The sequence below is a fragment of the Ursus americanus genome, chromosome 10 (genome assembly GCF_024610735.1).
Source record: "Ursus americanus isolate L20-20 chromosome 10, mUrsAme1.1.p, whole genome shotgun sequence".
NCBI classification, from domain to species: Eukaryota; Metazoa; Chordata; class Mammalia; order Carnivora; family Ursidae; genus Ursus; species Ursus americanus.
In genome coordinates this window covers 71469240-71757597 of record NC_142136.1, presented here as the reverse complement: position 1 = coordinate 71757597, position 288358 = coordinate 71469240, and the positions used below count along the sequence as shown (strand labels likewise).

Below are 288358 nucleotides of genomic sequence, written 5' to 3'. Positions count from 1 at the left end.
CAGATCAAGCCCATTTTGTTTGCCCGTGTGCATGGAGGCAAGAAGTCAATCCGGGATTCCACCCTATCTTATCCACCCAATCTTATGAGGTGGTAAATCTGTCCTTTGATCTTGTCAACAATGTGGAAAGTTGGAGACAGCTGCCACCACCCCTAGTCAGCAGGGCCTCACCATTCCCTCATAAAACATTTATGAAACCTGTAATAAACAGGTCTGATAAGGAAGAGGGCTCAAGATTTCAAAAGTCAGCAGCCCCACTGAGAAAGCCCTCTCTACCTCCAATGTTCCTTTATTTGAAGAGCAAACACAAACCATCCATTCCCACTGGCTATAAAGTTTCTGAGCAAAGAGTTTCACCAAACCCTGAGATTAGCAGAATCTGTTTGGAGTCTTACCCATATTCAGAAACCCCCTCCTCTCCCCTGCCCCAAATTCTCTGCACTGATGTAGGTGGGCACAGGGGGGCCGGGCAAAGCGAAGGGCTGGGCCAGGGTGACAACAAAGGCTCAGTCACGGAGAAATAAAGAGTCATTTGTTGCCACAAAGTAAACTAATATTCTACAATTGAGTTTAGAAAAGAGAAAAAGGAGTAGCATTTTAGTAGCACATCATAAACTATAACTTTGCAATCTTTACTTTAATTTCTGTTTTACTTTCTGGGGAAATTAATTGAGCGCTCTGAGTTTAGCAGATGTAGGCAGAGTCCGAACTATGCCCCCGCTCTCAGCAAATTTTCTTAAGTTGAGTTTCTTGCGCCAGTGTCAGATGAGTTGAATTGCTGAAACCAGAGGTCTTCAAAGAATCAGGAAAGAAGGAGAGCCATGAGTAAGAAGGGAAACACACGAAGTGTGGCTGGAAACTCTTCAGGGGAATACTAATTCACTTCAGGGCAGGGAATGTTGCCAGTTTGCATAGGACAGGTGGAGGAAATGCGCTGTAAGTATTTGTTCAACGATGAATAGGAGAATGAAAGAAAGAGTGAGCCACAGGACCAACTTCCTAGGAGAGGTACACAGCACAGGAGCTGGGAGAGAGAGAAACGGGAGCAAACTCGAGTACCACCGGCACACCTTTGTCTATGTAGTGCCTTGCATTCGAGATGATATAGGTGAAACCAAGGCTAATTGAATTGGTTGGGAACAAAATGTCCAGGCCTTTCATTTTTTCTTCCCCATGAACCATGACCAAGTAAAGAGAAAGGAGGAGGGCCTTCAAGGGGGCTGAGCAACTCTCCACATAGCATAGATCCCCACACTTGGAGAGACGACCCCTGTGCCCACCTTCTCAGCCCCCTCTGTAGGGAAGCCTCGGCTCCTCCCTGTCTTCATTCTCTACACTTGCCTTGTAGCTTGACGTGGAGCAACTTCTTACACATCCTCAAACCTGGGCCCTCGAGTGGTGTGAGGGTTCTGTGTGTCTTCTCTGTGTTTTCTATTCAATTTTTCTGTGTCAGGATGGTAGAGGCCACCTTGACTAACCTGGTCTAGCCCCTGCCCCTGTACCTGAAGCTGATGATAATGGTGGTCCAGGGAGCAGTGCTAGAGGATTGGGACCCGGAGGCCCTCTCGCCCCCATGATCAGCACCTATTTCTGTTACCTGGAACAATGCCCAGCGGGGGCTCCAGGGGCAGGTGGGCTCTGGTGGGCTTCAGTATTCCAGTCACTGGGGATGAGGGTGCCTAGGCTAGTGAAAGAAGCAGAGCTGGGGCTCAGCTGTAACTGGGGACCGAGGACAACACAGCTGGCAGCATCTAAGATGTCCCAAAGTGCTGGTCATCGCCACTGGTCAATAGTGGTTTGGCCAAAACCCATCAAGGTAGGCAGAAGTGAATGAATCATTCTACAAGACTTAAGACCCTTTTCGTTAATAGGCATGCTCTTTAGGTTCATATCTGAAGTGTCCCCAAATGCTTCTTGAACAAGGGACCAGAGCTGGATTTTCATGGAGCATTCCACCCATGTAAGCAGTGGTCATTCATAAAGCCCCATCAAATGTGTCCTTCCCCGTCTGGTGCTGTCTCCAGGCCCCAGAACGCCAGTGCAACAAACCACCAACTCTGGGAGGAGGAGGGGGCTGGCCTCTCAGGGAAGGCTGTGTCAGGGAGAAAGGCGAGGAGGAGGAGGCCGCCCTGCAGAACAGGTACCCAGGTGCGCATAGGACAGGGGGCTGCCCCAGCATTTTCGCACGTGTGGTGGTCAAGAGCACACAGTCTGTCACCTGCCCAGGCTCCCCGCCTGGCTCTCACACTTACTACCCTTGGGAACGTGAGCATCAAACCCTGGGCCTCCATTTTCCCATCTATATAATCAGGACAATAAAACCGCAGTTTTGGCTGGGTTGCTGTACGAGAGAGATGAGACAGGGCAGTAAGGCATTTAGAAATGCTCGACAGGTGTTGGCCGTCACCATTATTGTTCTGGGATATCACCAGCGCGTTTGTTTCTTAGTGCTCAGAATAAAGAGCTTGTTGGCACTTCTCTTGTCCACAGAATATGCAGCCTGAAGCTGAGTTTTTGCTCTCACGGGTGGCGTGTCCGGCTTCCTCTGCTGCTTCTTATCCACCTTACACCTCCCACCTAAATCCCTGGACAATTGCAGCTGTCTGTCAGTATTGTCCATGTAGTGATCACAAAAAAACGCATCAAGCGGGGGCAGTTTGCTCCCTTTTACGGGTGAGGCAACAGAGGTGTGGCCATGTCTGGGCTTTCAGAGCATGGCTGGTCGGGCCGTGGAGCCGGGCTGTGGAACCCGGCTGTGAATCTTGTCTCTGCCTGGACGTGACCGAATGAGACGCACTGAGGAGGGCCTGAACAAGGGGGAGGGCAGAGACAGGGACTGTGATGAGAGTAAGGAGGTGCTGCTGCAGCAGGCTCAACTGGGGCTGTCCTGGGAAAACCAGAACATAGGGACACCCCAGTTCAAGGTAACAAAGACCCCAGCTGGAGAATCCCAGCCGAGGCCGGGGTAGGCAAGGTTGCCAGGAAGTGGTGGCACGTTCCTCTATGCAGATGCGCTTGGGACGGGGAAGGGCCGGCCACCATTCACCCCCTGCAGTTTCCCGTCTTCAACCAGACATCCCCCTCCAGGGCTCATCAACCAGCCCCAGTGCGTCACCCACGGATCTTGGCACCCCCTGCCTTCCTTTCACACCAGTGTGGGAGTCCATCACTCTGACAAACATTGTGGGCTTCCAAATGGCTTAAAAGGTGGGATGTTGGGTATTGTACAACTGTGTTCATAGTAGCATTGTCCATAATAGTGGAAAGGTGAAAGCAACCTAAATGTCCATTGACAGATAAATGGATACACAAAAGTGGTCTATCCATACAATGGAATATTATTCAGCCATAAGAACAGAAGACATTCTGAAACAGGCAACAATATGGATGGACCTTGAGGACATTAGCTAAGGGAAATAAACCAGCCATGAAAGACAAATACTGTACGATTCCACTTATATGATGTACGTAGAGTAACCACATTCTTAGAGACAGATAGGGGAATGGTGGCTGCCAGGGGCTGGGGGAGGGGGCCCTGGGGAAAAAGTTATTGTTCAATGGGTCCAAAGTCTCAGTTTTGTAAAATGAAGAATTCTGGAAATTGGTTGCACAACACCACTGAACTGTAACACTTAAGAATGATTAAGGGGCCCCTGGGTGGCTCAGTTGGTTAAGCATCTGCCTCCGGCTCAGGGATCGAGCCCCGAGTTGGGCTCCCTGCTCAGTGGGGAGTCTGCTTCTCCTTCTGCCTCTGCCGCTCCCCCTACTCACGCTCTCTCTCTCTCAAATAAATAAATAAAAATCTTTTAAAAAATGATTAAGATGGTAAATTTTATGTTATGTGCGTTTTATCACAATTTAGAACAAGTTTGGGCGTTGGGTCCTGGCACCCTCAGACAGAGTGGGCTGCTGCCGTCCACATCAGGGTCTCAGTATGCTGTCCTCCTGTGCCCTGAGGGGCTGCCCCAGCCTCCCCACCCAGCTCAGTGGCCTGGTGCAGGGCTACCTCTACCCAGAGGAAGGGTGCCTTTTCCTAGTTTGTACAAAGATGCCACTGGTTCCCCCAACCCTGTGCCCGTGGGCCATGTCTGCCTGGAGGGGGGCTTTCCCCATATCCCACAGGCTCTATGCGGGCTGAGGGGGCCCCTGCATGCCTATTTCTCTACCAACTTGGCTGGGAACTGCCCAGAACAGGGACCATGTTTACTTTTCTTCCTATTTCCAGCTGCTTACTCAGGGCCCTGCACATAGTTAGAGCTTAATAAATACTTGTAGAAAGGAGGAGAGAAGGAAGGCAAGGAAAGATGGAGAGAGAGAGAAAATGGAGAAACAGGCAGAAAGGATGCGTGGAGGAAAAATACAGAAGTTTGGGGGGATACACGTGGATGTGTCTCCATCTCTAGTGTATGTGCACACTTATGGCCGAAGAACCAAGGGGTTCTTCTGGGGTCTCTGAACTTGCCATGGATTACAGGGGTTTTATTTTAGAGCTTCATGTGCCCTTCCCTCATCTCATGACGCAGAATTCTGAGATCTGCAGTGGGCTAGGGGGTATCCCAAGTCCTCACTAGCTCTGTGCTTTTCGGTGCCCTTGCCACACCCTGATTAGCCCTGTGGTCAGTGTTCCCGGCAAACATCCGAGCAGCTCCAAAACCCTTGTCTCCCTGCTCCCACTGGGGCCCTCAAAGACAGCTGCTCCCCCACTGTTTCTCAGCCTCTAGTGCAAGAAACTCAAAAGGTCCCCGTCCCTGTGGAGATGACGTGTTTCTCCTTCCCCACTGCCTCCCACCCCTGTACCACCTCCTCTCTCCCCTCCCGGGCCTCCCACAGCTCACATACCCACAGCCCACCCTTGGCGGGCCCCATTATCTGCAGAGACTGTTCCCAGGCGATAAAGCAGCTCAGGTCAGGCAGAGGGGAGCTTTGTGGACCTGCTGAGGCTCAGGGATTTTCCTAGCTCGTCACCCTGCTGTTTGCCCACCTGTCATGTCAGCTTTGTGACAAGGCTGACATGAAAGGGGGGGAGGGCACATTTTTGGCAGGAGAGGTAATAGGCTGCTGGCTATAAACACGCCCATACACTTTTCGATTGCAGCCCTGGGCCTGCCACACTGCCCCGTCCCCTGTTAACGCGTAACCAGCGAGCGCCACTCTTGAAGCAGGTGCAGAAGTCTCACCCTACATCGTTCTTTCCCACTTCTCCACACGGGGCCAAAAGTGAGGTCTTGGAGAACACTCAGTTCAGCCGCTGGAGCCCTTGGCCTGCCCCAGAAGGGCCTGCTCCCCCAGGCCTTGGGTCTCCGGCTGTGGGTGGGAGCGGTCGCCAGACACGGGTGTGGCTCAGTGCCTGACCTCTGAACTCGGCAGGACAGGACATCAGGATCAGGCGTGGTGGCTTCGTGCTACAGAAAAGAAAGGGCACCTTGAAGATTAAGGGACAACAGCTGAGAGCTGAACACCAGTACCATCAACTTGTCAGCACCTCCACCCACAGCCCCAAACACACTCCCTGGGGGAAAGGCGAGACGGCCAGTTACCAGTGCAAACTGGACACAGGGCTAGAAATGAAGCTTTTAGACTGTTTTCTTAGAAGAAATACACAAAGAGCAAGAAGCCAAAGGAAAGGCAGACTGATGTCTGGAAGCCAAGTATGGTGTGCTGAGGCTGGGGTGCAGGCCGTGACAGCTGCAGGAGAGGGGAGAGGGGAGAGGACTCTTTGATGCAACCCAGGGGGATCAGGTGCTATGGGCTCCTCCTGGAGGATCCACCAGCCGCCCGGAGAGTGACCAGCAGGGGGCAGCAGAGAGCCCAAGGGCGGTAGGAAGCCAGGGGAGGATACTCCTGGCTCCTTTGGGTAGTTCCTGCCTATCTTTCCTCCAGTCAAAGGTCCATCCTTTTCCTCCTCTTCCTCATTCCCTTTCCTTCTGGTCTTCCTTGGAGGTTGTGCTGTCAGGGTCAAAGCCAGACCCCTGAAAAACATGTGCCCAGTCATCACATCTCAGAACACTGTCTCCCTGGAGAAGCCCCCACTTTACAAATGTGGTTGATAAGCAACGGAATGGGGTCACTGAAAGCCTTTCTGAAGCCCTGGATGGGGCCACGACCCTCGTAAGCCTCAGGATCCTCACCTCAGAGTGACGGTCAGGCAAAGGATGGCTGGGATGGCACCCTTGGCGTGAAAGAGTCCGACATGCCACCGGGATAAGCCTCTTGCTGTCGCCTGCCCCTTCGCCCCAAACAATCAAGGAAGAAGAGAAGATGAATGTCTTTCTTGTTAATCACGCCAGTGGGTGCTGCGGGTGCTTTGGAATAGGATGACAAAGCAAGAGGGTATTAACCATAATGAGCAGGGATGGAAGCCATCAGGGGTTGCGTGTTTACCACAGAGCAGTCCCTGCGCACGGTTGAAGCAATAGGTCATTTAAATGACACATAATTAGTTGAAATAACAAGTTCCTAAATGGCATCAAATCCAGAGTGAACTTGGTGTTGGGGGAAGGGAGGTGGTTTCCAGAAACTCTCTCCCTGAAATATCACAGACATACAGAAAAGCGCATGCATCGCAAGTGTGCAGATAGATTAATTCCCACCAAGGGAAGACGCCTATGGACCCTGCACCCAACTACAGAACGGAGCGTGGCCACACCCTAAAAGCCCCCATGCCTCTTCCAGTGGTCCCTTCCCGGGGGGATCCACCATCCTGACTGCAAACACCACAGATGAGCTTTGCCCGTTGTTGACTTTTATGTAAAGAGAATCATACTGTACGTTCTCTTGTGTGTCTGCCCTTTGTCGTTCGGCACAAGCCATGTGCAGGAACATCTGGATGCAGAGCTGCAGGGGGGTTTTCAGTGCTGGGCAGCTGGGCAAGGAGGGAGACACTGGTGTCCCTGGGCTGGCCTTGGCTCACTTGCCCCCTAGGACCCACGCCCATAGAGCAGGAAGTGCAAGGGGCTGCGAGAATGACATCACCGCCCCCAGCCCTCACCTCCTGGGCCTGGAGGCTGCAGGCAATAGTCTGCCCCTCTTTCTCTACCTCCGGCCCCGTTGCAGGCAGCTAGCAATTTCCCCTCACACTCTGGCTGGCTGGCTCTTCTTCCTCACCGCACACGCTGGCATTCATGGCCAGTGAACACGAGATCAGCGGATTCCGATGGAAAATATGATGGGTCAGGACTCCTACACCCCATGTGAATTTCCTTAAAGGTCCTCCTCATTCTTTGTAAATGAAAAAGGAGCAAGTGTCCAGTAGGAAGGGTGCCTCTTTTTAAAAATATCCCTATGGCTATCTGGAGTTCTCTGAGGATCAGAGGGAGGGGCGGCAGAAGAAAGAAAGGAGGCGACAGTGAGGGCGCATCACGGACGCAGCCCCGCATGGCCACTTTCACATGCAGCGTGAAGAACGGTGGCCAGAGTGTGGGGTGTTCGCGGAGGTGTCATCCCGACGCCCGGTGACAGCTGCCTGCAGCCAAAGCGGTTAAGGCCACCTTCTTCTGTTTCATATGTGTGAGCCCCATGTCCAATTCAAACCAGCCCACTAAGAGAGCAGTGGGCGTACATACAGGGAAAGCTAAGGCCAGGCTGGGCGCCCGGCTGGGACGGCTGCTCCCTCTGCTCTCAGCAGCTACCCGAGACCACCACCGAGTCAGCCCGTGCTCCCGCTGCTGGGGAGCACCGCCCAGGCTCTGCAGGGTCTCCTCACTCTCTCCTTCTGAAGCCCGCACAGTGTGGCCGCTGGGCAGGGCGTAGTGAGGCCAGCGCAGGGAGGGAGGGATGCTTGAAGGAAGGATGTTTCTGGATCCACAGAGGCAAAGCGGCAGGAGAAGGTGAGCTCTGCGGAAAATTGGGGCTTCCCCGGTAGAACACCTAATCTAATAGGGAGGTGCTGTTTCCCCTTCTTGGGGCTGTCCTGAGGGATGGGTTAGTCACACGGGCTCTATCGGTCCCGCAGCTGAGTGAGCCCAGATTCTCCGTGGGAACACGGGGCTCACAGCATGGCTAGGAGAAGCACCTGCTCTGGTCTCTTCCCCACCAGCTGTGCCTGCGTCAGAGCCCTTGCACTGCGAAGTGTCTGGGTCCCAGAGGGGCCTTCTCTGGACTCCCACTGCTGTGAAGCCCGAGGCACGCCTGTATCCGGATACGGAGCATCAGTGTAAACAGCAGAGGGAATGCTGGTGTAGGGATGAGCCCCTGCACCGGACCCAGCACCTCCCTTACTCTGGGGAGGAGGGAGGCGTTATCCAGCTCATCCAAGTGGGCCCTTCAGCAAAAACTCACCCAGTTATTATTTTATGAGATTGTTATCACCAGCAACAACAGGATTAATAAAAATTGAGGGTAATAAAAGAAATCACAGAGGGAATTAATGCTATCAACTGTGTAATAAAAGGGAGGAAGCGGGCTTCATTTGTAATGACAAATTCTCTTTGTGTCACAACACTCGGAAAGAAGGCCCAGACGGAAGGGACCACTAGACAGCTCTAGAAGAACCATGCCCTGGTTCCGGGTAACCACCTCGCAGTGGTATGCTAGGCTCTGCGGGAGGTAGAGCGCTCCCTTCCGTGCTTAAGCCCACCACACTCTCCACCTGGAGGGAGACACTTCTGTGTCTCCCACCCCCTTCTGCTGGGCTGGCGGAGCCCGGCCAGGCGCTGGGACTGCCTGTTGGATGTGGTCCTCCAGCACGGCGGGGGGTAGGACCCGGGATCCTGCAGCTGGCCTCTCCACGCTCAGCCCCAGCCACCCTTTCTCCTCTCTGCTATCAGCAGCCCGCAGGGCGCCCACCGCACCAGTGAACTAGGCTGCCCGGAGGCAGCCCCCCAGCATCCTCAGATGTCCTGGAGCCTCCTGGGCAGGTGCTCTCCAGCCTCTCCAGATGGCTCCTTTTTCACCCCACTTTTCACCAGATCTACACAGTGGGGCCCAAGAAGAACGGCAGCAGTGGGTAAAGTGTGGGATGAGTGGTGGGGAGCAGGAGAGTAGGCCCAGGACACTCGTGCCCAACCCAGCCCCTCTCCTGCCCTCATGCTGCGAGCCCCAGGGTAATGGGCATGTGGTTGAGAGGAGCTGCCAATTCTCACACGTGGTGGCCTGCACGTGGCGAGGAGCAGCTCGTGAAATGCATCCAGGAGGGGAAGGAAGTCACTTTGAATCACTGTCATCCTCTTGCCGCACACGAATTCTAACCCTAACCCTGACCTGATTTCCCAGTGACACAGACGTGGTACGGAGGCATGCTTTGAGCTCAGTGTGACCCACTGTGATGTCCCAATATTTGGGACCCGCAGCCATAGAAAAGGAGGTGAGACCCAGCCCCAGTCTGGGGAACGACCCCCTCAGGGATAAGCCAGTCAGCTCAGATGAGAGAAAACACAGCTTCATGCAGACCCCAGCTCTGAGCACTGTGGGGGGATGTGTGAGGGGTGCGGCGAGGACACCACTCAACGCAGCTTTGAAGAAGGGCAAGGACATTTTAGACTGAGAATATGGACAGTCTGGAGAAGGAGACAGGCTGGGAGGGCAGGATCTAGGAAGTTACAGTTAGGGGAGGAGGTGGGAAAGCAGACATGGGTGGGGGGCATTGGTGGCGTCCCTGTGGCTGTGGGATGGATAGATGGGACAGAAGGCAGGAGAGGCGAATGTACTCCGCACGTTTTGTTCAGAGTGGTCTTCCTGTAAAACCTGGGTGGTTCTGGGACAGTCACTTGGGCAGATGACTCTGAAACTCTCCCCAACTTTGTTTAATTACTAAGGACTTTCTTACGATTATCAAGAAAGCTAGGAGGTGCTTCTGGGGGAAGTCAACTTGCTTTTGTAACATATGCATGGAACGCACCTGGCTTGTCTCAGCTCCTATGTGGACAGAGCGAGAGAGAGAGAGAGAGAGAGAGAGAGAGAAGGGGGTACCATGAAGAAGAAAGGATTTCACAGCATGATGCCCAATCAGGCCCCTGATGTTTGGACCCTGAGCAAAGAGACACCCCCTCCCCCGCCCCCAGGGGAAGCACGGCAATGACTGGGCCTGGCCTCTTTGCCCTTCCACCTCTGAGGTATCCCACTCTAGGCCTCAGCTTCCAGTGCCCTAATTTCATTTCAGGGCTTTCTCCAGAAGGAGACGTGGGTGCTCAGTGCCAGGGCCTCCCAGCAGGCGGGAAGGGAGTGCTAACGACCCAGACACTCCAGTTTCCCAAGACGGGCCTAACTCTTGTATCCAGCGAGGGCTGAACTGGAGCCAGTTGGCTGCCTATCAGCATGCAGTCCAAACACCAGCCAAGGCCCCTTGGCCAGTAATAAATCCAGCCGGCCGCAAAAACAGGTCAGAGAGCCGGAGGAATACAGCCCCGCCCTGCTAATGATTAACTAGAAGCGAGGGGCCCTGGAGGTCACAGTGATAATGAGAAAGTTTCCCTGAGCTATCTCAAGTGCAGAGGACCTGGGGAGGGGCCCTGGCTGGCGCCTGACTCCTGGACAAACGCTTCCTGCCCCCTCCAGGGCGTGCTCTTTTCAATGACCAAACACGGCACCTCCCCACGGGAACAGGGGAACTGACATCACAGCCCCAGGGACGAGGCCCCAGGAAAGCTCGGGTGAAGATGCCAATGAGAGCGTCTTCCTGGGAGGTGACTTTCCCCAAACTCAAGACTTGATGATAAGCCCTTCCAAGAAGAGGAGGCTTAGTGCTTATCTTTATGGCCTGGCACATCCTAAGACATTGAGGGCCATTCCGCTTGAGTGAAACTCAGAAAGGCTTTTCAGCAAGACTTTCTGCTCTCTGATTTTTTTAGTACTTTGGCATCTTGCAGTGAAGTTCTCCAGCAACTTTCTTCAAACGCAGGGCTCATGCCTCATTGAAACTAGAGGGGTTGCAAAGCCACTGCTGTGTGTCTATTGTGACGCGTAGCACAGACTTCAAAAGAATTCCTTCACTGGGGAAGTAGGGCCAACACAGAGAAAAAATAATAATAATAAAGACTAGAAGATGAAGGATGTAGGAAGCCTCAGTGTTCTAGAAAATTGCAATGTCCCCTGGGGACTAACGGGGTCCCCCAATTTTCAGATAGAAGTGAAGGCACAAAGAAAGCGTGTGGTTGTCAATGATCAAGATGGCGCCACGAGCTGGTAACCCAACTCTGGCTCCTGCCCCTTCCATTGAACAGGGTCCCAACATTCTCACACTGCCTGTCGCTCCTTTATCTTCAACTCCACCCGGCTCCCTGAACTGAAGACTGGAATCATCATTCCTACCTAATACTGAAGCCAGGAAACTCTTCCCACACTTGTAAATTATTCTTGTAGAAAAGGAGCCATGTAAGGGGCACCTGGGTGGCTCAGTCGGTTAAGCATCCGACTCTTGGTTTCAGCTCAGGTCATGATCTCAAGGTCCTGGGATCGAGGCCGGAGTCAGGCTCCAAACTCAGTGGGGAGTCTGCTTGAGAATTCTCCCCCTCTCCCTCACCACTCGTGAATGCTCTCTCAAATAAATAAATAAATCTAAGAAAGAAAGAGAAAGAAAGAAAGAAAGAAAGAAAGAAAGAAAGAAAGAAAGAAAGAGAGAAAGAAAAGGAGCCATGTGTGCTTCCTTGAAAAAACTGGTATTGATTCCTACTGACACACCCATCACATATTATTCAAAGCTGTCCCACGATGTTACCAAATATTGACATCCTGCCCTGGGAGAGCAGGTAGCCATAGCGAAGTAAGACCAGTACTCAGTTCTGGAATCTTCTTACTTCAGGAGGCCAATCGCTGAGCAATGTTCTTACATTCTTTCCTTGTTATCTGATTTACCAATAACTTCTGTTAAGACACCACCCAGAGTAAACCGTTTCCAGTTCCAGTCAGGGTCTATTGGGTAAGTCAGTTTTCACATTCTTCAGATGTGTATGATAATACTGATCTACTTTTAAACATGTTACACTTTAAAATGGCCACAGCATCATGTGCTCCTGGTGGAAACAATACCACCACCTGTAACATAAGTATTCTTGACAGAAAGAGAGAGAGAAAGAGAAAGAAAGAAAGAAAAATAGAGAGAAAGAAAGAAAGAGAAAGAAAAAGAAAGTAAAAGAAAATCAAGCCCAAACAAGCTTCTAGATCTAACTACCAGTGTATAGGAAATACAGGACTTGGGAGGAAAAAATGTTAACTGTCAGCAGAATCTGGGATGTGGGAAGCTGGACATCAGGTGATGTCTGTCATAGCTGGGTGACGTGTACAAGGGAGGTCATTGTATTATTTGCTCTGGTTTTCTGAACGTGTGAAAATTGTATAATAAAAGGTTAAAGATACCTGCAAATGTTTGGCACATACACCCAAGCCCTCTTTTCGGTGTGGACCATGTACTAGCACAATTCTCGGGCATGGGCAGGGAGTCACACCAAAGGCTGTGCCATCCTGGAACTGGCCATCCTTGGCCATCCTTGGTTCCAACCGAGATGAAACGCTGGGTATGGATGGATGCAGTGGGTGATGCCAACCTGCCTTCTCAGATCTGGGTTCGCGATCTGACTCTGATACTCACCAGCTCGAGTGACTTTGGGCAAATCACTTAATCTCTCCGAGCACCTGTGTTTCCCCTCTACCAAAAGAGAACCGCAAGGTAGAGCAAACACTTGTGGTGGATGTAGAAATGAGGTGGACCATAGTCCCCGCGCTCAAGGAGCAAGAACTGTGCACAAGGAATCTATTACACAAGGTTGGGGGGGAGAAGGACCATCCGACAGCAAATGGCACCAAGGGATTTGTTGATTGAACCCAAGAGAATCCCTTTTCTCTGACTGTCAGGGAGGGCTCCCTGGAGCAGGTGGCATTTGAGCTGAACCTGACAGGTAGGACTTCAGCAGGGGCTAGAAGGAGGAGGGAGAGCCAGCAGAGGGAGCGTGAGCCCGAGAGGGCAGCAGGAAGTGGTACAGGATGCAGGTCTGGGAAGCTAGGTCAGGGCCCGCTGAGGAGGCCGTGCATGCCTGCCCAGTGCTGTGGAACCTCCTGTGGAAGGCAGTGCGGAGCCACCGGCGCTCCAGGAGAGAGATGTTTGATCAGGATGGTTTTTAAAGAAGATCATTTGGAGGGAATGGATTGAGGAGAAAGATTTGACCCGACTTACAGCTGGGGGAGACGAGGCCTCGCTCAGCCTGTCCATGAGCCACTGCTGATGGTAGAAATACAGAACGTGGCTGCCCGGCAGCAGGGCTTCCTTCTCTGGGAGAAAGAGTGTGTGCATGTACACACAAACACACACACGCCACACACCACACACCACACAACACATACACCACCACACACAAACCACACACACACGCCACACCTCACACACACACACCACACACACCACACACACATACACCACACACACACCTCACACACACCTCACACCACACACTACATACATACACACACCACACCACACACACCAAACACGCCATACATACACACCACACACACCACACACACATACACACCACACACACACCACACACCTCACACACACACACACCACCACACACACATCACACACACATCACACACACACCACACACACCACACACACATACACCACACACACACCTCACACACACCACACACACACACCACACACCTCACACACACACACCACACACACCACACACACACACCCCACACCTCGCACACAAACACCACACACCTCACACACACACCACATACCGCACACACCACACACACATACCACACACACACCACACACCTCACACACACACACCACACACACCACACACACAATACACACACACCTCACACACACCACACACCGCACACTACATACATACACACACCACACCACACACACCAAACATGCCACACATACACACCACACACACCACACACACATACACACCACACACACACCACACACACATCACACACACACACCACACACACATCACACACACACCACACACACCACACACACACACCACACACACCACACACACATACACCACACACACACCTCACACACACCACACACACACACCACACACCTCACACACACACACCACACACACCACACACACACCACACACCTCACACACACACCACATACCGCACACACCACACACACATACCACACACACACCACACACCTCACATACACACACCACACACACCACACACACATACAACACACACACACCTCACACACACCACACACCGCACACTCCACACACACACACCACACACACCACACCCACACATGCACACCGCACACACCACACACCACACATGCACAAAACACACACACCACACACCACACACACACCAACACACCACACACGCACACCGCACACACACACACACACGTGAATCCTGAGATCTGGGGCTGGAGTTACACACCATGTATGAGAGAAAGTACGACTGGAAACCACCAAATATAGACACAATTCGGAGTGAAACTGAGAAACAGGGCGGGGGATGCCTCCTGTTTCCTCCCATTTCAGAAAGATCTCTTTGCGTCCTGTCCTGGTTCATTCTGGAAGCAAGTTCACCAGGACCCAGAGGGCAGGGGGCTGCGTCCTCTTGCTAGGTGGCTCAGACTGACGGGGGTCACCTGGCCCCCACAACTGAGGCCTCCGTCCCTGAGGGGGTGGTGGGGAGCCCCGAGCCTGGCAGCCCGGAGTGTGGCTTTGTCTTTCTATCCTCTCTATAGAAAACGACATTATAAAATCAAAATGCACACCAGTAAAACAAGGTCAGAACAGAGAATAGAGGTGGATCAGGCAGTTGGTTCATAAACATCTTGGTTTTCTGTTTGTGGTATTTGGCATTTTTTAAAAATTTGTAATTTGATGAGATTTTTCTCTTCTCATTCTAAAGAAAAAGAATAATTTCAGTAAACTTAGTATTCTTTTTCTTAACTCCCAGGCTTCTCCAAATCCTCCTCTAAATCTGAGGACTCTGCGAGAGTCCTTGGAGAACCCTGCCCTGAATTGGCCTTGGATCGTCGACCGGTCGCATGAAGATGCTGAGCAGCTGTCCTCCGCTGGGCTCCCTGCTCCTCGCTGGTCCCCAACTTTGCTTGACTGCTGGGGACGCAGCGCTGTGGACACCACCTGGCTGTGCTCTCGGGCCGGGAGCACTGGGCAGTCCTCATGCACCACGGTGACTCTGCACTCCAGGGCCACCAAGACCCATTTCCAGGAAGTGATGGACTGGAGGGGAACTGCCTGCAGGGGTAGGAGCTCAGGGGCCACCCTGTGCCCCCCTGCATCTCACCCGGGGCTGCACAGCTCCTATCCCACGAGGGTAGCCCCAGGCCTGGCTCTCCTGGCTGGTGGTAACACCGCCGCATCCCTGGGCACCCACACTCACCCGAGGCTCCTGGGCTCTGCTCTGGCCTGTGTCACACCTCAGTGTGTGATCTTCACCCGACTACCAGATTTGTTAGCAAAGGTGGTTTACCTATTTTTTTTTAATTAAAAAAAAAAAAAGTCCTCTTTCTTTAGAGTAACTAATGCATCCAAACAGGAGGAGACCTGACATAAAATGTGAAAAGTCTCAGGTGCAGGGAGAGGCCAATGCCTTGCCCTTTGCCTTCACAAAGTTCCAGAAGCAGAAAGGCGCTCCTGAGTCTGATGGGTGAGTGGGCTCCCTACAGGGAGGCGGACCCAGGAAAAGCCCCATTGCTGGGAAGCCTTGTCACTGCCCTGGTCTGCTTCACTCCCCAGCTGTCTTCTGGGAGCCCCTACAAGGGTCACTCGTGCTCCCCCTGGGCCGTTGGAGGGATGGACAGAGGAGCCTGAGGCAGCACAGCCATGGCAGGGGTGGAAGCCGGCGCCCTGGGGGATCCCACGTTGTTCCTCATGCGGGTGGCAGCCAGCTGAGACTCACCCCCCCACACACATGCTCCCTTAGTGCTTCCAAGTCCCACCTGTGGCTCCTGTCCTCACTTGACACTCTGCAAGCAGGCCTCCTCGCTGGGGAACAGCTGCAAGACAGGGCTGGCTCACAGCACAGCCCAGCTCTGTGTTTTATAACAGTAGATACTCAGTGAATATTTGCTAAAATATTAGCACTAACAATTGAGGCACCTCTTTACTTCAGAGCGCGGCCTCACTTGTTGGTGAGGACCACAGGCTCCGAGCCTGTGGGACATTCCTGTTACCTGTCCTCGGGAGTCTATCCAGGGGCTGCGATTACAGAAATGAATGCGCTCTCTCCGTCCCAGCCCACCCAGACCTCTTTCCCACTGTGTCCTCACTCCCCCCGGACTCCAAACGGCACAAGGGCCTGTGCTCTTGGTGTCTGCTTCTACACGTGGGCATTGCCTTCGGCCTCCTGGGCACAGAGCCAAGCTGTCATGGGGAGGCCAGGGCCCTGGGCCTCCAGAGGGACCTCCCAGTTTCGTACCTGGGTCATCATTCAGTGGGTGCAGCAGGAATCGGCCATTTGGTTTTGCTGGGGCGGCCACGGAGCAGCTGTTCAAACTTCCCCTGGTCCCCGCCTCCTTCCGACACCCTTCTCCCCATCATTTTCCCGCTCTCTCCTGTCTTATCTCCTTCCAGAAAGGCTTTTTAAAGTTTAGATGGCAAGGCTGCCTCTCTTGCCCTTTTTAGCAATCCCAGATTTCCACTCCTTGGATTTTCCTCGGGTTCGGCCCCAGAGCCCTCATAGGTGGCCTGGAGGGCCCATATGGGGTGTGCTTCCACTTGGAGGCCTCCAGAGGCTGGTGTCAGGCAAGGATCTGGTATCACGGGGTCCAGGAGATGGGATGTCCTGGGATACAGAAGGGACAGAAGGGATGGTGCTGGAACGTCCACTGAAATCACCGTCAGGCAGTGGGGAGAATGAGAAATCTTACATCATGGTTTCCAAGCCCACAGAGCCCCGGGCAGCAGCCGAAGAGGGTAGGAAAGGACGGTGGACACGGTAGCAAGGCGGTCACTAGATGTGTGGCCCCAGGCTGGCCATGAACCTTGCTGGGCCTCAGCTTCCCCATCTGTAGAACGCGGTAACTATAGTTCTTATCTCATAGGTTTGGCCTAAGAATTACATGAGTTTAGAGAAAGCACTAAAAGGTAACAAAGTTCTTATCTTTATTTAAAGATAGTTCTCAAGCTCTTCCTCCTGCCAGAGGCATCTGGGGGAAGGGGAGTTAATTACTGATAATGTGTGATACGTGCCACAAAACTTCAAACTCACTCTTTGGTCTGGAGGCTCTGAGATGGAGGGAAGCATGAATGTAAGTCCAGGTAGCATCCCGCTGCCCTGTGTGGGTGGTGGTCTCTGGGTGGGCTCAGTCAGCCCTCCTTGATAGGCCTGCTGCTGTCCCGGGGAAGGACATCCCAGCCATGGGCCACACTGCCCCGCCGTCCTCTCTTGTTCTAATGACATTTGACTAGATGAATAATATATGCATTTATTTTTCTTCCTATCCATCAGTAAGGTCCCAAAAGCTATTTAATGTTCATGTCATGTTTACTAAGTGTCTTGGTGGAACATTCTTAGTAGAAAACGTAAAAGTTTATGAGTCATCCGGAGATTTCCCTCTCGCTGGTGGATGGTGGTGAGGGGCATAGAAAGTAGCACCTAGGTTGGGTAGGCGTCTGCTTCTCAGCTCTTTGGATGAAAGTGTGGATTTGGCTTCTTTGACCTGTGAGGCAGGAGTCGCATGGCCCTCTTACGGATGGAGAGGTGAAGTCATCTGCCCACAGTCACACCCGGACAACCCATGGAGGCCCCACATCCTGGACTCTGGGCCACCATGCAGCCGCCCTATCAGCAGCCTCGCTGTCCCCAGTTTGTCAGGAATGTGCCTGCCATGCATAGCAGCTCCCCTTCTCGGTATCCATAAAGCAGCCCAAGCCCTCTGCACCCCTCACGTCACCCTTGGGGTCCGGATGTAAAGATGTGACAACATTTTGGTAGCCGGAAAACCTCGTCATCAATCTCTTGAGCCAAAAAACTGGCAAAACTGGGTTGTGAAGGCCATCCTAGCTGACAGCCACTCCAAGGAAGCAGGACAGACCCTGGGTGGGGGAGGGGGGGTCTTGATCCAGCAGAGATCGTGTACCTGGAGAGGCAGAATCACCCCCTTCTGCCAGGGAGGACCACGTGCTGAGTGCTGGGCTGTGACACAGGGGAAACCATAGGGCTGAGGATCTGTGAAAGCTATCATTTCATTGAGAGCCAGAGACGATACTTACAGGGAGTACTTGGAATTGGCAGCACGAAGCAGTTTGGGGCGACTAATGTAGATAGAGTCTAACGTATATAGAGAAGCATTTTTGAGTTTGCCTGTTTCGAACTCACGTTCCTGCTTTGGTCGCTGGGAACCCCACAGGCAGCTCAACCCTCACTTCCTGCTGATTCCAGATCCCTCTCGTGGCAGCTGCTGCTCAGAGCTATCCCCCGCCCCTGCCCCAGACGCCTGCCCCAACCTCCCACCTCCGCCCCTGCTTCTGAAACCCCAGAGCACATGTGAGCCCGGCGCCAGCCAGGAAAAGGTGGTTGGGAGGCAAACTTTACTAACTGTTGAATATGGGTGATGGGTGTAAGAGGGGACCTTGGACTAGTCTGTGTGCGCATGCTTGAATCTTGTGACAATAAAGACTTTAAAATAAAGAGACTGTTGGTGGATCTCTAGGGTCACGGAGCACAGCACAGAGTTGTGAGGAGGTTCAAACAATGATTCACGTAATGTGGGCTAGGCTTTTACTCAGTATTCTATGTGCTTTACTTCACGTCACTGGTACCTCGGACCTGCGAGGTCGGTGCCCACCGTTCCGTACTTTGTAGATGGGGAATCCTAAGTGACAAGATCACACTAGAAGCAGCCATGCCCCGAGCCGTGGTTCTTGTGGTCAGCCCCTGACCCTGGCCCCCCATGCGGGGCCAACCCAAGACCCGTGACCACTGACCCCATTATATCCTCATCCAGCCACACTCCGTGGGGAAGGAGCAGTGACCGTCCTCATGTCAGGGAGGAAGCATGGCTTGGGGAAGTGACCGGCCCAAGGTCACAGGGCCTGGAAGCAGCAGGGCATCCTCCCCTCCCCTGCTGCTTCCAGAGAGCCCGCGGCTACTGTGACTCCTGCCTTGGGGGTCAGCCAGAACACTCTTTCCCTTCTGCTCAGGGAAGGCCCAGAGGAGGTCTAACCAGGCCATGGCCTCTGCGGGAAGCAGAGGTCGAAGAGGCCCACAGGATTTGGAGGCAGTTGGGCTGGACAAGGCAGGCCACCCCTCTCAGTGCCCGTGGAATGCGGAATTCCTGGGTCAGCTCTAGGAATCTGTTTTACAAGCTCTCCAGGTGATTCTTACGAGCACTAAACCTCATGAGCCATGCCGTAGCTGTTAGATTGCCCTTCTGAACGGCCTGCGACACCACTCTTTCCTGGATGTTGGCCGCCTATCAAACAAAAAGGCAGGAGGGCCTGGGAGGGGGATGGAGAACAGGTGCCCAAAATATGAACGGGGGTCATCTCTGGAGGGTAAGCTGACAGGTGACTTTCATGTGCATGTGCTCATTTGCTCCTTTGAGAATATTGTTGGGCGCTTGAATAACTCAAGGAAAGCCGGCGTCTTTAGGAGCTCTAGCTTGCAGTGGGTGAAGGAAGCAGCAGGAGCAGCCCATGGAAGGATGTTCACAGAACAGGAGGTGACAGGATGTTCAACAGCCCAGTGGGCAGTCACTCATCACAACCGGGCACTTTCTGTGGGTGCCCCCGGGCAGGAGCTCTGTCCTCAACTGAGTGTGATGCTGAGAACGTGTTTTGCAGGAACAGAACCTGGTTTGAACCCATGTTGCACGTTTGAATTTTCTAGATTGAAAAATAAGGAGATTGTTGGTGGGTCCCGTGGTGCCACCAAAGGGCTGGGTTTGGGTCCTGAGGACCATGGGATGATGAGGGACTCAGCTTTGTGGGAGGGCATTTATGTTTCTTCTTCAGCAAATCTTAAGAAACTCCAACTTCCGAGGGCTTTCTTCGTGGAGCAGGGACTAGTTGAAATAAAATTTGGAGGCCTGTTTCCGGCTTCAAGCCCACCCTGTGCTGGCCCAACAGGAAGCCAACAGCTCTTGCTCGTGAACAGTGTGACGGACCCGGCGAGGCCGTGGTGTGGTGGCTCACCAGCTATCGGAAGTTTTTCCAAGTCTGCTCGTTAAGGCCAGGCCCATGTCCACGCTGACATCGGGGGCTGTCACAAAGTGAGGTGACCGATGGCCCAGGAACACACACGACACTGGCTCCTCTATGGGGTGACATTCGCCACCACTCTGGCACAGAGGGGACACAGGTGCTCCCCGAAGCACTCCAGTCAGAGTGTTCCTCTCAGGATCTAATGACAGCTGTTGGCTCAGACTAAGGAAGCAGAGCTCTGCAAAACTTGGGGCAAAGCTCGTCCTGCCCACAGGCAGTGTGGTGTCCGCTCATGCGGGGTGAGCAGAGTCAGCCCAGATACCGGGCCCTGGAGGGAAGTGGGGGCTCCAGGCTCCAGGATGGCCCTCCTTCAGGCTGTCCCCTACAGCCCTGCTCACTGGCAGGGAGCCACTTCCTGAGTGCACTCCACTGGGGGATTCATAACCCATTACCCTAACTTCCTTGGATTGTCGGTTTTTCCTATTGGCTACCACATTTCAGTTACAAAATCAGCTTTCTAGAACTTTCCAACTCAGCTTCCACTCTCTTTCGCTTCCATTCCTATTCCTCATTCCCCATGCCTCACCACAGGGCACCTGGGGAAGGAGAGCAAAGGCAAGAACAGGTCTCTTACTTTCTCCCTCGAAGTCATTCCCAGTATTCCTCCTTGTGGAGAAATGAGAAGGGAGCAGCTGGTGAACTCAGAAGGGGTGATCAGGTGGGCTGTGATGGGGGAAGTATCAGGACTGGACCAGGCCCAGCCACCCCCTAAGTGCTCAGCACCCCCTCTGCAGCCAGCTGCACTGTCCTGCCCCAGCTCTTGCTGTCACCATTCCCAGCATCTCAGTGTCATGCTGAGTTGTGACAGCAGAGCTCTGGCCAGGAAGGGGTCTGTATAGGCTGCCTCCGGAACGAGGACCCACAGCCCTGCAGCGAGGTGGTCAGCAATCGGTCAGTTGTTTTCCACGGAGATCTCCTCCCATCCAACTTATAATTTACACTATACCCAAGGAAAAAGAGCCGTGTGCTCTAAAGCCCAAAGATAATAATAAAACCGAGCAAGATAAAAATCTGGAGGAAAAGTGGTTTACTCTGATGTGTTTTCCACCTTACAAACTGCTAAATAAACAGAGCACCCATAGCCCAGAAGTGTTTTATTGTGCCTCCCGTGTGTACTTCCTGAAGATGTTACTCTGCATATCTCAGCCTCCATAATTTAGCCAGCGCTGCGGAGGGAAAATGCAGCTGGCCATCTGTCCCCACACCGACCTGGGATGGGAGTCGCATGGCTGAGTTACCTGTGCTTCTGGGAGTCGCAGCCCTTTGGCGCTGGCAAGGGGACGCTGGGGCCAGCAGGTGGCGGCCACGTCCCGGGCAGCTCCTGTCCCTGGTGGAGGGACGCTGCTGGTCTGCCTCGTGCCGGCCACTTGGGGCGCACTGTTTCCATCTTGAACCTGCTCAATTTCACGAAACCGTGTTTCATCCTGTGCGGTTCAGTGGTTCTCGCATTTCTGGGTGTACTAGAATTATTCTGCAGAATTCTTTAACCAAAACCAGTTCAGTGTGCTTTACGAGAGATTGAAGGGAATTTCAAAGGTCATTTTGGTGAGACACGATCTTTACCTTTCACACGAACGTCAGAAATTAACCTACATGCAGATGCCTCCCTCCCACCCCGCAACGTACTTGGGAAACCAAAGAGTGTGAAGGCCCTCCTTGATCTGTTCTCCTGGGACATAGTAACCCCCCCAAACCTGGACTGTCCATCTTGTGTTTTCTGCTACTTCTGCCGTCAAATACAGAGAAGGGAAAAAAAGCAAAGAGCAGTATATCAGGATTCTTGCGCCCTGAGAATTAGGGGTTTTTTGTTCTTTCTATACCTTGCATAAATATTTCCAGGTCAAAAAAAATACATTATTGTACAATTTTTAAAAGAAAGGAAAGGAAAGGAAAGGAAAGGAAAGGAAAGGAAAGGAAAGGAAAGGAAAGGAAAGGAAATCCACAACTCATGAAACACGTCCTGGGCGCCACTCAGTCTGAGGCTGGCCGGCGTTTATCTCTGACCGTCCACCAGCAGTTTGAAGCATTACAGCTTGCTGATAACCAGAATGAGTAAGCACTACGGCCGTTCAGAATGTCACCCTGAAACACCAATAAAAAGCTCGTAACTTCTGCACTGGCATGGTTATGTGGCCAGCATGCTGATGAAGGGAAGTTTACATTACACGTCTTCGGGTTACAAGTGACTGTGTAACCAGCATCCTCTCTTCCTAACTTGGGCTGCTCGGCCCTTGGGCCAGGCCGTCTCGAGAGCATTCCAGACCAGCTGCAAGGCCTTTCACATCCCAGAAAATGCAGCTCGGGAGCTGACAATTCGTGGAGCCAGTTTTCTCAAAGCCGAGCTCCACAGACACTAAATCAGATGCTAAACTATTGGTGTCTCAGAGGATCTGAGGTTCCTCTCAACCCACTCCTGTGAGTAATGAAGGTGTGAGCACTTCCTGCAAAGTGAGAGCCTTCCAGAGAGATCGACAGCCACCAGGGACCCGGAAGGCAGCCACAGCTAGATTAGCCTCCCTGAAGCAGAGCTGTTGCCATTTTAACAAGTGATGTCTGCTCACAGAATATTATGAGGCTACTATAAGTAAAGGCTCTTTTTGACATGCAAAAAAAAAAGTGATGTCTGGAGGGAAATTTTTAAAATTAATTCTAAAATTAAAGAACTTGAATGAGATCTCTTGATAACACCTCCTTTCTCCCCCATGGCTCACACACCCCAATTCAGGCCCCAGCACTTCTGCACATGGGGTCTGCCCAACTGACGTCTCCCCAGAGCACAGGCTTCTAGAGAGTGACCTTGTGGCTATACCTTCTCCCAAATGACAGCAAATGGCCCCTGAGGACTCTTCTCAGTGATAATCACGACTGCAGGGTTTTTTTTCCCCCTTATTTCTTTTTGGTATAATTTGCAGATAGTAAAACGCATAAACCGTAAGAGAACCTTCACATCTGTACACATCTGTGCGATCACCAGCCAGATGATACCAGCCAGAGGGCATTTCCAGTCCCCTGGAGGCCCCCAGGCCACCTCCCCTTGTCCAGGCCACCCCGCCCATGCCCCCTAACCAGAAGGAAGCAATACCCTGGTCCCTAGGTTTGTGTTGCCCGGTTTTGAACTTGGTGTCAGTGGAATCACACACCAGGTACTCTATGTGTCTGACTTTCAACCTTATGTCTGTGATTTTCATCCATATTGATGTGTGTAGCTGTGACTGATTCTTTTTGTGGAAGATTAATTTTGTTTTTTGGTTTTTTTTTTTTTTTTTTTAACGAGCGAGGGCTGGTCCTTGTACTGCCCTCTCTCCTTTTTATTCAAATCTGTGTGTGAACTTGTCCTCACCAAATGGTAGGTGAGAATGTCGGTTACATGCATCCAAGTTGCTAAAGAGAAAATAAATGTGAATATGCCGCCCTCCTCCACAGAATTGTACCTCCCCCCACTCCCTCCCCCCACCCCTGCCCACCCTGTCCTCAAAGGCTCTGGTGAGGAGCATGTTTAAACGAGGGCTTCGCCACAGCTCCAGGAATGTAAGCCACTGCAATAAGTTCCTGGAAGGCCTTTGGAAATGCCTTCCCTGAAGGAGTTTAACGATTGGAGAGGAACCAAGTTGGTCGTAGGGTCTGGAGGAAATGTATTTAGATCTTAGATCATCAGAACACTAGGCCCTGTTTTGGAATGTGGTGGTCAGCTGGGAGAGATGCCGCAGCTGGATGTTGGAAAGTGAACAAGAGGTAACAGAGTGCAAAAGAAAGAAACGAGGGGGGTGGGGCGGGGGGAGATGTTCCATGGGCAGACAGCAGAGAAAGGTCAATGGTAAGTCGGGAGAAGGAAGCAAGGGAGGCCAAGACTTTCCGGTTCTCAGGATCTAGGAGATGGAAGTGACCAGACATGAGAGTTGGATGGCAATGGGGAGAAACTTGATTTTTTTTTCTTATAAACAATCATGAGTACTGTATATATGCATGTGTGTGCAAGTGAGGACACAAAAATGTAACAAACCCGTAACTACAAGTTTGACCGGTAGATGGCAGGCTAAGCCAATCTAGTGTCTGAAGCCACACCACCAGGTGATTGATTCCCTCCCTGAGCCCAAACCCACTCAGTGCCTCAGAGCTGGGGCCCCTGGGCACTGAGGCAAATCTGTCATTACTCCAACGTCCTCACAAGCAAAAGGCCCTGTAGGGATTACAGCTGCTTTTCTCAGCTTTTTACTTCTCTCTTAACCCCAACAACATTTAAATAGATACTGGAAATCAGGAAAGATATACTAAGTTAGAAAAACAGAATAGTTTGAGATGTGGTACTTTTGAGACTTCAAAAAAAAAAAAAAACAAGCTAAGAAAAGTAAATTGTGGGAGAATATCTTTGCAATGAGACATCCCCAAACCTGCTGAGACATTACCTTCACTGCATCATCAGAAAACATTCACTGAGGTCCTTCTGCGTCCCGGGGACTGTGCTCGGTGCTGGGGAGTAGAAAGCATAAAGGTCCCCGGAAGCAGGTCTCCGCCTTCCAGCTATGAATTCCTCACTGTCTATCACTCCCTTCAGTGTCTGGACCGAGGACACTCATGGGTCTCTTGCACCCAGGACTGTGCTTCTGTCTCTTGACTATGTGAGAACAGCTGGCTAGGAGGGGTTACTGCCCCAAATCCAAGATGACATGATTCACTGCAAAATTGTGCAGTTCGGACACCAAAGCATATTATACTATCTTGTTCTGTTTTCTCAGGCTCCGGGATCCCATGATATTTGTACCACTTCCCGAGCACGTCCTCACTCCTGGCCCTGTGATAAGGACAGTGTGCACTCCCCCTCCCAGTGAGTCCATTGTTAGAATTCTCCCCATTTTATAGACTAAAAAACTGAGGCTTGAAGAGGTTCAATTTGCCCACAGTTACGAAACCATTGAGTTTGTCTTTTAAAAAAGACCATGGCAGCAGGGAGTACCTAACACGTGGGGTCAGTGGTGGCCGATGGCTTCAGCCCCTCACCTGACGCCATGACCGTTCTGTGTTTTAGATGAACATTGAACATCCCTGCTTGGTTTGGCGAGTGCAGCCGCTGCAAGGAACAGGCTGCACCACGCAGGGGCATGCCTGAGAAGAACAACTCCTGCCCAAGAGCCCGATGTGGGGACTCCTGGAGGAAAGCCCCTCCTAGGATGCTCCCGGTTGCCGTGGCGATGAAAGCAGAGCAACCCCTCCTGAATTGATTGTGCACTGGTACGACCTTCAGGATTCCCAGAGATGCTTAAGAAAAACGATAGTAGTCAACCCAAGCTCTGATAAATTTAAATATTCAGATCCTACGTGTGTTGCCTAAGATCTCATCTCAATGCTAAAGTATTTGTAAAGAAGATTCTTTGAAATATGGGCATTCTCTCATATTTTCCAGATCTCGTGTAACTGTGCTCAGCTGTTTCTTACTCCTGATCTTTGCTCTCTCTTCCTTCACCTCTTCTGAGCAAATGAACTTGGCAACCCCCTGGATGTCGCTGGCAGCAGCAGTGACACAGAGCCTATCCTCTGTTTTCTTAGAATTCATATGCCCATGCCGGGGGCATGAAACCAGACCCCTGGGGCCAGCAGCTTTCCACAGGGGCTCATTCAATGCCCGTGCAGCCGCAGGGTCTGCAAGCCCGGAGGACGGAGTGGGCACACGGTCTTAGATGGCCTCTCCTGTGTGCTCCATCTGCTCCTTGAATCCGCTTGCAGTTACAAGACTAGCTCTCTGGGGGGCCACTGAGACCCCTGAGGCAGCCAGGGTACATTTCATTACCAGTCCCTGTGACAAGGAAAAGGTAGATTCAAGGGACAGGCTCTCTTTTGTGTGGTGAACTGAAAGGAGTCGAAAGGTATTATAGTTAAGAGCAGGGACTCCAGAGGCAGAATGTCTGGGATGCCTTCCTGAGTCTGCCACTCAAAGCTGTGTGGCCTTGTGCCAATCACCCAACCTCTCTGTGTGCCTCAGCTTTCTGGACTGTTAAATGCAAATGATGACGACGGTGATAAGAACACTCTCCTTTGATGGTTATAAAAAGGACTAAAGAATGAGCTGATATTTGTAAAGAGCTTAGAACAGTGGAAGACACCAGGCACTCATGAATTTTCAACCAACATCAAACCTTATTAAAGTAACACAATACAAACCTCTCAACTTCTGCTCTGAGCTCAGGAACCGTGGCTCCCTGGAGAGCATCTGTTAATGGAAATACACATTTCAGAGCACAGACTGAATATTGAATATTGAGCTGAACACACTTCACTAACTTAGAGAAAGAAGGCTTTCTTTCCTTCACCTCCGAGGAAAGGAGCTGTCTTTGTTCCTCTTGGGACCTTGTCACTTCTCAGATCTCCGCTGCTCAGCACCCATCAAGGTCACTTGCCTCTTTGGCCCCATTTCTAATGATCTTCATGTTCTGGCTGCTCTGAATTTCTCCCAGTACACATCTTGGCTCCTATTACAAGTTCAATTTAGTTCAAGTCAATAAACATTTATTAAGCACCCACTAGCCCGAAGCACAAAGGGAGATGCAGATATTCCCGTCGTTCTGCAGTGACATGTGTGCGCGGCTCATTGAGTGATCACAGGAATGGAGCAAAAGCTCTGGCTGACCCGCAAAGCGCTGTGGACAAAAAGGCCCCGGCGTGGAATACCAGCTGGCCTCACAGAGAAGGCGGCCTTTGAGCCAAGACTTATGTGGTGAGATTTCAATAAGGAGAGGCTGTTGGGGAAGGTCATCAAGAAAATGTGAACGCCAGCTGACTCCTGAGCTGGACACAGGCGATCTGAGGCTCCTCGCCCCATCCCCGGTCCTTGGAATGTGCACTCTCATTGCTTTCCTGCTCCCAGGGACGCTGCAAGGACACGGCCTTGAGATGGTGATTGCTGCTGAGAACACCTGCACGGCATACAGGACTGAGCTGGTGAGGGCCTCTCTCTGTATAAACATTGAACATTTGGTGGTGGCAAGCATTGTATGTAAATTCTCTTTGTTTATAGAACTGCCGCCTACCAATCTGGAGTGACCCTACCCCTTCCTTGGATCTCTGCCTGCCCTCTGCGAGTACGGAGCCTGCTTCAGAGCTGACTCGAAGAGCTCCCCAGAGGCTTGTAGACCAACAGAGGTGCAGGCTCCAAGTTCTGGAAGTGCAAGGTGTTTATACATTCATTCATTTGTTCAACAAACATTTATCGAGTGTCTGCCATGTCCCACGTATGGGGCTTGAATGTCTGCTCAGCCACCTACTAAATAATGATCTGAGATGGTCCACTTAACCCCTCTGTGCCCCGGGCTCCTCCGGTATAAAATGGGAGTGCACTGGAGGGCTCTTAGAACAGCACCTGCTACTCAGTAAGTGCTGGGTAAAGGCTTCCTAATATTGTCATTGCTGTTACGTGTTGAACAGCTGTCTTCAATACACTATCTGCCATCAAGAAACGCACAAATGTTACCAGAGCAGCAGGCATACAAGCAAGGAATTACACCCTGAGCTCTCCTAAGAGATACACCTAGTGATTTTTTGGTGACCCCCGCCTCCCAAATTCTTGCAAATGAAAATGTCTTTATGGGTTCCTGGCTTTCTCAGAGATGACATCAATGACGTCTACTGAGCCTTTCGGAGGCAGCCAGGTGGCCTGACTGCTGACCTCCCCAGCACCCGCGGATTCCAATCATCCACTTGACTTGCTCACTCATTCTCCGAGCACTGTATGCTGCAGGTCTATGGCCAAGCACGGGTGCCACTGCAGTTACTATTTTTTTTAAAGGACAGAGGACAGAGAGTGAGAGAGGCAGATCTAAAGGGCAGTTATAACACAGAACGGCAGAAGCGGAAGTTCCATTTTAGCAGAAGTTGCAATGGCAGTTAGCTGTTGGGGTGAAGCCCTGCATGGGGACACTGTGGCTGGCATTACTGTACCCGAGGATTACATGCTGGGCCCTGCCCTGGGTACTCTTCTTTTGTCTTCCACCCGCCTCCCTCTGATTCCATGCGTTGCCATATCACTGCGGTTATCATTCACACTAAATCTGCCTGCACTGTCCAGACCCATCTATGAAGCTCCATAAGAATACTAGGGTCACCTCAATTGCCACATGTCGCAGATGAACTCATGGATTGTCCCCAAGCCCTGGGCTCCTTCTCCACTGTTCCCAGTTGCCCAAGCTGGAAACATGAGTATCCTCCCAGCCTCATCGGCCTCTGCCTTCCCCAGGGTCCAGTTGGCACCAGCCCCTCCATCTGCCTCCCCACCACCCCTGAGCTCTCTCCCCTTCACCCATCCTCACCCCAAACACCCATGTTTCACCCCTCCACCTTCCATACAGGATCTTGGGCAACCACACAGTTTACCACATTTTCCTGCCCATATTTTCCTTTTACTCCACTTGTCTTATTTGTTTATTTACTTTTTTGTCCCATTATATACATTTGTCGTCACTTTGAGGACCAGATAAAGAAACACGTCAGAGAGCACTTGTACAATCATTAAAATCCTTGATCTTCACGGCCATCCCGTGAGATGGTAGGGCAGGTGGTATTAGCGCCATTTTACAGATAAGGAGACTGAGGCTGGCAGGTGGAGTAAGCAGCCGACCAGTGGCTCAGCAACTGCACAGAGCTGGGGCAGGAACCCAGGCTGCCTGGCCTATCACTTCCCCATGCCATCCAGCACCCCATGCCACCTCTGTGTGCCAGCCCTTTCCAGGGAAATGGCATCCCTGCCCTCAAGTTTATAATCTGTGAGGTTAAAAACAAGAGAAGGCCACCCCTTTTTCTTATAGTGTAGGTGAGTCTAGAGTGGACGAAGTGAAAATAAGGAAACGGAATAAAATAACAAAGAGCCTCCACCCCTCTTTCACAGCGTGGCGTTTATGTGAGCAATTACTCTCCCCAGCCTTGAACCTTGTTGCTAGTCTGGTTTCCACATTCCTCTGGGGTCAGTCCCCCGAGTGACAGAGGAAAGGAACCAGGGTCTGTGGTGTAACAAGGCCCAGCCTGGGCATTAATCCAGTTACCTGACCCCAGGCCTGAAGCAGATGAGTCAGGGTCTCCTCCTCTGCCCCCTCCCCTGAGGGGGTCTGCCCCAATCCCTCTCCTGCCCCCACTCGGTCCAGCTAACATGAACCACCCCCAACAGCTGGGACCCCTCACCTGGGGTCTGTGGAGCCCAGAGGTCTGTGGACAGATTCGGGATGTCGAGGAACTTGGATGCAGGAAAAAATTGCATCTTTATTTTCACTCACCCCTATAACCACAACTTAATATTTCCTTCAATTATGAGTGGACCCAGCGACAGGCACAAACCGCAGCAGTAACAGAGGTGGCCGGGCTGCCACACCGACAGAAATCAGCTATTTACATGTCACATTAGAATGGTTGCAGATAGCTCAAAATACCATTCACGCTCAGCATGTCTTCAAAACTATGCTCACTCGTAGACCCACCGCTACAGGGTGATATTTAATGCATTGATAAAGAAGCATGTGCATTGCTATTTCATAAATGTTTTTAAAAATATCTTTATAACTGCATTTTAATATACTCGGTTCGCACTGTAATCCCATGCACTCTGTCTTACGCAGGTAAATACGTTACTGCAGAAGGGGTCCGTGGGCATCAGCAGGCTGTCCAATAGGCCTGTGGCACCAACTTGAGACCCACAGCCCTGCTGCTGGGAGCCCTTCTCTGTGCCCGACTCTCCTCCCGCCTGTCTCGATCTGTTTGCTCTGAAATTGTCATCATGGGGAGAATAAGTTGAGCTTTCAGAAGTAGGGGTCTCCTCCTTCTGGCTGCCCAACATGACTCTGGGGAGAGCCCCTTTTTAACTCCACAAGAGGTGATTTTGGTGGTAACAGGGCTCTGCATGTTGAAGCTGAGTCCTGGGGAGATTGGGTCACCTCCCGGAACCTCAGGGGTCCTCAGGGGAATTTGGGGTCACAAAGGACTGCTGGAAAAGTCTCTGGAATCAGTGAAACTATCCTCATGCCTTGTACCAGCTCCAAGTGTTATCTTGAGCCCGGGGGACACCGCGTTCCCTCCCCCCGAAGGAAGGAATTCCCACCCCTAGCCCACTTGCAGGGTTGAGGAGTTAGGATAAACAGGTGCGTGGGGCAGCAGGCATGCGTTCCCCTCCCCACACTTCCCCTTCCCATACAAGCACACTCCCAGCCATGAGAGAGCCCTGGCCAGCAGGCAAAGACTCTGTGCTCACAGCCTCGTCCTGTGGGCAGGCCAGAAACAGAGAGCCGTGGCTGGTCTGGGACCTCAGAAGCATCCGTAGGTGTGGGTGGACACTGTCCCTCTCTCGGCAGCTCTGGCTGCCTGGGCAGTAGCTCACCTGGTGTTCATCCCAAGATGCTAGTCCTCACAGGGCCTCAGGGATCAATATCTCCACCAAGGTGTGCTTTCCCAGTATTCAAATTCTGTTCATAAAAATGATCTAGGAAGGCAAAAGTGTTCTCAATACGCTTGGGTATTATTTGTCACTTTTTACCCACGGTCAAGGGTGGGGGGGATGGTACAGCTCTTCCTCATTTCTCTGATAATCTGACAAGCATCTCGAGTTCTCCAACTAAGGGACGCGATCTACGCCCCTCGAGCACATCTCATGAGTTAGCAGTGCAGTTGCCTTTAAGGCTGCCTTGGGATTTAAGGACCCTCAAATCTGAACACCCAATAAATGCACCAGATGGAAAAGAACTAGAGCTGCCATTGGCAGATCTTTCCAGTTTCGTTCAGGTAGAAATGACTGCCTTTGTCAGCCACCATGCTGCTTCATTAGGGGCTGTTTCCAGACCTCGTGCCAGCTCAGCTCTGGAAACTTCACCTTCACTAATTGTGAGCTTTGGATTTGAGGACAGCTTCTGATTTGGCGATATTTCCGTTGATCTTCAGATGTATTGAATTAGACAGTGAAAGGCCAGAGCTAAGGTTCCCGGCAAACTGCCCCCGTCTGCGGCATGTTCCCAGGGCAACGACAGCAGGCCTGGGGGACAGGATGCCGGCAGGAGAGCAGGCTGGGTCTCCGGAAGCCGGGCTGTTCACACCTGATGGAACGTGCCTCCGAGCAACCCTCCAGGAGAGCTTGGGAAGTAAGACAAGATGCCATGGTGACCTTCAAACAGCTTTGTGTCATCACAGAAAACGTGATTATTCCGAAGGAGCTGCGCTGGACTCGAGGAAATCCTGTTTAACAACACAGCATCCCACACACGTATGTTGAGTGCCCCACTGTGTGCGAGACACTGTAGAAAGTATCATTAACCATCTAAGAGATCCTAGCCAGGATCTCCCCTAGGGACCAAGCATGGAACTAGATGTAGTTCTGGCCCTTAGGGATCTGACATTCTCATGGAAGAGACAGATGATCAATAAATTAGTAAACACGAAACAAGGTAATTTCAACCATAGTAAATGCTATAAAGACAATAAGCCAAGAAACATGATCGGGATCGCCTGGCTGTGGAGGGGGGCTCCAAATGGTGTGACACTCAATAAAGAAGCCTCTCTGAGTAGATGGCATGTAGGCCATGTCCGAATGATGAGAAGGAGCCAGTCCTGGGAAGATGGGGGAGCAGTCCCAGGCTGCGGAATCAGCATGTGCAAAGGCCCTGTGGTAGAAGGACTGAGCAGCGGATGCCAGAGCAGCTGTGAGGCAGAGAGTGAGCCAGATAAGCTTCCAAATAAGCAGAGCCCAAGCCCTGGGAAGCCCTGACAGTGGGTTTGCATTTTATTCTTGATGTGAGGGGAAACTGCAGGAGGGTTTAGGCAGTGAACTGGCACCATCCAATTAGTATTTTTGGAAGAATCCTTCCGGCTGCAAAACAGAGGCACTGGGGCACAAAGGCTGGGACGCGGCCATGCTGCTGAGACTTGGCTGGGTTCTGGTCACAGCTCTCGGGTCATCAGACAGGTTGAAGTCATGGAATGAGTCCCTAACGCCTCTGGCCAGGGGGTCTTCACATGTGACCTGCAGGGGTGAACCAGTTGGATCATGAAGCAGAATTGATCTTATAAAACGGGAACCCACCTGGAACAGCCTAATGATTAATGTGGGCCCCAGGAGCCTCTGCCCCCCCTGGCTTTCCCAGAGTGGGACACACAGCACATAGGACCCTGGGCTGGTAATGCTTCCCTTGGGCCCTGGTGTCCTTGGTGGGATGACGGGAACAGTAGACCAGCTGACAGAGTTTTCCCTCAGGGTCTCACACCCCTCGATGATCCCATCAACCCCTCTTACCAGCAGCCTCAGCTCCCTTGCCCGATGTCCCTCCGTGGAACCCCAGCCCTGGGCCCGCCTGCCTCCTCGGCCCCTCCACAGGCAGCTAAGCTGTGCTAGAGGAAGCTGCCGACTCTGAAGGCCGGCGTCTCTGTAAATCCACAGCCTCCAGCCTCACCTGGCTCTCAGCTCTGCCCCTTCACCCTACAAACTTTGGTCTCTCTGCTGCGTCCTCTCACCCGCTCTCGGTAACGGCTGTTCCCAACTCCCGTGTCCACTCAAACCTCTGCGGCCTCACCAGCAAATGAGCTCATCTGCTTCTCCGGGAAACAGAAGCCTCCAGACAGGAAAGTCCTCAGCCTCTGTGTTTCATATCCTCCCCTCGTAGGACCAGTCGGAGGCGGCCTCCCTCCACCCGTGGGGCCTCCTGTGGCTTCCTCTCCTCTTCAGCCATCCCTCCTGCCCTGTTCTGGCTTCGCCCTCTCCCCTCTCCCCACACTCATGATCCACTCCTTCCAGCACCACTGGCCAGCGGACAAGTCTCTCTCATCTTAACCAAAACCTCCTAGAATCCCTCATCCCCTTCAGTGCCACGTCTCCCTCTCCCCGATCCTGCCTCCTAAAAGGGCTGTCCATAGTCACCCTCTCCAGCCATTTCCCCCCCACTCCTGCCACAAAACCATCATCTCTTGATTTCTGCTCCCCACCCCCACTGCCCCGCTCCCCCCTCCCCCCCCACAGGTGGGCCACTTTCTGGCCCCACCTCTGGTAGGGTCCTCGTCTTCGTCCCCAGGCTCTCAGCATATGTGACAGCTTGGACCCGCTTGTCGCTCTTAAAATACTTTCTGGTCCCTCAAATTCTCAGGCTCCTGATTTTTTTCCCTCTTCTCTGACCATTTCTTCCCAGCCTTCTTTCCAGGTTCCTCCTTTTCTTCCCATTCTTTAAAAATTGATGCTTCTCATTATTTTGTCCTAGGCCGATGTTTCTCAAGAAAGGGCCATTTTAGCCCCCAGGAGGCATCTAGCGATGTCTGGAAGAAGATCGTGTCTGTCACAACTAGGGGGCTCTACTGGTAGAGACCAGAGACGCTGCTAAATACCTCACAATGCACAGGGCCTCCCCACCACAGAATTATGCAGCCCCAGGTGTCGGCAGTGCTGGGGTTGAGAAGTCCTGTCCGGGGCCTTTGTCTCCCGCTTCTCAGTCCACGCACTCTCCCAGGCCAGCACCTTTGTCCCTATGTCTTCAGCTACCATGTTTGTGGTGACGGCTCTCCACAGTCCTCTACCTCCCAGCTTTCCTGCAGCTTCAGAAGGGCTGCCTGCCTTCTGGGCATCATAACTCGGAGCTTCCGGTGTCCAAAACCAGTGTGATTACATCCCCCCACAGCAACCCCCCCCCCCCCGTCTGATTCTCTTCCTGTTCCACACCAACTTCCATCCCTCTGCTCACATGGAAGTCCTGGGGCCCCCCTGCACCACTCCTTCTCTCTCCCTCGTAGATCTAATTGATGGTTCCGCTCTGCTCCCTCTCCTCTGGCAGCTTTCAGGCTCAGGCTCCCAGACCCCCACCTACATCCCTCCAATGGCTTCCTAACAAAGTTCCCACCCACACTCTCCCCCTCTCCAAACCATTTCCCATCCTGAAGCCAAAGCAGCCTTCCTAAAATGGCAATTTGATCATATAACTTCCCTGCTAAGGGCTCCTCAGTGGCACCCCACAGGCCTCAGGATAAAAGTCCAGATTTCTGACCGTGTTCCTTTTGCCTTTTGTCATCTAACCCATGCTTGTGTCTCCAAAAGAGCCTCCCCCCATTTTATCCCCTCTCCCCACCCTCCACACCCCCTCAGCCCCAACAATGAAGTTCAGTCCCGGAAGTGGGCGCCATGTTCTCTCTCACCTCTGGGCATCTGCTGCTGGCATTCCTCTGCCTGTAACACCTTCCTCCCGCTGCTCGCCAACTCCTAGTCACCTGCCATGTCTGAACACAGACAGCCTTTCCCCAGACACCCTCCCAGGAGTCCTGAGTCCTTCTAGGTACAGCTCCTGTACAACCTATGCTGCCCAGGAGAGCACATCCCCTCCAGCGAGTGTGCACTACCTGGTTCCCTACCCTAATCAGTGCCCCTCTGTGAGCGCGGACAGTCCCTGCCAGTCCACGGGGCCAGCCACAGGACCGAGCACAGCACCTGGCACTGAACAGTTGCTTGGCAAATGTTTGCTGTATGAATGCATAAATGGATGCTTTTTAAAAACCTCCAGAGCTGGATTGCTCCTCCATTGCGACAAGAATCATAATTCAAAACCACTGAAAGATCCATTTAAGGAACAATTCTACAAGGGTTTCTCTGCTCAGACTACTTACTATACAGGTGCAATTCAAACTAAGCAATTTGTGTTTCTTCCAATTAAAGTGGCTTGTCCTCCTAAGTGAGGAGGGGTGGTGAAGGGATGGCCTGCTTGGCCCCCCAGGTAGCTCAGATGTCTACCCTGAGCACAAGCCCGTGGAAAAGGTCAGCAGCGCTGAGGGCGAGTGAATTAGGGAGAGACTCAGGCACCATCCAAAGATCTGGTTGTCAAATTGACGAGTCACTGCTTTAGCTTTTTGTGTTCATATGAATATATTTAAATATAGACTCTTGGGTACTGATTTTTTTCAGTATTATAATTATTCAACAATATCTTTATGCCCTCATGTTTTCAGAGCAGCCAGCGTGGGTTCATCTCAGAATGCCAATCAGAGTGGGGAAGGTAATCAGTGCCAGCCCAGGACAGGGTGAAGTTGTCAGACGGTGCCGGGTCAACCACTAAATCACAAAGGCAGGGGACAGGAATGGGGCAGGGCTGCCACCTGCTTCACCATGACTAAAGGGTTCTTTCTTCCGACAGCCTCTGCCTGCAGCTCGGCAGCCCAGGTAAGAAGGCAGGCGAAGAGGTGAGTTCACTCTGCTCAGGCCAACCTCAACAAACCCTTGGAAGCAACAGCCAGTAAGAAAAGCTGTCTCTACATCTAGAGACATGTCTGGTTGCCTTTGAAGAAAATGGGCAAAGCAGCCCTCCTCCCGCAGAACACAGGTATCCTCCAACCACATAGACTGTCCTTAAGGGGTGGAAAAGCTCTCCAAGGCCAGAACTGCCCACTGTTGCCCTTACCTGGGGGCGCCCTCAGCCACTGCTGGCATCTTTGGTGGTCCCGCCACTCAGGGAGCAAACAACTCAAATTGAGGCTTACTTGTTCCAAGTAGAATCTTCATGCTTGGGAAAGCACCTTGGGTAAATCGTCTGTCCTTCAGCAGGGACATTCTGTCCTCAGCAGACGGGGACTTGCCACCCAGGTGTGGTGTGTGTGTGTGTGTGTGTGTGTGTGTGTGTGTGTGTGGTTGGGGACAGGGCAGGGAATAGGAAGGTGGGAAATCAAAATCCACCGGAGCTTTCCAGTCAAAACTGCCTTCAACCTAATGATTTTCAATACACAATATCGATTGCTAACCCTACTTTCAAAAATCTACATCCAACAAGACCTATGCCAGTACTTGTGATATTAATAACTTAGAAGGGGAGCTTCCCCTAGATGCTGAAGGGGCAAGGCTGACCTGATTGTTCTGAGCACCAAAAGCCTCTGTCCCAGAAGCTTCTTCCTCAAGATAAGCCTTTCCCTGGCTGCCCTTACGTACCTCCACCCCCACCTGACTCTCTCCCTGCAGGCCTGTCCAGTCACCAACCTCAGGCCCCTGCCCAGGCCATTCCTCTCCCTTCCGTGTAGGGCAGTGACGCTATTTGTCTACCGGACCACAGCCTGTGCCTCCAACAACCCGGCGAGGCAGCATGCGGAAAAGGCTGACTTCCTTTAGTGCCAAAAAGACCTGGGGTTTGTTTGCCAGCTTTGCTTGTATGCTACCAGCAAAGGGCCGGGGCCGCCATTTGCTAGCTTTGGGTATCATTAAACTCCTCCAGTGTCAGGTTCACCATCTATAAAATGAGTATAACCACTGCGGCCACAGACCCTTGGTTGAAAGTAACAGAAATCCATATTAACTGACTTAAGAAAAACAAAAGTAATTTATTGAGGGGATTCTGTGGTATGTCACGGAATCCAAGGAAGAAAGGGAACAAGCCAGTAATCTCCAATCACTATTCCGGAAGGCGAAGGAAGACCAGGAAGCGAGCGAACTGTGCTGCGACAGTACCTGGCACAGAGTAAAGACTCATTACACGTCAACAGCTATTGCCAAGCAGCTACTTGCGCCCCACCCCACCCCACCCCACCCCAGCGTCTGGCCCTGAAAACCAAGGGCGACAGACAGACATTTTCCCACATTTGTGAATTTGGTATCTGTTCTGTCACCATCTTTAATATTCCTACTTAGACAGTAGAATTTTCCAGGCGCAGTGAGGGATTTCTATCTCATTCGGGTAATTTTTCCAACCAGATCCTCATTTCTTTCTTATATGCTCTGCAGCAGGGGCAGAAGGCACCATGGCTGAGCTGCAGAGAGGAGCCTGGGTGGGGGATGTCCCCCATCCTCCGCGTCCCCCCCCCCGCCACTGGCCACAGGGGATGAAAGCCATGTGGTCGGGAAGTTCCACATATGTGAGGGGAGCACAGAGGGAATGGTGACCTCCAGGACCGGGTCCGTGCCCCACCCATGTTTGCCATCCCTATGGCTTCCCATCTGGGCTTCTGCAGACTTCCCAGAGGTCCCCTGCTCTCTGCCTGTGGGTGGTTGTTTCCCAAGGTTCTCAGGGTAGCATACCACAAAGCCAGCCACCTCAACTGCCAAATATTCGATAAAGCAACATATGATCAGGCTCAGTCCCACAGACAGACCCACTGCCTGTGTTTAGTCAGAACTTTGGAATCCGAAAGACCCGACTTTAAATCCCAACTCCATCATTTACTAGTTGCGTGGCTGACAGTAAATCGTGCACTATTCTTTTTCTCCCCCAATTTTTTTTATTATGGGAAAATACATATAACATAAAATTTACCATTTTAATTATTTTTAAGGGCACAGGTCAGTGGCATTATATACCATCCGGACATCACCACCATCCGTCTCCAGAACTCTTTTTGTCTTGCAAAACTGAAACCCTATATCCATTTTTATTAGTCAGGGCTCTCCAGAGAAACAAAACCATAGCCTCGAAGACACATCCAGAAATAATGTTTAACCAGATATCTGGGCACCCTGTGGCCATAAAATTAACCATCACACCATTAACACTAAATCCCTATTCTCCCTTCCTCCCAGCCCCTGGCAACCACCGTCCTACTTTCTGTCTCTGTGAATTTGACTACTCTCAGCACGTCACATACGGGAACCATACAGTATTTGCCCTTTTGTGACTGGTTTAGTTTATGCAGCATAATGTCCTCCAGGTTTATCCATGTTGTAGTGTGTGCTGCAATTTCCTTCTCTTTGAGGACTGAATGATACTCCCTCGTGTGCATATGCCACATTTTGCATATCTGTTCATTGACATTTGGTTGTTTCCACCTTTTAACTATTGTGAGTAACGCTGCTCTGAACATGGGTGCACAAGTATCTTTTAAGATCCAGACCAATCTTTTTGACATATAACCAGAAATGAAATTGCTGGATTTTATGATTATTCTATATTTAATTTTTTTGAGGAACTACCGAGTAATTTTGCACAGTGGCTGGAACACATGCCACCAATGGTGGACAGGGCTCCAATCTCCCCACATCCTCCCCTGCACTTGTTATTTTCCGTTTGGTTTTTGATACTTGCCACCCTATAACAGGTGTGAAGTGTCATCTCATTGTGGTTTTGATCTGCATTTCCCTACTAATTAGTGGCATCTTTTCATGTGCAGAACAGATATTTCTGTATCTTCCTCGGAGAAACGTCTACTCAACTCCTTTGTCCATTTAGTGAACCGTGTTGTTTGGGTCTTGTTGTTGTCGTGTTTTAATTATATATATATATATCCATATATATATATGTTCTGGATATTAATCCCTTATCAGCGATGATTTGCAAATATTCACATTTTATGGGTTGCCTTATTACTCTATTGACAGTGTCTTACGATTCACATAATTTTTTTAATTTTCATGAAGTCCGATTTGTTTGATTCTTTAGTTACCTGTGCCTTTGGTGTTGCATCCAAGAAATCATTGGCAGATCCAACATCATGAAGCTTTTGTCCTATTTTCTTCTAAGAGTTTTATCGTTTTAGCTCTTGCGTGGAGGTCCTTGATCTATTTGGAGTTAATTTTTGTATATGGCGTTAGGTAAGGGTCCAGCTTCATTCTTTTGCAAGCAGATACCCAGTTTCCCCAACACCATTTGTCTATAAGACGGTCTTTTCTCTCACTGCATATCTCTTGGCTCCCTTGTCAAAAATTCATGTGTCCAAAAATGCAAGGGTTTATTTCTGGGCTCCCTATTCAATTCCATTGGTCGACACGTCTGTCTTTTGGCCAGGACCACATTATTTTAATTACTGCAGTTTTGTAGTAAGTTCCAAAATCAGGGAGTGAGAGTCTCCCACCTTGGTTCTTTTTCAAGATTGTTTTGGCTATACAGTACTTACAGCCTTAATTTCGTCACCTGTAAAGTGGGGGTGATATTTGCATCTGCCTTACCAGATCCTGTTTGCGTATGTGTGTATTAGATGAGATAAGGTCTAGAAAGCACTGAGCATGGAATATAGTAAATTATATATTAAAATTTTCCATTAATATAAAATGACAGAAAAATTCCTTTAATGAGTTATTGCCTCTTCCAAAGTAACAACTGCGATATACTTGCACGCGTAGCCTGTATCTTCAGGAAGACTAAGCCAATCTCTCAGCTTTTATTGGCCCTGTCTCAGCATAAACAAGTTTAGGCTGGAGTAGTCAAGCCAGTGTTCAAACCACAGCTCTGCCATATAAGGAGGCTTGTGGTTGTCAATGATCAAGATGGCACCATGAAAATAAAACCTTTAAAAAGAAAAGAAAAGGGGCATCTGGGTGGCTCAGTCAGTTAAGCGTCTGCCTTCAGCTCGGGTCATGATCTCAGGGTCCTGGGATCAAGCCCGGCATTGGGCTCCCTGCTCAGCGGGGAGCCTTTCTCTCCCTCTCCTCCCTGCTCCTGCTCTCTGTTGCTCTCTGTCACTCTCTCTGTCTCTTTCAAGTAAATAAATAAAAATCTTTAAAAAAGAAAAAAATCAAAAGGCGGCGCCATAAGCTGTTATCCCAGCTCTGGCTCCTGCCCCTCCCATTGAACTATGTAACCTGTTGTCATCCACTGCCAGGGTCCCAACATTTTCACACTGCCTGTCGCTCCTTTATCTTTGACTCCAACCCCTTCCCTGAATGGAAGGTAACAATTAGAATCATCATTCCTACCTAATACCGAAGCCAGGAGACTCTTCCTACACTTTCAAGTTATTCCTGTAGAAAAGGATCTGTGAAAGGGGCACCAACGTGGTTCAGTTGGTTAAGCGTGGGACTCTTGATTTCAGCTCAGGTTGTGATCTCAGGGTCATGATCTCAGGGTCATGAGATTGAGCCCCAAATGGGACTCCATGCTCAGCAAGGTGTCTCCCTCTTGAGGTTCTCTCTCTCCTTCTGCCTCTGCTCCACCCCCTCTCAAAATAAATAAAGAAATCAATCTTTAAAAAACAAAAATACATACAGAGCAATGCATGTGGTGAAGATGGAGCCAGGTTTAACCCCAGCCTCAATTTGCTTCTGTTTCTTGAACTCCTTTCAGAAAGAACACTAGAAACAGAAAGAAATTCCAAGCAAATTAAGTCTAAGTGATAGAGCAATGTTTGCCAGGCATGCTCCTGTTGTGCTCAGGACCTTGCTCCAGGTGCAAATTGACTGGGAAAGTGCTCGCCTCCCTGTCCCAGTGCTGGGCATAAGGTGGACTGCGGAGCGATCCCAGGACATGGGCCAGCAGACAGATTCCTCTGGTCTGCTGCCCAGATGCTAGACAATGAAAATATCATCATAACGTCAGTGAGAGTTCAAAATCAAAGGTCAGGCTCATAGTCCTTCTTTGTGTGTCTTCGTCACTTCTACCTAAGTCTCTATCTGTGTGAAATATGTGCGATTGCTGCTCTGGGAAATGTATCTCCCGATTCTGACATAAAAGGACATGTCTGGTGCCTTGCTTAGTTTCAGGGGTAAAGCCAATAAACATGGGTGATGTATGCATCGTGGACAGAAGTAATGCTCCCCAGAGCTTCTTTGTCCTAATTGCTGGCTATTAGACTTTGTACTATACCCTGAAAAAAGATTAACAGAATTGCTTTTAAACTGATGAAAAACTGTTCTAAGTATGAGATCACTGATAGATTATCTTATATAATATTTTAACACAAGGCAATGAAATCATTAAAAAAAAAAAACCTTCAAATTGTAGGTTTCTTCTCCATAGAGATTTGTTTTCCCACTGCTGGAAGTTGACATCCTTGTTTACCTTGAGTGCGGTAGGACTCATCATTCCCTGGGAATGTGACATTGGGTCTTCCCAGCATAAGCCCTTACTCAGAGAGGAGGCTGGGAAACAGAGCAGGGAAGAGTTCATTCAGAAAATCAGTCTTGAAACATTTATTAAAATCTGGAGCTTCAGGTTATTCCAAATTTGTAAGGAAAAAAGCTATTTACAGACTATAGCAACCTCTATTTTCAAAAAAATTTATTTATTTTAGAGAGAGAAAGAGGTGAGGGGCAGAGAGAGAGGGAGAGAGAATTTCAAGCGGACTCCTCCCCCCATGCCGAATGAGGAGCCCAACACAGGGCTCAATATCACGACCCTGAGATGGTGACCTGAGCCGAAATCAAGAGTCCGATGCTTACCCAACTGAGCCACCCAGGTGCCCCCAGTAACCTCTATTTTCCATCAGATATCTCAAAATATAATTCTGATATTTCAGATATATTGATATATCAATATACTTAAAGTTAAAATATTTTATTTACCCAACAGAAGAAACAATATTTATAAATCATCCAGAAATTTTGAGGGCATGTGAAGACTGTGGGTTTACCACAAAATATGGAGACTAAAATCTACTAAATTGTTAGGAAAACACACAGACACACAGATACACACACACACACACACACACACACACACACACAACACAGCCCACACCTCATACCATCACCACACCACTTAAAAGATACTGAATCTGTATTCTTAACCATACTACACAGTTTCACATACTGGGTCACAGTTCTGAATAATGGTGAAATAACTCCTCTAATCTTTGGAAGCTCCAGAGAATTCTGCAAAATGGTAGGATTTTAGCTGCAGCAGGCATAGGGTAGCCCTGGTTCTGTTCTTCTGCTACTTACAGCTCCCACCCAAAGAGGACTCCACATACAATTTATCCAATCACACCAGCACATGGGATAGTGAACATGGTCTCCATGGCCAGGAAAAGCAATAAGCAACAGAGTATGAACCAATCTGGGCACCTGGACCCTGACCATTCAGTCGTTGGAAAGACGACCAGCCACCTTTCTATATCTTGGTTTCTTTTCTCAGACCCTAAGTGACCAAGTCTAAGTCTGAGACCCTCCTGGATAAAAGGAACCGGAGAGGTGCATGGAAACTGATGTGAAACAGTGGCCAAGAAATGTTTTATTTTATTTTATTTTATTTTTTAAAGAAATGTTTTAAAAACAAAAATGCAATCTGCAGACCATCACATAGTGTGGGCTCCTTTCTGCACAGTGTTTGTGTGCTGTTAATGTATGCATATGTGTATATTTAGAGTACATTCTGGAGGAATATTACCATGATTACAATACAATGATTATTGCTTTGAAGCAGAATTTTAGAATACTCTAAATTCTATTTTACTTTGATATTTAATTTTTTGGTAATAAACAGGTATTAGTTTTGAAATCAGAAAAATATTTTTTTAATTTTAAAGAATATGCAAAATAAGAAGTTCAAACCCATCTTTTCTACATTTTATCAGACATTATTTTATTAATGGCCAAATGAGAGACTAAAAATAAGATTATTTTAGCCCAGAGAAGTACAATCAAGGACCTATTTATTTCCTCGTATCCCCCTTTTATTTGCCCCAAAGAATATAGGCTAGTTAATAGGATCTGAATCTTTTTTTCTTTTTTTTGCTTTGACAGGAAGGCACTGAGCAAATAATCAGAACTGTTGAATAAATTCAATGTGAAAAATTACAAACTTGATCTGAGTTTATATCAGGTTTCCAGTTACTGTGAGGGTCAATGTTGGACTCTACCTCATTTTCCTCTTCTTTTTTGAAATATATTCTATTATGTCATTCAGTGATGAATAATATACATTTCCCTACATTGTTAAAAATTCTTCAGCAACAACAGGTGTCGGTGAAGATATGGAGAAAAAGAAATCCTTGTGCACTGTTGGTGGGAATGCAAACTGGTGCAGCCACTGTGGAAAACAGTATCAAGGTTTCTCAAAAAGTTAAAAATAGAACTACCATATGATCCAGTAACTCTACTACTGGTTATTTACCCAAAGAATATGATAACACTACTTTGAAAAGATACATGCATCCCTATGTTTATTGTACCTTCATTTACAATAACCAAGATATGGAAGCAGCCCAAGTGTGCATCCATAGATGAATGGATAAAGACAATGTGGTGTGTATACACAATGGAATGTTATTCAGCCATAAAAAAAGAATGAAATCTTGCCATTTGCAACAATATGGATGGAGCTAGAAAGTATTATGCTAAGCAAAATAAGACAGTTATAGAAAGACAAATACCACATGATTTCACTCATATGTGGAACTTAAGAAACAAAACAAACAAACAAAAAAAGAGAGACAAAAAAACCAGACTCTTAAATATAGAGAACAAACTGATGGTTACCAGAGGAGGGTGGGAGAAAAAATTTCTTCAGAAACAGACTTTAAAAGCCATGAAATAAATAACTATAATAGCTATGTAATAAACAGCTGTGTCTTGGTTGATTTGGCCATTTGCCTATCGTCAGCCTTTTAGGTCTTTCATTAGCTATTAGAGATAATCATTATTTATCAATTCACTAATTTTCTGATTTGATGAATGATTTTTGCTCACTTGCTATGCACCAGTCACTGTGCAAAGCACAAGGATGCAGCAATCAACAAAGCAGACACAGTCTTCCCCCCCCCCCCACCTTGTAAGACATTAACCAGCCAAATGTCTCTATTGCTGTACACTGCACTGACCACTTGGATGAAGAAGTGGAGTTTGATGACAGGTCATAATTGGAAATTTGACTGCCATGAGCTTAATTGTGTCTCCCCCCCCCCAGTTGCATATGTTGAAGCCCTAACCCCCAGGACCCCAAAATAGAATTAGAATTTAGAAATAAGATCATTGCAGATATAACTAAGATGAGGTCATTTGGGTGGGATTGTAATCCAATATGACTAGTGTGCTCATTAAAAGGGGAAATTTGGACACAGAGACACACACAAGGAGAACACCATGTGAACATGAAGACAATCACTTACCAACCAAAGACAGAGAACCCTAACAGATTCTCCCTCACAGCCTTCAGATGGAACCAATCCTGCTGGTACCTTGACTGCAGACTTCTGGCCTCCGAAACTTGAGACAATGCATTACTTGCTGTTCAAGCCGCCCTGTCTGTGGCACTTGGTTATGGCAGCCTTAGAGTGGAGGCTTCTCTGAGGATGTGACGTTAAGCCGGGACCTGACAGATGGAGATAGAGGAAAGGAGAATGTGCCGAAATCAAGATGAGGGGCCTCAGAGGCACTGGATGTTGGGGTTTATTCTTTGGTCAATGAGAAGGAAGTGATATGATCAAGGTGGTCCTTTTGTATTCCAAGGTCCACAGAAGATCACAGAAAGCACTCTCACTGTTTTAACGTAGAAAGGAATCTAACACAGGGAGTTGGTTGCTTGCAGATTATCGGAAGGGCTGGAGGGGCAGACTGTGGACTGGGCTTTGAGGAGGGGTTCCTGGAATATCACCACAGAACTCACCTGCCATTACCTCTACTGCAGTCAGGAAGCTGTGGAATCAGGAAACTAAGGCTGCATCTGCTGGCTCCAGAACACACCATGGAGGCAGCAATCCTGTGTCCACAAGCCGCAGCTTCAACTGTAGCTGCAGAGCCACACTGTACCTGCTACAGCCACACCTGCTAGACCCACACCTACCAGACCCACCTGTGAAAGCCACACCTGGGACACCCACACCTGTGGCATGAGGCTCTCTCCCTGCCTCTCTCTGCGCGAACTCGCATGGTCCACCAGTATATCTGATTTAAGCTGAGCCTAGGCTGCTTCTGGAAGCCAAGATGCACGGAGTCTGGGAAATAAGGTCTTCAGTTGTCAAGCCTCTGCAGGACAGAAAGGTACAGTGGGAGGAGGTTGGGACAGATGTCGAATATGCCACAGTATTGCATCCCTTTAAAATATCACTTTGGTTATTTGGAAAATGGATCAGTGGAGGCAAGGTGGAGGAGGGAGAGCAAGAAGGTCATGTCAGTAGTCAGGTGAGAAGTGGTCGTGGGTCAGGTTACAAGGGCAGAGGTAGGATGTAAGCAACAGGTTTAAGCTTCCTGACGATAACGTCCACAGTCCTTGCTCTGGTCTGCTAGCTCCTACCTTCCCCTCTGGCCTCATCTCTCCCTTGCCCTTGATCTCTCTGCTCTTCCAGTTCTCTGAGTAACACAAGCTCGTCCCTACCATAAGGCCTTTGCTCAAGCTCTTTCCCCCACCTGGGCCACACAGCCTTGAGATTTTTGTGTGACTGACTCCTTATCAAATCCCAGATTAAATCCTACACCCTCAGACAGGCCTCCTCTGACCACCCATTCCCCAGCCAGTCTACACATCACGTTGCATGCGTTTTATTTTTAAGAGCATTGATAGCTCAGTGATATTTCCTTGTGTGTTCACCCTCTGAGCAGAGACCCCATATGTCCCCTCATCTCTGTGTCTATGTGCCTAGAAGAGTGCCTGGTACATAGGCGACATTCACAGGTGGCAACAGGACATGGGGGATGAGAGAGGGAAGAGCCAGGGTTGACACTCAGGTTGCTGGGCTGGACAACTGTGTAGATCATGGCACAGAGATTTGAGACAGGGGCAGTGTTTTGGGTGAAAAAGAGGAACACAGAATTGAAGTTCCTGACATTTTAAGTTTGAAATGGTAGACAGAACAATGCCTTCCTGATGGTGTCCACACCCTAATCCCCAGGATCTGTAACTGTGTGACCTTACAAAGCAAAGAGACCTCACAGGTGTGATTAAGTTATTGGTCTACAGATTGGGTATCATCCAGATGGGCCCATTGTAACCCAAGGGTTCTTTTTTTTCTTTTAAGGTTTTATTTATTTATTTGTCAGAGAGAGAGAGAGCACAAGCAGGGGGAGCAGCAGGCAGAGGGAGAAGCAGGCTCCCCGCTAAGCAAAGAGCCAGATGTGGGACTCAATCCCAGGACTCTGATCATCACCTGAGCCGAAGGCAGATGCTTAACCGACTGAGTCACCCAGGCGTCCCTAACCCAAGGATTCTTATAAGAGGGAGGCAGGAAACTCAGAGATAAAGAAGGAGCTGTGGCCATAGAAGCGTGGGCTGGAGTGGCGGGACGAAGTGGTAGGAGCCAAGGAACACAGGCAGCCTCAAGAAGCTGGAAAGGCAAGGAAACAGATCCTCCCCGCCAACACCTGGATTTTAGACTCCCAACCTCCAGAACTATAAGATAATAAATTTGTGTTGCTTTAAGCCACTACGTTTGTGATCATTTCTTACAGCAGCAATAGAAAACTAAAGTAGTCCACAAAACATTCCACGTGGAGATGTTAAGTAGACATTTAACGAATCTTTGTTTGAATCTCTGATGATTTTTAGCGGTAGAATATTGAACCAAAGAGGAAGAACTTTTACGTCCTCATATATGTCATTAAACTCCTCTACAGACACATCGTGCCAATTAGCTCTCATCAAGTATGGACAGTGGAGCCATCCCACCACACATACATCATTATGTTTGCAAATTTGCTAATCAAATAATAATAGCGTCATTCTGGTTTGCATTTCCTTTAACTGTTAGTGAGGCAAAACATTATTCATATCTTTATTGGCTGATTGTCATTTCCTCCTCCGAAAATTATCTATCTCATCTTTTGTTAGTTAGGATGACTACACCCCAAGTAACAGAATACTTAACCTAAAAGCGGCTTAAACAACATACAGTTATTGAAAAATCTCATATCTGTTGGAGCGTTGGTTCAGAGCATCAGTGACTTAAGGGCTATGGTCAAGTGTCCTGTGATTTTCTTTGGGACACCCTCATGGTCACGGCCTGCTGTGGCCCTCCAGGCAGTGGACCAACGCTGGACACAGCCCGCTTCACAGGCAGGATGGAAAGAGGGAGGGATTCCCCCTTGCACCCCTCTCTCCTTATTTTCCCCAAAGCCTCAGAGTCCACATCCTGTCTTACTGTTCATCACTGGACACACACCCATATCATACCTGCAAGGCAAGCTGCGAGTGTGGCTGCCTGGCGTTTCTCTGCCTCTGCTTCGGGAGTGGGCTTCCCCAGCAGGGAAAAGTCGTCCCCACGCATCCTGTGCACACGGTCCTATTGCAGTCTTGTTACTTTTCTGAGCATTTGCATGAGCTTTACAGAGTAAGGATGTTAACCCCTCATCTGTCACTGTGTGGCCAGTATCGTTCCACAGTTTATTTGCCTTTTCATTTCATTCATGGCAACTTTTGTCTTTTCTGTTTTTCAGGTACTAAACAAACTCAGTGATTCTTCAGGAGACTGAAAAGAGTTAGCGTGCCTCCCTTCTCCTCTCAGAAAGCACCATGCAAAATCCGTGTCAAGTGACCGAGGCAGGTGCCGGCGATGTCCTGCGCGGTACTGCGTGGTACTCTACTGTACCCTACAAGTGTGTGAGCTTATGGTAACAGTTATCACTGCTCAGGCTCCCCGGGCCCTGAACCTATCCGAGGCAAGAGACCTAACCAGCAGTGTTGCCAATGGCCCATTCCCCTCCGAGAAGGTCATGAGAGTAACAAAGATGCCATACTCTGCTTTGAAGTCCATCATTTTCCAGAGCCTCCCCTGGACCATCCGCGGGGATCTGCTCCCACTTCAGATTGCTTTGGCTTGTACAGCTACAGAACGGATCCTGCACATTCCTGTTTCTTATACCTCGGAAATGTCCGAAGGTCCTTCACATAGGGCTGGGCACCTCCAGTAGCCTGGGAGCTCCTTGGGAATAAGGATCACATTGTCTGCTTTGGGGTCTCTCAAGCACCAAATGTTTCGGAGGCCCTTCCACTGTGGCCCCTTTTGCTCGTACGATGAAATTTCATTACATCTCCTGACCCCCACAACACATGTTCACATGCACGTTTTTTAATCTGTCATTCTATTGAGAAGCTCTCCCCAAGGTATTGGGGCCTAGAGGTAGGTTGCCAGGATCCCACATCACACCCAGTCCCCATGCCAGGGCTGGAAGATTCCTACAGCCCTTTGGGAGCCAGGGCAGAACAGGAGCCCAGCTGTGAGTGTCCACCACTGCCCCTTCAGCCCCAAACAGCACACAGATGTTTCTCCTCCCCATCAGTCATTTTTGGCCTGCCTGACCTTTGAGTGTTTGTGATTCCAGAATATTGGATGTCTGCCCAATCAACCTCAGATTACAAATCAGAATTCTCTGCTTCCCTGCAGTTGCTCCCCTCCTATGCATAAGATTTCCCAGGTCCTTTGACATGGTGGTGGCAATTTTTTAAGGGATGGCAGACAAAGAGCATCTTTGAGCTCCCTACATAGAACTTAGTGGTCCCCTAACTAGAATATATAAAGAACATTCGTTCTTCATCACATGGTTATTAGCAGTTCTGGGGATCAGTGTGTGAAGATACATAAAGCTCCTTCAATTAGATTTTCTATTATATTTTTGTGAGAAATGCTTCACAATAACCAATCACAAAAGACAAGAGTTTAACATTGTTAAGTAAAAGGGCAAGCCTCAGATGTAACTCGGATCTTCTGGTTTAATCTGCTTCCCTGAGCTCTGAATCCAGAGGCCCAGTGATCTATGGCTCCCACCAACTGGATGTTCACGGTGGTCAACTCAACAGTTCCAGTCTTGGTAAGGAGCCACCACCGATGAATTTCTCTGCCAAAACTCATGTCCTCCCTTTTATTCCACCTCCTCACCAAACCAGTCACCAAGCTTTGGCCATTGTGTTCTCCTCCATGGCTCTCAGGTCTGTCCCCTCCACTCCATTCCACCAACATGGCCCCAGTGAAATCTCCCTTCTTGTTACATTGGGATTACTACACAGGGTCCTCACCTCTCTCTCTCTCTCTCTCTCTCTCGCTCTCCTGACCATTCTCCTGGCTGCGGAGGAAGGAATTGGGACAAAGCACAGTCTGTCTCCCAACCTCAATGGCACCTCTGAACCTCTGAGTTCAAGGCTGGCTTCTCAGCATGGCCACCAGTCTCTGCCCACCCCCTGGGGCCCCCCATGCCCTTAGGCTCCAGCCCTGCAAACAGCTCATGGAATGTGCATGACTTGCTCTTGTTGGCCCTCTTGCACCAGCAACTCTTTTCACCTGGGTTTTAAATACAGGTTTTATTATTATTCAGGCACGGTGAGGACAACAGATCAGGAGATGCTGCCACCGAAAAGATAGTCTGTTGGTCACAGTTTCCAAGAGGAGGGGGCATGCCATGCCACATGGGGCCACACGGGGATGCACTGGGGTCATTCAGGATACCAAGGGTAAGAGACTTTATTGCAGTTTCTGGGGGAAGGAGCAGTTGAGGCAGGGCAAGCAGGCTCAGGACTGGCTGGCTTGAGTCATTTCAGCAGGCTAGGGGGCACAGAGCTGCCCTTAGTTGTCTGGTCCCTGATCAGAGCAGGTGGATAGGGGCCCTGAGTGTGGGAGCCTATAAAAGAGGTGGTGGGCTGTGGGCTCTGGATTGGCTGGTTTGCATATGAAAGGCAAGCTCCCAGGCCCAGCTTTTGCTTTCTCTAGGAATCAGCTAACCCTGGGAGGGTTGGTCCCTCTCTGGTCAGCAAGGCTCTAGATGTATAAAACATCAATTACAGAAACTAGAAAATGTGGTTAATACAGCCTGGAAGGCCCTTCCTTTCATCCCTGGCAAAACTGATGGATAGCATGTCCCGGCCTAAGGCTCCAGAGGTTCCCTTGGGGCCCCAGGTAGGCCAGGGAGCCTCCCTGCACCTTGGTGCCCCATCAAGGGGGTCATGGGACAAGAGGCGGGAGGCCAGCACTGTGCCGGCTGCGTAACCGGCTCTGAGAGGATGTCAGCTTCCTCCTCTCCAGCCTTGTCTTTGCAAGAAACAGCTCAGTGTTCCTTCCTCAGGACATTCTCTGACCCCTTGGTCTGGGTTCCTTTTTCCCCTCAAACTGTCTGTATCTCAGCACTTAACCCACCAGATTGGATGTGTCTGTGTGTTTGTGTGTCTGTCTCCCCCGCTGGAGGGGTTGCTCTTTCAGGGCAGGAACATCCCAATGACCCGCCACACACCCTGGCTCCTGGTCACAGGGGCTTGCTCAGCAAACATTTGGAAAGTAAATGAATTAATCATGGCTTGGCTATGTCCACTGCCTCCCAAAGGAATGCTCCATGTGGGCCCCTCTGGGGTCAGACACGCATGCTTCCTCCTCCCAAGTCCTCTGTACCTTCTTCTGCTTGAAGTCAGGCCCAGCCACTGGCACATCTGCACATCAGGCCAGGCAGGCCCCAGCTGGCGGGGTGCAGCTCAGCTCGAGCTGATTTCCCAAGCGTGGCCAACCATGTGTGCCCGCCACATGCGGCTGCGGCGCTCCCGCTAATGAGGCAAAGGCCCCGGCCGCAGCCCACTGGGAAAGGAGCCGCACCGGCCTTGCCAGGAGGGTCCCCTGGCTCCAGCCGGGACTTGGGCTCCGCTTCCCACCCACCCCCACCCGGGAGCCTGCTCCTGGCAAAGGCCCCATGCTTATCCCACATTAAAGCCAGGCTGTGTTGAGTAAAACCTCAGCACATAAAAATGGATGTGCTGGGGCGCCTGGGTGGCTCAGTCGTTAAGCGTCTGCCTTCAGCTCAGGGCCTGATCCCAGAGTCCAGGGATCAAGCCCTGCATCGGGCTCCCTGCTCTGCTGGGAGCCTGCTTCTTCCTCTCCCACTCTGCCTGCTTGTGTTCCCTCTCTCGCTGGCTGTCTCTCTCTCTCTGTCAAATAAAATAAAAAATAAAATAAAATCTTTTTTAAAAAATGGGTGTGTGCTACATCTAGCAAGGGGGAACTATCCCATTTTTAATAATTTCTTAATAAGAAAGTGCCATTAAATGCACTTAGGCTCTCATGGTGTAACTAGCAGAGTGCTGTCGTGGCCCCGTCCTCGTTAACGTTTTATTACTGTTCCGCTCTGCTTCTAGAATGACAGCCAGAGCCTGAACAGCTTGGCGGCATTCACAGGCTCCAGGCCAGGGAGCGCAGGAGAAGCACATTAGGCTCCAGGAGCTCCTATTTGTGGGGTCTTCCTTTGGCTCAGCTGTCACTTGGTTGCCTCGTGACATTTGTTCCTGGGAAAGAGAGCAGCTGCTTCTGATGTGTGTGCTCCCTGGAGGGCGAAGGGGCGGGAGGGGAGGGAGAGACAGCTGCTGGGCCAGCAGGCCCCCTACTTCTCTAATCCTGCCTGGGCTGCCTGCCCTGTCAGCACCTCGGATGCCTGGAGCCCTTGTGGAGCAGGACATGGCAGCAAGCAGCAGGTCAGCAAGCACGCTGTATTCCGTCTTCACTTACTCAGCTGTTAGTATGTGCCAGACAGCAGATAGGTGCGGAGGGGACGAGGAATTAAAAAAAAAGAGTTTCCTCAAGGTAGTCGGGTTCTAAGCGAAGTGTCAAAGAAGTAACCGATGCAAAAGAAAAGACACTGGAATCGCAATCAGAAGTGCTCCTGATTCCACCTGGAGGGAGTCAGGTGGGCTTCCTGGTGGAGGTGAGGCCTTGGCTGAGTCTTGACGGAGATATGTTAGCACATGAGTAAGTGGAAGGAAGGGAGAGAGACCAGACTGTCCAAAGGAACAGGCTAGAGAAAGGGGCACCACCTGGCCAGAAAACCACATAATCCAGTCACAAACCTCAGTCCGTAGATCCAAATGGGGCCACATCAACTACATTAGTGTCCAGATGTGAGACAAATAACACCCGGCTGCAAGTCACTCAAGCCAGGGTTTCCCAGACTTCAGTGTGCACACAAATCACCAGGGAGCTTGTTAAAATGAAGAGACTGAGTGAGAAGATCTGGGGTGGGGCCAAGCTCATGAGAAATGCAGGACGTAATTGGTAATATAATCACCATGAGCTGTGGACCACAGTTTTGGTAGCAAGAATTAAACATCAAGGGGAAATCTTAGCATATCCAGCAAGAGACCTGGATCAGGTGGTCCCATGATGGGTTTGGTGGCTCACTAATGTCACAAGGGCTCAGGCTTTTCTGTCTCTCTTTCCTGCCATCCTTAGCACCTCTCTCCTCATCTTATGTTCTTATAATTAAAAGATGGTTGTTACAGCTCTACACAGCCCATCCTCCCATGACAGGATCAGAGACAACAACAAAGGGAGTTTCTCCTCACAGTGCTCTTTCTTTTCACCAGGGAGAAAAATCTCTCCCAGAATTTTGATTATCTTATATTAATTATATTATATTATATTATAATTTTCTCCCAGAATATATGTATTGTATTATGTAAATATATGTACAGATAGATAGATATATGTATTTACCTATCTGCCTTTCTAGAGAGAGAGAAAGAATAATGTTTGGCCAACTATATGGGCACCCCATGGCCCAGGCAAGTTGGCACATAAAATTAATCATCACACCTCCTGGCAGTCCCTCTCTTTGTCTCATTGTCCAGAACTGAGTCATGTGCCCACTCATGAATTAGTTCATGAACCATGAACCAAAGAATAATGGGGTACCATGATGCCTCAAGCAATCATGACTGATCCTCCACAGTTGAACCCAACATCTGTGTGTATACTGTCACCAGTGTTGAACTGAACAAAACCAGGGTTCTTTAGCAAAAAAGAAGAGAAAGAGTGGCTATAGGTAGGCAAGGAGAAGAACTAAGATCCAAATACCTATGGTTCTCAGTTCCCACCTCTACCACTAGGACCCTTCCATGCTCCCATTCATTTCTGGCAGTCCCAAAGTAGTGTCCATTGCTTCCTCATATGCAATCCAGAGTGCCACTCACTACCAGTACCCTCTTTGAGCCCAGCTCTGCTGTGTAGCCTCCACTGCTCCATACAGTGGAACTCTGTTGATGGATCTCGGACTCGATGTGACCCCCCAACATCTCGGCAGACCCTGAGAATGGAGAATGAGAATGGCTCCCTATCAGGTTTGCTTGGCCGGGAAGTGGTGAGGTTCAGGGAAATGTTCTACAGGTTAGCAGAACTCACACCTTATCATTAGGGCTGGTTCCACATGCCAGCCCCCAGGCTATTCCTAAAGACACTACCCCCCATCTGTCTTGTATAGATACACTGATGAAGTCTCTCAAAGGCCTCAGAGCCCTTCTTTGCATTGTGACTCCCTTCCATCTGCACACGCTTCATGCCCTGGTCTCAGCCTCAGGACTAAATACTCCTGAATTGTGTGGAGCTCAGTGTCAGATGTATTTTGAGTGTTTTCCACAGGGAGCTTCTCTGCCCTTACTTAAATCAGTGGCCACAGATATTTGGGGTGGGTGGGGAGAGATATCACTTATTCCATGCACCAGATATACCTAATCTCAGCTGTCTCAAGATGATCTGTTCAGCTATATGTGACTATATAGTAATTTTTAGTATAGTTAAAAGTGGAGTGGAGGCTCCATTAAGAAATGAAGTTGGAATGGTATTCAGGGGCCAGAATATTCATTCACTCAATCATTCAAGAAATATTTACTAAGGGGCGCCTGGGTGGCACAGCGGTTAAGCGTCTGCCTTCGGCTCAGGGCGTGATCCTGGCGTTATGGGATCGAGCCCCACATCAGGCTCCTCCACTATGAGCCTGCTTCTTTCTCTCTCACTCCCCCTGCTTGTGTTCCCTCTCTCGCTGGCTGTCTCTGTCTCTGTCGAATAAATAAATAAAATCTTTAAAAAAAAAAGAAAAGAAAAGAAATATTTACTGAGCACCAACTATGTGCCAGGTGCTTTACTGGACACTGAATACAATGAGACAGCCATTCTCTTTAACCTCATGCAGTTTACAGTATAGGTCATTGGGTTATCCTAGATACATACTGAAGAATTTGGAGTTATCTAAAAGGTCACAGGGAGCCACATGATATAGGATTTAATCACATAAAGACATAATTAATTAATGGCATCATATGACTTGCATTTGTAACAGCACCCTTTAGGACCCATGTGGAGGATGAACTAGAGGAGGCTATAACTAAAGGCAAAATAACCACTGTCCATGCAGTAACTTCGGTAGAAAATGATCAAGATCTGACCCAAAGCAGTAGTCATGGGGTTGGGGAGAAGGAGATAAGTATAAAACACATAAAGGAGGCTGGGTCTACAGGATCTCATGAGCTCACAAAAGACATGACATGGGAGTGATGGCAGAGAGGGAGGAGTCCATGGAGACCCCTCCAGATAGGAATGGCAGGACCGATACCAGGTTCAGGGAAATATCTGTTAATTTGGTGAGGTTTTCTGAGGTTTTTTATTTATTTATTTGACAGGGTATAAGCAGGGGGAGCATCAGGCAGAGGGAGAGGGAGAAGCAGGCTCCCCACTGAACAGGGAGGCCGATGTGGGGTTCAATCCCAGGACCCTGGGATTATGACCTGAGCCAAGGCAAACGCTTAACCAGCTGAGCCACCCAGGAACCCCATGTTAATTTGATTTTGATCACATTGAATTTGGATCATTGGTGGGACATTAGCCAGGCCCATCATTGTTAAATTATAGCCTTAGATTGAAGAAAGAAATCTAGTCTGCACAAATTCCAGAATCAGGAGTCATCATCATGTAGTTTAAGTTATTTATATGGATGAGATTCCCAGGGAAAGAGAAAAGATGTAGTTTGAGGACAGAAACCTAGATATAATATTTCAGGGCATGTAGAGAGGAGAGAGTCTGAGAAGGACCCTGAGAAGGAGTAAAAAAATCAAGAGACAACAGAACCTTTCCAGAAGGAAGTAGGCAATTCATTTGGGACATTTCTGTTGAATATCTCCAAAGTAACAGGTACTGTTCTAGGCCCCAGCAGTGAGGGACGAGGCTAACCTTCATGAAGCCAGCGATCTACAAGAGAAGACAGGCATGAATCAAGGAAGTAAGAAGTCCTGGCAAGATGGTGAATAGGTGCAGGCTGCTAGCCCCTTCACCAAGGGCAACCCTGGAGATGCCAAAGATCTACAAGGAAAATGTATAAATTTGAAGAACTAAAGTAAAGACAGTGACTAACTCTTAGGGAAGAGAGAGGGAGTGTTCATCTGGTATGGAGTGGCTTGGGGAGAGGCGGCATAGTACCACCACTGGCAAAGAGGCTAATTTGTGCTCCTTTCTCCTCCATAGGACCTGGGTGCTTGATGCCTGCCTTACAGCCCCTGTGATGAGGAAACAGCATAGTAAATTTGTGGCAACAACAGCAGCCAGTGGGATGAGTGGTAAACAGATAACCAAGAAAAACTGATTAGCCCTAGAGTTTTCCCTCACCCCTGGCTCTGAACCCCCCACACCTCAAAGACTGGGTAACTATAACAAGAAAGATAGTTGCTAAGAAGGCCAGGGGAGAGTATAGTGAAGATCCCTCTGAGACAAGAGCATCTTGTGAGGGACACTAAATGGACATCCTTAAGAACCGAGCCTGGTACCATGAGGCCTCCATCCTAAGGCACACATTACCTTTGTAAACCAGGAGGTTTATCACCAGAAGCACATGAACAGGGAGCAGTTACTAAAACAACATCAACAACCCTCATATTATCTAAAATGTTTGGCTTTCAATTTAAAAAAATTATATGCAAAAAACAGGAAATAGCAGTCTGTATTCAAGGAAAAAAATACAGACAACAGAAACTGACTCTGAGTGAAATCAGATGTTGGATTTAGTAAACAGAAATTTCAAAGGATGAATATGTTCAAAGAAGTAAAGGAATCTCTGTCAAACAATTAACAGAAAATATTACGTCAATGACTGTTATGGACTGAATGTTTGTGTTCCCCCCAAAATGCATATGTTGAAGCTCTAACCCCCAATGTGACTATATTTAGACATAGTGATAGTGAGGAGTCATGTCATGAAGGTTAAATGAGATCATAGTGTTGGGCTGGTACCCTTAGAAGAAGTGAAAGAGGTATTCATTCTTTCTCTCCACTAATGTGAGGACTCAGCAAGAAAGCAGCCATTTGCAAGCCAGGAAGAGAGTCCTCACTGGAAATCAATCTCGCAGGACCTTGATCTGGAACATCTAGACTTCAAACTCAGAAAATAAATATTGTTTAGGCTACCTAGTCTATGGTATTCTGTTATGGCAGCCTGAGCAGATTAATGCAATGACTTCACAAAATCTCAATAGAGAAGTAGAAACTATGATAAAGATTCAAATGGAAATTCTATAGTTAAAAAGTCCAATAACTGAAATTTAAAATTCACTAGATAGACTCAGTGGAGATTGGAGATGGCAGAAGAATCAGTGACACTGAAGATTGATCAATGGAAACTGTCCAATCTGAAGAACAGAAAGAAACAAACGATTGAAGAAAACTGAGCAGAGGCTCAGAGACCTGCAAGGTATCCAACATACATGCAGTGGAGTCTAAGAAAAATGGGAGAGGAAGGGAAAGAATGGAGAAATCATTTAAAAAGTAATGGCCAAGGGGCGCTCAGTCATTAAGCTGTCTGCCCTCGGCTCAGGGCGTGATCCCGGCATTCTGGGATCAAGCCCCGCATCAGACTCCTCGCTGGGAGCCTGCTTCTTCCTCTCCCACTCCCCCTGCTTGTGTTCCCTCTCTCGCTGGCTGTCTCTCTGTCAAATAAATAAATAAAATCTTAAAAAAAAAAAAAAGAAAGAAAAGTAATGGCCAAAATATTTGCAAATATGATGAAAAATCCATCAGGGAAATATAATAGTGAAAAGTGTGTTTGCACCCAACAACAGTGCCTCAAAATACATAAAGTAAAAACTGACAGGACTGAAAGGAAATATAGACAATTCAACAATTATAGCCAGAGAATTCAACATTCCTTTCTCAGAAATTGATAGACCTAGACAGAAAATCAATACGGATATAAAGACTTGAACAACATTCCTCCCCAAAACAGCAGAATTACACATTCAAATATACATTAGACATTCTCTAGAATAGACCATATGCTAGGCTCTTACACAAGTCTCAGTAAATATAAGAATTAAATAATAGTACATATGTTTTCTAGTCACCACAGAATTAATCGGATGTAAAAAACAGAAAGAAATTGGGAAATAACCAACAATTTGGAAGTTAAACAATACACTTCTAAGTAATCCTTGGGTCAAAGCAGAAATCACAGGAGAAATTTAAAAATATCTTGAACTGGGGGCACCTGGATAGCTAAGTCGGGTAAGCAGCCGACTCTTGATTTCAGCTCAGGTCATGATCTCAGGGTCCTGGCATTGAGCCCCCTGTGTGGGGCTTCACATTGGGCTCCATGCTCAGCTGTGAGTCTGCCTGAAGAGTCTCTCTCTCTCCCTCGCCCTCTGCCCCAACCCCATTCATGCACTCTCTCTCCCATTCTCTCTCTCTTTAAAATAAATGAATAAATCTTTAAAAATATCTTGAACTGGATGAAAGTGAAAACATAATGTAAAATTTATGAAATATAGAGAAAGTGATACCTAGAGAAAAAAAATACAGCTTTAAATACATTAGAAAAATTACATATCTAAAACTGATATTCTAAGTTTCTGCCTAAAGAAACTACTAAAGAAAAACAAATCATGCCCAAAGTAAATAGAAGGAAATAATAAATATCAGAGAACAAATCAATGAAATAGAAAACAGAAACACATGGAGAAAAATCAAGAAACCAAAGCTGGTTCTTTGAAAATGTCAACAAGATTGATAAACCTTTTGTCAGACTAACCAAGAAAAAAGGAAAGAAGACATAATTACAACTCATGAATGAAAGAGGAAGCATTACTACAGAGTCTACAGAAATTAAAAAATGATAAGGGAAAATTATGAATAACTTTATGCCGACTCTAGTGTGTGGTTTTTTCCTCTCATGCTACCAAGCAATTTTCTGACACCAGCTAGGTATCCCACAAATTCAACCCAATGCTGACATTATCCAGCTGGAGATAGCATCAGATCCCACAGGTGAAGAACTCAGTCCTTCAAGACTTGATTAGCCCCACAACTTCAGGTACCAATTCCAAGTCCAGATTGTTACCTATGCTTCAGAATGACTGACTATAAATCAGAGGTTCCCAGACCCCTCCTCAGGCTTGATTAACTTGCAAGAGTGGCTTCCAGAACTCAGAGAAACATGTTACTTACTAGATCACTGGTTTATTATAAAATGATATAATTCAGGAATAGCCAGATGTAAGAGATACAGAGGGTAAGGTATGGGAAAGGTGCAGAGCTTCCATGCCTCTGAGCTCCACTCTCCCATGCCATTCTCCATGTGTTCATTTCTTTGGGTTTTATGGAGGCTTCATGCACATAAACACAATTGATTAAATCATTGGCCATTGGTTGAATTCAATTTGCAGTCCCTCTTCCCTTGCCTGAGGTGGGGGGGTGTGGTGGAGGGTGGGCACTAAAATTTCTAATCTTTTAATCACATGGCTGGTTCCCCTGGGAACCAGTTCCCATCTTTATGTTGTCTAGGAGCTTTCCACACGTCACCTTATTCATATAACAAAGGACACCTTTATCACTCTCATTACTTAGAAATTCCCAAGGTTTTTAGAAGTTCTGTGCAAGGCCAAAGACCAAATATAGATTTCTTATTATAAACTAAAATATGACACCAACACATGATGCAACTGAGATAAAATGGAAAAAATTCCTAGAAAGATACAAATTACCAAGACTAACTCAAGAACAAATAGAAATTCCTAAAAGACCTGTTAAAAAGTAAAGAAATTGAATTGGTAACTTAAAATATTCCCACAAAGAGAACCACAGCCCAAAGTTGGTCAATTCTGGTGGTAAATTTGGAATTTCTATAAAATATTTAAGGAAAAAGTAATACACGTTTATACAAACTCTCCCGGAAAATTGAAAAAGAGGGAACCTTTCCTATCTCATTCTATGAGGTCAGCATTATCTGATACTAAAACCAAAGAAATTATAAGAAAAGAAAGACACAAACCAGTATACAGAATTTTAAATAAAATATTAACAAATAGAATCTAACAATATAGCAAACGGTAAAACATCATGGCCTAGTGAGATGTGTCCCAGGGATGCAAAGTTGGTTTACCATGAGAAAATCAGTGTATGTAATTCACCATATTGGTGGAATAGAGGACAAAAACCACATGATCATCCCAATAGACGCAAAAAATTTTTTTACAAAATCCAACATCCATTTCTCACTAAAAAACAAAACAAAAAACAACAACAAAAAAAACCCTGCAATCAGGAACAGAAGGGAACTTCCTCAACCTGACAGTAGACATCTACAAAAAACCCTAAACTACTATCACAATTAAGAGTGAAAAGCTGGATGCCTTTCACTAAGATCAGGAACAAGGCAAAGATGTTCTCTCTTATCAGTTCTGCTCAACACTGAACTGAAAGGTCTAGCCAGAACAGTAAGGCAGGAGAAATAAAGGCATGCTGACCGGAAGGGACAAAATAACATTTTAATTTTCACATTATTCTATATGTAGACCCTATGTAGGATGTTTTTTCTATTATCCTACATATAGAAAATCCTAAGAAATCTATAAAAAATGATTAGAACAAATAAATTTATCAGGGCTTCAGAATCTAAGATCAACATACAAAAATCCATTGTATTTCCATATTCTAGCTAATGAAATTAAGAAAACAAGTTCATTGACATTTTAAGCTGTTACAAAAACTATGAAATAAGGATAAATCTGACAAAAGATGTTCAAGGCCTGTGGATTAGTTTTGCTGTGCTGCAGACTATCAAAACCTTAGCAGCTTAGAAATACACTCACAGGTTTTATGGGTCAGGAGTCTGGACGCAGCATATCTGAATCCTTTGCTCGGGTCACCCAGGCCATGAGCAAGGTGTCAGCTGGAGCTGTGGTCTCCTCTGATTCTTGGGGACATCTTAAAAACTCAATCAGCTTGCAGGCAGAATTTAGTTCACTGCAGCTGGAGATTTCATGGAAGCTTTTGTCCTTGAGGCCAACAGGAGTCTTTCCAGTGCTTTATCCTCTTTTAAGAACGCCCCTAATAAAGTCAGGCCCATGTAAGATTATATCCTATTTATTAACTCAGAATCAACCATTAGTAACCTCATTATAGGTGTGATATCCCATTATACACTACATTCATGGGTCCCACCCATACTCAAGGGGAAGAGATGACACAAGGTGCCTATCCCAGCAGGCGGGAATCTTGGGGGACATCTTTGTTTTTGTTTGTTTTTTTTTTAAGATTTTACTTATTTATTTGTCAGAGAGAGAGAGCACAAGCAGGGGGAGCAGCAGGCAGAGGAAGAAGCTGACTCCCCACTGAGCAAGGATCCCGATGTGGGACTCAGTCCCAGAACCTTGGGATCATGACCTGAGCCGAAGGCAGATGCTTAACCGACTAAGTCACCCAGGTGTCCCTTGGGGTACGTCTGTGAACTCTGACAACCACAACCTGCACTCTAAAGACTACAAAACATGGCTGGGAGGAATTAAAGACCTAAGTAATCGGAGAGGTATACCATGTTCATGAGTTGGAAGACTCAATATTTGTGAGATATGAATTCTTTCCAAATTGATTTATAGATTCAGCGCAATCAAAATTAAAATCCCAACAGACTTTCTTGTAGACATTGACAAGTTGGTTCTAAAATTTATACAGACATGTGAAGAATAGCCAAAGAAACCAGACCAGCCAAAACAACCTTTAAAAAGATGACCAAAGTCAGAGAATTAACTCTACCCAAATTTCAAGACTTAGCGTAAGTCTGTATAAGTGAATGCAGCACACAAACAGATCAATGAAACAGAACAGATTCAAGAAACAGAGACACACACAAATATATGGACAACTGATTTTTTACAAAGATGCAGAGGCAACTTTGGAGAAATGGTCCGTAAAAGAAAAAGGGCTACATTAGACTTTGTCCAAATTAAAACCTCTGCTTTTTGAAAAACTTATTAAGAATAAAAATCAAACCACAGATTGGGAGAAAATATTTGAAAATCATATATCTGACAAGGAACTTGTATCCAGAATATGTATTTCTTAATCATTTTTCCTTTCAATTTTATTGAGATATAATTGATAGGCATCACTGAATAGGTTTAAGGTGTACAGCACAATGGTTTGATTTACATATATTGTGAAATGATTACAATACACTTAGTTAACACAAATCATCTCATATAAATGCTCGGAAAAAAAGAGAAAAAAATACTTTTTCCTTGTAATGAAACTTTTAGGATCTACTCTTAGCAACTTTCAAATAAACCACATAGCAGTGTTAACTACAGTCATCATGTACATTAGACCCCTGATACTTATTTATCCTATAACTGGAAGTTAATACCTTTGATCTCCTTCATCCAGATCCAGTTTCCCACTCCACCCTCCACTGCCCCAACTCTGGTAACCACAAATCTGATCTCTTTTCTATGAGTTTGGTTTTTATTTTGTTTTGTTTTAGATTCGACATGTAAGTGAAATCAAACAAGTATTCGTTTCTCTGTCTGGATTATTTCATTTAGCATAATGCCCACAAGCTCTATTCATGTTTTTGCAAATAGAACATATTTTTTTCAAAACTTCTCAAAATTCAAGAATAAGAAAACAATTTTTTTCTAATGGGCAAAAGACATACGGATGGCAAAAACACATGAAAACATACTCAATATCATTAGTCATTACAGGAAGGGCAAATTAAAAGCACAAATGACTGAAATTAAAACGACTGATCATGCCAAGCATGGCAAGGATACAGAGCAACTGGAACTCTCATTTGGAAAACAGTTTCGAAGTTTCTTAAAAACTTAAACGTAAACCTACCATATGATTCAACAGTTCCATTCTTAGATCTTTACCCAAGAGAATTAAAAGTATATGGCCATACAAAGACATATATATGAATGTCCACAGTAGCTCTATTTGTCATAGCCCCAACCTGGAAACAACCCAAATGCCCATCAACGTGTGAATGGAAAGAACGAATTGCAATAGATCCATACTTTAAAGTGGAATTGAAGGGAATAAACTATTGATACATCAAACAACATGACTCAGTCTCAAAATAATCATGCTGACTTTGAGAAGTCAGACAAAAAAGTATACACGTTGTATGATTCCATTTATGTAAAGTTTTACAAAACGTAAACTAACCTATAGTGCCAGAAAGCAGATCGATGAGACAGAGAGAGATGGAGGGGGTGGGAGCAGAGAATTAAAAGGGGCCCAAGGAAACATCTGTTGGTATAGACATGTTCAGTATCTTGATGGTGGTGGTTTCACCAGTGGTATGCAAGACATATCAAATCATGCACATTAAATATGTGTGGTTTAGCGCTTCTGGGTGGCTCAGTCAGGTAAGCATCTGCCTTCAGCTCAGGTCATGATCCCGGGGTCCTGGGATCGGGTCCCATGTGGGGCTCCCTCCTCAGCAGGGAGCCTGCTTCTTCCTCTCCCTCTGTTCCCCCCCTGTCTGTCCCCCTGCCCATACTCTCTCTCTCAAATAAATAAGTAAAATCTTAAAAAATAAAGAAATGATAAATAAATAAATAAATAAATAAATAAATAAATAAATAAGTGTGTGGTTTACTGTCTGTCAACTCTACCTCAATAAAGCTATTTCAAAATTGTCAAGTTAAACATGTTTAGCAAGAGTACTTCTGTGGTGGCACAGAGATTTCATAGCGCCTCATGCCAGCAGGTATAGACTGCCAGGTGTTTCCTCTATTAGCGATGCTAGGTGTTGATAACTTGGTAAGGTGGTGACTGCCAGATCTTTCCATTATAAAGCACATTTTTCCTTTTGCAATTAATGAATGATTTATAGAATGACACATCGGCCTTGTACAAACACCCTTTTCCTCAATTCCCTTTCTACAAATGTTTGCAGCACGAGTCAGCCAAATATTTCCGTGAAGTTCCAGATACTAAATAATTTAGGCTTTGTGGACCATGTTGTCTCAGTCTCAATTATGCGAATCTTCCATTGTAGCACAAATGCAGGCATAGGCAACATGTTGATGAATGAGCATGGCTGTGGTCCAATAAAACCTTACTTATGGACCCTGAAATTTCAATTTATGTAAATTTCATGTGTCAAGACATATTGTTCTCCTTTGGATTTTGTCCACTACCTAAATTTTTTAAAAAAACATTCTCAACTCATGGGATATACAACATCAAAGAGATGGTGGACTGGATTTGACTGATGTATGGTAGTTCCCTGAGCCCTAGTTTAAAGAATCCATTTATTGCCCAAGCCAATTACTTCATTGGTTTGCAAAATGGTAATTTTCTCATTCAATTGTTCTCTCTACCTATATTAACTGATATTCTTCAGTAAAGAACTGCTTCTCATTAATGAGGAATGCCAAGCACTTTTTCCTCAAAAGGCAGGATAAATGTTTAATTCTCTCCCTTTAATTACAGATACTTAGAGAAAGAAATTAGTGTAACTGTCATAAACCGTGGTGGTAAATGATTTTCTCTCTTTGTCTGTAAAACTATGGAACCATGGTTTTTATTTATTCAACCATTAATAAAATATTTATTTATTTATTTATAATCAATCTTAGTTCTCTTTTTTTTATTCTGGTCTCAAACTGTCCCATATTTGGCAATTAGGAAACCCCTTGGGGTCTGTGTGTTTTTGGTACAACTCCATTAATCTTTGACAGCTTCCTTACTTCTTGGCACATGATACATCAAGGTCACCTTATCCTTCTGCCTAGATCTTGAAACATCCATTTCTCCAAAAGCCCTGATTCCTTTAGTGAGGGCCAATATTAGACTTAATTATCCTATCCTATACCATACTATACTATACTATACTATACTATACTATACTATACTGGCGATTTCCTAGCTTTCAACCTAATACTAAGAAACCAGGGTCTGTACCCAAATGTGCTCATTGCTGCTGTGTGTCATAATTTCCATGCTTTTCAGTGGGCAGAGCTAGGAAATACTTTTTATTTTTAATTGTGAATTCACCCAGTATTATCAGTTCAAAATTAACATGAAAGATTTTTTTAACTTTAATTTTATGTCTTTTTCTCACCTTGAAAATCTTGACTCATTGCATCAACAAATTCACCTATTTTATCCTACAATATACATGAGTTTCAAAATTACCACGCCAACATTACTACAGATAATAAAACTGAATGCAATTTAAGATTTATCTGCTGTTCTCTTTGACCTGAGATATGTCGCAGATATGCCACATTTCTCGAGATATGCCACATTTCTCGAGAATCAGACAAGCAACAAGGTCTTAAGAGTAAAAACACGGTAGTCATGACATGGACACACAGAGGAACCAAGAGAATAGAACAGTAATTTCACAGAAGGTCCGTGTGTGTAGGGTTGTAACCAAAGACCCCTTTCATTGTCTTGGTGTTTCAGTGGAGGCCCCCTAGCTGAGACTAACAGATGACAAGTACCCACACATTCTAGAGATGTTGGGCCATCTATGTCGACATTGCTCAGAGGTGCCCCCAGACACACTGTCTGTCCATCCGAGAGAGCAGTTGAGGTAGGGGGCTGTCGGGAGGTGAATGGATGGAGGTGGTTAGTGGGAAGGAAGATTTCTTCGCAGAGAGTTGTCAGGGCAGTGGTGTCGCCCCTCACCCTCATGGAGGAAGAGAGATGGTGCTTTCCCCCACACTTCCAGACAAGCGGGGGGACTCCAGCCTGAAGACCAAAGCAGGAAGCAATGCCAGAGGAAACGGTGGGACCCTGAGGAATGTGAGGAAGGTTTGACAGAGCAGCTGAGAAGGGATTATTCCCTGTGCTTCTACCCAATCCCCAACAGCTGAACAACAGAGTGAGCAATGTGAGACCTGAGACAAGCTTTCCTGGCTGGGATCCCTTCCTGGCCCTTCCAGTCACTCCTGTGGGGGAAGCCTGGGTGGTGAGGCCGGTCATCAACATCTCACCCCATTCTCCACCTCTCCTTCTGCCCTTCCTGCCTTGTGCAGCTTCTCTCCAATTCCTAAAACTGGATGTCTAGCGAAGCAAGGAGGCTGCTGCGATCCACCATGAAACAAGCTATGCTCTCTCTCTGCTTCCTTCAGTTATGGATTTGGTGGCTATTACTAGGGCATTCCTCGCAAACATTAATGCATTCCCTCTGGCTACATAGCCCAAGGAGAGCAGCTATATGGCTCCAAACTGTTGACCGACTGAGACCTTGAAGCAACGAGGGCATCACCAGAGAGCCAAACACTGGGTGTCAGGAGCCCAGAGGAGTCACTGGTCTTGTACAGATGTGGTATTTGGTCCCCTCCTTTTCAAACCCAGGCCTTCAAATGTGTTGTTTCTCTTGCTTATAACCTCCCACCTCTTCCACCACACCCCTGCCTGTTTCCCCAGGATACCTTCCCCGCCAGCACCAGCCCACGCTTCAAGCTCACATCTCTGACCCTGCTGCACTTACGGAGAGCCTGCCCAGATCACAGACCACTCAGTGGTGTTTTCTCTAATGATCTTTGGTGGGTATTGTGGGTAGATCCCACCTCCCTAGCTGGGTTTGTAGTGCCTGTTCTCGTGTCTTTTTTCTAACTCTACCAGTTCCAGGATCTCTTACATTAGAAGCTCCAGATCGATATTTTTCAACATTTAAAAAGGAAAACACATTTGTGTATGTTTAGAAAACCAAGTAATAAAAAGTAAATAAATGTGAGGTCCTCAGAAGATTAACACTGGCTCAGACTCCCCCACCGTCACCTTCCCCACACCTCATGAGTCACTCACGGCCATATGGCAAGATTACTAAGTCTAATTAAGTAATGCAGCTGACAAACCACTTCCAAATACAGCCCGTTGTGCTTTCATGTGACGTATGTGTTCCTAAAAATCACCAGACGACGCAAAATCACTCAATAAACAGCACAGGGCTAGCGGGAGTAAATGTGGTTGCGGAACAATATTAAATGTCATCAGTGACATGTTCCAAGAAAGAAGATAGGACCCTGATAAAAACAGGAGCGGCTGGAACATGTGAAGTGGTTCATAAATACAAAATCATGATGGTGAATAGGGCACTTTCTCTTGAAAATGACCTGAGGTGTGCTTGTGGCGGGGGCTGGGAAGGGTTGCGGTGCGTGTGTGATCCTGAATGGGGGAAAGAGCGTTATCTGAAATTGCACAGAAAGCGGGAGCACCCATGTTGATGGGTGGGGTTTATTGTCCTTGGTTTCCCTTGGCACCGAATATCAAAGGTAAGCAATCTTTTGTAACCTTAAATCCTGAGACATGTTTTTCTGCTTTGAGATATAGGTCCTTTGTGGCATGTGTTTCTCATAAATACTGGTGTCATCAAAATTGAAAATCTAATCCAACATTATAGACTTCTTTTATAATTCTGTATCACTGCTGGAAATTTGTTTTCAACTTTTTAATTTTTCTCATCTGCACTCAGTGCTTTGGAAACCATGAAACCAGCCATTACTGGCACGAGATGGAGTCACTTCTGCAGGACTCGGCAATTTCCGTTAAGATCTTCGTATATAAATAATGCTTTCCTCGTCCCACGTACTCTCTGGGGTTTGGAGCCAGCAGGCTTAGGCATGTTTAGGATGTCGGATGAACGTTTGTTTGTTTTAATATAGAAAAGCTTACATGTGCAAAAACATAGCAAAGCACAACCTTTTGAAAGAACACATGTGGCGAAGCGAGGTAGCTGGTAGCTGAGGTGTGCATGTGTGCGTATGTGTGCATGTGTGTGTGCGTGGGTGTGTGCATGTGCGCCCACGTTGTGTGTATTCCTACCCAGCTCAGTTCAGTTGGGCGCAGTTCAATGTTCACGGGCAAACACAGAATGCAAGTCATGTTCCAGTTGTTCCTGAATCTATCAACTGCTTTGGAACAAACTCACAAGTGCTATAGAAGAGCCGACGGTAAGTGAAAATGACGGTTTCCACAGGGCTGTCATTTCTACCAAACACCATTGTGTGTCTCTGCACTAGAGTACTTATTGATTTTTATCTACTTTATTTCATAAACACTTACAATACTCCTGAAGACGGGTTTCATTAACTAGAAAAAAATAGGCATTAAAAAAACTTTTAAAAAATAGGGGCACCTGGCTGGCTCAGTTGGTAGAGCATATGATTCTCTTTTGGTTTTTTGGAGGTTTTTTTGTTTGTTTTGAGAGAGAGAGAGACGAGGGGCACGGGGAGAGGAAGAATCTTAAGCGGGCTCTACACCCAGCACAGAGCCCAGCAGGGAGGGAGATTGACCTCACGACCCTGAGATCCCGATCTGAGCCGAAATCAAGAGTTGGATGCTTAACCGACTGAGCCACCCAGGCGCCCCACAGAGCATGCGATTCTTGATCTCGGGGTTGTGAGTTCAAGCCCCATGTTGGGCATAGAGCTTACTTAAAAAACCCCACAACTTTAAAAAATAGAAAAGTGCATGAGAAGAGGAGAAGGAGGAAAAGGAGGAGAAAGACCAAAGGAGGGGCTGCATCTCCTTCTGGAAGCTGGTACACATTTGAGGGTTATGAGTGTGTATTTATACACCTTCCTTAACATACTTAGGCATAATTCCAGGGAGTCTGTAGGAGCTTGAAAAACGTTCTTCTTATCAATCGGGCGCACATAAAAGGTGTTAAAGCCTGCATTAGTGGTGTCTGGATTACATTCTTTGATGTCAGGCTAAGAATTCTTCTAAAGTCACATTCGATTTTAGCCCTCCAGTTCCCAACTCAATAATGTAGGGAGTCGAGACAGAATCTAAGTGTCTCCAGATAAAAACCACCCACCCAGGACAGAATACAGCCCTTCGGAAACGCTGGCTCCTTCATGCAGAGGGCACACGTGGGAACTCATGGCCCAGAACCACGTGACCCACCCACACACCCGCCTTCCAGGCTGACAGGCACACAGACGTAGCTATGCACACTGACTCTCTTCTCTGCTATCTCGGAGAACACCACCAGCTGCCGTCAGAGTGGAAGGGGTCAGGCTGCACGTCTCCAGATGAGCATTTCCATCAGATGCCTTCCCTCTGCTGCCTCAGTTTCCATAACCAGCCCCTCTGTGAACTGCCTCCGTGCTGTAATTCTAACTAGACCAGTTCACCACTCTGCCCATTGAAGGTGGAGGGGGAAAATGCAGCTCCGAGGAGCACCTGGCGGGGTCAGTCAGTGGAACGTGCAACTCTTGATCTCGAGGTTGTAGGTTCGGGCCCCATGCTGGGCGTAGAGATTACTTAAAAATAAAACCTTAAAAAAAATGCAGCTCAGATGACTTTGGCTTCAGAAACCCCATGGTGGTCATAACAGCAAGGGACAGATAGAGGGACAGGGCATGGAGGAGAAAGGGTAGCCCTGGCATAATGAGAGAATCAGAGACAGTGTATGAGGTAGACACATGGTGGAGAGCCACAGAGAGGGGTGGCAGATGTCTACTGAGTGCCTACTGCATGCCAGGCATAATGTCAAGCACCGGGAATCCAGTGGAGAGCCCCCTAGACCCAGTGCCACTCACAAGACCCAGTAGCTGGCCTAGCCAGGCCCTGGAAAAACGCAGGTGAGGAGGGTCAAGGTGGAGGCAGGGGGGATTCCTGTACCTCAGGCAAAGGGGGCTAAGTGAGAATTAAGTGAGAATGACCCCCTGGCATAGGCCACCTGCACAGCAAGGCTTCCCGAGAGGGCCTGCCATGGGGGAACGAGGGTGGGCCTTCCCTCACCATCTGTGCAACTCTGCCTCTCGATTCCCAGAATTCACAGACCACCTGCCTCTTGCCAGGTCACAGGGGAGTGTCTTGTCAGTCACCACAAAACTTCGGGATGGTAACAGCAGAGAGCACCAGGATGGGCTGAGAAGAACCGGGGAAAGCCTGGCAGGTGGAAAGTGTCAGGTGGGGGCAGACAGGAGCCGCTCACCAGTGAAGGATGGCTAACAGTCCAACGTGGCCCAGCCACATGTTTCAATATTGTGCAGTGGTTTTAAAAAAGGTACTCTGAAAGTTTTTATAGCGGGGAAAAATTTAATGATATAACATTAAGTCTTGGGTCAAGAAATAAAATTGCATTATATTCACTCACACACATTTACATATAAACATATGGTTATATTAAGCCTACTTATTACTGTGAATTATTTTCTTCCCTTGACATTTGAGTCATTCATTTATTCATTCATTCATTATTGAGCATCTATTAGGTCCTAGGTTCTGGGGACACGAGAAAACCGCCTCGGCCCTCAAGGAGCTCCCATCCTTCTGGGAGAGCTAGGAAGGTAACTGGTGATTAGAATGCACCTGACACACCACTGACAGATGTAAGAGAAGGATGGGTTCTTCAATTTTCGATTTAAAAAACACAAGAGCTTCCTTTTGCCAAACTCCATTCTCTACTTTGCACTCGAGGGTACTCCTCCCAATGCTGATCTCTGACTTTGGTCACCTCGGGCTGCTGGGCCAAAGATTTGGGCATCTAGAAGCTGAGAGGAAAGCCCGAGTCGGCTCTGCAAACCGCACGTGCGACAGTGAATCAAGTCTTCTTCCCAGAGCTGCTGCATGGGACTCCCGGCTACACACACGGGCCATGTGCTCTGCCTTCCCAAAGCAGCAGTGCTCACCCGGGGTCTAGTATGGCAGCCAGAGACCTGGCTGGTGAGGGATCTGCAGGTACAGAACAAGGACCAGGTGCTCTAAAAGAGGGTCCTGTTCACACTTATTCTCCCTCTCACATTGTTCTGAGCTGACCTCTCTTGCCCTCAGCCCTCACCAGCACTTGCCCGGAGAGTTACTGGGCTTGAATACCCACAGACGTGTTTACGGGTCACTGTCCCCACAGAGACAGTCCCTGCGCTCTGCCCAAGTTCCACGTGTGGACAGTAGTAACTACACAAATGTTGCTTTCAAAGGCCTTATTATTCCTGGTAATTATAATAATGGTGACAGCCATCGTGTTTGGAGCACATCCTATGTATTAGGGTCAGAGATAAAGGGTTATGTTCATTATCACATTTTATTCTTACCACAACCCTACGAGCCAAGTGTACTATTATCCCAATTCAACAGACGAGCAAACATAGAAAGATTAATTGACTTGCCCAAAGACACATGGTTAACAGGTGGTAGAGCTGGGTTTTGAACTCAAGTCCGATTCCATAACTAGCGGTTTTAACCCACCTTCTATGTCACTGCCAGACTAAGTCCTTTATGAGCTAAATAGTCACAAGGACCCTTCTGCTCCTAGCTGTTCCCTTTGCCTACAGTGTCCCCTCCCCGTATCCACAGAACTCCTTCCAGCATCTTGTCTGGATGGTGCCTCTTCCTCCATCTTTCCTTATCCCTTCCTCTGCTTTATTTATTTATTTTTTTGAAGATTTCTCTTATTGAGATATAACCAACATATAACATTGAATTAGTTCCAGGTGTGATAAGCACAGTAAGTCCAGTTAACATCTATCATCCATGTACTTTACAAATTGTTTTTCTTGTGATGAGAAATTTTAGGATCTACTCTCTTAGCAACTTTCAAATATACAGTTTTTCATTAACTATAGTCACCAGGCTGAACAGTACACCCCCAGGACTTATGTATTTTGTAACTAAAAGTTTGTAGCTTTGACCACCTTCACATGTTTTTGCTTTATTTTTGTTCAGAAACTTACCCTTACCTGACATTGTATCATGTATCTATTATTTGTCTATTATCAATCTCCCCATTAGACTAAGAAGTCCTCGGGAGTGGGGGCTTTGTTTTGCTTACTGCTGAATCTCTAACACCTAGAAGAGAGTCTGGTTCACAGAAGATACTCCAAAAAGATTTGTTGAGTGATTGAATAGATTTCATGCTAATTAAGATTATGCAAAGTTGGGGCACCTGGGTGGCTCCGTTGGTTAAGCTTCTGTCTTTGGCTCAGGTCATGATCCCAGAGTCCTAGGACTGAGTCCTGCATTGTGCTCCCTGCTCAGCGGGGAGCTTGCTTCTTCCTCTCCCTTTGCAGCTCCCCCTGCTTGTGTTCGCTCTCTCTCTCTCAAATAAATAAATAAAATCTTTTTAAAAAAAAGATTATGCAAAGCTGAAATGGTACCATGTAAAATATTAATAAAGACTGACTTTGTTTGCAAAATTCGAAATGTTTCCGAATTGTACGAATTCATCAAGAGTCGCTGGATTTCAAAGCTGGTAGAACAGGGAAATGATCAGCCGTGTTTCTGCTGTTAACCTTGGTTAAAAAGAAAAACCTCTGTTTCTGTACTCCGAACACGCTGACACCAAAAGTGTGTGTTTTTCTATACCAAGCAATTTTCCAATTCTTAAGGGACGCTGACTGGGTGTCCTACAATCTAATTCAATTCTGACACGAACTGCCCAGTTAGCCCAGACCCCACAGGCTGAGGGCTCAGTCCCACAAGACTGCCTCCCAGCCTCAGCCACAAGTAATGGGTCCCCAGATTTCCACAACTTCTGTCCAACTTGGCTACAGATCAAAGGTTCCCACAACTCCCTCCTCCGACCCCCTCAGGTTCAATAATTTGCTAGATCAGCTCACAGAACCCAGGTAAACAGTTGACTTGCTATTCCTAATTTGTTATAAAGGATTCAGCTCAGGAGCAGCCAGATGGAAGAGGTGCACAGGGCAAGGTGTGTGGAAGGGGGTGCGGGGCTTCCACACCCTCCCCAGGTGCACCACCCTCCCGGCACCTCCCCGAGTTCACCCACCTGGATGCTCCCAGCCCCTGCAGTTGGTTTTCGTGAAGCCTTCCTTACACAGATCACATTGTTGGCCACCGCTGATTGAACTCAGTCTCCAGCCTGTCTCCCCCTCCCCAGAGGTCCAGGGGTGGGGCTGAAAGTTCCAGCCCTTTAATCACCTCGTTGGTTCCTTTGGCAACCAGCCCCCATCCTCCTGGAGTCACCGCAGTAACAGAAACTCAGGTGTGGTTGCAAAGGGGTTTGGTTATGAATAACAAAAGAAGCTCCTCTCACTCCTATCATTTGGGAAATTCCAAGGGCTCTAGAAACTGTGCCAAGAAACTGGGAGGAAAACCAAATATTAATTTATTGTATTACGTTAGGACCTCTATGCCAGGAACAGGGACAAAGATCAAATATATATATATATATTTTATGATATACAATCTCACGACAGTGGCACCATTTGAGCTGGAGACTGGGTTTGGGTTTAGTATCCCCTGACCCAGGCCGTTCTCGAACCTTGCAAATCCTGTGAGTGATTTTGATGACTGGCGTCCTCTTATTTTATCATTTGCTAACATTATAATTGAAAGTATTTTTGGTGCCTATAAAAATGTCATCCAAGTATTCATTATGTGCAGGTGCTGAAAAATTTGCCTGAAATTCATTAACTTCAGAGCAGAAGTTAAATGTGACAAAACATGTTGCAGAGAAGCCCAAACTGCTCCATATATCCCCCACCCTGGTATAATTGAGGAGAGAGAACATTGCAAAATATGAAAAAGCCAACGATGGAGAAGACTTAAAGCAACTCTCAGCCAAAAAAAAATAAGCAGTAATAGTCAAAGACTTGCGCTTTACGAAGTCACTGTCTTCCTGCTTTGTATTTATTTCTGTGGCAACACATATCTTAAATTATGCGAGTCAAAAGTCACTTCCTGCCTAACCCAGGGCCACCCCTTACTACAAGGTCTTAGTACAGAGTCTTCCCTTGTTTGCAGCTCTGTCCCCGGAGTTGCCCGGAGCCTCACCTCTCCGCTGAGGGGCTTTGCTGCGGGAGAACAGAGCCGGTCATCCAGCCACAAGGGTGGTTTTCCGGCTGGGCTGTTCGGTCCCCTGTGGGCAGACCCCAAACGGCCCTGCGCAGTGTTTTAGCTTGCATTTCTTCTCCTGTTGTTGCAGGAGCTTGCAGCAGCTCCCCAGCCCGGACAGGCTTCTCAAGCAGAGGCCTTAGCGATGGCAAGTAGACTACCTTATGCAGCCAAACCAGACGTCGGGCCCTGACTCTGAGTAGGCCATTTCTCCTTCCTTTTTATGAAACTGCCTTTCAGCGGCTCGTGCCAACCTTAGCTACTTCTCCCAAACATAGGACAGTCAACTAATGTGTAACAGACACTACTAGTTAACTGCCCACACCACCTGGGGCCTCAGCACAGCTCTGCCTTGAAGAGACCAGAGTTCTGTTTGCAGCCTTGAGCCACATCAGCCCCACCAGGCCCCCTAGACCTCCCTCGAGCCTCCCCGTTGTGCCTGGGCTTCGGGTCACTGACCCACGCTCCCCCAGCTCTTGCTCCTCTCAGGCCTGCACACTTACTGTGCCCCTGGAACTCTCCCTTCATGGTAAAGACCCCGACATCCTCAGTCTCAAAGCTTCATTTCCTTCCTGGCCTTTACTTATATATGCTCTTCCAGCTTCCAATCCGTCTCCGCTCTTGCTTTAAAAGAGCATTTCTAAACTCCTTTCCTCTACCCTTGCTTAGAACAATGAAACCCTGCCACCATAAGGTTCATGGGTGCCACGCTGCCTGTCCACCACTCCTGTGTTCATGGAAGGCCATAGCCCCTGAGCCCGTTCTTCCTCCCTTGTAAGTCCCACTGTGACCTGGCAAGTCTCATCTAGCCCCGGCTGGCACACCCAGCAGGCTGGTCCTGGAGCTGGCTCCCTCCCCTTCTCCCCTGCATCTCAGCCACTGGCTTCTCTCAACATACCCAGGCATCATCCCAAACTTTGCATTCCGCTTCATTGGCAATTTTCTGAAACTTTAAGCACTCATTCCAGCAACAAGCACCACACTTACTCTTTGACAGCACCCAGGTAGCCCGTCTTTCTGTGCTCTTCTCAGTGATCCTTCCTTCCTGGGCATTCCTGGGCAGCCCAGACTTGAACCAGTACCGCCAACCACCAGGCTCCCTGTCGTCCTTGCAAACCTACCCAGCCAAAGACATGGTGTGCTCTCTGTGCCATGTTCTCTCTCTCTGTCTCTCTCTCTGTCTCTCTCTGTCTGTCTGTCTGTCTGTCTCTCTCTCTCTCTCACACACACACACACACATACACGGGCTGCTTAAACTATCAGAGAATGTTCCCCGGGCATGAGTTTGGTGCCACTACAAATCTCTGGCCTTCCTTCGACAGTGGTAGAGTCCCTGCTGCCGTCCACCTCATTGCCCCCACTTGCACCTCGGATCCCTCCCTGCCTGTTCTTGAAGGGCTGTGGTCCGCTGAGTAGTGGCCCCCAAAGACAGCAAGTCCTGATCCCTGGATACTGTAAATGTGACCTAGCTGGAAGGAAGTCTTTGCAGAAGTGGTTACGTTAAGGACTCTGAGGTGAGGAGATTACTCTGGAGTAGCCGGTGGGCCCTAAATATCAGCATGTGTCCTTATAAGAGAAAGGCCAAGGGAGAGTTCACAGAGAGAAGAGGAGGCCATGTGACCAGGGCGGCAGAGTTTGGAGATACGTGGCCCCAAGCCAGGAACACCTGGAGTTTCCAGGAACTGGAAGAGGCAAAAACCAGATTCTCCTCTAGAGCCTTCAGAGGGAGCATGGCCCCACCATCAACACCTTGATTTTAGACTTCTAGCCTCCAGAACTGTGGGAGAAGAAATGTGTGTGGTTTTAAGGCCCCCGGTTTGTGGCGATCTACTCCAGCAACCACAGAGCACAGGGTGCTAGAGAAGGTCAGGCTGGAGGGGCAGTCAGGACACTGGGACATGGGAGGAAGGGCCGGCAGGACATGTGGGACGTGAGGAAGGAGCCCCTACCAAGCACGGACCGTGTTCCAGTTGGGGCTCAGCCCTGGAATGCAAAGATGAACAAGACCCAGGCGCTGCTGACCAGCACCCCAAAGCCTCGGGCACGATGCCTGGCATGGAAGCAGACAGGTAGGGATCAGAGGTGCCTAATGGGGATCTCTAAGTACAAAGGCATTTGACAGGTGTTTGGGCTTTCCAGGACTGCCAGGAAAGTGTCCCCTTCGGCAAGCAAAAGGCTCTACTCAATAGTTTCTCTGGAAAGCAGAAAAAAGAACAACAGAATAAAAAAGATCAAAGGAGTCATGGAACATATGCCTAATGTGCTAAGGGCCTGACCCTGAAGAGGCGGTCATTGAGAGGTAGCTTTAGTATTACCGCGAGTCACAAAGGTCCTCAGGCTCTGCTTCTGTACTTTGGGGACAGGTGGTGGATGCCCCAAGAATGCATCAACTTCCAAGTGACTGATTTCAATGCTTCCTTGGAGTTATCCCCAACGAAGACAGGCCGGACATGCTCAGCCACACAGGTAAGAACTCAGGAGCAATCCCACCCAGCAAAGGCGGAGTCCTTTGGTACCACTGGACTGTGGGCATTTTGCTTTTATCCCTAGGGTTCCTTTCAAAATTAAGGAAGGATTTCAGCTTTTTACGAGCTTCAGGGAGTTATGTCAGTCTGATTAACACCAATATTCACCAGCTGTTTTCAATATGAACATTTAGCTGGAGGCAGTGGTCTATCTGATATGTCATAAACATGTTGGGGGAATGGAGCAGATCTTCACACACTATACACAGGAAGCCAATGGATATTGGAGGCAGTTGTTCCTACCTCACTTCAAAGAAGGAGTTGCTGCAGCCCCATCCAAGATTATACCACAGGCTGCCCACCATGGAAGCAAGCGCTGGCACCTCCTGTCACTTCACACCACACCTTCGGTCCCATGTGAGGTACATGAGCTACAGGAGAGGAACTCGTTCTGCGTCGCCGGGAAAAACACAGAAGGAACGCAATGGCGTGTTCTACTTAATTGGCCTGTGAACCCTCACAACCTGTTTTTCTGCCCTTTTCTGTTTTATAGGTTTCTGTCAAAACTCTCTCCTGCTGCTGTCACCACCCACAGCCCTCAGGCCTGGACGTGCCTTCTAACATTTACACCGCCCTGTTTGTACGGGTCCCTGCACCCTGGTCCCGGCTCATCCCAAACAAAAGCCGAAACAGGTTCTCGTGGTTTTATGTCAGCCTGAGGAGTGCAGGTACTTCACGTATAAATTCAAGACACAGAATAAGGCCTAGGGCTGACTGTTGACCTGCCAAATAATTGCTAACTGTAGAAAAGAGGCGTGCAGGCTTATTCTCTTCTCCAAGAACTCCGCCCTGCAAACGTGATGGAGTGACAGCAAGGGGACAGGTGGAGAGAAAAAGTGACAGAGTGCACAGTGAAAAGGAATCTAGGGCCTTGGGTGGAGGTAAGATTTTGAAATCGTGTCTGTAGGGTCAGAAAGATAATATATGTTTACTCTTTTCTTTCCCAAAGATTGTTTACTGAACCAACAAGAATGCCTGGCCATGGAGACCAAAGCACAGAAGGTCTGACTGAAATAGTGCATTTGGGGGATTTTAGGCTCTAGATTAGATTTAAGATGTACGAAGATTAGTTACCCTAGATGGCGGTCCCCACCACCAACATGAGGATCACGTGGACATTAAATGGGCCTCCCCTGTGGTTATACACACTGTTCTTAGTTCTATGTGCATCCAAGTTTATAGTTTGTTCATTCATTCAACAAACATTTCTGAGCACTTATTACGGATTAGGTAGATGAGTAAGACACAATCAGTGTCCTTAAGGAGCTCCTCAGGCTACAATAATGTGAGACAAATTCTATTATTACAAGGAGTGAAGAGTGCTCAGGAGCTCCAGCCCTTTGGTCAGAGTGCTCCAGAGAGACAGAACCAATAGGAGATTATACATATTATTGTAGGGTCGGTAGATAGAGATGTAGCTAGAGGTAGAGATAGATTCATGATTATGGAGGCTGAGAAGTACCAAGATCTACAGTGGGCAAGCTGGAGACCCAGGAGCACTGACAGTGGAATTTCCAGTCTGAGTCTGGGTCCCAAAGCAGAAGACCAATGACCCAGCTCAAAGACAGGCAGAGAGACCAAATTCTTCCGTTCTCAGCCTTTTTGTCTATTTAGGCCTTGGATGAATTGGATGAGGACCACCACATTGGGGAGGGCAATCAGCTTTATTCAATCCACCGATTCACATGTTAATCTCATCCTGAGACTCCCTCACAGTAACACCCAGAATAATGCTTAACCTAATGTCTGGGCATCCCATGGCCCAGTCAAGTTGACAACTAAGATTAACCATCACAAATGGGCAGAAAGGGTAGAGCTTGTAAAGCCAACAAAGGGGAAGCTAAAGGAAAAGTAAGAAATTAAGAAAAGGGGGGGAGTCACAGGGAGGGAGCCCTTCAATAAGGAAGAAGTGTTCAACAGGGATGGAACCTTCAAGAAGGCAAGTACAGTAGGGACAGAGATGGACGCTGGGTTGGGTGTAAGGTTATTGGTGGAGAGGGGATGGGGATGGGGCAGAATGCAGGTTATAGCAGGTTGCAGAGTAAAAGGAAATGAAGTAGACACAGAGAACGCAGACAAATTCTTCTAGAAGTTTAGTGGTGGGAGAAGAAAGAAGAGGAGGTAGAGGGGAATGGGCTTCAGGAAGAGGGTTTAGTTTCTGGTTCTTTTTCCTGAGAGACTTGCGTACATTTCCTTGTGAGGGGAAGGACCCATAAGGGAGGGAAAGGCTGAAGAAAGGGCCGGGAGGACAGTTCCTCAGATGGGTAAGCCGTGCACAGGCAGAGCTGTTTCTTCCTTTCTCACTAGTCAGAAAGGGGAAGGACAGGGAGAAGCAGAGGGGAAGTCATGGGCTTTGGTGGTGGGAGCCCGAGGACACTCCCATCTGATCCATGGTCATCGTGTGCTGTGTGTCATGGAGGCCACGGTCTACCCAGTGCCACTTCCAGCTGTCGAATATCAGGCCGGCGACACAGCCTCTCTCTGCCTGTTTCTCCATCTGAAATACGGGATCATGATACCAACCTCAGAGGGTTAACGTGAGGATTCAGTAACACCCTGCCTTTAAGCATGTTCAGTAAATGTTTGCTACTGTGCTTAGTAATTACTACCATGAACACTATTATTAGGATAGCTATCTTTAGTTGTAAGAATCAATTATCAAGCCTATTCTCTTGGTCTCCCCGGGTTTTCCTTTTTAGTTTTTAGAGACAAAAAAGGCAGGTCGAATCTTTTCCTGGTGCCATCCCCTCAGCTTAGAGGATCAGGCAGCGCCCAGCCTTGTCCGGAGCCACCAGCTCTACCACGGAGCTACCCTCCTCCACTAGGAGTAGCGTGCTGCATCTCACGTGTGCAGAACTTAGAGGAGAGAGAGACACTTACTGCTTAGGTGGACAGCCGAGCAGATCTGGAAGGTTTTCACTTGTGAAGGGCACAAACCCATGTGGCCTGCCTAACACCTGCACACAGGTGGGAGCTGACCCACGCTAGGTCGGCTCCATTCCAGCCCCGTGGGGAAGTCCAGATTCTAGAGCCCATCCCTGCCTCCAGTCTACCTGGGAGCCTGCGTCTCAGTTTAAGGGTTTAGGTTCCAACCCACTTCATAGCAACTGGCTGGGCCCCTTCGAGTCCCACTCACATCCTGAATGTCATCCTATCTCTAGTCATCCAGAACTGAGGTACAGCCAATGAGGGCTAAGTCACTCCACTGTCATAAATGCCTTCTCATTTTCAAATATCCTCTTCCAAAAATTACGGTCAATAACCGCATCACAACATGGAAACAAAAGACAGGAGCCTAGGAAGTGGAATCTCAGAGCCTGGAACTTCCCCTAAACCATATCTCAGCCCAACATCTACAAAGCCCAAACCCATTTTTGACCTTCTAGAAAGTGTCAGTGTGGTGCGGAGGCCTGTATTCTGACCTCACTGACTACAAGAACTTCCTCCCGCTGGCCAGCGTATCTTCAAAGATTCCCTAAGATTCCAGCGTTGATGCAGTTTCCTCACAAGAGCCCTGCCTGCATCTTCTCTGTGTCCTTCTCTGCCTTTGAGGTCAGAGTGGTTTCTTCAGAGTGCCTTTCAAAAGTGGTCCAACCCAGCAGCATCTGGGGATGCTCTCTTGTCATGTGTTCTGGAAGAAGGGAGCAGGCCTGTCTAGGAAAGATTCCTCTTGGTTAGCAAGAGTTCTGAGTCACATTCTGAGAAGGCTGAGGGGGAGCTAAATTTCTCCATTGCAGATCGTGTCTGAGAAACTCCATTCTAGAGAGAGGGACTGTGCCTCTCAGTTTCCCCAAGACGGTCTGGTGATGGCTGGGGCACCTTTGGGCTTCTAGAACCCCTGTGGCATTGGCAGTCAGTTTATTCTTGAGTTTTCCCCCAGACTGAAGCCTAATGAAGATCTTGTCACTTTGAGTTTCAAGAAAGAATAAGGGACATTTGGCAGCACACACCTCACCTCACATCACCCTCAAGCTGGAGATCCCCAGCCGGTTGCAGATGGCATCTCCTGGTCACCAGCCTTCTCGGTTCTTAGGAGCAGAGAACTGCCCTGGAGCAAGAAATGTCCATATCAGAGGTTTCCAGCTTTTGAGCAGAGAGAGGTGCCCACAGGAATGGGAAGCCTTAGTCTCTTGCTTTCCTCTGCTAACTGGTCAAAGCCTTCCTGGTCACCCCAGGACCCCAGAGAGGAGCACGGGCCTTTCAAGGATGGGAGATTTTGTCCAGTGTCCATTGAGCGGGGACCAGGAAACTCAAAGAGAAGAGCCTGAATGGGCCCAGAGTCTGCACACAGTAGGCACTTCATAAGTATTTGTTGACTGGAGTGAGGAGGTGGTTCTTGCCCATGTTTTGTGTGTGTGTGTGTGTGTGAGAGAGAGAGAGAGAGAGAGTGAATGAGTGTGTGGGGGACCAGGCTTGTTGTTGTCAGTAAGGCGACATCCCCCCCCTCCGGGGGAGGGAGCCCTAGGAAATGAGCGATAAGGATGACATGACATCGAGGTGGAGAGCAACGAAGAGCAACCGAGGTTTCAGTCTGCAGCTGACAAATAGGCTCATCCTAATGCACCCGAATGAAAACATAGAGAGCACATTAAGACAGCTTTCACAGTTTGCACACTTGGTCCCATCACCCCGCGGAGAGAAGGCATCCCGGGCCCAAGGCCTGGACAAAGCCACAGAGCACATCCAGGATACGCGAAGGAAAAGCCACACACACCAGTGAGACCCTGATGACCTCAAACAGCAGGGTACCCCTCGGGAGCAGCAAGTCCGCGCACCAGAGAAGGCGAGGTCAGTGCCCAACTCAACCAACGGCCCCTCCGCAGACAACAGCCTCTACCCCGACGCCAAGGGCAGCCCCAGCTCTGTCTTCGCCAGAGGCTTAGACTCCCGCTCGGAGGGAGGCCCCCAGGAGCCACAGAGCAGGGAGGAGCTCAGGGTGGAGGCCACCATCTGACAGTCACCTCCACGTCCCAGCCACCTTTCATTTCCTCCCTAGAACCCTCACAACCATTTAAGAGACTTTTTTTCCTCTTTTTTTCTCAAATTTTATCTTTACATGGAAGCTCTTGCCCAACAGCTCTCATTCTCCTCACCCATTTCCACAATTTTTTTCGACGTTTCCCTACAAGGATTCCCTGTCCGCACCAGGAATTTTTAAACCCAAACAGCCCAACTTGGCAGCTTTTTCTGTGGAGGACAGACAGCTGGCCGGCCCTCTGAGCACACGGTGTCCTGACCAGCCCCCAGCTCCTCCAGCCAAGCCGGGTGGGCACAGGCCCGAGGACTCCTGCCCGTCCCAGGCCCTTCCTCCCAGGCCCCCTCACCTCCATTTCAGAGCCTTGGTGAGTCTGTGCACTGCTCTGCTTAAGAAGATGACTGGTTGCAAGTAATCAGAATAAATCCCCCTTCTTTATGAGGATTTTTTTTTTCTATAAAGCTATTTATCATTCCTATTGAAAGACCAGATCCTTGAAGAAGTCTGTGGTATAAAAACAAATGGAGCCTTTGGCCGGTTTCATGCCTGCTTCTCTCAGCCAGCCTTGTGGGGGGGTGGGGGTGCAACACTCATGTACGTGTGGGGGACAGCGGGCAGCAGGAAGCGGTAGCTGCCAAGCGGGGGTAGGGAGAAGGACCAGGAGGGATGATCAGGTTGGGGAGAGGTTTTGTATCAGGGGCCAGTGATGATGCTTTGATACGGTTTCCTGCTACTGAAATTTGAATCTGAGTGAATCGTCCCTATTTCTGATGATGTCGGCATTGCAAAGCGACACATTCACAAAGCGATAATCAAATCTTCCTCTCTATCCCTGAGCGTTTCTAAGAAATAGAGTCAACTGATTTTGTATGTAAATACCAAGAGCAATTTACTGGGCACTCAACCCAACCCCAGCCCCCCACACCCCCCCAGTGCGGACCCTTCCCCGCCCTCACCCCATTCCCGTTCCACCTGTCCTGGAACCCGTTCCCATCCTGTGATCCAGCCCTGGTCCTGGCTTCAGTCAGCAGATCCCGGTGAAGGGTTCTGTGCGTTTAGGCCATATTTCTTTGTCTTTTTCCTACTCCATTTCTGGCATTTGCTGACTTCTAGTGTGTACTCTGTAGTCTCAGTCTGTGTTTGAGTCCCTTCCATGGAAATAAAAAGTATGTTGTACGTACTGCCCAAGAATTGTCTTGCAAGTTAAGGCTCTCCCCTTTACTATAAGACTATAATAAAAACTTACTTTACCCTTAAAAATAAGTATTGTTGAGTGGATAAGTATGTACAGGAAGAAGAGAATGATAGATTCACAAATATCTGGAGTCCTATCCTGAGCTGGCAGGAAGTATATCCTCGCACACACCTGAGAGCATTCTCTCTCCCACTGGCCACAAACCCCAGAGCTGTGGGGTGAGCGCGTAGAGAGGCCATGTATGCACACAGCTGAGTTTCCCACGCTCTGATCACCGGTCTAGCAGGTGTTCTGATGGGAAGTGACTGTCCTTAAGGCTCTGCTCCTCCTCCTTGGCCTCATTCCAGTCCCCTCAAGGCAGTAAACTGAGGATCCTTCAACTTCCTGAGCTCAGAAAGGGTGGGTGGTTCACTGAGGAGCAGCCTTATTTTTCTCTCTCCAGCCATCTTTGGTTTACCTGTAGCAACTTCACTTTGTCTTGGGCTGTCTTCCTCCCAAGATCCTGGAAGCAACAAGGTTAGAAGTACAAAATAGACTTTAATGCATAAAGCATTAGCAGAGGTAATTAGGGTCATTTCCTAGTGATAAAATAACATTTGGACAATTTCCCAGTTGGGGCTGTGGTTCAGCGTCGTCGGCAATGCATAATCTTCTTATAAATGTTCTTGAACCTCCAAACGTTTCTGAATACGATCAATTCACCAAGAAGATATAACAATTTTGTGTATCTAATAACATCACTTCAGGGGCGCCTGGGGGGCTCAGTTGGTTAAGCGCCTGCCTTCGGTTCAGGTCATGATCCCAGGGTCCTGGGTTCGAGCCCTGCATCGGGCTCCCTGCTCAGCATGGAGTCTGCTTCTCCCTCTCCACTTACCCCTGCTTGTGTTCCCTCTTTCGCTGTCTCTCTGTCAAATAAGTAAATAAATAAAATCTTTTTTAAAAAAATAAATAACATAGCTTCAAATATATGAAGCAAAAGAACCCAAAAAAACTTCACATGATAAACAGACAAACCCACAAACATAGTGGGAGATTGTGACATGCTTCTCTCAGGAATTAAAAAACAGAGAAGAACCAGCAAGGATATAGACTTGGACAACCCAGTTCATCTTTCTGGAAAACAGTTTGGCATTATCTTTAAGATGATGGATATGCGAACCCAGAACTTCCAATTTTACGTACACACTGCAGAGAAACCTGGGCACATGTGCACCGTGACTCACAAAGCTATTCATCACAGCGCTGTGCATTGCCAACAGCCCTGCACAACAGCCAATTTCCCATCTCCAGTCAATAGAAAGTAATCATGGCATATTCGTACAAGAGAATCATATACCTCAGTGAAAATCAGGAAACTAACATAACAGTACGGATGAGTCTCAAGGAACAATGTTGAGGGACAGAGGCAAGACAAAAGGACATATAGAGTATGATTCTATTCCCATACCATTGAAAAACAATCAAAGCTGGAGTTTAGTGTTTCAGATACATACGTAAGTGATCACACTATAAAGGAAAGTAAAGAGATGTTACCACAGGTTAGGACGATGGTCACCCTGGGTGGGGTGGTAGGGGTTGCCCGGAGGTGTCTGGGGTGCAGGCTCTGTTCTGCTTCTTGACTAAGCAATGATTCCCCAGGTGTTCCCTTTAGAATTCTTTAGTAAACCATACATATATACTTGTATACATTCGCAAGTGTATGTATGGTGGTCGTATTCACCAATAAAAGCAATGTTTCGAAAACTTAAGAAAGGCGCCCCCTGGGAGCTGTCCTGGCCAGGGAAGCTCTGCCTTTCTTTTTCTCTGCTCTCTTCACTCACCCGTTCTTCCTCCCACCTTCAGCCTCCTCCCACGTGAGTCCTCCCCCTACTAGGGCACGGATAGCAGGGCAGCAGGCTACAGGTCCGGTTGGGAGGGCTTCTGGCTCTGGCTCCTCCCCAGCGTGCAGGCCTTTCCCCAGATGCCTCTAAGGATGCCTATTGGAAGGATTCAGGTGTGGGCTTGGAGAGAATGGCCATGCGACCTGTTTTGATTCTAGGCCCTAGGCCTGCCTCCAGCCCAGGAAAGAGCCATACTCCACAGGGCCAACACTGGCTTATGAAGGTCCATATTAGGCTTTCTTGTCCTCAGAAGCACAGGTTTGCCTTCACTTCCCTGTGTTGGGCACATCAAAAGGAGGAAGGGCTGTGTTGGGGCAGAACTGCAAGCCCAAAGATCTTCAACCCCTTGCCTCATCTGTTCCCAAAGGCCAGTCAGGACCTAGGGGTGGAGGCAAAAATGGCGAAAAATTAAGGCCAGACCTTTAGGGTAAAATCTCTGAACCAGGCTCCTTCCATTCCCCAGCCAGAAAGATCCGATCCTCAAAAGTGACCTGATGCCTGGACATTTCCAGTCCACACTGGGGTCCCAGCCAGGTCCTGAGGCTGCCAGGAACCTCTTTCTCTCCAGTCAGATTGCTGACACCTATATATAAAATAGATTCCCATAAACAGACATTTTTCAAAAGCTTTAAAACCACAGAGAGTCCACCTAAAGCCTGAGAAATGTAAGCCTTGAGCTTATTTTCCCTCTAACATGGGAACCCTGCCCAGTAGCATTCCCCAACAATGACTGCCAAAAATGGGCAAGATCAGCCCCCTGCGGCACCAGGCCATCTCCCCGATACTCTGCAGGCCCCACCACAGGCCCCCAACCCCCCCCCCACCCACCCCAGTCAAGTCTGCTGCAAAGACAAACAAAAAGCAGGCTTCTGTGGGCTTCCTGACTCGGCCCTCCCCACTGGAGGGAGAAGAAAACCGGAAGAGCAGAAGGCAATAAGGAAATAGCTCCTAAGTCAGGCAAAATGCTCCTCATGGTGAAGTAAGTCAAGTTCTGCCTGGTCACCTCCTAGCCATAAACAAAGCTATCCCTCTGCTCCTTCACAGGAAGCCTCACACTCGGCGCAGAGGACTCTGGGAGGCCTGCGGAGCCACCTCCTGGTTCCCTCCCCCCAGCCTATTACCTGCACCTCTCCCAGACCCAGGTCCTTCCCTCTCCAGCCCTTGTCTCTCCTGCCCTTTCCCTTCAAGCCACTTGAAAGGGCTCAGACTCCTCAGTGTAGCTACTTCCTGTGCTCCTGTGAGGCTTCCAACTTCTGGCTTCTCCCCACCGGCCTTGCCAGGCCTCCAGAGCACCTTCCAGTCCCTCCGAGCCTTGGACGCTTCCCTAGCTTTGCTTTCTGGCAGCACTGCTCCACTGGTCCCCTCCCACATCACTGACTCTTCCTGGTCTGCCCCATTTGTGGCTTTAACTTGCACTCTTGCCCCTCATCATCAAGTCTCTTCATACCGCAGCAGGGGGACCTTTTAAACATAGCAGTCAGACCTGGCCAGTCCCCTTCTTGGAAGCCCCCGGTGGCTTCTTCTCATTTTCAGGGTCAGATCCAAAGTCGCTCCCAGGGTCCCCATGCCCTGGATGACTGTACGGCTCACCTTACCCTTTGGCTCTTGCCTTCCAACCTGCCCCTCCAGGCAGACTGTGCTTCTTGCTGTTCCTTAAATACCAGCTCAGGCCCAACTCGGGGCCTCGCCCTCATTGGCCCCTCTGCTCCCGAGAGTCTCCCCTAGATCTCCACATGGCTCCCCGCTGCCCACAGAGTCACATCTCCACTGTTTCTTCACTGGCAAGGCTTGTCCTGTGACTGCCTGTCCACCCCATCATGAGTCTGCTTACCCTGAGTTCATACATGTGCATGGTGGTGCACATTACACACGGCATATCAGACGCCATTCACCACCGTCTCCTTCACCAGAATGCTCATCTGAGGGCAGGGACTTTGTTGGTCTTATTCAGTTCTGCATTCCCAGATCCTAGAATTCTGACACACAGTAGGCACTCAGTAAATATATGTTAAATGATGAATCAAGGATAAAAATACATACTTAAAACATTTTAACTTAAAATATATATCATTTGTCAATATTTTTTAAAAGATTTTATTTATTTATCTGAGAGAGAGAGTGAGCAAGAGAGAGAGAGAGAGCATGAGCTGGGGGGGGGGCAGAGGGAGAGGGAGAAGCAGGCTCCCCACTGAGCAGGGAGCCCGATGTGGTGCTCGATCCTGGGACTCCAGGATCACGATCTGAGCCAAAGGGAGACGCTTAACTTACTGAGCCACCCAGGCACCCCTGTCAATGTTTTTTAAATATATATCTTAGAGTCTTGAGAAGGACTTCTGGTACAGAATTCTTCCATATTCTTCTTCTTTTCCCCCAATCTCCCCACACTTAAAGCAAATGTTACCAGGTGAAGAAAGCAAGAGTCAAATGTTAGGGTCACTCCGGGTTCAGAAGTCTTCTAAAATACCTAAAGGGAGTAATTTATTCAGGATTGAGAATCACTGTTCAGTCATTCTTACCAGAGAATGAGAACTATGTCCACTTTATTAACTGATGACACGGGATAATCACGTTTATCAAAACCCAATTTTCATCATGGCTGTAAACTAAGACCAGTTCCTTCGCATGTTGGGTATTTCCTTAGCCAGGAGGGGCAGAAGGAAATTTCTTGCCTGGGTTCTGTTTGGATCCTTGTTGCATTGAGCTGACCTAATTTTGCTTTGCCCATTCTCTTGGGTGGGGTCCACACTGGTTTCCATCGGAGTGGCCACGTGCTGGTGCCAGGATTTTTCTACTGCAGAACAGGTTTTATTTTCCACCCTCCTCTAAGTCGGCTCGCCAGGCCCGGTGCACGTGGCGGCCTCCAGCTCACCCGCCCCCCTTTGAGTTGAGTGGCGTCCGCTCCCAAACCAGTTTATGCCTACAGTATATGTTGTAATATTTAAGTGATTTAATTACCTACCATGTCAACCAACTTAATATTATGTAAACCAATATGATGAGTATGAAAAGAAAGGGTTATTTCTTTGAGAACTAAGTGAAAGTATTTGGAAAGACTCATTAAAGGCAAATGGACTTTGCTTTCTTCACCTGGTAACATTTTATACCAAACCCAGACATCTCAACCACTCTGTTGTTCTGCCCATTTGTCACCCCTATGTTGATGGGGATGTTGGCCTTGGCTATGGACCTCGTCCCAACCACACTCACCATCCCATCATTCACCGAGACCCTCTCCTTACTGGCGAGGCAACTGTGGGATCAGTAATGGGCTCTAAAAACGTCAGATGTTTATGATCCTGCAGGCGTTTTAGCTACAGCTTTCAAATCCTCCTGTGGAATGAGAAGGATGAAGGTCAAAGCCAAAATCCTTTCCTCTGGGGCACTCCCACGCATGTTTATGACCCTTGCTTTCATCAGACCATAGCTGAGGTTCACACCCTGCTCTGTCTGGTGCATTGGCAAGTCAGTTTGTTAGATGCAGATGCAAGCTCGTTCTACTGCTCTGACTCCCGTTACGGGGCCCACTTCGGAATGGCCTGAGAACGGTGGCATGCAGGGGGGACCCTGAAGCCCACAGAAAGTGTCGTCCCAGCGGCAAACTCTGGACATGCCGCGTAAACCCCATTCATGGGTGAGAAGGGGCCAGGGGCTAGGGGGTGGGGAGATAGTGCCTCCAGCCTGCCTGAAGGACACATGCCCTTGCTGCGCCATCAAACCCGATGCCAGGCAACATTTAAACTGTGTAACCACTTCCTCTGCTGAGTCATTTCTCCATCATTTGGCTTCCTTTGGAGTTTGCTTAAAGGGAGAATACGCTGTTCAGGCCAATGCACGTACTTGGTCTGTTTGGCAGGTATATTTTTAATTATAAATTAAGAGTCTCTCCATTTCCTTTTCAGCATGTGTCTGAGACCGATCACCTTGAAGGTCTAACAGGAGGGTTTCTGAACTCGTGAGGCTGAAGGCCAGACCCCGATAGACATCTCTGCAAGGCTTCCCGGCGTGTGGTCCGCCAGCACCCGCTGATGAGCATGCGGGACGGGGTTCTCTGCCCTGGCAAGGCAGTGTATCCTGACACCCGCCTCAGCTCAGATCAATTAAAAGCAGAATCTTTGGAGGCAAGACCAGGACAACGGCCGTTCTTAGAAGCTCTCTAGGAGATTCTGAGCTGCCAGAGTTGAGAAACACTGGCGAAGTGTATCTCTCTTTCTAAGATGAAGTCAGAGCCCTCGGGTTCTGGACCCAAGTTAGTCTTTTGATCTGTATTCTACTAAGTACCTGTAGTCTTACTAGTTACCATAGACTGAGGGCCTACTATGTGCCAAGTACTATGTCATGTACTTTCATATACAGTATCCGAAACCTAAAAACAATCCTGTAAGGTAGATATTGTTATTCCCATTTTTTTTTAAAGATTTTATTTATTTATTTGACAGAGAGAGAGACAGCCAGCGAGAGAGGGAAAACAAGCAGGGGGAGTGGGAGAGGAAGAAGCAGGTTCCCAGAGGAGCAGGAAGCCTGATGTGGGGCTGGATCCCAGGACCCTGGTATCACGCCCTGAGCCGAAGGCAGACATTTAACGACTGAGCCACCCAGGCGCCCCTGTTATTCCCATTTTTAAGTGTTTTGTTTTATTTTTTTAGCTAAGAAGGCAGACTCTGAAAGGCGGAGTTGAGCAAAACTCGCACAGCTGGGTCAGTAAAGCAGCCAGTATCTCCATCCAGGTTTATCTGATTCCAAAGTCCAAGCTTTCCCCATTAGGCCAGGTTGTCTCTCAGCCTTTAATGACTATAAGAAGTATGGTTCGAACGTTCGGCTTCGAAGTGCTTTTTCCCCCCAAAGTCCATCCACAGAAAATCTGGGCAGGGAAGACTGTTCCTCCGGAGGCTGTTGGCATGAGGATAACTGTCTGTTCTAGAGGCTCAGCCCATTTGTTATTGTAATCTAATTTTGGAGAACAACAAACTAGAGGATAATTTTGAGATAAATTACATTTGTGTTTTTAATCAAGGGGCCAGTGTTATTGATTATGTAATATCCCATCCTCTTTGCTTATTTTAATCCTTGAGAAAACAGTAACCGTCCCCATGAAACTCACTCTGGCCCTGATTCTGGAGACTTATTGCAAGGCCTGGATCTGACCACCTCGTGCACAGGACAATGGAATTAGGTGCATAAAATATCGAAACAGAGAGCCCTTCTAACTGCAGAAGTAACTCCTGAGGGATAAAGAATCCATAGTATTGCCCTAGAAGAACTTGTGGGGAGAGGCCTCCCTTCACTCTCCACACCCCCAGATTGATAGCGCTATTTGGAGTCATCCCAGGCTTGGCTGCACCAGCACGGGGTCTCATAGCAACTGTGAGGAAACCGAAGAGCCGAGCTGAGTTACCCCAACACCAGCTCATGTAGAACTTTGATAAAATCACACATTGCTTATGAAGGGAACATCCCCTGATAAACTGGACAATGAGGCTTCCACGGTCAGGGTCAACGAGGAGCACAGTGTTGGGGATATTATCCATTCTTGGGGTACTCCCAGCCTGAACCCTGAAATACTATTCCATAGAAGCAACTGATAAATACAATGGTTAGCATAGTGCCTCAAGCTTCATGGGAGGTCCGTAAATATTTGTTGAGTAAATGAGGGAGCTGGGGACGGAGATGGCATGTCCCCAGGACTTTTTATATTTATTGCATGATTGCGTTGTATAAATCTCACAAGGATTCCCAAGTGAGGAAACTGAGCTGTGGGGAGCACAAAGCTAATACATAGTAGAAGCAATTTCCAAATCAGTTCTGTCTGCCTTCGGGCCTCATACTCTTCTCTGCACCACTTACTAGGAGTATTGCAAAAGAGGACTCGTCGTCTGTCCGGGATGATGGGCTCCGACTTTTCCCCAGCTATCCTCCCTATACAAGGTCTTGTTAGCCCCTTGAGAGCACCAGCTCAAAACATTCAATACATATCCGTCTGTCTGAGGGGCACTGTGCCACGTGCGGCCAAGGATGAGCAAGATGGGGCCCCAGCCCTCAGGGAGGCTGAAATCCGGTAGCCAGGCTAGCCGGCTGCCAAACACAGCAGGTCAGAGGAGATGAAAGAAAGCAATAACTTCTCGCTGAGCAATCGGTGAGGCCTCAGGAAGTGGCTGGGGTTCCAGATAGGCCTCAAAAGAGAAACGGAGGCAGGGGCAGTGACATGCTCAAAGGCCCCAAAGCCGAAAAGCTCAGGACTTGGGGGACAGGCCATGGGGCTGTGAATGGACTCCAAACCTACTTCTCCTGGGTCCAGATCTCAGCCTCGCCACTTTGTTAGAAGAGTGGCTCTGCCAGTGAGTGCATTAACTTTCCCATCCTCATCGCCTCACCTACAAAATGAGAAGCACTCTGCCTCCCTTCAAGCTTGCTACACTATCTCCCACGCCACTTATGAACAAGCTGGAGTTCCCACGGGAGAAAACCATCCCGTGGTGGGAGGGCAGGATGAGATAATGCACGCGGCGGGCGAGGCCCGATTCTCGCACATAGGAGTGCTCCACAAAGATCAGCTATTAGTTTTGGTATTTGGGGGTACGTCAAGCAGTCCGATTTGAGTGCAGCAGGACGTGGGCAGCAGTATGTTTCCACCCAGAGCACTTGGCACACTGCTTGGTATTAGACATCCATGAGAACACAGCCCCTTGACCTCGCGGACCCTTCCCGGTAAAACAGAGGACGTCGTAGCTACTCCAAAGGGTGGAGGTAAGGATTAGAGATGCTTTCCCCGGAAGCATGCTGTACAATGCCTGACACGTATAAATGTTGTGCGAATCTGTCTTCTTCCAGAGTCAACTCCAGGCCTGCTAGTCCTTTCCGAAGCAAGGCGGTACAAGCTTAGTATTTCTCAAACTGAGATCCAGGGCACACACACGCTCCGTGGGATGCTAATTGTGTTCTATGACAACCTATTAAAGACTCAAACGCTAAGCACTGCTAGATCATTGTCTACGCACCTTTCAAGAAGGTGCCGCTGAGACAAAGGAGCTGGGCAATTCAAACAGCACGGCCCTGGGATCAGGACCAGACACGCAGATTGCTGGAACTGAAGAGAGGGTCCCGAGGAGCCACGAGTTCGTGCGGGATTTCAGTATGCCACAGAGACGGCGTCTTATCAACTCGGTGGGGAAAAGACATTTTACTCAGGGAACGGCACTGAAAAAACTAGCTAGCTGTTTGATTTCCTCTTCATTCTATCCATCAAAGAGTCTACGATGTGCACAGAAAACGGATGTAATAATTTTTAAGTCATTTTTAAAATCCCCACCTAGTGACTATTCAAACTTTCACGCTCAGCAAAAAACCCTCACTGTCTAAACACAGCAGTACAGCAATTCGTGTTTAGTATTCCCAACAAATCAGCCACAAGACCTCACTCTGCAGCACAAACTTGCTCCCATTTCAGGGCTTTTGTGTTTGCTGGCCACCCCTGTGGCGGGGATGCTCTCCACCCAGCACTTGGCACAGCTGACTCTTTCTCACCCTTCAAGTTCAGCCCCTCGGAGAGGCCTTGCCTATCACCCCATCTATGGCAGGCCTCCTCAGTTCAGTCACTGTAACACACAGCCCCGTTCATTCCCTTCCCACACACCGCAGTATCTAATGCTCCGTCTTGTTTGCCCCCATTAGAGCATAAATTCCTTGAAGGCAGCCGGTCTCATTCACCTCTTTATTGCTCTGAATAGTGCTGAGGACACATTACGTGCTTAACACATATTTCTTGAATGAAGCAATGAATCAATGACCCCTTCCTCAGTTTAAGTATCTGTCCAGAGTGTCTTCCTTTTTCAAGGAAGCCAACATGTTTTTCTCTTAACCGTAATAGAACCCTTATTAATAAACCTGTTTTCAATCTTCTGTTTTATTTTTAAATGCCTACCCACCTGTGCTTGGTTTCTCTCTCGTATATCTGGAGCTGAAGAAATTCTACTTATTGGAGCGCTAGGTCTTTGAAAAGAGATGGATTTGTAACTTCAGCAACAAACGTGTTGGCTGATTTTATTTAATACTTTGACGTCAAAAGATGACAGATATTGCCTCCAAACCAAAGTTTCTTTGTTCACTTTCTGGTGCATCCTTAGCCTGCTGGCCCACATGCAGGAGTTCATGGTGGACTGTCCTAGGGCGAAGGGTCCCCATCCGTCAGCGTTCCGTCTACACAGACTGCAGAAGGGGCGTGCCTGGGTGTGCCGCTCGCTATGTGCAAGACAACACGCCCTCTTCCTGCTTCTCTGTTGTGTGCTCACAGCAGCACCAGACCCAGAGACGCGTCCGTGGGAAGTCTAATCCCCCTGGCGGTGAACCCCCCTTACATGATGTGACCTGCTCCCAACGCCTTTCCCTATTGGCATCTCCAGGCCCAGAACTCCTTTCTGCTCTTTTGCTCTTTCCTCTGCACCTTGAACATCTAGTGAGGGGCATAACCAAAACGCTTTTACTCAATAAATATGCTCTCTAGATGACAGCTCTCCTCAGCAAAGTCAAACAGAGAAGAAATGGGAGATTGTGGCAGGCCAGAATTCCCAAAGATGGCCACACTATCTCCCATCCCACCTGCCCTTCCTGGGGTGTGACGATGACATCCCTCCCACCACGTGATGGGATTCATGTCTGCTTCCCTTCCATCTGGGTGAAGCTGCGGGGCGACTCAACCCATGCTGTCAGGCCAAAGTGATGCTACGTGACTTCTGAGGAGGGATCATTAAAACGCCGCGGACTTCCGCCTTGCTCTCTTGGATCCCAGCTGCCTTTCTATGAGTTGAGCTTGAGGTGTGTCTGTAACACCTTGGTGCAGCTGCCCAGGAGACATGACTGGATGCGTGGGCCAGAGATAAGGCTCTGGGAGTGACTGGCGTCGGGTGATGACCGACGCTGTGGGAGAGAATGAGGCTGTTCAAAAGTGTGAGGAGAAGGGAGCAAATGGCCTAGAAGAGAACCCTGGAGCACACCAACCCCAGAGGCCAAGTGGAACCTTTCCCCAGGCCAACTTCTACAGCTAATTCCTCACTCAGGTCCTTTAGATTCTACCTCAGTTTCTTGTGTCCCGGCCCCGCCCCACCTCCATTCCTGATGTCACCTTGACCAGGCACTCCTGCCTTCTTGATCAGATTCCTCCAAGCTTCTCATTGTTCTTCCCCTTCCAATCTGGAGGGATTGACGTCCCAGTTGACATCTGGAGGGGTGATCTTCCCAAAAAGTCATTCTGAGAAATTAGTCATTTACTTGACATCCTTCTGAATTTTAGTCCATTTTCATAAAATCCAAACTTATTAGCTTAATAGATCAGGCCTTTTGGATTTAGAACTCTTTCTTGCTCCATATTGCCAAATGCACTCTGCTTTCGCCACATGAAACCCACACTGCCCAAATATGCAATGCCCTTCCGTGCCAGGTGCCCACCCACATCCTGTTTCTTTAAACCTGATGGCTCCCCCCCCCCTTTTCCTGGATCTGAATAGCCTTACTTCTTGAAAGCTCCGTTCAAGTAGCATTTCCTCTGGGAGGCCTTTCCTGCCCAGCAATCTGATTTAGATGCTCTTCCTCTGTTCCCACATTATCTTATTTATGTTCCCATTATGGCTCTCAACACTATGTATCATTGCAATTAATTATTGATTTGTCTGTTTCCTTCGCTGACCTGAATATACAAAGTCTCCTTCAACTTTGTGTTCTCAGCAACTGGCGCATAGTAGTAGACATGGAAATATGTACTGAATAAATACATCATTGCTACCATTTATTGAGCACCTCCAAAGTCATCCTCACTCCCTGAATCCTCGTCACACCATGAGCTCAGTAGACACCCACAACTTTTCCCTATTTTATAAACGAGGCCTGAAGCACAGGAGCCTGTTCAAGCGAACACGGGGAGTGGTGGCACGGGGCTGTGAGGGCGGTCTGCCTCTAGAACCTACACTCTCAACCACACCACGCGGCCTCGAAACTCCTTCCGAACATTCCACTTACACTTCGTCTTGTTTTTTTAAAATGAACTCATGTTCTACACTGTAAGCTCCATGAGAACAGAAATCATGTCTTTGTCATCTTTATGTCCCTTGCAACAACGGATACGATGCTTTTCCCATAATGCCTCCCTCCCCGAAGTCATGAAGGACCTGAGAAGTTAGTGTGGGGTTTCAGCCTAAGCGTCTAGACACCACTCTTAGCACAATCGTTGCCCTGATGGGTACCAAGTGTATCTTGAGTCCGCTTCACAACCGTCCTATGAGATACTGTTACTTCTGCCATTTTATGAACAAGGAAGGCGGGCTCAGGGCCTGAGTCTGGAAGGGTCGGCTCGTTTGCAGTCTGTTGCAGTGCGTGTGAGGACGTGGCACGCGAGGCAGGTGGTAAACATGATGGTCACCGAGTGATCAACAGTTCAGACCCGGCCTGGTGCTGGGAGAGACACCAAAAGACCTCTGCCTGAGACACTCGAGAAGGTTCTCCGGAAGAGACACAGCAGGTGGGACCGAATGGGACGGCACCCTCTGATCCCACCGAGGGCAGCGGCCAGCTGCGGGGAGTGTCTTCGGATCTCTCTAGACCCGGCTTTCGTCTGTCTCCCAGCAGTGCCTTCATTGTGCAGAACTTCCTTCCAGAAGTTTTCAAGCTGCCCGTCAACTGCATTTTATTTTTTTCTTAGGCATCTCCAGAGCCCCTAAAATGTATGAACTTTCCATAAAAGAAAGGAAGTTATTTTTATGCCAGATCCAAGGATACAATTATTGCCAGTAAAAGCTTTCAAAGGGCACCCCACATTCTTCAACGTGAGGCTGCAAATTTTATCGGTCTGTCCTCAGTTCTCAAATGCCTCAAAATCACTGCAGACTCTGTGAGAGATGCAGCGAGTTCACCAGAACAGAGTAGTTACCTCAGAAGGGCAATTTCAGCTTTTTACCGAATCCTAACTGCTGATGTCACAGCGCTGCACGTGCGGCACGTGGGGTACAGCCGGAGGGGTACGACCCGAGCACGTGACTGCCTCGCGCCGCCCACGCGTCCACCACCAGGCCCGCCCACACCGCCCGGCAACGGCGGTCCGGTAAGAGCAAATGCTTGTCACCAAATGGTGGTGCCTCCATACCACGGGGTACCGTGAGCTGACGCCCAAGCCTGGGCGTTTTCGTGGGATCCCAGCAGAGGGCTCCTCTCCTCCCAGTTGTGCGAGCTAGCGGTCCTCCCTGCCGTGCCTCTTCCCTCGTCCCCAGCCAGCTAACTCAATACCAGTCCTGTACCCGAGGCCTCATCACACCCACTCTGGCTCCTTCCATGCCCTTCTCCACACCACAGCCAGGACTACCTTCTGGGAAGACAAATCTCCCCACCCCTGCCCGCTTTGGCAGAGCCTCGTACACCTGATTCCAGTTTGGAACTTTGCATTCAGTGGGTTCATGCAATTCCACATCCGTTCTAATCAATAGCAGTATATAGAGCATATATGATGTACAGAAATCAGATACGACACTGCCCCTACTGTGTTCATGACAGGAATTTAAAAATACATCTGTTGAACAGAATGCAACAACTGATAAGATCTTCAGAATGATAAATATATGTAACACTGGGAAAAAAGGAAGCTTCCCTGTGGTTATGTTTCCTGAAGCTTCCATTATTACATTTAATAATCTAACCCACTGACATGCAATTTTGCAAGTTTACCTTCCTCATCATTCTAACATCCCTGTTTTTTTCCTTAAAATTCGTGCAAAAACTCTGGCAGGTTAAACAAAACCAGCCAGTCAAAGTCCAGCCAAGAAAATGTTCATTTCTGCAGCCGAAAATAAACACCGTTTGGAAAATGGTTTCTACCTGAAGGGAAAGGCTCCCAGCAAACAGAAGTTTCAGTTAAAAACAAGACAACCAATCATTGGGTCTGTCCCAAACTGTGCACAGATGACATGCTTCTACTGTCTTGTCTCTGGGCCTCACAAGGGTTGGAGAAAGACTTCGTAATGACATGGCTGAGTACAGTAAAGTCAAGATTGTACTTTATTCTTCCGTAATTTTACTTATAAATGACCTAACATGTGAATTCCCAGATTTTTGGGCAAGCAGGGTGTCCCTCATGGAAGGTGAGCAGGTCACATCTCAGTCAGTTGAATAGGGCTTCTGTTAACGTCAGCCACAATTCAGAGGTCCCTAAATCCAAAGGACCTGAAGGTTCTTCAAAAGAAAGTGTTTGGAGAGATGGTGGGAAGCACTGTATTTCTGAGGGTAGATTCACCCACGGCCGCCCTGCCAGCTCAAACTGAAGGCAAAATGAATTCCCCTACAGCCAAGTTTGAAACCTTGAGACTGATGTGTTTTATTCAACCCACCTCCGTCCTTTCAAGTTAGCGACTGGTGACAGGGTGCTTTCCATCCTGACGATGACTGGCAACCTAAGTTCTCCCCACAGTAAATGACGGCACTCTACGTCCAACTACGTGTGGATACAGAACTAAGTATGAGCCCTGGAATACAACATCTGGCTAGCTGCTTGTCCTCTGTCTCCCTGCCTCTTCTGGGAAGCAGAAGGCTCTCTGGCACAGTCTCCTAGCCAACGAAGAGCCCCACCTACAGTCAATGGCACTAAAAGCTTGACCCTTCATTTCTTAGCTTGTCGGTTGCTCTCACTGCTGAACAACCAGAAGGCTTTTCCTTGTACATAATATGGCCTCTGCCCTTTCCACCTCTGCGTCCCAGTTGAACCACAACAGCAAAACATCCTCCAGATGGCAACCTTTCAAATGCTTTAAAGACAAGTGTCCCTCCCGCTCCCTTTCAATTTCCCATGACCATTCCTTAAGTAATTTGGTTTTTTGATAATGCTCCAGGTCAACTCCAGACTGGCAATGACCTTAAAGAAAAATGATACAGACCTTGTGAGGAGTTCTACCCCAGGGAGTCCCGAACCCGGATGATTAGAATCATCTGTGAACTTTTCAGAACTAGATTTCTCCTCCCCAGAGAATCCAAATCGCTGGGGATGGGTCTCAGGCACCTGAACATCTGTACAACTCCCCAGTGATTCTGCTCATCACCCAGACTTGGGAATCAGTATAGTGGGACTACTTTTCTTGAACTTGAAACAGAATTTTGCTTATTTTAAAACAATTAGGAGGTAGGAAATTTTAATTAAATCTTAATGTCAGGGTTTAATTATGGGGCAAATCATTGACAACAGGTGAGGAAATTCACCTAATGGAAAGGAATCCAATATTAAGGTGAATTATAATAAGCAACATACGATGCGGGATAGCGTAAGCTGGTTTCCTCAGGAATCAGATCCATAGTAGCTGCCTGGGTGAATTCCTGAGAGTAAGTTAGAGCCTCTCCTTAGGGAACGAGGGTGGGAAATAAGTATTTGGAGCAGGCTTAGAAATTGTTACCAAAGAGTACTTTAACATTCTTAAATTCTTATTATACTTAGTATCTCCAATCCCTTTGACTGTTTTTGATTTCCAGATCTCTCTGTGGGCTTAGCAATCTGACTGCATCTCTGTGGATGTCAAGGATACCTTTCTACTCCACCTTCTCCACCTAGTCTGAATAGCTGTGATGTTGAAGCATACAGCTGACTTTTCCAGCAAGCCGTATCCTTTGACTCCTTCCTAGGTGGTAGATTTCTCAAGGGCAAAGACTACACCTTCACCTTTCTTAACGATGACCTACAGTAAGCACGTAAGTATTGGTTATTTGTAAAACTCTTTGGATATTCTCCAACTCTTCCAAGAAGTGGGAAAGGAGGGAATACTTCCTAACTCACTCTATGAAGCCAGCATTACCCTGATACCCAAGCCGAAGATAATTTAAAAAACTACAGACCAGTGTCCCGTAAGATATTCATGCAAAAATCATGTTCAAAGTACTGACAAAGCAAATTCAGCAGCATATTACGGGGACTGTATATACCAAGACCACATGGGATTTACTCCCAAAATGCAAGGATTGTTCAACATACGAAAATCACTGTAATACATTAACAAAACAAAGCAAAACCCCCCCACAGGATCATCTCAATGATACAGAAAAAGCCATTTCACAAAATTAAATACCCTTTCTTGATACAAACACTCAAACTAGGGATAAGAGAGAAACTTCCTCAACATGAAGGCCATACATGAAAAACGCACAGCTCACATCACACTCAGAGGTGCAAGGTTGAAAGCTTTTTCTCAAAGATCAGGAACAAGGTAAGGATGCCTGATTTCACCACTTTTATTCACTGCAGTATTGAAAGTTCTAGACAAAGCAATAGGGTGACAATAAGAAATAAAAGGCATGCAAATTTGAAAAAGATGGAAGTAAAATTATCTATTTGCAAATGTGTGATCTTAGATGTAGAAAACGCTAAAGATTCCCCCCAAAACTAGCAGAATAAACAAATTCAGCAAAGTTGCAAGATATAAAATCAATATACAAAAATCAGGTGCATTTCTTTACACTAACAATGAACAATCTGAAAAAGAAAATTAAGAGGACAATCCATTTACAATACCATCAAAACCATAAAATACTTAGGAATAAACTTATCCAAGCAGATGAAAGATCGTTACATTGAAAACTATAAATAAAATATTGCTGAAAGAAATTAAAGGCAGCACAAATGAACGGAAGACCTCTTGTGTTCATGGAAGACAGATTCAGTGCAATCCCTCTCAAAATCTCAACGGCAACTTTTGCATAATTTTTTTAAAATATCCTAAAATTTGTATGAAATTTCATGGGACCCCAAACAGCCAAAACAATCTTAAAAAAAAAACAACAACAAAGTTGGGGGCCTCATACTTCCTGATTTCAAAACTCACTACAGTAATAAAAAGTGTTGTGGGGGCACAAGAACAGACACATTGACCAGTGGAATAAAACAGAGCCCAGAAATAAACCGTCACATACATGGCCAATGGGTTTTTGATTAAAATGCCAAGATCATTCAATGGGGAAAGAAAAGTCTTTTCAACAAGTAGTGCTGGGAAAACTGGATATCCACGTGCAAGACAATGAAGTGGGACCCTCACCTAACACCATATTTAAAAATTAACTCAAAATAGATCAAAGACCTAAATGTAAGAGCTAAAACCCTTCAACTTTTACTAGAAAACATAGAGGGGATGTTTCCTGACAATGGATTTGGTAGCGATTTCTTAGGACACCGAAGGCACGGGCAACAGAAGAAAAAGATGAATCAACTGGACTACATCAAAATTAAATCTGTGCACCAAAGGATACGATCAGTAAGAGTGAAAAGAAATGGGAGAAAATAGCTCTGAAAAGGGATTAATATGCAGCCCTTATAAAGGACCCCTATAAATAATCCAATTTTAAAAAATACACAACCCAATTTTAAAAATAGACAAAGAGCTTAAATAGACATTTCTCCAAAGAAGTTATACAAATGGCCAGGGAGCCCATGGAAAGATGCTCAGCATCAGTCATCATCAGGGAAATGCAAATCAAAAACCACAGTGAGATCCCCTCACACCAGCTGGGATGGCCACTACCAAAAACCCTCCAGAGAGGGTATTGAGCACTGGCAGGGATATACAGAAACTGCAGTGCGGGTGCACCACTGGTGGGGAAGGTAAAGGGGTGTAGAAAACAGCATGGAAAACGGTTCCTTAAAAAGTTAAAACGGAGCTCCTGGGGTGTCAGTCGGTTAAGCGTCTACCTTCGGCTCAGGTCATGATCCCAGAGTCCTGGGATTGAGTCCTGCATCAGGCTCCCTGCTCCACAGGGAGTCTGCTTCTCCCTTGCCCCTCCTCCCACTCCTTCTCTCTCTTCCTCCCTCTCAAAAAAAAAATAATAATCTTTAAAAAAAGAAGTTAAAAAAGAATTACCACACAATCCAGCCATCTCTTATATATACCTAAAAGAACTGAAGTCAGGGACTCAGGTATTTGTACATTTACGTTCATAGTGGCGTTACTCAAAATAGCTCAAAAGCGGAAACCACCCCAATGTTCATGAATGATAAAAATGTGGCATACACACGCAATGGAATACCACCAAGTCCTAACAAGGAAGGAGATGCTGACACGTGCCTCAACATGAATGAAGCTTGAAAATGTTATGTAAGCCCAGTGAGCCAGACCAAAGAGTATAAATACTGTAAGATTCTACTTATATGAGTTACCTAGAGCAGTCAAAGTCGTAAAGACAAAAAGAAGAAAAGGAATTACTAGGGGCTGGGGGGCGGGAGATGGGGAGTTTTATTTAATGAGTACAGAGTTTCTGTTTGGGAAGATGAAAAATCCTAGAAATCAATGGTGAGTTGCACAACACTGCAAATGTGCTTAATGTCACCCAGTTGCACGCTTAAAAATGGTTAAAATGGCAAATTGTATGTCGTGTGTATTTTCCACAATAAAACACTGGCTGGGCAATAAATTCTACCAACTTGAAACCTGGATCTGCTACGTTCCAGCTGAGCGACTTTGGTTTGTAAGATGAGGATATCATGAATTCATTCACAGAGGTCATCGTCAAGATCAGCGTTAAAAAGGAAAAAGTAAAACGCTGAGTATAGGGCCTATCATGCCATCAACCAACAAACAATGGGTTGTTGTTTTAGCAGCTCTGGAAATAAAAAACGGTAGTATGTTATCGTAGAAAACATAAATGAACAAAGGTAAAAAAAAAAGCGTCAGAAGAACAGAAACAGGTACTGGGTAACAAGGGAACTTGAAAAAAGGGAGGAGGAGCAGTCTTGGCTTTGCAACAGTTCTCGAAAAGCTCTCGAGTACAAGGAATTTCATTTATTAAAATTTCAATACGAAGTGTGTGATACAGATGTTTAAGAGAGAATGCCGTCTTAGGTCCCCAGTGACGGTCTAGTTCCCCGTTACTGTGTTTATCGTAAGAACACTCCTTCGGAGAGATGAATAAACAAGGGTGTTTCCAGGACGGTCTCCCCAGAGTGAGGAAGGCAGACTACAGACAAAGGCAGTATTGATAACTACTGACGAAGTCACTCGGCAGGCGAGCAGGGCTTAGTGCTCAAGCACAGGTCGGAATACTCCCAAGTTACAGATTCTGCAGGAGCGATCACTGCCCTGCAGGGACGAGGGGCGCTGAAAATACCGCCTTTTACCGTATTTGCCCCTCTAAGATTCTATGATCCTAGAGTTACATTTTTAAACTTGGGATTTGTAAACGCTACTATGTGAAGACAGATGCAAGGTACGTGAGGATTACATGCAGGCTCGTCACTGCATGTGCCATATTACACACACGGATGCTGTTCTGGGAAAATCTCTTTGGATAACAGAAGTACTAAGTTCACAGCAAAAGCAGTAAGGCAGTTCTCCGTGTATCCAGTTGAACTTGAACCCCAGGGGTTAGGGGCACCATGTTTGAGCAGTCGAGAAAGCTTCGTCTAACTTCTGACTCCCCCAAAACTTAACTATTACTAGCCTGTTGTCCTGAAGCCTTACCGACAACATAAATAGGCCATTAACACACATTTTGTATGTTTTATATACTGTGTCCTTACAATGAAGCTAGAGAAAAGCAAATATTAAGAGAAATCCTAAGAGAAACTGCGTTCACAGTACTATCTTTATCGAAAAAAATCCACTTACAAGTGGACCCACGCAGCCCAAACCCATGTTGTTCATGGGTCAACTCTTCTTCTAATTCGCAGACATTTTAGGCAAAAAAGAAAACACACACTTAAAAACCCACAAGCACAAATAAACCAACTTTAATAGATATTATTTTGTATTTATATAGCGCCTTCTTCAAGAACCTTAGATGCTTTATAGACATTTTATCTAATTAATCCCCACAACAACCCTGTGAGGTAGGTATTACTCCCATTTTACAAGATAGGGAGACTGAAGCACAGAGAGGTTAAGTGACTTGCCCAGGGTCACACAGTTAAATTCACTGAAGAGCCAGGACCTGAGCGCCTTAGCCTCCCGGCTCCCAGTTAAATACCTCATGAGAGAATCTTTAATGAAAAGTATCCTTAAAGAAAGTATCAAGAGTAGTATGTTATGAAAGTGAGGTCTTTCTACTGCCATCACGGAAAAGAAAACACCCGATACTGATGAGGCAACAAGACCCATATATTACACATTTCCTTTTTTCCCTTTTCCTGAAGTCTCACAGCCCCTGTCTTAAGCAATCTTCTAAAGATAAAGTTTCCAAGACAGAAGCCATATGACTTAGCAGTGAGACTTAATTTAGAATATTTACTTTCAGTTACGATAATTTATAGAAATTTTTATCCCAATATACAAAAAATATGGGACAGCCATCCCAACAAACATGTACATGGTTAGAGAGCAATCAGCCACCATTTACAACCTAACCCCACCCCCTCATTTCAATCACAGTCAACCAACACACAACCTCACAATGCTTTCTATATGGGTCACTTTTCTTACTCAATACCTGCATTTTTCCCCCAACCCTAACCCTATGTTTTTAAAGTATACTGAGTTTCTGATAAGCTTCAAAACATTTTATGCAGATGCAGCTGTACTAAGAGTAAAAAGGAAATTGAGAACCATCACCCCACAGTCCCTCCCCTGACAAATCATACTATTAAACATGGTGTAGATGTGAACAGTGTGTGACTACCAAGGAACTCAATAAAAATGCTAGAACTTGCTTTAATATGAAATTCAACCTTGCTTTTACTGTATTTTTTAAATGCAAAATGTAGAAACAAACACAGCGTAGTATTCCAATGCTGTACCTCTATGCAAATGACTTCATCTATCTCTCTTATCCATGCTGTGGCCTGACTCAAGTAAAAACTGACTCAGCCTCACTTTACATCTTTCTCTGCACTGAAAGCTGCAGAAACACAGCCTCGAATTCCAAGACAATTTGGTGTAAGCCCTCAAAATAAAAAAATGTATCCTCTTCCCCGTCTGTGACCTTCCCCACATTCTCGGTCGTGATTCTCTGTGCAATGTTGTCATTGGGCAGGCTACGTAATTTGTATAAACCCACTCCAGCCGGCGTAAGGCTTTAGCAACTATAATCTTAAAAAGCGAGCTGTCAAAATACATCATCATTTTCTTCCAGCACATCTGTTTAAACAGCCCAATTAGCCAAGTGACCCTGTTAAAGATCAGTTCATGGAACGAATAGGTGAAGTCATTTCCTGAGCTAAAAGATACAGATAATAAATGTTAATAAATAGCAGCAGACAAAAAATTTTTTCATTTTTTTTCATATTCAACAGTATTAGTAAAAGAAGTTTAGAAAATTACAGCAATTAAAAAAAAATTACTGCCTAAAAGGACTTAAAGAACATCCAAGGCCTGATCGCTATTATTTTGAATATATATTCAATTATTTCTTGCACGCTACATTTGGCCACCGTCAGACAACTTACTGATGCGTGGAAAAGTGTCGACCGCAATGGTTCACATACATTTTACATTACATATATTACTTCTTAAAACTCCCAACAGAAGGAAGTCTTAACAAATGCAAAGTGTACTTTCTGAACACTCTTCCAGTAAGATCTGTAAGGATGAAGGGGGGGGGGGGGCGGAGGGAGAAAAGGACTTGCTTGGAGTGTTCCTGGCCTGCGTCACCGACACTCCATCCTCGCCGGGTTCGTAGTGAGCCACGCGGGCTGCTGGGGTTCTGACAGATTACTTCTTTCCAGGGTAAAGAATGACATTTGAAAAGAACATAACTGCTATGACACCAATTTTCCAAACACGGCCTCAGCTTGAAAGGTTAGAGTACTTAAGAATTCTCAAGATTGGGACACCACCACGGAGCCACAACCTCCTTTTTTGTTCCAACTGTGACAGGGAATTTTTGATAGTTTTTTTATGGTACTGAAATTAAAGCTGAATAACTGATTTATAAACTATAACAAAAGGACAAATATTTAGCCAGAGATATCAGTTCCTCCTGAAAAAGAATATTTACCTCCTCTCGTTGCAAATTTTTCTTAAGGTATCCTACGATTTAAAATAGAGTTTAAAATTCATCTTAAAAATAGAAATAAACAAAAGGAATAGTTAAACTGACAAAAACTAATAAAAATATGCTCAAATTTACTGACAGAATCATGGGCACTTCACACAATACTTAGACTCTACCAGTTTTAAGTAAAATAAATAAGAAAAAAAATTATAATTACAAAGCCAGTCTTTCCCCTTGGGGAAACAAAAAGCCACTTTTGACCAATTGTTCCCTACATATACATATACTGTATATTATTATAAGCTTCTTCAAAGAAGCAGAACATATTTGCCTTCCTGACACTGGACTCTAATGATCTGTTAGTTTCTTACATCAGGAAGGCAACTGCAAGTGTTGGGCCCAAATGTAGTTCTGGTTTACGCTTGAGAAGACCACCGAATATACTCCTTCTGTGTATCTTCAACACGGGCAAATTTACGCAGTGTGTTCAGTATGATCTCCTTAAATGATCAATACCACCTAGCACGGACTCCTAGTCTTTCTACTGCACCCCAAGGAGTTCAAATCAGTATTGGTGCAATTAATAAAGAGAAATGCATGTCAATTACTGGAAGGCTGTTTTACAAGAGGAGCTGCTATCTCTGATTTCACTTCCTGGCTGTGTGGAACTGCACGGACAGCATGATACCTGAGCAAATAAATCAACTACCATGATAGGAAGAGCGTGTTCATCCATAGTCTTTGCTTTATTGTGTGCAAAGTGTGCTACCGCCCCCTGAGCTTCCTGCATTTCTCTTGTCTTGAAAAATCAGTGCTTGATCCTTTCCAAAATAACCAGAGAAGAAATGAGGCAGAAAGAATCTCTTCATCACGGTCCCTCTCAGTCCCGAGACTGATAGAAAAGGATGTAACCAGACTCTGAGTTCTTTGAGATATCTGATGTCAACCCGTAGAATTCTTCAATAGCTTGTGCATCTATTTTCTGTGAGGCAAAATGGAAATATTAGTACAGAAATGAGCTCTTCATTCCAGTAAAGTCTTCAACATTTCTTAGAATCATGCCTTTCATTTTCTTGTTTATCAAACAGCTCTGCACAACGAGAATGGCTTCAATGAAAAAGACTGATCATGCCAAGTACTGGTGAAAATGTGAAGCAAACAGGGCTCTTATACATAGCTGGCAGGAAGGTAGAATGGGACAGAGACTCTGGGGAAATGTTTAGCATTATGTTCTAAGGCTGAACATACAAGTACCCTTCGGTCCAGCGATTCTATTCCTAGAGAACAGAATTACCTGAACTATATGGAACCACCAATTCCCAACCATTTGTGACCTATGGAAATGGCAATTTCGCATGGTCCTACCTAACATACACCCACGAAAAATGGGTGCTTATGTCCAGCATTAGACAAGGGTGCTGATCAAGGCAGTTTTCTCGATAATAGTTGGTAAGGGACAAAAGGCAAATTCCTAACTTGTTATACCCTTACAATGGGATATTACACAGCAATAAAAAAGAACCACTACTATAGGCAACAAGAATGAACTGCTAGACAGAAAAGAAGTCATACTGGACGAGTCCATTTACATTCAAACAGAGGCAAAATTAATCATAACGATAAAAGTCACAATAGTGGGTTCAGGGGATGGTGAGGAGAGGGAAGGAAAGCTGTGAAGACTGACCAGGATGGGGATAAGGGGGCTTATCAAAGGATGTTAAAAATGTTCTCTACCTTGATCTGAAGAGTGGTTACAGAGTATGTGTATGTGCACGTACATACATGTGTGGGCAAACTCACGTGTAAAAAATTCAAGTGTTGCTTAAGATCTGTATACTTTCTGTATGTACATTATACCTCAATAACTTTTTTTTTAGACAACAAAAGATTTTTTTAAACTGACTCTCTTGTTGAAAGCTTTTCTTTGTTTTATTCTAAGCATTTTGAAGGTCACCTGACCATTCAAGCATCAGGACTGGCTGTTGGGGAGTAAGAAGTAGGAATCCGACTACAATCTGAAGATCTTGACATTTATACAATATTCGTCACCTGTCATATGAATGAGAGGCTGGGAGAAAAAGAGAAGAGTAAAACACACACATAACTTTGAAGAAAAATAAGAAATTCAGAACTACTTACTTCTACAATGTCGTCATCAAACAACAACCAAAAATCATGACTCTTAACTATTGCAATATAATGTCCTCGATTGGGACCACTAAAACAAAGAGGAAGAGAAGTTAATTTTATACAATGTTTATTAAGATCACTCTTCTATGCCCTCAACTTCATGTTCTATAAAGGAGAGTAACTGAAACTGATAAAAATACTATTATCTAGCTACACGGATGTGACCTGGCATTCAATTTTATAATCAAATAACCAGTACTCTACTTTGAGAGACATAACCAGCATTCTATTTATATAAAGCTATGCTATTAAAATAATTTGTTGTCTTTGTAATAATTTTTAAATTATAATTTTAAAAATAATTTTCAAATTTGCTTCTATAAAAAATTAAATATATTTTTTAGCATTTGGGGAGGATGGCAGAAGGTCATAGCACCCCAGGTTAAACTACAGAACAACACATATAGAATTTTTTCTAATCTTATTCCCTTGGCCGTAATTTTTCTCTTGAGGAAAGATACCATGTGATGCCTAAAAAAGCAAAGATACCACATCTATAGTTCTGAAATCAAGCTTGACCTTCATAAACTTCTTTAAAAACAAATGACATTTTGTTAGTATTATTAGTGCTATTTTTAAGTACCTAGATCTTAGCATCATTATAATTCTTAGAACTGCCCCTGCATCTCATTTTAAACAAATCTGGAATAAAGAAATCTAGAAATGCATAAAATGCAAGTAGGATTATTTCTTTAAAAAAAAAAATCCTTTGCTTTATAAAGGACATGGCAAAGATTTTAATCTCTCCCAGTTTAAGTATGACTCATTATAAAAGCTTCTATATAATTCTTTATTAAGTTATAATTCCATTGTAATTATTATAGAATTTGAGATGATTTTCAATACAAATTGCTGTTTATGGTGACTAGCAAGATCAGATAATAGAATAAGCAGCCTCCTGTGTGTCCTTGTCTGGGCTCCCCTGATCCTGTTAGGTGAGACAAGTACCTCAGGTGACAAAATGACAAAAACAAGAGTACCGCTCTTTCTCCACAGAAGAAAATACCTCAGAACTTTTTTTTTTAAGGCTTTTAATGCTAAAATAAATTTAAAAATAAAAACTAAAAAAAATATATATTTTCCCCATTTCTATAGGGTTCTTCTAAAGAGTCTTGTGTTTTATAGTGAGAAAGAATTTTTTTTTTATTTTTTAATTTTTAAGGTGGTGAACATAAAGAAAAATCCCAGAAAGGCTGAGGAACAGAGCCTGAGAGGGAAGGAGACAGGTGGGCTGAGGGCTGGTAAGTGTGAGACTTGAAAACGGTAGGCAGCTTTTTTCCTCTGACAAAGAGGTAGTTTGAAGAACAAAAGACAAAAGTTAATTACAGAAACCAGTAAGATGAGGAAGGGCCGAGGCTAATAAACTCATACCTAAGAAAGCCGAGGGCTAGAGATTTGCATTCTCAACCTAAGACGTGCTCAGCTCAGTATGTATTAATGCCTCACCCGTGCAAATAACAGTGTTGGCCGCTGTGGGGATGAGAAAGGCACCAACAACTTCCGCCCTGAAGACACATGAGTATGGGAGAGAACCCTGCACAAACACAATACAGGGCCCCGCAGCATATAAAAGCAGAGCTGCAGGGGTACTGCAACCCCCAGACCCCCTCCAGCGAGAGAGAGGAGGTGGGACGGAGAGGGCTGAGGAATCCAGGAAGGCAGGTTACAGTGGAGCCTGAGATGGGCTGAAAGGATCACACGAGTAGTAATTCCGCAAGCACCTGCTAGAAATCTGCTACACAGCAGACATTCAGGAGTGAGAACGCGTGAGCTGGACCGGCACAGGCTTGCTAACAGTGAGCATCGTCTACAGCGGAAGGATGCAGGCAAAGTATGCCCCTTCTACTCTCGCGTGAAACATAACCACGAATAAATCTGATAAATAAAAAATAAGATTTGAAAATGTCTTTAATCTTCTGTTAATGGACAAATCATTTCCTGTTTTAAGACGTGCCTGTTCTCGTAACAGAAACGGACCTCCAATCTGAGAAATATAATGCAGCACCATGCGGTAAGTTATGGCTGGCAGGACGCATCCAGCAGTTATGTGAACACAGAGGCGTGGCACCAAATGGGGCTGGGCTGGAGGGAAGAGCACCCAGGATGGCTGCCAGAGAGGTTGAAAGAGGCCGGGAGGGGAGGAAGGCAGGGGGAGTCACAGTGAGAGAAGAGGAATAAGGAGTCAGGGAGGGGGCCCGGCCCGGCTGTGGTCAGGAATCTCAGAGTTCACGGTCTTGTGAGCAGAGCAATTCCAAGAACTCTAGCATAATCTAAGGAAAGTGAAACTAGTAACCGTCCCCAAATTTGAAGAGGCTAAGGAACAGTTAAGTTAGAAAAGGTTACGATGCTGTTATGTTAAGAAAACAGAAGAACGGCTAAGTGATTCGCATTCCCCCTTTAACCCTAAGACCACAGTGGGGTTGTTAACATGACCTGCATTTTACACAAGAGAAAGTGGACATTCAGGGGGTACTGTATAAAGTCACACCAGCCGTAAATGGCAGGAACAGAACCAAGTGCCAGGTTTCTCTGACTCCAAACCCTCTGGTTTGAATCACTCCACCAAGGTTAAGTTGTCTGGTAAGGTTTTCCTCCATTCAGATGTCTCCAGCCTTCCTTTAGAAACAGGATGGTCCAAACGCGGAAAAGAAAGATGACCGCTGAGGACGGAGGACAGGGAGAGAGGCTGACAGGAACAGTGGAGTTGCAGCAAGGTTACCACCCGGGCTGCCCATACATTTTCTGAACAGAAAGGTGGGAGGAACAGCTCAAGGTGAGAAGGCCAAGGACTTTTTTCATTGGCTGAAACATGCTGTTAGCACAAGCTTCCCCAAGCCAGCAGGGAAAGAATGAGTGTCTGTTTTCAAATTATACAGGAAATTCTAAACAGTCAATGAAGACTGCATGTTCCAAATATAAATTTTGACCGTGTGATGCTCCTGTAGCTTTGAGACTTTTTTGAGCTATTTTTATAAATGCACATATATAGAATGAGATGGCACACTAAGTTGACTATCAAGAAATAAACATACTGATCGATAAAATCAGAAAACTTGTCTTTAAAGATTATTTCCAAAGCCATTTAAATTTTTTTCATTACCATTAACATGATGAACATATGCAATTCATCTCAGAAATAATTTATTTTACAAAATCTATTTAGGCATCATTTTTACTGAAAAAAAAGGAAAGAAAAAAGAAATAAAAAGAAAACTAAGAGGTCTTAAAGTTCCTTGAAAGTAATATTGACAGAAGAAAAATAAAAATCAAATCTGGGCAATAGTATTTCAATATATAAAAGTTTAAGGAGGAAATGATAAATGCACTGTATCTGAAACATCCCATTTTGCAATCAAGTTATCCTGATGCTAAAGCCCCTAGAAGGTCTACAGTGAAAGGTCTACAGCAGAAGCCCTTGAGACCGTCCTGAACGCCTGCCCCACGGACAGAGACCCTCGCCCACTCGGCCCACGGCTGCAGTTACCTTCCACAGTGAACCACCACGGCAACAAGGTCGTACATTCTGTCAGGATTGGTCGCATCACCAGATGTGTTAAACAGACGAAGTTCTAAAGGAAAAACTACCCGATAAGACAGTTTTGTGTATCGATGAAGTTGATCCATGTATTTAAACCTCTTCAGGTGCAGAGCTAGAATCATGGGCAGTTTTTTAACTTTCATCCTATTCAAATAAACATGGAAACAAAATTTCATGAAAGGCATTCATACCATGTCCTTCAAAGAACTATCAAACTTTATGATTCTGCTAACAAATAGTTCATGGTCAGTTTTAATAGCCCAGCACTGCCCACTTTTGCATATTCCTACCAATTATTTTTTTAATGGCAAAGCAACATTCTGAACATCTTAAGACTATCCCACCCCACCCATCATCATCAAATGACATAATCTGACTTTCTACTCCACACGACTTCAAAATAGATGGACCGGTATCAGTCCTTTGTTCAGAAATCCTTATTCTGAAATACAGGTCCCTAAGGATAAGGCTTACTGCATATGATGCCAATGATGGGTGGAGGAGAACCAGTTCCTTACATAAGCTGCTAACGCCTTTGGATGTGAGTGGAGACTGAAAGCCAGTGGTTCTACCAGTCTATATAATTCAATAATGGATGGAGAACAGGACACAATGAGAAAAGCATTAAAGACCATTCCGTGAAAGGTGTTTGCCAGAGATAAGAAATAACTCCATATGAAGAATGATGACTACATGCATCATAGAAAGGGAGTTAAATAACCTGCAAATTTAGGAGATAAGTCTTTAACTGTAAAACCACTGTCCATCTTCCACATTCTAACTAATCTGTATTATGCCGTTAAATGCCGTTTCTCCCTGACACGACCTCTGCACTCCTACTTCTCTAACGACAGTTTATGCTTCTGAATGAAGGCTCAGCTCAAATGTTGTAACCCCTGGGATCAATATCTCCTCCCTTCAATCTGCCATTGGCACTTCGCAGATTCATTGTGTGTGTACGGTTTATGACGCCATAAAATATTTAGATGATTATGGGTCTTTCTCCTCTTCTAGGATCTGAAATCTTGGCAGGTAGAAATCTTTTTTTTTTTTTTTTTCATTTTATTTCTCTATCAAGCAACATGCCTGGCACAAGACAGATACTTGACAAATGTAGCAGAACCGAATGCTATATGTTCAATGAAGCAAAACACTTTTCATAATTAAAAAATGAAATTTACTAAGCCATTGCCTCTAATGAAGTGAAAACAAAAATCATTTTGTAGCATTATACTAAATCTGCATCCTACAAATCTTAAATGTGGTGGGCAGCTTATTATTCCAGAAACATTTACTATTCTATCCCGGCCTTTGAAAAACATTAGCAAGAATAAACAAGCAGATAATCATTCCTGGAAAGAAATCTAGCAGTATAAGAGTCTTTATGGCCTTTGCCTCAGTAATCCCACTTCTAGAACTGAAATACATCATCTCAAATACAAGGCTTCTGAAAAAAATTCACTTCTAGAGTTATTTTATATTATGAAAATTTGGGAAAATCCAAGAAACAGGCATATCACAGAGATATTGTGGGTTCAGCTCCAGACCACCATATGAAGCAAATATCACAAAAAGCCAGTGAAATGATACTTTTGGTTTCCCAGTGCATACAAAACTTAGATTTACACTACACTGTATCTATTAAATGCACAATAGCATTATGTCTAGAAAAACAGAACAGATACCTTAATTAAAAAATACTCCATTGCTAAAAAAGGCAAAGCATCATCTAAAACTTCAACAAGTCACATCATCTTTTTGCCGGGGATGAGGGTCTTGGCTCACTGCTGATGGCTGCTGACTCATCATGGTGGTTGGCAGCCGCTGGAGGTTGGGGTGGCTGTGGCTATTTCTTAAAAGACAACAATGAAGTTTGCCACACTGACTGGCTCTTCCTTTCATGAAGGACTTCTTTGTATCATGGGATGCTGTTCGAGAGCATCTCACCCACAGAACTCCTTTCAAAATTACAGTCAGTCTTTTCAAACCCTGCTGCTGCTTTATCAGCTAAGTTGATGTAAGAGTCTAAATCCTTTGTGGTTGTTGCAACGACCTTCACGGCATTTCTACCAGGAGCGGATTTCATCTCAAGAAACCACTTTCTTTGCTCATCCATGAGAAGCAGCTCCGCATCCATTCAAGTCTGATCATGAGATCACAGCACTGCGGTCCCATCTTCAGGACCCACTTCTAACTCCAGTTCTCTTGCTGTTTCCACCATCTCTGCAATGACCGCCTCCACTAACCCCTGAGCCCCTCCAAGTCCTCCGGGAGGGTGGGAACTGACTTTTTCCAAACTTCAAACGAATGTTGATATTTTGACCTCTTCCCATTGTTCTTAATAGCATCCCATTCCAGGAGGGATTCAACTGACTTTGTCCAGATTCATCAGAGGAATCACTTTCTATGAAAGCTAGAGCCTTATGAAATGTATTTCTTAAAGAATAAAACTGGAAAGTCAAAATGACTCCTTGATCCATGGGCCGTGGAACGGATGCTGTGTCAACAGGCATGAAAACGTTCGTCTCATTGTACATTTCCAACAGAGCTCTTGGGTGACCAGGTGCATTATCAATGAATGAGCAGCAGTATTTGAAAGAATCTTTTTTTTTTTTCTGAGCAGGTCTTAACAGTATTCAGTACACCATGTTGTAAACAGATGTGCTGTCATCCAGGCTTTGTTGTATCATTTATAGAGCACAGGCAGAGTGGGTTTAGCGTCCTTCTGAAGGACCCTAGGATTTTCGGAATGGTCAGTGAGCACTGGCTTCGACTGAAGTCACCAGCTGCATTAGCTCCTGACAAGACAGAAGCTTGGAAGCCAGGCACTGACTTCTCCTCTCTAGCTCTGAGAGTCCTCGGTGGCATCTTCTTCCAGTAGAAGGCTGTCTCGTCTACACTGAAAACCTGTTGTTGCGTGTAGCCCGTCATTACTCTGGTAGCTGGACCTTCTGGGGAACTTGCTGGAGCTTCTCCACCAGCACTTGCTGCTTCACCCTGAACTTCATGTTACGGAGCTGACTTCTCTCCTTACACCTCATGGACCTACCTCTGCCAGCCTCAGACTTTCCTTCTGCCACTTCCTCACCTCTCGCAGCCCTCACAGAATGACAGAGTTAGGGCCTTGCTCTGGGTTAGGCTTCGGCTTAAGGGAATGTTGGGGCTGGTTTGAACTCCTCGCCAGAGGAGATCAAATTCCTCTCGGAATTTCTCAGTATCAGCAATAAAATTGTTTCTCCTTCTTATGATTCATGTGCTCACTGGAGTAGCACTTTTAATGTCCTTCAAGGATGTTTCCTTTGCACTCACAACTTGGCTGATGTTTGGCGCAAAAGCCTACCGCTCAGTCTGTCTCAGCTTTCAACATGCCTTCCTCGCTAAGCTTAACCATTTCCAACTTTTGATTCAAAGTGAGAGACATGTGACTCTTCCTTTCACTTGAACACTTAGAGGCCACTGCAGAGTTACTAACTGGCCTAACTGCAATTTCGTTGTGTCTCAGGCAACAGAGAGGCCAGAGGAGAGGATAAGAGGTGGGGAAAAGGCCAGTGGATCGAGCAGTCAGAACACACACATACATCAGGTAAGTTCATCATCTTATATGGGCACAGTCTGTGGTACCCCCAAACAATTACAAGTGATATCAAAGATCACAGATCATTGTAACAAATGTAATAGTAATGAAAAGTCTGAAATACCGTGGGAATTACCAAAATATGACATAGAGACATGAAGTCAGCAAATGCTGACTTGGAAAAAGGGCATTAATAGACTTGATTGCCTCAGGGAGGCCATAAACCTTCAAGCTGTAAAAACCGTAGTATCTGTGAAGTGCAATAAAGCGAAGTACGCCTGTACCCATCTTACACAAACGCCTTTATACAGAGGGAATGATCACCAACTCGTTTTGAGACCAGCATGAACCCAACACCAAAACCTGACAAAGGTATAAGAAAAGTACAGACTATTAATACCAATCATGATATTTCAAAGATGTGAAAATCAAGACAACATTAGTGAACCGAATCCAGCAACATATAAGCCTCACTTGGTGATGATATAATGGTTCTACTAAATGAAATGATGATGTTTTTTCCTCAGGTTCTTTCTAAACAAAGACCAATAACTGTAAAAATGGAAAGATTCCTTTATATTCCTAAACTAGCAAAGTAATAATAAATATGCAAGCGGGATCTTAAAATATTAGTATAGCATATTTCTCCTCCTGAAGAAAAGCAACCTCGCCCCTACTTAAATTTTCCAGAAATTTTAGATCTCGGCAGAAAACTTACGCTTATCAACGATGTGATTTTTAAAAACAAGCATGTCCTTTTCCAACCTAATCAAAATATTTCACCACGAAACCAGAAATGAGCAGACTACAGATATTATTTTCTTAGCAAAATTGCATTGTCTGCGTTACATACCAGGTTACGAACTCAAACCTGCAGCAGCCAGTGTAAGAGGCGGCCAGGACCACAGCGATGAGGAGCACATCCTTCCTACTTGGGGTCTTATTACCTAGGGTTTTAGACCCTGACCCAGGGAGCCAAGAAGGAACAGGAAGAAGCCAGCTAAAGGTTCAGTCTCTGGAAAAGTCTCACAGAGGGCAGCTTCAGCCTGGTCCCGCCAGGAAACTCCTGAGCTCTGAATTTCACTGCAGAATACTCTGCACCCCATCAAGTCACCTGGCTTCCGCACTCTTCTCCATCTGCTGCTCAAAGGTCACGGGGTAAAGAAACTCTCAGGAGCTTCCTTCAGCAGCAGACCCAGGGGAGCCCCCAAAGAAGAGCCCTACAGGAGTGGGGGTGGTGGAGAACCGGCACTGTCTGCAACCATTTCCAGACCATAATACCAGCTACTCCACTGCAGGTGACAGATGGCCCCAGGAACGCAGGTTCCAGATTCCAATGCCGTCTGATTTTTTTTTTAACCCTCCCCCCTCAAGAAAACCCACAAACCATTTTCAAGTAAAATTTCCCACTTGCATAAACTGTGTGAGCCCAGCAAAGAGGTCTATATGTTGAATGTGGGCCAAAGGGCACTAACATGCAAACTCTGCCACAGAGAAATTAAACATCCCAGTGCAGGCACGTAAGAACTTATTAAAATTATTTTGGCAGAGCAGTCTTTTTTTTTTTTTTTTTTTTAAGATTTTTTTAATTTATTTGACAGAGAGAAAAAGAGAGCACAAGCAGGGGGAGCAGCAGAGGGAGAGGGAGAAGCAGGCTCCCGCTGAGCAGGGAGCCCGATGTGAATGCAGGACTCAGTCCCAGGAAGCTGGGATCATGACCTGAGCCGAAGGCAGCCGCGAAACCAACTGAGCCCCCCAGGCGCCCCAACAGCGAAGTCTCGACCACACAGAAGAGTTTCATAGTTGTACACACATACAATTCCACATTCTCATATACTGTCAGGTCCGCTAGGCCTACCTGGGGCAGGTCGGGCCGAGGGGTGAGAGGGGAACAGCAGCTATGACTAGATGTGAGTTGCCAGCCCTGAGAGGAAAGTCAGACACAACAGAGCCTGCTGGCCAGAGCATGTTCCTAAGAAAGGCCGGCCAGCGGACAGGGGAGGCGGGTGTGGACTGCCCTGACCAGAGGGGGAAGAGTACTGGGTGCTATCCGGAGATGCTACCAGTTGTGCAGCCAGACAGCAACCTGTCGAAAGACACAAGGGCCCAGGAAACCAGAAACACAGGTCAGATTCAGGAGGATTCTAATGGGGAAGGCAGGAGGGGTGTTACAGTCTGAATGCTTCTGTCCCCCCAAAGTCCTATGTTCAAAACCTAAGGCCCCACGTGATGGTACCAGGAGGCGGGGCCTTTGGGAGGTGCTTAGGTCATGAGGCTGGAGCCCTCAGGATTGGAACTGGTATCCCTAAAAAAGAGACCCTGGCGAGCTTGCTAGCACCCTTCCACCACGTGAGGGCACAGTGAGAAGGCGCCCTGACCTTGGACTGCTAGCCTCCAAAACTCTAAGAAGGCCACAGCTGCCGTTTACACTCCCCCCAGTCTATGGCACTTTGTTTCTGCAGTCTCAACAGACCAAGGCAGGGTGCGTGCCAGGGGTGGTTGGGGATGCCGACTACAAGGCTGCTGACGTGACACTGACCGTGACTAGGGCCTGCATATGCAAGAAGATATGGATCTGGTTATGAAAATGGAGCAAAAGGGAAGAACTTGCCCTCAGGTATAGGAAGAACCTCAATTACTAGATCAGGGTAGACAGAGAAAGACAGGTGGCCATGACAGCTTGACCCCAGCTGCCCTGGGCACTGCGAGTCTTCCCCAACGCCTCGCACAGACATCACTGGGCCTGAAAGTGGGCTACGGTGCATCCGGCATAAAAGGGAGCGTACGGGGAGTGAAGAGAGGAAGGATGTGTAGCAGAGAACCAGTCCGGCTGGCTCAGCTCCCAGTCCAGCTGCTCATCATCAGAGCCTGCTCTAAGGCACAGAGGAGTGACAGAGGGGTGCTCTTTGAAAATCTCCAGCACCACTCCCACCCCAGTGCCCAGAGGACAGGAAAACACCACCGGAAACAAAGCCATTGAACCCTCTCATTCCAGTTCCCTGGCGACATCACTTTGCCTTTCCCCATATGCTTTATCCTCCCATTGTGGAACAGCTTAAGGTTGTTTCACCTACATTTACCAAGCCAGTATTTTTCCTGGGCCGTGCTATGTATAGTTCAATAGGCGTGCCATATAAAAAGGAGTCTATGAGCAGATAAATTCTGTATAAAGCTAGATAAAAAGATAAATTTCTTCTATTCTGTGGGTCTTCTCAGAGTCTATAATATGAAGCATGAATAAATAATGAAGAGGAAATTTTATTATACAGCAAATTCATTTGATCATGGAGTACTTACTTTATGGTAACATTCCCAGAAATCATTCTTTGGTGTTCCAAGATTGAAACCTTTGGTTTTGAAGACGACGTTCTCTTTATATTAATACAAACATAGATATACTCTGAATGAAGACCAAACCACATGCATTTTCTATTGTGGTTTAAAAACATGTTACATCAACTTTGCCATCTTAACCCTTTCTAGATGTGTAGTATAGTAGCGTTCCTGATTAGCACACTGTTGTGCAACAGATCTCTAGAACTTTTTCAACTTGCAAACTGAAACCCTATACCCACTGAACTCCCCTTTTCCCCTCCCCCCAAACATTGGCAACCAACATTTTACTTTGTTACTAAGAATGTGACTACTTAAGATTCCTCATGTAACTGGAGTCATACAGAATTTGCCTTTTGTGATTAGCTTATTCCACTTAGCATAATATACTCAAGATTCATCCGTGTTGTAGTATGACAAAATTTCCTTCTCCTTTAGGGCTGAATAATATCCCACTATACGTTCATCCCACATTTTCTTTATCCACGCATCTGTTGATGGACATTTAAGTTGCTTCCACCTCTTGGTTAATGTGAACACTGCAGCAATAAGCAAAGGAGTGCATATAATCTCTTTGATATCCTGTTTTCAATTCTTTTGGATCTGTATCTAGAAGCACGAATGCTGGGTCATATGGTAATTCTGTTTTTAATATTTTGAGGAACCTCCATACTGTTTTCCAAAGCAGCTACACCAAATTACAGTCCCACCAACAGCGTACAAGGGTCCAATTTCTCCACATCCTTACCAACACTTATTTTCTCTTTTTCTGATGGGGCCATCCTAACAAGTGTGAGGTGATACCTCCCTGCAGTTCTGATTTGCAGTTTCCTGATGACTAGTGATGTTAAGTATCTTTTTCATATGCTTGTTGGTCATTTGTTTATCTTCTTTGGAGAAACGTTTATTCAACTTCTTTGACCATTTTTAAATTGGGTGATTGGCTTATGTTGTTGAGCTGTAGGAGTTCTTTCGATATTCTGGATATTAACCTCTTATCACATACTGGTTTTCAAATATTTTCTCCCATTCATGTCTTCTCACTCCGTTTATTGTTTCTTTTGTTATGCATAAATTTTCAAGTTTGATACAGTCCCATCTATTATTGCCTTTGTTGCTTGTGCTTTTGGTATCATAATTAAGAAATGATTGCCGAATTCCATGTCATGAAGATTTTCCCCTATTTTTTTTCTAGGAGTTTTATAGTTCAGGTCTTATGTTTAGGCCCTTAATCCATTTTCAATTAAGTTTTGTATATGGTATGAGGGTCTAACTTCATTCTTTTGCATATGGATATCCAGTGTTCCCAAAACGTTTGTTGAAGAGACCAGACTTTCCCATTTTGTAGCCCTTGCACACTTGTAGATCATCTGACCACATAAACGAAAGTTTATTTCTGGGCTCTCTATTCTGTTCCGGTGGTCTACATGTCCGTCTTTATCCCCATCACCACACTGTTTTGAATACTGTAGCTCTGTAATATGTTTTGAAGTTGGAAAGTATGAGGTCTCCAGGTTTGTTTTTTTGAGATTGTTTTGGCTTTAAGAGACCTTTAAGATAGCCCATATGAATTTCAGATGTTTTTTTCCTATTTCATCAAAAAATGCAATTAAATTTTGGTAGGGATTAAACTGAATCTGCAGACTGCTTTTGGGTAGTATGACCATGTTAAGAATATTAAGTCTTCCAATCCACAAACACAGGATATCTTTCCATTTATTTGTCCGTATCTTAATTTCTTTCAGCAATATTTTATAGTTTTCAGCGTCTTTAGCCTCCTTGGTTAAATTGATTTCTAAATATTTTATTCATTTTTGATACTACTGTAAATGGGATTGTTCTGTGAATTTTCTTTTCAGGTTGTTCACAGTTCGTATACAGAAATGCAATGGACTTTCACGTGCTGATTTTGCACCTGCACCTCTGCTGAACTTACTAGTTATAACAAGGCTTGTTGTTGTTGTTGTTTAATCTTTAGGGTTTTCTGTATATAAGATATTATCTGTGAACAGAGATGATTTGACTTCTTTCTTTCCCATTTGGATACCTTTTATTTCTTTTTCTTGCCTAACTGCTCTGGCTAGGACTTCCAATACTATGTACGATAAAAATGGCAAGACGAGGCATCCTTGTCTTGTTCCTGATCCTAGAGGAAAAGCTCTTCAGTTTTTCACCACTGGGTATAATGTTAGCTGTGGGCTTGCCACAGATGGCCTTCACTATGTTGAGGTATGTTCCTTCCATTCCTAGTTTGTTGAGTGTTTTTATCATGGACAGGTGTTGAATGTTGTCAAATGCTTTTTCTTTATCCATTGAGATGATCATGAGGTTTTTGTCCTTCAAACAGACTGAAACCATTCATTCATTCATTTAGAAAGAGAGAATGTGTGCGAGCAGGAGGTGGGGACAGGGGGAGAGGGAGAGAGGAATCCCAAGCAGGCTCCACGTGAGGCTTGGTCTCGCAACCCTGAGATCATGACCTGAGCTGAAATCAAGAGTCGGACACTTAACCAACTGAGCCACCCAGGCACCCCCAGACTGAAACCTTTTAAAGTCAAACGGATTTTTGTTTAATAAGAACAATGATCTGTATATCTAACACAATCTTATTCTGTTATTCTGAGACTAGAAACTACAGACTTTTACAGCTGGTAAGGATTTTAGATGTGAACTAATGCAAAAAGATTAAATGACTTGCCCAATATCACAATGGAAGTTATCAGAAGCGCTGACACTAGATCCAAGTAGAAAATAGATAACTTCTGTATTGCTATCTTTCCAAAAACTTACACACAATTTATCCTACAGAAATACCCTAAAACCTGTGTGAAAATGTGTGCATGGCTAGAGGTACACATACAAAATATCTCCATCAAAGCATGACAGCAGTGAAAAAAGGGAACAGTCTAAACTATCAGATTTAGAGGATCGGTAAAATTATGGTATCCCCATATAAAAAACACTATGCAGCGCCTCTTAAGAATGATGTAAAAGTATACTTTCACTGACATGTTTGTAAGTTATTAAGTAAATAAGGTATAAAACTGTACATAAAATTCAATTCCATTTCAAGAATTACATGTGTACACACATACACACTTTAAAAATCTAGGATATACACAAAAATATTAACAGTGCTTTTATAAATGATGGTTCTTAACTGATTTATACTTACCTTATTTTCTAATTTCTTGGCAGAGTATATATATTCCCCACGCACTTTAATAAAAGATCTAATATTAAATAATATATTAAAATCACATGGATGCCTTCAAACAAACAGCTGGAGTTGGCAGACAATTTCTAATTACTCATGTATGGCTGTCTGTCATTCTGTCTGAAGATCAGCTTATGCTCACAGACGCATCTACCTCTGCGTAGCCAAAGAAGTTTGTGAGTTGCTCTCCTCTTAACTATATTTAGTTCTTGACTCTATCTTCCTTAACCAACAGTCTTAGGCACCTTCCACAACATTTTCAGGATTAATCTAGTATATCAACCCCCATGACACAATCAAACTTAGGTGAGGTACTCCGATCATCTTCACTAATAGAAGGGAACAATGAGTAACCTGTTCTGATGACTTAAAACGTCTGATGACCTAAAACGTCTCCCTTCCTTATAGATATACCTGTGTCCAAAATAAAAACAAAAATACAATCATTTAAAAATCTAAGTTCTTCTTCTTTCTTTCATGGATGTTTCACTGTAACCATGAGGCAGGGCCATACAGGGTAGATATCTGGGCAGGCAGAGGAGAGAAGCCCAAGCAGAGCAAAGAGCACATCTGTTCGACAGAAAGTTGTGTGTATGCAAGGGGTTGAGGGGATAAGATCGGTTACAGACAGGGTCACTAACCAAATAACTAAATATATAAGGATAATGGGAACCAATTTTTACTGTCAGAGAAGGAAATTACAAATACTAAAAAGGAGAAAACTAGAATGAACCCTATGGTGTCGGCTGAAAATGCGGATGTAATTGTGACTCCATGGTTTTTCAGTATCAATAGCTCAACAGATAAGATAAACAGGTACAGATGTAAGCATATGTATAGTACATATGTATACACACACACCACCCAGCTCTGTTCACTGAGGCGACTCAGGAACAGAGACATCCCAGTATCAGTGAGCACACCTATACCAGAGTCCTGCTTTCTAAACATCATTCTTCTCCTAAAAGAAACCAGGCCTTCTGGGATAAATGGCTGGTATCAGGGGCGCCCGGGTGGCTCAGTCTTTAAGTGTCTGCCTTCGGCTCAGGTCATGATCCTGGCGTTCTGGTATGGAGCCCCGCATCGGACTCTCTGCTCAGCGGGAAGCCTGCTTCTTCCTCTCCCACTCCCCCTGCTTGTGTTCCCTCTCTCGCTGCCTCTCTCTCTGTCAAATAAATAAATAAATTCTTTAAGAAAAAAAAAAAAAAGGCTGGTACCAGAGTGGGGCAAGGAAAGTACAAAATAGGCCTGGAATATTTTGTTACACCGCAAAGTAAAGAAGCACTCAAGAATGATGGGACATGTCAAAAAGACACGGGCACCAGCTTGAAGGGGCTCCCACTGGCCAAACCGGGGATAACTTCCACATGAAAGTAAGTAAGAATGGTTATGGATCATAACCCACTGAATAAAAAAAAAAAAAAATCCTTGAGCCCATGCTGAGATTTAGAAAATGAAAAAAATTAGAAGTCTGATGAGGAATGGATATATTTACAATCTCAAAATACCTCCACACAAAATACTTATGAATGATATAAATGGGCAAAAGCATAGCTTAACAGTGAAGAACTCTGGGAGACATCACCTTAATCAAGTGCTCAAAGATAACAGCACCAGTAATGGGATGTGCAGAAAAGGGTTAACCTCGCAGGCCTCAGACTATCCTTTCTAGAAAGGCCTGCTGGCAAGGATGGTCCTGGGTTAACAAAGGAGAACTTGGATTTGAGGAGTGTTCCCACCATATCCTAATTGATAAGGGTGACTCGACATGCCTAAATTGTCTGAACAAACAATATGGTTTATGCTCAACACCTACTTTCCTTCTGAGTCTAAAATTGTGATCCATGCTAGACAGAGGGTGCCTATGTGCCCAGCCCCCAGTTTAAAACCATGGACACTGAGTCTGTAATGAGCCTCCAGGAAGACAACATTACCCCCACATCATATTCAGCGCTGAAGGAGTTCAGTGTGTCTTGTGTGACTCCACGGCACTGAACTCTTGGAAGCTCCCCTGGCTTTCCACTATGCTGAGATGCTTTGCCATCCTTCCCTGTACTGAGTCTTGGCTGTGGGCCTCACTATATACGCTGAGTCCTGTAAGTCCTTCCAGTGAGTTTCGGGAACGGTTTGAGGGATCCCCACACGTGAGACAAACCAGAATCGTGGATAAGAGGATACAATGAGAAGAACAGAGCATCACTTCTGTGAGATTTCCACCAGAATATGTAACCTGAACCTCATCATAAGAACACATGAAATGAACCCAAAGACGGACGGTCTGTAAAATAATCTATAATTTTCAAAAGTGTCAAGATTGTTAAAGTCAAGAAAGGACTGTTCAAATGTAAAAAGACTAAAGAGACATGGAATATAAATGTAATGTGTTTCTGGGCAGGATCCTTTTGTTCTATAAAGGACAGTACTGGGACATACGTGCTAATGAAATAATTTCCACGAGGACAGTTAATGTTCAGTATTACTTGGCCCACGTGGGTGAATACGGCAACAGGAAAACTTCCTTATTGGTAGGTAACAGCCACTCACGTGTCCAGGATCATGGGACATCGTATCAGGACCTTACTTTCAAGTGGTTTGGGGTAAAAAAGCATTCTTGGAACTGTTCATACAACTTTTCTTTGAGCATGAGATTGCTTCAAAACAAAAAGTAAAATAACAAGAATGATGATGACGATTCCATTCCTTGACACCAAATACCAAGTAAGAGAAGATACAAGATCCTGTGTAGGAACAGCAGAAGCTAGGGGAGGGGCGAGGAAAGGATTTTGCCCCTTCTCTCTCCTCACCAAGAAAACGTTTATAGAAGCAGGCAAGCTTCAAAGTCAAGTATTTTAACTGTACTGGTTTATGACTCTTAAGCAACTTCTACTAAGTGTAGAAAATCACTGGATGTTGCAGAGTTGAATATTGTTTATCTAGTAATAACTTCGTGAGTCTTAATTACTTAATGATAAAATTAAGAATTTTTACTCAGTGTAAATTTTCAGACACCACTTTCATCTAGAAAGGCCCATCTATAACACCCACTGCCAGAGAATCACAAACAAATTTTAAAAATGCTAAGTTACCGTTTGTGTGCTTCCTGTTTGCTGCGACATTCTTCACAGTAATATTTGTATTCACTGCACAGAGTTTCTGTGTTGCTGAAACCCCTGTGTAAAATTCAAAATAAATTTATTTTGTCTATACCAGAAAATTGTGTATTCATTTAAAAATACTCTAAACCAAAGATATTCATTAAATTTCAAAACAAGTAACTCTCCAGTTACCTTAAGCAGTGAGTGATCGATGTGTTTTGTTCCACGTCAACGGAAAGGTCTAAAAAATCTTCATCTTTGCTGCTTATCTGTAAAAATAGGGAATTACCTTTTATTTCTTTAAATAGTAAATCACTGTTCTGAAATGACAAAACTAAATGCATTCATTCTATTATTAGTAGTAAGTACATGAAGAATTCTTTTTCTCCCGACTTCAAAAGAAATCTGCTGGATCTGGACTATCTGAAAGGACACTGAGTAAATGACTCTCAACACATGTGCAGGTCAAACAGCAAAGTGCACCTGTAACTGATTCCCCTTCTGCTAAAGGCCAGGATGTGAAATCCTCTTACGTTCCAAAACCTTGGTATTATTATAAAGCATGAAACAAACTGCCCATATATACTAATTCTTAAAAACACACAGGCTAAGACTGAATAGGGATGCTTGGCAAAGGGCATCACATCTGTGTTGTTTTAGATTTCAAGGAAATAATTAAACCTAAAATGCCAAATTGCAATCTTCATCGATGACCTTATTTAATCCTTCTTCAAGAAAAAATCTAACATAAAGTTCTACTTGAATTATGGGCAAATCATCTGATAAAAAAATTCAAGCTATTATTTATTCACTTCAATTGGATTAGAACAGAACTTCAGACATCAATTTTCCTAGCTCTTCCCTTCAATGACTCTGCTTAAGGTGAGCGCTCAACAAGAGATCTCGGGCTGTGCCTCTCACCCACAAGGGCTATACACCCGCATAGTAAATGCTTTCCTGCTTAAATTGTGCATCAGTTTTATAAGCTCAGTACCATTAACTTGTGACAGATTATGTGGCTGTATATATTATGTACTTACGCAAACTGGTGTAGCTAAGAGTATTATGCACACGAGGTCTACTGACACCACGAGATAAGTGATGTGGGTCTCGAAAGATTCAGTGAAAAAGAGAGAATAAGAAAGACAACACAGAGAGAGGAAAAGGGGGTCAGGAAAAAGAATTGGCCCAGTTTGGGAGGAAGGAGAGTAGGGTGGCGAGGGACAGTATGCTAGAGACAGGCTAAAGCCAGACTGAGCAGGGCCTTATGTGTAGGCTAAAGAGAAATATAAGATTAAAGAGTCTCAAAATGAGGCTTGTGGTTCTCAGGCACTGCCTCAGGGGAGTTCATTTTAGATTTTCATCCTTATTACAAGATAAAAAATTTGACATAAGGATTGTTCTGGATCATCTGGATATATCTGAGTTACTATGTTTGGGTTGACAATTGTGTTGGTACCGGGAAACCACCAAGTGGGGCAGTATTTAACTTCTAAAAGTGTTTGTAAACACGTCTGGTTGTTGTTGGACTCCCATGTTCTAATGTCAGGTCACACCCAGGATGTGGGAGACTCAGTAAAGAACTGTCAGCTAGAGATGTGGGTGGGGAGTCAAGAGCACAGGCGCTAACAAAATGGAACGTGATCCTCCCAAGGCAGAGTGTGAAGCAGCCCAGAATGAAACCCTGGAGGATGCCCACCTTTGAAGAATAAACAGTAGAAAAGGAATGGGACCAGAAGAAAGCACCGAAGAACAGAACACAAGAAGAGGGTGCTGTTACAGAAACCCAACCTCCTACCAACCGGGATATTAACAACTGCATTATTAAAACCTGCCATACAAACCCTGTCTCCTCCAAGAAGCCCACTCTGAACCTGCACAATTCCTTCCCACTCCCACCTGTATAGGTCAGCTCTACTATTCTCCAACTCCCAAGGACTCTGGTGCTTACGTGAACTATAACACACTGTACTGAAATTACCTATTGGTTGACCAGTCTGCATGCTCACCTACGGGCATCTTGAGATCAGAATCAAGGTCTTACTCATCTTCTGCCAACCTCCCCATCTTCTACCTGGCATAGTCAGTACTCAAATATTTGTGCAAAACTAAATGAAGAAATGATATTTATTCACTCTGAGAAACTCTCAATTTCATCCCTCTCGCTGAATTTGATAAAGGCACAGTATTAATGATCATTTACTGAAACTGGAAGATGATGACTGAGATTTTAAGGAAATATTCTCAGTTCATGCCTTTAATTCTGAGGAGACTATCTACAAATATATATTGCAGACCAGAGGAGAACCAGCGAAGAATGGGTGGAAGGATCACTATCCATCCGTTACAAATAAAATTAACAAATATTTGAGCAAACAAGGATGGGTGATATCACTTTCTCCATCTAATCCTCACTCCCCATCATCCTTAGTCTATAATATAAACTTCAAAAGCCTTACACCACAATACCCCAAAAACCTCCCCAATCTATTTTGCCAGCTTCATGTATTACTGCATTTCTCAACATGCTAAGCAAATTTAACCATTTTCTGTTTTATTGAAGAGGATGAATTATACATATCTTCTAACACGGACCAAATTCCATCCTACCAAACATTAAGCAACTGCCAAATTCTCTGATTATACCTACTATTCCAACTGAAATACTGTTCTAATAATTGGACAATATATTTATTTCCTAAAGCTTAGAACTCAGCTACAATAAAATTTTTCTTTATAAGAGGTATCTACTAAACTTCTGTTAAAATAACTGGAGTTGGTTAGATTGAACAAATATGAGTATTGAGACCAATTCCTGCCATCAAACATTGCCCAAACTCTTACCATAATTAACTAATGGCTGCAGCAATAAGCAATAATCCTTATTCCAACCCAAAAACATCTTCACAGGATGTTAATGTCTCAAACACTCAATCATACCTCTTTCACTTGATGTGAGAGAGCATCACCAATAAAAATGTATTTCCACAAGATAATTTTATTTATTTATTACTACTGTGTCCTTCATTAACTAAAACTACACTACTGACAACTATCATTTTCCAAATGCCTGGTTATAGTTAAAAAGATCAATGCATAATCAACAGTCAATAGATCACTCATCGGTATGGATTATGGTTCTACTTTTTAAAGACCCTACTTTTTTATTCATGGTTGAACCAAAAGAGTCACCATTTGCTTTAAGAGCAGAGAGAGAGAGAGAAACCATACTATTTGCATTAGCACCAACAACAAACAACAAACAAAAACCACACTTACCTATATAAACATAACAAAGTATGTACAAGATCGACATGAGGACAACTACAAGATGATTTCTTTCTAAATCAAAGATGTAAATAAATGTATCGTCCATGTAAATGGACAGTAAGACTCAAGACTGTCAAGATGTCAGTTCTTTCCAACTTGATCTATAGATTTAACAGTCCCCTTCAAAATCACAGCACATTATATTGTGGGTAATAAACTAGTTTCTAAATTTTATGATTCTACAGTTTCTATGGAGAGGCAAAAGGCCCAGAGAAGGCAAAGCAGTAATCATCAAAACTTGAAGGCAAGTTGTCCTTCAATAGTGTCCTTCAATAAGTGAATGGATAAACTGCGGTATATCCACATAATGAAATATAATTACGTGATAAAAAGAAATGAGCTACAAAGCTACAAAAAGACATGGAGGCACCCTAAATACATATTGCTAAGTGAAAGAAAACAATCTGAAAAGGCCGCATACTCTATGATTCCTATATATGACATTCTGGAAAAGTCAAAACTATGGAGCCAGTAAAATCATCAGTGGTTTGTCAGGGATTTGGGGAGGAAGGAGGGATGAATTTGTGAAACAGAGTGAAACTACTCTGTATGATACTGTAATGATAGACATGTGTCATTATACATTTGTCAAAACAAATGGAACCACAGAACAGACAACACCAAGACTGAACTCAAATATGAACTACTGATTTTAGTGAATAATGTACATTACTGGTCCATCAACTGCAACAAATGCACCTCATTAATGTAAGAAGTTAATCACAGGGGAAAGTGGAGGAAAGGAGAGAGATATTTGGGAGAGAGATATTTGGGAACTTTCTGTACTTTCCACTCAATTTTTCTGAAGTCCATTAATTAAAAAAAAAATACAGTTTCTTATTAGCCTCCACAAGTGTATGTTTATCTGATGTAGTCAAACAAGTAACTATGCTATTCTTCCAAACATCCATAAAACATTTGTCTTACTTTCCTTGCTTGTGGATTCTCTTTTCCAATGGACGATGCTACTCTTCTGTGCTATTAAAAACTAGTCGTAGAACCATCATAGTAAAGACTGGATTAGGCAAAAATCCTCAACGGATGCTAAATCTCAGGGGAGATTTTGATGAACAAGATATTTGTGTCCCCCCACAGACTGCCTACTAGTTGCCAGGGAATAAAAACCAGTCATTATCAACTGAAGAAAGTGAATGAGAGATCAAAATTAATTTCACCAACGAGAGGCAGACGGATATTGTGTGCCCAGACGTGAGACCCTGAGAAAGACACAACATTAACTGAATCACTCCGGCCAAGAGTGCATACCCACCTCTCAGTAGAAGGAAACATGAGACAGACTCCAGAGGAGAAATGCTAGATTTTTTAAAAAGGACATATTCTTTAAAAATGTAAATGTCATAAAAGACTAAAAAAACCTGGAAATGTTCCAGATTAAAGGAGGCTAAAGAAAACATGACAGCTACATGCAATGCAAACTACTAAACGCTATAAACCGGATCCTGTGCTGAAGGGGAAGACATGCTGGAAAGGGCCCTGTTGGCTCCACCGGCAAAACTGAATAGCAGATGCCTGATCTTTCATTCCTCAAATGAGAAATGAAGTAACAAGGTTGTTGAGAAATGAATACAACAAAGGGACTGGGCTATCTGATCCCACATAAAATCCATTTTCACGGTTCTTCCCTACTGCTCATCTTCACAAAGTATCCAGCAAGTGGGTACTTCCCCCCACTTGAGTGTCCACAGTATGCTCTGGTTTTTAATTCCAACAATAAACAATAAACATAATTGTAAGGAAATAAACATAATTGTAAGAAAACAAATTAATGTACCTCCCTGACTTGTAAGTTTCTTATGAGCTTAACTAAGACACAGACATATGATTTCCAGAACATGGCTCTACGGCTTCTTACACTGAAATAAAATCAAATACAGTTGACCCTGGAGCAATGCAGGGGTCAGGGACGCCAAAACCTCCTACCTCCGTCCCCGCAGTTGAAAATCTGTGTGTAACTTCTGACTCTCCAAAAAGCTAACTACTAATAGCCTTCTGTTGACCAGAAGCCTTACTGATAACACAAAACTCCATTAACACCCATTTTGTATATGTATCATAGTATGTATTACAATAAAGTTAGCTAGAGAAAAGAAAATGTCATCAAGAAAATCATAAAGAAAATACATTTACAGTACTATATATTTTTTAAAAAATCCACAAATAAGTGGACTCATACAGTTCAAACCCCTATTGTTCAAGGGTCAACTTCTGTCACCTCAGGTATTCACTGTTAATAAGCGGCATTACGAAAAAGTATACAGAGTCCTTTCAACTGACAAGTACACAACCTTCATGTTCATCTCTCACATTCATCCTCAAAGAACTTTTGATAAAAATGAATTCAATCTGCTCTATACAAAATTTTATGACATACTTACAGTTTCACAAGTAAGACATCTGGTTTCATTTGTCAATGTTCCCTGAAAAATCTCATGAACCCATGTTGGGTCTGGTGTGCTGTTGTTGTTCTCACTGTCGATATTACCGTTAGGTAAACGGCCATTTTGTTTTTCCTGCTTTCTCTCTTCTTGTAAAATATCAGCAATTGTATTTAGTAGGTAATTTAAGAATTCATGGGCATCTTGCTGCATGTAGTTGTCAAAAAGTTCTAAAAATTAAAATATTAGAGAATTACTTCAGAGTTAAAAACTTATGATTAAAACTAAATTTAAAACAAATATCCAATATTCTATCAGAACTAAGCACAAATGTTTGGTATTGTCAGTCATGTACAAGAAACAGATTATCTTTCACATAAAATTATGACTAAACTTGGAGAAAATACAATTAAGATGAACGAGAATCTTCTTTTTAAAGCAACAATACTAGGTGATCCACGAGAAAAGGGCAAAACCTACCCTCATACATTTATATAATATATGGAAGAGATCAGAAACAATTGCTTCTTGGGGTGCCTGGGTGGCTCAGTCATTAAGCATTTGCCTTTGGCTCAGGTCATGATCCCAATGTTCTGGGATCGAGGCCACCCCCGCCCCCCGTTGGGCTACTGCTCAGCTGCAAGCCTGCTTCTCCCTCTCCAACTCCCCCTGCTTGTTCCCTCTCTCGCTGCCTCTGTCAAATAAATGAGTAAAATCTTTAAAAAAAAAAAAAAAAAAAAAAAGAAACAACTGCTTCTTATTAGCTCATCTTATTCCACAAAGATTATGACACAGCAAGTTTTATTCTTTATTTGACACAGCACGTTTTAAAACAGAAGCTGGACAACCTCTTGCCAATGCGAAGCCAATTGGGTAAGAACTACACAGAAAGGTTGTGGAAATGATGATGACTGGGCCACGCATCCTAGGGATTCAGTCAGAGGTGAGGCCTGGAACCTGGGACTTTTCAAAGTTCCTCCAGGCGACTCTGATCTGCAGTCAGGTATAGGAAACAAGGGTATCACAAATTATCTATTCCGGATAATCTCTAAAATGTGAGTTTTTACAACTCTATGAAATGTTCCCTGTAACTATACAAATGAATAAATATCATGGAAAAACAGTCACTAACATAAAATGCTTTATACCCCCACGCTTGACATCACGCAACCTGAAACGGAAAGGTAAGGACTTCACAGGCAGTATCGCATTTGATCTTTTTAACAACTCCGTGACACTGTTATTGTCCTCTTCCAAATGAGGGAATGGGATCAGAGAGGGAAAGTCATGCTGCCGGGAAGTGGCAGGCCCAGGATACAAGCCAGGCAGTCCGACGCCACGAGCTGCATACAAAGCAGCATGCCTGGGAGACCCAGGCACACAACGGCACCTGCGGCTTAGCCATCAAACACACACGGAGCAGACGACCTGGTCAGCAAAATTTTACCTTTAGATCCTTGACACGCATTTAGTAAATTTTAGAAAGATTACAGCTAACATTTTTTAAATGAAAGACGACAAATTAGGAACAAAACTTAGGGAAAGTCTAAGATAAAAAGAACAAAAAATCACATTTTTAGAAGAGCCAGTTATGACTGCATAAAATTAAGTTCTGTGCATCAGAAATCATTGAAAAAGTTAAAAAGATTCCATAAGACAAAAACTATTAACATCTGCAACACATAAAAGAGCTTATACAAAAGGAAATACAAAGTATGGAAATCAACAATTTATAGAAACAAAATTCAGAAGGCTAAGAAACATGAGTGAACATTCAACCTCCTAGTAATGAAAAAGGCCTTGATTTTCTAGTCTGTAAAATGGAACACCATCTTCCTTTGCAAAGTTACCGTGCAAACAGAATGGGAACAAGTGAAAATGTGGATCTGGGAGGTATACTCAAAGAAGGTAAAGACTGATTTTAATCTTGGTGTCAATAAGACCTTTAAAAAGCCTCAGATTTAAGGTGCAGCTGCTAGAACAAGATTGTCTGGATTCCTAGGACGGTTCTACCTTTAATTACATGTATGTCACAGGCAATTTATTTAACCTCTTTCTTGGATTTCAAATCAAACACAATAATATTAATGCAGTTAGAGCCGCACTTCATTTCTCTGCTATAAGCTTGTCCTAAGGGATCTGATTAGCCTTAAACAAACTCCTTATGTTATTTTTTAGAACAATAAAAGCCCAAGTCCTAACTGATACTGCATAGCCTATGTGGACTTAACATCTAACTGATTATAATTTGGTATTCTGTGTGTCCAGTGGTTTTTGCCCATGAGGGATAGATCCAAGCACGGTGACACCATTCCCCATCCCCTGTTCCCAGCAGAAGTCCATGTGTCACTCCCAACACTGTGACACAGCTCACTGCAAAACCTCCTGGCCGTCTACTCCATCTCCCTGAGACCAAACCAAGTCATGCTCAGAACTCTTAGATGGTTCCACCACTGGACGGTCTAGGCCAACGCTGGGATAACTGAAGTCAATTACCTTTCACCTTGCCTCTCAATGCAATGAGCCTTCATCCCTGAAAATACGAGTCTACCTCCCAACCCCACTCTCCCATCCTCTACTACACTCAGCCGTTTATTGTTCCTTATGTCCTTCCTCATCCTTGGGATTTCCTTCTTTCTCAACCCTTTCTGCTGTTCGCTCCAGAAACAACTTTCTGTTCTAAACTCCACATCTCTTCAATCTTTGGCATTTCTAAGTTCTCTGCAGCCACTTCTCAATCATTACACTTTCCTTTGCATGTGAAAAACTCACCCTCTGTCAAAAAGCTATTAAGATCTCGCCATACTACCCTCAACCCCCTTCTTTCTGTGGTCATCTGTCAACTTCCCCTCACCCACTGACGGCCTGATTCATGGTTTCTTTGTCCATCCCGACTCCCTCACCAACCCTGACACTCTGAGTGTCCAGGCAGCTTCCAGAAGTGCATAGGATACCCTTTAAAGTCTCCTTGTCACCTCTCACTTACCCATCCCCAGGTCACAAATCTAGAACCATCCAGGTCTGCTAAGAACTAGAAGGAAATATGCTAGAGTTGATTAGGGGGCTCAAGGAAAGTACAAACAAATTGGAAAAATCAGGGAGGAATCTAAAAGGAAGGACAGTGGGAGAGGACCAGTAAAAATACGTTATCAACACTCTAAGGGCCTAGTGAAAGTGAGATATGAACAATTCACTGCAGTGGATCTCTATCTGCTGGCTCAACGCCACAGTTCAACATAGTCTCTTTTCCACCAAATCAAGTTCTTTATAACCAAAGTTTTAAAGAATACATTTTTCCCATAAATATTTAAAATTAACTACAAAATTAAAAAATAACTAAAAAGATCTAAATAAAAATTTTTCTGGTTAAGAAAAAAGAAAATCCTGTTTAAAATTTTAGCATCTATGCATGTCTTTCAAAATAATTTGTAAAGCAAAAATGTGCAAATGTTTTTGTTTTTTAAAAACTTGAAACATCTTTTTTTGGATGTTCTTTTAACACAGAACAATGACATCACATTCACAGACGTACCTCAACTGACTTGAATGCTCCCCTGGAAACGAGATGTAAAGTAAACCAGAAAATACTCTTCAAGCATTTTGTTGAAATATTTAAAATAATTTATAGTCCATTTTCTATAAAAACAGTATGCTGAATGTGCCAGACTCTCGCTGTGCCTAAAAGTAGCCAATACCGATTTAAAAACTTCAACCAGGACCACATAAACATCAAAACAACATCAACTAAATGGCCGCAGACAATCCCCGTAAAGTGTATTACATAATTTCTAAAATCTTGGTTTCCTTATGGTTTGCTTTCTTCTCTGCTAAGTGGCATGATGGGAAAGGTGGACTTCAAAGTTGCTTTGGCAAATTAGACAAATTCATTCATTCATTCACTCACTCATCAAATATTTAGTAAGCACCTACTATGTGCCAGGAACTGGATTATGTGCTGGGAATACAATGGTGAGCAAAAACAAATGGGTTCCCTCCATCATGGAACTGACAGTCTAGTGGGAGAGACAGACAATTTCATTATTAAATAAATGTATATGAAAGGTATAAATTATTAAAGTACCAATACAGCTGCAACATTAATGCAAAAAAAAATGAAAACTAAATCCATGCATAAAAACGTTATGTGTTCTTCATAATTCAGAAACAGGTAGCTTTCATTACACAAAATAATCTTTTATGCTCTTTGGGAGGAAAAAGGATTAAAATGAGTATGGGAAATTATTCACTCAAATCTACTTAGTGGGTGTTACTTGTAATTATTTCCTCACTTAAGGAAGACCAATCCTTAAATACATATAGTTCTATACTTATATTAGTATCTCTCTACATCAGCTGAAGCATCGCTATGTACACACAGGTTTCTTGAGATTAAGGATCCTTTCTATCTCATTCACTGCTGTATTCCCCAGCACCCGGAACAGTGCCTGTCACATATTTAGATGAGCTTGACATTTTATGAATGAACAAATGAACGAATGAATGAATGAGCGAACCAAATGAACGACAGGGGCTGAAACAGCTACGATGACAGGAGAATAAATCTGGCCCCAAACAACAGTGCGAACTATGTGTGCTGCTAAGATTCAGTGAGTCAGAACGCTCGGAACGCTCACAGCTACAAGTGCCGCTGATGGGACTGTCAAACCCACCTGAAATGGTCCCAAGCTGAGCCACTGCCAGCTAGCCCAGAATTAGACCATCGGTCCATGTTGTAATTCTTCTATAGGAAGTTAGCAGTGTGAGATAGAGGGCTTCATTACTTACCTATAGTAGTGCGACGGCCTCCTGGCTGTCTACCTGCGTGTACTCACGCGGCCCATGCCCACTCGATCCCACCACCATACCACCAGCAGCCAGAGGGATCTCTTCCTAATGCAGATCAGAACAGCTCACCCCCTGCTCAGCACCCTCCAACGGCTTGCCATGGCTTTCAAAATAAAATCCAAGCACTAGGCCCTTCCCTTTTTTCTCCATCTTCATCTTACTCCACTCTAGCCACATTAATTTCCTTGTCATCCTTCAAGCACTCAGGGCAACTGCAATTTCTATTTTATCAGCTTGGAACGATTATGCCTCGGGCCTTCCAATGGCTTCTCACTTCAACTCTCTCAACTAACTGATTAACTACCTTTCCATGCTTTATTTTTTTTCATGGCTATAATACATTATATTACATGATTGTTCGTCTTCTCCACTGGTTTCTGGCACTCAGCAGAAGCTAAATATATAATAACTAATCAATTCAAACATTCAACTAGTTTCCCATCATCAAGAATAACACATTTATGGAGCAAGTGTTATCACACTGTAAAAGTACTACGCTACAGTTCTCATATGCTAGGACTAGGTAACGTGAATTAAAATTTTGAAAACAAAAATCTATTACTGAAATTAAAATAGATTCTTCCCAAGTAATATCAAAATGATTAGTTATATAAAGTATCAGCAGTTAACACAATATGGAGCTAATATCTACTGAAAATACAAAACATGAAGTTTATTTACAGCATATCACGGAAGAAAACTGATTTAAGAACAACAGTCCAACAGTGAAAGTTAGTGGAAATTCTGAAATGGGCAACATTCATTTGTTCCAGAGATTAAAACAAAAAACAAAACAAAACAAAACAAAAAACAGCAAACACAATCTCAGAAGGAGAGTTAAGCAATTAAGCAACCCACTAAATCCTCTTTAATTTGTATGCTCTCCTCTACAAAATTATCAGGAAAAAAATCAAAAGGCAAAACTATATTTCAAAAGACACAAAATGCCAGCAACATCAAATAATAAACATGCTTTGCCATTAAATATTGTTTCTGAGGCACAGAAAAATGAAACAAAACTATGAGAAAATAAGTCTGGAATACTCATCCTGGAATCAGTTTCATTGAACAAAATATTTAAGAAGTCTATTATACATCAATTTACTCTGCCTAAACATATAAAAATTTTTCAGAAAATATTGAATTACTAAAAAATAATAAACACTGTAAAAACATCCCAGCTTTGACAAGCAAACACACAAAGCCACACATACACAACTTTCAAAACACAGTAACTTGAGCTCTGTGTTCAGCATGACTTCATCTAAATTTAGAAAGTCACTGCACACTTAAAGGTCACGTTGAGGACCACACGCGTGTACCTCCACCAAAATTCACATGTTGAAACCCTAACCCCCAATGTGATGCTCTTTGGAAATGGGGCCTTGGGAGGACCTTTAGGTCTTGAAGATGGGGATTAGTGCCCTTTTAAGAAGAGACATGAGAGAGCGTGCTTCTCTCTTCACCATGTGGGGACGCAGCACGAACGCAGCCACCTACAAACCAGGAAGACGGCCCGCATCAGACACTGAAGCTGCCAGCACGTTACTCTTGAATTTCTCAGCCTCCAGAACTGCGAGAAATACCCATCTCTCGTTTAAGCCACCCAGTCTATGGTACTTTTGTTACAGCAGCCCAAACTAAGAGCACATACAATATATTAAAGACTAAGTTCAAGGGGCGCCTGGGTGGCTCAGCGGGTTAAGCGTCCGACTCTCGATTGGCTCAGGTCATGATCTCAGGGTCGTGAGACCAGGCCCTGCATCTGAGCCCTGCGCCTAGCTCTACACTCAGCAGGGAGTCTACCTGAGATTCTCTCCCTCTTCCTCTGCTCCTCCCCCCTTCCTCTGCCCCTCCCCCCCAAATAAATAAATCTTTAAAAAAAAGGTCAAGAAAAATGCACTATTAACTGAAAAAGAAAATAATGTGTATTCTGTGTTTCATGTTTCTGATGCTGAACATTTCTAAAATACTAACAAAATCACTGAGAAAGGATGGTACGTTCAATTACCATGTACATGAATTTTCTACCAGGACAAAATCCTTGAAGTTTCATACCAATACAGACAAAAAGACTGAGAGGACTTGAATCATTCAGCCACATTCTAACAGAGCTGTATTTGGTGTTCTTAAAAATAGAAAATACTACACAGATTTATAATTTAAGAAAGATGTTTGGCTTTCATAGGGAAAACACAAAAAGATGTATTTTTGTGAATGATCAACTGCTTTGTATCTGTATGTGGAGGAAATGAATAAAATCTTTAACACGTGAATCAGATTCAAGAATAATAGCCTGTCGCCATATTATCTCAGTGTCTTCTTATGTTTCAGGAAACTAGATATGACCCAGGTTTATCTCAATTCATGGGATAATGAACAGTGTGAACTCAGTTAAGGACAGGATTATTCAATGGTGTGTTTAATAACCAATCCTAAAGACTTCTCAAATCTTATTTCTGTATCTTTTGGTAACAAATTAAACTAAAAATTCCACTCAATTTTATTTCTACAATGATTAAAATGCCTAAATCAAACAAACCCCAGAATTCTACATGTTATTTAAATCCCGCTTGAATTCTTTGAGGTAATATACCACACTAGACAGAATACAGGATTTAGATGTCAGGAAGATGTGTGGGACCCTGACAAGCCATTTTAACTTCTCTGAGCATTCACTATCTCATGTAAAGTGAAGTAATAACATCTGACTTCTGGGCTTGCTGTGAGCGTTAAACAAAAAACATGTAAGAGAGAAAAGAGAAGTGGGGGTTAATCAGTAACTATTTAAAAAAGGGGGTGGGGGAGTTAAAACCACCTGCCCTAAGCCAAAAAGTTTTATTACTCTGGCTCTTTCCCTGGAGTATGACTCCTGGAAAGCTTTTTAGCCTCTGTTCTTTGCATGGCTAAAATGGGAGAAATAACATGCTCTCTAAATCAGGGTAGTGTAAGGATCAAATGGGTTAACATACATGAAAGCACTACAAAAACAACAAATAATTGGGGGGGGGGGGACGACCCAACTTCATTCTCGATAGAAAAGCCAAGAAGGCAAAAAAAAAAAAAAAAAAAAAAAAAAAAAAATCATTTCTCATTCCTTGGCCTACAGAATTTGGTCTTTGTAGAAATACTTCTAACGTTAATTGCACCTCAGATTAATTACTGTGTGACTACCTCCTCACTAAACTAGCACTTCCTTACAGACAAGAACATCAGCTTTGGTTTTTCAATGGCTAACATGCTTTGAGGCTTAGAAGATGCCCCTTCCTGCTATGTAAGAATACATTCAGAAGTAGAAGAATTACCATTTTCCTTCCGTAATCTTGTTATGAACTTCTTAGGAGGAATCACCCCAACCTTCTTCTTCTGAGTGGCTATGCTATGGAAGAGGTCTGCTAGGCAGGTAAGAAGGTTCTCCTTCTTCCTAGGTTGGCTCTTGTATGCTAGAACTTTTTCCCGAAATGGACGACAAAAATAAAGTGCTTGAAGAACTGAATTACAGTAGCAGGTATTCCCAAACTAGAATAGAAAAAAAAAAAATCTTGTTAAATATGGGGCAACACATTTTCAAGAGAAAGAATTTCCACGTATAGTTAAGAGAACAGAGAGAAGATAGGGAATTTATGATTCTCATAAATTAAATGGTATCTGAGAACAGAAATAATTATTCTGACTGCAAATTTGCCATTTTAACATTAAACGGATGCTCTAGGCATTGGTTTCAGGTTAAAATTGAAGGAAAATATATGGAATAAATTTGGCCTTCATGAAAACTGATTTAAAAAACTATATAGGTTAAACATTATACATTTTAAAATATAACTCTCAAAAATTCTTTAAAAAAAATACAAAAGTGAGGTTTTCTATCAGATTCTCAAGTGCCACTCAAAAAATAAAAACAAGGGGCACCTGGGTGGTTCAGTCCATTAAGCGTCTGCCTTCGGCTCAAGTCATGATCCTGGGGACCTAGGATCAAGCTCCGCATCAGGCTCCCTGCCTAGCGGGGAGTCTTGCTTCTCCCTCTGCTCCTACCCCACCTTCTGTTCGTTTTCTTTCTTTCTTTCTTTTTCTTTCTTTCATAAATACATACATACATACATACATACTTTTTAAAAAAAGAAAAAACTTTTCAATATGCCAGCACACCCACCGCTGAAATGCTGAGCTCTCCGCACATCATTCTTGATACGTTATAGACTGTAGGTGCACTCAATCCTCAACTATGAACTGACTTCTTACCGCTCATGTGATCTCGTGTAACTACAGCTAACTGAACTTCAACTTCCTCCTCTTTAGTAACAGGGAAAAATAACCCTACCTTATGAGAAAATGACACACGGTTTCAACTTTTATTGTCTTTCTTTTCCCTTCCCATTAATAGACATTGGCTCCCAAAGCCGCTGACAAAAAACCCAAAAGTTAAGCGATGAGGACTTGGGGAGACATTGAAAGTGTAAAAAAAAAAAAAGAGGAAAGAGGACAATTCTCACAGCACCACCATGCAGTGAGGTCACACACTCACTAACCTAAAAAGCCTAGGCAGCGAAGACTGTTTTAAGAATGGGCAATGTCAAGGTGCTTGGGTGGCTCTGATGGTTAAGCGCCAGACTTGGTTTCTGCTCAGGTGCTGATCTCATCATCATCTCGGGTTGCGGGATCAAGCCCCAAGTCAGACTCTGTGTTCAGTGCAGAGTCTGTTGGAGATTCTCTCTCCCTCTCCCTCTCCCCCCCCCAACTTGCACACACACACACTCTCTCTCTAAAACTAACTAAATAAATATTTTTAAAAAGGGCTATGTCAAACACACATCCACTGACACGTACATGTTAGCTTATATTTAAAAACCAGGAAGGATAAATTAAAAACTAATGAAAATGGTTATTTGTAGAGAAAGAGGGAAGAGTGGAGAGGAATCAAAGTACATTTTTAAAAACATTTGCTTTGCACCAATTTTTTTTTTAAAAAAACTAAATTAAACCGAAAAGATCTGAGGGAAAAAAGAAATTCCTAAAGCTGAAAGGAAACAGAGATCAGTGAACCCTAAATGTTTATCAAGTCCGTGGGAGAACTACACAAAAAATTAGTTCGAGCAACTTTAAAACACAGAATTTTTACTACACATGCCTACTGAAATGGTCTAAGAATAAAAAAAAAGAATCTTAAATACATTCAGTAATCACATTGTTAGAACTAATCTATTAACACTGTTATTTTGACACTACTATAGATTTCTGCAGGACAAAAGCAAGCAAAGAATTACATTAATATCTTTAGGAACCAAAACTGTTAATGCAAAGGAAAAAAGATACAATAATAAAGACAAGAGTAAAAGCCCTATAAACTTAAATTAGAATCTGAAGTATCAGTATAAACTCATGTCTTTTTATAAGTGTGTGTGCGTGTGTGTGTGTGTGTGTGTGTCTTCAACCTCTATCCACTGAAAGGCCTAGCAGCAGCAAGTTTCTCTGACATTCAAATTGTAGTCTCTAAAAACCTTTTTCCCACAAAAAGGAACTACGATGCCTTGTAGATATGGCTACACTAGGTCTGGGACAGGAAATACACAAATGTAGATCAGCCTGGAATATCTTTTTAGGTAGACTCAAGAGCCAACTTTCATCAAAAAGAAATACAGTGAATGATAAAAAGCAAATCAACTACATAAAAATTTATGAATAATGACATTTTAAAAAACCTTTCATTAGTCTCCATGGAAGTTGTAAACTAATATATAAAAAGAAAACATCAAAGTTTTATCTTGTCTCTTTTTTTTAAGAGAGAGCATGAATGTGGGGTGGGGGGTAGGGGTAGAGGGAGAGAGAGAATCACAAGCAGGCTCCGTGCCCAGTGTGGAGCCAGATGAGGGGCTTGATCCCACGATCCTGACATCATGACCTGAGCCAATATCAAGAGCTGAATGCTTAACTGAGCCACCTAGGTGTCCCCTGTCTTTCTTATAAGAACGGTATTTCATGGGGAACTAAATAGTTGATGAAGGAAGTTTTTTTTTTTTTTTTAAGATTTTATTTATTTATTTAACAGAGATAGCCAGCGAGAGAGGGAACACAAGCAGGGGGAGTGGGAGAGGAAGAAGCAGGCTCATAGTGGAGAAGCCTGATGTGGGGCTCGATCCCAGAACGCCGGGATCACGCCCTGAGCCGAAGGCAGGCGCTTAACCGCTGTGCCACCCAGGCGCCCCGATGAAGGAAGTTCTAGCTTATAGAATAAATCCAGCTAATAAATTCAGAAGAAATGACTGTAAATAATGGATTAGGAAATAATTATCATGGATACCAAAAGCATTAAAGGCTGATGGGGAACTTTAAAAATGATCAGAACCCCCAGCGCATTCCAGCATCATTAAAAACGAACAGCCAAACTTTTAGGTCTCTTGCAGAAATACGTAGCAACTCTTACAAAGTATTCTTGTCTTAAAAAACAAAACTACCAAATTTTAATCAAGTGTCTAGACCTACCTACCAATTTACAAGACATTCAAGGAACAGAGAAATGAGTTAAACAATACCACAAAAAAACAGAGCCTGAGGCCCAGTGAGGATACATGATTTTTACATTCATATTGGTGGTCAGAGCCAAGAAGTGGTTTCATAAAAACAGATGCTTTAAAGGCTTTCCAGGGAAATGCTAAAAGAAGTAGATGATAAGCAGACGATGCATTGATACTACTGATAAATATAACTATGGATATACTTATTTAATAAAGCCTATCCAGGGGCTAAGTACACCTGCAGTAGAATCTACAATATTACTAAGATTAATTTCCCAATTGTTCAGTATTAATTAGTCTTAAAAATACTAGTATTTGTATCACAGCCTAATGATGCTAATGAACAAGAAACTATGGCTCTGCCAATTGAAGAGAAGATTCAATCTCCATTCTTTGGACATTTTTACTGAAGAATAAGCAACAGGGAAAATAAATAAAAATTAAGTAAAAATAAAAAAATTTTAGAAAGAATAAGCAATAGGGATTCTAACGACTTCCACAGAGTAGGTAAAAACAAAACATAGCCCCTCACAGTATATTAGGAAAATTTATAATAAAGGTTGACCAACTTATAAAAAGAAGCAAATGGAATAAGCTAAGGAACCCGAAGGAGTCTACTATTTTGTACAGAATGCTGGAATGCAGACTCTTGCTCATCTTCTGAACATAAAGCAATAGGAAGCATTATGATCAATTCTCTGAGGTCTTCTCTTATGGTCCTGCACTTATCTTCATCAATCCCATTAAAGAAAAATTAAAGCTTGAAACTACTGCAAGTTTCTCCAGAATAAGCAATAACTTTCAATCTTATTCGTAACTCTGAAACTTTTCCTTCAGCTTCCCTGATAGTAACTTTCAAGTTCCTAAAACTTAAAAATAGTATGTTTCTCGTGTGTATATCATGCAAAAGATTGTCTGGGATGATCCCCCCCCCCACTTTTGTTTCCGAATGCTCAATTTCTAAAAAAGACATTGCTTTAGGGTTGAAACCTACCCTGTGTCTTCTCAGCTTGTTCTGAAGATCAAAGGTATAACCAGGTTTAAAATCAGGGGAAACAAATTTTAAAAAGCCGCCACCGTTTAAGGTCTGAGCATTGATTTTTCAGTTCCTTATTGAACACAATGGCCTATGCTCGCTTTCTCTAATGCCTTTTTCTCCTAGTTTTAAAATGAATGCCCCTTCCACAAATATTTATCATATCCCCATCCCTAAGATCATTTGAACACACATCCCTAATAAATACATATAAAAATTATGTGCTACATTATATGCATTAAAATATACTTTTATAAAATGTAAAATTTATATACATAAAAATACACACTACATATAGTTGGCCTTTCAACAATGTGGGAGTTAGGGGTGCAGACCCCTCACACAGTCAAAAATCTGCGTATAACTTTCCACTTCCCAAAAACTTCACTAATAGTAGACTACTGTTTACCGGAAGCCTTACCTATAAAAATCAACTAACACATATTTTGGATGTTATATGTATTATATACTATGTTCTTAAAACAAAGCAAACTAGAGAGAAGAAAATGCTATTAAGAAAGTCATAAAAGTGGGGCGCCTGGGTGGTACAGCGGTTAAGCGTCTGCCTTCGGCTCAGGGCGTGATCCCGGCGTTAGGGGATCGAGCCCCACATCAGGCTCTTCTGCTAGGAGCTGTTTCTTCCTCTCCCACTCCCCCTGCTTGTGTTCCCTCTCTCGCTGGCTGTCTCTATCTCTCTGTCAAATAAATAAATAAAATCTTTAAAAAAAAAAAAAGTCATAAAAGAAAATACATTTACAATACTATACTGTATTTATACCAAAAAAAAAAAAAAATCTGCATATAGATGGACCCGGACAGCTCACACCTGTGTTGTTCAATAGCCAAACTGTATAACAAATGTGATTAAGACAAAGTAAATACGTAAAATTTTTATCTTATTTACGTTAATTTTGTTTTCACTAAAAATTATTACCATTTAAGTGAGAGGAATAAAACTGAGTATGCCTTTTGGTACACTGTGGGTTACAGATTTTAATACTCCAATTAACAGTCTGAGTTTATGTTCAGTTATTTGGATATGAGGTTTTAATGGCAATCGAAGATAGATACACAGATACATAGATAGGTCCAAGGGGGAAAGTTTCTTTTATGGCCTCACTTTACTTTCTAAATTAAATTCTCAATCCTATCTACCAAATTTGTTTGAATTCATTTGAGTAATTATCTGCCTTGAGAGCAGCACAGCACAGTAACTAAGCACACAGGATCTGAAACCAAACTGTCTAGGTTCGAGTCTGGTTCTGCTCTCTGACCTTGGGAAACTACTAAACCACTCTGTTCATCTCCTTCCTCGTCTGTAAATGGGGTTTATAATACAGTGCCCACCTTCTAAAATCTTGTAAAGAATTAACTTAATAATCCACATGAAGCACTAACAACAGTTCCCAGGACTTCATCACTGCATTGTTACTCTGAAACCATCTTTTTAAGTTATTTGTCCATTTCGAAAAATCAGATTAACTGAAATTAAATCATATAATCTCTAAAACTACATTAAAATGATAATAGTTTGTAACCACATAAGTGGATAATAGATGGGTATAGTGTCAACTCTTTGGCACTATGGAACTTGAAGTGTCACAGGACAACTTCACACATGGATAGAGTACGGATACCAGTATCATCCATTTATTAAGAATTAGTAATGCTGGGGGAGGGAGTTAAGATGGCGGAGGAGTAGGGGACCCCTTTTTCAGCCGGTCCCCTGAGTCGAGCTGGATAGGTACCAGACCAGCCTAAACAACCACAGAATCGGCCTGAGACACAGGAAAATACATCTGGATCTCTACAAATGAACATCTCCAGCGCTGAGTATTGAGGTACGAAGCAGGGAGCCCTGAAATCGTGCACAGATATCGGAAGATAAACGGAAGGGGGAGGGAGCCGCCGCATTCGGGCACCGGGAAGCAGTAGCCACCTGCACGGGAGAGCAGGCGGGCTCGGGGACCTGCACCCGCGAAACAGCAGACTGAGACCGGTGAGCCGGGAGCGCGCGCCACCAGGCATCTCGAGGAACTCCGGAATCCCGGTGTGCTCACTGGATCCACACTGAGACCGGGGGCTCCCGGAGCGCGCGCGGGGCGGCTGGCGGGCCACCTGCATGGGGGAGCGGGCGGACTCGCGGTCGGCACCCGCGAAACAGCAGACTGAGACCCTGAGCCGGGAGAGCGCGCCACCAGGCTTCTCACGGAACTCCGGAATACCGGTGTGCTCACCGGGCATAGACTGAGACCCAGAGATCCGGAAGCGCACGGGGGCGGCTGGTGGCGTTAGAAAAACAAAGGACAGAGACGCGCCGGCCCTGGAAATGAGGGCAGGGACACCAGGTGTGGGGCGCACATCCCGGGACGCTGCAGGGTTGAGCAGCACCAACAGTAACGGAGTTAAAGTGGCCAGAACATCAGTGGAGAACGGGCCGCAATCCCTCTGTTCTGAGACAGAGGCTGGGATTCGGCCGCTGCCACTCTGACTCTCAGAAGAGGCACAGCAAACCGCCAGGGAAAGCCGCCAGAGAACAAAAGCCTGGAAATACCGGCTCACAGCGTGCCCATCCCCAACCCCCCTCGCAGGGGACACGGAGACTCTACCCAAACAGGGTTGCCTGAGTATCGGTGCGGCAGGCCCCTCCCCCAGAAGGCAGAAGGCAGGCTGAAAAATCAAGAAGCCCACAACCCGGGGCGCCTGGGTGGCGCAGTCATTGAGCGCCTGTCTCCGGCTTAGGGCGTGATCCCGACGTTCCGGAAAGGAGTCCCTTATCGGGCTCCTCTGCTGGGAGCCTGCTTCTTCCTCTCCCACTCCCCTGCTTCTGTTCCCGTTCTTGCTGACTGTCTGTCTCTCTCTCTCAGATAAATAAATAAATAAAATCTTTAAAGAAGAAGCCCACATCCCTAAGATCCCTATAAAACAAGGTGCACGGCCTGGAACCCAGTCAATAATTTCGGCTCTGGACAACCCCGCAACCTCTCCTCATCAGAATGACAAGAAGGAGAAGCCCCCCCCCCTCCAGCAAAGAAAAGACAGTGAGTCTGTGGCCTGTGCCACAGAAATAATGGATATGGATGTAACCAAATTATCAGAAATGGAATTCAGAGTAACGATGGTCAAAATGATGAGTAGAATTGAAAAAACTATTAACGAAAAGGTTACTGAGAATATAGAATCCCTAAGGACAGAAATGAGAGCGAATCTGACAGAAATTAAAAATTCTATGAGCCAAATGCAGGCAAAACTAGAGGCTCTGACGGCCAGGGTCACAGAAGCAGAGGAACGGGTTAGTGAATTGGAGGATGGGTTAATAGAGAAAAAAAACAAAATAAAAGCTGCTCTTAAAAAATTCCAAGCCCACGAATGTAGGTACGGGAGATTACTGACTCAATGAAACGATCCAATGTTAGAATCATCGGCATCCCCGAGGGGGTGGAGAAAAACAGAAGTCTAGAAGAGATATTTGAACAAATTGTAGCTGAAAACTTCCCTAATCTAGCGAGGAAAACAAACATTCGTGTCCAAGAGGCAGAGAGGACCCCTCCCAAGCTCAACCACGACAAACCTACGCCACGTCACGTCATAGTGCATTTCGCAAATATTAGATCCAAGGATACAGTATTGAAAGCGGCCAGGGCAAAGAAACTTCTCACGTACCAAGGCAAAGGCATCAGAATTACGTCAGACCTGTCTACACAGACCTGGAATGAGAGAAAGGGTTGGGGGAGCATATTTAAAGCTCTTTCAGAGAAAAACATGCAGCCAAGGATCCTTTATCCAGCAAGGCTGTCGTTCAGAATTGATGGAGAAATAAAGACATTTCAGAATCGCCAGTCACTAACCAATTTCGTAACCACGAAACCAGCCCTACAGGAGATATTACGGGGGGTTCTATAAAAGTAAAAAGGCCCCAAGAGTGATACAGAACAGAAAGTCACAGCCAATACAAACAAAGACTTTACTGGCAACATGGCATCATTAAAATCATATCTCTCAGTATTCAGTCTCAATGTGAATGGCTTAAATGCTCCCATAAACGCCACAGGGTTGCAGATTGGATAAAAAGAAATGACCCATCCATTTGCTGTCTACAAGAGACTCATTTCGAACCCAAAGATGCATTCAGACTGAGAGTAAGGGGATGGAGTACCAGCTTTCACGCAAATGGACCTCAAAAGAAAGCTGGGGTAGCAATTCTCATATCAGATAGATGGGATTTTAAACTAGAGACTATAGTTAGAGATGCAGAAGGGCACTATATTATTCTTAAAGGAAGTATTCAACAAGTGGATATGACAATTATAAATATATATGCTCCCAACAGGGGAGCAGCAAGATACACAAGCCAACTCTTAACCAGAATAAAGAGACATATAGATAAAAATACATTAATAGTAGGGGACCTCAACACTCCACTCTCAGAAATAGACAGAACACCCTGGCAAAAACTAAGCAAAGAATCAAAGGCTTTGAATGCCATACTCGACGAGTTGGACCTCATAGATATATATAGAACACTACACCACAGAACCAAAGAATACTCATTCTATTCTAATGCCCATGGAACATTCTCAAGAATAGACCATGTTCTGGGACACAAAACAGGTCTCAACTGATACCAAAAGATTGAAATTATCCCCTGCATATTCTCAGACCACAATGCTCTGAAATTGGAACTCAACCACAAGGAAAAATTTGGAAGAAACTAAAACACTTGGAGACTAAGAACCATCCTGCTCAGGAATGACTCGATAAACCAGGAAATCAAAAATCAAATTAAACAATTTATGGAGACCAATGAGAATGAAAATACAACAGTCCAAAACCTATGAGATACTGCAAAGGCAGTCCTAAGGGGGAAATACATAGCCATCCAAGCCTCACTCAAAAGAACAGAAAAATCTAAAATGCAGTTTTTATATTCTCACCTCAAGAAGCTGGAACAGCAACAAAGGGACAGGCCTAATCCACGCACGAGGAAGCAGCTGACCAAAATTAGAGCAGAAATCAATCAATCAGAAACCAGAAGTACAGTAGAGCAGATCAACAGGACTAGAAGCTGGTTCTTTGAGAGAATCAATAAAATTGACAGACCACTGGCAAGACTTATCCAAAAGAATAGAGAAAGGACCCAGATTATTAAAATTATGAATGAAAAAGGAGAGGTCACGACGAACACTATTGAAATTGGAAGGATTATTACAAATTTTTATCAACAGCTATATGCCAATAAACTAAGCAATCTGGAAGAGATGGAATCCTTCCTGGAAACCTATAAACTACCAAGATTGAAACAGGAAGAAATTGATTTCTTAAACAGGCCAATTAATTATGAAGTAATTGAGTCAGTGATAAACAACCTTCCAAATAACAAAACTCCAGGCCCGGACGGTTTTCCTGGGGAATTCTACCAAACATTCAACGAAGAAATAATACCTATTCTCCTAAAGCTATTTCAAAAAATAGAAACAGAAGGAAAGCTACCAAACTCATTCTATGAGGCCAATATTACCTTGATCCCTAAACCAGGCAAAGACCCCCTCAAAAAGGAGAATTACAGACCGATTTCCCTAATGAATATGGACACCAAAATCCTCAACAAGATACTTGCTAATAGAATCCAACAGTACATTAAAAGGATTATCCATCATGATCAAGTGGGATTCATACCTGGGATGCAAGGATGCAAGCGTGGTTCAATATTAGCAAATCAATCAGCGGGATACATCATATCAACAAGAAAAGACTCAGGAACCATATGATCCTCTCAATTGATGCCGAAAAAGCATTTGACAAAATACAGCATCCTTTCCTGATTAAAACCCTTCAGAGTGTAGGAATAGAGGGTACATTTCTCAATCTCATAAAAGCCATCTATGAAAAGCCTACTGCAAATATTATTCTCAATGGGGAAAAGCCGGAAGCCTTTCCCTTAAGATCAGGAACTCGACAAGAATGCCCACTCTAGCCACTATTATTCAACATAGTACTAGAAGTCCTTGCAACAGGGGCGCCTGGGTGGCTCAGTCGTTGGGCGTCTGCCTTCGGCTCAGGGTGTGATCCCGGAGTTCTGGGATCGAGCCCCACATCGGGCTCCTCCGCTGGGAGCCTGCTTCTTCCTCTCCCACTCCCCCTGCTTGTGTTCCCTCTCTCGCTAGCTCTGTCTCTGTCAAATAAATAAATAAAATCTTTAAAAAAAAAAAAAAAAAAAAAGAAGTCCTTGCAACAGCAATCAGACGACAAAGAGGGATCAAAGGTATTCGAATCGGCAAAGAAGAAGTCAAAATGTCTCTCTTCGCAGATGACATGATACTCTATATGGAAAACCCAAAAGAAGCCACTCCCAAACTATTAGAAGTTATAGAGCAATTCAGTAACGTGGCGGGATACAAAATCAATGCTCAGAAATCAGTTGCATTTCTATACACGAATAACGAGACCGAAGAAAGAGAAATTAGGGAATCCATCCCATTTACAATAGCACCAAAAACCATACGTTACCTTGGAATTAACTTAACCAGAGACGTAAAGGACCTATATTCTAGAAACTATAAATCACTCTTGAAAGACACTGAGGAAGACATAAAAGGATGGAAAAATATTCCATGCTCATGGATCGGAAGAATTAACATAGTTAAAATGTCCATGCTACCCAGAGCAATCTACACTTTCAATGCTATCCCGATCAAAATACCGAGGACATTTTTCAAAGAACTGGAACAAATAATCCTTAAATTTGTATGGAAACAGAAAAGGCCCCGAATCTCCAAGGAACTGTTGAAAAGGAAAAACAAAGCTGGGGGCATCACAATGCCGGATTTTGAGCTGTACTACAAAGCTGTGATCACAAAGACAGCATGGTACTGGCATAAAAACAGACACATAGACCAATGGAATAGAACAGAGAGCCCAGAAATGGACCCTCGGCTCTTTGGCAACTAATATTTGATAAAGCAGGAAAAAACATCCGGTGGGAAAAAGACAGTCTCTTCAATAAATGGTGCTGGGAAAATTGGACAGCTACACGCAAAAGAATGAAACTTGACCACTATCTCACACCATACACAAAAATAAACTCCAAATGGATGAAAGACCTCGATGTGAGACAGGAATCCATCAAAATTCTAGAGGAGAACATAGGCAGCAACCTCTACGACATTGGCCAAAGCAACCCTTTTCATGACACATCCCCAAAGGCAAGAGAAACAAAAGATAAAATGAACTTATGGGACTTCATCAAGATAAAAAGCTTCTGCACAGCCAAGGAAACAGTCAAAAAAACTAAGAGGCAGCCCACGGAATGGGAGAATATATTTCCAAAGGACACTACAGATAAAGGACTGGTATCCAAGATCTACAAAGAACTTCTCAAACCGAATACATGAGAAACAAATAAAAAAATCAAAAAATGGGCAGAAGATATGAACAGACACTTTTCCAATGAAGACATACAAATGGCTAACAGACACATGAAAAAATGTTCAAAATCATTAGCCATCAGGGAAATTCAAATCAAAACCACACTGAGATACCACCTTACGCCAGTCAGAATGGCAAAAATAGACAAGGCAAGAAACAACAATTGTTGGAGAGGATGTGGAGAAAGGGGATCCCTCCTACATTGTTGATGGGAATGCAAGTTGGTACAGCCACTCTGGAAAACAGTGTGGAGGTCCCTTAAAAAGTTAAAAATTGAGCTACCCTATGACCCAGCCATTGCACTACTGGGTGTTTACCCCAAAGATACAGACGTAGTGAAGAGAAGGGCCATATGCACCCCAATGTTCATAGCAGCAATGTCCACAATAGCTAAATCGTGGAAGGAGCCGAGATGCCCTTCAACAGATGACTGAATTAAGAAGTTGTGGTCCATATATACAATGGAATATTACTCAGCTATCCGAAAGAACGAATTCTCAACATTTGCTGCAAAATGGATGGCACTGGAGGAGATAATGCTAAGTGAAATAAGTCAAGCAGAGAAAGACAACTATCATATGATTTCTCTCATCTATGGAACGTAAGAACCAGGATGATCAGTAGGGGAAGAAAGGGATAAAGAAAGGGGGGTAATCAGAAGCGGGAATGAAGCATGAGAGACTACGGACTATGAGAAACAAACTGAGGGCCTCAGAGGGGAGGAGGGTGGGGGAACGAGATAGACCGGTGATGGGTAGTAAGGAGGGCACATATTGCATGGTGCACTGGGTGTTATACACAACCAATGAATCATCGAGCCTTACATCGGAAACCGGGGATGTACTGTATGGTGACTAACATAATATAATAAAAAATTTAAAAAAAAAAAAAAAGAAATGTAGGGACGTGCAGGAAAAAAAAAAAAGAATTAGTAATGCTGGGGCATCTGGATGGCTCAGTCAGTTGAGTATCTGACTCTTGGATTTTGGCTCAGGTCATGATCTCAGGGTCCTGGGATTGAGCCCCGCATTGGACTCCACACTCAGTGGGCTCCACACTCAGCAAGCTCCACACTCAGCAAGAAGTCTGCTTGAGACTCTCTCCCTCTCCCTCTGTCCCTCCCACACACCCTGGCTTGTACTTGCTCTCTCTATAAAATGAATAAATAAATCTTGAAAAGCAAGAATTAGTAAGGCTTATCTCTCATTTTTAGATAAAAATAAACATTAGCAATTCTTTATTTCTTCCCACAGCCCAATCGCTCATCTTACATATATAAATTTGAGACTACTGGTGTTTATCACCATTATGTCAACGGTATTGCCTTCAAAAAATGTTTTAAAATGTTTAAATGTTTCACTGTCTCCCATGCTGGAGGCTGGGGATAATGACGCCTGTCCTATGAACATCCCCTTCTAAGGGAAGACCCTCTTCCCCTACCACAGTTTGTTTAGGTGGCCCTGTTTTTTAACACTATACCCCACATTCCTCTATCCACCATTCTCACTACAGTCAACTGGACCTAATCTGAAAGTGTTCTTCCATATGCTAGTGGACACCCATTCCTCACCCCACACCCTTACTCCACTGTCCCACCCTTCCTTACAGAAAGTGACTTCTCTACATAAATTCTGAAGGCTCGTCAATCACAAACCCTTTTACAGACCCTGCAGCAGGGCTGGACACTTGATCCAACTTCAGCAGAGTACTTGGGGCAGAATTGTTTCATCAGGTCTCATATGAACATTCTCTGGGATCTCTGATAATACAACCCTCAAGGAGCCTATGGCCATCAGGCAGAGAGAAACTAAATGAGAATGAATCGATTCAAACAAAAACAGAACCAAGAGACATTTGCCTAATCAACTTTATAACCCACAAATGGAAACAAAGTTTCATTTTTATTGGTCTCTCTCTCTCCTTCATAATGGCTCCTGTTCCCTGGATCCAGAATTCCAACCAATGACTACTAGCAATTTTGGTTTAAAAGCCTTTTGTAAGATGATCTAGGAACACAATTGTTATTTTGTAACAAAGATTTTACGGAAAAGCACATTCCACTGTAGACTCACAAATAGATTTATTGAGGCCACATGTCTATTGGCTCCTACTGTATTAGAAAATTAATACAGAACCATATAATAAAACAATGAAAAAAGGCTATTTAAATAAAAATGTAGACTGCACAAAAAGTAGGAAAGAGATACTATTAACTGAAATCATTCCTTTTCTATCAACTTTATGAAAATAAGTACTCACTGGCTACAAGATATAAGAGGAAAAAGGCAATCTTGTTCATCAGATTAAAACAAGTCATTTTCAAAGAATTTAGCTGATCCTATAAACAGGTGACATTTAAGTAGGATATTCTGGTACAAAAGAAAGCTTCCAAAAGGCTCCCTTGCCTACTCAAGACAGTTTCTGAACCCCCACACCACACTAGTATTTCTCCTCTCTGATTTCCAATAACATCAAAAATATTAGAGCAGTCACAAGAGTTAAACAACAGGAAATCCCCACTCTATGTATTATGCAAAGTACACTGATAGACAGCAGAACTATTAAGAGTGAACTGGCATAAAAGCTATCATTTGTGAAAATATTCTTCTAAGAAAAAGATAACTGCAACTGAAAGTAATGGAAAATGGGTTATATTAAGAATGTTGAAAGTAACCCCTATGTTGAATATTCTGTTAGTTAATCAAACTGTGGTTATTTTTCTTCTGCCCATTAAAAAAAAAAAAAAAAGGATTTCTAAGAAGGTTTTATTTTTATTATTCCCCATGGATCCATCCAAATTAAAAGAGTGGTATTTGTGCTTCTGCCCGAAGCTGACTAACCGAGATTCAGTAAAACCCAGGAGAACAGGAGGTAATGAAGTTAGTAAGAGACCTTTAGAGGAAGCTTTGTCTTTTATCCCTTCCAGAGACTCATTTGATAGGTAGAAATGTAGTTTCTGATCTCTGTGCCTAGTTATTATGAGGAAGAACTGGGATCTCTAAGGTAGCCAGGGCTCCAACTATGAAAGATTGATGAACACCTGAATTATATTGAAAAATTAATTGGTGGTCAGAGTAGATGCAGCAGAACTAGTTCAGTGATTAACTCTTTCTGTGATTTAAACTTTCAGGCTACCTTGCAACTGTGTTCTATACCGTTAACTTTTTTCTATAGGTCCTGTTTTTCAGCTCTTAAAATATCATCACTCTTTCTCTTTGTTTCCCTCCCCCTTCCTCCTTTTTAAAAAATTTATGGAGTTAATCACACTATTTATAAATGAAGGGTGGAGCTTTGGGGGGGGAGGAGAAGGTAGCTTAGTTAATTCAGAGATTCTTCAGAGAAGAATACATTGGTATACTCAAAGTGATACAGCAGAGTAAAAACAAGACAACAACAAAGAAAAGACTTTTAGAACTCATTTTATAGTAAGATTTTCTTGAGGATGTTGTTTTAGTTGTTCTGCGGCTATCTACAAAAAAGTTAGACACGAAATGGAGAGACTGAAATATTTAAACTGGAGAAGATTAAAGATAAAACAGCCTTCAATATATAAAATACTCCTGTGCTGAAGTAAATGGGTTCTTCTGTGACACTATCAATGAGCACAACTTTCCTACAATTCAAGACACACATTAGCTTTAGAGCGTGAACCGAGTACGGGTGGGAGCTGCAGGGAAGCAGTTCATGAGAATGAAGCAGCTGGGGTTCCGCCACTGCCAGAATGTACCCCAGGCTTCTCATCACAGACAACTCTGTACGTAAGCGCAAGCATTTTAGATTTTAGAAGTAGAGGCCAGGTCGTGTTAACAAGGGAAATTAAACAGTCAACTCCCCACCCACCCTCCCCCCACAAAACCCCAATAAAATGACAGTAAAGGAATAAATTAAGCAAAAACTCAAAAGGCCAAAAAAAAGGGGGGGGGTAAGGGTTCACCTAAAAACACAGGTCTGGTTAGAAGTCTTTTAAAAGGACATTTAGACCCCTAGATTCTTGACCTTCTTTTCAACCGCAGGTTTAGTCTCCACAGAAGCTGCACAGGAGAGTCTGGTTCAAGAGCCCTTAAGGACAGCAGAGGACAGCAGTGAGGCACCGAACAGAGGGCTCAACAAAACCCTGAACTAAGCCACCCCTCAACAGAAACTGAAAGTCCCTCAATACCAATTAATAGCCCCAGAGGAAATGCTCTAGCCACTGGGGGGGGGTGGTGGTGGTGTGCAGCTATTTCTAAAGCCTGCTTGCCAAGGGGTCACCCCACAGGGAAACCCATAGCAGACAAGCTCCACCCATAATACACCAAGTTCCAATCAGCTTTTCAGAATTTCATTTTATATATTAATGAAATTTGAGAAAACCTTCCACTAGGAAAGACAGAGTTTAAAATGGTGGTGGAGAGGAAGGATGGTTTCAAAACAATCCAGTAAGCATAAGAAAACCTCAACAACCAAAATTACAAATAATATCCTGAGAAAAATAACAGAGAATATTGCTTTCATAAAACAAGGTCAAAAAATTAAGGTAACACTCTATGAAATAAGAAGTGCAATGAACTGGACAAAAAAGGGCAAGTAATAGTCCAAAATGTAGAACAATATCAGATGATCAAAAAATGGAAGAAAAACCAGGAAAAACAAAGAATCAGTCTGCATTTCAATATGCAACTAAGAGTATATGAAAAAAGAACAAAGATTACACTGATAGGAAGGAAATTATCCAAATAATAGTATCGGACATGTTCTAGAACTGAGGAAAAGGAAAATGTCTAAATGGGTTGATAAACAGCCAATGCAGAAACGGCGGGGGGGGGGGAACGACACAAAGACGCATCATGAAATTTCAGAACACTGTGGCTATCCATCCACATTCTGAAAGCCTGCCAAAACATTTTTTAAAAGGGAAAAAGCCACACCCAGAAGACATGAAGAATCAGAACAGCATCAGCCCTGTTGACGTCAACAGAAGCCAGAAAACCAGAGAGTAATCCCTTACATATTCTAAAGGAAGGTTTTAACTTAGGATCCATATCTAGCTTCGACAGTAGCCAAAGCATTTTTAAATACACAGGATCTCAAAGTTTACCTCCTGTGCACACTCCCTGAAGAAGCTACTACAGAATGTGTTCCACAGAGCAGGGAAAAACCCAATCAGAAGAGGGACTCTAGGGAAGGAGAGAAGCGAAGGGATGTCTAGGTGAAGGGCAAAGAAGGCCACAGAGGCCGCACGGCAGGATGACGGGGCTCCAGAGGGATGTCAATGCCTTGGGGATGACGCAGTGCAAACTGGTACTGAGGAAGTCGTCTCAACTTTGTTAGCGCTGCTGAAAACTTTGGGAAGAATAAATGAAAATTCACGACATGGAAAAATAAAACAATGGTTAATTCCATACCAGAGAATGGGCAGGGATGGTGGTAGAAGAGGGTGAAGTTTCTTACCTACCATAACAGGAAGTCAATGGACTGTTCTTAACAGCAGCACAGACACTTTATTTAGAAAGTAGGGGTCAATCCCAGGAAAAACAGCCAGCAGAGCGATGAGCAGCCTCCTCTGGGGAGGGGGCACTGTGGAGTGGGGACTGCAGATTCTGTTACAAGCTTCACACTCACGAGGGGACTCCCAGAGCAAGAGGAAACACCCACATCACTTTAATCACCCACGCGGGAAATCCACCTCATACGGCACAATTACATACTAGTGTTCAGCGATACACAGGTGGTGTTCAATGGAACTTACTTTGTCACCTGCATCATCACCTCTCTCTATATAGTTTAAAACACTCACCATGGAGCTACCCGACAGTACCCTACAACAGATTTGTGGTGTGTGCTGATGATTCAGAAGAGAGTTAAAAATTCTAAAGAAAGTTCTTCCAAAGTTTTAATGATCTATAATTCCTAGAATTACCTCCACAAGGACTGGGGAATGTACCTTTTTCCTGTATTCTGCACTTGTCTACCTATACAAGTGGAACACTGCCAGAAGTAAGCTGACAAATACTCTACAGATACACGGAGGCACTCACAAAAGTTTATTATACCTGTACATTTGGGCCACTTACATACAGACATTTAAAGGATTCTCAGAGAATCAAGAGATCATTTGGTGTAGGCCATACAAAATTTGGGTTATGAAAAATTCTGGCACAAAATAGGAAAAATTAGGCTGACAGGTAAGATACTGCTTTTAAAACTCTTAAGACCTTGGGCAACTTTGTTTCCCTTCCATTAAAAAGAGAATTTCAAATCAAGTTTCTTGGCCTGAAGCCTACTGATGCAAATAAGCAATTTTCCTTTAATAAATTATGAAATGCATTCATCTTTAAAATTATTTCCAATGATACTGGTGAAGGCTAAGTTATCAATGGATACTTACATTGACTAATCCAAAATAGTGCTCATTGACTGGAAACTGTTCTGGACCAATCTCTTTCTCTAATGCCGAGGCATTGGCGCCCTATAAAAGAAAAAAACAGAAATCTCAGTATTTGCAGTATTTTCATAAAGTTTTCACAGTTACATAGGCATTACAAAGAAATCCTTTAAAAAAACTGTGTTCCCTTTGACGCATTAAAATTACTGAAAGAAAATAAAGGATGATAGTGAAGAGTAAAGGATTTTAATAATGTGATTGAAAACTACACAAGTTCTACAAGAACTTCCTCAGGAAACCAAAGCTTGGATCAAGAAATTATATTTATAATGTGTTAGTTTTTTTCTAGGTAATGGATTAAAGCCCCTGCTGTATCACGTGCTTTAACAGGAGAGCTGAAACCAAGTATGCAGCTATTCGATGACCTAACTGTTCTTTGGAGGTATATACCTGAAAAATCCCCACACACAGTGTGAAGCAGCACTGATGACTGCACAGCTGACAACCATCATACCACGTAGCAGAGTCAGAATAACGTAACTAGACTTACAGACAAGAGCATGGCTATTTCTCAAAAACATAACGTTAAAGAAAAAAAATTAGATTAACACATATATAAAAAATAGCACATGGCAAATGGGCTGAAGAACATACATTAAAACATACTTGAGTGGGTGCTGAAAGAGGACAGGGACATGGAATTGGGGGTAAAGGATAAAAAAAGAAAAAAATAAAATGAAACACAACAAAAGAAGGGCCTTGCCCAGACAACAATCGAGTGTCACGGTCTCAGGAATACGACGGACTCGACTCTGTGCACTGAGGTCCCTGGAAAAAAAGGAGAGGCGGGGGGGCAGAGGTGGGGGCAGAGGGCCCCTGCGTACTGGCATATGCCCCTAAATGGACTCCAAACACAGCTGAAAAGGGAAACGACAGCAACTCTGAAAACATAACTCTAGATACGGTTGCTTGAAAATTCCCAAGAAAACGTACCACCACGTACATAAAACTGACATGGTATTTCTCACAAAATACCTGAGCACCACTTCGCAAAGTCGCACACAAGACAACGCGCACACAATGCCTCCTCCAAGGCACTGACATGGCGTGAACACCACCTCCGTGCTCAGAAGCCCAGCCCTGTTGTTTCCTGACTGAGCTCCCCTCCTGCACTTGGGATGCCCGACCTCTGTTAGACAACACATCCTCAACTTCCTGATTGTAAGTGCTGATTAAAGGGACCTGGTGGACTGGTGGTCAAATTCTACCAAAACAAGACATTTCCTTTAATATCCTCCAGCCATCCAGCACTTTTATATAAACATGATACTGCCTTTTTTTTTTTTTAGGCTTTCTACAAAACCTTGATACAATCGCTAGTTTACAGATACCATTTATTTCTAATTTGTCCATCCACTGCTCTGTAACAACATCAAATTCAATTATTACATCAGCTTCAAGAGCTACTGAACAAATCTGTCTTGGTGGGAATATTGCAAGCCCCGTTCCCCATCCCTGCCAGCTCAAGTTAAATTTCCTCACATACGTGGAAAAGTATCAATAAATAGTATAAGAATTCAAACTGATACCAGTTTATTCAAATAAATAAATAAGCATAACCCCTTCCCCACAAAACGGAAGAGGAGATTGGGGGGGGGGGGGGACAAGGCAGAAGAGAAGGAGAAAGAAGAAAGGTTCTATTATCCAAAATACAACCTTATGACATCTTTTTATGTAAAACAGTAAAATGCCAGTACACAGAACTCAGGAAAACACTTCTGGCCCTGAGGATGAACAGAGTAACATGTGAACATTCTCTCGCCAGTGTAATGCCAATCACACACCACAGACCGTGTATTCTAACCATGCCAGAGGACCCACTTAACCCCCACACATCACAGACTTTCACGCACTGTTTAAAGAATCCTCCAGCTGTCCTGCATCCTCAAGGTAAGTCTGACTATGGATCAAATTATTAGCTTCTCTGCGCCTCAGTTTCCTTAACTACAAAAGGAAAATGTCACCAACTACTTCACAGGATAGCTACAAGCGAAAGGAATTTAAACCCCTGTAAAAGCATCCGGCAGTGCCTGTTACATAAGCAGGTGGCCCATAAATGTTGGTTCCCTTCTTCTCCTTCCTTTCAAATTCGGGGTGGGGGGGGGAGCGGCGGGGAAGAAAGCTACTCTCATTAGCCAGTAATGTTAATATATATCTGCTCCATGCAATAGCTAAGAAATAAGAGAAGAAAACAAGTCAGAAGCAAAAATGAGAGAGCTATCATTAAAAAAAATGCATCTCCTCACTCTGGCCAATTCTACCAAGCAGCCCAGATGTACAGTCACTGTACTTCCCAAAAGGCTGACAATAAAACAAAACCCCAATCCAATCAGAGGGCTGGGAAGAGGATGTTAAGTGTGATAAAATGGGAACAGCCATAAACCATAGTCATTTAACCTTTCTGGATTTAAGAAGCTTCATTTTCTAAATAAAAGGGTTGATCTCCTCACTGATTTTCAAAAACCCCAGCTCCAAGTTTATCTGTTGGGTTTTCAAGTAATCCTTTACCCAAATTAAGGTTTTCACAGCTATGTATGTTTAGAAAATTAAGACCAGGTAATTTCTAAAGTCTCTTCTAACTCAACATTCTAACATTACCAATCACTTGAATCAACATTTCTGAGGACATTTACTGTATCAACACAAAGTTCCATGGAAGTCCAAGCCAACCAATATATGCCAAACAACACAATTCAACAAGGAGATTACAGCGACAGATGGGAGTAGGGGGAGCAGATCCAAATGGAAAGTTCAAAGAGGGAATGGAATTTACTTTATGACAGTTTGAAATTAAAGTGCAGCATAGTAACATATACCTTACCGTGATAATGATGCCGTATAATGCAGACTCTGTGAATGTGCAGGAGGATATTCTTATGGCATGAATTCAAGATTTTCTCTGCAGAAATAACCAGAGTACATCTCTACCTATAGCTGAGTGTCCACAGAGGCAAGGAGGAGACTAAGTAATTAAGCATCTGATGACTGACTGGTTTTCAACACTAGTTAGATATAGCCGGGGAAAAACAGCCACCAAGCCAAAAGTTTGCTGTATAACTTTTAGTATCTTCAGAAGAGTTCTCAATGTCATCCCTTGAAGATTTTGTTGAAGGTTGACAAACCCTATCACGTCAAATAATGGTCAAACAAGCACTCCAAGGTTTAAATTGAAACTAGAACAAGTCAATAATATCTAATAGTAATGGCTCTGAACAATTCTCCATCCCTACACTTGAGAAATATGATCCAATATGATCCCACCACAATGAACAGTGGTTTATTAAATCAGTGATTCTTTACCAGGATAAAGGAAAGAAATGGTGGCATGCTCAGGTAAGAACTTCTGCTCTAAAGCTTTCATAGGTACCAGGATTCTGTTTTGTATAAGTACACGATGCACAGAGAAGGAAGAAGACATTCTTTGCTGATTGTTCTGTCTCCATTTTTGCAACTTATACAGAAGATTACTTTAGACTCAGTACCTATTACTACAGAATTCATTATAAAGCAGCAATGAGGTATTCATGACCCTCCCAATGAAAACAAAAAGAAGGTGGATGAATTTTAATATTAAAAAATAATAATTTACTGAGCTAGTAAGAAAATGAGGAATCTGCAGAAAACAAAAAACACCCTGGGAAATAAGCCAATGCCAAAGAGAGATCTTACACTGAGGGCATTTGTCAACACTAGTGACCTTTACACTCTTTTCTGACAGCTGAATGAAACGGAGTGCAGGGAAACCTAAAACTTAGGACAACAGGAAGGCCAACAGAAGACCTGGGCATGACACTAAGATTCCAAAAGGGCTGGATCTTCACGTCAGGGGAGCAAGAAATAATCCTGCACCACAAGAGGAGGCAGCAAGGAAACACGTGTGACATGTCCTTGGCACTGAGGGTGGAGGAGAGCTTCCAAAAATTTATAACCCCAAGCTGACCCTCATGAAAGACTGTAACCCAAATCCACGCAAGCTGTATGATCCCAAACAAAACCACTCAAGCAGATAATGTAATTCAAAGAGACCCTGAGTGGGTGGTGCCCTCTTCACCCGACAACTAACAGAATTACAAGTTCACCCTGGAAGATGAAGTTAATCCACCCCACAAAAAATTCCCACAGATAAAACTCCAAGAGATTTGAGCTCACAATCAAAACTCATACACATACACAAAACAACAGGAAAATAAAGCACTATGAATAAAAGCCAGCAGAAGCACAGACAGCAGAACTGGATATTAAATATCAGAACTATTTCAGACAGGATACAAAACAAATGCTTAATATGTGCCAAGAAATAACAATTGCTTGATTATAAGAACAGAGTTGAGACTCTAAAGCCTAAGCAGATTTTTTAAAAGAACTGAATCAAACTTCTAAATATAAAAATTATAATAACTGAAACTAAAAACTCAAAATGGTAACTATGGAGTAAAAAAAATTGGAAGTTGGGGAGAAGGAGGGATGAATAAGCAGGGCACAGAGGATTTTTAGGGCAGTGACAATATTCTGTATCACACTATAACGATGAATACATCGTTATACACTTGTTCAGAATGTAAACCAAAAGTAAACAGTAACACAAACTATGGACTTTAGGTGATTATGATGCTTCCGTACAGTTCATCAGTTATGACCAACATACCACTCTGGCAGGGGATGTTGATAATGAAGGAGGCTATGCACGCGTAGGGGCAGGGCTATACGGGAAATCCCTGTTCTACCCCTCAAAAAGACAAAGTCTTAATAGGATAAATTAATTAAATCAGAAAAAAACAAAAAACTTAATGGCTGTGCCTAAGAAACAAGGTTAATATTGAGTAATAGTTTTTCTTTTTTTTTAAGTGGAGCCCAACATGGGGCTTGAACTCATGACCTGAGTTGAGATCAAGAGTTGGATGCCTAACTGATTGAGCTACCCTAGTAATTCAAACTAACATTTTATTAGAAATAGGAAATGTTGTTTTACGGAAAATATTTCATGGAAGAATGGGTCAGTTGTGGAGCTGCTGTGGCAAGACCGCTATTATGGCACTTAGCAAAGACAGACTTGGGTCTGGTCCTGGCCTTCCCACTAACTAGCTGTAACAACTTGAGGCAAAATGCTTCTCTCTCTGGAGCTTGTAACCAAGCTCATATGTAAGACCTCAAAATCTACAGTACCTCCCATCCCCACGTGTCTAGCAATGTGTGAATCCACTGGTTCTTCAGATCTGATTAAGACATTAAGGAAAAAAGGTTGGATAGTCTATTAAAGGTCAAACATTAAGTTCTGAATAAAAGTTAGGATATATTGGGGCGCCTGGGTGGCACAGTGGTTAAGCGTCTGCCTTGGGCTCAGGGCGTGATCCCGGCGTTATGGGATCAAGCCCCACATCAGGCTCTTCCGCTATGAGCCTGCTTCTTCCTCTCCCACTCCCCCTGCTTGTGTTCCCTCGCTGGCTGTCTCTCTCTGTCGAATGAATAAATAAAATCTTTAAAAAAAAAAAAAAAAGTTAGGATATATTATCACATCCTCAGAAACAGACATCCAATCCCAGAATTTGCTGGTCATAGAGTAAGTGCCTCCTTAAACCTGCCTACTGTGAATTCTTAGAAAGCTGAGCAATGCTTTTTCATGCCAAAAAATAACCATCCAAGTGAAAGAAGAATTAAGTTGAAACTAGAAGGATATCTTTGATCTATCATTTTGAAGATACCATCTGCAAACAGGAAAAAAGAAAATAACCCAGGGAAAGGCTGTTTCTGATTAAATAATTTTTACATGGTCAACCATGGAAACCACACCTCTCTGACCGCCCTCTATTCTGCCATTATGAGAAAGACACAAGACAACCCAACACATCTGAGCAAGAAATAAAAAATGGTAAATTGTAAAAAGATGAATATCTACTTCCTAGAAAATATACCTATCAAGAATACTTCCTTTTTTTATACTAGACAGTTGCAGTGAACTATTAGTTCCCAGACAACTTTTTGTTTAAAACAAATATGATCAAGTACATTTTTCCCACTCTCATGTTTCAGATCATATCTTAGAATCCAGTGTTTATCATTCCAAGTGTAACACCGAAGGGTCACACCAGGTCAGTACCCAAAGGAGAATTGCCAAAACAGGAAGGAAAGCCTTCCCGAAAAGGAGACAACCAAGTGACCTTGGCAAAACTAAGAAAAGTTCTGGAGGCACAGGAAGAGCCCATGTGAGGCTATGAACACAAGAGAGACTAAGTGAATCTGAGCACTGAAAAGATGAATCCAAAATAGAGAAGATACAAGAAGCAAGTATCTTAAACGAGAGAATGGAAAAGAAAAGAAGGCTGAAAGCCCACACCTGCTCTCCTGGAAGATACTGTGTCCCTGAAACTGTATCAGAGACAACAAAAATTTGTATTAAAAAAAAAAAAAACCACAAAACAAAAACCATTTCCACACCCTAAGTTTCAGGCATCACAAAAATCATCTCAAATTAGTAGTCCTTCATAAAAGGTGAAATTCACCAAGTATCTGAATATCTACTTTCTCCTCAGCCCTGGGCGAAAACTTGTAGAACATGGCTGTCGAACTGTAATACCCATTTAGTGGACGGTGAGGTCAATGTGGTGGATCTACTAACTTGCGTTTTCAGTAAAACAGAAGAGATCGTGGTTTATCTCCTTACGAGTGAACAATGGGTTGTGAAACTTTTGTGCCAGTAATTAAGTATGTGTATATTAGGTCTAACTGTAAAACCTACTTTCATTGTGAGTTTAAATTTAAAAAGTTTTGATACATACAGTGCTACCGAAGATTTAAAAGGATAAGAAAAAACCGCAAAGTCATAATCCAATTGGGGAGTATACAGTGAATAAAAATTGGTTTTTCATGATGACATACATAGGTAGAAAATTATGACAAATAAATTTAAAGTTATAGAGGGAAAAATAAATGTCAAACTATGCGAGTATACAGTATGTACTACAGGATATCAGGACGGGAATGACTCCGAAAGCTGGAGAATTTGGGAAAGGCTTCAGATGTGACTAAAAGAGCCAAGCCTTGAATTTTTCCTCAGAGGTGTTTCCATTATAGCTTTACATGCTGTTAAATTGAGAGCCCAGAGAACATGAGGAGGCACTTAACCATTCTGACTGCTGGCTGTGCAGCGGACTGACTAATGGCCTGTCATCAGGAGGCCTGCATTCCTGGCCTAACAGGAGTTACCCACAGCGTCACCTTCCAGAACACTCTGCCTTGCTCTTCTCATCAGCAACGCTTAGAAACCAGATTGACGGCATCTCTTGCAAATCTAAAATGCTATCGTTCTAAGACAGCTAGCAACAACACAGAGTCACAATCACGGTGTGAACTTACGGCAAGATATTTCACCTCCTTGTGCTCCAATTTCCAAATCTGCAAAACAGGGCAGATGATACCCTTACTTATTATGGCCTGTTTCTAAAAACTGTATAGAAGATGCAGAACAATGTCCGACACAGTAGGCACTAAACCAATAGTTTCTTTACCACTTCTTACTCCCACTTTCAGATCAACCCCCCGAGAGACTGAAATTGTCAAAGTAACTGAGAAAGTATTTGGAGGCTCCACACTGGTGTGCTGTCATTCTAAGAATCTTGGTCTAGGACCTCTACAGTGGCCTCCTCTGGTTTTAACTCTGCTGTCAAAGTGCAAATGTGCTCCACAGAAAGTACAAGGAATTTTTAAGATTGAGCCAGACCTAAGAGTGGCGCAGCACCCTCAAAGCATATCACAGAGGGCTGCAAGTGCTGTCTGAGACTCTGAGATCGGCACAAAGCAAAGCCACCCCTGGTAAGACAGCCTATGGTATAAATGGTACACACAGGGAGGGAGGTACAGTCTCCAACACGAATGGAGAACTCAAAACGCCTTCCTATCTCTGAACTATACAAACAATTATCAACCTCTGGAAATCAATCACACTTCTGAAGGGCTCTGGGCTCTGGCCTCTGTTACTATCACAGGTCTTCTGAAAGCCATCTGCATAAATTCCATGGAGAAGGAGAAGCCATATAAACTTTTTTTCCAATAGTGCATGCATACATGTTCATGTGTACCTCCCAACTTCCCTCCATCCTCCATAACACCCCAAAAATCTTCAACCCAGCAGGGAAGACTTCTGGCAAGTTTTCAAATTTTTCAAGAATATAATTCTTTTCAGAAGAAATGAAAGCAGCTTATTCCCTTCTTCAGCTGCCATCACGGGAGCATATATGCAACATGTAAGTTACAGAGGTAACGTTCCCCATCTAAGCAACTAAGGAAACTTCAATTCTGTGAGTCATCACTAGCCAAATGATTGCATATTTAAATTTACTCAGAACTACACTTACATAATCCTTTTCATCTAACACTAACATACATACAAACACCCATGTAAGAAACAGAAGCTAAGCAAGTTACATATCTGAATCATTATAATTCAATGACAAATGACCTAACCAGAAACATTAGACATACAATTTTAACCCTCCAGAAGTTCACATATCCATTAGAACCTCAATTTTCCTATTAGACATGTTAAAAGCTATAATCTTTGTATTATTTGATCTAATATCATCAGTGAAAAGTTTAGTTATGTAATTCACAGTTAAATGTGTTATTTGTAGAGAATATTTATATGTAGAGAATAAAATAAGATTCAGATTCACTTTTAAATCTTTTAAATCAGTCAAGGAATGAGAAAGTAAGAACACTGACTTGGCGCCAACAACAACAAAAACCCATGAGTTTAATCTGTGAATATTCACGAGACAAAGAGTTACTGAAAACGCTGTCAGAACGTAATGGTGATGATACTGGGCTTAGCAAGAATTACTCTGCCAAGCCTTCACATTCAGCTTAACAGTAACATCAAAGAGAAAATTCTCAAATATGACCAAACTTAGCATAATGGCATACTTAATTTGAGTGAGTACAGTGAATTTGACAAATCCTATTCATATCAACACCAAAAAATGTTCCTGAGAAATTTATAAACACTCTCATGGACCATTACACGTTAAAACTTAACCATATCTGAACTCCCTTCCTGGCACCTTACCTACAATAAAAAAGGTTAAGATTTGGTTTTTATGGCCTCTCTGCAGAGATTCACCTACTCTGGTGAACAAATAATACGAAATCTGACACTGTTTTAAGCTCTTTCTACCATATTCTTTAGAGTTTTAATATTCTACTTTACCAAATAATAGAACAGAATATTTTGCTCTATAAAAAATAAGGAGCCCTGGACTGGTACCAAGGCCAACTTCAGACACCTGACTTGGATAACTGACTGTATGATAATGCTCAATCAGAAAACATATGTCCAATGCTTTTCCACTTATAAAAACATGAACACTTCTATTTTTCCCAACTCCTAGGTTTAGTATAATGACCTATTTGTAAAGTCTCTTACATTCCTGTGAAGAAAATCACTATATAGATACAAGGTATTATCAAGTTGAAGTGAAATCAAAATTATTTCCTGAGTTACTTGGTTACTTCAACAGAGTTCATACTCCAGATTCCAAAGGCTAACTGTACTCCTGCTCACCCTAATAAAAAGTAAAAATATCATCAAAGTCAAATAGTTCTGTCAAACACAGAAAGGAACTGACTGCAGCTGCCACCACTGCATGTCCGAAACATAACCATGGGTGGAGTGACGTCACAGAAAATTGAAGCTCCAGGGGTCCGTGCCTCCACAAAACCATTAGGCTGGAAAACCCATCAGAACCAACTACTTCAGAACACTTACACCAACCAGGGGAGTGGCTGATGAAGACAGAGGCTGCTCAACCCAGGTCAGAGAGTAGAGTGCACAAACCAGCTACCAGCCCCCATCCCTCCGCCCCACAGCGCAAGTAGGCACAGGGCCCATGTGCCTCGAGCACTGGCTGGTGCCAGGGTGGGTAATAGGAACCTTGCCCTTCTAACATTAGGGTTGCATATCTTGTCGTTCTGCAGGAAGCCTAGGGACACAACACAGACGCCTGCATTTGTTTCCACCCTCCTGAGCTACATGAACTTCCCTTTCTGGATTTTTTGGGTGGTGGGAGGGGAGACTTAAACATTTAAGTAAATCACTGTCACGTCACAAGCCCACCACAGATAATGCAGAAGAAACTGCAGTAACCACACACAGCAAAGAATACAGTTTGCAAAGTTATTTCGGAGAAGTCGCCACACAAACAGATGACTGCAACCCTCAACAGTGATCACTGGAAAAGGGGAGAATGCGATTCCTGAGTCACCACACTAATATTCAAATGGTCCAGTCTGCAACAAAAAGTTACACAACATACAAAGAAATTGGAAACTACAGCACTTTGGGAGGAGAAAAAGAATTTGACAAAAACTATCCTTGAGGAATGCTAGATGTCAGAATTACTAAGGTGTTAAATCAACAGTCTTAAATATGTCCAAAGAACTAACAAAGGATATCAAGAGAATGCTATATGAATAAACAGGGAATGCCAATAGAGATTATTATAAAAAAGAAACTGAATAGAACATCTGGAATTACTAAGCAGAATCACTGACGAAGAAATTCACTAGAGGGGTCCCAATGGCAGATCTGAGCAGGCAGGAGAAATAATCAGCAAACCTGAAAATAAGGAAATTAAAATTATCCAGGCTGAAGAGCACAATGAAAAAAGAATGTAGAAAAATAAACTGAGGGACCTATGGGACACCATCAAACATACCAACTACACATCAGGAAAATCCCCCAAGGAAGGGGGGAGATGGGGGGGGGGAAGCAAGCAGTAAAAACAATCTGAAGATATAATGGCCCCAAACTTTCCAAATTTGATGAAAGACCAGAATCTACATATCCAAGGAATTCAACAAATTCCAAGCAGGAAAACCTCAAAGAGATCCACACATTACAGTCAAACTGCCAAAGGACAAAGACAGAAAAATCTTGAAATCAGCAAGACAGAAACAACTCATCACATACAAGGGATCCACAGTAAGATTAAGAGCTTCTTTTTCAGAAATCACAGATGCCAGAAGGCAGAGGGATGACAGGTTTTAAAGTGCTGAAGAAGTGTCGAACAATTCTGTAACTGCAGACTGTCTTTCAGGAATGAACAATTAGGACATTCCAAGACAGGCCTAAAGGGGATTCATTACTAGTAGACCTGACCTCCAAGAAAATACTAAAAGGAGTCCTTCAGACCAAGATGAAAAAAATAAATAAAAAGCTAGGAAAGCACTCAAAGCCATGTAAAGAAATAAAGAACACAGGTAAATACAATAGCCAGTATTACTGTACTTTTGCTTTTAACTCCCCTTTTCTTCAAATAGGATTTAAAAGACAAACACATTAAACAATAAATACAGATCTGTGTTAATACATGCACAATGTACAGATGTAGTCTGTGACAACGATATAAAGGTGGAGGGACAGGGATGTCTAGGCAGAGAATGTTCATATACTACTGAAACTGAACTGGTATTCAAACTAGGTTGTTATAAATTTAAGATGCTAATTCTAACACTTAAGAAAACTAAGAAAAAATTTAAAAACATACAGAAAATAAGGGAATCAAAATGGTACATTAAAATAAATCAAGAAAATACCAAAAAGGCACTGCTACAGGGATTAAAGAACAACAAAAAACAAAACAAACCACACAGAAAACAAATACCTAAATGCAGAAATCCTTCCTTACTAGTAATTACTTTTCAATGTAAATGGCTTCATCTCTCTAACTGGTAGAGACTGGCAGAACAGATAAAAAACATGATCTAACTATAGGATGTCTACAACAGACTCATTTTAGATAAATAGACACCAAGAGATCAAAAAAAAAGAATGTAAAAAGATATTCTAAGCAAACAGTAACTAAAAGAGGGCTGGAGGGAAGGACACTATTATTATCAGACAAGATAGATTTTTTTAAGTCAAAAAAAGTTATATATACACCTGAAACCAATGTAACATTGTGTGTGAAATACGCCCCCCAAAAACTTATAAAAATACTGTATTATACACTTGAAAGATCTAAGAAAGTACATCTTAAACGTTATCGCCACACACACACACACACACACACACACACACACACAGCAATTATGTGAGGAGATGGAGGTGTTAACTAATCTTAAGGTGGTAAATCATCTTGCAATACACACATGTATCATATCACCACCTTAAACTTCCATGTCATACATCAACATCTCGGTAAAGCTGGGGGAAGGGGAGGAGGGGAAGATAAGAACATTATATATTAATAAAAAGGTTTAATCCATCAAGACAATATAACAATTACAAACATAACATGCACCAATCAACAACTGATAACTACAGCTACACATGCAACAACTGGCTGGGGGGAGGCTGAAAATTAGCTGAACATATATCCTCCACAACAAAAGATAAAAAAGCCACATCAACAAGGGATAGAGAGGCAGAGACATTATCCTTCCAAAAACCCCACCCTGGTGCAATGATCCACAATCAGAAGTTGCTGAGAGGGATCTCACAAATATGGAGATTTCCTTCAAGCACTTGAATCCCTGGGACCTGCACCAGAGAGATAAACCCTCAAAACATCTGGTTTGAAAAACCAATGGGGCTTACATCCAGGAGAAATGTAGGGCTGTAGGAAACAAAGATTCTGCTCTTACAGGGCTTGTGTGCAGACTTATTCACTCCCCGACCCAAGGCAAAAGCAGCAGATGGAAAAATACCTACACCATGTGAAGGAGATTTATTTGCAGGGCTGATATATTCAAAGTGCTGAAAGGAAAAAACTTCCAACCAAGAACTCTATCCAGGAAGGTTATCATTCAGAACTCAAGGAGAGAGAAGAGTTTTCCAAACAAGCAACAGCTAAAGGAATTTATCACTACTCAATGAACCTTACAAGAGCTGTTAAAGGGACTTCTTCAAGATGGGGGGTGGGGGGAATGGGAGAATGGAAAGGCACTAATTAGTAACAAGAAAACAGGAAAGTAAAACTCTTACTGGTAAAGGTAAATACACAGTAAAAGTAGTGGAATCACTTATAAAGCTAGTGTAAGATTAAAAGACAAAAGTAGTAAAAAATAAAACTTCAATAATTGAATGATACACAAAAAAGATGTAAAATGTGACATTAAAACTATAAAACATAGGGGAGGAGTAAAAATGCAGAGTTGTAAAATGACTCATGTAAGAATAAAGTAAAAACCTATCGTAGATACACAAAAGATAATGGGAAAGTAATCTAAGTCTAACACTACAGAAGGTCATCGAAACAGGGAAAAGAACAAGTAGAAAGGAAGAGAGGAAGTACAAAACACTCAAAAAAACAATTTACAAAATGGCAATAAGTACATACCAGTAATTACTTTAAATATAAATGGCCTAAATTCTCCAGTCAAAAGACAGAGTGACTGAAGAATCAAACACACACACACACACACACACACACAGGACCTATGTATATACTGCCTAAAGAAACTCACTTCGCATATAAAATACATACAATGAAAGTGAAGGGATGTATATACCATACGAATGAAAACCAAAAGACAGGTGGGGTATCAGATAAAATAGACTTTAACAAAAAGACCATAATAAAAGACAAAGATAGATGTTACATAATAATAAGTCAATCCAACGAGAACATATAACATTTGTAAATATTAAATATTTATGGACCCAACACAAGAGTACCTAAATATATAAAGCAAATATTAACAGACCTAAAGGAAGAAACTGACAGCAATACAATAGTGAGGACTTTAATATCCCACTTACATCAATGGATATATGACCCAGACAAAAAAAATCAGTAAGGAAATAACAGCCTTAAACAACAATGGGTAACAATGGGTAAAATGGGTGAAGAGGCTCGAAAGGTACAAACTTCCAATTATAAAATAAACAAGTCATGGGGATGTACTATACCTCACGATGACTACAGTCAAGAATATTGCACTGCATATTTGAAAGTTGCTGAAAACAGATCTTGAAATTCTCTCCACACACAAAAAATTTTTTGAAATTCTTTATCAAGAAGGATTAGTAACTACCCTTATTGTGATGACCACTTCACAATGAATATCAATCATTATGTTGTACACCTGTATGTTATAGGCCAATCATACCACAATAAAAAAAAAAAAGAAATTTTAAAATCTGACAAAATTGAAGGGAAAGCGGGCAGTTGTACAATAGTTGGATAACTCAATACCCTCTTCTGATAATGGATAAAACAACCAGACAGAAGCTCAAGAAGGAAACAGGACTGAAACAACACTGGCTTAAACACCACCAAGTAAACCTAACAGACTTAAATGGAACACTCCACCCAACAAAAGAATATACATTCTTCTCAAGTGCAGTTGGAAGAGTCTCCAGAATATATCATACTAGACTGTAAAACAAGCCTTAATGAATTTTAAAAGACTGAAACCATACAAAGTATTGTTTCTGACCACAGTGTAATAAGACTAGAAAATGATAAAACAAGGAAAACCGAAAAACTCACAAGTATGTGGAAATTAAACAACATACTCTTAAACAACGAACAGGTAAAGTAGAAACCAAAGGTAATTAGAAAATACCTTAAAATGAATGAAAACAAAAACACAATATATGTGTAACAAATGGGTTACAACGAAAGCAATATTCAGAGGGAAATTTATAGGGGGATAAGCCTACATTAACGATGAAGAAAGATCTCACTGTCCAGCTTAAGAAAGTAGAAAAAGAAGAGCAATCTAACCCAAAGCTAGTAGAATGAAGGAAATAATAAAGACTCATGTGTAGATAAATGAAACAGAACTTAGAAGAATAGAGAAAATGAACAAAACCAAAAGTTGATTCTTTGGAAAGATCAACACATTTGACAAACCTTTAGCTAGACTAACAAAGAAAAAAGAGAAAAGATTCAAATTAATAAAATCAGAAAAGAGAGAGTATTACTACCAACATGACAGAAATAAAGAGATTGTAAGAGAATACTATGAACAACTGTATGCCAACGAATTGGAAAATCCAGATGAAATGGACAAATTCCTAAAAATACAAACTGCCAACTGACTCAAGAAAAAAATTGAAAATCTGAAGACTTAAAACAAGTAAGGAGACTGAGTCAGTAACTTAAACTTCTCAATAAAGAAAAGTCCAGCACCAGATGTCTCCACTAGTGAATTCTACCAAACATTTAAAGAAGAATTAACATAAATCTTTCTCAAACTCTTCGAAAAACTGAAGGGGAGAGAACACTTCATAATTCATTTTATGAGGACAGCATTACCCTGACACTGAAGCCAGACTACAACACCACAAGAAAACTACAGACCAATATTCCTTATGAATGGAGATGCAAAAATACTCAACAAAATACTAGCAAACCAAATTCAGCAACACATTAAAAACCTTCTTGACCATGACCAAGTGGGATTAAAATCCAGAATATATAAAGAACTTCTATAACTCAAGAAGAAAAAGACAACTAGGAGTGGCACCTGGGTGGCTCAGTTGGTTAAGCATCCAACTCTTGATTTTGGCTCAGGTCATAATCTCAGGGTCGTGAGATCGAGCCCCCATCGCACTGGGTTTAGAACCTGCTTATGATTCTCTCTCTCCCCCTCTGCGCCTGCCCCCTGCTCCTTCTCTAAAATAATAAATAAATCTTTAAAAAAAAAAAAAAATTCTCTTTGTCCCACCCCCTCCCCTCTCTTAAAAAAACAAAAAGAGATAAGTACATGAAAAGATGGTTAATATCATTACTCTTCAGGCAAATGCAAATCAAAATCACAAGGTACCACTTCAACACCCATCAGGATGGCTAGAATCAAGACAATAAAAATAAAAAATAAAATAACAAGTCATGACGAGGATGTAGGGAGATTTGGTGGTTCCTCAACAAGTTAAATATGGGATAACCATATGGCTCAATAATTTTGGTCCTAGGTATATATCCAAAAGATCTGAAACCAGGAAGTTAAACAGATACAAATATGTCAATGTTCACAGCAGCATTATTCGTAATAGCCAGAAAGTGGAAACAACTCCGAACACCCATCAAGACACAAATGGATAAACAAGATATGGAATGATACAATGAAATATGATGGATTATTATTCAGCCATTTAAAAACATGAAGTACTGATTCATGCAACAAATGAATGAACCTTGAAAACAGTACGCTAAGTGAACGAAGCCAAACACAAAAAGACAAATATTGTATGCTTCCACTTACATGACGTACCTACAGTAGGTAAATTCACAGACGACACAAAGCAGAGTACAGGAAAGCAAGGTTTGGAGAGAGGGAGGAAGGGGGAGTTACCACCAAATGGCTTAGAGTCTCTGGGGTAATGAAAAAGTTTTGGAATGAGATCGTGGTGATGATTACACAACATGGTGAATGTAACTAATGTCACTGAAATGTACCCTTAGAATCAGTAAGATGACAAATTTTATATTATGTGTATTTTACCACAATTTTTATAAAACCCATTTTCAAAGGACAATTGTATTACACTGGATTCCCAAGACAAGAGCTAAATACACTTATTTCCCCGCTGTTGTTTTCCTGGAGAGCAAGTCACTAGTTGAAATCAAAATTTCTTGGGTGACAAACACAACTGTAGGGTTCAGGTAAGGCCAGGTGTTGCTTCTTCAGTATTGCAGGCCCAAAACGATGTTAATTCTTGAAGTAAACAACATTTAAATGCCACTGCTTTGCTTCGGCAAACCACATCAGTGCCAAACAAGGATATGAGAAAAATCTGGAAGGCATCTAGGTCTCCTGAGAAAAGATCAGCTCAGCAGGGTGAGGAATAAGGGTTGTCCCGCTGCTGAAATAACAAGAGGTTGAATGATACCCAATGTTTATGTGTGGCGCTTCTCAAAAACTGCAGTAAAACTCATCTTTTACAATTAACACTGATTTATATACTTTAAACACAACTAGAATACAAATGTCAGAATGCAGGAAGAAATCAAGGCCATTAATGTTGGAACTGGAATTTGAGTCATGTTATGAAGAACAAAGATATGAGCTGGTGAGAGAACACTTCAGACACCACGGGACACGAGAGGCCGCACAAGAGCAGAACTGTTACAGCAGTGGGACGAGCGGTGAATCCGAAGAGCTTGAGAGCAGGTTCCCTCACCACTTTACAAGCCCTATGACCTCAACAAGTCCCTTTGTCAGTCTCAGTTTCTCGCCTTATAACACAGGAAAACATCTACTCTGCTTACCTCACAGAGTTGTTGTGGAAACCAAATAATGAATGTGAAACTTCTCTATAGCATTAAAGCACTATGTAAACGTATGACGAAAGCATTAGTCATTGAAGTTTTTCTAAGTGGTCGTTTTACCAAACTGAGCAACACGATGGAAAATTCCAGTAGAGGATAGTACTTTCTTTAAATGCACTCTGTTTCAATAGTTAACTGTGTAGGTAGAAGGCAAGTGTGCCAATCTTCCAATCTACTCAAAAATCTGGAGTTAGCTCCCTTTGGACAGTTGTTAAAAATACTAGAATAAGTATCAAATCCCTTCTGTGAGCCTTGTACAAAACTTTAATAAATACTGCATGTTCACAATCTGAAAGCAACGCAAACCGTAAAGGGGGCATAAGATAAAAACGTGGAAGTCTTATTTACCACTCCTTCCCTTTACATTCCTTTCCCCAGGGACAACCACTGTCAAAGCTGGGTTTTAGTTTGTATAGTGATTATTATCACTTTAACACATGCCTCAGTGAAAAGCTTTTAAATCTGCTACACAAGATGAGAAACTGGCGCACGCGCACACGCGTGCGCACACCACCACCACCACCACCTCCAAACTCCACTTCCCCAGGTCACCTCTTAATTTTTATTGTGTATTATTGGATACAATATTGCTCTAGGACTTCTAGTAATTCTACATTTAAATCTCTAGCTAGATTTACCAATTTCATATAATACTTAAGAAATTTCTGCCATGAAGGAAAGAAAATTGGCATGTATACCTTTCCTTCTACCTCTCATTTCTTCCACCTCCCAATTAATTCTTTATGTACTCAGGGACTGTAACACTTAAACATTCATTTCTATAATTATAACTAAATCTGCCATGATTTATTAAAAAAACAATAACAGAAAGAGAGATTACTCAAAGAGTAGCTAATGCATGCTAAGGAGCCTGCCTTGTAAAGTAGAGAGGGGAAGATAGAGGTATTGAACAACTTAAGACATAAGAAAATTTTAGTTACATATGCTAAAAATTTTATAGATAACCAGCAAAAAAATAAAGAAAATGCCATCACTCCCACAAAAAGCAGTGCAGGAAAGCAAAATTTAAAAAAAAAAAAGGGTGGAGAGAAGGAAGGAAGGAAGGAAGGAAGGAAGGAAGGAAGGAAGGAAGGAAGGAAGGAAGGAAGAAGGAAAGGAGAGGAAAAAAGAAAAGGAACAGAAATGTGGCCCTACTCATTACACTACTGCCACACAAAGGAGAATCTTTCAAGTTTCTTGTTCTCCTTCAAGTTCTCGGTTTTCGTCACGTGTCTGGAAATCCTTGGTTAGTTGTTCAGATTTGTGAATGAAAGATGATTAGCAGAAGTACCTGGCACGGGCTTCCCGTGCACTTGCCCAGAGAGCAGCGCTGCAAGTTCTAGCAGCAGGCAGGCAAGCTTATAAACGGGGTGGTGCTCTGAGGGTGGGACCGTCCCCCCGCCCCCACTCCTGCGGTAAAACCAAACTGCCATAGGCCCTCTCTGCTCTCTCCAGTCTCGAGGCCTAGGAGCCTATCAGCTCTTCTCAGATAAGAGGTCACCCACTTCCCCCAAGGACCATGTCTCTGGCTTCCTCCTAAAGGTGAAAACCTGGCATGCCAGCTACTCTGAACAGAAGACAGAAGGCTCTGCTGAGCTAGCTCCTGCAAACCAACTTCTTTAATTGATTACTATGGTGACCACATCACAGCCACACTCCACAGCAGCTACAGATTTCAAATGCAACCTTCCACAAGGCTCTCCTGAGAAGGCTACAGTCCGTGGCTCTTTATTGGTTATTCTCTTTCGTGCTCGAACTCTTCCCACTCACTGCTGTCTCTTGAATCCCTCCTACTACTACTCACTCCTCTAGGAATTCCTCGAAAATATCTGGTCCATTGGTAGCACCATTTATCCTCTAGACCTGTTGTAATTTAATAAACTGAACACAACACACTCACCACACTCACATCTTTGCACCACTTCCATAGAAATTTGAGAAGCGGATGTGCAGGAGCTCAGACGGGCCTCTGGTTCCTTCTAACACATTTCTTAAAAAATAAGAGTTTTTAGTTTAACAAGTATATTACTTCAAAGTAGTCAACTCTCCCCAGAATATAAATAATGTGTAAATCATATGAAAAGCTTTGCTAATAAACATTATAATAGAAGGAGTATCTCTGATGCTAAATCAACCTCATCAGAAACTCTCAGCCCATATTAAAGCTGTTTCATTCATTCCAAGCAAAAATCTCCAATATTTTCCTAAATATTACATACAGAAATGTAAAAGAAATTTATAGATCAATTATCAATTTCAGAAAATTTTTCACATTTTATTCTGATATATAAAAATGATTTTATTAGTCATACTTTATGATATGTGTCTCACATTGTAAATGAAAAGGACTCAAGAAACGCTCTTTACAGGGTCACTAAAGATCCACAAGATAGAATTCAGAGAGAGGCAACACACAGCAAAGTGCTTTGATCAAAAGCAATTCCATTTCTAAAATTTCTCTCACATTTGGTTTGCCATCCAGGCTTGTCTTCTGTTCTATTCTGAAAACTGACACAGAAGGGGAGAATAGGTGTCCCCTGTTCAATAGGGGGAGTTAGGGAATAAGAGGTCAATGAATCCAAGGTGAGAACACATGTATCCACATGCCCAAACATACAGGGTACTTTCTCCCAAATCTCTCAGAATAGAAGGAGTTACCTTTATCCAGGGCCCCTCAAGTCTGTCATATTACAAAAAAAAAAACAAAACAAAACAAAAAACACCTCTCGCAATTACTTCCTTTTGAACAACAAAGGGTTATCCAAGGAAGTCTTGTGGACCTGAAACAACTTTGCTAAATAAGAGTTCTAGATTCCTTTAGAGAAGTAAAGAGCTTAAACACATTTATTAATTATGCCTAGAGATATGATCTCATCATTGTACAAAATGGATGTTGTAATAAATAAGACTTGCAAAATCACTTTTATAAAGGAGAGAAAAGGTCAGCAATCAGTGATATATTATGTGGGGACATTAGCAAACAAACAAAATCAATTGTCAATATTATAAAAATAGAAATGCTATTATCCCAAGCTGCAGTACCCGCTGACGCCATCAAAAATGAATTTAGAAGTGCTGTACATAGGGATACACCTAAATGAAAGTAAAAATGACATGCTCTGACAAACTATGCTCTAGGTCACAAATACAACTAGAGACAAACCCAACACTGATGTTAAAGATACCTGTGAGGGGAAAAAACAAAGAAAGATACCTATGAGCAATCTAAATGTGAATAAAAACATACCATAAAATGAAAACATTAATAATTTACATTTTATCTCAAATCTCTATATGTAACAAAATTAATAAATTAAATGTAAGTAACCCTTTCCTATACCATCTGGATCTCTAAACATTTATATTCTACTCAAACACTTAAGTGTTAAATGTTATATTATGATATCTGCTATTCTATATATAGGCATATAACCATATAGAAACATTTACTGCCAGAAGCAAGCTGGTGAAAGAGCGGAATGAGAAGGAAAACTTGCTTTTCTTCACTTGCCACATTGGATAAGAACAGCCCACGCTGAAACATATAAACTCTGTTTTCATAGGGCTCGTTCTGTCTAGACTTCAAGAACCCACAGTCCCCTCCACCACCATCCTATCCACTGGAGGCTTCCATTGTCCCTGAGCTACGACTGTTTTCCCAGCACAGGCTACCTGTGAGAAAGCAGTCAGGAAGAGGGGTCCAGTTTCCAGGCCCCACTGTTTGCAGGACTCGGAGATGATTCCTGCTCAGATAAAAAGATTACTTTAAGCAGAACCTAATTTTCTGTCACACTGCTGAGGATGGCAGAGTTGGGGTGACTATAATAACCAAAGTCCAAGTCTTACAAATAACTAGAACAAAACAGACCTTAATAAAGACCCTTTAGGTAGTTTAATAAAGTGAAATTCTTCAATGGAGGGAATAAAATAGAAAAATAACTTATCCTAGGTTGATTTGTAGACCAAACACACACTAGAGAATACAGAACTTTATGACTTCTAAGTGTATATAAGGCACTACTAGAACGAAGCAATATATGGAATATATATGGTCCAGAACCCCAGGGAGCATACAATATAGAAGAGGAGAACCTAAATCAAACACATAAAAAGTTAAACCACGGGGCACCTGGGTGCCTCTTGGTTAAGTATCCGACTCTCGGTTTCAGCTCAGGTCATGATCTCAGGGTCATGGGATTGAGCCCCATGTCAGTCTCCACGCTCAGCATGGAGTCTGCCTGAGATTCTCTCCCTCTCTCTCTCTTCATCTGCCCCTCGCCCTGCTCACATGCCCACTCTCTAAAATAAATAAATAAAATCTTTAAAAAAAAAAAAAATTAGGGGCACCTGGGTGGCTCAGTTAAGGTTAAGTGTCTGCCTTCAGCTCAGGTCATGATCCCAGAGTTCTCGGATGGAGCCCCGCGTCAAGCTCCCTGCTCATGAAGGAGTCTGCTGCTCCCTTTCCCTCTGCCCCTCCCCCCCAATAAATAAAATCTTTTTTTTTTTTAAGTTAAACCATACAACATTTAAATAATAAAATGATACCTGGACTTTGTCTCAAAATGATCTGGGAAGGTTTAACGTAGGTAGGAACAAAGACACAAGGTTGGCCAAGAGATGCTTTTTGTTGTAACTAGTTGACAGGAATATGGCAGCACACAATACTGTTTTATCTCCCTTAATATATACTTTTCTATAATAAAGATTAGTTTTGGTTAAAACAAAATGCAACACATGATTAACTGCCCAACAAGTTAGAGAGGTGGTAACTACATTAGTTCAGAAAGAGACAGCCACTCACATCACATAAAACAATCACAAATAAGATATTTACCACACAAAGTGAATTAGACCTAAACTCCTCACTGATAAGCTATTGGGAATGCCTCACTGTGGTGGACAGAAATTGTTCCCTTGAATGTAGGCAGGACCTGTGACTTGCTTCTAACCAAGTATGACAAAGGTGAAGGAACATCACTCCTGTGACTGGATTACATTACAGAAGACCCCGTACTGCTCCCAGACTTGCTCTTTGACTCACTCACTGGCTTTGAAGCACCAAGCTGCCAAGCTGTCAAGAGGGCTGCGGAGAGGGCCACATGGCACAGACACCCACAGGGTGACAAACTGCAGGCAGTCTCTCAGTGCTGAAGGTGGCCAGCAAAAATCCAGGGCCCTCACTTAGCCTTACAACAAATTCTGCAACACCCTAAGCAAGCCTGGAAAACAGACCCATTGCCAGATGAGACTCCAGATGAGAACTAAGTTCTGGCCAAACTGCTCAATGCAGTCTTCCAGAGGGCACAGCTTACCCACAGAAGCTATTACATAATAATATGTAATAAACGTGTATTGGCTTAATCTGCTATATTTATAATTTGTTACACAGGGCAGAAAAATAATACAAGCATCCATTTATCTATAAACTTTTTCCTCATATTTTCAGTTCGAAGACCTCACATTTGCCATGTTCCATGTAATGTTTGCCCCTTTAGTCGTGCTACTATCACTTCTTTTGAGTTTAAGGAAATAGAAATTCTAGAACTCTAGGACACGACTGAGAAATCCATGTTAACCCTACAACAGGATGATCAGATGTCCCAGTTTGCCTGAGACAGTGTGTGTCAGTTGTCATAGCATAATTAAGAGCACATCTCTGCACTCCCTAAGTGCCCCAGTTTGGACAATAAATGGTCACTCGGTCTTATAATCTCATTCTACATATTACCCATTATCATTCCAGGCAAGTTTATCTTAATCTTTTCAGTTTGCTCTTACTGTATATACTTCATATTTCTAATCATTACAGTAATATGTTGCTGGACTTTTCCCTGATTGATGATTTCTTCGGCAAAGAAGCTTAGCATACAGATCAAAATATAATACTTAAGATGCAGACACAGTAAGAGAGCCTTACTTTACATTTGAATGGAGTATGATTAGTTTCTATAATGCGGATATACCCTATATTCCTGTAACTATGGTAGCTTATGCTACATATTTGAATAAAATGGTTTCTAAAAGTCACGCTTATATAAATTAGTAATACTTAAAATTTCTTTAAAAAGACAGAGCTTTCCTTCAGCAATTTCACACGTGTAAGTCCCAACTTAAATGATTTTATATAGGTAGAATATAAATAAATGCAGGTGAAGTCATACATAAGTCATAGCCTATACTGATTCATATATTTATTTTAAAAACATTTTCTTATACGACTTATGTGCACTAGGTACATACTATACACAAGGGATACAAAGTTGATTTATCCCTACAGAAAAGCAAACCGAGGTTCCACTTTTGTTGTTGTTCAGACTATTAATAAACAAGTGATACTGAAAAGACATTCTAACTTCCTTGTCCCTCAAAGAGGTTCTACTCATTATAATTACCCTTTAATAAAGTAAAATACATATTAAAGTTTACTTCCTACATGTAAAATATATCACTAGTGTACTGACATTAAAAATTACAATATACAACTTAGATAAAAAGCTATTTACGAAGCCCATTTAAAGTCTCTCATCTAGGTCAATTAATCTTCAACAAAACAGGAAAGAGCATCCAAAAGAAAAAAGACAATTTCTTCAACAAATGGTGTTGGGAAAACTGGACAGCCACATGCAGAAAAATGAAACTGGACTACTTTCTAATACCATACACAAAAATAAACTCAAAATGGATGAAAGACCTTAATGTGAGACAGAAACCACCAGAGGAGAACACAGGCAGCAACCTCTCTGACCTCAGCCACAGCAACTTCTTAACCAGACACATCACCACAGGCAAGGGAAACAAAAGCAAAAATGAACTATTGGGACTTTATCAAGAGAAAAAGCTTCTGCACACCAAAGAAAACAATCAACAAAACTAAAAGGCAGCCTACGGAATGGGAGAAAATATTTGTAAATAACATATATAATACAGGGTTAGTATCCAAAACTTATAAAGAACTTATCAAACTCAACACCAAAAAACAAATTATCCAGCTAAGAAATGGGCAGAAGACATGAACACTTTTCCAAGAAGACATCCAGATGGCTAACTTCTGAAAGTTTTAGAATGCAAAATCTTAGATCTACATCAACAAGGAATATTAATCAAATGAATAGTTGTAGAGTAATTTTTAATGCTTACTATGTCCCTATAGGCAATATTCAGGACAAAAACATCACAATAATAATAATAAGTACCATTAAGTATCTATGAAAGGCCAAAGACTATCCTAAGTACTTTATATACATAACACCCTTCAAACAACCCTTTTAGATATTATCCTAATTTTATGGATAACAAAACTGAAGTTAGCACTTTGAATCCTTAAAAGACTGGAAATTTGATTAATGCTACTTATTCTTCATGTGTAAATAAAACAATATCTAGATATAATTTAAGATTTCATTTTAAAAGTTCATAACGTGAAATTTAAAATTTTTTTAATTGCAACAACATTCATTTGCTCTATGAGATCAGGTTTCACAATTATTTCCATCTGCTGACAGTGTCTATACAGCCAAAACAACACACTAAAACTAGATTACTAATAAACTTCAGAAACACCATGCAAGAATTTCTCTAAAGCCTTCCAATTAAAATTGTAGAAATCAAATTTCAAAGAAAAAAAAGAACTCTAATGTTAAATTTGATTTGAAAATATCAATGTGAACTCATTTGAAAAAATTTTCCTTGCTATAGGTCCACTAAAAGAAAAGAACCTCAAAACCATGACATGCCATAGCAATAAGCACACCTAGAATCCTATCTTGGTTTCTAAATACCATTCTCCACTAAAAGGAACCAAGATACTTCAGAGAAAAGGCTGTTTTCAGGGCTAGAGAAAGGAATGTATGAGATAAACCTTGAATACTTTATGCCAGGAAATGAATAAGCATTCAAAGAATGATAAAAATATGACAAAGGGAAAGAGGAGCCAGCTTAATGTCCACTGGCCAGATCCAGGGCAATTTAAGCAACAAAATTAATAACAGTAGATCATAATGTCTTGAACAAAATAAAAGTCCAGACCGTTGTAAATAAACACATGAATAAATACGTAGAAGCGAGGGAGCCTCTTTGTGGCAGCAGAATACCAACTCATACCTATAGAAAAAAGGACAGTCCTAAAACTAGCCAGTGAAAGGTGATGAGGAGCAGTATATTTGCTTACTATCAAAAGTATCTCATCCCAAATTAATTACAAAGTAAATACAGTAACTTGATGATGAAGGGGAAACCACAACCAAATGATCAAAGCTACCATCGCCAATATTCGAAGAAATCAGTATCATATGTCTCCTGAATAAGACACATCACTTCTGTGATATTCCTGTTAAAAATGCATAAACTGAATCTAATAATAGAGAATTATCAGCCAGCCAAACCCAGAATAAGGAACAGTACACAAACTATGTGGCTGATACTCCTCGAAAGTGTCAAGGTCAACAAAGGAAAAAAAAAAAAAAAAAAAGGCCGAGGAACAGTTATTAAAGGATACTTAAAAAAAAAAAAAAGCTAAGTAAATACACTGGATAATCCTTAATTCATATTGAATGTTACTGGGACAACTGGCTAAATTTAAAAATGCACTACGGATTAGTTAACAGTATTGATTTTCTAAATTATACTGTGTTTAGGAAAGAGAATATCCTTGTTCTTGGGAAACGCAAGCTGAAGAACTTAAGAGTAAAGTGACACAATTCTCCAATTTGTCCTTAAATGCTCCAGATAAAATCACGTGTGTATATATGCCAAGCAAATTTAGCAAAATGTAAACAACCAGTGAATTATTTGAGTTAAGGCTATTTGGGAATTCCAAATACTACTCTTGCAACTCTTCTATATATCAAGTCATGGCAGCAGCCAGTCAGGGGCTCTCACTGGCAAAATCCAGAATAATTTAAGTACCAAACAGAATAACTAAATATTAAACCAACTGTAACTGATTTTAAAACACTCAAAAATCCATCATGATACTCAAAAGAGTATAAGAACAAAAACAGGAAAACTCAATCATAGCACTGGTAGAGAATGACATACTGATTCCTTATTCTAAAAACTGATCATTGAAGACTTAAACATTTATTCTGCCTTTATAGGAAGAGGTATACTTCAACTATAGATAACGAAAGAAAATTCTTTCTAAAGGAATGCTTGCTAACAAGCATGGAAGGAATGACAGAAAAATACCATTTTGCAAAACACAAAGAAATGTTTGAAACTGCCCTAATCATCAGTGGGTGCACAGGGGAATAGAATATCAGCAAAGTGCCAAATACCTCAGATTACTTGGTAACTGCAAAGTGAACTATTTATTTCACTTACAATGAAGAGATCTGATGGTTTCTACTTTAATCAAAGTATCAGATTCAGCATCATTAACAGATACAATTACCATCACGTTCCACGTTGCATGCTGCAATACGAGGTACATAACATTACTCATGAAGTATCCTTGTCAAAGAATGCTTAACCTCGGTCTCATCAAGACTTGTGACCTAATTTCTACTTTACAAGAAATACAAGAGATAGAAGAACAAATTAAGAGATACCACAAAGAAATGTTCAGACAAATTCAGACAGAGTCATTAAATGAGACAATCTGTCCTGTCTGTTGGAAAAGTCAGTGTCACTGAGAAAAAAAAGAACTTACGGGACTGTTCTAGATTTAAAAAGACTACAGAGATAAAGGCAGAGCATGAACCTTGACTGGACTGTTGTTCAAAAAAACCCACAAAGACCACAAAAGACATTTTTTAAACAACTGGGGCGACTAGAATATGGTCTAAATATTAGACAACATTGGAAAATTGCCAATACTTTCCTCGGGTGAGAAAATGGGAATTGTCAGGTAGAAATATGTCATTATTTTTAGATGATCCATCAGGGTCTGCCTACTTAATCATTCCTAAGAATTCGGTCCCTTCATCAAAAAGGTCTATAATTTTTAATCTAAAGGTTTTTTCATTAGAGCCTATATAAGGAAGAGATAAGTTTAATTCAAGACTACAAAGAAAAGGCTCTTGATCCCCTGGGGGGAGAGGTGCTCTGTTGCATCAAGGGTTCCCAGTCGCTGATTAGCCCTGACATCAAGTCACACTGCCACTGTGCTGATCAGACTTTCCCCAGTGTTTTCCCTTCCCCTTTCCACTGACCCTGAAACTGCCCTCAACTGTGACTGGGGATTTTTACCTGCAATAAGGCAAGTCAAGAAAGGTACTACATTATTAAAACTTGCTTTTGCTAATACAGGGACTTCATAATTTGTGATTATAAGCAGAGACCGCTAGGAAAATGCAGGGTTCCTAGCACACACCGAAAGAGTTGAAGGGAACTAACACTTACTGAATTGGCCACCTGACATACATGATCTTATTTACTCCTCCCAATAACCCTGAAAGCAGTGTTTTGGGACAAGCAGTTGAGTATGATCATTACAAATAAAGACTCTGGATCCAGACTTCAGGGACAGGATATCCAGCTCCACCAGCTTAATTACTGTATGACACTGGGGAAATTCCTTAAGCTATCCTGTGCCTCAGTTTTCTTATCCATAAAAGACAGCAACAGTACCAACCTCAGAGTTGTGGGGATTAAGTGAGTTAATATGTGTAGGGGTCTTAGAATAATGTCGAGCTTGAAGTAAGGTAACTAATGGTTACATGTATTATTTTTGGCCCATTTTCTAGATGAACTCAAGAGTTTAAGGTCATGTGCCCATGGCTATAACTAACAAATGGGAGAGGGGAAACCTCAACACAAGGCTGTGTCAAATGAAGAGATCCCACTCATTACACCCACTTCCCTTCCTTCCCAGTAGTCAGGTTCTCTTCAGGTAACTATAAAAGTGTAAGATATCTTCCCATGAGTTTCCTTCTTGAAGAATGACAGGCAGCAAAAGACATGAAATTCTGAGCCATACTTTCCTCCATGTGGCAAAAGCGGCCCCTGTGAATGAACTCTATGCCATTAGGTTGTGAACTATGGTACTAATCGGTGCTAAAAACACACCCTGTCCATTTGGCTAAGGAGCTAAGGAACTGAATTGACACACGATTTCTGAGAAAATGAATAAAAAGCTCCAATCGACAGACTTCAAAAACGCATCTTTGGAAACCAATCTGTTAGCTGAAGACTTCTTGCATAACCATTTTCCCCCAGTGTTTGTTATTCCGGTTTGGTAGCTTTTCAGAAGGAAGGGCAAATTAATAATAATGTAAACTAGCTCCCACACAGCTTCAATCTAAATTACTATGTTGAAGGAGCTCATTTATAATCTGCTCGTCACTGTGAATATCATGATCCCAGATTTAGTTCCCCTGCAGTACCTGCTACCATAAAGGGCTAGTTGTCCTAAGGTCCCTTTTAACTCCAAAATTCTATAAAAGCCAAATTTCTGTTGTCAGTAGAGAAGATGAGGAACAATAAAAATAAGTCTATCCTGGGCTCCAAGAGATAACAGAAGAGATGATAGGAGCAATAAATTAAAAAATGTCTAATTTGAGAGCACTATCATTAATAATTAATCCAATTACCCACAGTGCAGTTAAAAGGCTATGTAATCATACAAATTTGTTTCAAAAACCATATCTGCTATTCATGGAAAAGACCAGGAGAACATACAAAAACACATTATCAATTACTAGTAATTAATGGGTTACAGGTCTTTTAGTTTCTTCTTTACACAGTCCTGTTCATCATAAACATATACTTTTTATAATTAGTAAAACAATAAAATTTCTTATTAAGTATCCATGTAATTAACAAAAATATTGCATAGCTGTGAAAGACTCAAGGGGTGGAAAATAGGGGAATGAGCAGTTACAAAGGCGGGGGGGGGGGGCGGGAATCAAGCAGTTGGTTAACCACTTCCGGAAGATGTCAGCCATTGTGAAATTAATGCAAAATCAGGTATATGTTCCACTACTGTAGAGCTCCAACGCTGGCTTGTAAGTGAAGTTAGAGATACTTAAACTAGTTAGGTTAAAAAATACCTAAATTAAGCAATTGCTATTCCCCTTTAAAAAGTACTGTTCCGTAAGTCCCTACGTTGTTTCTGAAAGGACTTCAGATGGCAACACCCCTTTAACCCATCTGTAATGGGTGGAACTCTATTCCCCAAAAAGTCATTAAAGTCTGACCTCCCAGTAGCTAAGGCTATGACCTAATTTAGAAATAGAGTCTTTGCAGAAGTAATCAAGTTAAAATGAGGTCATTAAGGTAAGCCCTAATCCAATGACTGGTGTCCGTTCAAAAAGGAGAAATGTAGAGGGAAAACAATTTGAAGAGACACAGAGAAGACAGCCATCTATAAACTAAGAAACATCTGAAGCTGTCAGAAGCTAGGAGAGAGACCAGTAACAGAAGCTTTTCTAGCACCTTCAGAGGGGGAGTAACCCTGTTGACACCCTTATCCAATCTCTGGCCTCCAAAGCTGTAACACAATATATTTTCCTTGTTCTAAGCACTGTCTGTGGTACTCGTTACAAAGCCTAATGAAACTAATACCCCATCTTATAAATTCCATGCAGCGAGACACCCTTGCATCCACTGCCTTTTGAAAGAGCTAGCATGGAACAAATTTATTTGCAGAATACAGTGAAACTAACACAACAATATACAACTCATGAAAAGAATTCATATTACCATTTCATTTTAGTTTGCAGCAAATTTTCTTATAAATGCCTTCTGTGAGAATGTTTGGGATATTTAACTATAATATATTCTCAGCTGAGACAAAACAATTCTGAATCTCATCATTCTGAGTTAAAAAGTTGATACAGTATAACTGTAATGTCAAAATAAAAAAAGCAATACCTCCAACGGAAAGGCAGAAACATTTAACATAAACTAGAATTTAAGAATATATAGGTCATGAACACAAAGAGACCCACAAACAGACACTGATAGTCAAAGACAAGGAGAAACTCTTGAAAGCAGCAAGAGAGAAAGGAGTCCTCACTTACAACAGACCGTCAGACAGCTGACTTCTCAGCAGTAACAATGGCAAGGAGAAGGCAGTGGGGTAAACATATTCAAAGTGCTCAAAGAAAACAACTATCATCCAAGAATACCATGTCTGGCAAAGCTTTCAAACTAACTGTGAAGTAAAGACTTTTTCAGAGAAAAGAAAGGAAAAGAGAAAAAGAAAACTTGACAATTTTTTTTTGCTAGCAGCCACACTTACAAGAAATACTAAAGGAGGTTGTCCAGGCTGAAAGCAAGTGACCTCAGACAGGAATACAAGCCCAGTGAATAAAACAAACAAACAAACAAAGTCCTGTAATGGTAACTGTTTCACTACAAAGACCATTATAAGCACATTGTTTTCCTCCTTTCCTCTCTTAACTGATTTAAAAAGCAATTACATAAGATAATATGTATATAAAGTATTGCTGGAACTATAATATATATAAATGTAATACACACATAATATACGTATGAATAACACACAAAAGAGGTGGGTAGGTACAGCAAAGCTATAATGGGCAATGGGCTTAGGAAACCAAAATGGTAAAATACTAATTTTAACCATGTATTGATGAGTTTATAACATTAACAGATGTAGTATGTACAAAAATAATGTCACAAAAAGGGGGGAAAGAAAATGGGCCCACAAAGGAGTAATCCCTCTATTTCACTGGAATTAAGCCAGAATAAATCTGAAATTGATTCTGATCATTTAAAATGCATATGGTAAAATCTAGAGCAACCACGAAATGTATATATATATTATATATATAATATATATATACACACACAGTAAAAAAATCAATAATGAAAATAAAATGATACATTAGAAAACATTCACTCTATGCAAAAGAAAGCGGTAAAGGGGGAATACAGGAGGAAAAAAAGACAAGAGTCAGGGAAAAAATTTATAAATCCTTGGTAACTGGATTCAAGTAGATTAATGTAGCTATTTTAAGGTACATGCCTTCCTCTGCTCCGGCTGCTGTAACAAATCCCCACAGTCTGGGTGGCTTAAACAACACACATTTACTTCTCATGGTTCTGAGGCTGGACATCCCGGATTACGCCAGCCCAGCTGAGTTCTGGTGAGAGCCCTCTTCCAAATAGCACACTGCTAACTTCTTGTTGAATCCTCGCATGGCAGAAAGGCAGCAGACTCTGGGGTCTCTTTTCTAAGGACAGTAATCCCATTTGTGAGGGCTCCACCCTCATGAATTAATCACCTCCCAAGGCCCCACCTTCTAATATATCACCTCCACCATCTTCTTTTTTTTTTCCCAATTTTTTATTTAAATTCTAGTTAGTTAACATAGAGTGTAATATTGGCTTCAGGACTAGAATTCAGTGATTCATCACTTACATACAACACCCAGTGCTCATCACAACAAGTGTCCTCCTAAATATCCATCATTTTCAACAGATGAATTCTGGGGAGACACAACACTCACTCTATAGTAGAGGTGACAGGAATGTTGCAAACTGACGCTGGTCGGAGCTGTACAACTCTGACAATGTACAAAACCCACTGAACGGCACACTTTAAATGCACTCTTGCATCTTTACATTTCTCCTGGTAAGATCGGTGATGTGCCAACGGTTCTTGAAGTAAAAATTCGCATTTCTACTCCTACAGCTACAACAGCTAATGACCTTTTAACACCCACTTAGTGCAAAAGGCCTACGTTTACTAATCCACTCCACTCCTTTCTAATACTTCACCAGAGCACAAACTTCATTACAAGCATATCAGGAACAAATTTTCTAATTTAATATAATGCTGGCTTTACTTTTTAAGGTTAAAATGTACACACACTATGGTCACAGCAAAATAATAGCACCACCCCCCTCACCCCACAAATGTCCACATCATTAATCCTCTGAACCTGAGAATATGCGAGGTTACATGATGCGGGGCGGGGGGGAGGGGGGGGAGTTAAGGTTGCTAATCAACTGACCTTAAGACGGGAGGTTATCGTGCATTTCGCAAATAGGCCCAATGCAATCACAAGGGTCCTTGTAGTGCAAGAGGTTGGCAGGAGAGTCAGGGTCAGGATCATGTGACATGAGAAAGCCTGACCAACTGTCTCTAGCTTTGTAAAACGGAGGAGCCACCAGCCCAGAAACGAGACCGGCCTCCAGAAGCAGGAAAAGGAAAGGAAAGAGTCTCACCCCTAGAGCCTCCAGAAGGGACCAGAGCTCCACGGACACCTTGATTTTAGCCCAGTGAGACCCATTTCAAACTTCTGGCCTCCAGAACGATAGGATAAGTTTATGTTGTTTTCAGCCACAAATTTCTAGTCCATTTCAAACATTACAACAGAAATCAATGCACTCTAATAGCCTAAAAGTGACTGCACCTGGTTAGTTCATCTAGCATTCTCAATCATACGCTTAAAAATTTGAAGTTGCTTTAATAACAAGTACATGAGTTCAAAACAGAACATATATTAAAAAGGGGAAAATAAAAGAAAAACCACTTTGTCTAGCACTAGTGTACAATTAGAGCCAAGTCTTGTAATAGTTCAAATGCAAGAATTTTATTAGGATGCCAGGTACTTACCCACTTGTAATATCGCAAAATTATGTTTAGGTATGAAAAAAGTTAAACTTTCCTTTAAAACTTAACCTATTACTTTGGGAGTACAATTATGAAAAAAATTCTGCATTTGTAAGAAATTTACCTCTATGTAGCTTTTTTTTTTTTTTAAAGATTTTATTTATTTATTTGACAGAGAGAGACACAGCCAGCGAGAGAGGGAACACAAGCAGGGGGAGTGGGAGAGGAAGAAGCAGGCTCCCAGTGGAGGAGCCTGATGTGGGGCTCGATCCCAGGACCCTGGGATCACGCCCTGAGCCGAAGGCAGACGCTTAACGACTGAGCCACCCAGGCGCCCCCCCCCAATCTATGTAGCTTTAAACATGATATGAACAATAGATCTACATTCTCTCTAAATGTTTTCTATAATATTTCCTTCAAATAAAAATACTGATAAAGGTATTTAAAACTCTATTCTTAACTTCTAATGAAATGCTGGATCTTAGGCAATTATTACCAACAGTTGCTAAAATCATTAGGTGAAATGCTGCTGGGAGCTGCATAAGACAAATTATGCTGACAACACCTGAACCCATCAACTTCACAGGCACAAAAAGAGAAGACGTGTGTCCCTCCCCGTGTGACGGAAACACAAGTACACACTAATTATGATATATTCCTCTTACCACCACCCACCTACTTACTCATTCCACCCTTGCTGGGAAAAAAAAAAAAAAAGCCACCAAACCAACAACAAAAAACAAGGATTCTGGATTAGGCCTCCAGATCTACCAGTTTACAGAAATACACAGGATGGAGGGATATTCTACACACCACTAAAAGATATAATCTGCAAAATGCAGAACATGAGAAAAGCTATGGGACCGCCGAATTTCTTCAATAGATAAAACTGTTATTTATACAAGGGGTGAGAGATCCATACTTAAGAGACAGAATGTACAAATGCAATGTACAGACCCAGCTATGTAAAACCATCTGTGATAATGAGGCAATTTCAACAATAATTGGATTGAGGGTATTAAGAAATTCGGAGACTGGGGGGGGGCAGGCAGTAAATGATGCTGTGGTTGTACTAGGGGACGGGGGAACTCCACATTCACATTACTAGCAGTACGGCCCAGTGGCAAAAGCACTGGATTAGGCAGATTCCTAATCCCAAATCACTGATCATATACCCATAGTCTGAAGTAAGCTATTCGTCCATTTTCTCATCTGTGAAACAGAATACTACTATCTATTGGCCCATTTCACAGATTTTACAGTTGCTCTTCAGAAAAAATAAAGTAATAATAAAGTGGTCTAAAATGAAAATGATCTTGGTGAGGCTTCTTCGCAGCAAGTATCTGCCATGAAAATATATTCTGCATAAGTTATTTTTACTAACCACTGACCCATAGTAACCAGGTTTTGTTGACTTTTTAAGATTAATTTTCTATGAAACCACTTCCTCTGATCCCTTTTTTGCTTGTTAAGTTTTACATATAATAAGCTAAAAAAACAAAAACAAAAACAGGAGGAGTGTCATAGCTGAAAAGGACCAAAGGCTTTCAGACTTTTCTTTCTCTGCCACTCCTCTAGAGAGGAAAGGCGCGAGTGTCCTATTTATGATGTCTCCCACTTTCCTTTACCCGCTGCATCAAAAGTACTTCTCATTAACTCACTGTAGCAAAAAGGAGTCCTGTAGGCTACACATGTGATTGTTAACCACATACACATGGCTTTTTTTTAAACTACCAGACAACCTTCACAGGTTTTTGCCTAAACCAATACAACTGAATCTGTTTAACAAATCTGAAGACAAAATTACTGAAGCATTCAACTACTTATGTCATTTTAATCACTAAACTCTTGTTTGTTAGCTGTTTTCATTCATTCATAATTCTCGCCTCCTCTCCAAAGCCCTTCCCCAACCTCGTTGTCCATCCTATTACCTTCCGAATGGCAGCAAACTCCCCCTTCTCCACCACTCCCAAAGCCTCCAGCTGCTCCAGGCTTTGTCTGCTCCAAATGCCAGCCTGTCTTCCATTTAAACAACAAGCCTGAAGTCTGTGTCACTGCTTACCTTGCCATGTGTGAGTCTGGTCTTCCCAACTAGGCTGCAAGTCTTTTGAGAACAAAGACTGGTAAAGAGGTGAAGAGTTTTGCATCCCAAGTGTCTAGGACAGAGGCTGACTTCATAACCATTCACAGATTCTGACTGCAAAAATGGGCCTGACTGCTCCACCGCTGTTGTGGGATGAATGTGACCCCACAATAAAGGCATCTGAAGTCCTAGCCCCCAGGACCTCAGAATATGATCTTACTTGGAGAGAGGGTCTTAACAGAGGTCATCAAGCTACAGGTCATTAGACTGGGCCTAATCCAATGTCTGGTGTCTTTTTATGAAAAGGGGAAACTTGGACACAGACAGACATGTGCAGAGGGACAGCGATGGGAGAGACAGAAATACGAGGGAAGGGGCGCCTGGGTGGCACAGCGGTTAAGCGTCTGCCTTCGGCTCAGGGCGTAATCCCGGCGTTCTGGGATCGAGCCCCACATCAGGCTCCTCCGCTATGAGACTGCTTCTTCCTCTCCCACTCCCCCTGCTTGTGTTCCCTCTCTCGCTGGCTCTGTCGAATAAATAAATAAAATCTTTAAAAAAAAAGAAAAAGAAAAAAAGAAATACGAGGGAAAACGCCAAGTAAAGATGAAGGCGGGGGGGGGGGGGGGGTGTGCCTGGATGGCTCAGTCAGTTAAGCATCTGCCTTCAGCTCAGATCATGATCTCAGGGTCCTGGGATGGAGCCCCACACCCGCATCCGGCTCCCTGCTCAGCGGGAAGCCTGCTTCTCCCTCTGCCTCTGCTTGTGCTCTCTCTCTCTCTCCCTTTCAAATACATAAAGTCTTTAAAAAAAAAAAAAAATGAAGGCAGGATCCGTCTACATTCCAAAGACTGCCAGCAAACACTGCAAGCTTCAAGAAAGGCAGAGAGGACTCTCTTCACAGCCCTCCAAAGGAATCAACTCTGCTGACTCCTTGATTTTGGACTTCTGGCCTCCAGAACTGTGAGACAATACACTTCTGTGATTTTAAGCCACACAGGTTTTGGCGATTTGTTTGGGCAGCTCTAAGAAACTGATACAATTGGGGTTTAAGAAAATGAAAATGTGCAACAGGACTGTATAATGTCTAATATGATAGACACTGAAAATAATGGAGACTAAAATGAGCACAGCTTTGACCTAGAAGGAAGCAACCAAAGGACAAAGAAAAATAGCCATTATACATGAAGTAAAAAGAGCAAGCTGCAAATCAATCTGCAGATTTTGTTGGGCGTGGGGAGGTGACACACACAACATAATGTTTGTATGCGCACAGGTACCGTCTACACAAACACACAGACTCTCACAAGCAGTTAACTCTCCGGAAAGGCTGCCTCTCCTCTTCGCAGAAGATGAATTTTTTTTTTACTTCACACAGCTTCATACTTTTTAAAATAGTAAATGGTTTATTTTTTTTAACTTTTTAGAAATGTAAAATTAAAAGAAACTACTGTTTCCAAGGTAATCAGATGTCATATTTTTTAACAATATATGCGGTTAAACCTAAGAGACTTATTTCACTTTTAAATTTCTTATTTTGATAGCTCAAAAGAATTCATTAGTTATTAATCTACAAAAGCATATTTACCACTCCATTTCTAAAAGTGACCTCATCGTCATATTTCAGAGTCAGTATTAAATATTCTTTGTTTGTAAAAATGACAGAAGGAAAATAAGGCAACATTTACCAACTGCTCCATGTCTACCACGCATATAATCCTGGAGGTTTTACAAATGTTCCATCATTAAATTTCACTTCTCAACTGGGCCACGCCTATTCAGTCCAGCCTTCTCCCTATTACAGTACCAAGTAACATTTAAACAGAGCCTTATTAACTTTGATGTCAACCAAAAACATACCCAAGTATCATTTCTTGAATAATTCATTCTAGATTTATCATCTATAAATTTGCCTAAGTCCAAACCCTTTTTCACCTTTATTGATAAGATCTCAATTTGTGAGGTTACTTAACAACATCACCAGAAAGTAGCCACTCAATAAATGTTAGAAATCTACACCTTGGGGCGCCTGGGTGGCTCAATCGTTAAGCGTCTGCCTTTGGCTCAGGGCGTGATCCCGGCATTCTGGGATCGAGCCCCACATCAGGCTCCTCTGCTGAGAGCCTGCTTCTTCCTCTCCCACTCCCCCTGCTTGTGTTCCCTCTCTCGCTGGCTGTCTCTTTCTGTCAAATAAATAAATAAAATATTTTTTAAAAAAGAAAAAAGAAATCTACACCTAGTATACAGCAATACATGCGTTTCTCAAGGAACAAGAAAATCTCAAATACCCAACCTAACCTTACACCTAAAGGATATAGAGAAAGAATAGCGACTAAAGCCTAAACCAGCAGAAGAGAAATAATAAAGATTAGAGCAGAAATCAATAAAGCAGAAATCGAAAGAACAGTAAAACAGACCAACAAAACTAGAAGCCGGTTCTCTGAAGGAATTAATAAGATGGACAAACCCCTAGCCAGACTTATCAAAAAGAAAAGAGAAAGGACCCAAATATATAAAATCATAAATGAAAGAGGAAAGATCACAACCAACACCAAAGAAATACAAACAATTGTAAGAACATATTACGAACTATATGTCAACAAATTAGGCAATCTGGAGGAAATGGATGCATTCCTAGAAACAAATAAACTACCAAAACTGAAACAGGAAGAAATAGAAAACCTGAACAGACTCATAATCAGCAAAGAAATTGAAGCAGTCATCAAAAATCTCCCAACAGAGTCCAGGACCAGAGTGCTTCCCAGAGGAATTCTACCAAACATTTAAAGAAGAATTAATACCTATTCTTCTGAAGCTGTTTCAAAAAATAAAAACAGAAGGAAAATTTCCAAACTCATTCTATGAGGCCAGTATTAACCCTGACTCCAAAACCAGACAAATATCCCACCAAAAAGAATTACGGACCAATATCCCTGATGAACATGGATGCAAAAAATTCTCACCAAGAAATCTATTATCTAAGTTCTCTGGGAAAGGTGAAAATTACTGAAGTCACATTCAACTTTCCAAAGTCCGCTAAGATGACCTAAGTCATCACTAACAGAAAATGGCAAGAACATCACAACAAAGCCAGGCTGTCAGGGCTGAAACGGTCTAGCTCCAGAAGTGAAAGGGAGACACAGGAGAGAATTCAAGCCGGCAGGCTGGCAGAGCAGGACCACAGAGGGCCGGGAGAGCCAGTGACCTCAGGACAGGCAGCCATGTAGTCTTTAAGGAACAGAAACAATAAAATTACAGACAGAACAAAACAGGTGACAGATTTTACTTGTTAGCTTAAAAGGGCAATCTAGCTCGTCTTCAAACAAGATGACAATGTTGCCAATATGAAAGTGTGGTTACAGGGTAAGTCTTGATTTTCACAGGAGGAAAAAAATAATCAGAAGATTGCTTCCTTCAGGGGCGCCTGGGTGGCACAGCGGTTAAGCATCTGCCTTCGGCTCAGGGTGTGATCCCGGCGATCTGGGATCGAGCCCCACATCAGGTTCTTCTGCTATGGGCCTGCTTCTTCCTCTCCCACTCCCCCTGCTTGTGTTCCCTCTCTCGCTGGCTGTCTCTATCTCTGTCAAATAAATAAAATCTTTAAAAAAAAAAAAAAAAGAAGAAGAAGATTGCTTCCTTCAACTTTCTCTTTGTAAAGCGACAAAGTCCAGGCATCTGCTTGACCAGGCATGGTCAGGTCTTTGTTGAACTGGGTTCCCTGTGAGGGATATGTAAACCTCCTCAAATTTAAAAAATGTGGTAAAAACAAACGAAACTACTAGTAAACTAAGAAACTAGTAAAAAAAAAAAAATTTTGAACGGTCTTTTAAAGAAACACGCAAATAATTAACAACAAGAATAATAAATTTGCCTAGCAGAATCAAAGCACAGTATTTCTGGTTTTGTTTTTGATCAATTTTATCTAGTTTTGAGCCTCTGGCATTTCAAAATTTTTCCAAATTTGTTCACCTTTAAAGAAATAACCCTGACAACCATCAGTCTAATATTATCAGTATTATACCCTAAGTCCATCAAATAGTGAATGATGAAACATTCCATTTCTACTCCTCACCTATTCCTATATGAACCAAAGCTTCATCACTCAAGGCTGTAAGTTGGAAAGCTTCTAAATATTATATACTGTTTTGCAGAAACAAGAACACCCTTCTTCCCCTACTCTTTCAAAACACATTTTCCTCATGCAAACTTCGGAAGTACCAGTTGCTACCCCCAAGGTACCACCGTAATCATCCTGCATGAATATCTTCAGGAAGCAAATTAAACACTAGGGAATCTTTCCAACATCAGCAAAAAAACAAAAACAAAAACAAAACAACTGTGGAACAACATTCTGGGAAAAAAGATAGTAACTTCTTCAGTTATAATGCCTGAGATAATCACATATAAATCAGAATAAATGTTTTTGTCTACAGAATCTCATATTACAAACATATTTACCATTCCAAAGAACAGAAGGCTTTTATTTTATTCTCTCCTTGCCCCTTCACTGCTTACTTTATTTGTGCTGAGATGGGCTCTTTAAAAGATCCTAATCTGAAAGAATTACAAAAGTTCTCTTGTCAAGGATCCCTGAAAAAACCAGGTGGACCAATATTGTAGAAATTAACAAAATTTATTCTCCATAATTTTAGACCTTTAAAAAAATGTTACTAGAAGGGAATTACAGAACATTTGCTGACATCAGAAGTTAAACTGCTCCCTCACAGCACAAATAATTCAGCAAATAACTGTATGTTAATAGGAGAGCCAAACCCACAGATAGCTTGTCAGAAAAAAAAACAAGAAACAAAAAACAAAACCCAAACCTCTATTAACCATGAATTTATGAACCATTAAGAAGATCTTTAAAAGGAAGAAGAACCTAAAACTTTGCTTCATCCATCATCTGAGCATCCTAAGACCGGGATCCTGAAAATGTTCATTTTCAAACTTGACATGACTACGCTTTGTGAAATCGAACTCATGAGCCCTGTTACAATTCCTGGACTACGGCACCTTAATGTGCCTTCCATCCTCTCCTTAGGAGGACAAGGAGTCCTATCAAAAATGGTCACATAGGGGCGCCTGGGTGGCACAGTGGTTAAGCGTCTGGCTTCCGCTCAGGATGTGATCCCAGCGTTCTGGGATTGGGCCCCACAACAGGCTCCTCCGCTGTGAGCCTGCTTCTTCCTCTCCCACTCCCCCTGCTTGTGTTCCCTCTCTCTCGCTGGCTGTCTCTATCTGTGTCAAATAAATAAATAAAATCTTTAAAAAAAAATGGTCACATAATGACTTTAGGTTCCATTTATAACACAGAGAAGGTCTACATGAATATCATCTCATTTCACATGCATCCCCTCATGCGATCTAATGGGAATGACTATTCCATTTCACAGCTGAAATCCAAGTATCAATAATTAATGAAGTGGGACTCAAAGCTATACACACACACACACACAGAAAGTTTGGAAGTTAGGGATGAAAATTCCCAAACTCTTGTTTAAAAAGGAAGGAAAAATAATTGTGTCCCAACCATAAAAGTTTCAACATATTGCCTTGTAGATATCATTATGGATTTGGAGTTCAGGAAATGCAGACCTCATCCCTAGTGGATGTGGGGATGACCTGAAGCCTATTTCTCCAATTCGTGAAAACGGGGTTAATATTACTTGAGCTTTCCTAACCGTAAATGGATCTTCAAGACAAGAATTATGAGAAAGTATGAAGCTAAGAAAAAAAGGACTAAATAAATTTGAAATGATTTTGAAAATTTCAAAATCAATCTATATAGTTGGTTTTCTTAGGTACGGTAACAGGACTGTTTCTTATTTAGCAATATTTTGGTTTTTATGCAATTTGATGTCCCTTCACTATAATACAGATAAATTTAATCCATTTAGGTTTACTGTAATTAATGAAATAGGGCTTATTCCACTTTATTTTGGTTTTCTGGGTTTTGTTTTTTTTTTTTTAATTTTGCATCTTGCTTTTTCTCTTTTCCTGCCCTCAGAATTTGGGTGATACGGTTTAATTTCCTGCTGGTTTGGATGCAAGAAAATTCATTTCTTGTGTGCATGTGTATTTATCTATCCTTCATTTTTAACATGCCCATATAACTTTAAAATTTCTAATACTGGGGTTTTTCAGGGGAATCAAACCTTTGTCAGGTTTTAACCACCCACTGAATAGCCTTCTATTCTACCCCATCTTGTTACTGTCATCTTTTAAAAAAAATAAAATAATAATAATACATGTAACTTTTAACAATCAATGTAATTAAATTTACTGACATATTTTGATCAATTCCATTGTTTCATTATGCCTACAACTTTCCTCTGAACTTATATTTTCTCAGGCTAAATACATATTTTAATGATATTTTAATGAGAGTCAATGGTTGGTAAACTCTCTTGGTAAGTCTTCATCTGTCCCTTCCTCCTCTCCAGCCTAAATTCTCCCAGGACTCCTTCCATGTCAAACCAGCCACAGATTCTAAAAGTAGCACATTATCCCAGGACTCTATACCTTTGCTCACATCTGGAATCCCACCCCTTCTTGTCTACACAATAAATGACTTCATTTCACAAAATTCAAATCTCTTCTGTGAAGCCTTTCTCTGAAGTCCTCTTCTCTCTTAACGAGAGAACCACTTTCTCTTTCTCATGTATGTATCATTACTTACAGAAAAACCATCTCCTTGCACTCTTTTGTTCTATATGTCTACCCTCTTTCCCAACGTTTTTCTCATCACAGCACACATAAACAGTAGTTACTGCAGAGCCCACAAAAATATACAGATAAGACTGTTCTCACCTGGATATGACTAGTCAAGGAATCTAGTCAATCCAAACGCCTTCTGGCTATCTGTGTGTCTTTTGAAGAGGCCACAAGGATTACATTCTCAGCACAGCTAGAACCCATTCGGGACACATTAAATGGGAAGCTCTGTAAAGACTAGGGTTTATCACTGCCATCTTTGTATTCTCAGTACCCACATAAACCCTAATATAACGTAATATTCCATTAATACTTCCTAAAAATACTTACTGAAGGAAAGACACTCTCTACCAAAAAAAAAAAAACCCCAAAAAACCAAAAAAACAAACCACGTCACTATTGGCTTATAAAAAATCCTCCCCAACCTCCCATGAAAAACACTTACTCACTATCAGGCAGAAGACTTATTAGGTCACTAAAACACCAAAATAAAATTAAAGGCAACAGTACTTTAACTCAGCTAAAAGATACTGTGATTTAAACCAGTATTCACAAGTAGGAAATGCATGGATGATTCCTGCACCTAAGAAGCATTTCAATAAGAACATCTGTCAGCTATCACTGAAATAAACATCCACTTCTTGTTTTAAGTTGGAAATAAATTTTTACTGGCACGCAGCCTTCGACATGTGGATTACTACAGATGGGGAGTCTAGGCAAGCTTATACACTCTGTAGACACTACACAATTTTTTAGAAAAAGTTCATGGTCTTTCTTACAAAGAAGCAACAGAAAGCATAAGCCAGTGAACACACAGGACTACGAAAAGTTACAGCACCTCACACAATTATGTTTCCTATTAAATATCTTGTACTTGACGCTATCACAAAATTCTTCTGGACTGAGTACTTTTGTGAAAGCAAAGACTCAACAGCTTTTCTTCCAAAACAAATTATGTCTATAAACTGTGTCCCTTACCTCCTTCTCATACAAATTCTAAGCATAAGATTTTAAATGATCAAACTCTAGTTTTAGGTTATTTTCAACAACACTGTGTCTCTGGTTGCAAGTTTTCAACCCAGCAACCCATATATAACTGTTCATAATATCTAGCATTTACCCTTTTCTTACAAAACCTTAAAGCACTTTACAGATATTTAAATAATCCTCTTACAGCCCATGAGATAAGGAGAGAATGGGTTTTAGACAAGATAGGAAAGCAGACTGGGTAACTGCACGGCCGGCCAACAAGAGATGTTATTCCAGGAAAGGACAGAGGAAGGAACAATAGGAAAATATAAAAGGAAATAAAGCCTGAAGCTGACTTTGATACACATAGCTCGTTCTAACAATGACAAAAAGTTGGGGTGCTTTTTTCTAGTATAAAAAATAAGGCAAGATTTTTCTTCTAAAAGTAGTATTCCCAACCTATCTAAACTTTTCAAACATGTTCGAGAATGTCACAAATTAGACCATTTTTATTCCCAGACAAAAGGAATAAAATCTTTCTACAAACTATTTAAAACAGAAAGATCATCTCCATTCTTAGTTTACAATGTCATAATCTAATTCACTTCGAAATAAATCTGTGCTTTCGAGGAATAGATTACTAACGAGCTGTTTCTTGTGATGAAAATGAACTGCAGTAATTGCATTTCATAAAACAAATTTCAATTTTGCTTACTGATATTTGTTGAGCTAACATTAATCAGTAGCACCAGAGAGTCCTTTGAACACTGAGGGGAGCAAATCACTTTAGAGGGGTAATAAAGAACCACCACCATCATTACAGAGTGATTACTATGAACCAGGTATCATTTTATCCCCATTTTACAGATAAGGAAACCATGGCACAGAAAATTAATTTGTCCAAGGTCACACTCACACCTAAGGAAACAAATGTAGACTCTCAAAAAAGGGTACCAATTCAAAATTCGTTTTAATGGTACTGGGAAAGAAAAAATGTTCAAACATGAGTAAACAGTTACACAGAACAGCCTATTAATGAATTAAATGGCAATATCACTCACTAACCACCTCTAAATGCTTTTAAAGGAAGAAATATGTATTTACTTTAGACTGTAATTTTCCATGGACAAAACCGGGAAACTAGGCATAATTCATATTTAACTATATCTAATTCTATGTTCCTTACATTATCTAAAAGATGACTGGATGCAACCTACTAATTGGGAGACATATTTGCAAATCATGTATCTGGTAAGGGACTAATAGTCAAGATACATAAAGAACTCACTCATACAGCTCAACAGCAAAAAAAAAAAAATCTGATTTTTTTTTTAAATGGGCAAGATCTGAACATTTTTCAAAAGACACACAGATAGCCAACAGGCATATGAAAAGATGCTCATCATTAATCCTCAAAGAAATGTAAATCAAAACCACAATGAGGTACGACCTCATACCTGTTAGAATGTATTATCAAAAGTACAAGAAATAAGTATTGGTGAGGATATGAAGAAAAGGGAACCTCCATGCACTATGGGAATGTAAACTGGTACAACCACTATGGTAAAAGTATGGAAGTTCCTCAAAAAAAATTTAAAAATAGAACTACCATGATCCTGCAATTCCACTTCTAGGTATTTATCTAAAGAGAATGAAAACACTTACTCGAAGAGATATCTGAACCCCTGTGTTCACTGCAGCATTATTTACAATAGCCAAGACATAGAAGCAACAACCTAAGTGGCTACCAATGGATGAATGGATAAAAGAAATTATGGTATATACATGCGATGGAATATTACTCAGCCAGAAAAAAGAATGAACTCTTGCCATATGCAACACCCTGGATGGATCTAGAGGGCATTATGCTAAGTGAAGTAAATCAGACAGAGAAAGACAAATACCATATGATCTTTCATACACGGAATCTTAAAAAAACAAAAACAAAACCCACCAAACTCAGATACAGAGAACAGACTGGTGGTTGTGGAGGTGCAGGGGGTGAAGGTAGTCAAAAAGTAGGAAGAAAAAATTAATAGATAAAATATGATTAGCGCTTCCAAAAGACTGATGATATCAATAATAATTTATAAACTCTGAAGGGATCAGAGTATTTAGTTTTAGATCAGGAAGGAAACAAACTACAAGAAAAAGTTATTAAAGCTTCTAATCTAATTCCTTTATTTCACAGATGAGAAAAATCCACTCAGAAAGTTCTAAGAGATCTTCCCATATATAAAGATCTAAATGTCAGATAGTGAACTAGAATTTATCTTCTGGTTCCACTGCTCTTTTTAATATACCATGCTATAGGACACATAATAAAATATTAAATATTAAGTTTCCAGAATTAAGCTACTAAAAGAATATGTAAATTAGATTTTAGATTAGACTACCTAAATTAGACTACCTAAATCTGGAAAAATAAAGGTTTCCAGAAAGGAATTAATGCTACTAAGTAAACAAGTGCTTAAATAATCTTTCCTGAGACAGTAAAAGTTTCAGGAGAACTAAAATAAAAATTATTTCAAAGGCAGGAAGAAAGAAACTCGCAAGTAACAACATGGAGGTTTTCCATCTCTGGGGGCCTGGTCAAAAGCCTGGAATCAAATAAGACAACAAGACAAGCTGTGATCAAGTCTGGCTAAAACCGGCCACATGGATCATGATAGGGTAAATAATTAACTGCTCTGAGATCTATTATAGAAAGATTAGCTAGAAGCAGAAGGCAAGCAAAACAACATATAAGATAAAACCAGTCTTTAGACACATTCCACACACTTGAATATAGTATTTAAAACTATACTTTTTAAGCATATTAAAAGTTTCAAATCCCAATGGTCTTACCTTTGTGATAACTAATAAGCGCCTAAGATTAGAATAAACCCATCATCTTTTATAAAATTCCATTTCTAATTTTATCCTCTAATGATTGATAACCTGTCAACAACCTAGTAGCCCATCACTGTACCTTTTTCTGCATTAACAATCTCGCCATATTATCATTTCAAACATTAAACTCTCCATGCTTATCCTCAACTGTACAAATTTAAAAACTAGCAAGACAATCATTCATGGGAAAACTGAAACAGAAAATTTTATCTAGGGTATAAGCTTAATTAAGTTTTTTTAAAAAGACAAAAATATGCTCTAGGAGGTAGAGTAGTTATTTTCCTTTTGCTTAAGAGTTTTCGAATGCTTTTTACAAAATATTTTCCAAATTTTCTATAATGAGAATGTATAATTTTTAATAACCAAAATGTATTTTAGCTAGAATCAGATTAGCAGGCTTAAATAAAACTTCCATAACACTTATTCTGAATGTTCTCTCCACTAAGCCTCCTCAAACCATGCTCAAACATTATCAGTATTTAACCATTTACATGATTAAAAAAATTCTTCTTTTTGAAATTTTCCTGTCTAAAATTAACATGTATTGTAAAAACATCAAAAATTAGTAAAACAATGGCAACCTGCTTTGAATGTTCTTATAGAAGCACTATTTTACTAATAAATTAATAAAAATTAATTATTTTACTAATAAAAGAATTACATCCACCCTATTTCCTGAAAAGGAACAAAGCATTTTATTAGTAGTACAATATTCGGACTGCATGAAGAGGAGAGCAGCGTGTGCGTGCGCGTGCACACACGGCCTTCCCCCCACCCCCGGGGGCAATCAACAGGGCACAGGCTTTGAGGGTTCTTCGTCCCCTTCCTCTCGGAAGTGATGAAGAACCGCATTGACCTTACACACATCTTAACTCTTAACTGAGCTACCCCAGTGAGACTCAAAACAATGAGAAGAGACAAATAGCCAGCTTCACCTGCGACTTTCCTTCCATAAGTAGTTTAAAGGTTACCACGTGGAGGGTGCTGTGTTAGGTACAGGCTTTTAAGAAGTAAACCTGTCAGACCCACACGGAGCTGACTTGTGGCCTTGGCCTCACCACGTTCCAATGGCTCTACCAACACCTCCCCCCCACCGCTGTGACTGGGAGTGGGCAAGCAGCCAGGATCTACCACCTTCTACCCTTAACTTCTCCTGTACCCAATCCCCCTCCTCAACAATCTCTTCCCATCCATGACTTCTCCAACCCAAACAGGAAGGGACGTAATGGTCCCAGTTGCTGCTAACAATGATTATGGACCTGCCTTCGTGTAAGAGCCTGTGACCCATATAACTTTCTAGTCCTAGGCCACCCAAAACTGCTCTACAACTTCCATCTCAATTTCCAAACCTAGGCCCCTCTTATACGTATCCGGCCACTTTCCTCATCATTTCATAATTATTAAGTACACTATTTAATATTAAGTAGCTACTATGTGAAATCTGAAGCTACTTCAGAGGCAAAACAAACATCATATGATACTGAAAATATATTATTTCATGGACAAATAACAAGAGGCATTTCTAGAGGTACCTTTGCAAATTTATTCACTGCAATCGAAACAGAACCACTCATTTAGGTCAGGCTATAACAGTAACTTAAGAAAAACTGATTTTCACATGTTAGCAGAATAGTGACCTAGAATAAGACCTAAATCTGAAGAGATTTGTTTTTAACAGTTACTTAATCCAATTAAGGTATTGCCAATTTGCCCAGATACCTTAAGTTGACAAATGAAAAAATCAGGTAGACTTTACTATTTCTAAAATAAAATTCCAATTCATCATAAATATTTTCACAGATGTTGACTCTGGGTAGTAGTATCATTCTCTTTAGATCCAGCGCCTAGTCTTTACCACTCCACACACACCCCCGCCAACCTCATCCATGCTAAACAAACCCACTTCCCCCAGACTCAAATGAAGGACTCTGGGAAACTGTTCTCTGGTTTGCAGAAGTTAGCGATCTACCAAACTGCAGAAATAAACAACAGTCCTTCCCCTTAAGGCCTTCGCAGTTCTAATAAGGAGACAAGAGAAAAATTTACAGCACAGCAAATATCATAAATGCTATTGAGATTACAAAAATTCCGTGAAATTATGAGAGGGATAGAGGGTGGGGCTAGACAGGAGTAGGATTATCCAAGTAAGGCTACCAGCTTGAGAGACAGGGAAGAACTCAACAGACAAGAAGTGAAGGGGGAGTGTTCAAAGCCTACCAAAATAGCATCTACAAAGGCATAAAGGTAAATACCTTTACTTTCCTTGACAATTTTCTAATTCTACGATGGGTTGCAGTCTTCTTTAAAGAAAACGATTACGAATTACTTTGAGATATTCAGCGTTATTTTGGGAGTGCATCAGAATTTATTCAAATATGACTACAGACACAACCAATTCTAACATTACTTTTGGAACAATCGTATTTGACACTGATGTTTCCATATTCACCAACAATACACACACACCACAGGCAATCAATTAATGCACTTCAGTGAAAGCCCGAGCAAGAGCTCTGGAGTCTGACATTCTTCAGATCAGAATCCCTTACTCAGCATTTGACTTGGCAAATCTCTCCCCATTTTCCTAATCTAATTAGAGCCTATATATTTATTAATATGTTTACCTGAATACTGTTTGTGTCCCTCAACCAGATCATAAACACCATGAAAGCAGGGACTGCCCTGATCACTACTGCTCCCCCAGCACTCAGCCAGTCTCTCTCTCGCTTAGCAAGTGCTAAGCACGTACCTTACATACTTGAGTGAATGAATGGTGAGTAAAGAGTAACACATCACTCCCAAAGCAAGAGACTTTGACAATGAACTATGACCAGATAATCTGTATAGCTCAGCAATCTGGCAAGATTATCACTTCCAGAGAATTAATTATCACATTCCTTCTGAAACCAGAATACGATAATAATTGGCATATCTAAAAATAACTAATCCAAATGATCCTGGGGAATCGTTTAATATAGTCCCTTTAATATCAATGACTTCCTAAAATGTAAATTGTGAGAAAGAACAAACATCCATCTGGGGGAATGAATTCTTCAGCGATTCACTCACATACTGTAGATTTTAATCCCACCTGACTTCAGCCATTTTTTTGTACTGTTCCTCAGCGTGCAGTATAAAGCAGCTTTCTGATTCATCACTCCTTAAAGGCATATAAAATGTACTACCCTTAAATCGAAGATCGCTTGGGGATCTCCTTATGCAATCGGGTGCACAAAAAGGGCTAGTAAGATGGAGCAGAAGATTTCAGATGTCTTTAATAACAATCACTAGACCCACATTGCAAAGAATAACTTTTTTTTCTGTGAGGGCTCACAATTACGATCCTCAGATCTAAGCTCATAAGGAGCTAACGAAACAAATTTGCCCCACCTTGTGGAAAACTATGGCCCTTCTGGCCAATCACGAAAACATCAAGGTTTAAACGCACCCACGTTTTGCTTTAATTAATTCGGGACTTTGCAACAGGCATTAACACTTTTCCCTTAAAGTCTACTTATATGCCCCAACGAAACGCAAACAACCCCCCTTACAGTCAGTCCCTGTACAGAAATACTAACAGCCACACACAGATGTGTCTGATGTATTAAAATAAACAATCGACGGGGAAGCTTAAGCCGTTTTCAAGATTAACGCGGATTCGCAAAGACGAGACTGCCACCTGGACACATGGTTGGAAAACGGAGAGCTCGCTGCTCAGGAAGAGTAGAAAATGGGAACATTTTCAACAGCACTTATTTAAAGTTTCCACCTTCACACACACCCCCTTCCCCTAAGCACCGGGTGGGGGCCTCGGCCTTGCTAGAGGCGCGCGGAGGAAATCTGCACTTGACTTCCGTCCTCTCCCGGCAGGAATGAGACCCTGCCTTCCTGCCCGCGGACCCCCCACCCCCGCCCAGGGCCACCTCCCCGCTCCACGCACCGCCTGACGGAAATGGAAAGGCGCTCCTCCGCGTCCTTCCACCTCCGACCCCAGCTGGGGGCCGCGAGCCGATCCGCGCGCCCACAGCCCGGGGTGCGCCTCGCCGCTCCGCCCCAGCGCCCCGGGTAGGCTCGGACAGTTGAGCCCGGGGGCGCTGACGATAGGTGCCCGCGCCCCGCCGCGTCCGGCACGGTCGCCCCCGCGCCGGCCACCCTCGCGCCGCCCCGGCTCGTGGGTGACTCCCCGCTTCCCGGGGACAGCTAAGCCCCCGCGCTCCTCGCCCGCCGCCGTCCAACCGCCCCCGCCCGGGCCGCGGGCCCCCGCGCTAGGCCCCGCGGGCCGCCGGGGCGAGGGGCGGAGACAAGGGCCGCGCTGCCGCCGCCCGCCCGCAGGGGTCCCGGGGTCGCCCCCGCGGCCCTCCCGCCGCACCTACCATGGTACAGATGGAGGCGAATTTGGAGACTGTCATTAGGATTTCCATCCGCCCAACGCCATCTTCCACCCAATCACAGCAGCGGCGGCGGCGGGCAGGGGAGGAGAGGAGCCGGGCCGCCCGCTCGCACCGCAGCCCGCGGGCGGACCCCGAGCCGCCGCGGACCCTCGCACCGAGCCTACTCAGCCGCCGCTGCCGTCGTCGCCGCCGGCGCTCCGGCACTCCCCGCCTCGGGCCCGAGTCCCCGCCTGCCGCTCGCCCGCCCGCCCCCGGCTCCTCCCCGGCGCAGGGCGCAGCCGCTGCCTCGGGGCCCGCGCCTGCCCGCGAAGCCGCCGGCCCGTACACCCCGCCCTGCGCGCTGGGGAGCGGGCTCCGCCGAGGCCCTAATGCCCGGCCTGCCCAGCAGCTGCGCGGCCCAGCGGCGCGCCCCGCCCACCCGCCGCGCGCCCCGCCCACCCGCCGCGCGCCCAGACCGCCCCGCGCGGCCCCGCCCACTCCGGCTCGCACGACTCTTCGGCCCCGGAGCGCGCGAGCAGGGGAACTCCTGCGCCGCCCCACCCCGAGCTCAGCCGACCCCGCCTCCCGCCCGCGTCCCTCGCGGTCCTAGAGCCCGAGCGCCAGCAGAGCCCGAGCGGCAAGAGCTGTGGGGGGACCGGGGGGAGCAAAGGGGGCGGGAGTGGGGGGGGCCGTCCTCTCGCTGCAAGAGCCACGGCGACCTGTGTAAGTCCGGGAAAGGACTGACCCCAGCCTCTACTAAGGATGAGGGGGCAGCTGGTCCTCACTCACCAAATAGAAAACGGAGGTGATGATCTGGATAATTCCGGGTGGGGTGGGAGGAAACCTGGTTCTGGGTTGAAATAACCGGGTCATCCAACATCCCAAGCACTTAACAAAATGTCAGGTGGTCTGTCTCTTTGACATACAGTTGGTGAATCAAGTGGGCCAAAACACCGTAACTTAGCGAAAGATAATTAAATAAAAATGAAACTATATATTTAGCTCCTTGAATTAGGAAGAAAAGTAATGGGGAAAGGGGGCCAAGCTGCCTTCCCGCCTCCCTGCTGGCCATAAATTTAGAGTATGTTTATAAATATAGTACCTAAATATATTTGTTCTGAAAGTTGAGTTGCAAAACAGGGAGGATCTCAACCCAACACTGATGATGTTACCATCGACACGAAGTCTCCTGAGTGAGAAAAATGTCCTGTGAAAAATACTTAAGCAGGGTTAGCTAGGGGTAGAGTTCCTCTTTTCTACTTTTATAAAATACATCATTACATCCTGTTCTTCATGTCAGGAAGCTCAGCTTTATTTCTTCCTATTTGAGGAAGTAGTTCAAGTCAGAATAACTTTATTATATTGGAAAGCTTGTAATATCTCCCAATTGGTTAGCTGCAATGATGGGGTGCTTTTTGGGTTCCCCCATTTCAGTGTGGCTGAGGGCCTGAATTCAGATAAAGCTCCAAAATCAGATATGCCTTGACTAATAGGTTCAAAGCATTCAAAACACAAAACAAAGCAAACAAAATTTAGGTGCAAAACAGATTTCTGGTACGTGAATGCTGTTTCCATAGTGATTTCCATTATAAGCTTGCTTAGGGGGAAAAATTGCAAATAGAATATAGCCAAATCCCATAGTAGCTGGCCTGGTTCTCCAGGCACCTACCTCCATGGAAGCTGGGACCCTCTCTCTTTGCCCTGATACCCAAGCCAGTGGCTAGGACCCTGCTTTCACCACCACATATTCAGGTACGTGGAGTGCTTGCATTGCTGCCTCCCTGCCTAGACTTGGAAGTATCACCCACCTGAATTCTTTCTATGTTCTATTCTGCTTGGACCCCCAGGGTCTACCGGTGTCACCACACTCCCAGATCCTATCTGGATAAATGTCTATTGTAATTCTGTCCTCCCCATCTACTATTCTGTTCTAGGAAACAGGTCCAATGTGCCCGATTTTGAGCCCTGCCTCCGTCTATGCTGCCCACCAACATGCCCCTTTGTCCATGAATCCTAAAACGTCACAGGAACAGAGGCCACCAGCGTTACACAGAATTTTACATAACAACAGGCCTTTTTAAAATGGATTCCTGGTAGAATTATCAAGAGTTGTGTCTAGGTGATGTCATAACCGTCTAAATTCCTAAGGGATGTCATAGATCCTAATTGTGGAACTTCACGATGCCTTATCTCCCCGGCATAAAGTTTATTGGAGAGGCACAGATATAAAAAGAGATTCTTCTGGGGCACCTGGGTAGCACAGTGGTTAAGCTTCTGCCTTCGGCTCAGGGCGTGATCCCGGTGTTATGGGATCCAGAACCACATCAGGCTCCTCCCCTGTGAGCCTGCTTCTTCCTCTCCCACTCCCCCTGCTTGTGTTCCCTCTCTTGCTGGCTGTCTCTCTCTCTGTTGAATAAATAAATAAAATCTTAAAAAAAAAAAAAAAGACTCTTCTATGTGCTAAGCACTGCAATGGGGTATTTTTTAACAATATGTAATACAGTTAAGATTTGACTGAGGGGAGGGGCGCCTGGGTGGCACAGCGGTTAAGCGTCTGCCTTCGGCTCAGGGAGTGATCCCGGAGTTCTGGGATCAAGCCCCACATCAGGCTCCTCCGCTATGAGCCTGCTTCTTCCTCTCCCACTCCCCCTGCTTGTGTTCCCTCTCTCGCTGGCTGTCTCTATCTCTGTCGAATAAATAAATAAAATCTTTAAAAAAATTAAAAAAAAAAAAAAAGATTTGACTGAGGGGAGCCTGGGTGGCTCAGTCGGTTAGCGTCTGCCTTTAGTTTAGGTCATGATCCCAGGGTTCTGGGATCAAGCCCTGCATCAGGCTCCCTGCTCAGCGGGGAGTCTGCTTCACCCTCTCCCTCTTCCTCTGTGTTCTCTCTCACACACACACACAAACACACACACACACAAATAAATAAATCTTTAAAAAAAAAAAAAGATTTGACTGAAACACTACCCTTTTATACCCAGAGCTTAGAAGTGTTCTTCTGGGTTTAAGAACCTAGTCTTTACATGCAGCCGTATCAGCTTAACAGCAACCTACATGGTACCAAGGAAAAGATGGGTATGTGTACAACTGACTTCTTTAGGGTCTTCCCGAGTGTGTAAGCTACAAAATACACCCAAATCACTTCAAGGACCAAGCAAGTAAACAAACTAGGACCAAGCTTAATCTATTTGGTCCCACAGTATTTTAATTTTTTTTCATTTGAATAGTTTTACACAATCCTGTAATGTCTAATTCCTCCCAAGCCACTTCGCATTTTCTGTTACCCATCTGGTCTCCAGCTAACCACATGTCACCTCATACAAGCATACCATGGAGATATTGTGGGTTTGGTTCCAGACCACCAAATAAAGCAAATACTGCCATAAAACTAGTCAAATTAATGTTGGGGTTTCCCAGTACAATAAAAGTTAGATTTACACTATACCGTGGTCTCTTAAGTGTGCAAAGAGCATTACGTCTAAAAAAACACAACATACGGACCTTAACTTAAAAAATACTTTATTACTACAAAATGTGAACTGTCATCCAAACCTTCAGCGAGTCATAATCTTTTCGCTTGTGGAGAGTCTTGCCTCCATGTTGATGATGTTGATCTGCTGACGCATCAGGGCAGTGGCCGCTGAAGGTTGGGGTGACTGTGGCAATTTCTTTAAAGAAGACAATAAAGTTTGCCACATTGACTGGCTCTTCCTTTCCTGCACGATTTCTCTATAGCATGTCATGCTGTTTGATGGCATTTTATCCACATGGAACTTCTTTCAAAACTGGAGTCCATCCTCTCGAACCCTGCTGCTGATTCATCAGCTAAGTTGATGTAAGAGTCATTGCAACAGTCTTCACAGCATCTTCACCAGGAGCGGATTCCACCTCAAGAATCCACTTTCTTTGCTCATCCATGAGAAGCAACTTCTCATCCATTCAAGTTAGATCAAGCTGGACCGCAGCAATGGGGTCCCATCTTCAGGCCCCACTTCTAACCCCGGTTCTCTTGCTCCTTCCACCACCTCTCCAGTGACCGCCTCCATTGACACCCTGAACCCTCCAAGTCCTCCGGAAGGGGGGAACCAACCTCTCCCAAACTCCTGTGAATGTGGATATTTTGACCTCTTCCCATGAATATTTTAAAAGCATCTGGAATGATGACTCCTTTCCAGAAGGGTTTTATTTGCTCAGCCCAGATCTATCAGAGGAATCACTATCTATGGCAGCTATAACCTTACAAAATCTGTTTATTGAAATATAAGACCTTCAGGGTTTCGTAGGTAGCACAGCAGCTCCCTCACTGCAATCTATTAAAAGCCCTCAACACAAGAACAATTATTTAAAATAATAACAACAATAAAATAAAAAATAAGACTTGAAAGTCAAAATGACTCCGTGATCCAGGCTGCAGAATGGATGTTGTGTCAGCAGGCACGAAAACAACATTCATCTTGTATGTCTCTGTCAGAGCTCTTGGGTGACCGGGTGCATTGTCAGTGAGCAGTAATATTTTGAAAGAAATCATTTCTCTCAGCCATAGGTCTCAACAGTGGGCTTCACATATTCAGTAAACCATGTTGTAAACAGATGTGCTGTCATCCAGGCTTTGTTGTGTCATTTATAGAGCACAGGCAGAGTGGGTTTAGCGTCCTTCTGACGGGCCCTAGGATTTTCGGAATGGTCAGTGAGCACTGGCTTCGACTGAAGTCACCAGCTGCATTAGCTCCTGACAAGACAGAAGCTTGGAAGCCAGGCACTGACTTTTTCTCTCCAGCTTTGAAAGTCCTCGGTGGCATCTTCTTCCAGTAGAAGGCTGTCTCGTCTACACTGAAAACCTGTTGTTGCGTGTAGCCCGTCATTACTATGGTAGCTGGACCTTCTGGGGAACTTGCTTCTCCACCAGCACTTGCTGCTTCACTGTGAACTCCATATTACGGGGCTGACTTCTCTCCTTACACCTCATGGACCTACCTCTGCCAGCCTGACTTTCCTTCTGCCGCTTCCTCACCTCTCGCAGCCCTCACAGAATGACAGAGTTAGGGCCTTGCTCTGGGTTAAGCTTCAGCTTAAGGGGATCCTGGGGCTGGTTTGATCTCCTCTCCAGACCACTCGAACTTTCTCCACATCAGCAGGAAGGCTGTTTCACTTCCATATCATTCATAACCTAGCACTTCTAATTTCCTTCGAGATTGTTTCCTTTGCATTCCCAACTTGGCTATGTTTGGTGCAAGAGGCCTCGCTTTGGGCCTAACTCGGCTTTCAACATGCCTTCCTCGCTAAGCTTAATCACTTCTAGTTTTGATTTAAAATGACAGACATGTGACTTTTCCTTTCACTTGAGCACTTAGAGGCCACTGTAGGGTTACCAATTGGCCTAATTTCAATATTGTGATGTCTCAGGGAACAGGGAGGCCCGAGGAGAGGGAGAGGGAAGGGGGAACAAGCTGAGCAGTCCGAACACACGTATTTATTAAGTTCATAGTCTCATATGGGTGCAGTCTGTGGCACCCCAAAACAATTACAAACTGATTGCAAGACCACTGATCACAGATCACTCTAACACATAGAATAAAAATGAAAAACTTTGAAATATTGCAAGAACTAGCAAAATGAGACACAGAGACATGAAGTGAGCATGTGATATTGGGAGAACGGCTGGACACACCATGGCCACAAACCTTCAATGTAAAAAACTATGGTATCTGTAAAGCACAAGACAGGTGAAAAGCAATAAATGAGGAACACTTGTGGACTCCTTGCTATTTCTCTTCTCCCTCAAGGCATTTGGGTTTGCACCAGCTAGCATAAATACATGAAACGTTGCCTGTGGTGGGGTGGGGAAGGAAGTGGGGAGAAGGAGGTAGAGTTGGGGTATAAGACAACCATAATAACAGATAATGCTTACTGAGGACTTTACTATACACCAAACAATTTATCAAATCCTCATCACAACCCAGTGAAGTAAGTGCTATTATTAATCCCCATTTTCTAGGTAGGGAAACTGAGGCACAGAGATAACTTTCTTTGATTGCACAACTAGCAAGCAGCGGAACCAGGATTTGAACCTGGCTGCAGAGGCCACGTTTGTATCCACTCTGCTATACCAGCTCATGTAAAAATGCCTCATTTTGATTCTAGTAGGATGAGGTAGGTGGAGAGGCACTGACCCCTTGGGATTCACATGCGGGTTTTAGTTACGAAATATATTCAAATATTTTTTTTTCTTAGTTCCCCCTCTGGAAAATAAAGGTAATAATTACATCTACCTCAGATGGGTGCAACGAGGATAAAACGTGGAGACGTTTCTAGAACGGTGCCTGGCATTCGACACAAACTGGAGAGCTTTGAATGAGCACTCAAAAATCAATATTTTAAAAATCAGGGTGGGGCACACACAGCTCTCAGCCTGCCAATTTGCTCCCCCAGAACTAGTGAGCCTCCGCTATGTGCCAGACACCTAATTAGTACTTCAGGTACATTTTCTAATGTAAGCCTCCCAGTGCCCCTGGAGCTCGATCATTTTGTGCCCATTTTACCACATTCACCACTGCGCTGCCCAGCCAGTGCAGAGCCAGGAGCCACACCACACGCTCAGACTTGAAAACCCATGATCTCTCCCCTTCTTTACCCTGCCCACTGACAGTCCAATGAATCAACTTTCTTGTTGGCATTAACATCGTCCCGTTGTCCCGAGGCAGATATTAATGAAAACAGTGATGTTCTTTGTTGGTTTGAATCAACAAATCAGTGACTTGGGGCGCCTGGGTGGTCAGTCATTAAGCGTCTGACTTCGGCTCAGGGCGTGATCCCGGGGTCCTGGGATTGAGCCCCACATCAGGCTCCTCTGCTGGGAGCCTGCTTCTTCCTTTCCCACTCCCCCTGCTTGTGTTCCCTCTCTCACTGGCTGTCTCTCTCTCTGTCAAATAAATGAATAAAATCTTAAAAAAAAAATCAGCGACTTACTTTTTGAGGCTGACTTCTAATTCTGATGAGTAAAGCTGAGTCATGCGCACTTGACTATAAGATGTTGATATAAGACGTTGATTTGCTGGGCAGGATGGCATATAGCTAATGTATCTAAAACTCTGCCATTTAAATCTAGGTTTTAAAAGGGTACAGTCCTGTTATACTCTATTTAAAACTGAAATGTGAGTGCATTCATTAAACAAATATCTATTGGTCACTTACTGATGAATAAGAGAATTCTGCACCCTCAGGAAGTACCCAGGCCATTGAGGTAGACAGATGATTGCATTTATGGAAAATGCACTGAGAAAATGAAGAACGAAGTTCTGGCAGTTCCCAGAAGGGGTGAGAAGAGCTCTGCCCATAGGGGGAACAAGCTGAGGACAGCATCGTGATCCAGAAGAGTAAGATGAACAGTGAGGGAGGGGAAGGCAGTGGTCTCCCAGGCAGAGGGAGAGTTTCATGCACCAACCTTGAAAGAGCAAGGCATGTGTCTAAGGCTTCAGCACACGGCATGTTGCAGAGAGTTTGTAAAGACGAGTGAGGAACGCCAAGGGGATGATCCGATCGAGAGTGACATCAGCAAATGTTAGAGTCTCTGGGATCTCTACTGTCAAATCCATTAATACTAAGTGGTAGAATCAGCGAACCTTAGAATGTTCCTTGTTCCTTGTTCCTTGTTCATCATCATCATATCAGTTTGGATTCCCAGTCGCAATTTGTTGAGACCAAACATGGCAGAGAATTTCAAGGAGACATCAAACTCCCAGGTTTACAACTGGGGAGAAAACCTGGAGTGCTGGTGAGCACAGAAGTAAACCAGGTTATTTTCTTCGTGTACTTAGCTCCTCATTAAGCAGGGCCCGACTATTCAGATGCTGGGAAGGATGACACAATTATCTCAGCTATTTGGAAAAAGTCAAAAGTTGCTGAGCTTAACTTGAGAAGAGGATACCCTTTCAAATGCTTTCATGAGCCACCCCGTTCTTCTATGCAAATTGCAGAACAGAGAGAAATAGAGCCATAAAGTGTAGAGCACATTGACAACCTTGGATAGGAACATGAGGAACATGGTCTGTTCTGATCACACAATTATTCAACGATGTATATCTGAATTGCATTTTTGTATTCAATACCTATCCTTGAATACCTCCTACTTGCAAAGGCTTGTGGTAGACGCTTAGGGAAGGACGGTCCTGCCTTCAAAAAGTTTTCCACCTAGTTCAGACAGAAGATGTGTACCCAAACAACTTTAAAGTAGACAAGTGCCAATTGTGTGATTTACAGTATCATAAGGGTTCAGAGAAGAGAAAGATTGTTTCTTCTTTAGGGGGTCAAAAAATGCTACCACTACTAGAGAGTCAGGGAAAAGTTGGAAAATCTCAAAGAGTAACATAATTACATCTTGTAACTAATCGTTAAAGAAAGATCTCTTCATAGTAAAATGGGTATCATGATATATACCTCCTGACGTCTTTTGAGAATTAAATTAATTAATACTTATAAAGTACTTAAAACAGCACCTGGTACTTAAGGAACAGATACTTCTGTTATGCCGCCCCTCCTCCTCGTCCTCCTCTCTTTTCTCCTCCTCCTCCTTTCTATCTTTCCAGCTTCATCCCATATTCCTCCCCCTCATTCACTATGTTCCTCTCATATGTGCCTCCATCTTGTTCCTCAAACACCAACAAGCTCTGTGCCACCTACGAGGGCTGGCCCTAGGCATTCCTCGTCCCCAGAGCGCTGTCCCTCTCTCACACAGTCACGTCCTTGTTGTCCCTGGATCCCCTCCTCTCAGTGTGACCTCCACAAGAACGGGAACCTCATCTGTTTGTTTGGAGAGCTCTATCCCAAGGTTGCAGAATAGTTAAGTGCTGAACAAAGACTTGGTCCTCTGTGGGCCAAAACCGAAAAGCACCTACACTTTCCGTAGGTCCAATTCTGAAGCAATAAATAAATAAATAAGTAAATAAATAAATAAATAACATAATTCTGACCCATAGAGATGTTTTATCTTCTCTAATCAACACAATAGGTCTGAAGGCTCCCAAAGCACTCCGGGGTGCTCTGCTGCTTCTCTGACTCTCTTCGGGTTGGAATTTCCCATTTTCACCTCAGCATTTGCTGGGCTCTCATGAGGAAGTTCATCAGAAAAAAGAAAGAAAACACAACCATCTCTGGACTCTAAAAAGTTTCAAGTACCTACATCTTACTTCCCCAATCACAACCTGATTTTCCTTCTTGGATCTTTAGGTTTTTTTCCTTTGGAGATAGCTTCTTCTTTTCATCGTGCCCTCTCCCTTGCAAACTTCTCAGGTGGGTTTTCTGTACGCTTTACCAGAGTGTAACCGTATGTTTGGAGTTTGTATTGTAAAAGTACGGTTCTAACTGCTGATTTCACTGCCAAATTTGCATCTTGGCACCCACCAAGCCTCCTTGACACTTGACCTTGATCTCCCCAGGGCACCTGGTGAGGGGTAGTGTACCACCTGGGGGTTTCCTGAAATGCTTCAGCTTTGTCATCAGTTGAGAGAAACAGGCGTGGCTTCCACTTCTTCTTTCTAAAAAATACTCTATTAAAATAGCCAAGCTTTGCAAAGCTGAACAAAAGCAAAAATTCCAAAATATATTTAGCTTAAAGAAACTCTGTCAGATACACAAGAAACAGTTCATAGGCCCAAGATTGAGGAAGTGGGAATGTGTGAGTTGGGGGACAAGATGGAAGCGGGAATTTTTACCGTATATATTTTTTAATATTTTTTGGGTTTTGAATCACACAAATGTATAACTTTTTCAAAAATTAAGTAGATTAAATATTTTTAAAGCTTAAGCAACATATTTATGTGACAATATTTTTTTAAAGATTTTATCCATTTATTTATTTGAGAGAGAGAGAGCACAAGCAGGGGGCAGGCAGAGAGAGAGGGAGAAGCACGCTCCACGCTGAGCAGGGAGCCCAACATGGGGCTTGATCCCAGAACGCTGGGATCATAACCTGAGCCGAAGGCAACACGGAACCCACTGCACCACCCAGATGCCCCAGTTTATTCATTTGTGTTGAGTTCCTTCCTCCTCTGGGCATCGAAACACCGATCACTTCTATTGTGTTGACTTACCTACAGATTCACTTCTTCTACCACCCAGTCTACTTCTCCAACCATAGGGGGCGTGTCTTATCTGTTCTTCAATGGTCTGCCCTTGGGTACCCACTTCCCTGCCCATCTGCTTCAATACTTCTCCTTCACAGGCTTCCCTGGTCCCAAGAGGCACCTTGACTCCTTCTTTCCCATCTGTGCTGACCCTTTTGGATATAGTGACTCAGGTTTTGGATTGGCCTCTTGGCTTGGCACTTGGCTCCTACAAGATTCAGCTTCCTGTATCTGCTCCCTGTCAACTCTCAGTCGGCCAAGCAGCTGAGGTCATCTGCTGCTTGCCTCCACCCATGGGAAAGGACAGCAGAAGCCACCAGCCACCCGGTCTGGGAACTTTAGCATCATCTCTTTCTTCTGTTCCTCACCCCCTGCTCTTCCATACAGTCAGTCAATTCTCCTTCAGCGTTACCTGGAGTATGTATTTCCTTCTGAACCCAGCCTCCCATGCTGCCTGAGACCAGTGGCCCATCATCCCCTGATGAGCCACGGCACCAGCCTCCTGTCTGACATCTCTTCTCTAGTCTGTACCCCTCCAAGTTCTTTCTGTACATGCCTGCCAGAACTATTGTCCCCAGATGCAAATCTGGTCATGGTGCTCTCCTGCTGAGAAAGCTCCACAGGGCCTGGATGCTGGAGGACCAAGTTGAAGTTCTTTGGTTGCCAGAATAGGTCCCTTACACTACGACCCTCACCATCCACCCCAGCTGCAGCCCCTCCTCTCACTGTGCCACGCTCTTTACTCCCAAACACTGGAGTGCTGGCCTTCCCCAGGGCACTTCCACCATCCTCCACCCTCTCCCACGTTGCTCCTTCTTCCAAGACTGACCATATGGTTTGGTTTGCCCAGAACAGTCTCTGTTTACACCCATAATTCAGTGTAATTATTAATAGCCTTCCTTTCATTCTCCAAATGTCCTGGTTTGGTCAACAGATTATGTGGTCACACTGCATTTGCCCCACTTCTTCACCTGGAAAATCTCTGCTCATCTTCTAAGCTCTGCTCCAGGTGCTGGAAGAAGTGCTGGCAAGCCTTGGTTGAGTCCTATGGAGGAAGTCGGTTGCTCCTTCCATGCTCCTTCAGCCTTCTATGTATATAATTCATGACAGTGTTTGTCATGGTGTATTGTTAGAGAATTGTTTATATGTCTGTCTTCCTTACTAGACTTCTTGAGTCTTGTGTGTTTTTGCATCCCCAGTGCTCAGAAGTGTCCCCGACATGTAATAGATGTTCACTTAAAATTCCCTGAAGAGGGGCGCCTGGGTGGCTCAGTCGTTAAGCATCTCCCTTCGGCCCAGGGTGTGATCCCAGCATTCTGGAATCGAGCCCCACATCGGGCTCCCTGCTCTGCTGGGAGCCTGATTCTTCCTCTCCCATTCCCCCTGCTTGTGTTCCCTCTCTCGCTGGCTGTCTCTCTCTGTCAAATAAATAAATATAATCTTTAAAAAAAATAAAAAATAAAAAATAAAATTTCCTGAAGAGGAATGGAAAAATGAATTCATGAGATGTTTATTAAGAACTATGTGCCAGGCACTGTTCCAGGTTCTCAGCAAGACAGATGAACATCCACATTCTCATCAAGTTTACATGTAAGTGGAGGAAACAGACATAAGTTAATTTCTGAACAAATCACTGGCGAGGGTGAAGGTATGGGGTTCGCTTTGACTAAGGAGGCTCGCTCCTGGAACTGGGGCTGGGAGTCACTTTCCTCGAGGCACGGGGCTGTCCAAGGAAAGGGGGCCACCCGGGACAATGCAGGCATTTTGTCAGAAGACAAGAAGCAAAGAATAGATGCCAGCTAAACGGTGTCCACTTGGGGTAGGATTGGGGGAATAATTCACCTCCAGGCCACAGCTGCCTCTGGTAATGCCTTCTTTCAATCCTGTCAGGGTATCTCTGGACAGTATGTTTAACCTCATCGGAATATAACTCAGAATGTTATTGTAGAGGCTTGGATGAATGGCTCCCATGGCACGCATGACACGAGAGCCTGTTGTTCATATTCGTTCATGGTCAAGATCGGTTAACCTTATCATTAAAACTTTCTTTGACCGGGGCGCCTGGGTGGCACAGCGGTTAAGCGCCTGCCTTCGGCTCAGGGAGTGATCCCGGCATTCTGGGATCGAGCCCCACATCAGGCTCCTCCGCTATGAGCCCGCTTCTTCCTCTCCCACTCCCCCTGCTTGTGTTCCCTCTCTCGCTGGCTGTCTCTCTCTCTGTCAAATAAATAAATAAAATCTTTAGGAAAAAAAAAACTTTCTTTGACCGTTGCTGCTCCCTAACTTTTGCATCAATAGTATTTTTAGTCATCATAATATCAAATCTGTAGAAAAACATACCCACAGAAATTGCTACCATTCAAATATGAAAATAAAAATGGATCTACAAACATGAAAATGGTAATACAGTCTGTTCCTCAGACATGGTTCTGTTAGAAGCAAGGCACCCGGGGGCACTAATCTCTAAGACAGATCTCTTTAGGATCAGGCCCCCGTCCGGAAAGCCCTGAATACCTTTCCTCCTGGGTCCATCATTATGCCTTAAGAAAGTCTCAATCCTACCAAAAACACATCAAAGAAAATTTCTTCAAATCGTTTTTTTCTTTATGAGATGATGGAGTGACTAGTTTATGGATGAGAATACCAAGTAGGCATTTTGATGATGTTGATAATGAAGTTGGTTGGAGAAAATGGGAACCGGATCAGAAAACACTGAATGAATCCTTCTGTGCGCTTTTTCCTTTTAATGCCTGGGTCAACGCTGCCCATCCCGTTTTCTGCGATACTGCACTGGTGCTCTAATGAGGCAGAACCCTGCTCAATCCAAGTGGTCTGCTATCTGTTGTGACCTGACAGAGGTCACCCTCAATCAATCCCCTGTTATTCCATGCCGCCACTTCGAGTAAGTTGCTCCTGGTACTGCAGTAAATGTCTTCCTCTCTCTTTTTTCTTTTCCCTTTCTTCTCTTCCTTTTACTCTTTGTAATGAAATGTTCAAATATATTTTTAAAAGTAGAGAGAATAGTAAGATGAACCCAACTTAACCATCACCTAGGTTTTCTACATAAAACATACATACAATAAAATGCATAAACTTCAAGTGTACAATGTGTTTTGACAAATGTATATATCTGTTTAACAGTCACCCCCAATCAACATATAGAACATTTCCACCACCCCAGAAAGTTCCTTTGCCATCCCCCAGTTTTAGTGGTTATCAACACATGACCATGTTTGCTTTCATCCGTACCCCTACCCCACAACTCCCAGGATGACTCTGACGCAAAATCAGACACCAGATTATTTTATCTGTGAATGTTTCCTTATGTTTCTCCAAAAGATAACCAAAATATTACTATCACACTTAAATGAACAACAATTTCTTAACATTATCAAACATCCAGCCTGTATCCACATCTCCCCAATTCTCTTTTAATAAATTTAGAATTGATTTCTTTACCTTTGATCTATCCCATTGATTTAAAAAAAACACCCCAGGGGGCGCCTGGGTGGCACAGCGGTTAAGCGTCTGCCTTTGGCTCAGGGCGTGATCCCAGCGTTATGGGATCGAGCCCCACATCAGACTCCTCCGCTATGAGCCTGCTTCTTCCTCTCCCACTCCTCCTGCTTCTGTTCCCTCTCTCTCTGGCTGTCTCTATCTCTGTCGAATAAATAAAATCTTAAAAAAAAAAAAACTTTAAAAAAACACCCCAGATGAATATTTCCAATCCATTGTCATGATTATCTACTGAGTACTCCTTAGTCTAGTAGAACCTGGATTCGATATATAACTTCCGATTTCAGTTTCCAGTTTTCCTCTTCATGCAGCTTATCCTTCAGCAAAAGTACACTGATTTTTGTATGAATAAACCTGGCTTCCACAACTCTGAGAATTTGATTATGTGTCTCTTCTCCTTATCCTGCGTGCAAATGGTCATTAAATAAATCTTTGTTGAACACCCACTAGGCATCAAGGGCTAGTTAGTAGCTAGAGAATCCAGTAGCAAAAAAGGTAAGCACAAATCCCGCCCTTACAGAGAGGTTACGGTCATCCTCCCCTCTCTACCTACTGGAATCCCATGTACTTAAAGGTGAAGACCAAATGCCATCTCCTCTGTCAAGTCTGCCCTGATCCCTTCAGGCAGAAATATTCTCTCACTCCTCTAAAACTCCTGCTTTGCTTCATTTGAACCCTTCCTTGACTATATACTACGTGAGGAATCTGAACACGTAGAGATAATTACTTCGTCTTTGTAAGACCTTCAACATCTAATGGGAACATAATGAATGAGTAAATGAATATATTAAGAACAGTTACAAGACACAAAGCCGAACTCTCAGCCTGCCCTCTTAGCGTGGCTGACAGCGTGTCAGTCTCATCATGTAAAGGTCCTGAGTTCGATCCTAACCTTTGTTAGCAGTTATTCTGGACTAATATGTTGGTAAAAAGAAAGGGTATAACGGGGGCACCTGGGTGGCTCAGCCGGTTAAGTGTCTGCCTTTTGGCTCAGGTCATGATCTCAGGGTCCTAGGATGGAGTCCTGCATGGGGCTCCCTGCTCAGTGGGGAGTCAGCTTCTCCCTCTCCCTCTGCCCCTCCCCCCTGCACGTGCTCCCTCATTCGTGTGCCTTCTCTCAAATAAATAAAATCTTTAAAAAAAGAGAAAGAAAGGAAGAAAGAAAAAGAAAGAAAGCAAGGGTGCATCAGGAGCACTAAGAAAAAAAAAGCCAAAGGAACACAAGAAAATCACCCACTGACTGCTAAACCTGAACCAACTGTTTTAAGAAAAGGTATATTTGAGACATTCTCAACTCAGTATAAGTGATGGCGGTGCTTTGAGGACACTTGGGGGTAGAAGTCCACATATAAAGCAATTGAGAATTGGCCTGAAGATCAAAAGGATATACCTCAAAGTCTTTTCCATCTTTTAGTTATCTTGTTCCATTAGGGTATGTTTCTGAACCTCACACACGGAATTAAAAAGCTGATTTTCTGCAATCAGAAATACTTAAAAATACTTCTCTCTCATAAGCATTTGAAAACATAACAAGACATAAAGGAGAAAATTAGAATCACCCATAATCCACCAAACAAATTTTAGTCTTAACATTTTGTTGTGTTTCTTTCTGGTCTTTTTTTCTCTGCAAGTGGAAAAAGGTTGCTCTGGAGTGCTAGATTTCACATTGGTGCTGAGAATGGGTGGACTTACCCAAGGAGAACATTTTGTTTTCCATGTTAAAGCAGTGGTGTCTTAGTTCTGACTTTCCTCACTGATGACTCTCTTTTTTCCCACCTTTTGTTCTCACCCTCTCCCCACCAAACCCAGAGTTCTGATCCTGTGACCTTAATTGGAGTCTTTACTCCAATCACGGGTCCCACCATCAAGACCCAGATCAGGATCTCAGAGCCCTATCACTTTGTATCCATTTACGTTATCACTTTGACCTCAAACCAAGTTCTTGGGCCGCATCTGATCTTTACTATAATTTTTTTCATATATCAGCATTTTCATTTTCCCATGACATTAAAAAGCCTTTGTAAACCTACACATGGTAACTTTGAACCAATACTGCAAATTGGATTCTCCGAGCCGTTTTTTTTTCTTGTTGATGCACCGTAAGGACACAAATAGCTCCAGTTGCAAGATGTGAGAACTACTTTTCATAAGAAAATTGGTTATTGAAATCACAGGGCTGGGGACCGGCCAACTAGTTCTCGAATATAGAAGCGATATGGTTTCTGTAGTACCATGCGGTACTGTTTAAAAAAAAAAGGGTTATTCTCTGGGACCTAGTTTGCAGCGACTTGGTAAAACACAAGAAGGTAGGAATCATTGATAAATACAGGGTCCCCTTCACTCCATTAGGGGGCCTCCCTCAGGAAAATGGTGCCGAAAATTGAAAGAAGACAGCATGCCGAGTACACTTGCTCCTTCTGTGGCAAAACCAAGATGAAGGGACGAGCTGTGGGGTTGTGGCACCGTGGTTCCCACATGAGAACGGTAGTACGTGGTGCCTGGACCCTCAGCACTGCTCCTGCTGTCACTGTCAAGTCAGCCAGCAGAAGACTGAAGGAATTGAGGGGCGCCCGGCTGGCTCAGTGGGTAGAGCATGTGACTCTTAATCTCAGGGTGGTGAGTTCAAGCCCCACGTTGAGTATGGAGACTACTTAAAAAAAATAAAATACTGGAGGATTTGAAAGACCAGTAGCAGCTCCACTGTTTGAAACCTGGCTAGCCTATAATAAATGTGTCAATTTACGTAACAACAACAACAACAACAACAACAACACATGGTTAAGCATCAATGCAATTTAAAAAGAGACAGACTCAATAGTTTCTCTCACAAAAAATAAAATAAAATGAAATAAACTTCTCTGTAGCAAAAATGTGGCGTTCAAAAAAAGGCAAACAAAATTTGTAGAAATAAATATTTAAGACAAAAATTCAGGCAGCTTACAGAAATAACTTAAAAAGCCCTGGGATTCCAATGGGCAAAGACTACAGATACATAATTCACAGAAGAGAAAATGCAAATTCCTAATAAACAAGTTATTCTGGCAAAGATATGCAAATTAAAGAGTACGGTGGTTTTAAATAGCTCCTATTAGTAAATATTAAAAATAATTCTCTGTTGAATAAAAGTGGTGGGAGTGGACATCCCTGCTTTGTTCCTGATCTCGGGGGGGAAATCATCTGGTCTGTCCTTGTTAAGTGCGACGCTCGCTGTGCATTTTTCACAGATGCCCTCGATTACATTGAGAGCTTTTTTCTATTCCTAAATTCCTTTTTGTTCTCTATTTTAACAATAATGCACCATGTTGGCAACAATTGAAAAGACAGACACAGTATGCTCTGCTGCAGGAATGTTAAGGTCACACACTTTCTAGAAATCAAGTTAGCAATATGTATCAACTGGTTTTTTTTTAAAGATTTTATTTATTTATTTATTTGACAGAGATAGAGACAGCCAGCGAGAGAGGGAACACAAGCAGGGGGAGTGGGAGAGGACGAAGCAGGCTCATAGCGGAGGAGCCTGACATGGGGCTCGATCCCATAATGCCGGGATCACGCCCTGAGCCGAAGGCAGACGCTTAACTGCTGTGCCACCCAGGCGCCCCTGTATCAACTGTTTTTAGGCCGTATTTTATGTCAATACATTTACTTCTATGTATCTGACTTAAGAAAGTGATCTGATATGTGGTAAAAGATTGTTTACAAGCTATTCATTACAAAGTTATTCGTAATACTGACAAATTGAAACAAACATAAGGTCAATCTTAAAAAAAAAAAAAAAGAAGTGTTTTCTCCTGTTCAAGAATAGCTCCAGAGTAAGGAGAACAAATAAGAACTTATTTCCATGTGTCATCCATCAATAGAGTTTACTGAGTATGCTGAGTATTGAATTTTCCAAAGGTGGTTGCTTTAAAAGGGGATAATTATTTAAATGTTAGTCTGTTTGTAAAAGTGACACTAAAGAATCTTATATTTTACTTGATTTGGAGCTTAACTCATATAGAATATCTCCAGGCTAATAGCTGCTAAACTACTGTATTTTTACTGCATCCCATATCTCTTGTCTGATAATGCTGGATGTGAGTCAATGAGACAAGATGGACCTCAGAGTAACTATTTGCCAGAATTATTATAAGCATATGATGAAAAAGATTTTTATGATACCAAGATGCTCAACATAAAACAAAGGGAAAGTGCAGATGAAGCAATTTAAAAGAGTAATTTAGACAAAAGTACAAAAGAGAGTCCTGGATTACTGAACTTCAAAAAGAATTCATCAATCACAATTTCAAAACACATCAGCAGAAGGAGAAGAAAATTGCACTAAACAGCACAGCTGAAAGGTGCTCGGAACATGTAAAGGACCCTGGCTGCTTGGCTGACTCTGCTTCCCCCATGTTCAGTTCAGTTCAGCCTTTCTAGAAGTTGCTTTCTGTACCAGCATAGTGCCTGCTTAGAGGGGGAACTCAGTCAATGGTAGCTATTAGGAACACCTTTGGTAGGTCCTTGGGGAACAGAATCCACACTGAAAAGGTGTACCAAGAGTGTGGGCTCTGGGGCCAGGCTGTCCAGATGCAAATCCCCGATCTGCCGGTTACCAACTGTGTGACCTTGAACATGCTTACCTAACTTCCGAGTGCCGGTTAGCATTACAGCTTTGTGTCCGGATTACATGAGACAAAGCATAAAAATAACTGGCAGATAGTAAGCATTTGGTATACTGGAGCTATTCATGCACAGAGGAAAGAAAAGCGTAACCTGCTAGATACTTCCTATTTGTATCAGCCTATGCAAGTAAAACAAAGCAAAACAAAAAATATATAATTACATTCGCAAGGCCATTGAATCTGTCAGGGTTAGGTTTAGCTGCATGAAATAAATAAATACCCCTTCCCCACACACATACATTCAAACCGGCAGTTTATAAAAATAGAAATTAATTTCTCTCATGCATAAAATAAAACAGGAGGTAGGCAGCCCAGGGCTGCTCTAATGGGTTCACCGCTAGCTGGGTCCAAGTTCCTTTTCTTGAACTGCTTCTCCCTCCTTAGTGAGCTGCCTCATGGCTCTGGAAGGTAGCTTGATCACCTGATCTCCTTGTCCAAGCAGTGGAGAGGAGAAGGGGGTAGGGGGATGGGCTTGCCCTAACCCTTTAAAAATATTTGCCAGGAGCTGCATCCAACACTTCCATGAACATTCCATTGGCCAGAACTTGGTCTCAGAATCCCATCCAGCTACAAGAAAGGCTAGGAAGTAGTCTTTACTGAGTAGTCCTGGGCCCAGCCAATAATTGGGGACTCTAGTACAACAAAGGAGAGAATGGCTATTAGGGAGTAAAACAGGGTTCCCTACCATAGCCTAATAGAGAACAAACTGGCTCTGGGAGAGAAACATAATGGTAATATTCAAGAGAAATAAAGACAACCCCAAGATTTATGTATTTGCTTACTTATCTGTTAGGGCACAACTGTCAGTGGTCTGTTTTATTGCGTTTTATGCTTCGGTCCAAAAAACCATAAAAAGAATTATGTTCTCAGTCCCCCTAGAAATGCTCATCAGAGTATCCTTCCCATTCTGTTCCCCTTGGCTTAAAAGAGAAGGAAAGCTCTTGGGAGGATTTCAAAGAAAAGCCACCAGAATGACTAGCAGCTCAAAACAATAAGACTTAGGATGGACTTTCAGGAATGGGAATGAGTCAGCCAGAGAAAGGAATGGCTGGAAGGTGACTACATAACGATGTTCTGCTACATAAAGGATTCTGACGCAGAGGAAGAGGGGGAGAGGGAGGAGGACAAGGAGGCTGACCAGCTGCTCATCTCCACTAAGGACTGAGGAGGGAAAAGGGGGGCAGAAGTGACTGAAGGTGACTGTGCTGGCAGGGATTGGCTATTAAAAGACTGCACGTGGAGATTACACAGTGAACTCTTGGAATGCTGAGATATTTGCATATGCCCCTCCTGAGGGCGGGGATTGGGGGATTGGAGAGGCAGGGCACAAGCGGAGGGCAGGTGAGCGACTTCAACATCTATGGTTTTCTTTCCTGAGCCTCAGTTTCCCCCATGGAATACTACGTTTTGGAGTTCAGAAGACAAACACTATGTTGACTTGAAAGTTAAGTTCTGGTTTGCATGTGTACAAAAGAATAATAACTACGCAATATCAGTATATCACAAAACAGATGCTACAAAGAGAGAGGAATGAATTTTGTTTTCAGATACTATTGGTCTTTTAATTATAAAAGCAACACAATGGCTTTCTAGTCAAGGTGGTACAACAGATCCATTTCATCCACTGCAAACATCAAGCAATGCCAAACAAAATATACAAAGAGAAAAGAAAGAAGATAGAGCCCATGGCTTAGAAACAAGAGAATTACTTAGGAGGGCCGGACACAGAAGAGAAACAGAGCCCAGGGAGGCAGAAACTGGGCCGTGGGCCCTGGGTCTCAAAACAGGCAGTGGTAGCTGAGAATCTGGCTCCTTTCAACTGCTTTACCTGGGGCTGCGGACAAGAGTCACACTCCAGGCTGAAGCCCGAGGCCGGGGCACCAAATCCCCTTCCTCCCCTCTCCCTTTCTCTTCTCTCTCTCTTTCTCTCTCTCTCTCTTTTTTAGATTTTATTTATTTATAGAAGCCGTCTTCTTTATTTGACAGAGAGAGAGACAGCCAGCGAGAGAGGGAACACAGCAGGGGGAGTGGGAGAGGAAGAAGCAGGCTCATAGCGAAGGAGCCAGATGCGGGCTCGATCCCAGAACGCCGGGATCACGCCCTGAGCCGAAGGCAGAGGGTAGACGCTTAATGACTGAACCACCCAGGCGCCCCCCGCCTTTCTCTTCTCAAAACCCCACTCTCCAGGGGGTGACTACTTTCCCTTTTGAGCTCTCCTGGTGGCCACTCGGTACACGATCACACCACAAGCAGGCACCTGCAGCCCTTCCTGCCTCTCTTCCCCTCCCCCTCCTTCCGGTCAAGTCTGCCATCCTTCTTACATTTTCATTTTCTTCTAGAACTCTGATGAAGTCTTTCGTGCTATGGATTCAGGTTCGTTGCAAAAACAAGTAATGTAACTGAACCCATAGAAAAGGAAAAGTACCCCATGTCATGAAACCCGTGTCAGGATTAAATAGAAGATGTTTCTGAATTCCCTATATGGCTCGGAATCATGTCATGCTTTAGTTAGCTTCCTATTTGGATCGTGACTTTCTCATAGAGCATTTGTTTCCCCAAAGGAAGTTTCTCATCTCCTTGTCTGCGTGCGTGTGTATGTGTGTGTTTATATGTGGTGGCTGAGATGTCTTCCCTTTCTCCTTAGGAACTTGCAGGTTGTTCAATATTCAGCGTGTGTAATGAAATCTATTTTGTTCTTAAAGTTCTTCGTGGAGACTTTCACTTCCTCCTTTAATTTGAACTGACAGCTTTCCAGGCCTGTTGCACAAATGACCCCTGTGGTTTCTTTTCAATGATTTCCTGAGCTAGTCCCCTCGATTTTCAGCTTCTCTGCTCCCTCTTCTTGGATTCTTTCTCAGCTGGAGAAGAGTACATCCTCAATGAATTTTTTTTTTCAGAAAGGGTATACGTAGAGATAACCTTTGTGGGTGCTTACCATTTTTATTCTATCTTCACTTTGCTGTTTGACCGGATAGACGATTCTTGGGTTTTTTTGTTTTGTTTTGTTTTAAAGATTTTATTTATTTATTTGACAGAGATAGAGACAGCCAGCGAGAGAGGGAACACAAGCAGGCAGAGTGGGAGAGGAAGAAGCAGGCTCATAGCGCAAGAGCCTGATGTGGGGCTCCATCCCAGGACTCTGGGATCATGCCCTGAGCTGAGGGCAGCGCTTAAAGACTGAGCCACCCAGGCGCCTTGAGGATTCTTGGTTGAAATAATTTTTCCTTAAAAATTCTGAGTCATTGTTTCACTGTCTTCTAGCGGGCAACATTGCTTCAGATATATCCGGGGCCAATGTATTCCTCATTTCCACCTGAGAAACTTATTTTCTTTCCTTTCTGCAAAATATTAGTATTTTTCTTTCCCCGGAACACATCTAAATGTTGATACAGACTGCGCTCTGCCCTCACCAGAATGGGAGGTGGGCAAGAAATTTCTTTCAATCCAGCACTTGGATTTCTTCAGTTCCGGGGAATTATGTGCTGCTATTTCTTTAAATACTTGTTTTTCATCCTCTAGTCTCTCTGCCTGGAGCTCCTCACAGATAGATGTTAGATCCACGTTTCTTAACCTTCCCTCATTGTTGTTCCATATTTTGGAAACCTCTCTGTCCATCTCTTCCGGATCACTATTTGACCGTTTGCTTCATTCAGTTCTTTCATTCGGAGTTTTCATTTTAGTAATCATACTTTTAATTTTTGAGAGTTTTTCACTTACTGAGTGTTCTTTTTTCATGGCCATCTGTTTCTATTCTTTTCTTCAATAGATAGTATGTCTTTTGGAGCTTAGATTAGAAAGTGTTTTCAAGTTCTATTTCTTGCCATTATCTGTCTCCCACTCTCTGAAACGATGTGTTCTGTTTGTGCAAATTGGTCTTTCACAGCATGAATTTCTTCTAAATGCCTCATGATTTTGATTGACATGAATGATGAATGATGGGATATATTGACTTTTCTGGTCGACTCACCTGAGCTTCCTTTGCAGACGGGCAGGCCTATTTACCCAAAGGCTTCTCCTTCACCCCACTCGCACCCTCCACCCCCATCTGCCCAAGAGGCAAGCAGGAGGACTCTGGGTAAATGGGTGTGTCCTCCCCAAAGGCAGGATTCTCAGAATTGCCAGAGCAAGGAAGAATCTCCTCTGAGAGTAGAGTCTCCTGCCTGTGGCTTTTTGTGAGGGCCCCGGGTCTGTCAGCACCTCAATCTGCAGCCCCCCCTTCCCTCACCTTCATAGCTTTTACTTTGTTGGAGGAGGGGTGCACAGGGCTGTACCTGGGGCAAATGGTGCTGCTCCAGACATTTAATGGAGGGGAGGGACTGACTGACTGAGCCTTTCTATAGATGGTCCTTCAATCCATCACCTCTTTTCTCCTAACCTGCTGACTCCACGTCTTGGAATTTCTCCAGAGTTCTGCCAAGAAAAACAGCCACTATTTCCATGGTGGCCTGGGGTTACCATTTTATTCTGCTGCGATCCCATCTACTTTCTATCTTCTATAAACTTGTCAAAATGTCTTGTCCATGGATGGGGCTTTCTTGTTTTCAAGGCTCCCACTGTCATCCCACAGTTTTTCTATATCCTTTCCCATTTTGGTGGGACCTGCTCATGGCTGGGGTTACAACTGGAAGCAGACAGACACAGTCCCTTCTCACATGTAGTTTCTGTTCTTGAGCAGTAGATAAGCAATTACAGTTGAACAGACAACTCTGGCATTAGCGTAGTAAGTGTGGCAAGAGGGATTCCCTAACCAGATTTATGGGTAAGAAAAGGCCTCGAGGGGGAAAGGGTGTCTCAGCGGAGATCCGAACAATGAACAGGTATTATGGCAAAGGAATCGGCATCTATAAACAGCTTCTGCTGGAGATGCTTCTGCACAGTATCTTCCTAATTCTCTCAGTAATCCGGTGAGATAGGCATTATCAATACCAGTTTAGAAGGAAGGAAATCGAGGATCCGAGAGGTTAAGTATCTTGCCCAAATCACACAGCTAGTAAGAGGTAACGCTAGGATTTTAATCGGTTGGGGCACCTCTAAAATCTACACGCTTTTCTGCATTAGGTGTCAGTTTTTCTTTTTTCCAACTTTAAAAAAATTGTGGTAAAATACACAACATGAAATTAACCACCTTAACCATTCTTAAGCATACAGCTCAGTGGCATTAAGGACAGTCACACTCTGGTGCGGCTACGACCACCATCCATCTGCAGAACTCCACCCATCTTGCAAAACTGAAACTCTCTATTCATTACACAGCAACCCCCCATTCCCCCTCCTTCCAGCCCTGGCCACCACCATTCTAACTTCTGCCTCTGTGAGTCTGACTCTTCTAGGGACCTCATATCGGAATTGTGCAGTATTTGTCTTTTTGTGACTGGCTTTTTCACTCAGCATAATACCCTCAAGGTTCAGCCACAGATGCCAATATCTTTCCATACCCTTTACCGCCTGCTAATCTCTAGAAGGAAGAATGTGTCCCAGCCTGAGCTGCAAAGAGGAGGGTTAGGTTGTGATAAAACTTGATATTATTAAGAAAACTACTGAAACTATGATGAATCAGCAGAGGACCCTAGACTTGGCAAAACTTCGAATCCTGCAGTAACTAGTGTATAAGATCCCTGTCTCCACTGTATATTAAATAATTAGAGAGTACATCATGTCCTGGCAGTGTAACTTTAATCAATGGGATCCAGAGAGCTTCTTGCTCAATGACATGACTCTTAAATTCTATGTCTGAGAAAGGAAACTTCCTTTAACATTGAATCAAGGTCCATTTATTCATTCATCCACATACAAATGTACCAGTGAACTGTACTATATCGTGTACCAGTACGGAGGGTGCCATCTGCAACTCCAGACCCCATCTCCACCTTCTCCTCTCTGCCTTGTGTCCTACGGGCTGACCTGTTGGCTTGGCTTTCAGTGGGATTTGGCTGATTGGAGGCACTAGCAGGATACTGGAGAGTGGTTGGCATATTTATTATCCTGGCTTCCTCTCAGCAGAGTTGCTGTGGGTTGGCTGCTCCAAAGGCAACACTTTCTGGCACCTGGTATGCAGCTAATGACCTAGAAAATGCTTTCACTACTCCCTTTCTCTATCAGCAAAAATAATTAAATTGGTGTGCCTTCCTGTGTCAGGGACAGCACTATATCTTAACCGTCTTGCTCCAGGGCTAAATCAAATCCTGCTGTCATAATATAATCTGGAGGGACTTGTCTTGATGGTCTACAAAACATCACACTGGTGCATTACACTGATGGCATCATACTAATTGGATCCAGGGAGCAGGAGGTGGCAAGAGGCTGGGGCACACTGGTAAGATACATGCGTGCCAAGGAGTTGGGAGATAACCCCCTGGAAGTCCAGGGGCTGCTATATCAATGGGGTTTGTAGGGGTCCAGCAGTCTGGAGCATGTTGGGATCCCTCCTTCTACAAGTGAGGTACACTTATTGCACCTTACCCCAAGTACTACATAGGAGACGCAACACGTCACGGCTTTCCTTGGTTGTTAGAGGCCACTTAAACTATAGTTTGTTGTGCTGCTCTGACCTAATTATTGGGTAGCTTACAAGGCTTCCAGTTTTGAGTGGGCACAGGCCCTGTGCCCTGTGAGGAGGTCCTGAAACAAGTCCAAGCTGCATTACAAGCAGTCTGACCAGGAGACCCAATAAGAAGGAAGAATCTGTGGCCAACAGGGATGCTGTAAGGAGCCCCGGTCCAGACCCACTAAGACCCAAGTAAAGTCAACTGCTGACAACTATTTTCACTTGAAAAGCAGCTCCTGGACTGCCTGAGATTCCCGACAGAGACTGAACATCTAACCGTGGGTCACGAATGACTATGTGAGATGAACTGGCCATCGCGACCTGGGTGTGCTCAGTGGGACTCACTGTGAAGTGTGAAGGACGTATATGAGACCAATCCCTGGAAGATCTGGAGACCACAGACTTCGGATCAGGTGGTTTAGGCTCCCGTGGTGTCTCCTCCCACCACCTCACTGCCCCTCCCTCAAACACGCTGAGGGCTTTAAGGGGGAGTTCCCTATAGCCACTTACAGAGGAGGAAAAAGTGGAGGCCAGATTTATTAATGGATCTACATGGTATGGTGGAAGCAGACCGTAATAAGCCACCCAACTATAGCCCCACTCAGAGATGGCTTCTAGAAAAAAGTGAAGGTAATCCTCCCCAGTGGGCAGAGCTTCAGCTAGTACATCTGGTTCACTTTGTATGGAGGGGAAGATGGTCTGAGGAATGACCATCTGATTCGTGGGCAGTGGCTAACAGCTGCACCAGGGTGTTAGGGACTTGGAAAAAATAAACTGCATGTTTGGTGATATGGCTGGGACAGAGGTATGTGGATGGACTTCTGGAATGTGCATGGAGCGTAAAGATATGTATCTACCGTGTAAATGCCCACCCAGCATCTACTGTGAAGGAGGTGCTCAGTAATCATATTAGTCATCTCAGGCCGCCATAATAAAATTCCACAGACTGGGTGGCTTAAACAACAGACATTTACTTTTTCACAGTTGTTAAAGTTGTAAGTCCAAGATCAAGTTGCTGTCAGGGTTGGTTGCTGGGGAGACTTCTCTTCCTGTAGAAGGGCTGCCTTCTCTCTGTGTTCTCACATAGATTTTTCCTCTGTGCATGCAAGTAGAAAGAGCTCTCTGATGTCTCTTGTTTTTTGATGTTTCTTTATTTATTTCTATATTTCTGTATTTCTTTATAACTTTCCCCCCAGCCTTATCTTTTTTTTAAAGATTTTATTTATTTATTTGACAGAGACAGCCAGCGAGAGAGGGAACACAGGCAGGGGGAGTGGGAGAGGAAGAGGCAGGCTCACAGCAGAGGAGCCTGATGTGGGGCTCAATCCCAGGACTCTGGGATCATGCCCTGAGCTGAAGGCAGCGCTTAATGACTGAGCCACCCAGGCGCCCCTCCCCCCAGCTTTATTAAGATATAATTGACATAGAATCTTCCTCTTCTTATAAGGACAACAATCCTACTGGTTCAGGGTCCCACTCTAATGGCTTCACTTAACCTTATTTCCTCCTTATGACTATATCTCGAAATACAGAAACACTGAGGGTTAGAGTTTCAACATATGAAAAAAATAATAAGACAATTGGGGAGATGTGATCAGTAACTAGATATTGATGGTATTAAGGGGTTGCTGTTCATTTTTTAAAGTGCCACAATGGTATTTAGGTTATGTCCTTTAGAGATGCACATCCAAATATTTATAGATGAATGAGCTAATGATTGGATTTGCTTCAGAATAATTTAGAAGAGGAGGAAATGGGTGCTGGCATGGATGAAACAAGATTAGCCATGAGCTGGTAATTATTGCTGCTGGGTCAGTAGTACATGATGGTTCATTATACGAGACTATTTCATGTATGTTTGAAGTTTTCCATAATAAACATTTTTTCTTAATCTTTAGCAATCAGTGTAAAAATATAAAGCACTGAGGCTTAAAGCAGGGTTCAAAGGAAAGTCATCCTGGGATGGGGGTGAGACTGTTGGAGCAGCTGGACAGGATGATTCTACTACTTGGCACTTTTGCTCAAGGTTAGCTTGGAGATACTGACTTTTCCCACCAGGAGATGGAATGTAGATTCTTTATTTTTTAAAAATGAGACATAGGGGTGCCTGGGTCGCTCAGTCAGTTAAGCCTCCAACTCCTGACTTTGGCTCAGGTCACGATCTCAGCATAGTGAGATTGAGCCCTGCGTTGGGCTCTGTGCTCAGTGTGGGGTCTGCTTGAGATTCTCTCCCTCTGCCCTTCCCCCTGTACTCTCTCTTTTAAATCAATAAAACCTTTTAAAAAAATAAAAGTGTGATATAATTGACATATAAAATTATATTGGTTTACAACATAAGGATTTGATAGAAGTATATGTTGCAAAATGATTGCCACAAGAAATCTATTTAATGCTATCACCACACACAGTTACAGTTTTTTTTTCTTGTGATGAAAACTTTTAAGATTTACTCTTTAGGAACTTTCAAATACACAATCCAGTACTGTTAACTATAGTCACCGTGCTGTACTTTACAGCCCAGGGCTTATTTACTTTATAACTGGAAGACTGTACCTTTTGATCCCCTTCACCCATTTCTCCCACCCCCTACCCGCTTCCTCTGGCAATCACCAATCTCTTCTTAGTGAATTTGGTTTTGTTTTTTTCTTTTTTAGGTTCTATGTATAAGTGAGGTCATATATGATTTATCGTTCTCTGTTTGGCTTATTTCACTTGGCATAATGTCCTCAAGATCCACCCATGTTGTCACACATGGCAGGATTTTCTTTTGTTTTGGATGAATTTTATATATTTTTTTTCTTTATCCATTCATCCATCGATGGACACTTAGGTTGTTTCCAAGTCTTGGCTATGATAAACAATGTTGCAATGATCATAGGGGTGCATGTATTTTTCAAGTTAGTATTTCACTTCCTTCAAATAAATACCCAGAAGTGACACTGCTGCATCATACGGTAGTTGTTTTTTTTTTTTTTTTTTTTTGAGGAACCTCCTTACTGTTTTCCATAGTGGCTGTGCCAATTTATATCTCCACCAGCAGTGCACGAGTGTTCCCTTTTCTCCACATCCTTGTCAATATTTGTTATTTCTTGTCTTTTTGATACGAGCCATTCTAACTGGTGTAAGGTGATATTTCATTGTGGTTTGGATTGCATTTCTCTGATGAGTGATGTTGAGCCCTTTCCGTGTACCTGTTTATTTGTATGATCAGATTTACCAAAACGGTAATTTGAGCTGCTTCCGGATTAAAGTGGGAACAAGAATCTTGAAAAAGAAAGACCTTTCCCCAATCTCCTGATCGAAGATGTAGCAAGATGGCATGCGGGAAGGAAAGCAATTCTGACCACCCAGAGCTTCTCCAACTCCCACATCACCTGGGGACTTGGTCAAACTGTAGACTTCGATTTAATAGGCCTGGATCAGGGCCAAGATCCTAAATTCTAACAACATCCCAGATGATGTTGTCTTTGGACCCCACTTGGAGCACAGGCCATGGCTCTGTGGTTCACAAAGCTGTTACAGTTTAGAATTACCTGGGGCTTTTAAGAAATACTAACGGCTAAGTCCTTCTAGAGATTCTGATTCAATTTAACTAGAGCTTGGGTATTATTTTTTTAAAGTCTCCCATATATTCTTAACAATTCCTTAGAGGAATACTTTTAGGACCAAGTGACATAGTCTATTATTTCCAATTCACTAATGATGCATTTTGAATCAACCATTCATTCCATCATCCATTCATTTATTCAATTTCCAACTGTAAAGATTGAATGTTCTATTTTAGAGAAATTACGTCTATGAATTCTTCACTTTTTGAATAGTTTTTAGCATTTTCTGGAAATATCTATATTCTTTCTGCTGGATTTTCACTGGGTTACTACATAATGAAGTTAAACTCTGAATAGCATCCTTCCCACAAATTTCACACTAAGCTGCTGCTTTTGGAACTAGACAATAGCACAGGAGAACAAAATTAAATAGTCTAGACAAGGAAGAAGAAACATCTATTTTCAGTTTATATTTTATTGGAGGTGACTTGCCAGTCGGATGATATTTAAAATTATCCAGAATAAAAAAAGAATGGGTAGTTGTATGAACATCTTCTTTGTTCATTCTTAAGCACTTCCCCCAAGGTATTACGTAGAATGAACCTTCTAGGTGACTTCAGCCCTGGGGAGGAGATGCAGACCTCTGCATCTATCTAATGCTTTCAGAAAGGAAGGTAGAAATATGACATTTTATTCAAAATCATTAGCCATCAGGGAAATTCAAATCAAAACCACACTGAGATACCACCTTACGCCAGTTAGAAGGGCAAAAATAGACAAGGCAAGAAACAACAATTGTTGGAGAGGATGTGGAGAAAGGGGATCCCTCCTACATTGTTGGTGGGAATGCAAGTTGGTACAGCCACTCTGGAAAACAGTGTGGAGGTCCCTTAAAAAGTTAAAAATTGAGCTACCCTATGACCCAGCCATTGCACTACTGGGTGTTTACCCCAAAGATACAGACGTAGTGAAGAGAAGGGCCATATGCACCCCAATGTTCATAGCAGCATTGTCCACAATAGCTAAATCATGGAAGGAGCTGAGATGCCCTTCAACAAATGACTGGATTAAGAAGTTGTGGTCCATATATACAATGGAATATTACTCAGCTATCAGAAAGAACGAGTTCTCAACATTTGCTGCAACATGGACAGGACTGGAGGAGATAATGCTAAGTGAAATAAGTCAAGCAGAGAAAGACAATTATCATATGATTTCTCTCATCAATGGAACATAAGAACTAGGAAGATCGGTAGGGGAAGAAAGGGATAAAGAAGGGGGGTAATCAGAAGGGGGAATGAAGTATGAGAGACTATGGACTCTGAGAAACAAACTGAGGGCCTCAGAGGGGAGGGCGGTGGGGGAATGGGATAGACCGGTGATGGGTAGTAAGGAGGGCACATATTGCATGGTGCACTGGGTGTTATATGCAACTAATGAATCATCGAACTTTACATCGGAAACCGGGGATGTACTGTATGGTGACTAACATAATATAATAAAAAATCATTTAAAAAAAAAGAAATATGACATTTTACTCTTGCCACAAACATCCTTATGGATGTCGCCCTATGCACACACGCAAAAGTCGTGTGTCCTGGTGGAATTGCTGGATTATAGGGTATGTGAGTGTTCAACTACCAAGATATTAACATGTTGTGTCCAAAGTGGATGTGTATATTTATCATCCCATCAGCAGTGTGTAAGAGTTTCTACTCATCTTTGAGACTTGTAATTATACAACTTCTTAACTTCAGCTCCTTTAGTGGGTTTTATGGGCTGCATCATTACAGTCTGGATTTGTGTTTCCTTCATTACTAAAGAAGTTGAGTAATTTTTCATGTGTATTCACCTTTTGTGTTTCTTCTTCCTGTGAAATCTCTGTTTGGACAGTTTTTCCATCGGTTGTCATTTTCTGTTTGTTTTATAGGATTACTCCGAACACTACCTTCTTCATCAGCTACAGGCATTGCAAATATCTTCTCCAAGTCCGTAGATTGTTTTTACCCTTCCTTGTTGGTGTCTCTCAATGAACAGAATTTCTTAATTTTAACAAGGGCAGAGGTGTCGATCTTTCTGATTAAAGCTTTTTATGTCTTAAGTACTTTTTCCTTACATAAAGATAAAAAACATAGTCTTCTATTTCTAAATGTTTAAAGGTCTCACCTTTGTACATTAAAATATTTAATCCTTCTGGAATTAAGTATCAAAACCCACTCTTTAGATCTGATTCACATGTGGAAAAGATATCCACAAATTTCATCCAGGAAAACTAGCCTGGTGTCTGCTCTATGGCTTACGAGATCCTCCCTTTACACATATTTTGAGCCTCACTTCCTTGCAGGCCAAGAACAGTAACCAACATGGGGACCCTCAGAGTCATAGTTACTTCAGCTTGACCTGGTAGAGTGAATTAGTTTCTCAGTTCTCAATGCCAGCAGATCTGATGAGGGCAATAAAATACTTCTGAACATAACAGGAAATTATAACCCTAAGGGCTGAACAAAATCCCCCCCCAAAAGTGTACTTCTAGGCCTCCATTTTATGTGACTGCAGTTTTGATAACCGTTAAAAGGACTTTCTGTGAGAACAACTCTAGTTACTCCTATATAAATACATCAAATAACACAAAACAGCCACTTAATGATACTGAACTTAAAAACAACTACAAGATAACTCTTCCGTCAAACCCACACCTTAATGGCAGGAACTTGACCAAAGGAGGGATACAGGAAGACAACACCGACACATTACGCTGTTTCCAACATAAATGAGCACTTCGTAGATAGCAACTGGGATAAAAGTAAAGCACTTTGGGGGCGCCTGGGTGGCACAGCGGTTAAGCGTCTGTCTTCGGCTCAGGGCGTGATCCCAGCGTTCCAGGATCGAGCCCCACATCAGGCTCCTCCACTATGAGCCTGCTTCTTCCTCTCCCACTCCCCTTGCTTGTGTTCCCTCTCTCGCTGGCTGTCTCTATCTCTGTCGAATAAATAAATAAAATCTTTAAAAAAAAAAAAAGTAAAGCACTTTGTATTCTAAGATAAAAATAACAGGGCCACCCTAACTGGCTTGGGCCACCAAGCTATTCAAATATTGAATAGCCTATAAACCTGGTTTCCAAACAAAAGCAATTCTACCCTTGATTTTGTTGTTGATATCTGAGAATACGTCTTGGTCTTTATGACTGTAGTCATGTAAGGAAGTTGTCTATTGCCAGAATTAACACACTAATATAAACTTGCAAACCTTGATAACTTTGTGGTTTATTTGATCAAATACTTACCGGGTCCTCTATTTGGGGAGTGAATCCTTCTGAAGTCTGACTTCCTTGTGTTCTTTGCAAGTACTTTCCCTTTTAAAATCTTCTGTCTCTGAGCCCTCCTTTGTCTTGCTAAGCCAGATGCTTCATTTGGTTATTGGTCATCTTTCTTGCTTGGTACTTCAAGCTTTCAATGTGATGACGTTTTCTTTGTTCACAGCTCACCCACACACCTCATGTTTTGACTGGGAGTATTTTCATTGGCATTTTACACAGATTCATCCTGGATACTGTCCACGAATGAGCTCTTGGTTTCCTCCTAAAGCAGCAGTTCATGGATATGTCCTCTCAGAAACATGTAAGAGGAAACAAAGCCACACTTATAATGCTCTTTGGTTTGTTCTGTCTCGACATAAGCAAAACCTCACAGTAAGAATTAAGTCAGTCATTAAATTAATGACTTACTTTAGCAATTTTTTTTTAAATCCAAAGGCTTCCTTATCAATAGAAAAAAAAAACTCAGTATTCTCAACCTTATAAACATCTGTAATAATAAAAGATCTTGGGTCTATATGAGTCAGCAGTTTTCTCCCATTTGCTTTTTATTTTGGACAGAGTTTACATGTCTTCTTAGGGTGACTGTGGCCAAACTGCAATATCTGTGGCTCCCCTGGGACAGATCTTCACGTTCTCACCCTTGCCTGGGGGTCCTAGGACACGAGGTTGATGCAAAGGCCCTGAGGTAAACACATTTTTTAAAGCGTAGAGATGGAAACCATCAGGGGCATCACAAAATGAATTGGCTTTTAGGTCAAACCTGGAACATGTCCACAACCTGCAAGCTTAGGTTCATGTGAAGAATGGTACTGGGTTCAGTCAACACAACTTCATATCCTCCTCTGAGGCTCACAACTCGGAATCCAAGCTCTGAAGACATAGGGAATGTTCCTTGACAATGTGCAGACTCCAAGCAAACACCTGTACCCCATTTCTACTCCCCCCTCCCCCGCCAACTTCCATCTTCCAATAGTCGTAGCCAGAAGTGAAACGGGGAAGCCAGGACACAAGCAGCAGAGAGGAATGTCTCAGTATTCTCTGTCAGACTCCCTCAGACATACCCACATTTGACACCCCACATGTCTCAGAGAATGTGAGACAGTTATTGGTGGTTAGTGGATCCAAATTCATATAGACCCATAGAATCTGAGCATATAGAATCAAATGCTTACCACAGGCATGAGGACCCTGGTCTCAGTCACCAGCCTCCCAAGGGCCATGCTGCTCTGGATCTTCTGTATCTGAAAAATGTCAAGATACAGAGGACAAATGAATAGCCCATCCTGGTTCTTTCTCACCAAATGCTATAGGCAGGTGAAGCATAAGTTGTTTGAAAGATGTCAAGCAGAGGTTTTCAAAATAGTTCAGATAAGCGGAAGAGATAGATTCTTTTCTGAGTTTTCTGTTATGGTCACATGAAGTTTGCAATCCTAACACCCATGTTCAGTGCTGTATTCTGGAGTCCAACTCTCTGAAAAGGCTCACCAAATGTCCTGTTGCCAGGTTTTCCTGAATTAATTTATTCTGGGAGAACTGAAAGCACTTTGAGTGTGAAAAGCCTTTTGTCAGTCTGTATCACCAAGGAATCAAGTCACCTTAGACAGAAGCTGTATGCATACATTATAGGATAGGGTTCCTCAAAGTAGACCCCACGAAAGGTGCAGGTCAATGCTTTCCAGGCTTCAGCCACAGATCTTCTCAGGCATCCAAATCTGAAGACCCTCAGAGAAGCCTGAAGGGATCTGGACTGGATGCTACCCTTTTCTTAGAATCAGTAATATCACAGCCATATCACCCACTCTCTCCATTGGACAGACATCTGTGAAAATAGCAGAGTAGAGAACTCCAAAGTTTCATCCCTCTACAAAAGCAATGGACAGTGGCAAAAATAGTCACAGTGAACTTCTTCAGAACTCCAGAATCTAATTTAAAAAACAACAACAACAACAAAACCTCTCAGCAACCAGGGGAAAGTTTAATGAAGGAAATAAGCTGAATTTCAGTAAGAGAGCTCTCTGGCATTTTAGCTTACCTCGATACATCCCCCACTCCCCAACTCAGTTGCAGACTTGAAGACAGAAGCCCGTTTTCCTGGTGCAAATTACTGGTACCAGAGGAACCAACACCGATCTTACTCTCAAATAATTGTGGATCTACATTCTGACCCGAAGTAGCTCCCTGAGTTCTCTGGTAGCTCCCTGAAGGCTCTGCTCAAGGACTTGCCTTTGTCTCACATGCCTCAGTTCCGAGGTGGCTTCCTGGATGACATTTGCCAAAAACATTTATTTTAAGATTATATTTATTTGACAGAGACAGAGCACAAGCAGAAGGAGCAGGAAAAGCAGGCTCCCCACCGAGCAGGGAGCCTGATCTGGGGCTCGATCCCAGGAAAGGCAGATGCTTAACGACTGAACCACCAAGGTGCCCCAGCCAAAAACATTTAAAGGCAAATGTGTAAGCTGCTGCCACCTATAGCAAAGGATAACATTAGGGCAAGCAATAGAAAAGCCAAAATACTGGGAAGAAAGAGGATGGAGAAGGGCATATTCTGGGGATTAAGGGCTTTTAAATGTTCCCATTTAATCCAGAGAATCTAGAAGGCCACATATATGCCTGGGCTGGATATGTGCTCAGAAAAGACCTGAGAGGATTTAAAGCCCTCACCACTGGCTGATCTTCAAGCTCCATGCAAGCAGGAAGTAAATGGCCTGGCCAAATATCAAAGCAGCGGCACAACATAGAGCCCATCTGAAAAGACTAAAAAGGGTTTTTAGTGTTGTTGTTGTTTGGCTCCAGGCATTAAAAGAAATCTTTGCCTAACCGCTAGCTGACTAGTAAGCTAATGGAATAGAAACTTAAGTGGCCACACATGACAAAAAGTATACTTTAAAAATTCATTCAGAAAAGTCATTTAAAAAACAAGCAACAACAACCACAACAAACAGTAACAACATATCATGGAGAGAGAGGGGAAAAGTGATTTCCAAAGTTGCCACATTATAAAATTAAAAATATCAAGTTTTCAGTGAATGATTATAAAATTACATGTGAAAGAATAAAAGAAAGAACCATTTGTAGGAAGAAAGAAATTAACAGTTCTTGAGGAAGCCCAGACATTGGACTTAACATACAAAATTTTAAGTCAACTGTATTAAATATGTTCAAATGGCTAAAGAAACCATTGGGGGGGGGGGAGGAACTAGGAGGATGATGTCTTACCAAATGGAAAATATTAATAAAGATATAAAAATTACAAAAAAAGAATCAAATAAAAATTCTGGAGTTGAAGAGTGCAATCACTGAAATGAAAAACTGACTAGAGTTTCAAGAGCAGATCTGAGTAGACAGAAGAAAGACCCAGTGAATATGAGATTATCCAGCCTGAGGAGCAGAAGGAAAAAAGAATGAAAAAAATGGACAGAGTCCAAGAGACCTGTGAAATACCATCAAACACACCAATATACACAGAATAGATGTCCTCAGAAGGTAAGAAGAAAGAGAAAGGATCAGAAAGAACAATTGAAGAAATAATGGCCAAGACTCCCAAATTTGATGTGAAACATGAAGCTCTCACCCAAGAAGCTCAATGAACTCCAAGTAATATAAAATCTAAGAGATACACACTAAGACATATAACCAAGTTGTCAAAATCCCAGGACAAAGAGAGAATCTTGAAAGCAGCAAGAGAGAGACAACTCCTCAGATACAAGGGATTATCAATAAAATTAACAGCTGATTTCTCATGAGAAACTATGGCGGCCAGAGGCAGGGGATGACAAACTTAAATTACTGAAAGAGAAAAACTGTCAGACAAGAGTTCTATATTTGACAAAACCATTCTTCAACAATGAAATAGAAATTAAGACATTCCCAGATCAACAAAAACTGAGGAAATTTGTCAGTAGTAGATCAGCCCTACGAGAAATGCTAAAGTGAGTCCTTTAGGCTAAAATAAAAGGACAATACACAGTAACCTGCAGCCTTATAAAGATGTAAAGACCACCAGTAAAGGTAACTACATACATATATACAAAAACCACCATCATTATATTTTTGGTTTGTAACTTCTTGGTTTTTCTTTTTCACATATGATTTAAGACACATGCATAAACAATAATTGTATATCTATGTTAACCAGCACACAATGTAGAAAAATACCATTTGTGACAATATCGATATAAAAGGGGGACATAACATATATGGAGTTACATAGAGCAAAGCTTTTTTTTTTTAAGATTTATTTACTTATTGTAGAGAGAGAGAGAGAGAGCATGAGTGGGAGGGACAGAGGGTAAGGGAGAGAGACTCTCAAGCAGACTCCATGTGGAGCCCAACATGAGGCTTGGACTCATGACACCGAGATCACAACCTGAGCCAAAACCAAGAGTCTGACACTCAACCGACTGCATCACACAGGCACCCCAGGACCAAGGTTATTGAAACTAACTTAGCATATATTCAAACCAGATTGTTATAAATAACAATGTTAATTGTTAACAATTAAGCCCCAGGGTAATCACTAAGAAAATAACTAAAATGTTATTTAGGTGAAGAAATGAGAAGAGAAACAAAACAATGCAATAGGAAAGAGTTAAACACAAAAGAAGGCATGAATGAGGCATTGAGGAGCAAAAATGGTATAAAACATATAGAAAGCAAATAGCAAAATAGGCAGAGTAAGTACTTTCTTATCAATAATCACATTAAATGAAATGTATTAAACTCTCCAATGAGAAGATAGACATTGACATAATTAAATTAATTAAATTTTAAAATGATCCAAATATATAGTCTCTACAAGAGATTCATTTTGGATCCAAAGACTCAAGTAGGTTGAAAATGAAAAGATGGAAAAAGATTCTATGTAAATCGTAATCAAAAGAAGGTTGGGTAGCTATATTAATATCAGATAAAGTAGACCTTAAGGAAAAAAATTATTACAAGAGAAAAACAAAGACATTATATATTGATATAAGCATCAATCCATCCAAGAAGATATAACGATTATATCTAATAAAAGATTCCCACATAAAAAAGCTCCAAAATATAAAGGACATCCAGATAGGAAACCTAATAAAGTAGCTCCAAAGCATATGAAGCACCCAATAAAAATGCCTAATAAGAGAGCCACAAGATATATGAAACAAAAACAGACAAAATTAAATGGAGAAATAGACAGTGCTATAATAACAGTTGGAGATGTCAATATACCATTTTCAATAATGGATAGAACAACTAGACAAAAGATCATCAAGGAAATAGAAGACTTGAACAATGCTACAAGCCAGTCAGAACTAACTGACATACACAAAACACTCCATTCAAAAACAGTAGAATACACATTCTTCTCAAGTGTATATGAAACATTCTCCAGAGTAGACTATATGTTAAGCAACAAAAGGAGACTTAGTAAATTTTAAAAAATTAAAATCAAAAAAAGTATCTAATCTGATCATAATAAAATAAAACTTCAAATCAATAACAGAAGAGAATCTGGAAATTTTTAAATTACATGAAAACTAAACACATTCTTAAACAACAATTAGGTCAACAAACAAATCACAAGACAAATTAGAAATTACTTTGAGACAAATGAAAATGACAACACAACATATCCCAAATTTATGGAATGCAGTTAACCAGAACCCAGAGGGAAACATATAGCTGTGAATGCCTATGTTAAAAAAGAAAAAAAATCTCAAATCAATAAACTAACTGTACACCTTAAGAAACTAGATAAATAAAAGCAAAGTAAATCCAAAGCTAGAAGGAGAAAGGAAATAATAATGATTAGAGTGGAGATAAACCAAATAGAGAATAGAAAAATAACAGGAAGAATCAAGGAAACCAAAAGCTAGTTCTTTGAAAACAGTTCAACAAAATTGACAAATTTTCAAACCAGAAGACCAAGAAAAAAAGAGAGCAGGCTCAGATTACTAAAATCAGAAATGAAAGTGGGGACATAACTACTAACACTGCAGAAATAAAAAGTATTATAACATACGATGAATAGCCACTCTGGGAAACAGTATGGAGGTTCCTCAAAAATTTAAAAATAGAGCTACCCTACAACTCAGCAATTGCACTGCTCGGTATTTATCCAAAGGATACCAACATAGTGATTCAAAGGGACACGTCCACCCCAATGTTTGTAGCAGCAATGTCCACAATAGTCAAACTATGGGAAGAACCCTGATGTCCATTGACAAATGGATAGATAAAGAAGATGTGGTATAGATATACAAGGGAATATTACTCAACAAACAGAATGAAATCTTGCCATTTGCAACAACGTGGAACTAGAGGAACTAGAGGCCATTTTGCTAAATGAAATAACTCAGTCAGAGAAAGACAAATACCATAGATTTCACTCATATGTGGAACTTAAGAAACAAAACAAATGAACATAGGGGAAGGGAAGGAAAAATAAAATAAGATGAAAATTGAGAGGGAGGCAAACCATAAGAGATGCTGAACTCTAGGAAGCAAACTGAGGGTTGCTGGTGGGGAGGTAGATGGGGGAAAGGGATGATTGCATGATGGGCGTTAAGGAGGGCACTTGATGTAATGAGCACTAGGTGTTGTATACAACTGATGAATCACTAAATTCTACTTCTGAAACTAATAAAAAAAAATACTATGAACAATCAGACTCCAGCAGAGCAGAGAACCTAGATAAAACTACCAAAACTGACTCAAGAAGAAATAGAAAATCTTAACAAATCTATAACAAGTGAAGAGATTTGATCAGTATTTAAGAAATTTCCCAAAAAGAAAAGGCCAGAAACAGATGGCTTGTTTCACTGGTGAAGTCTACCAAATATTTAAAGAAAAATTAACAACAATCCTTCTCAAAATATTCCAAAAAATAGTACAGAAGGGAACACTTGCTAATCCTTTTTATCAGGCAGCATTACCCTAATACTAAAGCCACATGGGGCTATCATAAGAAAAAGAAATTACAGACCAGTACCCCTTATGAATATAGATACAAAAATCCTCAACAAACTACTAACAAACAGAATCCAAACAGAGTCCTGGATTTCATTCATCCCAGGATTGCAAGAGTGGTTCAACGTTTGAAAATCAATTAATAAAATACAGCACATAAATAGAATGGGGGGACTTCATGATTATCTCAATTGATAAAGAAAAAGGGCTCAACACTATTCAACATACTTTCATGATAAAAGCACTCACTCATAAAGGCAGGAACAGAAGACAACTTCCTCAACACGATAAAGGGCATTTTTGAAAACCCTCAGCTAACATTATACACAATGGTGAAGTCTGAAAAGAATCCCCCTATGATCAGGAGCAAGGCAAAATTGCCCACTTTCCCCATCTTCTACTCAACATTGCACTAGTCCTAGCCAGATAAATGGGTCAAGAAAAAGAAATAAAGGCATCCAAATAGGAAAGGAGCAAGTAAAACTACTCATAGATGACATGCTCTTTTATATAGTATCTCATAAAGAATCCACACACAAAAAAGTTTAGAGCTGATGATTGACTTCAGCAAAGTTACAGAATTCCATATCAACATAAAAAATTAGATGTATTTCTCTATGTACCAGCAATGAACAAGCCTAAAAACAAAGTAAGGAAACAATTTCATTTATAAAACCATCAAAAAGAATAAAATACTTAGCAATAAATTTAATCAAGGAGGTTCAAGACTTGCATGCTACAAAACATTCTTGAAAGAAATAAAAGCAGACCTAAATAAATGGAAAGCCTTCTTGTGTTCGTTTGGAAGATTTGATATTATTAATAATGGTAATAATTCCCAGAGGGATCTACAAATTCAGTGTAATCCTTATCACAATTCCAACTGCCTTTTTCTCCAGAAATAGAAGTTGATCCTAAAATCTTTGGGAAATTTCAAGGGACTCTACATAACCAAAACAATCATGAAAAATAAGGTCAAAGTTGAAAGACGCAGATTTTCCTATTTCAAAACTTACTGCAAAGCCACAGTGATCAAAACGGTGTGGTACCAGTGTAGATCACTGGGATAGAGCTGAGCATCCAAAAATAAGCCCATACATCTTTGTCAACTGACTTTTGTTGGGAATGCCAAGATCACATAGTAGGAAAAAAATCTCTTTTCAATAAATGGTGCTTGGACAATAAGATAGCTAAATGTAAAAAAATGAAATTGGACTCTTACCTTACACCACATGTAAAAATTATCACAAAATGTACTGAAATCCTCAATGTAAGAGCCAAAACTATACAACTCTTAGAAAACATAAAGGCAAATCTTTGTGACCTTGGATTTGGCAATGGTTTCTTAGATACAAAATAAAAAGCACAAGGAACAACAGAAAAAATAGACAAATTGGACTGCATCAAAATGAAAACTTTTGTGCATCTAAAAATACTATCAAGAAAGTGAAAAGACAGGTGGCGTTTGGTGACATTGAACATGCCGGCGCTGTCACTACCCACAAGGCACTGGCAGGTCGGTAGAGTAGGCGGCCATGGGGAGCCTGTATGACCTGCACAGGGCGGTAGGAAGTTATTTTAGGTTATATGAAAGAGATGTCTCCTCATCTCTAAGACTTACCAGAAATCCTGATTTGAAGACAATAAGTGGATTTTGCACCAAACCACAAGTCAGTCTAAAAGCTCCATCCTACACTTCCAGCTGCAGAGCGCCAGGAAGCAAACTTATGTTTTGGGAGAGGAAGATCCTGATAGGTCAGGTGGCTTCAAAAAGGAAGATGAAATCCCAGAGACTGTCTCTTTTGAGATGCTTGATGCTGCCAAGAACAAGATGTGGGGGAAGATCAGCTTTGTCATGATTGCCCTGACAGCGGCAGGATGCATCTCAATGATTGTTGAGGGCAAGAAGGCTGTCAAAAGAAATGAGTCTTGGGGCGCCTGGGTAGCGCACTGGTTAAGCGTCTGCCTTCGGGTCAGGGCGTGATCCCAGCGTTCTGGGGTCGAGCCCCACATCAGGCTCCTCCACTAAGAGCCTGCTTCTTCCTCTCCCACTCCCCCTGCTTGTGTTCCCTCTCTCGCTGGCTGTCTCTCTCTCTGTCAAATAAATAAATAAAATCTTAAAAAAAAAAAGAAAGAAAGAAAGAAAGAAATGAGTCTTTAACAAGCCTGACCTTAGAAAAGAAAGCTCTCCTGAGAGAAGCAGCAGCTATGGCGGCCAAAACAGAGTAGCAGAGGTATCCATGTTGGCTGCATTTTGGAAAATGCAGGAATAATGTTGCAGCAGTTAGTTGGTATTAAAAAGAATATGGAATGAGGATCCATTTCAGGAAAGTATGGTTTGCACAAACTTATAATTTCCCCATTTCTACTGTAGTGGTACATATATATTTCCTTAAAGAAAAAAAAAAAGAAAGAAAGTGAAAGGACAACCCATGGATGGAATGGGAGAAAATACTTGCAAATCATATATACCCAGAGTATATGGACACTTACCACACAACAAAAAGACTGACAACCCAAATTAAAAACACTCAAAGGACTTGAATAGATATTTCTCCAACTAAGGTGTTTCAATGGCCAATAAACACATGGGAAGAGCCTCCACATCATCAGTCATTAGGGAAATGCAAACCAAAACGACAATGAGATACCATTCATTCCTTTAGCATGGATAGAACAACAAAAAATGGCAAATAATTGCTGGCAAGGATATAAAAGTACATTGCTGGCAAGAGCGTAAAATGATGCAGCCACTGTGGAAAAGTTTGGTGGTTCCCCAAAAAGTTAAACAAAGAATTAATAAACGTCCCAGCAATTCCACTCCTATGTGGAATTCCAAAAGAACTGAAAACAGGAACTTGAACAGATCCTTGTATGTCAATGTGTATTGCTGCAGTAGTCACAAGAGCCAAAAGGTGGGAGCAACCCAAATGTCCGTCTGCTAATGAATGGACAAACAAAAATGGTATATTCATACAATGCAGTATTATTCGGCCATAAAAAGAACTGAAATTCTTACATAGGTGGCAGCATGCACAGACCTTGAAAACATCATGCTAAGTGAAATAAGCCAGACACAAAAGGTCAAATATTGTATGATCCTATTTGTACCAGGTACCTGGAGTAGCCAAATCACAGAGACAGAGAGCAGAATGGTGGCTGCCAGAGCCTGGGGGGAGGGAGGAAATGGGGAATCATTGTTCAGTGGGGACAGTTTCAGCTCTGCAGGGTGGCAACGTTCTGGAGTTGGACAGTGGTGATGGTTGCACAACAACGAAAATGCACTTAATGCCACCGTGCTCCTATACATGGTTAAATGGTAAATTTCATATTGTGTATATTTCACAATAAAAAAATACCTTAGAATCTTCTTCAAAAATATTTCAAAAATGGCAATGTTGTTAGACTGAATATATAACTTTAGAGAGTAACACCTTTTAAGAGTACAGTATTTATTTAAATGTACGATTTGGCTGCGTTTAGTGCATTCACGGTGTTGTACGACCATCACCACTGTCTACTTCCAGAGCACTGCATCACCCCAGAAGGAAACCCTGTACTCGTTAAGTGGCCCCTGAAAACCCCTTTATGCTTTCTGTCTCTATGGATTTCGCTATTGTAGACATTTCATATGAATGGAATTGTACAATGTAGGGCCTTTTGTGTCTGTCTCCTTTGCTTAGCATAAAGTTGCTGAAGTTCATTCATGATGGAGCACGGAGCAGCACTTCATTTCTTTCTACTTTCTCCTTTTTTCTTTTTGTGCTTTAGGAGGGTTTTTACCTTTTGTATTTACCTTATTGTCAGACACATTATTTTGATATGTAAAATGGTTTCCATAGTCTAGGCTAGCTCCACCTACTGACTAATCTTTCCCTCACCAGCTGCTTACTTCTTTTTCGAGATCCACTTTGGAATCTTTTTTCTTTTGTTAGTGAAAAACTTTTCAAACATACAGAAAGACTAGAACAATGAACACCTATATTCATTGCCTAGTTTTAATATTAACATCTTGCCATTTGTTTCATCTGGGTTTTACTGAAGTATTTGAAAGAAAATGAGGCGTAACATTGGTCAGCTTCGGGGGATGTCCCAGTGTGTCTTAGCCGAAGTTTCTCATGTCTCCTTACGCTCTCAGGGAAATCCGACCTTCTTTTCCCCCTTTCCCTCACACAAAATGTCCAACACGAGTCCCTCATTCATCATTCACTCCTAGTCTCTCAGGCTTATGACTCCCAGTAATGCCAGAGTAGATTCATATGTGCTTGTTTACTAGGATTGTCTCCTTCTTCTGAGAACAGTTCCCTTTCTTTCCGCCCAGATTGTTCTCTCAGGAGCTACAGTCATGATACAACTTCACACACACGTGTCTCCTCCTCCTGTCACAGTTGATGGGTCTAGAAGTCTTGTGGCCTAAGGAGCACTTTCCCACTGCTCTTGGATTTAGGACCTGGATTGTTGACATGGTTTCTCTGCAGGGGGCCAACTTGGTCCGCTGAGAAGCTCAGGAGCTCTCAGCGGTCATGTTTCCATTACGTGTTGGAAGACGGTTTGCCACGAGAGAGAACAAGGAGGCTGATGCTCAGAACAAATGGAGCAAACATCCTCCATGGTTATGAAATTGACTTTTTTGTCTAAGCTCATTTAAATTGGGATTTTGGCGCTTGCAGCCAGAAGAGCATATATGTAAGTGTGATGTGGCCTAGGGGATCTCAACAGGGAGAATCGGGCAAAACCTTCAGGCTACCCCCAGGTAAAAGTTGTAAAGACCACTGTAAACAACCCACCTGACCCCAAATTCAAGACTTGAAGAGAAGCTGTCATTCTGTGGGTATTTTCAAGGTCTCTCTACCAATATAAATACACCAACCTATACGACTGCTTAAAAAAAGGAAAGAAAAGAAGTCATGGAGTTTACTGACCTATGTAGAATTTAGGATTTCAGATGGTTACTTTTGTATATTACACATTCATTCAAAAATCAAACTATTTTATTTTGTATCTACTTTTTGTAGAAAGTGCCTACGGATTGGGGAGCCTGGGTGGCGCAGTCGGCTGAGAGTCCGACGCTTGATTTTGGCTCAAGTCATGATCTCAGGGTGAGATCGGGCCCCACATCGAGCCCCACATCGAGTCCCACATCAAGTGCTGCGTGGAGCCCCACATGGGACTCTGTGTTCAGCAGGGAGTCTGCTTGAGATCCTTTCTCTCTCTCCCTCTTCCCCACCATGCTCTCTCGCTCCAAAATAAATAAATAAATCTTAAAAAAAAAAGGGGGGGGCCTAAGGAAGTATGGTGTGCTTGATGTTGAGCAGGAATATATATTTCCTTTAATTTGTGGTTCTGTATTTCATTCTAAACATGATAAAATCCACATCCACAGACACACAAGAAATAGGAACATGTACACATTTCACAGATTGTTAAACATACCAACACACAATAAAAAACAATTAGCAAGCTGGAAAAATATTACTAAGCCGAAAAATTCAACATTTGTTATTTATATAGCAAATTCTTCTTAAATATCTACCTAGCCATAGAAATGTGTTGGTCCTTTTCCTAGATCATATATTACTGAGTGAAAATAATTTATTCACAGTTTTGTAGCCTCCGATAAAATGTATACTTCTCAAGGGTATGGATATAATCATATAAATCAGGTAATAATCCAAAATGTGTTCGAGTACATGTGTCCCAATAATGTTCTCTCACCTACTCCTATAGCTTGATGCCACCCCCTCTGGCCAAGTCTTCCCAGATCTCCCGGATAAGGAAGGATCATGCGCTACTGTTGTTCTCATAGTCTCAGCTGGTCATTCATGGCACATATAAAGATTATCGTTAAATCATCTCCTAATTACTAGTTTATTATCTGTTTCCATGGAGAATATGTAATTTCCCTAAAGACACAGACTTTGTTCCCCTTTCAGGAATGGGGTTTCCAGTATCAAGCAGGCACGTAATGAAATGCTTGGTAAAAGACTAATGAATAAATATGTCACACCACAGAGAATCTTATAAAGAAGGGAGTCCACAATTTTTGTAAGTTGTCTTACTTCTGGCTTGTATAGAGAGTGAGAATGGAGAAGGGGGTGCATACTACTGAGGAAGGCATGAGTGAATGTAAGGTTCTGGCATTTGAGGGCCTCTTTCTCTCCCAGCTTCTAGTCAAATGTCAATTAGAGCAAGGTTTACTTTTTATTACATACAATCATAGTAATTTCTCATTTTGATATCCTGTGTTTCAAAATCTTTTTAACGATGCATTGTGACAGATGTTAACCAGACTTTTTGTGGTGATCATTTCACAACATATACAAATACTGAATCATTATGTTGTACACCTGAAACTCACATATTACAAGTCAATTATGCCTTAATATTTTTTAAAAGAATTTAAGCTATAAGTCTCCCTATAAGCACTGCTTTCACTGTATCTCATGTTTTGTTATATTTAATTTTCATTCATTTCAAAGTATTTTCTTATTTCTATTATGATTTCTTCTTTGACCAATTAATAACTTATAGTGTGTCATTTAATTTCCACATGATTATGATTTCCAGAATTTTCCTTGTGTTCCCCTGTGGACTGAGAACATACTTTGTACGAGTTCAATTATTTTAAATTTTGTGATACTTGTTTTGTGTCCTACTGTATGGTCTATCCTGGATAATGGTCCATGTGTGCTTGAGAAGAGGTCTATTTTGCTATTATTGTTCAAATGTTCTATAGATGTCAGTTAGGTCTAGTTGATTGATAGTATTAAGTGTTCTAAATGCTTGCTAATTTGTCTGGTTGTTCTACCCATTATTGAGATGGGGTAATGAAGTCTCCAACTATTATTTTTTGAATTGTCTGTTTCTCCTTTCGATTACCTTCAGTCCAATCAAACACCCCCAACCCAAGGTTGCTTAAACATGTCTGACATGCTGTCCACAAGATCTATGCACCTGCTCTTCTCTCTGCTTGACATGCTCTTCTCTCAGACACCTGCATGACTACCTTCCTCGTATTCTTCAGATCTTTGCTCAAATACCCTTCTCAGTCAGGTCTTCTCTAATTGCTCTATTTTAAATTTAACATCTCGTCATCTCCTCTTTCCTGCTTTATTTTTTTCTCCATAGCACTTGTCTCCATCTGTCATAATGTATATATTGTAACATGATACTGTACATAGTATACTCTTCATTATCTTTCTTCTATTAGAATGTAAACTTCAAGAGCACAGGGGGTTTTGTCTGTTTTATTCCCCTGTATCTCCAGCCCTAGATCAATGCTGCCACATAGTAGGTGCTCAACGAATGTATGCTCCATGAATGAATGGTCAAATGCCCTGAGCACGGCTTGAGGAAACCAGTCAGCTGGGCAGCAGACTAAGTTGGATTATTATTAATCTCTAGCGGATTCAAAATATCAAATCATTCCCGTACAAGACTCTGCAACTGTAGACGATCATTTTTTAAAAATTCCATTCATGTGATTAAAATGACCCATATTAACACTGATTCAGTTGGGTCAGCTTGTTGTTCCCTTCTATTTGCATCTTTTCCATCTGTTTCCAAATATTTTTTGAGCCTTTACTATAATACTGTGTGCTAAGCACTGAATACAAAGTGGTAAGCCTAGAGTGACAAAGTCCTTGCCTTTATGAAACTTACATGATAGTTTTCTGAAATTCACTGTGCAAAAGTCAGCACACCACTCTCCTCAGTTTCAGTACCTACCCCTAGATCAACTAAAATTAAGTAGAATTCTACCAAATGATTTAAATTGAACCTTATCAATTTCATGCACATAAATCAGCTTTCAAATACCACAGAAATGGAGCTTGAAGCGCTACAGATACCTGGAAACTAGTTCAAATAGGTGACAGTGGAATTGTGTCCATAACATTTGAAAGCTGAGTGCAAACTGGCAGCATTAAACTGATGTCTGCCAAAGGTTCTTCACGTAATTTTCTGTTTCAGCTACAAATCCCAGTGCTAAAACCGTTAAAAGCATTTGTATCAATTATTTTGCAGAAATACTTTGATGCCATTGTGGTTCATTATAATGGTTAAAGTTATTGTCAGTCCCCCCCCCAAAGCCTATTTCAATAATTCCTGGCATAAAGGAAACTGTAGCCAGAGTAATTTTTCTAATGGCTAAAAACGTTTTAGTCTTTTGTCAACAAGTACGGTAGTTAAAATATTTCAACCACAGACTCTTCTTATTCCGTCAGACAACAGCCAAGCACCTGAGTAATAGTTCAGAGGCTGAGACAGGACACTGAGACGGTCAGCAGAAAACTTTGAATCTATCATAGGACAGAAGCCTCATTGCTCACCTATTTCATTTGACAGCCAGAAAGACTGTTTTGAGAAAATTTTTGTGGGTTTCTTTTTAAAGTGTTTCCAAGATTAATCTTAACAAGCACAACCAAGTGCTAGTTCCCCACCTGACTTTCCCACAAAATTTGACCTGTTTGACTAATAAGCAGTTGCACTGGCAATCTGAGGACATGACGGAGGAACAGTGAAGCAGAATCCGTTTAATTACAGGATAAATTACAAATTGAAGACTGTCGGCTCAAGGCAAGTCAGCAAAATTGTACCAGGGCTTGTTCAGAATTCACAAAGCAAAATGGAAATAACTCCATGTGTCCAGGTTCCTGAATAACTCTGCAGAAGCAAGATTACTATGGGAACATGCATATTTTGACCTGGGACTCACCTTAATAGTATAATAGTCAAAGTTGGCTACGAATGGAGATGACTTCCAGAACTTACAGTGACATCCCTGGCTCTCCTCAGGAGGTCAAAGCCGACCCAGCAGTAACAGAAGTAGCGGACTAGGACAGGGTTCTTAAACATTTTTGGTCTCAGATCCCCTATACTTCTTAAAAATGAATGGGGGCCAATCAGAACTTTTTGTTTATGTGCATTTTTATCTATCGATATTTACCATATTAGAAATTAAAATGAATAATTTCTAGGAATATTCATTAATTTATTTAAAAAGAATAAAAACCTCATATAATATGACATCTTTTTATGACAGATAACCATATTTTCCAAAGCAAATTTTTTTTCCTTGCATTTCTCTTTTGCTGCACCATTTGGTGAGAAGTGTGGTACTGTGTTACATTTTGCGATACCCTTAAGGTCTAGCTCCCTGGAAAACAGCCGGACACTCCTGTCTGCTTCTGCATGGAATCTATTGTCATACGCTATTTGGTTAAAGTACATGAAGAAAATCCAGTCTCACACAGGTATGCTATAAAAGGGAGGAGTATTTTCATAACTGTTCCAGGTAATTGTGGCTAATCTTGTTTGATACTATACCAACACTCAACAAGTGGCAGATTTTTTAAGAGCAGTTGCAGTGTGAAATCTGAAATGCTATTGGTGACCTTTTCATACTGATACATTAAAATCTATTGGTGTGTCTTACACTTCAAATGATCTCTTCCCATTCCTTGCTTTGCAACATTATGGATTGGTCACCTGAAAATATGGCTCACTCGGGCAGATAATCCAAATGTTGACACATTTAATTACATAAAACAAACTATTTGTTCATATCCCCAATGATCTGATCAGAAAAGTATCTAAGTTGTAGGAAGCTGTCAGGCTCACAGTGGTGGATACAAGTTTTCTAAAATTATAATTTCTATTTGAAAGATCAAATTTTCGTTGACAACATTGCCAGTTGTTTCCCTCGAAGTAGCACTACTCTGGTTAAGTTCATTTATCGGAAAATATCAACCAAATACACAACTCTGACAAGCCATAGTTTATCTGTTGTTCTTGCAAGTAAAAATAGTGTTCAATGGGACAAAGTGGTGGTTAGTTTAGCTTTCAACTCTAACAGCAGAAAAGAGGTGTTTTTCCCCCAATTATTGTACTGGTTATATAGCACAAGTATCTTATGTGTGGTTCCCATTTTGTGACACACAATTTATTAAAAAGATGTGTACTCAGGGATGGAGAGCAAATAAAATTAATGATTTTTACTGCCGTAATCAAGCATATTATTAAGTGAACTGGCTTTTTTTTTTAACCCTAAGAGTTCATGGTGGTGAAAAGTACCATAATGACCAGTGCCACCGCCTTGATTCATGGTAAAACTCTAGGCTGTTTTTCCCATTATTGCTTTTGCATCATCAGAGAAATGCCAATGTGGTATAAAAGGAAAATGATGTCTCAACACTATTCTGAAAATAATTTTACCTCCCAACTGTCTTGCAAGGGTCTCAGAGACACCCAGGGGGTCCATAGACAAGATTCTGAGAACACCTGGACTATGAGATGAGAAGCTATAAAAGAGCCCAAGGGAGACGGGAAGCTTTGTACTTACCACGTGTCAGTGCTGTACAAAATGGAAAAGATGTTCTACATTCATTATCTCCTGTGCAATTATAAATACAAGCTCCTCCTGAACCAGTATCTGTGCCTCCACTTTAAGGACAAAGAAACAGGCTTTAGGAAGTGATAGAACATAGAACCTAGTCTCTCTGACTCCAGAACTCATGTCTCCCCCACCCAAGTAGAAAAAGGTATCTTCCTTTTAGCTTTGATTTAGGGACCCTCTTGCGAAGTGCCCACCCCTGCCATAAGCCATGCCCCCACACTATCTTCTGACCTGTTTCCATGTCTGGGCCAGCCTTTGACTCTGCCAGTAAAACTACTTCTCTTACTACCAGTTATCTAAGCCAGAGGTGACAAGAATATGGCCTAGGAGGTCTTTTTCTCCAGTGAGCCCCCATTGGACATTAATAATCTTTACGTTTCCATAAGCCTGGAATTGGCCTCAGAAACATCTCAAGTCAGGTCCAGGTAGCCATACTCAATTAATCAATCAATCAATCAGAGCTAACAACAGACATGAAATTTGTCAGCCCTGCATCTCTAAATCATTATGAAGCATGTGTGTGGGAACAGCATGAACCTCCTCCTTCGTTACAAATACAAAATGTAAGTTTGCCAGGAAGAGATGTGGACAGCTCCAAGTGATGGAATTACCTATAAAAACTAACAATCATTAAGAGTAAGGATTGTTGACCGCAACTGATGAGTCTCCCTGAATTTACTACAAGTTCAACAGTCCACTACCTACTACGAAACTCTACATCATACCTGTTTCCACTTTTCCAAATTGTGCTTTACTTCTAAACATAGTTGGGCTCCCATAAATCACTGCAATGCCTTCCCCAATTCTCACTGCAACACCTTTCCTGTCTGAACACTTCTGATATCTGACTAGGTTCTTCCTCATATTGTACTGGCCTTAACATCTAAGATAGTTGAAGATATTTTCGAAGCTGGAGGAAAAAGCAGCATTTGGGAACAGAAAAATCTGGATGCAGACAATGAGGACATTGTTTTGAGGGCTGAGATTCCATCTGAATGTCCACTCACATGATCACAAGCCTGTTTATGCTTCGCTATTTTCAGGTAGAAAATCAAATTGTGGAAGAGTGCAATGCAATCTTTGCCTCTTTGATTAAAAAACGGATTTTACCTTGTTCATTACCCTGCCCCTGGCTTCTTGGGATCTCGGATGAAAATTTTTATGGAAAAAGGATTATTTTATGTAATTATTCTTCGCGTTTTTCAATTATTCATAGTATTTCAGTCCCCATTACTTATCACTAAAATGACATTTCTCTGGAGACGAGGAGTCTCATTATATACTTTCTACACTAGAAATTCCTAATCAGTTCTCATTTGAAATTGTTCTCCTACCAGTCTACCAAGACAAAGGGCAAATCAAAAGGAGTTGATTGATACTCATATGGAGTTCCCCACTAGAGCCTCAAACATAGAGGATGGATCCATGTTTCCTCCTAGCTTGGAAAATGTGTCCTGCTGGAGTTAAACTGCCAATGTCCTCTGAAAACCAGAATAAAAAAACATGTACCTTATCAAAATCCCTTCACAGGGGAAAACATGAAAATAGAAATAGAGATGTGACTTTAGCTTAATAAGCAAAAGTTATGGATTTTGTTTAGTACTTTATTCAAGCCTGGTACAAAAGTACTAATATCCCTCATTTTAGTAAGTCACATTCCTATTCATTTGTTGACCTTATTTTCTAAAGCTATTGGACGACTTTCATTTCTCTGAGTTTTTAAGGTTGTTATTCATCTCTGTGCTTTTACAGAAGTTAAAATACCCTCTGCCTCAAATATTCTTGCCTAAAATACTCACTACTTGTTCTATGGTCAAAGTGTTACTCTCAAGTCCAACCTCTCTGTGAAGCTTCCTTTTCGTCCAGGGGTCGTGTCTCATCCACTACCTTCCTCTAATGTAGGTGCATGGCATCATCCATGGAATGCCCATACTGTTCATGTTCAATGTCCTCTATTTTACCACTTAGAATATTGGAATGCACTCACTTTTTTCTTCCACCAAACTCTTTGTAGAATCCTTGAGGGCGAGGGTCATGTTTTATTCATGTTTATAGTCTCATCACTCAGTGCAGTACCTGATATAATCTAGATGCTAATAAATATTGAATGAATTTTGAGTTTTCCTTCTTTCCACATTTAATTTACTTCACACTTTTTTAAAGTTTCAATGCTTTTCTTATTCTCTTTACACTAATCATCTCAAAGTAGAGACAAATTGACTATTGGTCAGGAAACCACTCTGGTTTTCAGATGTGTACGACAAAGCTAGTGACACAAATCTATTTTAAAGGCCTGTAAAAAGTAAAAATAAATGCCTTAGTCTCTTCAGAGGAAAATGCTAATAAAATGGGGGGTTCACTCTGAAAATTCATTTGGCAATTTTTTATGGAGTTAGACACACACTTACCTTGTGGTCAAGCAATGTTAAATCCGGGTAGTTTCCCAAAAGAAATTAAAACATATCCACAAAATATTTATGACGGTTTTATTCATAGCATCCAAAAATTGCAAACAATCCAATTTCCATCAGAAGAATGTATAAATAATCTGCAGTATATTCACATAGTGGAATACTACTTAGTATTAAAAAAGGAATTGGAATTGGTACATATGACATGCTGGAATCTTGAAAACAAGCAGCACAAAAAGAGCCAAACAAGAGCACACACTGTATGGTGCCATTTATATGAAATCTAAGAATGGGCAAAACTAATCCATAATTACAGAAATCATAATATTGCATGGTTCTGGTGAGGGAGAGGATTGGCTGGAAAGGAACCTCAGGGAATTTTCCACAGGGATGGCAATGCCCTATATCTTCACTGGAAATACTGGTTACAAGGTTATAAAAGTTAGTAAAAAATCATCTACTTGTACAGTTAGGATCGGTACATTTTAGTGCATACAATTAAAATCTATCTCAGTCTCTCTCTCATGTATTCACACATACATACACATATCTGTGTATATGTATGTATACACACATATACACAGATCATACTGGGATTCAATTATTTACTTATTATTCAATTAAGTCAAGAACAATGTACAAAGTCTAAAATGGTGGGTCACAGCAAGGACACACTTAATTTTGGATTTGCTGTACTATTATTTTTATTTTCTTAAATATGATTTTCTTAGGCTAAAAGTTATGATTTTGGTTACATTTAGCCCGGACCAACTGATGAGTGGGGTAAATAACAGAATATGCTAAAAAACAGAACAACTGACTTAGAATTAAAATTTTCCTATGATAAAGATTTTTTTTAAAGTTACCTAAAATAGAAGTAATTGCAAATACTTTGGTCACAGACATTTGTTTTTGCTTTATAACTTAAACATCATTCTAAATTTCTAACTATGTAGATATATAAAGCAATGTATATGTTAATGTTTAGGAAACAAAAAGATGAGAAAGAATGAGCCATCTGATATGCATAAAGGCCAGGAGGCTGGAGAGACCTGGCCTGGGTCAGGGACTACGAAGACAGTGGGAGCTACAGTGAACTGGGGCAGGAACCAAGTGAACCTGAGAAGCTAACCAAGAACTGGTTTACGCAGGGCCTTGTAAACCAAGGTCACGAGTTTAGATTTTATTGTAAGAGTTAACAGAAAGCCTTCAGAGGACTTTAAGCAAAGTCATCATACAATCAGGTTTACATTTCTGAAACATCATTCTGGCTACTATGTAGAAAATGGACAGAGCAAAAGCAAGAGAGAAAAAAGTGACCTTAATGGGTCCATTGCTAGTTTGGGAGAGAGACTGTAGTGGTGGTGGTAGAGATGGAAAGAGGTAGGCCATCTGCAGATGTATTTTGCATGTGGAACTGGGACAAAATTTGCTGATGGATTGGATATGGTGGGAGGAAAGGAAAACTTAAAAATGAAACCAAGGCTTCTGGTTTATGTTATTTACTGACATGGGAAATATTGGACTGAAAACCAGTTTGGGGGTGGAAATCATAAGTTTTATTGTGGACACATTAACTTTGAGATACCGAAGGGTATCCAAGAATAGAAGTTACCCTGAACAGTTTTGAGAAGAGTCCTGAATTTAAAAAATAAATCTGGTAGTAAGCAGAATAGAGATGAAATTTAAAATTCTAGGTATACACAGAATTCCCCAAGAAGAGAATGGAAAAAGAGAAGAGCAGGAGAACTAGTTTCAGATCCTGAGGTAGCCTATTTAGATGACAGGAAGCATAGAGAAAACCAGCAAAATAGGCTGTGGAGTGGTCAGAAAGGGTGTTTCAAGGAGGGAATGGCCAAAGCTTCCGAGAAGTGAAGAAAGACATGAACAGAGAATATCTTTTGGTGTGGGTAACATGGAAGCAGCTTTAGCGGCATAACTAGGGCAGAAATCAGATTAAACTGAAAACAGAATGGGAGATAAGAGATAATAACGTTCATGTATTAGCTTAACCCATATGACCTTGCTGAAATCGGACAGTTTTGATGTACAAAAACAACAATTTCAAATGATTCTTTTTTAAAAAGCTTAATGGAAGAAAATGTGGAGCAGTACAGAAGAAAAGATGAGGTCAAGTACAGCCAGGAAGGTGGAAGGAGAGGGTTGCGGGTTTTGGGTGGAAAGACCAAACCGGGTTTGTACATTGATAAAAATGAAGCAATTATCAGCTGAAAAAAGGTGAAGAAAAGGGATGGAAGATTTGGTTATCGAAGAAAAAATGTGAGGTAACCTTTACAGAGAGTAGGTACGAAAACTAACTCTGGAACTGCAGTGGGGATGTTAGGCACCACTTGAGAATTCTTGATCATGAATGTATGGCAGGGGCTAAAAGCTCCAAAGCCCGCAGGGGCAAGACAAGTAAACAACTGAAGCAGGATCAGTGGACATGAAACTCTAGAATATATATCCAATCTAGGGGCGCCTGGGCGGCACAGCGGTTAAGCGTCTGCCTTCGGCTCAGGGCGTGATCCCGGCGTTATGGGATCGAGCCCCACATCAGGCTCCTCCGCTATGAGCCTGCTTCTTCCTCTCCCACTTCCCCTGCTTGTGTTCCCTCTCTCACTGGCTGTCTCTATCTCTGTCAAATAAATAAATAAAATCTTTAAAAAAAAAAAGAATATATATCCAATCTAAATGGGGTGGACACTGGATTGCTACAACCAAAACTGTCGATCCTAATTTGCCACATCCTCTGATTTTTCAAGAGGAGCCAGAAATCTTGATTTTTACGTGACGTATCTTAATTTTAAAAACCCTCTATGTGTTGAAGAAAATGTGCATTAATCCAAGGTTGCACATTTGTTAGGACAGTGATATGAAGACTGACTTGAGTTAGTTGAGGTGGAGTGACCGTCATGACGAACTACTAAAAATTAAGCTGGATAAAGAAGAATATAGAAGCTAAAGGGAATTAATGCTTACAGTTAAGGTGGAGTCAATGTATTAAAGGAATAGAAGACTGGCTCCTGATTCCTCAAGTTCTTGAGCAAGTGAGCTCAAGGCTAAAGACTACAGTCACAGAACGTATAAAAATAAAAATTTTGGAGCCTGTGCAGTTTTTAGAAGTTACAAATTCCAGATTCATCAGGGCGGTAAGTCAAACGCAAAAAATCAATGGGATAACGTTATTTAAATTCAAACAGGTTAAGGTTTTTGTTGCTTAACTGACTTTTAGAAAATACATCATAAAAATAATACAATGAGAAAACCATCAGACAAATTCCAGTATTGGAACATTCTACGAAATACCTGACCAGTACTCCTCAAACTGTCAAGCTCATCAAAAACAAGGAAAGTCTGAGAAAGTGCCACAACGTTAAGGAGACACGATAATTACATGTAATGTGGTATCCTGGATGGAATCCTAACGGAAAAAGAATATTAGGTAAAATTAAGGAAGTCTGAAAAAACAATGGATTTTAATTATCAATAATGTATAAAATCGGTCCACTAATTATAACAAATGTACCATACTAATGTAAAATGCTAATAGGGGAAACTGGGTACTATGTGTAAGTTCTTTGTACTCTTTTCTCAAATTTTTTTAAAAATAGGTATAACACTACTCTAAAAAATACGCTATTAAAAAAATACATACCAAAAAAGTGTAATGAATAAAACAATGGCTACCTATATTTTCAGTACTCAGCTTAATGATGATCAAGACAGTAAAAAACCTCTCTTGTACTACTTCACGGTTCCTTCACTACTGGACATGAAATAGATTTCTAAACTCGATTTTCATTCCCTTTTTATTTCTTGACTACTTCCACTACGTATGCATACGTACCTAAGCAACATACGGTACTGTTTTACATGTTTAAGATCCTATGTATATAGATTGTCATACTATGTACGTTCTACTCTTCCTCTTTTTGCCTCATATTTCTGGGTCAAGTATTGATTTACCGGCATATTCCATCATATGAGCATCCCATTAATGTACTCTCTTCGGTGGATGTTGCTAATGTTTTGCTTTTACTGACCGTGCTGTTACGCACGTCCTGATTTACATGTCAACATTTCTAAAAGATATACATTTAGGAGCAAAATACTAGGGTACCGTATTTGAAAATTTGCCGTTTTACTTTATTTTGCCAAATTGCTTTCAAAATAGATAAATCATTTACGCATACACAAGCCAGAGCGTCGTATATCCGGACTCATAGGAGAAAAAAAAAACGGGATAATATGACTGCCTCCTTACAGTTCGTCTTCTGTGCCCACGTAATCATTACTCCAAACATACATAGAACAGTTACGCGCCCCGCGAAAGGCTTAAACACTGTTACACCAACCTCTCCCCGGCTCCCGGAGACGCCGACACACGCGCACTTCCGGCGTAAGCTCGACGCAAAGGCGAAGGACGGTACGTTGGGGCGTCGGCGTCGTGATTGACGCCCTTGAAGGCCCCTTTCCGGGCTGTCCGGAAAGATCCAAGTGTCAGCTTGTGTTGGTCTAGTGCCTCTTTGTCACAAGAAAGAAAAATATTCTGCCAGGCTCCCCTTGTCCTCTGAGAAGATCCCCTTCCCCACAAGAGTTACTTTCGACTGGCATTTCTTTCAGGCAGTGCTGCGGGCAACCCGTAGGCCCTTGTAAGGCGCGCGCTGCGGCCCCGCCTCCTTCCTTTCGGCCGGAACCGCCATCTTCCAGGTAGGCCGTGCTCGTGGCTCCCGCTGCCGCGTGTCCGACAGACTCGAGTTCTCATCCTGTGACCGCTGCGGCCGTGCATAGAGGTCCTAGAGAGACTGCCTAGCCTGTCCGGGGCCCACTGACCTGGGTGGTGGAGCTATGTTCGTCCAGACCGGGAGCGGCGTGCGCCGGGCTTGGGCCGGGGGCTGAGGACCAGACGGCAAGGCCGCGGCCCTGCGGGGGGAGAGACTCGCGAAAAGCGAAGCCGAAACACTGGGGTGAGGTAGTTCGGGTCGGTTTGGGAAATAATTTGTTTTTTTCTGTGCCCCCACGGCTTCAGCCTCAGTATTCTGGGCCTTCGAACAGGCTTTGCGGCCGCGTGGCCCAATGCCTTTCGAACTCTTCAGTGTGACGTTTTTGCCACTAATGTAAAGCCTGAACTTGTAATGCTGTCGGATAAGGGCTTAGGGGTAGTAGGAATGGGTTTAGGGGTTTAAAGGCATGGGCTTTAATCTCCGGTAAGGCCTAGTTGTGTTTGAAAAGCTGGGCTTGCGGTCCGGAGGGATGGATGCCTTGCATGATATGAGCTATAGATCACTTGGCTTTAGTGTGTGAAATTAATCCGGTTGTTTTAAATTGGGGCCCCAAGTCGCATTTGAGGAAACGGAAAGTGCTTTCAGGTTGCCACAAGTATTTTGTTAACGCTGGGGCAGCGTGTGAATAGCTAGGTGTTTCATTTGGAATCTTGGGAAAGTCCTTGAATTACCATTTAATCTTAGTTTTCTTTTTTTCATCCTCCCCCCCCCCCCCCGCGAGCTTTTCACCTGGTTTGTAAATGTTAGGTACCACGGTTGAGCAACCAGGTTGCGTTTTATAGCGGGTGCTGTTTGGTACTGTTACAGAATCTAAAGTAATCACTGTTTTCTACATTTTATTTTTTAAAGCGTGTATTGGTTCGTGATGTAAGATAGATTTCTTACTGGGGAAGATGGATCTGGTGGAAGGCGAATGGACATTTTATTTTATTTTATTTTTTTTTTTAAGATTTTATTTATTTATTTGACAGAGATAGAGACAGCCAGCGAGAGAGGGAACACAAGCAGGGGGAGTGGGAGAGGAAGAAGCAGGCTCATAGCGGAGGAGCCTGATGTGGGGCTCGATCCCATAACGCCAGGATCACGCCCTGAGCCGAAGGCAGACGCTTAACCGCTGTGCCACCCAGGCGCCCCCGAATGGACATTTTAGCATGCTAAAGGCAGAAATTACTTTACATTACTGAATCTGCCGCTTAGTGACTCCATAAAGTGATTTGGACCTGCAGAGCATCTCCTTGTTTATGAACTTGACACTTGGTATGAGTTGACAAAAATGTAGAGGATTTGAGGATTAAAGCAAAGTATTTGGCACTAAAAAGGAATGGATGGATTTGTTGTAACAGTGATTTGGCTTTGGTGGGTTAGGTGAAACATTGTGTCTCCATACCTCCCAAGTTAACGAATAAGATACTTTGGAGTCACTTTTCTTTAAGAAGTGTTTATAAGAGGGCACCTGGGTGGCTCAGTGGGTAAATCATCTACCTTAGGCTCACGTCATGATCCCAGGGTCCTGGGATTGAACCCCAAGTCAGGCTCCCTGCTTAGTGGGGATTCTGCTTCTGTGTAAGATACACTGTCACAAAAAAAAAAAAAACACAAAACAAAACAGGAAGAGAAGGGGTTTAATCCACCATGTAAAAAATGCGGGCTGAGTTGTCTTGCTCTCCAGCAACAAGCAGATTGCTCACTAGTTAGTAATTCCAGTGCCTTTAGCATTCTGGGCTGGGTTCTACTACAAGTAGCATGGTTTTAGAACTTTGGTTGTGTTTTTATGTTCTAATAGGGAACGTACTGGTGGGGGTTCTAAAATCCAGTTCTGCTACTTAGTAGCTTTAATGTTAATAGCACTTACACAGTTTCAGCAAAAATTTTACATGCCAAAATGATGGGTTTTTACCGTTTATAAGAAATATTGATTGGTGAGTCAGCTTCTTAGATTTCTTAATTATGTTGCTCCTATAATGCAAGCATTTGACATTTACAGGGCTGTTTGATTGGTTTTTTGTTTAAAAAGACAAATGCCAATTTTGCATTTGCATTTGACTGTTTTATACTTCCGTTTTCAGTAATTCGCCAAAATGACCAACACAAAGGGAAAGAGGAGAGGTACCCGCTATATGTTCTCTAGGCCTTTTAGAAAACATGGTAAGTAGATTTACCCTCGTAGAGAACAAAGCATACAATGCATTCTTACTAAATGGCATTAATTAACCAGCATCTACCTAACTTGTTTTTGTAATAAATAAAAAGCATAAATTTCATATAGTAGTTTCCTATGAACAAGATTTAAAAATACAACTGTCAAAGATAGAGTATGCTGAAAGCTAGTAAGCTTGCATGTTTCTTTTATACTCTAGACTTTTTAATCTTGATACTGACTATACTGGTTTTTTTGTTCACAGGAGTTGTTCCTTTGGCCACATACATGCGAATCTACAAGAAAGGTGATATTGTGGACATCAAGGTAAATTCTAAAATTGGGTAAATAACCTACAGAGTAATATTAGAAGGTAGAAAATTTTAATACTGGAATTCAAATGCTAGTGTATGTTGCATATGTTGGCTTTTTAGTCTCCTGAATAGGGAAAATCTTTGATCTGAATAAGGACTCCTAAGTGTAGAATGGCTAATTTAACTCAAACCAGAGTTTTTAAAGTGCTATTCGTGCATCTAAGAATTTTCTCATTACTTGTTAATGGGTTATGAAAAAAGTCAAGAGTTTGTTGAGGTGGAAAGGAATACTATGCCTTAGTGCAAATTTTAATTGTTGATGGAGATGGGTTATTAAAAAAAAAAGTGAAAGTTACGTTCTTTTGTGACCACTATTTAAATGTATCTTGGTACTCTGGAGCTTAATGATGATTGTCTTTTTGATTGCTTAAAGCAATGTGAAAAACACATTTCACCGGCTCTGAAAGCTCTTGAGTTACCATTTAAAAGAAAAAAATTTTAAAGTATCTTAGTTACTTTAACAAGAGTCAGGATGTAAAAGGAAGGGGAAATGCTGGCATAACTTTAATCTCCTTTCTTAACAGGGAATGGGCACTGTTCAAAAAGGAATGCCCCACAAATGTTACCATGGCAAAACTGGAAGAGTCTACAATGTTACTCAGCATGCTGTTGGCATTGTTGTAAACAAACAAGTTAAGTAAGTAACGTCGAGTTCTTTTTAGCCGCTTAGTATTCCCTCATACCCCCTTTTCACTTTGCCAATTGGACTTATGTCTTTATTGGTCATTCAAGTGGGGCAAAGGAAATATCCTTTTAAAACTCAAGCAAACTGGGTGTTTGCCTTGTATCCTGTCAGAGGAAACAGATTGAACTAGACTTAATGGAAAGTTTTATTAGTGGAGATATTTGGGGATGCATGGGTAGCGCATTCAGTTAAGCATATAACTCTTGGTTTTGGCTCTGGTTGTGGGTTCGAGCCCTGTGTCAGGCTCCATGCTTAGCGTGGAGTCTCCTTAAGACTCCTCTCCCTCTACCCCCTCCAAATAAATAAATCTTTTATTTAGTTTTAGAGAGAACATGAGCAGTGGGGAGGGGCAGAGGGAGAAGAGAGAGAATCTTCCAGCAGACACCCCCAAGTGCAGATCCTGACACAGCTCAATCCCATTACCCTGGGATCGTGACCTGAGCCAAAACCCAAGAGTGGGATGCTCAACCGACTGAGCCACCCAGGCGCCCCAGTGAATAAATTTTTTAAAAAGTGGAGATGTTTGCTTCAAGGCCTCTTCTAGTACAATTAATGATTACAAATTTAGCCATCGGCTTGCTGAGTAAGCCTATCTATTGGTAAAAGGTTTGTGGTTTATTTAATAAATGAAACTGCCAAATAAAATTGGACTTTGTTATATTTTTGCTGAAGCATTTATAGTAATGTTGATTCTCCCCAGGGGCAAGATTCTTGCCAAGAGAATTAATGTACGCATTGAGCATATTAAACACTCGAAGAGCAGAGATAGCTTCCTGAAGCGTGTGAAGGAAAATGATCAGAAAAAGAAGGAAGCCAAAGAGAAAGGTACTTGGGTTCAACTGAAGCGCCAGGTGAGTGCTTGACAGATGGTTTCTTGCTCTTGATCTTGGGAATTTTCAAAGTTGCTCAGTGGTAATTTTCTTTTATATGAAAGTTAATGAATTGAGTATGTTTCTTTGTTTCTGAGAACACTTTGAAATTGATTACAGTCCTTGACATAATTGTCCCCTTGCTTTTTTTTTTTTTAAATAGCCTGCCCCACCCAGAGAAGCACACTTTGTGAGAACCAATGGAAAGGAGCCCGAACTGCTGGAACCCATTCCCTATGAATTCATGGCATGATAAACGGAAAGAAAATAAAAGACCTGAAGACTGTAAAAATGTTTCTCTTCATTGAGTTAGAAGTGTGGTGTCCTTTCCCCCAAAAAATATTTAAAGCAAACTTTAATTGTGTCCTAATTCATTGGGTGATGTCTTTATTCAAACTTAGTGGCTTTGTTCTGGCTGAAAGATGTGAAGTGAATATTCAGAATAGAACAGAATATACTCAGTTGGTTAGAAAACTGCCAGGTATTACTTTTAAAGTATAGTTGGAAAATAATCCCTCCAAATCCCTAAGAAAAAAAGAATTTTAAAAATACGTGAAAGGTTATCTTTTGCATTGCATTTAAGCTCAGGGAGAGTTGAGTACTTGTAATTGTATCCTGTCTTAAATAGCTGTGTTTTAAGGATAAAGAACTTGCCTTTGAAGCCTATTTAAAAATAGATGGTTTAAAGCACTCTGTCTGGTTCCTACTAAATTGTTTTTCCTGTCATTTCCTGTTACGGTTTTCCTGTATGGTGCTCTAGCTCTTAGGAAAAATTTATTTCTTGGAAGTGCTCTTTTTTGCCCCATTTCCTTTGTACTTGTCTTTGCCTGAAATACCTACACTTTCTTAAGTTGGTGAAGTCCTGATTGTTCTTTGTTCACCTTGTGTGTCATAATTGAACCTTCCCTGATAAAAGTATTTTAAGGAGAGGAATGAGAGTGCTTGGAATCAGAGAAATTACTTCTGGTTTGGGGTGATAGAATAAAGTCCTTTATACCTGTTCCCACTACAGGTGTGTTTGCTTTGTTACAGTGTTTATTTTTAAAAGCTTAATCTTCCCCATTAGACCTGAGGTTAAAGACTGTCTTAGTAAATTTTCCCCCCTAAGTCCTGGCACATAATGAGCATTTCATAAATGTTCTTTAAATTGAGGAAAGCACTGCTTTTTTTTTTTTTTAAGACTTTATTTATTTGACAGAGATAGAGACAGCCAGAGAGAGAGAACCCAAGCAGGGGGAGTGGGAGGGGAAGAAGCAGGCTCACAGTGGAGGAGCCCAATGTGGGGCTCGATCCCATAACGCCGGGATCACGCCCTGAGCCGAAGGCAGACGCTTAACGACTGAGCCACCCAGGCGCCCCAAGATTTTATTCATTTATTCGAGAGAGAATGAGAGAGCACAAGCTGGGAGGAGAGGGAGAAGCAGGTTCCCTGCCAGCAGGGAACCTCATGCAGGGCTCAATCCCAGGACCCTGGGATCATGATCTGAGCCAAAGACACTTAATAAACTGAGCCACCCAGGTTCCCTGAGCAGACATTTTCTAACTTCAGTGTGTTTAATCTTTTTTCCTGTGGACTTTACCAAACTAGAATGTTTTTAATTTTAGAGCGCTCATAATGATTTTGTTCTTGAGTAATTGAGGTGATTAAGTCTCCTGCATGATGTGGAAAGATTGGGAAACCTCAAACATTTTCATTTTCCAGCAGTTTGTATTAACCCCACTTTCTGTTGCCCCATGTAAAATGAGGTACAGGGATTGGACCAAGTGATTCCTAGAGGTCCTTTGTACACATATGGCCTATGACTTCATACTCCCATGACCACCAGATGACATAATTGTGACAAGACATGGCAGAGGATAAGATCCCTCAGTTCAGGAGGGCTGATGAAGGTGAATATTGAGAAAAAGAAGGGCTGCAAATTGAACTGGTTTAAGGGAATTCTAAGGGCAGATCATCCGGAAAGGCAAACTTCCATCTGGTGTACAGTGTGGCAATTTTCTAATGTGCTGTTAATGGTGATAGTGGTACCATGAATGTACATAAAACTTTTGGTATTGGGGGTGCCTGGGGGGCTCAGTCAGACTTGGTTTTGGCTTAGGTCTTGGTCGTGAGGTCAGGCTCCGCTGTGCTCCAATTGTTCTCAAGTATTGTTCCCCACCCGACATCAACATTTTGGGGGAACTTGTTTAAAATATGGGCCTACTAAATCAAATTCTGGGGGTGAGCCCAGCACTCTTTACAACATCTCTGGGTGACTGATATGCTCAAGTTTGAGAACCACTCATCTATGTCTTTAGTCACCTGTAATATACTTGATGCTCAAATTTCAGAACTCAAGTTCTCTGAACCTCTAACTGTATTTCCAACTCCCTTTTGGGCAGCTCCATCGGAATATCCTGCAAATACACAGATTAGTTTGAAGAGGTTTTCTTGAAATAAATTGCATCGAACTCCCCTAGCTTTGAGTAATGTGTGTGTGCTGATAAATTATGTGCCTGCCTTGAAATGCAGGTCCTTTTAAATGAGTAATTGTTACAGATTGTGAAGTTACAAATGAATCTCTTACTATACAATTCCCTTTTCTACACTTGTTGGTGAGGATGAAGAAAAATGTTCTAACTATAAAACTTTTTGCCCTATTCCTAAATTAGAGCCATGACCATAAATGAAGTTGCTTGGCTCCTTGAACTTTTGATTCTTCCTTTTCTGATCTAGCCAGGTACCTTTTGAGGACTTCTGGTTTTGTTCAGTTGAGCCCAGTCCCAAGGGTTGAATAAAATATATCACACTCTCAATGTTGTGGCAGAAAAAACCCACAGCTTCATATCTCTAGTGTATTCTCGCTAGTGTCAATAACATTTTCTCTGTGCTATGGTGGGAAAAAACAATTATGCTAAAACGTAGCAATAAAAGTTGCTAAGATTTAAACAAAGTAGGTGTATCTTACTTTTTGAACACAAGAGAAATAATTAGATTTGGAATACAAGTGTTTATCCCATCTGCACTTAAAAGGAAAACAATTGGTAGAAAAGCTTCCCAGAATCTGTTAGACAAGTTACTTGGTTATCAATAATAGCAGTGAGGCAGCATCTGTAGCTCGTATTGCTGAGGCGGAAAGTGTACAGAGGAGTGAATAAGCAGCCCAGGGTTTCTGTGTTATTCTTTTCAAACTGCAAACGTGTGTGGTGATGATCAACTGACAGGCTAGCACATAAAGCCCCAAATGGAAAAAGCATAGAGAAAATTCTCTGATACCTGCTTTCCTTGCATTATCGGAATTTATGGAAATCATTTAATTTGGAAAGGAAATGCAATGAGGTACTCTATTCTCTGAAATGAGGTGATAGCTTAGCTCAAGTGAGGATGTGATTGAACTTTTTGCTCCTGATAGAGAAGGGGGTTAAGAATAATTGCTTGTGGGAGATGAATAAGTAAACAGTTCTAAGATACTTGAGGGCAGAGATGATACTCTGTTCTACATATGCTTCTAGCACTGACCCTGTTACATATAGTCAGGATTACCCCCCCTTAAGGAATTCAGTGGCTTTCCATAGCCTCCGGATAAATTCCTGAGCATGGCATGCGTTGACATCCACAGTCTGGTCCCCAATTTCTTGGGCCACCCACCTCATCCTTCTAATGTTTGAGACTACTCATAGCTCCCCAGACGCATTATACTTCTACTTCCATGATTTTGCTCATGCTGTTTCTTCAACTTGACATGCCATCTCCCACCCTCTGTGTTTCCACCTACCAAATAATACTCATGCTCAGAGACTGGGCAGTTTCTTCCTGTAGCTTTCCCTGATTACCACTGCCCACCTCCCCCATTGAGATTTAATTCTCCCCATTGCAGCTCTATTGGAGTTGGCACCCTGACCTGCTTTGTCATTCCTTTTTTATGACCAGAGTGTTTTCATCCTTCTTTCTATGTTGATGGAAAATGCCAAGATTAGAAATCGGAGGGGTTAGGTTGTCTCTTACTGAATGGCTCAGTGACTTTGGGTAAGTTACTGAACTTGTCTGAACCTCAAGTTAGGAGATACTTAACCCATTTTACAGGTTTAGTTAAGATTAAAGAAGAAATAGAATTTTTTGGTAAACTCACAAATTTATAAAGGATAATTAATTTCACTACAGGGGTGTCTGTGAAGGCAGGCAGGAATGTCTTCTACTTTGGCATCCCCTCAGTAAATGGTAACAGAAAGTTAACTGTTACTTGTATTCTGTACCAGCACTTAATGGAGTCTTGCAACAAGTAGATTTTCAATAATTCTGACTGTTGAAATAAAGTAGAGCTGGTAGGAAAGCACAGTTTTTATTCTGGTGAAATTACCTAAAGGTAGTCTGCAAGTCTCCAGTAAACTCATTGTTCAGGGATGTAGGATACACAGCAAGAGTTGTTATTAAGAGGTGATGGAAGGTGGAGGGAGAGGTGTTCTTGAACTAGAGGAGAACCCTTGGCAGCTTTGCCTCAGGGCAGAAATCAAGCTTCCTGACTGGTAAAGGGTTAATAACTTCCCAAGGCTGATGCTTGCGAATTACTAAATTCTGCCCTTCACACTCATTCTAAACACCCACAGGATTTGTGTATCCATATCTGTGCCTACACATTTCCATTATCATTTTAAAACCACTTCAGTATGCCTGTGTTCTATTGGTTGCAGTACAATTTTACATAACTCTGGACACAAAGAAATTCAAAATGAAATAGAACACAAGCAGCAACAATTTAGGCAATGCTATTTATAATGTTCCGTTAACAGTTCGATAACATATTGTCTGTATTAAAAGGTCATGGATTATCTTGTCTATTTGCAAATGCAAAGAGCTTTCCAAGGACAACGGAATAACATCTTGAGCTCTCTGAGCAAAGATGCAATGTGAATGCAAAATGGAACATAATTATCAGTGGACAGAGAACAGTCTTAGGAATCTTACTTACTGGGTGACCTTAAACTAAAATGATGTTATTCCTGATAGGGAATGTAAGATGGGGAATGAGGTGTAGAGGTAAGTCCAAGATTCAGCCAAGAAAGTGTTCTCTTTTCCCTTGAGTTCTGTGTTTTAATCCCAGGAAAGTGAAAGGTGCAGAGTCCGTTGATTCCTTCTCAACAGTGATCCCCTTTCCTATTTTTTGATGGGGGAGCGAGGTGTCTGCTAGCTCCTGGGGAGGAGCCAGGGTTGTTGTAAGGTAGTGGCAATCCTAGTCTTCTTTGCTAGATACTTGGATAAACTCAGCTTCTCAGTTCTGGAGATTGAGAGGTAAGAGAAAGTCTGCTGGATTCTGAGAATTATTTTATTTCATAATAAAAATAGACAAAAGAATAGAGTCCCATGCTCCCTTCCTGCTTTGGTGAAGACTTGGGTGTTTGGTGAAACGGGCCATTTTGTGTTCAAAGAGAGCCAAGAGCATCCGGGACACAACGACTTGGACCCATATCACTGAACAGCTGAAGGATCCCTGGAACCTAATGGTTTCAAGGCTGTTCTGTAAATAGTAAATGTCTTTATGGTGCTTTCTACCCCGTCAAGGAATGAGGTGCCCTACTTTAAATCTTTCCGGTTAAACTGAAGTTTAACAGAAGGGGATTGCCGTGTAAGCTGCCAAAAGTCGGTGCAGCTGAAATACTGCAGTTCATCTTGGGACATTTCCTGGAACACTTTCTCTTGAGAGTAGGTTGCTCTCAAAACCAAGGTATTGGGATAATGGTTACACATATGACTTCTGTCTTTTCCAGTTCATACAGTGAAGACATCATTCATTCATTTATTCATTCAGAAAGTCGGTCAGTGAGAAAAGGACCTTCTAAGTCCCAGGTACCACTCTGTGCTGGTGCTAGAGACACAAGCTAGAGTCTCTGCCCCCCTGGAGACTGTCATGAAACAAATTTTACAGAAAGTGACAGTTGAGATCACTGCTGCCAAGGGTGTCCTAAGAGGGAGGAACTGGGAGATCAAAGAAAGCTTCCAAGAGAGGAGCAAGTAAACAAGTCATCGGTCTATTCCTACTGTACAGCAGGAGTCCTGAAGAATTCAACTGAGAGGTGAAGAGAGCAGTGGGGATGCAGAGGGAGAGACACCAAAGGGTGTAGGCAGTAGAAATGGTGGAACTTGGAAGTGAGAGTGGTAGGAGTCAAGGATGGCTCACAGGTTGCCGGTTTGGAATTCTGAGTAGATGGAGGGAAACATGCATATGTAGTTGGTTGCTAAAAATGGATCCCATTCTTTATTCCCCTCTGCATCCCACCCAGCCCTTTTTTTTCTTTAAAATACTTATTTCAGAGAGAAAGAGGGAATGAACTGGGAGGGGAGTGGGGAGGGACAGAGGGAGAGTGGAAGCAGACTCCCCACTGAGTGGGGAGCCCAAGGTGGCGCTCGATCTTCAACCCAGACATCATGACCTGAGCCCCTGAGCCAAAACCAAAAGCCAGATGTTTAACCGACCTGAGCCACCCAGCCCTTTCAAATGTGACTTCAGCTCCCTCTGCTGAGGTGTGGAGTGTATCCCTTCCCCTCTCCCTGAATTTGGACTGAAATTGTGACTTGCTTTGGCCAAGGGAATGCAGCAGGGGTTATCCGTTCCACCGTAGAGTAGAGCTCAAGAGGCCTTTTCCACTTCCACTTACTCTCTCTGAAACCTGCTCAGCCACTGTGAGAGCAAGCCCTAGCCAGCCTGTGTGTGTGTGTGTGGGGGGTCTCGGACATGCGACTCCGTCACTGCCCCTCCCCCATCACAGGTGACTGCCTGCCAGCCACGACCCACCCTCTGCCAGGTCTCTGCAGGTACATGAAAGGGCCCAGCCTAGGTCAGCTGAGTCTGGCCTAGATTAGGATAACCACTCCACTGACCCATAGACTTGTGAGCAACTATGGGGGATTGTTGTTTTAAGCCATTAAGTTTCGTGCAGTTTGTCGTGCAGCAAAAGCTAACTAATACAACCAGGACAGAGAAAGGGGTAAGGATGGGGCCCTTCAATAGGCAATTGGACATAGGAGGCTGGTACACAGGAGGCCAGAAGCATGAAGTTCTAACTTGTAAGAATCAAATCCCAAGGCTTCTGCTTTACTATGGTGGGCTCCCCAAACCCAAGACCAGGCCATTTTTCTCTTTTGTGTCCCCTTCTTCCACTCCCCCATCCTTATCCTAAACTTCATTTTACACTTAGAATAGTACTTGAATAATAAAAGTAGATGCATGACTGAAAGTGCATAGGATGGTATTAATGATGGAGAATTAGTCCAGAGCCAAAGCTCCCAGGGGATGGAATGTGTATTGAGGGTTTACTAATGAGTGGATTCAACCAAGGCCAGCAGCGAGGGTCTGGGGTTGGAGGCTGAGCTGCAAACAATTACTGCCCCCAAGGGGCCTTCACATATCTGGAGCAAGGTCACAGAGACTGCAGTTCCCTTATACAGTTACTAATTCAGGCCTTTACCCTCCTCCTTTTTCCTTATTAATGCCACCCCTCAGCACCTTTTGAAAATAAAAAGGGCAGTATACTCAACAGGAATTTATCCCTCCCGTTGTTGCAGAAACATCGGAGCGACGGCACTTTTTCCTCTTTCTTTCCTCCCCCAGCTCGTAACTGATCTCAGGTTCACCCACTGGTCTAGTGACCCGGGCTCTCCTCTGCGGGGTGGAGGGGCCCCCAGGGTGGCGCAGGCACAGCCTGACGAGAGGCCTCCCACGCGCTCGCGGGCCTGTGGCGGGCCCTCGGGGGCGGGGGCGGGGGCGGGGACGGCAGCGGCGCGGGGAGGGCCGAGCGCGTCAGGCGCCCGGCGGTGCGCACGCCCCCGGCGCCCGGCCCCTCGGCTCTCCAGCGCCGTCACTCGCGGCCGCGGCGGGAAGGGGCGGGAGGGGGAGGAGCCGGAGGCGGCCGCGCCCTCACCGCGCGCGCCCGGCCCTTTAAAGACCGCCCGCCCTGACAGCCCGGCCGGCCGTCGCGGTCCTCGCGCACCCGGCTCCCCACGCTCTCTGCTGGCTAGGGGCTCCGCTGCGGCCGCGGCCGGACTCGGCAGGCTTGCGCCCTCGGCGGCGGGACGCGCTCGGCCGGCGCGCTCTCCATGCGGCCGCCCACCATGTCTGGGCACTGTCTGCTCGCGCCCATCCCCGAGTCCTCCTCCGACTACCTCCTGCCCAAGGACATCAAGCTGGCCGTGCTGGGCGCCGGCCGCGTGGGCAAGAGCGGTGAGTGCCCAGGGGGCCGCGCGGGGACGACGGCGCCTCGGGGAAGAGACGGAGCCCTGGGCGGAGGGGAGGAGGATAGAGCGCCGGGAAGAACCTGGAAGTTTCCGCGCCGGCCCCGGCTCTCCCCTTCCAGCCCGCTTTCCCCGCGGCTTCCCCGGGGCGTCTACTCCTGGGCTCCTGCCTGGCTCGGCCCCTGCAGGTGGAGAGGGGCTGGTGCGGCAGGTAGACACCTGCAGTCACACCCGCCACAAAATCCGCGGGAGACCGCGACGGCCGCACCCTTGGCTTTGCAGAGCCTTTCAACGTGGGCAATACCCGCTGTTCTGCGGCCCAGCGCCCTCTCCTTTTCCACTAGAGCGTCCCGGTTTGACTGGTTTGTCCTAGTCCTTTATCTGATTTTCTTATTTTTCCTTTTCAGCGATGATTGTGCGCTTTCTGACCAAGAGATTCATTGGCGATTATGAACCGAATACAGGTTAGAATAATTTCGTGCTCTCTGCTTTTGTAGCTGCCTGCTCCGATGTTCGTTTTTCTAATATGTGTGTAGGAATTTAAAAGCAAACTCTCCTTCATCCTTCAGGCAAGTTGTATTCACGGCTCGTCTACGTAGAGGGGGACCAGCTCTCCTTGCAGATCCAGGACACCCCCGGGGGCATCCAGGTAAGGACTGCCTGAAGCCAACAGCTCACACAGCCCTAGGTGTGTACCTAGGGGGCTCCGCAGCAGGAGCAAGATGTATACACACACCAGTTTTGCATTTAGATGAAGGCGTGGGCTGTCCTCAGGTGGGCTGTTCCAAACCCTCCTGGTGGCGCCGGGGTGAGTGGATGGTTGGAGAGGTAGCTTCCTCCGGTCCAACACCTCGAAAGGGGAGACGTAGTTAACCTCTCTTTGCAGCCCTGGCAGAGGCCTCACTAGTTGCAGGGATGGGGCTCACCGCTTCTTTCAGAGCTGGACCATGGAACCATTAACAGACTGTTGGGGTGGGGTTCTGGAGAGGGTCTTCTCCCCCAGCAAGGACAGCAAGAGTGCTTCTGTTTCTAACTGTTCGCTCAAGTCATTTAATTGCAACCAGATAACCCCTTGGCAAGCAGTCAGGAATTTAACTTGATTAACAAGTTATTAATTGCTCTCCCTTCCAGGGAGGAAAGGTCTTGTGGAAGAAAAGAGAAGGAATTTGTTTCTGTAACATTCTCAATAAGGACATGCTAAAAATATTTTTATGGGCTTGGGAAAAGATATTTATCTTGGCTTCTTTTCCAAGTTTTGTTTATTCTCAGTTCCCTGAGGATTGCGCCATTCTTCTTTGAAAGTTCTTATTGAAGTCATTCTTCTGTCAGCCAGGGCTCACCACAGAATACCTGCTGAGCGGGGAATTAAAGATAGTGCATTGGGGGGCACCTGGGGGGCACAGCGGTTAAGCGTCTGCCTTCGGCTCAGGGCGTGATCCCGGCATTATGGGATCGAGCCCCACATCAGACTCCTCCCCTGTGAGCCTGCTTCTTCCTCTCCCACTCCCCCTGCTTGTGTTCCCTGTCTCGCTGGCTGTCTCTATCTCTGTCAAATAAATAAATAAAATCTTTAAAAAAAAAAAAAAAAGATAGTGCATTGGTGACAGCCAATAAAATAACCCAGGCAGGGAGTTTGCTCTTCCTGCATCCAAAGCCTCCTTCTGCAGAAGCTAGGTAGCATGTGAAAACTGTATTTATAATTTCTCTTTTGAACTTTTTTTTGCAAGGGTTCCTCTGATGTTATTTTGAGTCCTCTCCCACCGAGGGCTTCCTTGATCCAGACTCATTTTGATCTTTCCCAGGTCCAAGACAACCTCACCCAGGTAGTTGATTCCCTGTCCAAGTGTGTGCAGTGGGCAGAGGGCTTTCTGCTGGTCTACTCCATCACAGACTATGACAGCTACCAGTCCATCCGCCCCCTTTACCAGCACATCCGGAAGGTCCACCCCGACTCTAGGGCCCCTGTCATCATCGTGGGCAACAAGGGGGACCTTCTGCATGCCCGGCAGGTGCAAACACATGATGGCATTCAACTGGCCAATGAGCTGGGCAGCCTGTTCCTTGAAATTTCCACCAGTGAAAACTACGAGGATGTCTGTGATGTGTTTCAGCATCTCTGTAAAGAAGTGAGCAAGCTGCACAGCCTCAGCGGGGAGAAGAGGAGAGCCTCCATCATTCCCCGGCCGCGCTCTCCCAACATGCAAGACCTCAAGAGGCGCTTCAAGCAGGCTCTGTCTTCCAAAGTCAAAGCCCCCTCTGCACTGGGGTAAACCCATCTCACACAGACTCTGCTCCTTTTTATTGTGCATTTGTGCAGCTGAAAAAGACTGGGGATCTCCCTTTTTAATTGCGCATTCAAAATCTATTTTTATACAAACTATTGGTTTTCAAGTGTATGTGTATTTCTGAAAACTCAGTGATTGCCTAGAAGTTGGATAGAGGTTTTTTTAAATAAAATATTTTTTTTTTTACTGTAACTGCTAGCCACTTTTCCATTAAAGGCAAAATGGCAACATTGCTCCTTGTTTTTTAAATGTCTTTTTATAGAAATCATACTTGCACCAGAGCCGAGAACAGCTCCATGCTTGCCCTCAGTCTGAACTCCTATTGGTGTCTTGCAGTAGGGGGGCTGATGAAGAGGGAATCTGTTGTGGGAGAAAGGAAAGAATGTGGAGGAGAAAAGATTTGAGCAACTTCAGGATGTCTTTAATTAGGGCACTTTACCACAGGCATGAAATTGATAGTATGTGATTTTCAAGGAAAGGGGTTCATTGTACGTTGGTGCTAAGAAATTGCAAACATAAATAGCAGTTTCATTTGTTGGTGCAAATGGAAGTCTACCCTCTATACCTGTATTAAAAAACAAAAATTCCTTATGTCAGTAAGTACACCCTACCTAGAGTTGCTTAAAAATTCTCCTTCCTGCGGCGCCTGGGTGGCTCAGCTGGTTAAGCATCAGACTCTTGATTTCTGCTCAGGTCATGATCTCAGGGTCATGGGATTGAGCCCCATGTTGGGCTCTGCGTTGGGCTCCGTGCTGGGTATGGGGCCTGCTTAAGATTCTCCCTCTCCCTCTGCTCCTCCCCCCCGCCCCTCCCGCCCCCCCCCCCAAATAATCTTCCTACTCTGTCTCCCTGACCCTCACATCCAACAGGGCACCTGATCTGTCAGTTCTTTCTCCTCTTTTTCTCTGAAGCATCACTCTGCCAGAATCCAGGCCTGTACAGCTCTTGCCTAGACTGGCAGGCAAGTGTAGGTGAGACCGGTTTCTTGGCTTCTGGACTAACACCCTTCTAATTCTTTCTTTACACCAGACAACCCTAATCACTTTATTTTAATGATTGAAAAACCTAAGCTGTGTTCCCCTTACCTACTGGATAAAATATAATTGAGGCAAGGCAATCAGATGATTTACACCTCTCCAGCCTTATCATCCCCTCCTACAAACACTCACACGCATCGATACACGCCCTCACACAGTGGGCTGAAAGCCCATTCCACAGAACGGTCTGCTGTTCTCAGTATATACCAGGCCCTTTCATGCCTTCCTCCCCTAGCAGGAGCTATTCCCTGTGCCTGGACTAGTTCTCCTCTTCTCCTCTAAAAGATCACTAACTCATTTTTCAAGACCCAAGTCATGGGCTATATTCAGTGCAGGGGCTGCCCTCTCCGAGTCTTCCTCTGTGCCTGCAGCCTTTCTGGGACCCCCAAACATGTCGTGTATCTAGTTGTCACCCCCATTGGAAGGAGTGCTGCTTGTGGGCTGTAACTGCATTTCATAACTTTGTATCCCAAGCTTCCGGCCTACTGCTTGCACCTAGAGTGGAAGGTTTTCAGTAAATATTTGATGGGTAGATAATATGATGAGCTGAATGCATTATTTTTTGGTGCCAAGGGACAGTAGTGGGAGATTGCATGAAACAACTTGTCACTTCTGTAGAACAAGGACAGGAGGTGTTCTGAGTAGTTAAAGTACTTTATTAGCAGTGACAGAGAGGAAGTGACACATACCCAGCTTCAGGCCATTGAAGACCATTACCCTGCCTCTAAGGACACCTGCGTCCATCTCTGTGATGTCAACACCATTCTTCCCTACAGTTGAGGGGTGTCTTCCTATGCAAAATGGCATGAAGGATTACAAAAATTAGATAATTTATGTCTAAAGCAGTGTCCAAATAATTAAGGGAAAATAAGATTTTCAACTCCATTATCTTTGAAAAAGTGCCTAATTCCTCTTGCTTGTTTGCATACCATCAGAACAAAAGCAGCTCTTGCTATCATCAGCCATTCCTGCTTCTGCCCTATGGCTTTTCTTTGTAGGCGAGGACATGAAAGCAACAGGTTGACCTCATCATTGCCACGCCCCCCAGTGCGCCCAGATTGCCTCCTCATGTCAGGGGCTCCTCTGCCTCCAAGGAGTCGAGATCAGACATCTCATGGGAAAAAGCATTGAACATCCCATGGGAAAAGTCATCACGGAAAAGCTAAAAAGAACAATACAAGAGATGTCCCAAGGCAGCCTGTGATGAAGTTCCAAGTGAGAGAACGGTAAGGACAGGAAGTACCCTTGAACTCTCCAGGGGAGAGCACAGCGTGGACCAGAGGGGTCAAAAGATGAGTCACAGGACAGTTCCAAAGGGAGCAGCAGCCTCTCAGGCTCAGGCAGGCTGGAGGGCCAAGCCGAAAGCACTCCACATGATATTTTTTCCTGTCCTCAGCATCACAAGTAACTGACCTCCAGGACTTCAAAGCTGCCTTTATTTCTGGTCTCCAGAACTGACCCAGCATATGACCTGGATCTCTGGGCTCAGAGGGACCTCAATGCCTCTTCCCCAGGCCTCCTGCTGATGGGGGGTGAAGTGCATGGGCACATCTGGAAGGAACCCTGGGATAGTAGCCCTGGAGATGGAAGAGGGGAGCCTGGAGTTATCAGGGGGCAGTTAGCGTGGGAAGTTGTCAGATGTGTGTGTAGGAAAGAGGATCGGAGGATTTGGGCTTGACTGGGTGCTGAGTAGACCGTAGAGTGGGAGCTGAGCTTCCCGCAGGCGAGGGGAGGGCAGAGCTGTCAGAGCCCTGGGTGTCATTACAGTGCTGGAACACAGCTCCTGGAGCACTGGGCAGAACATCGGGAAGGTGGCCACATGGGTAGGAGTCTCTTTTTTTTAATTTTAATTTTATTTTTTTATTTTTTAAAGATTTTATTTATTTATTTGACAGAGAGAGAGCCAGCGAGAGAGGGAACACAAGCAGGAGGAGTGGGAGAGGAAGAAGCAGGCTCATAGCAGAGGAGCCTGATGTGGGGTTCGATCCCAGAACGCTGGGGCCACGCCCTGAGCTGAAGGCAGACGCTTAATGACTGAGCCACCCCGGCGCCCCTCTCCACATCTTTATCACAGTTTTGCCTTACCTCTGGGGTGTCATCCTCAGTGTCATCACCTCCACACTCACAGCCCTTCCTCACTCGGTGCCCCGCCCCACCTGTTTCTGAGATTCCCTGTCTCCACTGCCACCACTCATCCTCCTTCTGGTTGAGGCTCCGTTCTAATGCTGCTCTGAAACTGCGGCATGATTGAATTAACGTGCCTATGGCTGCTGTCTGGGAGAAACCGACGAAATCCAAGTGGCTAAACTGTACGTCCTGCACACATTCTGTGCCTCACATGCCCCTTTTGAAAAGCAAACTGGAGTAACGGGAAAATAAATCTATTATAGCATAAAAATTTTTTTTGCTTGTGTCGAGGTGAAGGGCACCACGGAAGTTCTAAAGTTTATTCACATCTCTTTGGAGGAATGGATTAAAATAAATAACTGTGGAAGGCGGCAGTGAACAATAGAGCAAATGCCAAACACAAGATGACTGTTTAGTCATGAACTTGGGGCTCGAATAGCTTTTTTGTTCCGCGTATGTGTTGTAATTTCTACTTCTCACTAGGCAAAGTTACCGATCCACATTTACAATGCAATGATATTTTGTACGATGAATAATTTATTCTTACCATTTGCTTTGTCTCCAAAAGGTGGGGTATTTTTAAGGTTTGTTAAAATGAGTCTTAAGCTTCTTCGACACTCAATAAGAAAGGCGTGATATATAAAAAAAACTCAAACACCAGAAGTTAGAACTAGGGCTCTAGGAAAAATGGCCTGACGTAAGCAACGATTAGTTTGCGGCAGCAAAACAGTTTTCCGTACACAGAGCAGAAATTTGCCTATCCTAGATAGCACAGCCGTCCCTCATGTCTGGATGACCCCATGTGCTTCTGCCCCAGGAGAGAATGCGCTCCACGAGGGCTGGACAGGTCCTCCAACATCTTCGGATCCATAGCACCTGCTAGAGTGTCCGCTATAAGACAGGATCTGCAAAAGCATTTGCTAAGGTGAACCATGAGAAAAATTAGGGGGTCCCTCCAGTTACTTTTGCATGGCTGTGAGTGCAGCTATGTGTGTCTATGTGTGAGTTTCCTTTGTCGAACTGTCAGAGGGGACCCTTTCCCATTCTCCATGCAGGGCTGCTTGAACAAATAAGTATTGCTTTTGGTATTCTTCACATCTTTCTAAAGACCACCACAATAGTGATTGCATGATTTCAAATCATATTTATTGAGAACCTACTTCCTACAAATCTCTGTGCTCAGTGTCACTGTCATCAAGGCAGCACTCTCTTTCCAGAAACTCAGTCCCAAGGGAGTTCTAGGGGCTGGGCCTCGAGGATGGGACTCTGTGGGATGAAAGGCAAAATACAATTCTGACCCAAATCTGAGGGTGTCGACAAAAATCAGTGGAGGGGACAGATCCTAGAGCTGAGCAGGGAGTGGAGGCAAATACTCCACACAGGGTGAAATTACCCTTCCAAAGAAAATGACATTTCTTTCTTTACAAACTGGAAAACATGGATTTTTGAGCATTATTTGCTCAGACGAGGATGAATGAGTTAAACTTGTAAAATATTTACCGCCATTTTTTATTGGCATTCTTTATTTAAACTAGAAGAACATTGTTAACGGCAAGACTTACTTACATAAACAGATTTTGCCTGGAAATACTAACATGTACTTATGGCTGTGGAAAAACAGGGAAATTTCAGGAGCTCCTGCTGATGAGACAGTTACTAACCAGCTTTATGACGGCGGCAGAGTGTGGGTACCAGACTGAGATGAGATTCCAATCCCACTTTACCTGGGGCAAAGCGCAGTATAGGTTTCCGTCTCTGAAAATGGATATAATACTACCCATTGGGCAGAATTGTTCAGTAAGTTGTCGTTGTTTTAAAGGTACCTTGGTACATTATGAAGCTGTTTTTGGAAAATGAGTGCTTTTCGAACTTGCTTGTATAGTCTAAAAAGTAGAGTAGTTGCTTTGCAAGATAGGCCTTGCTCCACGTCACATGTGGGAAAAAGAAAGTTCTCTAGGGAGCAGTTATTCCCTCACAGTAATTGATCCTTTACTTTGTGCTGGGCACTTGTATTGTCTCAATAATACCTTTGAGGTAGAGCTATTATCACTCCCATCTTTCAGACGTGGAAACTGAGGCTCCGAGAGGTCATGCCATGGCCAAAAGTCACAGCAGCCAGAAACCAGGAGGTCTGGCTCCAGGAAGGGGAAAGGGCTCCCTTCAGCTCTGGGCTGTTTCCCCCCGCCAGGCATGTGCCTGCCAACGTCTTTTAGAGAACTTGTTAAAAAGGAAGCTTCTGGGGCACAGTCCCAGGGTTTCTGTTGCCCCCTATTCGGGCTGTGGGGGAGGAGTCTGCATTTTAAAAAGCTCCCTGAGTAGTACTGAGGCCGGATGTCTCCTGTTAGGAGCTTTCAGCAAATCACAGTCTGGGCTCCCTCCAAACTTCCTGTTTATCCGGAGGAACGGCAGATCTGGAGGGGGGATGGCGGGAGGGCCACACCAGAGGGGTGGGAGCCCCTGCGTCTGGGGGGGTCGGGGGGGGGGCTACTCTTACTGAGCTGCAGCCGGGAGTCTTCAGCACCACCTGGTAGAGTGCAGTCGTCTTTGGGGGAGGGCTCTCTCCCTGAGTCACTGCTTTGAAAGCCATCTGAGGTGGGGGTTGGGGGGGCGTTGGGGGGTAGTGGGCACTGTCTAAGTCAGCGGGCCCGGGACACCCTCCCCCGGCCGTACTCTCTCCTCAAACTCTTCTCTGACCCACCTGGAGAAGCAGCCTCCACAGTGACCCCCAGAGCTTCAGGCATTTTCTTTTCTCCTGGAGCACCTGGCGGAGGAGGAGGGGACAGCTGAACATCAGTGTCCCTGGGGGCTGTGGGGGCCAATGGTGTACTACAGGGAGGGAAGGCGCCAGAAGCCGAAGTTGCCAGTGCACACCTGGGAGCTAAAGATGTCTCCCCACTCCAGCTCAGTGTGGTCCAGGGCACCTCCAGGAATGGCATGCTGTGTGTGTGTTGGGGGGGGGGGGTGGGTGGGGTGGGAAGAGAGAACGAGCAGGTTCTGGCTTTATAGAGAAAGGTCAGTGAATTTCTCCAGATGGGGGAAATGTGAGGATGCTGCCACAGATTGACGGCCCTTTGCCAGGGGCTGTGTGCTGGCTTCCTTACCTGTAGCATAATAATAAAACTAACACAACAAATAGCTAGCATAATTACTGAATATGCACTATTTTTGTTCCACATATTCCCATGTGTTCATCAGAGCTCTCCAGAGAAATAGAATCAACAGGAAAAAAAAAAATATATATATATATATATATATATATATATATATATATATATATATATATATATATATATAAGATTTGTTATAAGGAATCGGCTCAGGTGATTATGGAAGCCGAGAGGTCCCAAGATGTGCAGTCAGCAAGCTGGAGACCCAGGAGGGCAGGTGGCGGACTTCCGCTCTGAAAGCTGGCAGGCTCGGGATCCAGGAAGAGCCAGTGTTACAGTCTGACTCCAACGGCAGGAGAAGAGCCCAGCTCAAGGCGAGCAGGCTGGCGAGCTCCTTCGAACTTAGGGGATGGTCAGCCTTTCTATCCTATGCATGCCCCCCTCGGATTGGATGGGGTCCCTGCATATCAGGGAGGGCAGTCTGCTCTACTCGCTTCACTGGTTCCAATGTTGTTCTCATGTAGGAACACCCTCACAGACACACCCAGAAGAACATCTGGCCAAATATCTGGGTACCCCATGGCTCAGTCAAGTTGAATATCAACATAACCATAATCCACAGTGAAAGTCTCAGGTGTATTATCTCATTTAATCCTCCCAAACAGCTTCGGTGGCTTACTGTTACCATCCCCATTGGATGAAGCAGGGAAACGAGGCTCCGGGAGGTTCATTAACTTCCTCGTTATCTCTCGACTGGTAAGGGGCAGAGCGGAGATTTCAGTCCACATCTCTCCGATTAGAAAGCCACCAGGCTGTATTGCTTCCCATGCCGATTATCAGAGGTCGTCTGCAAGCTGCTACCATTCTCCCAATCAACCATTTTGGCCTTGAAAAGTACATGGTGTATCGGTCAAGGCTACCATTTGCAAGCAATAGGAAAGGCTCTGGCTGGTTAATAAAAAAGGATTTTATTTAAAAGCTATTGAGGGATCACCTGGGGGGCTCAGTCGGTTAAACATCTGCCTTCAGCTCAGGTCACGATTCCAGGGTCCTGGGATCGAGTCCTGCATTGGGCTCCCTGCTCAGTGGGGAGTCTGCTTCTCCCTCTGCCCCACCCCCCACTCATGTGCTCTCTCTCTCTCTCTTTTTAAAATATTTTGTTTATTTATTTGACAGAGAGACAGTGAGAGAGGGAACACAAGCAGGGGGAGTGGGAGAGGGAGGCTGAGCAAGGAGTCAGACTCGGGGCTCGATACCAGAACCCTGGGATCATGACCTGAGCCCAAGCCAGACACTTCATGACTGAGCCACTCAGACGCCCCTCTTGCTCTTTTTCAAATAAATAAATAAAATCTTTAGGGAAAAAAAGGCTATTGAGGGGCATCTGGGTTGCTCAATCCATTAAGCATCTGCCTTCGGCTCAGGTCAAGATCTCAGGGTCCTGGGATGGAGACCCGCCTCAGCTCCCTGCTCAGCAGGGAGTCTGCTTCTTCCTCTCCTCCCGGCTCATGCTCTCTCTCGCTATCTCTCTCCCTCTCTCAAATAAATAAAATCTTAAAAAAAAAAAAAGTCTACTGAGTTGCTTACAGCATCACCGGGCGAGTGGGAGAACCACATCCAGGGCTGCACAGCTACAAGGGAAGCTGGGGAACTAAGTGTCTGGCATTTTCAGCATCTGCTGTATTGGATGGTCCCTGCCTCCCACCCAGCCCCATAGGGTGCAGGCTCTCCCCAGATGCTGGAAAGGGGTTTGGAGACTGAGCAGGACAGAAGGTGGCAAAGGCCACCACATACATCTAATGATGATTGGGTGATGGGAAGGGATACCTGTCCTCCACTGTAGATGTGACACTGGCAAAGACCAGATCAAAGGCATGTCCTGGGGACTTCCTAAATACTTGACCCTGAGAATGCATGTATATCTGACATTGGGGAAACCGAGGTTCTCAGACATTAAGTAAACACCCAAATTCTATTAGCAAAGACAGTTCGTGTTATGGGTAGGATTGTGTTCCTCCAAAAAAACAGATGTTGGACTCCTGGTACCTCCAAATGTGACCTTATTTGGAAATCAGGTCTTTATAGAGATAATCATGTTAAAATGAGGTCATTAGGATGAACCCTAAATCAATATGACTGGTGTCCTTATAAAAAGGGGAAATTTGGTGCCTGGCTGGCTCAGTCGGTAGAGCATGCAACTTTTGATCTCGGGGTTGTGAGTTCAAGCCCCACATTGGGCGCAGGGTTTATTTTAAAAGAATAATTAAAAAGTGAGGGTATATTTGGACGCAGAGACAGACGTGCATGGAGGGAAGGTGACGAGAAGAGACACAGGGAGAAGGCCGTGTGAAGATGAAGGCAGAGGTTGGGATGAGGCCCCACATGCCAAGGGACTGCCAGCAGCTGGAGAGAGGCCTGGGCCAGATGCTTCCTTAGAATCCAACGGGCGGGGCCCTGCTGACAACTTGACCTGCTCCTTCTAGCCTCCAGAAGCAGGAGACAGTCCATTTCTGTGGTTTAAGCCACCTGGCTGGGGCGTTTGGCGATGGCAGCCCGAGCTGACCAGTCCGGTTAAGATATGGCTGCGCCCATATTTGTGTCTGAACCTAAAGCCAGAGCTCTACCCACCGCACACCTTGCTCCAAGCACGGCAGCCGAGCAGAGGACACGTGACTCTGTATTCCACTCTCGAACTGTGTATCAGGATGTGGGCTTAGCTGACACGAAATCTAGATGGCCTGGCGAGAGAGAATTTGCTTCCCCACATACGCAGTTCACGCTGGGTGTGCGGCTCTGCTTTGAGGTTCCTTCAGGGGCCCAGGCTCCCCGTCTCTGTCACTCGGCCTTTCCTGGTGTCATCCTGGTTCCAAGGTCTAAGATGGCTCTCAGCCAGTCTGCAGCCAGAGAGCACAAAGGCACTGGGAAGCACGAGACAAGAGGAGGCTCCTTCCCTTAAGATGGAGAGTCCTTCCCCTCTGCTCACCTTCCATCCTGTGACTGAGAGATGCCGTCTTCCGCTGGGCAGCTTGCTCCCTGCTAACAATTCTACTGCCATTTATTATTATGGGACAAGAGAATGGATATTGGAGACAACTAGCCGTGGCTGCCACAGAAGCCGTCTCAAGGCAGATTCATTGTCTGGGTTTTCACAGGTTAGTAGAGGACAAGGAAGAGAAGAGTTTCCTTCATGTCTGGCTGAAGAAGGAAGGGGAAGTTTGTCCCTGAATGGCCCTGCCCAGTGTCCTTTCAATGGCTTGTCTGCTCCTGGTACCAGAGGAGCCTGAAGACTCTGGGGTCCCCGCCTCGGCTTCTCCCAGGCCACCCCCACAAATCACAGCAAGGTCCTCTGCCTCGGAGGGACGAGGTCAGACTGAAGAACAGTCTGATGGTCAAGGACATCCTTATTTAAGGACTTGAGCTTGGAATGGAGGAAATGAGGTAAGTGGTGATTCATGGGCTTTGGCTCCCCAGCTGCAGATGGAAAACGATTGGGGCGTAGCGGCCGAAGCTGGACTTCCCGTCCAGGCTGGTGCTGTGGCCTCCCGTCCCCTCGGGGCTGCCCATGAGATAAAAGCACCCCTTGGTGGGGAACGCCTCTGAAAACCAACAAAGGTTGGTCTGCTTGGGCTTGTTCAAGCCCCTGAATGAAGAAAGATAGACTAGAGTGTGGCTTGTGCAGTTCCTCGCGGAGCCTGAGGGACTCATTGCCCCTCCCTGGCCCTCATGCTCCTCGGTTATAAATCGAGATGTCTGGATTCACTAGTGGTCCAAAAGTTCCAGCGTGCAGTAGACTCACCTAGGGGTGCGTGCTGAAAATGAAGTTTACTGGGCCCACTCCCAGACACCCTGCGACAGCAGTTCCAGGTGGAAATTGCCCAAGAAAAAGACTGAAAATCTACTGAGTACCTGGCACCTGCCAAAGATTGTTCTAAAGAGTTATTCATGGATTAACTAATTTTATCCCACCACGATCCTGTGACAGGTACTATTATCAGTGCATTGGTACTAATTAGTGTTATTAGTACATTATTAATAGCATGCACTATTACATGCACAGGTATGCAAACAGCAGCACACCACAGCTGAGAGGCTTTTCCCAGGTCGGGCAGTTGGGAGAGGCAGAGCTGTGATCCAGGCCCTGCCGACCTTGGCTGTGGGTCCAGGGCTCTCCGCTCCTGCTTTCCCAAGAGGCTGTCATCAGCCACGAACCACCTGTTCTGCTGGCTGCTTAAATAAACAGTCTCCCTGAAGGGACTTGCACTTTCATAAAGAAGGTAAGATAGACGCGCACCCCGCAGAGTACAGGGCAAACTCAGGCAGAAGCAACCAGAAAGGGACAAGCCATGTGCTCCGGGAGCAGAGCGGATGGCCAGTGAGAGGGCTCCCGTCTTTCTGATGGGAGGGATTCAGATAAGTGTCAGAGAGAAGGAGGCATCTGGAGTAGAAGCTTGTCCATATGTAGAATCTAAAATTTAAAAAAAGGGAAGAAAACCCCAAATGAACAAACAAAAAGAAGAACCAGACCGATAAATACAGAGAACAAACTGATGGTTGCCAGAGGGGAGGAGGGATGGGCAAAGCGAGTGAAGGGGAGTGGGAGGCAGAGATTTCCAGTTATGACTGAGTAAGTCACGGGGTGAAAGGCACGGCACAGGGAATGTAGTGAATGGTGTTAATAGCGCGGTGTGGTGACCGATGAGAGCTCCGCGGCACAGCGTCTAGAAACGTCTGGTCACTGTGCTGTGCACCTGAATCTGACATCACATTTTATGCCAACTGTACTTGAGTAAGTAAGTAAGCCAGCAAATAAATAAAAAAATGGGAAAGCAGGGGCTTGTCAAGGGTGGAGGGAGGCGAGCACCCTTGTCAAGGGTGGAGGGGTCTGAGCACAGAGTTCCAGGTGCCGAAAAGACCTGCCTTCTCCAGGAAGTGGGCCGTTTGGTTAGGTTGGTGTGCAGAGCCCGTGCAAGAGGGGAGCAGGGGAGGTGAGGCGAGCCTGTGAGCAGGGCTATGAAGAGCTCGATGGCCTGCGGGGTCAGGAAGGTGGAGGCTTCGTCCTGCAGGCTGGAGGGAGATGAGGGCACCCAGGAGACCAGGAGGCTGCGTCCTCTTGACTGTCTCTAAGCGTCAGGGGGAGTGGGCAGGAGGTGGCGGGCACTGGGGGCTGGCTCAAAAGCAGAGTCGTCAGGAAAGAGACGGCCTGGAGGCTTAGAGTGAAGGAGACAGAGGTGTCATGGGTGACCCAGCCTTTTTAGCAAGGGGCAGCTGGAGAAAAAGAAACATTCTTTACCAATGAGGGCACCCCAAGAGGGCCGGGAAGAGCGGGAAGTTGAGTTGAGGAGCTATGAAGATGCCCTCCATTTAGAAGATAACGCAGGACCAGTGAGAGGAGTGGCCTTGGGGGGCACGTGTCCCTGCAGCGCGGGCACTTCTGCAGCCCTGGAGTGGAGGGTCTTGCCCATGAAGAGTGTCGTGTGCCTTAGCTTAGAATTTAATGTTAATTTTTTTCCTGTAAAGTCACTTAATTTTATGATAATAGAAGAAGACTGCCAAGAAGGGGAATCTTTGAATAATTACCCAATTTCTCTCTCGCACGGGGTTTGCAGGTCACTGCTCCAGATGACTTGCCTCTTCTTTAAAACTGGTGGTTTAAAGACAGTTGTTTGGGTTCCTTCTGGGCAGTGACTTTAGGAAATGGGTGGTTTTCTTCGTCTTTGGTTTTTCTATCCTGGCTTCTTGTGAGGAGGGGGGTGGGACTGGGAGCAGGGAGACAGCAAGGGCCTGGCCACATCGGGTCTGTGTCCAAGTGGCCTTGCCTACTGGTTTTTGGCAAATCTTAGCCTCTTTCTAAGAAAAAATTTAAAAGATAATTTTAGACTTACATAAGTATTGCAAAGAGAGTTTAGAGGCCGCCCTCATGCCCTTCAGTCCCCTTCTCCTATAGCTATCACGTTACAAGCCCGCCATGATGCACTGATGGAGCAATGCTAGTGTATGAACTTCCTGCGTCCGCTGTAACAAGTCACCCAAACTTGGTGCTTTGCAACAACAAGATGCATTCTGGTGCAGTCCTGGAGGTCAGAACTGCGGACTGAGAGCTCCTTAATCGCCTCGCTGGGCCCAGATCCAGGTGTTGGCAGGACTGTGTTCCTTTCGGAGGCTCTGGGAAGAATCCACTCGTCTTTTCCAGCTTCTAAAGAATCCACTCGTCTTTTCCAGCTCCTGGGTTCCTTGGTTTAGGGTCTCCTTCCACTTTAAAAAAAAATAGATTTGATTTCTAGAGAAGTTCTAGGTTCATCATAAAATTGATCAGAAAGTACAGACATTTCCCATAAACCTCCTGTCCCCACATATATCCAGCCTCCCCCTCTATCAACATCCCGCACCAAAGGGGCACATTTATTGTAACTGAAAAACCCACACAGGTCTATCACTCAAGTTTATAGGTTAAGCTGGGCTCACTCTTGTCATATAGTCTATAGGGTTTGACAAATGCTTAGTGATGTGTATGAATGCAGGATCATAACAGAATAGTTCCACTGCCCTAAAAAATTCTGTATTTCTCCCACCCATCCCTCCCTCCTTGTTAACCCCTGGCAACCACTAATCTTTTTACTGTCTCTGTAAGTTTTCTTATTCGTGAATGTCATAGAGTTGGAATCCTATAGTATGTAGCTTTTCTAGATTGGCTTCTTTCACTCAGTCATATGCATTTAAAGTTCCTCTGTGTCTTTTCATGGCCTGTTAGTTCATTTCCTTTTACTGCTGCCTGGAAATACCACATTTTATTAACGTGTCTGTCAGTTAATGGGCATGTAGGTTGTTTTCACTTTGGGGAGGTTATGAATATGCTGCCATGAACATACATGTACATATTTTTGTCTGGGCATATGTTTTCATTCCTCTTGGGTATATTCCCAGGAGCGCCATTTCTGAGTCACGTGGTACCTCTGCTTAACCCTCTGAGGACCTGCCAGACTGTTGTCCAGAGCAGGGGCACCATTTTACATTCCCCCCAGCGATGTGTGAGGGCTCCATTTCTCCCCATCCTTGCCAACACATGTGATTATCTTTGGTTAGAGCCTTCCTAGTGGGTGGGAAGTGGTTTCTCACTGTGATTTTGATAAGGGTCTATTATCCAGTAATGCTTTTTATGGCATTTTGTTTCTCTCTAGCAGAACCCAGTCACATAATGTATTCAATTATCATGTCTTAGCCTCCCTTACTCTAGTTCCGATATTCTTAGATTCCTTTCTTCCGAAGCCCAACATTTACTGTTGAAGGCATTTTTAAGAAAATCATCTATTTCAAGTAGCATTTTGAATTTTTAACACAACCTACCTGGACAACATCACCAGATCTTTCCAACATGATAGTGTCTCACCTTGGCACAAAGCAAGACCACTCCTTTTTTGTTTTGTTTTGTTTTGTTTTTCGTACTCCAGAAGGGAAACAAAAACATTTCACAAGTTTCCCTTAAGGGTTTCCTGGGTGCACTGAAAACTGAATCCCACGAACA

The 288358-nt window shown here is 43.4% G+C and overlaps 3 protein-coding genes, 2 long non-coding RNA genes, 2 other non-coding genes and 2 pseudogenes across 8 annotated transcripts; 6 read left to right on the top strand and 3 right to left on the bottom strand.

Annotated features, from left to right (window-relative positions):
* Positions 1 to 79523: 79523 nt before the first annotated feature.
* On the top strand, positions 79524 to 80009 carry LOC123791808 (protein max pseudogene; annotated as a pseudogene).
* Positions 80010 to 80997: 988 nt separating this feature from the next.
* Positions 80998 to 87416, bottom strand: LOC123791961 (uncharacterized). Its single transcript, XR_006779563.2, has 3 exons — positions 86313 to 87416; positions 84937 to 85081; positions 80998 to 83484 (listed from the first exon to the last, which is right to left on the bottom strand). It is a non-coding gene; the product is annotated as an uncharacterized LOC123791961 (long non-coding RNA).
* Positions 87417 to 100811: 13395 nt separating this feature from the next.
* USP12 (ubiquitin specific peptidase 12) lies at positions 100812 to 204020 on the bottom strand. Its single transcript, XM_045797063.2, has 9 exons — positions 203768 to 204020; positions 153881 to 153961; positions 135849 to 136062; positions 127699 to 127928; positions 122165 to 122241; positions 121964 to 122047; positions 108700 to 108897; positions 105165 to 105243; positions 100812 to 104007 (listed from the first exon to the last, which is right to left on the bottom strand). Exons 1-9 carry the CDS (start codon positions 203813 to 203815, stop codon positions 103906 to 103908), a joined length of 1113 nt encoding a protein of 370 aa, XP_045653019.1. The 5' UTR covers positions 203816 to 204020; the 3' UTR covers positions 100812 to 103905.
* A 12749-nt stretch (positions 204021 to 216769) lies between these two features.
* LOC148109387 (large ribosomal subunit protein eL43 pseudogene) lies at positions 216770 to 221108 on the top strand (annotated as a pseudogene).
* Positions 221109 to 231051: 9943 nt separating this feature from the next.
* Positions 231052 to 259645, bottom strand: LOC148109386 (uncharacterized). Its single transcript, XR_015725985.1, has 4 exons — positions 259587 to 259645; positions 236643 to 236711; positions 235438 to 236340; positions 231052 to 235133 (listed from the first exon to the last, which is right to left on the bottom strand). It is a non-coding gene; the product is annotated as an uncharacterized LOC148109386 (long non-coding RNA).
* A 150-nt stretch (positions 259646 to 259795) lies between these two features.
* Positions 259796 to 265089, top strand: RPL21 (ribosomal protein L21). Of its 2 annotated transcripts, none has more exons than XM_045797061.2 (6): positions 259796 to 259941; positions 262082 to 262160; positions 262418 to 262479; positions 263051 to 263163; positions 263912 to 264062; positions 264244 to 265089. In XM_045797061.2, exons 2-6 carry the CDS (start codon positions 262094 to 262096, stop codon positions 264331 to 264333), a joined length of 483 nt encoding a protein of 160 aa, XP_045653017.1. In that variant the 5' UTR covers positions 259796 to 259941; positions 262082 to 262093; the 3' UTR covers positions 264334 to 265089. The 2 variants fall into 2 exon arrangements, with proteins under 2 accessions (XP_045653017.1, XP_045653018.1); XM_045797062.2 differs by lacking the exon at positions 259796 to 259941 and adding an exon at positions 260055 to 260198.
* Positions 262865 to 262935, top strand: LOC123792025 (small nucleolar RNA SNORD102). Its single transcript, XR_006779611.1, has one exon. It is a non-coding gene; the product is annotated as a small nucleolar RNA SNORD102 (small nucleolar RNA).
* LOC123792031 (small nucleolar RNA SNORA27) lies at positions 263207 to 263333 on the top strand. Its single transcript, XR_006779617.1, has one exon. It is a non-coding gene; the product is annotated as a small nucleolar RNA SNORA27 (small nucleolar RNA).
* Positions 265090 to 272008: 6919 nt separating the features above from the next.
* Positions 272009 to 274801, top strand: RASL11A (RAS like family 11 member A). The gene is made up of 4 exons (XM_045797059.2): positions 272009 to 272272; positions 272691 to 272747; positions 272853 to 272932; positions 274086 to 274801. Exons 1-4 carry the CDS (start codon positions 272149 to 272151, stop codon positions 274551 to 274553), a joined length of 729 nt encoding a protein of 242 aa, XP_045653015.1. The 5' UTR covers positions 272009 to 272148; the 3' UTR covers positions 274554 to 274801.
* The last annotated feature ends 13557 nt before the right edge of the window (positions 274802 to 288358 follow it).

Bases quoted from the DNA above. Each gene is read 5' to 3' on its own strand.
- USP12 (XM_045797063.2), bottom strand. From the start codon at position 203,815: ATGGAAATCCTAATGACAGTCTCCAAATTCGCCTCCATCTGTACCATG. The intron at 127,929-135,848 runs GTAATTCTTCTA...TTTAATTTTTAG, and splicing joins AAGATTACGGAAGGAAAATG to AACTTTTTGACAACTACATG. The intron at 105,244-108,699 runs GTAACTGCAGCC...TCTTTGTTTTAG, and splicing joins GTGGTGGTTCACTGTGGAAG to TGGTCCCAATCGAGGACATT.
- RASL11A (XM_045797059.2), top strand. From the start codon at position 272,149: ATGCGGCCGCCCACCATGTCTGGGCACTGTCTGCTCGCGCCCATCCCC. The intron at 272,273-272,690 runs GTGAGTGCCCAG...TTTCCTTTTCAG, and splicing joins CGGCCGCGTGGGCAAGAGCG to CGATGATTGTGCGCTTTCTG. The intron at 272,933-274,085 runs GTAAGGACTGCC...GATCTTTCCCAG, and splicing joins ACACCCCCGGGGGCATCCAG to GTCCAAGACAACCTCACCCA.
- RPL21 (XM_045797061.2), top strand. From the start codon at position 262,094: ATGACCAACACAAAGGGAAAGAGGAGAGGTACCCGCTATATGTTCTCT. The intron at 263,164-263,911 runs GTAAGTAACGTC...GATTCTCCCCAG, and splicing joins GTTGTAAACAAACAAGTTAA to GGGCAAGATTCTTGCCAAGA. The intron at 264,063-264,243 runs GTGAGTGCTTGA...TTTTTTAAATAG, and splicing joins GGGTTCAACTGAAGCGCCAG to CCTGCCCCACCCAGAGAAGC.